This window comes from Gymnogyps californianus, chromosome 16, assembly GCF_018139145.2.
Source record: "Gymnogyps californianus isolate 813 chromosome 16, ASM1813914v2, whole genome shotgun sequence".
NCBI classification, from domain to species: domain Eukaryota; kingdom Metazoa; phylum Chordata; class Aves; order Accipitriformes; family Cathartidae; genus Gymnogyps; species Gymnogyps californianus.
The window spans coordinates 15,698,693-15,930,640 of record NC_059486.1 but is presented as its reverse complement, the minus strand read 5'-3'; the positions used below and the strand labels follow the sequence as shown (position 1 = coordinate 15,930,640).

General features: G+C 52.3%; 2 protein-coding genes across 2 annotated transcripts; both read right to left on the bottom strand.

Moving 5' to 3' along the window:
- Positions 1-70,704: 70,704 nt before the first annotated feature.
- Positions 70,705-144,494, bottom strand: MYO18B (myosin XVIIIB). The gene is made up of 44 exons (XM_050906967.1): positions 144,458-144,494; positions 143,498-143,655; positions 142,133-142,870; positions 141,809-141,875; positions 141,457-141,569; positions 141,060-141,245; positions 140,144-140,333; positions 139,133-139,275; positions 137,907-138,007; positions 137,276-137,339; positions 135,622-135,766; positions 127,459-127,629; positions 126,799-126,889; positions 124,291-124,483; positions 122,812-122,892; positions 122,165-122,312; positions 121,868-122,027; positions 120,438-120,621; positions 119,575-119,660; positions 119,460-119,539; positions 118,729-118,838; positions 115,758-115,823; positions 113,851-113,979; positions 113,402-113,545; positions 112,130-112,219; positions 110,220-110,339; positions 109,987-110,095; positions 109,198-109,322; positions 108,015-108,169; positions 106,743-106,866; positions 105,819-106,019; positions 105,575-105,685; positions 103,474-103,578; positions 100,266-100,412; positions 96,686-96,799; positions 96,175-96,291; positions 95,341-95,424; positions 94,076-94,213; positions 93,059-93,244; positions 81,607-81,740; positions 80,408-80,449; positions 79,560-79,721; positions 71,849-72,004; positions 70,705-71,758 (listed from the first exon to the last, which is right to left on the bottom strand). The coding sequence occupies exons 1-44, from the start codon at positions 144,492-144,494 to the stop codon at positions 70,705-70,707; spliced, it is 7,059 nt and encodes a 2,352-aa protein (XP_050762924.1).
- A 10,249-nt stretch (positions 144,495-154,743) lies between these two features.
- On the bottom strand, positions 154,744-226,181 carry GRK3 (G protein-coupled receptor kinase 3). The gene is made up of 21 exons (XM_050906980.1): positions 226,041-226,181; positions 207,137-207,213; positions 187,703-187,776; positions 182,520-182,621; positions 181,250-181,324; positions 179,645-179,706; positions 178,485-178,536; positions 177,742-177,833; positions 174,861-174,960; positions 168,521-168,599; positions 167,418-167,548; positions 166,481-166,575; positions 165,123-165,230; positions 162,284-162,350; positions 161,960-162,060; positions 160,714-160,780; positions 160,158-160,253; positions 157,383-157,545; positions 156,590-156,726; positions 155,519-155,632; positions 154,744-154,946 (listed from the first exon to the last, which is right to left on the bottom strand). The coding sequence occupies exons 1-21, from the start codon at positions 226,151-226,153 to the stop codon at positions 154,785-154,787; spliced, it is 2,067 nt and encodes a 688-aa protein (XP_050762937.1). The 5' UTR covers positions 226,154-226,181; the 3' UTR covers positions 154,744-154,784.
- Between the last annotated feature and the right edge of the window lie 5,767 nt (positions 226,182-231,948).

Sequence of the window (231,948 nt, the reverse complement as noted above, 5' to 3'; positions counted from 1 at the left end):
CGACTGCAAACAAAGGCACCGACCCGCTCCGAAAAGTGGTCGGAGTTGCTGTGACATGCCCGCGGGGGCAGCCAGGACGCGTGCCCGCCACGGTGCCAGGTCTCCGCGGGATGGGGGACTGGAGCGGCAGCCAGGGTTTCTTTCCCAAGCAGACTCCAGCAAAGCATGATAAACCTCTGGCTCGCCCTGGGCTCTTCATTACAATTAGTGTTACAGATACTTTAAACAAAAGCACAACGCCTGCGTTAAATTTAACTTGATTTTTTGCGTGTCAAATTCTACTAATTAAGGTAGGACCGGAATGAAAAGGAAGAAAGGAGCTTTTGGATGTGAAACCTGAAACACAGGGATGCTGCCGGGTGATTGCCGCGGGGGAGTACAGCTCCCCTGGAGTCCAACCGCCGCTTACATCACCCTGTGATTTTAATGCCTTTCAACTTCTGCCTCTGATGCCTTAGCAATAGTTTTGCTGCCGCACAGCTGGTGAGCACCGCGCCGGGCACACCGCGGCGCAGCCCGGCGCAGCACCGGGTTTACAAGGGCTCCGCTGGTACGGGCTGCTTTAGCTCCTCAGCCCTAAGCACAGAATCATAATCTCATTGCAGCTAATTGCGTGAGTGCCGGGGCAGAATTGGGCAGAGGATGAGGAAGCGGGCGAGCATCGATGAGCATGCCTGGCTTTGCTCCACGGCGCTGGCCAGGCTGGGGGAGCCCGTGCTCCTCCTGCCCTGTGTGGGCAGACGAATGCCGCCGTCAGCTATGCTCCCCCCTACCCTGCCCGTGGTAGTGTCTTGCACAGATGACTCCTGACAGAGAAGAAAGTTGTAGGGGACCTTAAACCTGCCTCGGCGGTGACACCGCAGAGCGCGGCTGCTTGTTATGCTGCTCATGATCCCCGGCCGCGCCGCGGCTCCCCCAGCATGTTTTGTGCCATCCAGCTGTTGCCTCTCATTGCACATTTAAGTGCCGATCCTGGAAACACTCGGGTACCCGCTCTGCTTTCTGCAGAGGTGCGCGCTCACTCGGAGGTGACTTGCATGCAGAACGCTCAGCCCCTGCATTATTTGGATGTGCTGGATCAGGGGCTTTACAGGACTCGGGCTCATACACCGTAAGATGTGAGCGCCCGCTTGGATGGACCAGGGACCCCGGCACTGTCACCTCCACACATGCCAGGGAGAAAAGGGACCCGCAGTGACAACGGAGTGGCAGAGTCTGTCCTTGAAGGCCCCGGGGTCCCTGCCAGCTCCCTTTATAACCAAGCAGTTATTCTTGCTGCAGCTTGTGCAAGGATAAGCAGTGGTCACTGCTCCAAATGGTCGCTCTGCAGCAAAAGCAGCCCAGCGTCACCCTTGGGGAACGCGCTGTGGGACGGGGGATATCCCCGGCCGTTAACGGGGCGGCCACTGCCTGCGGGGCGGGAGGGACGGGCACAAGCAGCCTGTGCAGAGGGAAACAAGCAGCCTGCTGAAAGTTGACTTTGCTCCGTCTTCTGGAGAATCGAAGCGGTTTCTGGCGAGAACCGAAGATAAGGGAACACAACAGGGAAAGGCAAAGGCTGGGAGAGTTAGCCTGAAGGATGGAGTTTCCAAAATCTGCTTGTCCGAGGCTGGAGATGTATTTTTGTCCAGGCCCGTGCAGTGAGTGCACTGCAGGAGTGCGGGAGCCGTCCCCTCCGCTGCAGGCGGGCTCGCCTCTCCTCTCGCCGGGCTGTGCCAGGGCAGTCCCCGAGCTGCTCCTGCTCCTCGGTCCTGGAAAGCCCTTGCATGGGCTGCGGTTACCCGGCTTGGTCCTTAGCTCCGGCTCCCTGGGAGAGCCGGGGCCGTGCCCATGCCCACCCCAAGCCGCTGCATCCTGCTGTCAGCCGGCCGAGCCATGGACCCAGCCGCAGGCAAGTCAGTCCCGGCTACCGAGGGCTTCCTGGCCTCTCCCGTTATGTTTCCCACGACTTAAAAAATTAATTCTTTAATTAGCAGTGGTTCAGCAAATTCATTAGCAGATTCCCTTAGCACATTAGGAGACATTTCACACATGTCGTCTGCAACCACTGACCTGTGTCGGCTCTGAATAACCTCCCCCGGCTCCCCCTGGGGAGGCTGGGTGCCTCGGTGTCCCCACACATGCTGCTGGTGGGGTGGCCCAGGAGCCCCCGCACCCTCTGCTCGTTTCTGAGTGTCTCTGCTTCCCTCTCCATCCCAACCCTGGCCTGAGCCTGGCCTCCATGGGCATCCTGCCGTGGGGCGATGGGCATCCTGCCGTGGGGCCATGGGCATCCTGCCATGGGGAGATGGGCATCCTGCCGTGGGGTGACGGGGGGGGGGAATCGATCCCCAAGGCAGTGCCAGCATCAGCTCTCCTTCCCTGACAAGTTTTGCAGGGCTCTCATGTGCTTTAGGCTTCGTCTCCCAGCCCAAGCCCGGGACAGGCGGCCGGCGGCTGCTCTCCCACTGCCGCTGGTCTGGCTGCGGCTCAGCTCATCGGTTTTAGTGCTCTGCAGCAAAATGGTTTCTCCATTACGGGAGAAGATGAGGCTGTCAGACAAGGAGGAGGCGGCGCGGCCCCAGCAGGCGAGGGGAGGGGAGGGGGCTCGCTGGCTGGTAGGACACGGTGGGACACGGTGGCACACCAGCTCACGGTGGGACAGTTGGGGTGTTCCTACAGGAACCTGAGTCCTTAAAGCCAGTGTGTTACCAGAAACAGTAAAACAGCATCCCCGGGTTATTTGTCATGTGAACTCTAATTCTTAACGGATGTTGCCGCTAAACCATATTTTATGCTTTCAGAAAGTTGACTAATTTCTTATTAGATCCTTTGCCAGGATGCATTTAAACGATTCTGTCCTTAACAAAGCATGAAATAAAACACTCTGTATAGCAACTCTGTAATGAGATACTTAACATGCTTTAGTTTGTAAAGGGCAAATGTGTATTTCAGGGAAGCGAACGCAGCCAGGCTGGAGCGGGGAGATGGAGGCACAGGGGGGCCCTGGCGTCGGTGATTAATAAGGGCATATTCCACGTTACCAGAAAGAGAAGTGATTAACGATCTTAACTCCAGATTGCATCGCCACCCCCAAACCAGAGCTGTGCTCCAGCACGTCCCCGAGACACGGGCTGCCAGCCCTGCCTGCTGCCTCCCCGGCGCTGCCAGACCCTGGTCCCACCCCACGTGCCTCAGCGCTGCCCCACGGCCCCGGCACAGCCCCGTGCCCGCTGCCCTCCCGGCTCGGCTGGCTTGCTTTCACTGGCTCGTGCCCGGTGCCCATCTCAGGAAGAGAACCACCGGCTCTTCCCTCCCGGGGGGCAGAGGCCCCCGCACATGGAGGGGGTGTCACTGCCTGCAGAGGTGAGTTCCCTGCCCATGGCCTCTCCAGGGTGAGCGAGGCTTTAGGAAAAGCAAAGAGCAGGAGAAGCAGAACCGAGTATCCTTGTCCTTAAGGAAGGATTGCAGCAGGTTTCCATATTTGATGCTAGGATAAGGGTGGGCTTTGGTAAGAGACTTTCCACACCAATCTGAATGCAAACAGCCGTTCTCCCACCTCCAAGGACTACAGGGCAATCACGGTGAGAGATGAGATTTGAAATTGCCTGGGCACCTTTGGTGCATTTCTATCCAGGAGCCAGCCCAGGAGCGCGGGGGGTTCATGGCTCACAGTCATCACTGGAAGCTCTGCAGCCCCTCTCCCCTCCCACAAGCACAGCGATGCAGCCCGGCCACCTAATGCCACCGGCGTGTTAAATAAACCACCAGTGATTTATAATCAAATCTGTGGATTTACTCTGAGTTGCAGTAGCAAAAATATTATCATAATGGCAAGCAGGAAATGTTTTCAGCACGGGATGGTTGCTTGGGCTGCTCTCATAGCTGGGCTCTCACTCTCTGCTGCTCACTCCCAGCACGGGACGAGGCTGTTTAACGTCACCCAGCACTGCAGGATGCCCATGCTCCCTGCCACCGCCCCGGCCCCACGGGATGCTCGGCTCGGAGCCGGGTCAGGCAGAGCAGGACCCTTCCCGGCTGCCAAAAGCCATCCCGTTCTGCACAAGCAATTGATCCGGAGACACTGAGCTGGTGGAAGAGAAATGATCACGTTTGACCTTGATCTAATCAGCTAAACCAGCTCTGGAGGAAGTAAATGCTATCAAGATGTACATGGGGTTTATCTCGTATCTTGATCAGGAGCACTCCGCAGGCGGCTTGAGGCTGGAAAGGCTTCTCTAAATCCACGAAAGCCTCTGCAAGCAGCCCCCACAGCCCCTGCTCCCCCCGGGCACGGCGCAGCACCCGGGGCACCATGCTCTGCACAGCAGTGTTGGCACGGGCGGCTGCTCCTGCAAGATGGGACAGAAACATCCGGGACAGTTCGGAGCGCAAGTGACCTTAATGCAAAACGACAGCTCATCTTCAGGTCTATTCTGGGATCTGCCTGGATACCGGCATGTAAACACCGAGGAAGGAAGCTCAGCTCCGGGGAGGACGTCTCCAACCAGCTTTCACTCCCCCATGATTTATACTTAGCTGCCGTCGGAAGTGCTCGCTCCTCTGCAGGGCATGGGTGCCGAGCACGCCGTGCCGTGCGTGGGAGCACGCGGGCTGCGTGCCGGCCAGGGCTGGCAGCGGGGACACAGCCCCAGTCCCCAGGGCTGGGGTGATGGCACAGGGCTCTCGAGAGGCAGCGGGGCAGGAGAGGTGGCAGGGCAGGGCAGGGCAGGCAGGGCAGGCAGGGGCAGGGGCTGCCAAAGCGGCTCCCCTCGCCCAGACCCAGCACTGACCTGGGTGCTTGCAGGGCACCAGCCACGCGCCCACCTGAGCAGCACCCTCAGCTGCTCACGGAGGGCTCTTGGCACCAAAAGCATCCTTAAATGTACATAAATGAGTACAAATGCCTCTCTGAAACTTGCTATCAGAGCAAGAAAAATTAACAACCTCAAAGACCAACATACCTGTGGTCTGTGCTCTGTTATCCGTGCAATCCTTCTGCCCATACAAAGAACAACTAATTGTTCTGACAATAGTTTTTCAGGTGCAAACAGCCATTTAGGATAGTTTTCTCTTGCTCTTTTGAAGAATTTTGTTTTCCTGCTACTCAGAAATAAATCTGCTTATTGCCCGTGATCTGTGAGTACGCAGTGACAGATTTCAAGTTGTGGCCTGGAATTCGCCGTGATGGCCCAGGCGCATTAACTGAGCGAAATGCAATGTATTAAGCAAAATAATGAATGAGATTGCAAGGCCAGGTGAACGAAGGAAAACTAATTAAACATGAGCTGAAGCTCTCCCTTTTGCCACAATTTCATACGCTATCAGCTTTTGTTCTCCATAAAAGTGCAACAGGCTTTTCAGCAGTCCCTCACAAAAAGCAGCTTGGCTGTGTTTTGCACAGGGCAGGGACATGGTGCATTCGGGCAGTTTTCTGCTGCCTGGTGGCCGCAGTGCCAGCGTCCCCACGTCCCCGCCGAGGGGAGCCGGGCTGCGCTGCTGGGCATGGGGCACCCCCAGACCCTGCCTTCGACCCAGCGCCAGCATGGCAGGAGATGGCACTTTCAGCTTCTGGACCTTGAATTTGCAGACAAAACCCGCGCTGAAACCCGTGGTGCTGTCAGACCTTCCCCGCCGGCAGCAGCTGTGGCTGCACCGGCGTCTGTGTTGCCCCCCTGCAGCAGGGACCCCCCGGCAATCAAGGGGCTTTCGATTAAGGGCACAGCAAAGAGTTTGTTCCAGCTCCGAAAGCCTTTGCGGAGCAGCAGGGGATGGGAAGCACAGTGTTCAAAGCACTGGGAGAAGCTGGCAGCAAAGCGCCTTGCCTACACTGCCACGGTCCCTGCCCACGCTCGAGGCCCCGGGACAGCCCCAGGGACCCCCGGTGTCCCCTGGGATGGGCCGGCTGGGGACCCCCCACGGGGCTGCGCTGGGTTGGCAGGACTGGTGCCAGCACCGTGCCGCACCAGGGTCCGGGTGGGACCTCGGCTGCGGGATACCTGCAGTCTGAAGGGATGCGCTCAGCGCAGGGCAGGAGCCACTGCCCGTTAGCTCAGCTCCTGGGGACGGTGCCCGGGGCAGCAGCCGCCTCCTCAGAAACAACCCCAGCGCCTGTGATCTCTGCCACATCAGCCCCAGCACGCAGGAAAATCAGCGGCTCTCATCACAGCCAGCCTGCCGGCAGAGCGGAGCGTGTCTGGGCAGCCCCTGGAGCACGTCGAGTCCCCACGTCCCTTCCCGGAGCCACGCTGCACAGCCACGTAGTTTCCATGGGAGGCTCAGCCCCGGCTCAGCGGTGCAGGGACCCACCTGCCGTGGCCTCCCCAGCCCCAAAGCTTCATCTCCATGAGACAGGGTCCTCGGGACCCCCGCAGCCCCAGCCGGGGAGACGGGACCGTGTCCCGTGGCCAGCAATGGCAGAGATGCGTGCGCTGTTCCAGAGGTGCCGTGGCTGGAGAGTGCCGGGCAAATCTGATTGCTGCCAATATCTCAGCCAGAGAGGCTTAGAGGAATTAGGGAACTGCAAATGCTTGATAAAAGGATGCTGAAATGATCATAAAGCACTCATTTTGCTGCTGTGCTCCTGAAAGAGCTAAACCATGAGTAGCTGTATCACCGGGTTCCCATTACTAATGCCGATGCTATCGCTGCCTCGCCGCGAGCACACGTTCCCAGGCTGCCGGAGGATGGCGGCTTGATTGCTCAAGTTCAGTAGTTACCGTCCTGAAGGTTTTAGTGATCTGATTATACCAGAAACCCTGAGAAGCTTATACGGATGCTATTAATGGCGGCTTTCAGCCCCCGTGCTCTGCCTGTGTGACAGGCTTAGGCGGATTGACGGTGTGCTGGGACTGGCTAATCCCGCCCGGAGCTGCTTCTGCTGCAGACATCTTGCCCGAGCCCTCCCGGAGAGCTGGGACTGATCCTGCACCCCCCAGCACCCCAGCCTCCGCACGCCTCTGGCCCTGCGCCAGCTCTGGGGGTGCCCTGCTCTTGGGAACGAGCCCCCTTTAAGGGTCTGTGGGAGCAGCCGGCCCCGCTCTGCAATAAAGCCAGGCTCAGGTAGATAGGCTTGGCTTGTGCGTAGGGCTTCCCAGGGGCAGGGCTGCAGGCTCAGCCTGCTCTGCAGGGAGCTGTGAGGATTTCTCTAAGTCAGGGGATGCTGCCGAGGAGATCTGCCGTGCTGTGCGGCGCTGTGCCGTGCCACACCGGGGTGGGCTGCCTGTGGCACAGCCCCCCGCCTTGCCCCGGCTGGGTGCTGCCGGTGGGATGTGCCGCCTGCCCGGGAGCAGGGAGGCATTGCAGGTGCCTGGCCCCAGGAATGCCTGTGAAGACTACGAGCCTTCGTGTGCCTGCGAGGTCAGGCGAGGGGGGTGGCTGACCGTGGCTGGGGGGGGGGGGTCTCTAGGGGGTGGGTGCCTGGGAATGGCACACGGCACTGCCCTGGTATGGATAACCCATGCTCAGGGATGCTCTGTGCTGGCAGAGCTACTCCTCCAAACCAGCTGGGGACAGGCAATAAGCTTTCCTTTAAAAAGATGCTGCCTTGATTTATTTGCGGAGTATGGTTCAATTTTTTATTGTGTTCCCTGCCTTGAATGAGGTCCTCTGAAGGGTGAGATGGATGGCACGGCAGGGACCGAGGCAGCGAGGAGAGGGGACTGAGCAGAGCAATGAACCCCAACAGATGGTTCATCTCAGCCTTGTCGCAGGCTCCATCGGCAGGTGAAACGGGGCAATCAATAGCCGTAATGAGCATAACTGCCTCCGCACGCTGCCTGGCACCGCTCCTGCGACGTGAAGGATGTGCTCTGGAGCAGAGGCTCCCTCCGCTCCCGGGCTCGGGCTCGGGAAATGCCAAGGCCAGGCAGCTCGGGCAGGTCTCCCGGAGCCATGCCCTCCCTCGGCAGGGAGCCGGCTGAGCCCCGGGATGCCCCGGCTGGCGTTCGCCTCACCCCTACCCCCGGGGCTGCCTGCGTTGCAGCCGCCCACCAAAGCTGCTCCCGCGGCTGTGCCGATTCTGCCATTAACAAAGGAGCCTGGCAGCCTCTGCTGCAGTCCGGGCTGCCGGGATGCTGCGGCCACTTCGATTAGGCCAAATCTGCCTTCCCAAAGGTAGAGGCTTCTTTCTTTATCTCCTCAAAGCCTATGGCGCGTGCAGGCAGAGAGCTAATCTAAAGCCTGCAACGGCATGTGAGCAGACGAAAGAGCAGGCTGAACCCCCAGAATTACCGATTACCACCAGGTCGATGAAGGAGGGTCGGCAGGCGCTGCCATTTACCGCAACGGGAGAAATGTGAACACTTGCACGGGGCCGCTGCGCCTGCATGAGTGCCCGTAGGCAGCGGTGCCTGGTCAGGAGAGCTTGCCGTCTGCCTGCAGGCAGATGCAGCGGTGTGCGGGGCTGAGCCTGGCAGCAGAGGCAGTGCTGCCCTCGCTGCTGCCCTCACTGCTGCCCTCGCTGCCAGGCATGCAGGGAGAGCCTCAGCTCTCCCGCTGCCCTCCAACCTGGCCCTCTGCACCCGACAGCAGCTCAGGAAGGTGCATGTTGCTAATTAAATCCAAAACTTCCTTCTGCGAGTTCATACAGGGCTGATCCAGATCTCGGATAAAAGAGGGGTGTCGAGGCTGGTCTCTGATGCGACCCCACGTCGATGGAGGGCTGCGTGGGTGGGAAGGGGCAGCGGGGGCCCCGTGCACGTCGTGCTCTCCCGGGACCTCGGTCCCACGCCGATCTCCAGCATGTGCCATACAGATTTCACCATCAGGGAGAAAAATATAGAGGGTTTGAGTGTGAACCAAGGATCTGAAAAAAAGCAGGTTGGGTCCATCAAAACACTCCGGTGTGATGGATTGGAAACGCTTTGGTTTGATTTCAGATTTTAAAAGATTTTTGCCTTAAATTTTGAAGAGCAGAAAAACCTGAATCAAAACAGTGTTTCATTTTCAAAATGTCAAACCAGACTGATACATCCTCGATGGCCGCCTGTCTCCAAACAGGACATTTGAAACCTGCTCTTTCCTGCCGTTACGGTTTCAGCAAATTAAGTTTTTCCAATGGGAAAAAAGTGTTCCGCAAGAGCATCCTGACAGTCAACCTATAAGAACATAAAATAGTAGCAATCTGATCGTCGGTGAGTCATCCACGTGGGAGCGCAGATAAACGCAGCCAGAGCGGTATCATCTGCCCGTCGCATCGGGCGTTTCCGAGCGGCTCTCCTGCGTAAAGGTGATTTTGTGCCCCCTGCAGCCAGCGAGGCAGGAGCGGGAAGGCTCGTGGATGGCTTGCATCCAAACGTTCGTATCGCAGCTGGAGAAAACAGAAGATAAGTCTCCTACGGTTTGGTGCCCAGGGCGGCACAAGGGACACAGGAGCGGTGCCCGTCCCCGGGTCCTTCTGCCCTGCAGCGACAACAGCCCGGGGGTGTGGGGAGCCCCAAGGCTCCAGTGCTCGGTCCCGCTCGCCGCGAAGACGTGGACATCACACCTTCAAGGGCAGTAAGAGTGCCCTGCAGCGATTCCCAGCGCTTGTGCAAAGCAGGTGGCTCTTAAAAATAAGCGCAGGGGTGCAATGGGGTGCATGGGGCTCCAGAGCTGGCTGCGGCGGGTGGAGCCGGCCAGCCTGTCTTCACCATAGCTGTCCCAAAGAGCAATTAATAGGCAGATAATTCAGAAGAAGAGAGGTGCTCAGGCTTTGCTCAGGAGGAGACTGCAGCAGAGGTCAAGGAGCTTCAGGACCTACCTGCCTCCCGTTCCTGCGGGCATCTGGAAGCCCCTCCTGTGCAGTCCCCGAGTGCCGCACCTCCTGCAGCACGGGCTGTAACTAGCACCTTTCCTTGATGATTTGATCCTGTCCTGGAGCTCGGAGCCGCACTGTGCTCTGTGCTGGGCTCAGGCCGGGGACCCGGCTGGGCGCTGGGGCTCCCGGGGCGGGATGGGGTCGGGGCGTTTTTCCTTCCTTTTTCATCAATTTCCTGATGCCACAGAGACTCCTGTGGCCCTGGGGAGTTTCCGAACTGCTTTAAAATGCTGTTAAATTGGCCATGTGCAGGGGTTTATTTATGCTCATAGGACTGTGGTCTGCATATTTCATTTTAAAATTTACATCTGTGTCACTAGCAATGCTCAAATAAGGTTGCCATGGAAACCCCTCATTACTGGGTGAGGATGCTGGCAGCGGTGCCCAGCCCGAGGAGCCGTGGCCGGGAAGGACCGGACTCTCCTCCCTGCTGCCCACCCGGCTGCGACTCCTGTGCCCAGCGGCAAACCTGCCTTTGTCGGTAAAGGCAAACAAGAGGAAAGGCGTTCCACCAGCTGCCCGTGGTCACAGCGGGGCTTGGCAAGATGCTCGGCGACCTGCTGTGTCGGCAGGGGACACCGGGCTGGGACACGGTCCTGGGTGGCAGCAGACGCCCATGCCCACGCTTGGCCCCAGCTCTGGGCTGAGAGAGGTGGAAAAGCCCCACGGACTGGCCACGGGCGAGGGGGTTTCTGGTCGCAGGTGGGAGTGGTGGGTTCAGGCTCTGCGGCGGGGACCACTCGCAGGTGGGGGTAATATTCCGACAATGAAACACTCTTTTAAAAACCTGCTTTAGTGGCGAATCCATACTGCTTGTGCCTGACCTGCCTTGCTCAGGAGCAAGGACACCGCCAGGAATACGGGAATTAAACTTGCAAACCTCTCCCCCACTGTGCTCCGGAGAAGCTCGTAACTGCTCTAACGATCTGCAGTGGCCTGACAGATGCCTGGAAATTACACACTTCTCCAAGCTACGAGGAAAATGGATTTTCCTCCCCAGTGCTGCTTTGCGGAGCTGGAATCAATGAGAATTTGACTCTCAGGCATTTGTTTCAGCCACACCAGCTCTGCGCGGGCACCTGCCGCACCCGCGGCTTTGGGGGGACCTGCCGATGCTCCCCCTCGCTCCGGGAGCCGCTGCCTGTGGGTGCCCGTGTCCCCATGATGCTCCAGCCCTGCTGTGCCCTGGCACCCCTCACCCCCCAGCATCACCCCCGGCACGGAGCAGCCCTGGCAGAGCCCCAGGTCCCCTGGGGATGAACCCAGCCCATGCGGGAAAATGCCCGGCTCCTTCCCAAAGGGATGCAAACACAAGCCGAGTTGCTGCTCTGCTGCAGGAGGAGCAGCAGCAGCTAATGAGGACGAGGAATTAAAGAGGCTCATCCAATTATGGAGGAATCATAGAATCATAGAATGGTTTGGGTTGGAAGGGACCTTAAAGATCATCTAGTCCAACCCCCCTGCCATGGGCAGGGACACCTTCCACTAGACCAGGTTGCTCAAAGCCTCATCCGACCTGGCCTTGAACACTTCCAGGGATGGGGCATCCACAGCCTCTCTGGCAACCTGTTCCAGTGCCTCACCACCCTCACAGTGAAGAACTTCTTCCTTACATCCAATCTAAACCTACCCTCTTGCAGTTTAAAGCCGTTACCCCTTGTCCTATCACTACATGCCCGTGTAAAAAGTCCCTCTCCAGCTTTCTTGCAGGCCCCCATTAGGTCCTGGAAGGCTGCTGGAAGGTCTCCCCGGAGCCTCCTCTTCTCCAGGCTGAACAACCCCAGCTCTCCCAGCCTGTCTTCACAGGAGAGGTGCTCCAGCCCTCTGATCATCTTCGTGGCCTCCTCTGGACCCACTCCAACAGGTCCACGTCCTTACGCTGGGGGCCCCAGAGCTGGACGCAGTACTCCAGGTGGGCTCTCACGAGAGCCGAGTAGAGGGGAGAATCCCCTCCCTTGACCTGCTGGCCACGCTTCTTTTGATGCAGCCCAGGGTACGGTTGGCTTTCTGGGCTGCAAACGTACATTGCCAGGTCATGTTGAGCTTCTTGTCAACCACCAAACCAATCAAGAGATTTACAGCGTGGAAACGATACGACCTGTTGCGTGCTGACTTGTCCCGGCTCAGTACCGCCGCTGCTGCCTCCCCAAGCTGATGGGTGTGATTAATTATCCTGGTATTTCAGCAGAGATACACGGGCTGGTGGGGACCACGGAGCAGGGGAGCAAAGCCATTAGAGACAGCGGTACTTGGATGCAGATGTTAATTTGAGTTCACTGCAGTTTTTTATAATATCAAATGTAAGACAGACATGGTCTCTGCCTTGTTATGGGCAGACAGGCCTCTCTGAAACAAATTAACAGGGTGGTTTCAAGGAGTAATTCATTTTTTTGAAAGCTGAGCCTCACTAGGTGCAAATAGAAAGTTTCCCGTAGAGTTTTCTAGTCTTCCTAGTAAATCCTCAGTGCCAAACCTCCGACCTTGGCCAGATGCACCCCAGGCTGGCCCCAGCCAGTGCCAAACACGGACACCCCGGGGCAGGGGAGACCTGCCATGCCCCTGCTCCCTCCCGTGTCCCCCCGGGCATCCCTGCTGCGGAGGGGGTTCGTCACGAGGACAAAGGCACGAAGGCAAATCGATCCTGTGGCTCTCCTGGGCTCCGCGGCCGGGATGCTTGTTCTTCAGGGCCCGCCCGGGGAGAGGAAATTGGGTATTTTGGCAGCTTTTCAGGATACAAATTGAACTGGGGGAAGAGAAGCTCCTTCTTTCTCAACCAATCATCCAGCCTAGTCGTCTATATCAGGGTATAAAATTAAATGGGTTCCTAAAGAGTGAGTATATTTAGATACAAAAAGCCCATTCTAGTCAGCTATCTGAGACTAAAATAATTAATCTCCCATCACTGTTAAGATGCAGTGGAGCAGATCTTGAGAAGTGAGTGCTGCGATTAACTCTTTGGGAGCAGGTCAGCCCCGTGAAATGCAGCTCGTGCCCCGTGCTGTGCCCAGGGGCTCCTGCCAGCTCCTGCCCCGGCCGGGCTGTGCTCGGCTTCGCCCCTGCCACGCCACGCCAGCGCCTCTCGATGCTTGTGCCGCACGAGCCAATGCGTTGGCAGGGCTGCTCTGCCCTGTCGCTGCCTCTTGGGTGATGGAGGGGACTCAGGAGCCCCAGCAGGGATGCAGCAGCCCCGGCAGGGATGCAGGAGCTGCAGCAGGAATGCAGGAGCCGTGGCAGGGATGCAGCAGCCCCAGCAGGAATGCAGGAGCCGTGGCAGGGATGCAGGAGCTGCAGCAGGGATGCAGCAGCCCTGGCAGGGATGCAGCAGCCCCAGCAGGGATGCAGCAGCCCCGGCAGGGATGCAGGAGCTGCAGCAGGAATGCAGGAGCCGCGGCAGGGATGCAGCAGCCCCAGCAGGAATGCAGGAGCCGTGGCAGGGATGCAGGAGCTGCAGCAGGGATGCAGCAGCCCTGGCAGGGATGCAGCAGCCCCAGCAGGGATGCAGGAGCCGCAGCAGAGATGCAGGAGCCGCAGCAGGGATGCAGGAGCCACAGCAGGGATGCAGCAGCCCCACTAGGGATGCAGCCTGGGTTTCAGCAGCTCTGCTATAAGGCAGGACGTTGCTCGCGGGGAGCGAGCCAGGAACCCTCTGTGCCTGCAGCCCCAACCACAGTACCATGGCAATCTCTGCTGCCTGGGACCCTCCTGGGCTGCCGGCAGGCTGGGGAGGTCAGCATGGCACGGCCAGACGGGCTTTGCCCCTGACACCTCCTCTTCCCAATGCACCGGTGTCCCCAAGCACCAGGAGCAGCCCTTGCTATGCCAAGCAGGGGCTCTGCGGGAGTGCCGTGGGCTCCGAACAGCGTCCCTCGGACCTGAGCACCCGCGCTGCTGGGCTGCAACCCGGCGGGGCACCACGCTCGTGTCCCTGCTGTCCCTACCTTGGCCAAGACAGGCACGAGGCTGGGGGGCCAGGCTGGGCATCCACCAGGCACACCAGAACCACACAAGCTATCGTCCACTGGGTTTAGTTAAAACTCCCTGCGTCTGGGGACGGCTGGGAAACAATTACAAGATACACAGCTGTAAAACATCTGGAGAGACAAAGTTTAGTCTAATTATAATAGATGACTATTTCTCTGCCTGGCTATAAATCATTCATGCTCTCACTTCCAGGCAGTCACATCCCTGGATTATCTGACTATTCAAAACCTCCTTACGTTGTTCTACCTGTCTGGAGTGTGTTCACAGCTTGGTTTGATTTGATTTCCACTCCAGAATGGGAAATATGAAATGACAACATAATGTTAGAGATCCAGGTCACCAGAACAGCCCTGTGCTTGTGCTGCAGCATCGCTGCCCTGCGCTCCTCGGGCTGGGGGAGCCGGAGGATTTGGTTTCTGCCAGAGCTAACGGCACAGCTTCTGCATCGACTGCAAGGCACGGGGTAGAGCTGGGCTGCCTTTTGCCAAATCTGTTTGGCAACGCTTTATATTTCTTTCGCAAGATGTAACAGGAATCACAGTGTGGCTCTAGTCCAAGCTCCTGAGAGAGCAGATACAGGCAGCCTCCTCGGGGTCAGATCGCTGCATCCCCCCGTGGCAGCCGGGCAGGACGCAGCTGGCACTGCTGCTGCCCGTGGCTGCTGTCCTCCCGTGGGTTTTTCCAGGGGTACCCCAAAAGCATGTGGTACCCCAAAAGACGCCATGGGGGATCTCACAGCAGGTTTTGAAGCCCACCAGGTCCTGGCCATCTTCCCGGGGCACAGAGCTGCCTCAGAGCAATGAGGGCGGCGCAGGAGAAGCTTGGCACGGTGGTACACGCCATTTTCTGCTCTCATCGCCGAATGAACTGGGCTTTTCCCGCTGCGGGGATGCAGCACCCGGCGATCGCACCATGCACTGGGGAGAGCGGGGCAGAGCCAGCAGAGCTGGAGATGCTCAGGGTGAGGGAAGGGGGACAGGGCTGGGGTTTCCTTGTACCCCAGGCTGTGCCTTCATCCCCCGCACCCCCCAGCCCCCGTGCATGGCCCGGTTCTCCCTCCCCAGGGCCGAAGTGGGGTTTCAGCTCTGCCTGCTCGATTTGTCAGGCCAGGCATCGGGGTCAGTATGTCCCACTAATGGTTGCAGCTCGCATCTCTCCGAAGGAGCTGCCCTGGCAGGAGAAACTTTTTTCTGAGCAATGCTTTTCTTTGCATTTTCTCCCCTCGCGGAGGCCATGCAGAAACCTGCCCGCCTGCTGCCCGCTGCTGCCTGCAACTGCATAGTGCCCTTGAAAAGACCCTGTTGTACTCCTCTGAAATTCTGCAGCTCTGGCGTCTAATGATTCCTGACAGATTGCGAACAGTCCCGCTGCTAGCAATCAGGAAGGCAGGAAAAGCGTTGGGTTACTGATGTTTGTGGTTATTACAGTTATTGGACTCCATCGATTACGGGGACGGTCTGTGCCACGGAGGCTGTTAGGAACCAGGGCAAAGCCCGGCGCTCCCCGTTCCCGTGCTGGCTGCCAGCCCGGCACACCCCGGCAAAGCGGAGTGATCACAGCTCAAAACCACACATGGCCGAGGGACAGGACATGCTCTGCTCCCAAACGCCGTTTAACAGCCCGGAACACTGCCAGGCAGACGTGATGCAGTTTGTCAGCCAGTCACTTCCTCCATTACTTAGTATTTTCCCTCTAAAGAAAGTAATAAACTGCACTTCAGCTGCTGGATCCTCATTATGTCAAAACAATTTCGGGTTTGGCAGCACGGCAGCTCCCCGTGTCAGCTGGCACAGCCCGCCGCTCAGCTCCGTACAGGAGCCGCAGCGCCCGGCACGTCACTGCGCATCCAGCCTCGCCATGCCGCGGGATGCGCTGGCGCACTGGCTTACTTTTGCAGAAATGAACCTGTTTTCAGACAAGATTTGGCTGAAGAAATACAAAATTCGATTTTTGAATTTTTTTTTTTAATTTTTCTTTTAAATTTTTCTCAATAAAAATGGAGTTGTTCTGCTGGGGGCAGAGCAGCAGCTTGGGGCTGGCACAGGCTTTGCCACCCTGCCCTGCCCCGGACCCTGGGATGGGCACCCAGCCCACCCCGGGGTCCATCATTGTGGGGCAGCTGGGCGGCTGGTGCTGGTGCTCCTCTCAGTCCTCGCTTTGTTTCCAGCCACACTGTTTTTTTATATAATTAATTGTCAGCTGTATCAGTCATCAGTGATTTGTGTTTTAAAGATAGCCTGGCAGAACTAATTCCATTTCTGCACTATGCCGTGCTGGATGATGATAACCTATGTACAGCTTCTCCCACAGAGCCTAATGACGAGCCGCTGCACTTTATTTAAATTAATACAGATAGCAAATATATTTTCATTAGCCATCAGGAGGATGCCAAGAGAGAAGCATGGTCCTCCTGCATGGTGAGCAGCAGCGATGCCTTCACTGCCGGGGTAGGATGCAGCGCCCAGCGCTGCCCGGTCCCCTGCCTGGCTCCAGCCACCTCTGCATCCCTCCGCACCCATGTGCACCCGTACAGCACCGGCTGGGCAGGCACAGGGCTGAGAGTTTCCTACCAACCCGGTATGGGTGGCATGACCCATCAGACCCTGAAAAAAGCTAATTTAGCCGTGCTGCTCTATGGCAGCAGCCCCAGGGCTGGGGGGTGCAGTGCCTGCAGGGCAAGAGCTCTCTGCAGGGCCAGGCAGTGTGCTCCGAGACAAAGCCTCTCGCGGGTCCCTCCTCCCTCCAGTGCGGGAGGACATGCAATTATTTCGTAATTTCTGAAATTTAGAACAATTAAGCTGGCTCCCTGGTATTTCTGACGAAAGCAGTCCCTTGTTCCCCGAGGAAGTAACAGCCTTCCTTGACCTCTGCTCTATTATTCCGTTTGATTGATCTTAATTATATCAGAAAGGATAATGATAGTCCTTGTGGGGGTGCAAGTACATTGGGAACAAAGATGACAGGCTCTTTGTTGAGAGCGCATGAGGGCTGCTCGGGCAGCGATGGTGGGCATGGCCGCTGCGCCCAGCTAACGAGCCTGATGAGGTGTGAGGCGCTCGGTCCTCTGCTCCCAGTGCCGCTGCCAAGGCACCACCAACACCCAGGAAACCCCCATATTCCCCCAAAACGGAGAAGCAGGCGGCTAAAAGCGTATCGTAAACAAGCAGAGAGGACTTGCTCCTCCGGCTGGACCGTGGCAAGCGGCAGAGATCGTGTCTCTGCCTCTCCCGTCGTGCCTCGCAGCAGACTCTCGCCCTAGGTGACTCCCCGCTGCTCTCCTGTGCCACCCACAGCAGGGGTGCCCTGCGTGGCGATGCCTCGCTTCCCCCCTCGCCCACGCAGAGGCTCCAGCTAGCTCCCACCAGGCTCAGGGCACTCTCACCTTTCCCTCCCCATCCCAGGTGAGGCGTGCTGTGTTTCGCCATGCGCGTAGGTACAAGGATGCTGACGAGGCGCATGGAAACGCATCTCCCTTTTCAGGGACCGGGCAATATCACCGTCCCCCACCCCCAAGGATTCCTTAAATAGAAAAATCAGAAAACACAAATATGTAAATGATTGCCTGTTCTGGTCATTAATCACAGTTGAATTGAGTGAAATAAGAAAGCCCTTCAACGCCGGCCCTTGCGGCTCGTTTCTACCGCACGCCCGCTCTCAGGGTGGGTGCGTTGGGCGCAGGCGGCGCAGGGCTGGACCCGGCCGTGCTGCGGGAGCGTCGGGCTCTCCTCGGGGACAGCTCTTCAGTTTGCAGCTTTCCTGCTGCCATCAAAGCAGCTTTGGCAGCCTGCGACACCGCAGCCACCATGCCGCTCCGGCTCGGGGAAGAGCGGCACTCGACAAGCCTCTCCAGAAGAGCTTTGATATTTGAATCAGCGTGCGGGGAGGGGGCTTTGTCAGATGTTCCTCATATATTCTTGTAAAACACACATGTCATATCGCTGGCGCCTGTGCGTGTCTCCTGGCGATATTATTATTTTTGACACACCCTGCTGATTGGGAAATGCGGTGAGAAAGTACCTGACTCTGTTCCTCTCAGCAGGTAATGAATCAGCAAATTATAAAAAACAGTGTGTCATCCGGCTTGGGTAAGTTTTTTTTCTACTGCTACTATTGTTTATGTTCCTACAGGGTAATCGGAATTTTTAATGTACTTTTGATAGCAGTGTAGTATGATTAAAATAGGCACATCTGAGAAATAAATCTGTTTTTAAGGATTGCCTTTTTGACGTGCAATATTAAACGCTCAGGGAAGGACCGGCCACTGCTGAAGGGGACCTGGGCTGTCCCCATGTGGGGACAGTCCCCCCAGGTCCTGCTCCGAGCCGGCAGGGAGGGAGGGCAGCGGCCGCAGGGCTACCGAGGCTCGGAGCCCACCATCTGCCCCTTGCAAACCGCCCCATGGCTCAGCACCTCCCTGGGCATCGCTCCCTCTGAAAGGGTGGTCGCATCCTGCGCCTGTTGCTGCGGGTGCTCAGCAGGAACCCGCAAGGTGCGGCGTAGCCCGTAGCAGCGTTTCTGGAGCAGCGGCTGGAGGCAGGAGGCCGTGGGTTAGGGGCTGTTTGCTCATGAGAAACACGACAGCCGCTTTCATGGGAGCAGCAGCAGGTTCAGCGTAAACTTGTAACATGTATTTTCCACCAGAGAATGCTCTGGCCTGTAGCCGGGAAGGGTGCTGGGGGTCTTAGGAAGGAATTTTTCAGAGCTGAATGCCTTTTTCAGAGTTGACTAACTCTGGGCTCCTAGTCCTGACTTTAAGCAGACTGTTGCCTTTGGTATGCATTCAGGCTTCTTGTTTTGATCAAAGACGCCATGCTGTATAACTTAAGAAAGACTTTGCTTGTGAGGCCAGTTTGATGCGTGTGGAGTGGAAATGTGGAAAAATACAGCCCTTGCCCATGGAAGCCCGCTCGGATAATCTGAGTCACTCGAAGAGATGTTATTTGCCATGACTCAAGTCAATTTGTGCAGTTGGGTGACAACGTACCAATGAGCGATACTGAGTTGCAATCGCCCTGCGCTGCATCCCGCCGGCAGAGCCGGCCAGTTTGCACCACAGAGCATCTCCCCATCGTGTTTCACCATCAGCTGCTCCCCCGGCAGCACCCCACTGACCGGAGCTGCCTGCAGCCCACCACCACCCTCTTCTCATCGGCACGTTGGTTTTCTCTCTTTGTTTGCAAGAGCTGGCTCCCCACAGCACGGATGGCCAACGTGGCAATGCTGGGGCTGCAAACAGGCAATCTTGCCGATTCCTGAGGCCGGCACATTTTTTCCAGATCCAGGTGTAATGCTGAGGCACACATGGTGCCCGAGCCTGCAGGAAACGTTGGATGCCTGCTGGGTTGCCGGTGAGCAGAGCGAGCTGTTGGTTCTGCCTTAGCTTGGCTCCCAGGGAACCAGTCAGACGCTCACCGGTGCTGGGGGCAATGGAGCAGCGGCGATGCCGTTGTCGGAGCGGGCGAGGTGCCTGCACACCTCTGCCAGCGGTGCTGAGCCTGTGCCGCGCACTGCCCAGCCCCTCGCCGCACAGGTAACACCCCGAAATGGCTCTGCCCTCGCTCTGCCCGCCGTGCAGGCTGGTGGGCACACGGAGCCTCGAAACTTCTGCTTCATGCAAGTTTTGGGCATATGCAAGAGCTGCAAAAGCCTGTAGAAGACGGGCACGGATGCCGACATCTAGCAGAGCCGTTCAGGCTACGTCAGATGGGTCCTCGCGAGGAGACGTGGTGGCTTCTGTGTGGGACTGCAGCTGCAGCGATGCTGGAGAGCAAGCTGCTGGGTTCCTGGTGGTGCAGCTTGCCTTTCACCACAGACTCTAGATGAGCCCCAACCAGAGGAATGGAAAATGCTTTCAAATGTAGATGTTGTGAAAGACATTTTGCAGTGGAAAAACTAAAAAGATTTGCCTCTGGAGGAGCAGGCTGATCCTCCCCTGTGTCGCTGCCAGGAGAGCTCAGGCTGCAGCTGCAAGGGCTCTTGTTTTGCTGCACCCTTCCCTCCCTACCTTTCCTAATGAATTCCAAGAAAGCCTCAATGCATTCCTAAATGGGAACACAGCCTGTGTCCTTCACAGTCATCTACACAATAAAGACAGCCATTTCACCGCTGGCAGGCATGGGCTCCTCTGTGTACTGGAAACAAAAGCTGAAAAGAAGCCTTTATATTTTTTGATTAGATAGCTTGAAAAGTTTGCTTTTAATTGAAATTGCCTCACTGATTTCATCTAAGTGTCAGCTCTAAACCCCTTACGGGGGAGCAGCTCCAGCTCCTCACAGAGGCGATGGCTGCACGGATCCTGCTCACTGGAGGTGCGGTTCAAAGGGCCCAGGAGAAGCAGGAATCATTGTGCCTTTAGGATGCTGCGCTGGGTTTGGGGACCACAACCTGTTCTCTCTCCTTAGGCAAGGAGCAGCACCAGTGCTCAGCAAACGCCAGAAAAGTCGGCTCCCCCAAGGAGAGCAGCGCTGCTGCGGGTCTGGGACCAAGGCAGGGACCGTGGGTACCTGGAGCATCCCACCGAGGCCGAGGAAACCCCTGAGCCCTGCACCTATCAACGCGCAAGTGGCCCCAGACGGTGCCAGTTACTGTCCCGAAGCCACAGCTGACCACCAACACCATCCGAGCCCACGGGCACAGACAGACTTGTGCTCCCCGTGACACACTGGCTCCGGCGCGGCTCCAAGCAGCGGGGGTGTGCGCGGAGAAACTAAATTTAATTTTTTTTAAAAGAACGAATGAGGAAGAGAGATTATTGGGGAAATTTTCTTTTGGGGAAATTCTGGCACAAAGACAAATTGAAATATTTCAACACAGACTGGGGACTGAGTCTTGGATAAAAATAAAGCGGGAGGCAGCAGCACCTTCCCAATGACATTAGCTCCATTCATCTCCCTGATGACGCTGCAGCCATTTCGCTGGCAGTGTACAAAGGCATTAGAAGTTACGTTTTCCTTCTCTATTTCTCAAATATATTTATGCTGGGAGATGTTTGTGGAGGTACATCGTGTGCTTCGGGCAGAGGATTAATTCCAAACTGTCACCTCACTTTTTGATGGGTTTGTAAATTCTGCTCTGTTGATTTGTACTCTCAGTAAATTGATAAAATCCTCTTTCCGAAACCTAATACACCATTTAGAGCTCACCAGGGTTTTAGACCTCATTGGCTCACATATTTATGTAAATATAGTGTCCAACAGCAATTTAAAAACTGCTGCACGAATAATCTGGATGGATGATAAGGGGCGAAGGGAACCAAGTTGTCTGACGGGGGCTGTGTGCTCCGGAAAGCAGGTTTTTCACGTCTCGGGGTGCCGGGTTTTGGGGCGGCTTTGCAGGCGAGTGGCTGCTTTGGGCAGCATTGCCCAGAATCCATCCCCTCTGCACCGGAGCTGACTAACCCTGCCGGTGTTGGGAATAGTCTGACGTCTCTAAGGATGCTGTCGGGGCCGGAGCGCAGCGTTGCATCCCGCCCCAGGCCAGCCCGGGTACCGGGCTGACAGAGCCGTGCACCCCCCTGCCCCGCTAACAGCGAGGCAGCGCTTGGATCACGTTTTTAATGTTGTTAGCATGATCTCCCTTTCTTATTTTAAATCTTTCCCTCGTTTGTATCCCGTACAATGGGGGAAAGGATGGCTGATGTGTCCAAGCGGACATCTGCTCTGTTGTATGTGCAGAGCTCCTCGCTGTGGGCGGCGATGCTGCCGGTGTGCTGGGAGTGCTGGGAGGCTGTTAGGGCTCATGCGAGAGCACTCTTTCAATTTAGGGACTTGGTATTGTGGCAAATGGAAGTTTAGGACTGTCAGGAATAGCCTGAATTTTTTACTGAAATTGCATTTAAATCATCAACACAGGCCCCGTTCCTGCAGATCGTCACGCAGCCCCGTTGTCGGGGGACGAGCTGCGGGGCTGCGGGAAGGAGGCAGAGGGGATATCAGAAGTGATGTCCTCCGGTATTGTCCCCCAGCCACCAATCTACCCGGGATGAAGGATCTCATCCACAAAATGTTGACATGCTCCATTAATCCACCCTAAAAACTCAGATGGAGATTCTCTCTTGAATTTTAAATATTTTCAGCCGTTCTGCCCAGCTCTGAAATCACCCCGAATTGACCAGTTTCCAGAACATTCCCTCATTCCCCCCACGTTATTCCTGTTTCATTAGTGCCTGGATGCTTGGACTAATTTAATATCTTTATCAGTTTATGGCTTTGCTCACAGAACTACACCGAGCCCCACAGCGACTGCCACAAGACCTCGCAGGAGACCCCTCCAGCCGGCTCCGCCATCCCCTCCCCTTCCCTGCCCGGAGGGGACCGGCAGCAGAACTGCTCCCACCGGCGCCTGCCTGCCCGCTCCTGCCCGCTCCTGCCTGCTCTGCCCCAGCTCTCCGCGGCAGTGCCAGGTCCCCGCAGCAGCTCCCTTGTTGATGGGCTGAAGCGCGTCACCGAAACTCCCCCGGCAGCCCTGGGGACCGCGTTTGCTGCCCCTTCTCTGGGGTCGCCCCTGCAGAGCCGCCGCTCCCGAGCACGGCTCCTGGCGCCTCGGGTCCTGGCTTTGGCACATAATGCACAAGCGTGCAAGACAGTGAGACGGACAGAGACGTGAAAATCCTTTTTGCCGAGCAGATTACACTGCGCCGGGATCAGCCCACACTACTCCAGGATCAGCCCCACAGATACTCCTTCTGTCGCACTTGAATTTTTTGGATGCCTTTGCATTTGGCACCAAATTTCCTTTCCAGACTAAAGCTTTGCATTTGGAATCGCACCTTCAGAGCTGGGTTTAGTGGCCAGGCTGCTCGTACGTTCCCTCCCCGCTGCCAGGAGCTTGGCTTTCGCTTGCATAAAGTTTCCTTGTCCCTTCCTGCTGCAGCCATCTGTCCTGGGGTGCTAATGCCCTTTTCCTTTCTGCACCCCTTACCCCTGCCAGAGGGGAAGCAGAGCCAAGCCCCTGGCCCTGCCCCTGGAGGAGTCGCTCGGGCTCTCCAGGGGTTGAACACCTTCTACTGCAGGCAATGGGATCCTGGGGTTGGGAGAAGGGAGAAAGGTCTGGACAAATCTGTGCTTGTCCCTGCACAACGCAGACCTGGGGGATCCATGCAGAGCTTCCTTGCTTTGCATCAGGAAAGCTCCAGGTTCGGCCAGCACTCAGGTCTCTTTTGGTCAGCTGCTTTTCTGGCCACTCCCCAGGGAAAGAAGAAGGAGGAAAAAAGAAAAAAAAAAGGTGGCGAAGTTGGGGCTGTGCTCTCTGCCCGCACTGTGACCATGTCAGCCTCAGCTCAACCACAGCCATGAATTTTAGCAAGCGAAAGAAGGAACAGAGAGGAAAGCAGCTTCTCAGCACCCCAGGAACAGAGTTCCCCCCAAGCAAGGGGAGGGCCCCTGGTCAGGGATGGCGTTATCTCTGTGTGCCCACAGCCCTGAGCCCCCCAGCCACCACGGGGACAGAGCATTGCAGCAGAGGGTCCCCCGTGCCACGGGGCTGTCACCCTCCTCTCCACCCTTGCATCTGACCAGCCTGGGACCATGGCCCACGCAGGGGGACCGTGGGGCCAGATTCAGGCTCCCCCTGCTCGCTCCCCCGCGGGCTCTGGCTGCAGGCAAGGACTGGGCCACTCAGCTGGATCCCTGCTTTTACAAATCAGCGCAACGCCAGCAGCTTTAACGGCGTGACGCTAACTCACAGCAACACGCTTCAAAGGGTTTGTTATTCCACATCCATGTCATCTAAGAAAGACGTTGGGCCAGAAATAGTGTCTTCTCGAAAGCGCAGGAGGAGCGCTCCCTGTCTGCGCCAGCTGCAGCCCCCGACTTTTAAAGCTCCCGGCAGTTCCTTGCTGATCACCCGCGCCCCCGTTTTTCGGGGGTCCTGGGGCTGCACCGAGCTGTGCCAGGACACAGGCACCGGCTGTGACTGCTCAGGCATCTCCCCAACCATAGGGACCATGGCTATAGATTCAAGTCGAAGATAAGCAACACTTGCACTTGCTTATCAAGCCTATGACATAGAAATCCACAATGCTTCACTCTCCGTTATGAAAAATGAGTCTCCCTTCCTCCAGCTGTTTCCCAGCTTTGCCTCTTCCACCCCAGGCTCCGGTCAGCTCCTCCAGCTGCCCAGCTCCATGGATCTCCTCTGATTTCTGAAATCCATACAGATGAAGTCTGAGATAACAGAACTGAGTGACAAGGGGGTCGCTGCAAGTATCAGAAGTTCATTTATTCCCCTTCTCCATCTTCCCAGTGGTGCAGTTGCTGTAGTGATTGCTCCGGGGGTGTGGTGGGGTGACCCCGGCTGGAGGCCGGGTGCCCCCCAAAGCCACTCCATCACTCCCCTCCTCAGCTGGACAGGGGAGAGAAAATATAACAACAGGCTCGTGGGTCGAGATAAGGACAGGGAGATCACTCAGCAATTACCGTCACGGGCAAAACAGACTCGACTTGGGGAAAAAATTCATTTCATTTATTACCGGTCAAATCAGAGTAGGGTAATGAGAAGTAAAACCAAATGTCAAAAACACCTTCCCCCCACCCATCCCTTCTTCTGCAGGTGGGTATCTGCTCCACCGTGGACCTCCATGGGCTGCTGGGGGACAGCCTGCCTCACCATGGTCTTCCCCACGGGCTGCAGGGGAATCTCTGCTCCAGCGCCTGGAGCACCTCCTCCCCTCCTTCTCCACTGACCTTGGTGCCTGCAGAGTTCTTTCTCTCACACAGTCTCACTCCTCTCTCCGGCTGCAGTTGCTGTTGCACAGCAGCTTTTTCCCCTTCCTAAATCTGTTATCCCAGAGGTGCTGCCACCATCGCTGATGGGCTTGGCCTTGGCCAGCGGCGGGTCTGTCTTGGAGCCGGCTGGCATCGGCTCCATCAGACACGGGGGACGCTTCTGGCAGCTTCTCACAGAAGCCACCCCTGTAGCCCCCCCGCTGCCAAAACCTTGCCACACAAACCCAATGCAGGGGGATGGCAGCGGGTGAGCAGCCCGTCCTGCCCGAGCAGCTCGCTTTCTGCAGGAGAGCCGCTGAAAGGCGTAGGCTCAGGGCTGGGGTGCAGAAGCTCCCTGAGCAAGCGTCCGTCTGTCCTGGGCTCTCCTCTCCTGCCAGGGCAAGGCTGCAGCAGGCAGATCTTCACCGGAGCAGGATGCAGATAGAGAGGACCAGCCCCACGGGACAGTACGAGAACACCCTTAACTTGTCTGTTAACAAGCTGTGAAATGAGACAGACAGACAGGCAGCTGGCGGCCTGTCCGCTGAAAGGAAGGACACCTTCCCTTAGCACCTCAGCAGAAAAGGGCCGCTTTCTGCAAAGCATTTCTCCTTCACTTCAGCCTGGCTCACGCAGACTGAGTTACCCGGACGCCGAGTTGGACTCGGGGCTGCAGCGAGAGCGGCTGAGGCACCTGTATCACGCGGGTCTCCTCCCTGCATCCGATCTAGGCATCGCTCATGTGCACATCAGCATGCAAAATGATCTCGTGAAGCAAGTCCTTTTGGGAAGGGCTCTGGAAAGCCACGGAAGACAGTTACGAGCAGCAGCGGAACCGCAGCACCCTGAGTCAGAGTGACGCCAAATCCTCCCTCGCCCCGCTGCAGCCTCCCCAGAGCCTTCCCGACACTCGGTGCTTTGCTCTCCATCTCGGCGGGGCAGCAGCGTGCAGCACAGACCTGTGCCCAGGGCCTCGCAGAGCTGCAGCACGCCCGGCCGGAGACGTCCCAGGCTTCAGCTGGGATCACAGAGCTCCAGCTCCGCGGGGTCCAGTGTTTTTACCTTAGGACATGTTAAAGATCGTTCTGTCTCTCTTTGAATCACATCATTTGCCAAACACCTCTTCCCTTCAAGTTGGCAGAGGTAACAATGAGCCTCCTGCATGGCGGGTGCCCCTGGGACGGGCAGGGGGGTCCCTGTCCTTCTGCACCCCTTTGGCAGCGGTCCGATGGCATTTTCTTGTGGCTGGTTTGGCCACCTGTGTGTGACCTCTCTCTGAAAGCAGCAGTGGAAAAGCAGCTTCACTGGGCTCTGCCTGCGCCCTCCCCGAGGGACATCGATCCTGGCCCAGCACGGCCAACACAAGGACTTTGAAACGCTTTTGTTTGCAGCCCTGCCTGCTCTGCCACCCCCGGCAGACCTAAACCCCCCTGGGACACACACTCCTCCCCGCCGCTGCCCCGAGGCCATGGCTGGAAGGACGATGGCAGGTCCCCGTCCCCACTGTCGTGGGTGCTGGCACCGGCTGCACCCTGGGGTTTCTGCTCCCGAGCCGTGGTCTGCTGGAAACGTCGGCTTTGGCCCCGTACGCCGCTCCACTAATGAAGAGCAATGGCTGGGTATCGCCGATGGCCCCAGGGCTTGCCCCGTGTTTGATACCGGTGTGGTTCGTGCTGGTGCTTGCTGTGCTGAAGCCCTGAAGGGGGGCAGGGGGCCGGGGTGATCCCCCCCAGACTTGCTGGGTCCCTCAGACCAAAGCAGGGACGCATTCCTGCTTTACCGAGCACCCTGTGCCTGGCAAGTCAAGTGGTTAAAGACACAGAACTCTCTCATCACTGAATTCAGCAATTTCATACCCCTGACAAGAGTGTAAATCCATCCTGATGGACTGGAAAATTGGAAAGCCAGTGCTCACACTGTATTTTCTATAGACATCTATCTGAACTCCCGAAAGATACATTTATTGGCAGGCTCCAGTTCCAGCCATGTAACTGCACGTTATGCTAATTAAAATATAGCCTGTGGTTTGTAACAGGATTTCCTTGGAGCATATCTTACTGTTCAGTAACCACTTTCAAATATTTGAAAAATAAAATCACATCAAGTAAATAACTTTTGGATTGCTCACAGAAGGTTAGTCTTTTTTTTTTCCCAAAGCCCACTGGAACTGGCTGTACTCGCTGCAATGACAGAGGATGTAAAATACACTGATTTCTGAGCCTGCTTGTAGTCTAGATCAAAAGCGGCGTGTTATTTAATCACACAGAGCCCATTTCATTTAAAAAAAAAAATCTGTTTGTACAAAATGGGATAACGAAGCGCCGCAGCGCTCGGCTCGCACCCGGAATACCCACAGGAACAACCCTGCCCTCTGGCAGGCCGTGCCGTTCTCCCACCAGCCGCTTTTTAACGCCCGCATCCCCCCTCCAGTGATGCCCTGCCACACCTCTCTGCGCGCTGCCTCGCCTGTGGCTTACCACCCATCCGTTTCTGAACCCGGCAGAATCTGCCTTAGAGCTACAAGGGATGGATTATACGCTGATGTGTTCTGCGCTTCCCCTTTTACATGGTTTGCTTTTGTAAGACCTCTGTGTGGCGTTCTGTATGCCAAGTGAGCACGTTCAGCTTAATTGGTCTACAGCCTGCCTCTTCAGCCCCAAATACTTGTATCAAATTCCTCACTGAAAGTGAAGTTAAAAATGTATAGGAGGAAACATTTGAGACACCGTAACATCCACAAGAGGTACAATTTAAACAGCATCTTTATATATTCATAATGGCAAAAATATGGGAGAAGTAGAGGGCTAAGAGATATTCATTTCATTTGCTACCGATCCAGACTTTCCTTGTTCTTTCTGCCAAGGAGGAGAGAAGGAAGAGGAGACATTTATTATGGCCTCTGATACCTCCCCATCAGACAAATTCCATTCCCCGTTATCTCTGGCCGCACAGCCCGCTGGCAGCCTGACTGTGTGCTATTATCTCACTGCTTGAGATGATACTGCTCGGGGTGCTGCCGATTGCAGCGAGAGCACACCGCTCACTTGTTGCAGCCCTCGCGGAGTTCACGCTCCGTTTTCCTTGCTGCTGGACACACCTGATTTACTGGAAAAATTCTCCCGTGGTGCTGCGCTCACCACAAAGCCAGGTGAATCTCTGTGGCTTGCTATTCCGCTGTGACAGCTAGCCTGGAGGTGCCCAAACGCCTTGAAGAAAAGACGGGGGGAGCGCAGATGACCGGGCTACGGAGGAGCCTGATGCTCAGCACCCCCCGGGTTGCATTTCTGCTCCAGGAAGGATTTGCTGGTCTCATCACAACCTCTAGTGGACACCCACCGGTCCGCATCGCCACCGCCGCACCCAACGGGATATGTTTAGAAACCCTGGATCTCCCAGGGGGTCTGGCCTCGTCCCCACCATCCCCAGCAACCGGGCTTTGCCAAGCGCCAGTCCCGGCCCGAGCCTGCCTGGGCAGCACAGGCAGCACAGGCAGCGCTGCCGCCCTCCTCTGCCCGCAGCTGCCAGACTGGACGCTGCCTGCCCCGCACGCCTCGTGTTTGCATGCTGCATTCACACGGTGCTAAATAAACATCTATGCCGATGACCGCGCTGCTTGCACGCTGCTGCCCGGAGCCTCCTGGCACAAGTCCTTGCGAAGGGACGTGCCTCTGCTGCCTGCTCTGCCGCTGCGCTCCGTGCTGGTGGGTGGGTGTAAGCGGATGCCGAGAGGAGAGGCTTTCACACCTCCTCTCTGTTGATCTAAATGGCTCCACGAGTGCAAAGCACCAAAAAGCCACCAGCCGAGCAACTGATGGGTGCAAGTCATGCGGAACTTGTTATTTCTTGAAAGAACAAACCGAAAGAGCAGGCAGATGGAGCACAACAAACCATCTTTCTGCAGGGTCTGATCCTGCTCCCCCCTCCCAGTTTGAGAACAGCAAGGCTTGCTAACCTGGGCCCTGGCTGTGACCTCCCGCAAAGGGATCGACAAGCCTCCCCCCCGGCACGGGGAGAGCTGCCACGTCACCGCCGGCTCCAGAGCTGCCTGTGCAGGAGTTTGGGATTTTACAGCAATAATTCACCGAACCTTGTAAAGGGTCAACTATTTATCAGCTCCCTCTCTGCCAAGGAAAGAGGAGTTCAGTACGCTGTGTTCTCCTACCCTGAGATTTATGACAGATCGTGCTTGCCATAAGGGCCAAATCCTGTTCCTGAGGAGCTGGGCTGCCTGCTGCTGCTCCCGACGGGTGCTTGGGACCGGGGCAGCCCTCCTGCCTCCAGGGTACGAGGCAGCGGCGGAGCTGTAAGCCCTGTACCGGGCCCTGCACTCACTCGGTTTGTTTGCCCAGCTCCCCCAGACCCCCCCACGGCGGCACGGGGACCATCGCTGTACGCACACATCTCCCGCAGCAGCTCGCCAGCAGCCTGGACGAGAGCGTTTGTCTAACGCACTGGAGAAATGTGTCTTTCTGTTTGTTCCGATGCTGAAAGAGGATGCCAGCAATTGTGGATAGAGACTTCACATCTGATTCCTTCATACGTGCATGCATGTCCATACACAGAACACAAACCCATGCAGGTGAGAGAGAAAATGCCGTAATCTATGCCCATTTTTGTTTTGTTACCCAGAAAGAAGGACGGATTCTGTAATAGAATCCCTGTATGGATTTAGACCAAAAAGTCAAAGTCTTTTAATGCAATCTGAACATGAGAACAGGAACCGAAGCCGGGCAGGCAGCATTTGCACAGCACTCCTGACAGCAGGAGCTGTTAATCTTTGCTAAAAACACACCATCGGCCCCGGAGGTCAGCCTCCCAGGCCCTGCACAAACACTGCAGCACGGGCAGACGCTGGCCTCTCCCGTTCTCCCTCCGACCAATCCGCGTCGGTAACCACCGCCAGCAGCACACCGAAACCCGGCTGCCTCGTCCCCGCAGCCTCCCAGTTACGAGAGACCAGGAGCAGGCACCGGTTTAGCGATCTTTTTAAGCGCCACGCTAGTTTGCAATGACTTTGTCAAGTCACCCGCAAACGAAGTCCCGAAGCCTGTTCTTAGGTCTGGCACCACGGCTGGGATGGGGGAAAGGGAGAGGGAGCGGATTTGCGTGGAAACGTGAAACACGTGGAATGAACATGCAGCCCCTGGGCAAACACTCGCCACCCCACGGCCATCCCCTGCGTGCCCGAGCCGCTGGGACGGGAACACCGGCGGGGACCTGGCACCGGAGGGGGGGGCTGGGGACACCGGGCTGCTCTCCCTGCGGGAGGGAGGCGGAGGGTCCGGCACGGCTCCCCGGGAGGACACGGCCCCCCCTAGCACTCGGTTCCCCGTTAGGACGCGGCTCCCCGGAGCGGCCCCGGTCCCGGCCCCGGCCCCGGCGGCGGGAGCTGTCCGTCCCGCGGTGCTGAGCCGCCGCTGTCCCGCCGGGCCCCGCTGCCGGTGCCGCTGCCGCTGCCGGCGCTGTGCTCTCCCAGCAATGCCAGAAGTTTCAGCCCGGCCCGGGAAGCAGCAGAAGCGGGGGGGGGGGTCCCCGGTCGGAGGTGGCACGGCCGGTTCCGGCAGCCCCTCCCGGCCCGGCTGCCCCCTCCCCGGTCCGACTCCCCCTTCCCCGGTCACGGCTGCATTCCCCCCCCCCTTCCCCTCACCCCCCACCCCGGCCGGTGCCCCCTCCCCGGCAGCGCTTGCACCCCCCGCCCAGGAGGCGCAGGGCCCCGGCGGCCGTGCCCGGGGAGCCCCGCTCCGCTCCGCGCCGCAGTCCCGGCCCGCTCCGCCCCGCTCCGCCCCGCTTACCTGGCCGCGGGGCCGCGGGGCTGCCCAGCAGCAGGGCGAGCAGGCAGAGCCCGCGGGGCCCCGGCATGGTGCGGCGGCGGCGGCGGCGGCGGCGGCGGCGGCGGGCGCGGCGGAGCCTCCGCGCTGCTGCGAGCCGAGCCGAGCCGAGCCGAGCCGAGCCGAGCCGAGCCGAGCCGAGCCGAGCGGGGCCGGGCCGGGGGCGGGGGCTGGGGCTGGGGCTGCCGCCGGAGCCGGAGCCGGCGCGGGGGAGCGGGCGCGGCGGAGGGCGGAGAGGAGCGGAGCGGCGCGGAGAGGCGCGGAGCCAGCGGCGGGGGAGGGCGCCGGCGGCCGCCCCGGCCCCCGCGCAGCGCCGTGCGCTCCGGCCCCGCCCGCGGCTCCCCCGGCCCCCCCCCCCCCCCATCTCCCGGCTCGCCCCAGCCCCACCGACCCGCTGCTCTTCCCCGGCCCGGGGCTGCTCCGGCTCCCCGCAGCCCCCTACGACTCCCCTCAGCCTCCCCGGTCCCCGGTTCCCCATGGCTTTCTCCGTTCCCCCCGGCTGCCCCCCCGGCTCCAGGAGCCCCAATGCCCCCCAGCCTGGGCAGTGCTCGCCACTGCTGCAGGCCCCCACCAGCCTGTGCCCAGTCTCTTGTATGGTCTCACTGCCCCTTGTCCCCAAGCCCCCCTCAGCACCCCAAGCCCCTCTCAGCACCGCAGGCCCCTCTCAGCATCCCAAACCCTCTCAGCACCCCAAGCCCCTCTCAGCATCCCAGACACTCTCAGCACCCGAAACCCCTCTCAGCACCCGAAACCCCTCTCAGCACCCAAACCCCTCAGCACCCCAAGCCTCTCTCAGCACCCCAAGCCCCTCTCTCCTCCCTGCTCGAGCTCAGCCTTACCCCCCTTCCTCCCCTTGGGCTCCCCAAAAGCAGGCTGTGAATAGGGCAGCGGCGCTATGGGGGGCTGATACAGGCCCCGTGCCTCCCTTGGGATCACGGATGCACCAGGGTCTGGTCCTGCTGCTGGGGCCAGCGAAGCCAGGCTGGGAGGGAGCTGGGTGCTGCGGCCTGACCACCCGTGCTGGGGTGATGGGCTCTGGGCACATGAGAGCTCACAGTTTGTGGAAGCTGCGCCGGGCCCCCGTAATGTGGGGCTGGCACCTTGGCCATGGGGGAGCACCGGAGTCTCCTCAGCCCTGCAGCAAAAGAAGTAACGCACAGACAGTCCCTGCTCAGCACCCCAGCCCCAGAGCTCCACAACCTTCTTCCCTAGGGGCAGGAGCATGGGCCTGACGGCTCCCAGGCACTCCCTGCCCGGTCTGGTCCTGCCTGTCCCCCCTGCCCCGGCCACCGGCAGCTGCAGAAAGCTGAGAGCTTCCAGCAGGCCCCTCCTGAGCCCGTCAGAGCACACGGTGTAATTACACTGGCTTTGATAAGAACAGGAACGGAGGCTTCGCTCTCTTGAAATCCCAAATCCTACCCTGAAATGTTTACTGTAAATCACCTCCCAGTGAGAGCTGCCGGGTCCTCCCGGCCACTCTGCCTGTCAAGTCAAATAGCCAGAACAATGCCACGAAGCACGGCACGAGTGTCAAACACCACAAGATCGAGGCCAGCCTTTCCCCCAAACAGCCAGTTTGTTGATGCTGCCATCTGAGAAGTCCCTGCTACCTTTGAGACAGCAATTACACTGATTCGGTTACCTCAGCAACAATAATCACGTACTGGTATCACTACAAATGCCACCACGCAGAACACATCAAGTCAAGAAACCGTCCAAACACGGGGACTGATCCTGCTGCCTTTTTCCCTGCTGGGCTCTGCAGCGTTCCTCCACCTGACGCCAGTGCAAGCGGGAGAAGCAGCAGCCTGGGGATTTTGAGGAGCGGGAAGCAGGCTGTGCGGGCAGCAGGGTTATTTGCATTCCCTGTGTCACTCCTCGCTGCTGCCAGCTGGGAGCAGTTGGGCAGCAGGCAAGAGAAGGACAAAATAAGAAAGGGAGAGAAATCACCGAGAGGTGCAGTATATTATTTAACACTGTCATTTTCATATACAAAGTGGGATTCGCTTGCTCAGAGGTTTAATTTGGTCTAACAAAGCTATCTGCAGCAGAGCGAGTGCAGCCGGCTCTGGTCGCCCCTCTGCTCCATCCCCAGCTTCCCTCCTGACCTGCCGTTATTAAAGATAAAAGTTGTCTCTCATTTAGCAGTTTTCCTTGAGTGATTTTTATTGTGTTCATCTGCATTGTAGTAAACTCCTAAGATAGCCAGATAATAACACCAGCGCCATGGTAACAGGCAGGAAAAAAAGAACGAATGCTGTATTTGTCATGCAGAATACCCACTAAGTGGCAAAAGTTGTTAGTGGTGGAGAGGGAATGGTTAAGCTCAAGCCTCGGCTCATCAGCCGGGATTAGGGAGTGCAGCCAGGCCCAGCTCCCCACCGGCGCAGCACCCCAGGAGCCCGGGACATCACGCCTGGCACCAGCTGGGGCTTGTCGCTGCTCTGCCGAGAGCCGGTGGGGGTCTTGGGGTGCCTTTCCCGACTCCCCGCAGCGCCTGCGCCTGGGGGGGGTCAGTGGCTGCTGGGGACGGTGCTGCTCAGTGAGCCAAGGGGTCTCACAGTGGTGCTGGGGTCCCCCCGCCCCTCCAGTGGCTTCACTGGGGGATTCGGGCGAGCTGGGAGGCGGCGGGGAGGAGGGAGCGTGTGCGGGGGGCTGGGGCAGCATGCACCGCGGGATGCGCTCCCCATAGCTGGTGTGTAACAGGATGATTTGAATAATTTTCCTCCCGCAGTCTCCCCGCGCAGCCAGCGCCGAGGCCTAATGGCCTGTGAAATTTCAGTCTGAGAAACAACGGCAATGTGCGCGGCGGGGAAGCCGGTGGCCTCGGCGCTCCCCGGGTCACCACGCTCCTGCTGCCCCTGCCGAAACACCGGGGCCCTCCTGCCTGCAGCGGGGACCCACCGCCCTGAGCCCCCTCCAGCTAGACCGGCTCCTCCAGCACCGCGCATGGCCATGCATCACCGTGCATCACCGTGCATCGCTGTGCATCACTGTGCATCACTGTGCATCGCTGTGCATCACCACACATCACCGTGCATCACCGCGCATCACCGCGTACGCAGCCCGGCTGCATACAGGGAGCACTGCTGACAGGAGTGGGCGAGAGGGTGGCTCCAGGAGCAGGCAGGGCAGGCAGCCACAGGGGTGCACGTAAGAAAAGGAGAAATCGTTATTGCTCCTTCAGCAACGCTCAGGGCTGGAGATGTTTGTGTGGTCAGAAACCTGGGGTATTCAAAAGCAAATAAAGAGAAGCGTCTCCTGAGGCCACTTTAGTGGGCATTGCTCTAATTAGCACCATGTTCATCGGCAGTTACCTCAGACCTTTGATTAACAGTGAAGAAAATCAATAAGCACACTAAAAATTCAGATAAGTTTCACAGCTAATTTTAATTTCATGTTTTAATCTTGTATTAATGTCAATCTTAATTACCATAATTAAGTCAGATGTGACTTAGCAAGAGGAGCTTGAAGATAAGACGTTACAAGAAAGACAGTGCCTTCCTGGTGAGCAGACAAGTGCCGCTTACTGCGGTTTGGGATGCGGCTGATGCCGGCGAGCCGGGGCTCCCGCAGGGGAGCACGGGGCACCGTGCTTCCCCATCCCTCCCATTGTCCCCAGCCTCGCCTGGCTCCCTGCCTGGGGTCTGTCCCCTGCAATGCCAGCGAGAGCCTGAAGCCCCTCAGACCTGCTTTGCCCTCATTTCAGGGTGCCCGAGTCTCCAGCCGCCTCATCACGGGAGCGCAGGGAGCTGTCAGCCCCGCCGTGCTGGCCATGCCTGCGCTCCGCTTGTCACAGCTGGTGAGATCCATGAGATCCAAACCGCCCGGAAAATCAATCTCTCATTTATTTTCATGATGGTGATGCAGCAGCCCAGTGCTGCTGCATTTGCTCTGCAGTTACACCTATCGATCGCCGTCCGCTCTCAGCTCCCCGCACCTCGCGGAGCCGGGGGCTCCGTCCAGCCTGTGCATCGCCTAAGGAGCCCTCAGACACATCTGCCTTGCGGGAAGCATCCTGCAGCCCAGCAGCATCTGCCCCGCAGCGGGGTGGGACCGACCCTGCAGCCATCGAAGCCCCCCAGCACCTCCCAGGCGGCTGCCGCCACGGCGGTGGGCAGAGCCCGGGCTGGCACACGGCGCAGCACGGGCACATCTGCCGAGCGGGGTTGCTTGCGGGGCTGAAACCTGCAAGTGCAGGAGCGGGAACGATGCAGAGACATGGTCTGTGTGTCTGCACGCCCCGGGGCTGGCTGTCCCCATCCGGGCAGGGGGGCTGCAGGGGTTTTGCCCATGGTGTTTGCTGTGCTGCCAGCAAGGGAGCCAGCACCCTGGCAGGTTTTACTCTCCCCCAACCGTACTATGAGCCTCGCTGAGTGACCAGCCTGCTGAAGCACCAACAAGCTGCTGACTCCCTGGGTCTGAATCTCTCTAGCTCAGCTGAGAGGCTGGGAACCCTCGGCTGCCCCTGGTGATTTTACAGACAGTGACACATCTCTGGGCCCTCGTTCCCAGCCCTGAGGGTGTCCCCTGCAAGGGCAGCCAGGTCGTTCCAAAGCCCCGGCCGGAGCATCACTGCTGGCTGCTGGTCAGTGGTGCCGGGCGGGTGGGGATGCACCAGCAGCAGCCGAGCGGGGATGCAGAGAGCAAACCCGCATCAGCTGCACGTGCCAGGAGCGGGCAGCCACGGTGGCACCTCCAGTGCCACGGGAAGGATCTTTCCCAGCCTGGGCACAGCAGCTTCTCCTGGTGAGCCGAGATCTCCACCCTGAGCTACCAGAAACCTCGTTGAAGAGCATCTCATGGCTTAAATGCAAGTCGGGTGGAGGTCCCTTTCCCCAGTGCCAGTGTAAAGAGGGCAGGGGCTCAGAGCAGAGATGCTGCCAGTCAGCAGCAAAGTGGGTTTTCCCTGGTGCTTGTGGGGCACTGAGCCCCAGTGCTGGGGGGCGCAGGGCAGCCCCGAGTGGGAGAGGGAGACAGAGGTGCTGGGAGGACAGACCCCAACCAGTGTATATCTGGGGCTCCTGGCACCAGACCCATGCTGAGCTGCCCCAAAGCGCTCCGGGGCTCCTGTTTAGGACCCCAGGCTGGTACAGATGCTCCGTGGTGCAAAGGGGGGGTCCTGCGAGGGCACGCAGGGACAGGCACGGGGTGCCAGGCTCCTGCCCCCGCAAGCCCTCGGTGCACATACGGGGCCAGCCTCCTCCCTGCAGCTTTCTTGGGAAGCTTTCACCCCCTCCCCTGCAGTGCCCGGAGGGGCTTCAATGGCAGAAGGAAGCGGAAAAATAACCTCGGCTTTAGACTTGGAAGCTGAGGTCTCCTGTAGCGAAGCTGAATGGCAGCTCTGAGGAGCGGTCTCCAGGCTCCGCTGGCTGGGGGGCATCGCTGGTGAGTGGCAATATTGTCCCAGGGCAGAAAAGGCCTTTGTCCCTCCGAGATGGCAGAGCCACTCCAGCCTTTGGCTTTCGGAGCGGGCTGCCTCCCTGCTCTGCCTTACAAACGCCAGTGCTGAATGGGGGGTTTGAGTCTGAGGCCAGGCTCGGCTCCAGCCCCTTTGAGCGAGTGCCTGCGGGCACAGCTGGGGGCCCTTTCAGGAGGGAAGTCCTTGTTCCTTGTCAACAGAAGAAGACTTTGCACAGCTCAAAAATAGGCTCTCTATTGCCCATTGGGGTTTGGAGGGGGCCGAGAGAAACAAACCCGCTGCGGGGATGGCAGGCAGCGGCGTCCCTGCGGAGCGGGAGGGAAGGGACCCCACGGGCAGCCTGCCCGGGGTGCTGGGTGGCCCGGCCCCTGGGCTGCTCCTTGGTCAAGCACCCGGCCAGGGCTGGGGGGCTGTGCCCTGCAGCATCACCTCTGCACCCCACCTCGGCATCCCTCAGCGATGCAAGGCTCCTGCGTGGGCGATCGGTCACAGCACGGCTTTGCAGAGACCAGTCCCCGTGGCACATCCCAGGGAGCCGTCCCGTCGTCGGAGCAAAGGCTTTCATTGTGCAGCAGGGGTGAAGCCTGGGAGCACCTACCTGAGCCCGTGGCACCTTAATTCCCCAGCCATAAAACAGGACGTTGTTTTATCCTCTATGCATAATTCATAGCTTAATTAACTAAAGCTCCTCACGGCAGCACCCAGAGAGGCTCCCACCAGCTTCAGGCACTGCAGCTCTTCCAACCCACTCCGATCCATGGTTAACAGGCTCTTTACCAAGGCAATAATGCTGGCCTGGTTGCCGTATCCATAACTCACTGCTGTGCTGTGCTGTTCAAAAGTTTTTAAAGACTTTTTAGTTGTGATTTTCAGCTTTTTGTTCTGGCAGGATTTGCATCAGGCAAAGCAGGCAGGAGCAGTTGGTGTCTGAACTCCATGTCCGAGCTCCGTGGCCAGCCCGTACTGACCATCTCCACAAGTGCCTGGAGAAAACTGCCTTCTACACACTGCCAGGTGCCAAAAAATACCTGCTCTGTTGAGGCTTTCCTACCTGGGCCTCCATTCTCTGTATTCATTTCAGAATTGGTATTCATGCCAGGACACTGCTGGTATTTACTCATCGCATCCCATATAAATTGCAAGATAAGTTACTCTGCACCAGATACTGTTAGTGATACGGAAAACTGAATTTCTAAATTCATGAATGCACAGAATTATGTTGTCCTATCTAGCAAATTTTCCTTGAAGAATAAAGAGAAGTTTTGTTAGAAGGTTTTTTTAAAGTGAGGCAAAGTGCAGCATGACTTTAGTGCTATCCTACCAGCCTCTAGAAAAAGGGATTTCTTTGCGTCTGCATTATTCTACACTTACTGTACTCTATTAATTGTCTCCAGGAAGATGTCCTGGCTCTCTCACTTACACCAGACTCTCCCCATGCTTTTCAGGGTCTCCTGGCCCCGGGCAGGAGGGCACAGCATCAGTGCTCAGCACCTCGAGCCGGGCAGGAATGCCGCAGGGAAGGCTCGAGGTGTCTGCGAGACGGGCTGGATGCAGCCTGCAGACCTCGGCCCTGAGCACTCACCAGCGGTAAATATTTTTAATCCAGCTGGCCCAAATAATTTCCCCACAGGAATCTTTAAAAGCACTCTCTGAGGAGCTGATGCAATCAGCATCTCTCGGTGATGCTGATTGGGAATAATCCCTGAGACGCCGGAGAGACTGGAGAGAGCAGGCGAGCACTACCATGGCACCAACACCCAGGGCAGGGGAGCCCAGCCGCTGGGCGGCACAGGCTGACAACGGGTAAATGAAAGGGAACAGTGAAATAAGGGAAACGGGAAAAAGAAGGAAAGAACAGATTACAATTAGCACCAGTAACCATGGCGTTATGAAAACCAGATTTTGTCAAACAGTTGATGGTAATCTTTGAAGAGATCATACATTTGATGGAGGAAGGTATCTGAATCGCTGTTATAGGTTGTTGTAATGCATTTGATGTGGTATCAAGCAGTATTCTCATGAAAAGCAGCATGATGCAGTATCAGTGCGGTGCATCTTAAGTGGGTTAAGAACCGGCTCATTGACAGATCTCAGAGAACAGCAAGGAGGAATCATCTTCAAATGGAGGAATTGTTAATGAGTCCATTAAGAACTGGTGCTTAGCTCTGTCACTGCTTCACATTCTCACTTATGATCTGCAGGTAAATATAAAATTGCTAGTGACTAGATTTACAAGCAGGAGATTAGCAGGCTGGTTAACTTGTGTGGGGACGTGCAGTCATATGGCACAACCCGGATCACAGCGCAGGATGAGTTATTAAACCAAATGTAGTTTAGCTAGTCAAATGCTAAATTCTGTGCCGCGAAACAGAGGGCCTCGGGATGGGAGAGCTGCACTCTGGGCAGCAGTGGAAGGCACTCGGAGGTCCAAGAGACTGAAGGGCCATTCTGCAGCGGCAAAAAGCAGTTGGCATCACTCAGGTCAGAGAAACCCCCGTCGCGACGGCAGCTCCTGCAGCTGGAGCAAGGAGCGGTGCTTTACTCAGTCACGGCATTGCAGAGAGGCAGCGGCAGCCCTCACGCACAGCGAATTCCGATGGGGTCTGTGCCTCGGCCAGCAGCAAAGCCATGGGCTAGCAGGGATGTACCTGCATCTCCCATGCTTTGGGCATCACCCAGGGAGCTAGCACTTGTGAACTGGGTGACACAGGGAGCCGGACAGCAGCACTAACTGGCAGCGAGTGGCCATGCCTTGCTGGGGAGGCAGCAGTCCCCTCCCAGCCCACCCGTGGGTACTCCCCGGTGCCCTGGGGCTGGTTTTCTCTGCAGGGGCTGGTTGCTCTCTTTGTGGGGGAAAAGGGGATTTGTTCTAAAGCTCTTTTCATGAGGAAAAAAAAAAAATCCATACTGTGCTGCTTTGCTCTGACCCATCTTCCAAGCTGTGATGCTTTAATTGATTAGCTTGTAAGAGCTTGGCAGCAGAGCCCGTGCTTTGTTGGTAGCGTTTCCGCAGCTCCCGCAGGTGGAAAGCCATTAACTGCCTCCAGACTCGTCCCTCCGCCTGCAAAGTGCCCTTGGGCGGATGCTTTTCAGTGGTTTTAAGAGAAAAGCCCCTAAAACACACAGTCCCCGCAACTGTGGCGGGGTCACCCCTTGCACTCTGCCTCGAGCTGGGAGGTCCGGGTGCGTCCCATGCACAGTGCCATCCCCACCCCGGTGCAGATACGCTGCCCATCCTGCAGCACTGTGAGGTTACATGGGTGCAGACCTATTTATTCCCAGAGATCTTAGCAAAATAATTACATTTCACTTGTGCAGAGCTATTAGCAAGGCTTGCTCTAACTTCATGCTGCTGAGTGTGTCAGTATGATGAGGAGTTGGTAATAAACCTACCAGCAGTCACTAAGTGCTGCTATATAAATGCCTCCTCTGAAACAGCAGTACTTTGGCTCCCAGCACCTGCTCAGAGTCCTGCAAACAGGGATCTGTCGAGGCTCGAGGGTCCAGTGTTGGTTCCCGGTACTTCATACAGCTGGTTATGGGATCCAGCAGCTCTTCTGGAGGGGCTTGTCACTTGGTGCCAGCCCCACGGCTCTGTGCTCCTGGCAGGATCCGGCCACAGCTCCACGCAGGGATCTGCTCTGAGCGATTCAGAAGGGTGGGCGGCGAGCCCGGCTCTGCCGCGGCGGCGGCTCCGGCACCGTGCCACGGCAGCCGGCGTGCGACAGCATCGGGGCCCCGGCCCCGCGGTCCTTCCCTGTTTGCGGAGGCATCGGCACCTGGGGGACTCCATGGGGATCCAGGCACGACTCGGAAAGGCAGGAGGGAGGCTGGGGAGGAGGGAGGAGTAGGCAGACTGGAAACAACATGTGTGGGGCCCTGGCAGGGCTTCAGCATCGCAGTGTGTGTGCGTGTGCATTCGCACGGTGGGAGATGTAGCGCAAGCTGAAATGAGATTAGCTAATGTACTGCAAACACAAACCATCTAGTAAGGAAATCTCTCTCTCCAACAAATGCAAATCTTTATGCCTAGTTTACTGTGTAATGTTGGCCATTAACCCCTGTGCCCTGCCTGCCGGCGAGGGAGGGGAGGCAGGCAGGGGGCTTTGGGTAAGTGTTTGGGCAGGGAAAGGTCCCTCGGCTGAAAGCACCCAGCGTTGTTTCCTGCAGCTCTGGCACGTTGCAAGCAGCGCCTGTGCCTGTCCGAAAGGACCTGCCTCTCGCTGCCTCTTCACGGCACACGCTCCACAGGTTCACAGAGCTGCCAGCTGCGGCCCTGGCTGTGTGCTGCCTGTAGACTGCACCCACGGGCAGGAGCTCATGCCTGCACCCACGGGCAGGAGCACACGCTATTTTGCTAGGCACGTTGAGCAAGGCCGTGGTGCCACGCAGGACGGAGGCAGAGCCGAAGGGCCCCCCGGCTGGTGTGCAGCCACCGATAACCAGTTACATCCCCCGGTGCCTCCGTTACAATTAGCACAAAGCCACGTGTTTTCAGATGACGCTCTTGGCCAGGCTCTGAGATGCTTGGCAGAGAGAAGCAGTTGTCATGGAAGGGGCTTTCGCAGGCTGCAGGCTTGCTTTTAACCCTCGGTACATACAAGCCCCAGAGCAGAAAGGTCTCTTCAGACACGTAGCTGCACTTGTAACATTGATGATGGTGACAACTGCAACAGCAGAGATTATTTTTCCTTCTCTCCCTTATATGCACGTGTCCCACAAGAGGACAAGCTCTTTGTAGAGAGCAGAGCAAGGGCTCTGTGCCAAGGTTAAAATCCTCTGTGCCTACATCGCTCCGTGCGGGAAGAGAGCAGTCATTGCCCTGAGGCTGCACGCGTGCAGGAGCAATTGGATTCACCCTGGCTTAACTTCAGGGCTCCCTCCTTGGCCCCCCCTGTGGCCAAGCCTCTCCAGCCAGCTCAGAGAAACCACGTGCAGGGTTTCTGTGCGCATCCTTGCTGCAGACACCCCACTCCCGGGCCTGCCGCTGCTGCCTGGGGCACCCGGCGATCGATACTGCCTGCGCTGCCTGTCATGCTCGGCCGTCCTCAAACCTCATTTAGCTGCAGGAGGAAACTGCTTCCACCCTCCGAGGCAGCACCGGCTGATGGCTGCCTGAAATCCAGCGCTGCCCGAAACTTGGCGCTGCCGAAACCCGGCTCTGCCCTCGCTGGCGGCTGCATCGCACCTGGAAAGGGCTCGGGGCTCTCCAGGGGGGTCTGCAGCAGCATCGCTAATCCAACCCTGCAGCTCTACTCATGTGCAGCTTTATTATAGACGTATTTCAAAGCAAGGGGTGGGGGATCGTTGCAGAGGAAAGATGCTAGCTGGTGTTGGCATGGGCACACGTCCACTGCCCACTCGCTGTGAGTCACCTCGTCCCATCAGGCACGGACCGAGGCACCTCCCCGGGACGGCTGCGGTTGCGGTTTCCGATCAGGCGATGCCAGCCCTGGTACCGCAGCCTGCTGCGAGGGCTGGGAATCCCAAAGCCCCCGAGCGAGCGAGAGGCTGGAGCAGAGGGTGGGGGGCACGGTGCGTGGTGGTGCAGCAGGGATCACAGCTCCGGCCACTTGCCAGCCCTGCGGGTTTAGTTGCCCTTCAGGGAAACACAACGGCATTAAGCGACGTTTGCAATTCGTTCCGTGGTGCCTTGCCCAAATTGCTCGGCACCTCCATGCAGCTCCTACCCCACTGCCAGTGCTGCAGAAGCGTTTACCAGTTGCAGTTAATTACTGTGCAAAGCAACGAGCCTGCTGCGATTGTCAGCTGAATGACACGAGTGTGCTCAATGGCAGCTCAGCTTTTTTTGGCCCCTGGGGAGATGTCCTGCCCAGGCCTCTCGCCCTGAGATTGCACCAAAGCACGTAGCTGCTCGGGCTGCGGCTCAGGCAGGGCTGGGAGATGGGCTCTGCGCTGGTGAGCGGCTGGGAGAGCGGGGAAGGAGCGGTGTCTGCGGGTTAAAAGGAGGTCACGTTATTGCAGACATGACTGCTGAGCTCCCCGGAGCAGCCGCAGGGTTAATAGAATAAACCAGTGAAATTTGTAAAACTTTCCCAAGCAACCAAGAGGTCAGTTTTTGCTTTGTGTTTGGCAGTAGAAGCAAATACTGTTCTGCTTTCCCCTGACCTGGTTATTAGGATGACTTAGTGAGGGCTATTTTTGACTCCCAAGAGGTTTTTATATACCTGGGCAAAGCTCCGTGGGGTGAGCCACGCTGCACGCAGCCTGGGCTCCCCACGTGCTCGCTGGCTCCTGAACCTTGCATGTCCTGGTGTCGACGATGCCCCTTCATATGAAATACCCACGGGGTTTGTTCTGCGCTTCTATATCGTTGCCAGCTGGGACTGAAGCGGTGAAGTTGGGGATACATCTCTGGAAACCTTAACGTCATCCTACATGGACCTGTCTTTTGCAGGATCCCCACACAGGAACTGGATGGAGTTAGGGGGAACAACTGGCTGCAGCAGCTTCAGCTGCGAAGAGATTGTCCCGGGGCTGTGTCTGGTCTCGGGCTTCAGCCGCTCTCCGGGCAGGTGCCCTGGAAGCGGGGAATGGTGATGCTCTTACTGGTGCTGTGAATGGTGATGCTCTTACCAGTGCAGTGAATGGTGATGCTCTTACCAGTGCTGCTGCTTGGCCAGGGCACGGCACTCTCCCCGGCACCGGGGTGTCCCCAGCTGCTTTTCTTCCCTGTGTTTTGGGGAACAACGCCCACCGACTGTGCAGAACCAGCTCTGCTCTGGGGCAGCTCAGCAGTGGATGTCTGTCTCAAGTATCTCCAGGAATAACGGCGTCGTGCCGACACCCGTGCGGCACCGCCACCTCTCCTCCACAGCACAGCCCCCGTGTTCGGGAAATCACCCCTGAGCTTTCCCTCTCCCTGAGGTGTGTTTATCTGCCCGTAAGCCCAGTGGGGTCGCAGGGGGACGAGGCTCCAGCCCCGCACGCCTCGTGGGGGGCAGAGCACAGGGGCACGGCAGCCCCTCTCCCCCGTGGGCTGGAGGGACGTGATCGACACAGCCCGGCTGACTGCAATGAGTTAACAGCATTGTAGGGGATTTAAAATGGAAGAAGCCTCCTGACAGCCCACATGTAGGTCTAATAATTTACTATAACTGCTTTTATGGCAGACCGTAAAAATCTAAAATAAGGCTGGGAATTGTCAGAGAAACCCACATGGAGCTGAATTTCTGCATAACCACAGTTTTTTAGGCTCCAGCGCCTTCCTCTGGAAAGCCTCGGTCCCCGGGTCCCCGGGGCGTGCTGGGGACCAGCCCGGCCAGGGCTTCCCTGCGGGAGAGTCCTTTCCCTTGCGCGAGTGCAGTTTCGCATCAGCGCTGCTGCCCAAACCCCGAGACGTTCAATGGGCTTCCTCGGTACTGGTGATGGGTGGTTGATTGACAGGGTTACTGATGGGGCTGGACCAGGAGATCTCAAGCGGTCCTGTCCAACCTGAACGATTCTGTGGTCCAAAAGGTCCTCGCTTCAAGTCTGGAGGCTGAAGAGCAGCTCCTCACCTTGCACCCTCCGGACTGTCCTCCCGCTGTCCCCAGCCTCTCCCTGAGGACCAGCATCCCAGGGGATGCAGAGAGGGATTTTGTTTCCCAGGCCCAAGCTCTCCGGTCCTTTCTGTACGGCACAGGGAGAATATAATCTGACACCGGAGGGTGACATTAAACACCGAGGTAATTCTGCCTCTGAGAGCTAACCCCGAGCAGTAGTTACTGCAATTACTCTGAGTGCCACCAGATGATACTCGGTAATTACGCGGCTCTTTCATCTGGGGATCTCTGAGCACTTACTGACCAATTAATTAAACTTTGCAGCAGGCTTTCGCCACACCACAGGATGCCAGCGGATCAATAATCCCTCCCTGAGATGCAGCCGGCCCTGCACGGCGTGGCCATGCCAGCGCGGGGCTCGACCCCAGAGCCGGCGGGCAAGAGAGGGATGGGGGTCCGGGGAGCCGGGGTGCCCAGGCTCCCTAGGGAAGGTGGAGGATGAGGTCATGAAAAGCTCCTGGATGAGAAGTACCAGAGAGAGCAGTTTGAATCCCTGGCTTTTCTCCCAGGAAGGAAGGAAGAAGTTGGGAATTTCGCTGGCTCCTTTGTTCGTTTGCTTGGGCCGCGGCTGCAAACGTCCCCCTGAGCCTGATCCCAATCCCAATCCCAATCCCAATCCCAATCCCAATCCCACAGCTCCGAGCAGCACTGCAATCACAAGTTCCTTTCTGAACATCTTGCTGCCTGCAGTCAGCGGGGTGCAGTTCTTGCAGCTCGGGAGGGTCCCCCGAGCCGCTGCCGGCTCTTCCCCACCCTTCGAAGGCTTCGTTCTCCTGCTGCCGGGGACTGCTGGGAGAGGGCAAGCGCCGGCCGACTCCTCCTCATCCTCGCAGCCCTGAGACGAGCTGTTTACTTCAAAAGCTTTGGGCGCAACATAAACTGCCGCCATTCGGAGGAGTCCTGGCAGGAGCCTCGCTATTAGCACAGATTGTAAATCTCCTCCTAACGAGGAGCCTGGCTGGGCCCAAGTCTGGATTTATAAATATGAATAAGATGGAAAGCAGCACTTCCCCTCGGGGCACGCAGGAATGGAAACCGCATGTTCTCCTGCCCAAAACCGCACCTTTGCATCAGTTACTGCCAGGAGGAGAAAACTCCCCAAGTTCAGGGGGTTTTTGGTACCTGGGGAAAGCCTTTATTGGTCCCGTGGTGTTTGTCTTTTGGACACCCTAATAAATCACCCCGTCCTGGCAGCCCCAAAGCAGGGCTGGGGAGGCGCAGGCAGGGGAGGATCTGCAAGACGCTTTGCTGGGAAGCTGGGCAGGCTGGGAGGGAAGAGAGCTGCCAAAAGCTGTGGTTCCGAGGCAGCCCCATCACCCCCCCGGCAGCCACTGAAGGATGGGTTCGGGTGGGGAAGGCGGCCAGACTCTGCCCCTGGCTGGGGTGCCCGTGCAGGGGCTGAGCCCAGGTGGATACGGGGGTTTCTGGGGTGTCAGGAGCCAGCCAAGAGCCAGCCGCACTAACAAGCCCACGGAGCTTCTCGCCTCTTACTACGACCTTTTCCTCCCAGAGTTGTCCTGTGTTAACCTAAATGACACGACGGGGGAGTTATCTTGCTTTAAAAAGATTTTCCATTGCATTGTCGCAATATCAACTCTTCAGAAATGCAAGAGTGAAAAACAAGGTGAAACGGGTGCGGGGGCTGTCCTCCGTCAGGGCGTCAAAGCTATTTGACAACTTGGAACTAAATTCAAGCATTTGCAGCCTGTCCCTGCTAGAAGAGCTGCAGGTTGGACCATCCATCCCTATCCCAACGCGTCGCTGAAAATCGCCAGTTGCAGGCAGAGAAACAGGTCCCCCACTGCGGGACCCCCACGGCTCAGCCGAGCTGCTCTCATTCCCCTCCCGCTATGGCCAAAGGAGATGCATCACTTCTCAGCCTGACATCCTTTTCCTGGCTGCTCTCGGCAGGCGTGTCTTCTCCCCTGCGATACCTGGCTAGCAGAGCCGTGGCGTGGTGCCTTCCCGCTGAGCCCGTGGCTCCCAGCCCCTCTTCCCGACACCGGTGGGGGAACGGCGGCACACGATGCGGAGGGATGGGAAGCAGAGCCGTGTCGGGGGGCTGGGCTGGAAGCGGGACAGGTTTTGCTTGCCCTGGTACGGTGCCCTGAGCACTTGGCTGTCCTTCCTTCCAGGCAACCTTTCAGCCCAGATGGAGAGCGCCATAAGGAGTTTTGTTTCCTCCCCAAAACACACGACACATTCTCTGCCTGTCTAACAAGGTGTCTGCGCAGGGCTGCGCGACGTGGTGCAAGGCACAATTGGCTCTGCAGGAATCATTCGTGCTCCTTCCCTCAGACTCTGCAGTGGGGAGCGATGGGGTGCTCTCTGCCCCCGCATGCCTCGTGTCCAGCTGGAGCAGAGCCGCATCTTGTGCTCGGGGACGTTTTGTGGGTGCATGGCATGCTGTGCCCAGAAGGCACCGTGCATCTGCCCCGCAGCAGACGTGGTGCCATGCCGCACAGAGCATGCAGGGGATAACTCAGCTACGGAGCGTTAGCCCCGGGGCTGACGCAGACGTGCACGGCAAAGGGCTGCGGGGAAATGGCAGCGGGGCCAGGCTGCGACTGCCTGAGCTCCCCTGCGGGGTGGCCGCCGCCTGACCACCCGCTCCTTGGCACCGGTGCAGCATGGAGGAGGTTTTGGAGCTGAGGGGCAGGTCTGGGACACAGCCCAGCTGGAGATGCTTGCTTCCACCTGGGGCTGGTTACTGAGAGCCATTAAAAAGGGCTGGGGCTGCCCCTCCCAGGAGGCTGCTGGTGTGGAGTGGGCTGAGGATGGCTGGGCTGATGCTGTGCAAATGGTGCGTAGCTGTGTGCTAGCAGGGCTGGCTTGTGAGAGGGTTTCTTGCTAACAGCAGATAGCTCAGCTCAGGGGTTGGTATCCTGCAAGCTCTTCTGATGTCGGGTGCCAAAGCCCAGCTTCCCTGCTCACCCAGCCTGGCTCTCCACGGTGGGGTGGGCAGTGAAGGAGAGCTTCGTCAGCAGAGCTGGGCTTCCCACCCTGCTTTGCAGCAACATCCTCACGTGCTCGCTGGAGTCTCTGCTCCTTTGGCTGATGAGGGAGGGAGTGTGGCATGCTGGGCTCCCCAGGGACAGCATGGCAGGGTGGGAGCCCTGGCTGCCTTCCCCATGTGCTGCCCGTGTCAGGGCTGAGCGTGGGTGGGGAAGGGCCCTGGAGCAAACTTGGGGTGCCCAGGGCTGCTGCTCCCCTTGCTGTAACCAGCACCCAGGGCAGCACGGGACCGTCCCCAGCAAGTGCTTGGCTTCCCATAGGGACACGGTAGGCTTATGCCAGGCTGGGGCACCCCGGGGCCGGGGTCTGCACGGGGTGCTCTCCTGCCCAGCCCCGAGCCACGGGGTTTCAGTTTGGTGCTGTCTCCCTGGGTGATCCCTCCCCATAGGCACGTCTGCAAATGGCTTGTTATGAAACACAGCTGCAAATGTCTTAAACCTCTCTTTTATTTCTAAAAATAGCCCTGCTTGGCCCTCGGGAGGTTCAGTGCTCACGGCTCCCATCTTCTCCCTGCGGTGGGTGCAGCGGAAGCTGGAGGATCACTCACCGCCTGCCCCAGTCCCAGCTGGTTACCACTGCTCTCGCCAGCCCAGGGAAGATGAGGCAGCGCCTTTCCAAGGTCAGATTCATCCCGTGGGAGAAGTACTTGTTTTTGAGGGGGGGTGGTTTCTGATCCCAATGACATGCCCATTGCATCCCTGTGCAAAAGGACTGATTTGAGACCCAGCAAAAGGCTAGTGAAGGCTCAGGACAGAAGCAGCACTGTGCTGTTTAACCCCCCTGCCATAAAAGCAAAGTTTTGCACTGACATCTTCAATATATTTGTTCCTCTTGCTGTGCCAGAGCCTGTGTCCTGCCCTGGGCTTGATCAGGGCTCAGCGATGATTGCACGCGTGGTCCGCGGTGAATGCAAAGCACACGTGCAGCTCTGACACTGCCCAGAGTCGTTCGTCTTTCCGCCTGCGTGCTGAGATCGTCCCTGAGCACATCCCTGCATGCCCCGGGGTGGGTGCTGCAAGCTGCTGTCTCGGCAAAAGCCCAAGGGATTGGGATGGGGAAGAGGGTCTGAGCGCAGCGGGAGCAGGCGTGGGGAGGGGGCGGCTGCGGGGACACCTGGGCACCGGGGCAAGCTGGTGCTGGCGGAGGGATGGAGGCAGGAGCTGCCAGCCGGGATTTCTCCAGCGCTTAAAAGCTGACTTCACATCCTTGGCTATGAAACACAGCCATGATTTTTGCTTTACAAGTGTGATTGCCTACAACAGCATGAAATTACAGCCAGAACTGATCAGCCTGGCAGCAGATAAGGGAAGCTGTCAAGTATGGCAGTGTGTTATTACACAGGGGGATCAGAAGGAGGGACGCTGGCAGCCCCCAGACAAGCTGGCTCCAGGATGAGCCGCCTCTCCAGGCTATCCCGGAGGGGTGGTGGTGGTCCCAGGGGCAATGGCTCTACTCGCTGCTGCAGGATTAGACCTGGCAGTGATGGAGAAGGAGGGGTGGGCAGAGAGGATTAGGCAAGATGTGCGTTCAGAGAGGCTCAAATTTGGAATAAACACGTGGCCTGCCCAGTCTAAAGCATACTCAGTCTCTCATTTGGGGGACTTCAGCTCTGCATGCCCTGTTTGTAATGATTTTGTGTTAATTAGCATTGTCCCCTCGGGAGTGCTGGTGCGTGCCCATCTCCCAGGCTGAAAGATACTTCCACGCAACCTCCTCTCAGGCTCTCAAACTCTTATTTTGAGCAAGTAATGAATTACCACTCAGCAACTCCAGCTCTCAGATGAGCCATACGTGGGGGTGTGAGGGGGACAGTCAGAGAAGCCCCTTCCAGCCCCGTGGTGTTGGGACCTGCCCTCTGATTCTGGCTATGGCCCGTAGCCAGGGACAGTCACAGATTGATCTGGCTTCTGCTGACATCCACTGGGAAAACTGTGGGTCTGGGGATGAAGTCATTGCTGTTTCAAGTAAAGTGCTAATCCTGCAAGAGTTAGATGTAATCACTATTTCCATAATTACCTGGGGAGGAGGAGAGCTGTAAGCCTGCGATGTAAAGCTATGCATAGAGGCACAGGTCAGACGCATGCGAACCCAGAAGAGCAGAGCTTGAATGTGTGCAGGTATGGATGTGTGTATACTGTGTGTGTGAGCACAGAGGCACCCGCAAGTGTCCCCACCACGTATGAACTAGTGCGATGCATCCCCACGGCTCACAGGGCCCAGCCCTGGCAGGTTGCGTGTTGGGCTGCGTGCCCATGAGGGTGTGATGGGGGGATCACTGGGCACGATGACACCCAGCCTGGAGTCACGGAGACCTTCCCCAGCCGCATGCGTGGCTTTCTGGGTCTGAGGATGATGAGAGGATGAGCTGTATAAGCCTTCAAGCCTGGAGCCAAGGGCTTGAGCGTGTAACACTGATAATGTAATGTCTGTAACCACGGACAGTGATTTTTCTCTTACGGTTCTCCAAAAATTAAGACTTTTTGTAAAGCCTTTGCGTTTGCTTCCTTTTCTGTACATGTGGTGGCAGATTTGTGCAGTGTACATGCCCCTACTTAGTGCCGTCTCTGTTCTGCGCCTGCCAAGCCCTCCGTGATCATCAAAAGCTCCCCTGTGTGTAAAAGCCCACGTACCATGCTCTCCAGCATCCTCGAAGAGCCTTTCTGCCCGAGGCAGGGGCTGCCTCTCGGATTAGCTCCAGGGTCCCGTTCCCCTTCTTCCCGGAGCTGGTAAAAGCCCCGATGGCACGAGAGGGCTGAAGGGGAGGGCAGCGCATGGGGGATCGCTGCCCTGAATGCCTTCAGCTCTGGGCAGGCGTGGAGGGGGCTGCACACCTCTGCCCCCGCTGCCGGCTCCTGGTGGGCCCTCTCCTGCTCTCCCTCTTGGCGTGCTCCTCTTGTGCGAAGGCTGCTGTGTGCCCCAGCGCCTTGAGGAACGTCTCGGTGGCCATTGCGAAGCCTGACTGTCAGCAAAAGGGGCCGCACAGGACCCCTGAAGCTCAAGGAACGTGCTGGTTCGATGTGGTCCATCGCTCTGCCCCGGTGGGGACAGGCTGCTTAGTGCAGCACAGGGCCGTTCGGGCTGGTCCTGCCATTGCCTTTTGGACTGGGATGTGCCCGGGGGCTTGTGCTCCAGCTCTGCTGCACCGGTGTGAGTGCTGGTGAGCTGAGCCGGGCTCTGCTCCCCGCGTGCCGGGGCACTGCGATGGTGCGGGGGCTGGAGGAGGTCAGGGCTGCGGTTTGTGCAATGCCAGCCATGCTGCACAACTGCTTAACCGGCTTTTAAAAGCAAAGGCTGGCCCGGGCGGGCAGGAGCTCCCCGTGCCCTGGCCAAGGCTGCTCCTGCACTCTGCAAAACTCAGCGCTCGTTGAACAAATCTCTTCAGGGATTGCTAAGCCTGTGCTTCAAGGGTGTTATGGAGCGATGCTTGCATGCTGTCACAAACTGCTATTTACACATGAACTTGCAATGGTGTGTGGTCCCTGTGGCTGTTGTCTTCAGGGTGCAGTGCCAGGCTCCACACCGGAGAACTGTGTTGCTACCGTGCTGCCCTGCGCAAGCTTCCTCTTGGCTCACAGCTGTGTCCCACACCTCCTTAAAAGCCAGTCATTCCTGGCATTTTCTCACTTTCACAAGCTCTTTTCCACTCCGAAAAAAAGGTCTCAATTTACTCATCGCTGCTCTAATTCCATTCGCGAATGGTGGGTGTTGATCAGAGGTGGGTTATCGAGATCCAGGAAGGATTCCTGGCGGAACGAATGGTGGTTTCCAGCAGAAATGCCTGTGTGTGCTGGGTGGGATTGATTTCATGGTTCAGAAGCCATCCGTCAGGCAGCCCCTGCCTGTCCTCCTGCGGTGTGCAGCACTGTGGAAAATGAACTTATTCGGTTATTAGACCGATTCTCTGCAGTTCAAGCCTTCCAGGTATTTCTGGTCCCTCCCATCTTGCCATCTGCTTCCATTCCCTTTCATCCCACTGCCCTTGCGCCTTCCCGTTTCCGAGCTGCTCTGCTTCCCTTCCCGTGGTGTTTTTCAAGAGAGAAAATAAACAAGCCGAGGGATGGCACGGGGCTGTCACCACTGCGGGGCTGGGGGATCATTTGCCGAGAGACTACACTCTGTCAGCCTGACCTTTTCAGTATGCAGCCTTGAACAGCCCTGGCAGAGGCTGCTTTTTGCTGCACGCAGCTTTCCCCGCGCCGCAGCGCTGGCACTGCCAGAGAGGTGGCCCATCCCAGGGTCTGGATTAGTGGTCTCAGCTCAGAAAGCCTTGAGCACCGTGGCGTAGCAGCAGATGGCTTTCTGGGACCGGCCATGCTGTTGGTGGGACGAGGCACCGTGCTGCACCCCAAATTGCAGAGGTGAGGGGCTCGGGGGGCTCGCTGCAATGCTGCTCCAGGCCCTGGGAAGCAGTCAGTGCTTCTGCCTTTGCCTTCAGACACTGACGGATCCCTGTGACTGATGGCTGAGTCTTTCACCCTGAACCATGCTGATAGCTTAAAAAAAACCCCAGTGATGGATAGTCTCATTAAACAGGGGTGCACTGCGAGGGAGAGGAGCAAATGACTTATTGCCTTTGCTATAGGCTTTGCTGGCAGCGCGAGGCACGGTTCCTTCCTTCTTCCCCAAAGCCAGGGGAAATAGCAGGCGCGTTCAACACCCGCAACACGGCTTGCAGGCACCGCTGGCCTCGGCGCACGTGGGGTCCCCGGGGCACCGGGAGGAGATGCCAGGCAGGGGCTGGGGTGCAGCGCAGGGCTCAGAGGTGCCCGTTGCAGGCAGGTCGCTGTCTCACTGCGGCTGAGGCAGTGCTTTGTTTCCAGCTCTGATGCCCAGCGGGAACTGGTGAGATGATGCAAAGCAGGAGGGTCCCAGCTGATCCATGACCGCGCTCACAAGGCGAGTGAAAGGACTTGACTAGGGCAGTGGCAAGTTGGAAACACAAGCCAGTGCTGCCCTCCCAGCCTCCCGCAGTGCAAAACAGCTTCAGGGCATGCAGGTGGCATCGGCGCTGGGCTCGGTGGCTGTATAGCCACTCACCAGCCGGCCATGCAACGCGTGGAGCTGGCCATGGCTGCAGCTGCAGACCCACCTGCCACAGGGGCCTGGGCTGCACGGGGGCTGTTGCGGGGCTGGGAGCGTGCTTGCGCAGGGATGTCACGGGGCTGGGAGCGTGCCTGCAGCCAGGGATGACACCTCGTTGTGCTGGAGAGCCGTCTCTGTGCTTGAACACTCATGGTTATTTCATACCCATGTGCTCGCAGTGTGGATATCTGACAAGGTGATGATCCAATACATAAGTGGGAGGTATTTTGATTTTTTTTCTTGCTGGGATCATGTTTATTTTCTTGGCACGCTTCAAGAATTTCTGTTGAAGGGGTGTAGAGGATGAGCAGGCTGTCCCCAGGGGTGCCTGGGTGCAGGTTTCGGCAGGGGATCGGGGCTACAGAGACTCGGTGCGAGCGGCCCCTGAGCGGAGATTGACCCTGCCCTTTGTCACTGCTGGGCTTTTGCCCGCCTGTCTGGGATGCTCTGGGGCTCTTGGCCTTGGTGGACCAGAGACACCATTTTGATTTACTCAGGTTTGCTTGGTCTTGAAACAGAAAGTTAAAGGGAAAGCGAGAGCTTGAGCAGGGAAAGGTTCTTGGCTGTATTAGAGAGAAGATTTTCAGTCTCCAGCTGGCTGTGGGATCGAGGACTGCATTAGTATTGACCTCAGGTATGGTGAGCAGCAGAAATTTCCTAACTCAGCACACGGCCATGCTCGACTCTAAATCTCGCCTAACACTGTGTGCGTTGATAGCACCTGCCTTGCAGCAGCGTTTAGGGGCTTAATTAATCAATGTCTGCAAAAATGCATTCGTACCCAGAGATGAACGATGCTCTGTCAGTAAGAAGAACTATTACGGTTGTTAATTGTGCATCATGCACAAACGTGGCCTCTCTAATCATCTTGTCCAAAACAAATGTTCTGCTGAGCAGGATCCCAGCTCCTCAGCGCTGGTCTCGGGCAGGGAGTGAGAGGGCCTGCCTCCGAGCTGGGCTGGGGAAAATAAAGCTCCCCTGGCCCTCAGCCTGGGCAGCAGGCTTCACGTGGGGGAAAGCAGGAGCGAGGGAGCACCGGCGGTTCCCTGGGGAGGGCTTATTGCAGCAGCGTGGCAGGAGCACTGGGCAGGGGAAGGGCTGGCGTGCACCAGCCCCGGTGCAGAGCAGCCCTGACCAGCTCGTCACTGCGTTTCCCAGTTCTCTGCAGCTGCGAGGTCCTTACGCTGCAGCTCTGCGCCAGCACAGCAACTCGGGCTTAAGTCAGAAAGAACAGGAGCCGGTTGTAAAGTCTTGTGCCATTTGTGGGAATGAATTATCCAGGAAAAATGCAGGCTCTTCCCCTCTGTGGGCTCCCGAACTGCTTTGGCTTTGATATGTTTTTTCTGCAAGTGAGCAGAGTCAAAGTGAACATGAAATCAGCACCGTCTTCCCCCAGGAGTTCTTTCTCTTTAGGCTTCGCTTGGTGTTATAATGATCCAATCAATCTCAGGAGGCTCCAAATACTTATTAATTAATGCAATGATTGGCTGATTTGGGCATCATTGCAGCTGTCTTTCACAGGGAGAAAGAAAAGCGTATTCCTTTCTTATTTTTTCTAATGCCTGGCTTTCTGATGGCATGCCGCTCCTCCACCGCAGAACACAATGTAAAAGCAGGGTGACTCACAGTCAAGGATTTGTATTCAATATCAGTTCAGATTACATTAGCTTTGCCTAATGCCTTAGCAATAAAGTGCCTCTTCATTGTATAGCTGCAATTTATTTCAGCTCCTGGGTTGGTACGGAACAAACATCGCTCATGCTGCAACACGTGTGCCCTGCGACGGGAGCAAGCAGTGGATGTGTGGAGGACGCAGCCTGTGCGCTGGCTGCCATGCTGCCTCGCCTCCTGCTCCCGGCAGGAGCTCCGTGCCGGCTGCTGCCGCTGCCCGGTGCACTCTGATGGCAGACGGCTCTTTAACAAGGGCAGTTTTTAAAGCCATCACTTGCAAGCCAGGACAGAGGTGTCTGTGGAGGAGACGGGCCAGGCAGAGTCACACTGGGGATGCACTGGTGGCAAGACCCCTCGTTATCCATTTGCACAGCCATAAAACCTGCCCAGGGCTGCAGGCTGGCCTGCTATTGCAAACAGGAGGCCAGCTGAAAGCGGTGGCCCGTTCCCCAGGCGAGGTGTGTCACTCCAGCTCAGCCCTGGTGCTGGGCGCTTTGCTCCAGGATCAGTTTCTTTAATCCCTTTGTAACAAGCTGCAGGTCCTGGAGCAGCGTTTCAGCCCCTGCTTCCCCGGGGCCGTGCTCCCCGCGTGCACAGGCTGCGACCGCTGCCTGGCAGCAGCGAACAGGGGCTTTTGCTGGGGTCTGAAGCCATCCGAGTCCCCGGAGCCCTGCTCTCCCTCCAGCCTGGCTCGGCCGCATGGGCTGTGCAGGAGAGCAGCAGGTCCCCGAGACGATGGCGTTCAGGTCACTTCCCTGCTGCAAACGCTGTTTTCTCCCCGCTGGCCAGCCTCGCCTCAGCTGGGGGTGCCTTTCCTGCTGTGCTTCTCTGCTGTGTGCAAATGCCTTTGCAGAATAAAAGACATGCAGAACAAAGCAGCAAAGACTGGTGAAGGCACAGTTAATTCTGTGTTTCTGCACTGGCTGCAGATGCTTGGCGAAGGTTTCTTGTGCTGGGGCTTTGGCAGCTCAGCGCCGTCAGCAGAGCCGAGAGCAAGGGTAAGGGGACAGCCAGGATTTCTTTTTTTAGTGGGGATGCAAAGGTCTAGGAAAATGGAGCATTTTCCTTTGCTCTTGTGGGACCCAATGATGATTCACATGGGCAACAGCGAGTAAGAGTCTTATCTTTATTTACTTGATGACTTCTTGATGCTGCTGTGGAACAGCTCCGAGGAGGAGGAGGTGGTCCACAAAGACCCTCCTGGAGCACTTCCACAAGGACCTGGCTCTGGTGAGAGGAGGGCTGAGCAAGTCATCCATGATTTATGAACCTTCCCCGTGCAGGGCAGAGGTCCCAAGTCTGCCTCGCACAGGGGCACCGGTCTTGTCAAAGGAGGAAAATGACCTCTGTCTTGCTCAAAGAAACTGCCAGAGATCTTCCTCATTGCTGAAAATACACCTCCCTGCACGTCCTCCTGTGTTGTGGTAGGTGTTGCGTGGTCTCATCTTGTTTGTTTGTCACCCAGCCAGGGAGCAGGAGTGATGCCACTTGCACAACGCAGTAGCAAGCCATGAGTAATCCCAGCCGAGCTCTCCGCAGGCGTCCCCTGACCTGGAAATCAGCCACGGCCGCCATCTGATGAATACCCATAAACGTCAAAGCCACCCACCTGAACGGGGAGCCCGGTGCTGAGCGGCTCACCAGGTGGTGACACAAAATCCCACACGGTATGGGAATGGAGAGCATGACTCCAGGACCGGGCTGGGAGGGATAGCCCTGGGATGGGGTCGTTAAGGCCAGCACTAGATGAGTGACACAGTCTCTATTAATTAGCCTATGCAGTGCTAACAGCGCGGTGCTCGTGCGAACAGTGTCCCTGGGGGCTGGGTCCCTGGGAAGGACTGCTGGTGTCAGCAGGCAGGGAACAGAGCTGTCCTGCTCACATGCTGAGCTGAGCTGATAATGACGCTGCAGCTGACTAGAGACATCGTTAGGGGTGACATCTAATTGCTGAGAACACCTCAGGCTTGCAACCCTGTGATTGCAAGCAAGGCTGGATTAGTGCCAGGGCTGGGCGCTGCAGCGGCAGCCGGCTCATGCCCGGCACGGAATGGGGGTGCTCCTCACTGGTCTGCTCTGGTTGCCAAGCCAGAGCCCTGGGGGGTGCACTCTCTCCCCCGCCACGCATCTCTGCCTTCCCTCGGAGGGTGTCTTGGCCACCCCTCGCACGCCGGTGTGTGCCGGCGGGGCAGCCGTGCCAGCAGCCGTGGGAGAGCCACAAGGACTGAGCAGGGCAGGGAGTTCCCGGGGTGCTTCCCAGGCTGCCTTTGCTGATGGGGACGGGAGCGGGGATCCCCGAGCAGGAGCACTGCCCTCATCTCCCCGCAAAGGCAGCATTACTCCCGCTAAGGAGCTTAAGCCACGGGGCCTGATGCTAAACCTATTAGCGCTGGCAGTGGTGCCGGGGAGCTGAGCGGCTTGCTGCCAGAGGTGCCGGTGCCGAGGATGCTTCTGCAGGATTAAGAAACAGCTCGAGCTCTCGGATGCGGTTGCCTTTCTGCAAGGTTTGGGTGCTGCTGGAAAGCAGCTCAAGAGCTGTGTTTGCTGGGACCACTAGCGAGCCGGTGTCCTGCGGGAGCAGGGGGATCTGGGTTACTTGGTAAATTAACTGCCATACAAGAAAAAGTACTTTTTAATACAATTCGAGGCGATGTTGCAATCTAGAGACAGAAAATATAGGCCGTGCTCACAAACCGGGAAGCTGCATCCCAGAAAACATCAAATGTGGAAATAATTTAGAGGTTGTAGGAAAAAAGCAACTCAACAGGCTCTCTTAGGGCTGCACTTTGTGATACACTTCTAACGCATGCGCTGTGCTGGAATAAACAGCCCCGGCGCGGCCGCGGTCTGTGGCTAGGGGTGGTTTTTGCCACGGTCCTGCCACGCTTGCAGGACCAAGGGGAATATTCCAGGCAGGTCTGGGAGCTGTGGTTAATTAGAGAGGGGTTTGGGCAAACGGGCGAGGGTGAATAAAAGAGGTAGGAAAATTCTTTGAGGTCTGGAAAAATGCCTCTGAGAGGCAAGGGGGGAGTGTGGTCCGTGCGGTTTAGCAAAAGGAGGACCCAGAGGTGCCTTGAATCCACTGTGCAAAAACCTTCCCCGGGATAAAGCGGGCTCTGAAAGGGCCCTTTAATCTAACAGGGAAAGCGTAACAAGAACTAATGACTGAAAGCTGGAGCCAGACACATTTAAATTAGAACAAAGGACACATTTCTAATAGTGAGGGTAATTAACCACTGGAACAAATTATCAAGGGGAAGTGGTGCTTTCTCCATCTCTTGAAGTTTTCAAATTAAGATGGGATGTTTATTCCGAGAAGAAGCTTTACTCGAACACAAATGACTGGGCTCGGTCCAGCAGCGACTGGAGGAATTTAATTGCCTGTGCTCGAAGGTCAGCCCAGACCCTGCAGAATCCCTCTGGCCTTAAAATCAGCGTAACCACGTTGCGATGAGACCGGTGGAAGCTTTAAGGCAAAACAAGGTTCAAGTCACCACCGTGGGCTGGGGGAGAGGAGGTGTTTCCCAGCACTGTCCCCGTCCCCAGCGAAGCCGGGACTGCTGGTCCTGCCAGCGTCCCTGCTTTTACGCTTGCCACCCGCGGGGCATTTCCTTCGCCGTTTGTAAAATGGTGCCCTGTACAAAACTTGCAGTTAGAGAGCGGTCTGGGTGCAGCCCCAGGGCGTCTGCTCTGTGTGCCGGGGCTGCAGCTCTCTGGTGCAAAACCACCCTGGAAGTGGAGCCCTGTCCAAGCTGGGGCTCTCCTTGCAGGACTCTGTATATATGTGCATATATATATATGCAACCTGATGAGCAGCAGCTCCTCGGCCCCGCTGACAGTCCTCCAGCAGTGCTGGCAGCTGGGGGGTGCAGGCAGGGGCTGGCAGCATACAGGAGCCTGGGCAGGTCACGGGATGCTTTGGGCAGAGGCTGCTGCAGCACAGTTGCAGAGGCCATGCCCGATGTGAAGTCGTCCCTGCGTGTGTTTGGTGTCAGACAGCTTAGCCCTTCCCATGAGCTGGGGCTGATCTGGGCAGGGAAGTCAATCAGAGCCACTCCGTAAAGCTACGATCCTGTAATTACTCCGTGATTAAATAAAAACGTAATTCCTTCAACACCTCCGCACTCCTGCTTTATTGCAGGAGAGCCCACACAAGGAATTAATGTTTAAATAATGGCTTTCCTCCCCAGGAGCAGACTCCAAAATAGGCAGGAATATATTAATGCTCTGTCCTGCCTGTGGGAACGAGCAGCTCCTTGCTGTGGGGCTGGGGTGGGATGCCGGGGGCCGCGGGGGCTGCAGTGCAGCATTCCCCAGGAGTTTCCTGCTGATCCCTATCTCTGTGTCTTCTGCCCTGTCTGGATGCAGCCGAGGGGTCCCCGCAGGCAGAGCACGTGGGTGCAGCCCTCCAAACCACCGCCCAGGCACCTCTGCACCGGGCTGTCAGCCGGTGCAAGGCGCCTTCCTCGGTGCGATGCCAGCTCACGCCGGCTTGGAAACTGCCCAGTAATTTTTGCAATTCAGATGTAAGTTTTATGACTAGAGGAGTGCAGAGAATTTCAGCCGCTAGCTGCACTGATTTTCTAAGTTGTCCATCTTTTTATATCAGCAGATGCCAGCTGAGCGTACCTTGTGAAGAATAGTCTCTCCCTGCAAAGGGCTACGCCGTTTTCAACCTCTTTATTAAACCGAGCACAATTCTGTGCGATAGCAGAGATGAAGAAAAGCCCCTGATAAGCGGGACTAGCCATTTCCCCGAGTTCCCGATCTCCTTGGTTACAGTAACTCCACACAACACACGATACAAATGCGGTTGCGGAGACCAGGCTGTTAGCAGCAGCTCCTCAGCTAGAGAGTTTGAATCCCGGATTTGAGAGATTCCCCATCTCGCTGTCTCTCGCTGCCTCGTACCACCACGCAGTGACCCCGGGGGATTGGTGACGGCGCTGGAAGGGTGCTCTGCAGAGCAGGGTACCGTGCAGGTGCTCAACGCTTATTTTGCAGAGGTGGCTGAGCGCGCCGCAGTCGGAGCAGAGCCTATGGACTCCATGCAATCCGCCAGCTGCCATTGCAGGTGCTGCGTGGGGCCGGCTTTCGGCCAACCTCGGCCTTGTCAGGGAAGAGGATCGCTTTGGACAAAAGCGCTCTCTTTGCACGTCTCTGCAGAGTCTGCTCTTCTATGGCCACAGCAGGAAAGCTGTGATGGGCTACGGGCTCAGCTCTTCCCGTGGGGATGGGAGCCCCGTTTTCCCCAGTGCGGGACAGGAGCTGCACGTCTGGCAGCAGCACCGTGTTCGTGTGGCACCGCTGGAGATGTTCCCACAGAGCCCCTGCACCCAAATGTGAGGATTTGGTTTGAATTCTCGTCTGTCCTTGCTGCTCCTGAAGCCAGACCAGGCTGCAGGCAGTACTTGCTGCGAGGCAAGATTTAGGAATCTGTTAAGATTTCACAGAATTTGTGTGTTTAATGTCTATTCAAAGTGATTTTGTTTATTTTTACCATTGAAGGTATCAACAGCAAACACCAGCCTAAAGCCAAGGCCAGGAGATAGTGTGGGAGCAGGATCCGATGAGTGTTTGAAGCCAGTGATGCAGAGAAGGGCAGTGACTGGTGCAGGACATCTCTCAGCTGCCTCCCCAGAAAGGAGGGGAGTTTTCCCCCAGCAAAACCTGCTCTGATTTCCAGGAGCCATGCACAAACCCCTTATCCCTGGGCTGGGACAGGGAAAGGAGCTGCAGCCTCCACCTTGGCACGCACCAGGAGGGATTTCAGTGCAGAAGCCCAAAGCTGGCGGCTCCTTCCCTGCAGCTTTGCTGCTGGGCAGGGATTTAGGCTAAGCCCAGCAGCAGGAGGAGCCAAAAGTTGTCCTGTAACAAGTTTTCCAAGGCCTCGAGAGCAGCAGGAGGACCTGGACCTGCAAAGTCAAAGTGGTCACCCCTGCCCAGCTGCCGCTAATGCTCCTAATCTGCCTGAAATCCCTGGGGATTTGCTCAGCGGGCCGAGGGGAACAGCCTGTGTCGTGCCCTGTGCGGGTGGGGGAGCCCGGCCGGAGGGCTGCTGGGTCCCCCCAGCAATCGCTCATCGTTACAGCGCTGTGGTACAGCGGGGCTATCCCACTGCACCGAAGGCAGGAGGCCACGGCTGCCGGGGGATTGCTCTGCATCTTTCTCAGTTAATCTCTATAAAAGTGAAAGCCAGAACTCCTCCCCGCCCTCCCGCGCGCTCTCTTGCTACGGTAATTGAGCAGTATTAGCACCGGTTCTGAAATCGGCTCTGGGATGCAGAAGCGCAGCCTGAGCGGCTCCCGCAGTACCTGCACGGGGATCCCTCCGGAGCCGGGATCTCTCGGCTGTGCCCACTGGGACCATCCCCATGACCGTGCCTGTCCTGCAGCCCTGCCCTGGCAGGGACAAACCCTGCTCTGGGAGGCTCAGCACAGCCCGAGGAGCAGGATGGGGCATTTTCCAGGTAGGAGCATTAGAGGAGGCAGCAAAGTCCCATGCAGGGTGCCCAGGGCTTCTGCTATCAGATGGCTGAAGGAAGAAGAGGAGGTTTCTGGCAGGAAACCCCCCCGGTAGCATCACTGCAGGGCCGGGCAGAAGTGGTTCCTCCAGCATTAATGGCCTCATCCTTGACGTGGAGCCGGGTGCTATTAATAGGCAGCAGCGTGCACCATGGATGCACCAGCCTGGGCCGGAGTGGAGCTCACCGCCTCCATCCTCCCGTCCTGCTCCCAGCGAACATCCCCTCCATGCCCCACGTTTCCCCTTGTTCCACTTGCCACACTAATTATAATCACCGCGTAATTCCTGAGCAACCTCCCCGCTGTGCTGTATTATTCATCAGGAAGCAGACAGGCTCACGCAGCCCAGACAAGCTACTCCGAGGTATTAACAAGACAAAGGATTAATTGGCTGTTGGGAGCTGCCGAACAGAGGATGCGCTGCCCCTTATACCTGGCGTGGGACTATGCGGACCAGCACAGGGCTCAATTTGCCTCAGCCCTCACCCAGCACCTCCTGTGAAGCACAGGAGGGTGCTGCTCCCAGCTCCGGTGCACTAGGGAGGTGTAGGTGTAGGGCTGCTATCGAGATGCAGCTCCAGGACTGGGTTGTGATGATGCTGATGAAAGCAAATGCTTTCTCCAGTCCTGCATTCCCCTGAGGCTGTGCAGGGCTGGGCATGGCCTCGCTGCAGCATCCTCAGTGCCCGAACCAGCAGCTCCTTGCCCCTTTCCACGTTTCCTCGGGGCAGCCACGGCAGCACCTTCCAGCTGGGAAACAAGTGCAGGTCCCAGGGCTCCCCAGCCCCTTCCTAAAAACAGCCCCTACGAGAGGGGAGCGCCCTGGGCTGGTGCAAAATGTAAACCAAAAGGTGCTCAGAAACCTTTCTCACCCTCCGAGCCACTGCTGGGTGCAGCGTCTGTCCCGGGACTGCACCGGGAGCTGCAGGGTGCCAGCAGAGCTGGGGGCCAGTGGCAGGTGACCATCAGCCCCCTTCGTTGGCCGGGTTCGTCACATAGCTGCCATCTCCTATGATCTGCATGGCTTAAATACAAGCACGGGCTGTTTTCCGTGTTGACCCCGCATCCATAATGTGCCCACGGTGCCTCGTGCGGCTGACGCCGGCTCAGTGGTCACGCAGGGCATGGCAGCCCTGCGTGCGTGCGAGGGATTACTGTCATGCCGACACACGCACAGCCAACCTGTGACAGTCATTAGTAATGCGATCCACTAGCTGGTCAAAGCCTTCTGTAGCTATGGTAATGAACTAACATAATTCACAATTATAATGTCAAATTTAAACCTAGGGCTTGTGCAAAAAGATAAAAATATCTCTTTGCTCATGGGATCTCAGTATTATTTGCTTAGCTATATTGGAAGCTAAATGCGCTCACTAACATCAAGCGATCGCTCTGAGATTAAACACTTTTCTTCCATTTATGTACGTTTCACCCTTTTATAGTTTTATTAAAATGTTGGCTGCACTTTCAATTAAGTGAATCCCTTTTGCAATTGTAAGCACATTTCATACGAATAAATAATTTAATTTGCGGGGTGTTTTGGGCTCAAAACCACAACCGGCGACGTCAATGCAAAGATGCTTGAAGGGTGCAGAGCTGGCAGTCCCCCCCGCGCCTCCCTTGCAGCAGGGGGGAGCCGGGCATTGCCGCTGCCCCGGTCAGCGGGCAGGAACCTCAGAGCGAAGCCCTCGAGGTCTGTACTGGTTGCACACCCTTACACGTCTGGTCTGCACCACCAGCTCCGCCAGCCGCCCTTCAAACCGGGGAGCCCACGGGGCTGGGAGGGAGGCTCGTCGGCCGCACCTTCATCCCCCTGCTTTGTCATCGGCCATCTATTCACGGTAATAATACTTGTCACCTTTCATCTGAGGATCCCAAAGCCCTCTGCAAATAGAAATTAATTAATTATCAAAGCGGCACAGCTTGCGCTCTGTGAAACTCGCAGTCGTCATTTCACTGAATTTCACGTGAAAAAATCTGTCTGTTTTCTGCCATTTCTTAACCTCCAAATGTTGCTTTCTTGGCACTTTCCATAAAGCACATGTTCACGTTTTCAGCACGGAGCCCTGTTTCCCTGGATCCCTGCCAGGTCCCTGTGCTCGGATGCGCCGCCGTGGTCCCGATGCTGGTGGGCAGCTGCGAGCCCCAACCCCTGCCCGCAGCACCCCGACCTGCCCCGGCAGCCCCGGGAGCAAACCCTGTTCCCCCTCGCCGGCACCTCTCCTTGGCAGCAGGAGCCCGGGGTCACCGGAGGGGCTGTCAGTCTGTCCTGCACCCTGCTTTTTTGTACAGCACTGTGCATGCAAGTTCCCAGTGAAATCCCACTTTTGCCGGGAAACTTTGGCAAAGCAGAATGGTTTTATCCTGTAGGATGGCAGCTGGCAAAGGTTGTGCTGTTGGAAAGTAATTAAAACAGACAGGTACCAAACTCCGTGACCTTTGTCTTAAAAAACCCAAGACTTTGAGCTGTTTTTAACACATCAGCAAAAAATGGCAGAAGTGTGATTGCCTCTTCTTACAACCCCAGGATTACAGCCATCTCCGAGGGGCCCGTTTCCCAAGGCACTGTCGTTGGGCCCTGGCCCCTCCAACCACCAGATGAGAACATTAATATCAATTTTGAAAAGCATTTTCAGCATCAAGAGTTTGCCCCAGTTTTGGATTTTGCAGTTGTTCCTGTAAGTCTGGGTGGGTTGAATTTGTATTGCCAATGCTGAAGCTCTACAATAGGAATGCAAATGAACCTCAGACTAGTGATTTTCTTCTGCTGTTCGGGTTTTTTTTCCCTTTGAAAACCTCCCTCTACCCCAGGTCCCCTAATGCCAGCACGTTACTCTGGAAAGGTTCCTATTGTAGAAACTTTTCTCCCCAGCTGGTTTGCAATGTGCTGCACGAGCACAAGGACCTTTTCCTGTAATTAAGCTCTCGCTGTTCTTTCAGGACTTCAATTCAGAGCAATTCGTCACTCCCAACTCAGATGAGCAGCTTGACTGCGAGTTATGGAGAAACAATGCTTTTCCTAAAAAAGCCGTGGCCAACGTGTTGAGGTTAGCGTCCCCCAGCCCCTGGGGCAGCCCCTGGGACCCCAGGCGCCGTGCTGCCCTCCCGCCCTGCCACCAGCCCCTCCTGCCCACACCCCTCCTGCCCGCACCCCTCCTGCCTGCACCCCTCCTGCCTGCACCCCTCCGCTGCGCTGGTCCCAGGGCCGCGGGTTGGGTTATGGCAGGCAGCAAGAGGTGCCTCCCCCCAGCAAGGTGCTCGGCATCCCTCGCCTCCTCCCGGCCGGCGGTCCCCACCGTGTCCCTGCTCCCTCTCCATCACCCGGGCGAGCGGAGGAGGGACCGTCTCCTGCTCTCAGTCCTCACACCATGTAAATTATTTAGCACACAATAGAAATTATTAGAGGTGATCACTAGCTGTCCAGTGAAACGTAATTGTATTGGGTTCATTTTGCAGTGATTTTGCTTAACAAGCAAGGGTGGGCATCAGTGAGTGTGTGCTAAAAATCATCTCTCTAGATATGTGGCGGAAAGTCCTGCGTGGGACTACACTCAAAGAAAAGAAAACCAAAATTAATTATAACAATTCTAACAGTTCGAGCAAAAGTGCCTTTAATGAGAACTGGAAAATAGAATGAGGATGATTATACTGGTTTTTCCTAATGCACCAGTCATTTGATGACATAGCAAACTCCTTTATAATACATAGATATAGATATATATATATATATAAAATATATATAATGCATATAATACACATTCTGGACCTTCTGAGTTGCGAGAGAGACCAGGAGCCACGCAGAGAGACACGAGTGTCTGGAGTGGAGACAGCCCTGCCCCTGCTCACCGCCCACCGGAGCCTCCTGGGCAGAGCCCACGGAGGGCGGTCGCTGAAATACACCTTTGGCTCTTAATTTGTACTCCGCAGTCCGATCACATCCTCTGCTAATTTGCTATTCAGATCTCAGCTTTAAGCCCAGGAGCTCCTGCGGAGGCTGCGCAGAAGATGGAGGGGCTGTGGGGAGGAGTGCCAGCTTAAGCCGAGCCCAGCAAAGCCTCAGCCCAAAGGCACCGACTCTTCCTCTGGGTCCTTGTCCCAACTTTAGGGAATCGCCCCACGGATTGCTGCCCACTCAGCATGCGTGAGGCACTGGCACGCGTGTGCATGGTGCAGTAAAATATTCACCAGATTAGCTGGGGTGCTCTCGGCTGTGCCGGGATTGCCGGGAGCCTCGCCGGAGCACGGCACACAACTGTCACCGGCGCGGCAGGAGGGTGCAGGCTGGCTCGCGCTGATGTAGGAAACCTAGCAGGACTTCAATGAGGGTAAAATTCAGCCTGATAAAACAAATCCCCAAGTCTGACAGATGGCCTTCAATCTGCAGTTGCTCAGCCCTGAGCTGGGGAGAAAGGCAGGCAGCGAGGAGCTGGGCAGCGAGGAGCCGGGCAGGGAGCACAAATCCTGCCACCATCCCATCCTCAGTGGGATCGCCACCGAGGAGCGTGGGCCCACGGGCAGCCTTCCTCCCCGCCGGTCCCCACGCTGGGCAGTGGGAGGACACCCTGGGCAGGGGTAGGGAGTGGCATTGCTGGTCCTGATCCCGGTGGGGACCAGGGGCTTGGGGTCACCCTTAGTGGTCCCGCACAGCACGGGGACACCGTCCCTGCCCTCCATCCGCGTGGGGAGGAGGGAGGTTGGCCAAGGCTGCACCGCTTTGGCGAGTCCAGGCGATTTTCGTTTTCCATCCAGCCCTGCCGTGCCGACAAAGACAAGCTCACCTCTTTGCAGCGCAAATTCCCCAGCCCAAGCCCGTTTGAAGGTCACCAGCAAATCACTGTAATGGAGGTGGGCTTGGCTGCTGTCAGAGCTGCGGGGCACGAGACCGGCCACAATGGCAAACACCGAGGGGAGCAAAAGGAGGCTTCCATGCCTATTGAACCACCCACAGGAAGAATAATTTCAATTATATCTCCCTTTTGGAAGGGGCACATTTAAGTGGCAGAGAGGCTCCGTGCATGGCAGCAATCGGGTATTAACTCCTGATAGGTGTGAAATTGAATCCCGTCACATGCGGGGCGGGAGCCGCACGCTGCCCAGCCCTGCCTGCGCGGGCAGAGGGGAGGCTCCTCGCTCCCCTCCCGGCTGCCAGAGCCACCAGCCCGCAGGAGAAGCCTCGGCTGCTCTGCCAGGTCCCGTCCCCAGGAGGGATGCGGTGAGGATGTGCACCACCGCGTGCTTGCCATCCCGCTGAGCAGAGTTACGAATCAAAGCGGAGTGTTTCCAGATGCAGGCACCGGGAAAAACAGCTTATTTGTTTGAAAAGAGGCTTACATACCCCGCTAATAAACTTGGAAGTATAATAAATGGAGTTCCCTGACTTCCCTGACAGCGTTGGAGGGGACCACAGAGCATCTTGCTGACGCCCAGCTCCTGCAAAGTCATCGCGGTTCAGGGGGGATGATGGGGAGCCCGGGGGGTCGCCAGCCCCGGTACCCCCGCAGCAGGGACCGTGCATTGCCTGGCTTGGTGACGTGCACCAGGCAGCACACAAGCCTGGCTCGCCCGCTCTGGCGTTTGGTTCTCCATCAGTTACGGATGTGACGTGCCAAGGGAAGCGTCTGCCAGCAGAACAGCCGGGTCCAGGCTCTGTGAACGCTGCAGTCAGTGGCAGGACGGCTTTGGACACTCTCGATCCTGAATGATGAGGATCTTGCGAACGAAGGAGTTCTTTACAGTGATCGTTTCTCTGATGAAGGCTCTCCGAAGGCACTACCATTGGAAGAAAAGAGCATGCTTTAATTATGCTAATTAGAAACTTGGCAGCCTCAGTTGCTTGGTGCTTCTCTGTCTGACGTGGAGATGTTTCCCCTTACCAGTGTCTGCTTTCCTCGGAGAGGGACAGAGGCAGCCGGTTGCTGCGGATGCAGGGGTGCTGGGGGGTTACCCTCCCAGCACCAGCCTGATCCAGGCTCTGAGGCGCACTTGGGTGAAGGATGCCCGTCGTCCGCAGGGCTCTGGGCTGGCAGCACCCTCCCTTCTCTGAGGGCGACATGGACATTCCCACGGGGATGCCCTCTGCAAGGCACAGAGCGCATGGCAGCCCCGAGCTGGCCTGGCAATGTTTGCATCTCAGTGGCAAAACTCACCCCACAGGCACAGCGTCCTTCCCAAAGCCGCGCTTTCCTCCCCGCGGGCGCCATCCCTCACAGCAGCAAACGGCAAAGCTCTTGTGCTGAAAGCAGGTAAACGCGGCTAAAATACAGGGGCGAAGGGAATAACTCTTGTCCTCCTACTCCAGGCTATAAACTACCGTGGTCCTAAACTTGACTGACCTGGCCATCGGTTACTTGTCTCCTGTGCATTCGGGAGCGGGCAGGGAACAGGCATTTTCATACCCCACGCTGTACGTGCGCAGTATTTATTGCCGCCCAGCGCTGATGGATGGCTCATTCTCGCTGCCCGTAAGCATTGCTCTCCTCTCCTGCTCTGGCTGCTTCAAGGGCAAACAATTCTCTGGACTCAGCCTGAAAAGCTCCACTCCAAGCATCGTTTTTCCCTGGTTTGTTGTTAAAGAATGTGCAAAGCCATTTTAAGTGACAGAGCAATTTCCTTTGTGTCCTGCAAAGCAAAAAGGAAAAAAAGAAGTCAGTGCATTACACACCCCTTACCTGCAGACCCCACACCCTCGTGGGCGCTGGCACGTCCCCCCAGCGCCGTGTGCCGCAGGGAAGGAGCAGAGAGGCGACGAGCTGCGATGCCGCAGGAGGAAGCCGTGCCGCGATGCTCTTCCTGCTTGTCCGTCTGCCTTCACCCCCCGATCCGCATCCTGCTCGCTCTCTTACAGCCCTGTACCCCACGTTTCCCGTCCCTCCCACGGCACAGACCCACTCTGCCTCCCCTGCTGCCTGTGCCGCGGGAGCTGCCTGCCCAGGGCTGCGGGATCCCGGCGTTACCACCACATCAGTGCTGCCGCCGCGCTGAAGTTTAGTCAGATTATATCGGCTTGCCCAGCTCGTTTGGGCTATTAACTCAATGAGTCCTACCAACGGCACAGGCACATAGAAATGCCTTGCAGTGAGCAGCTCCATGGCTGCTCTCCCCCATGCTGTGTGCTGGCCCCCGTGCGCCATGTCCCCCCGCTGCAGCCCCCGCCCCGGCCACCCCCAAACCCACCGCAGCCTCGGCTGGGGGGCCCCAACCTTTGCCCCCCTCCCCACGAGCTGCCGGCGCTGCCAGGGGGGCTGCAGGCAGCCTCCGGCTCACAGCCCCGGAGCAGGCAGGCAGTGATTTGTTCACAGTTGCACTGCATCTTTTTTTCCAGCTCTTTTATTTCTCTGGAGGCTCCAAAAGCATCGCCCGACTCCGGAGCCACTGGTCCCAGTTTCATTTATGAAGCAATTGCCAATGGGGCCAGCACTGGGGATCAGATTCAATATGCCATCGGCGCTGGATGTAATTGCACACAAGAGCTTGTTAGAGCTGCGGCAGTGTCCAGGTGGTCCCGGGGGTTTCCTCCTCGTCCCGTGTCTGAAGCTGGGTCTCGCTGATGGCCCCCAGGACAGCCAGCACCAATCCTGCTCCCATCGCCTTTGCACACCAAGGCAGCAGACAGACAGGCAGAACCTCCTGCCCAAGCGGAGAGCTTCCCTTCAAGCGGGGCGGTTTGGGGGAGCGAGGACAGGCTCAGCATCACTCAGGCCGAGAAGTTCATTGGGAAAAAGTTCCCGTTCCTGCCCAGCTCGGCCAGTGCCGCTTTGTAAGATTTTTCCCTGAACTGTTTGTTCGAATATATTATTAAAAAATTCCAGACAAGTTGGAAGGGCAGACCATGAAGATATCTCTTCCAAACGACACAATCTGTGATTTTTCTTCTTTCATCTGAAAGCACAGAAGGGAGTACAGGATTTTTGTAAACCATTTTTTTCTTTGAGTTGCGTACTTTATGCAGAGAGAACTGAGGAGAAGATGCCTTTCACTTAATTTGTGAAATTGCAGAGACTGCAATGACAGCACAGCACACTGCAGTTTGCCAGTTTCAAGGGAAAAAAGAAAGCTTTAAAAAGCCCCAAGCCATACACGTGCTTTCTTACTGGGGTTGCACTGAGCTCTGAGAGAACTGAACGTGCTCACAGAAAGCGCCGCTAGCAGCCAGCTCTGCAGGCACCCTGCGAACGCGCCGCAGTGGCCAAAGCTGGCCCCTCGCTTCCCGAAGTGAAGTCCGTGTCCGGATAAACATCTGAAATAAATCATCGTTATTGCATGTGCAACGACACCCGCCTACGACCGGGCAGGGAAGGCGGGGAAGGTTGGGGTGAAGGACAATCCCCGCGGCCGGGCCACGCTGGGGCTTGGTGTGGGGTGTTTTTCTTGCTGTTGAGGTCTGAATCCGACCCCAGGAGACGCCAGTCCTTGCCCAAAGGAGCATGAAACCCATCTGGGGAGCAAGACTCGCTGCAAAGAGCAAAGCGCGGGGTGTCCCAGCCCCGCAGCGATGCACAGCCGGGGACACCCACCCAGCCCGGTCCTTGCGCGTCGTGTTACCTCCCCGGCACCGGCACCAGCACCGCGCTGCTGCGGGCAGGGCCAGCAGCCCAGGGTGCTGAACGGCAGCTTTGCCAGCCAGGAAGGGACAGGATCCAACCACCCACCAAACACACATACCCGGCTGCGGTGCACGGTCGGGTGGGTGCTGGGGTGGTGGTGCTGAGACATGTAAGAACTACAAAATGCATTGCTTTTTGTTTCCAGGAATACCGAGATCATTAGAAGGGCCAATTTTAAACTAATTAGAGGTAATTTCTTCATCTGCTGTCTTCTTGCATGAGTCGCACATTGCAAAAGAGAGACCTGGAAGCGGCAGGGCATGTCACCTTGTGCAGAGCTGCCTCCTGTCTGCCAGGCTGCCGGCAGCGCGGAGCTGGCTGGGAGCGAGGAATTGCTGGGAATTGCTGACAGCCTACGGGCGGCCGAGCAAACTGCTGATGTGAACCCACATCCGGAGGTTTTTGCATTCATCTGTGACAAGGAAAATGCTTCTTGCTGCAAGGCTTTGGTTTAAATTAGAAATGAATGTGAAGAATCCGAAAGGCAAACCAAAATGCTGAAAACTGCCCAATTTGCCTTTTCAAGCCGCCGCCGCGCTGTGGCTGCCCTGGAGGGTCCAACAAGGTTGTGCAAATTGGTGCAAATTTCCCAGTCGAGCAAATTACTTACTTAGAAATCACTGACGGAAGGGAGAGATTTGTTCGTGTACCTGTATAATTTTGCCACAAACCTCTGATAAATGAGTAAGTTTGGATCTCTTCTAGGAAAGAGGGTTGAGGCTGAAAAAAAGAGCTTTTTGTGAGTGCGGAGAGATGGGGAGGCTGGAGGCTCTCGGGTGAGAAGCCCCCAGCCGTGGGGGCTGGCGGGGGGAGCGCTCGGCTCTGCACCACGCCGCTTCCACGGACCTGCTCTCACTGCGGGGAAAGGAAAGACAAGAAGAGGCTCGTGTCAAAGAAGCACATATTTTATTGTGTAAAAACCAAGCAGACATCCGAATACAGCCTCCCATTGCCACACGCACCGCAGCGCTGCCTTGCATGCCAGTGGGATGTGCCCAGATATCCCAAACAGGCAGGAGCCGTGAAAGAACGTAGGGATCTGTCTTCAAATATCTACGGAATTATAAAAGCTTCAGAGCTCCGCTGTTGCTCGGTGTCACACCGAGACCCAAAAGCACCCGTCGGCCGTTCGGCTGCTTTTTGAGCAGTGCCACGTGGGCTGCATCTTCTGGGTTAAAAAGGAGGGGGTTTGGTGTTCCTCCAGCTCTTTACAGCGTGGCCTTCCCTCTGCCAGCGTGGCACGTTATCAAGCATCTATGGCAGCCGCTGGGTTTTAATTACAGCACCAACTCCTGAGTCAGACGACTGCAGGAGAACAAGAAAGTCCCTCATCCCCGCGGCTGGCCCTGAGCAAAGCTGCGGTGATGGGAAAGAGGGCAGGAGCATAAAGAAACCACGGTATGTTTCAAAACAGAGAAAGTCTCATCATCTGTAAAACCATCCCATGACTTTTGGGGAGCCACTTTCAGTCTCCGCTTAAATGACGCGTTTCCTATCAGGTGCTCTTCCAAAGGAGCGGGGAAGCGGATTGCCCGGTCGCGGCTCCTCTCTCGGTGCAGCGCCGAGGCCGGTGGCTGCAGTTTATTGAAACAAAGTCTGGAGAAAAAAGTGGGACGTTTCATTATGCAAATTGTGCTTCCTGGAAAGAAATGTTTTATTAACATGCGCTCCCTTCTTGTGTTGGCTTAGTCAATTTGGTCACAGCTTGACATCCAATAAGTTAAGTCTAAAGGCAATGGTTTTACAAAATGTTTTTCTAATCTATTTTAAACACTTAATTACAGTTGTGGCGCATTCATTAGGGACTTTGCTTTCAAACCTGTATTGCAGTAATAAATTCTAATTCTCGAAGTGTCAGTTGCGATACAGAAATTGGATCCAAGTGGCTGTCAGAGGCAGTTGCTAACTGCGGGAAGCACGCCTGATCCAGGCGGGACCCCTCTGCTCCAGAGTGGGTGATCTCCAGCGTCCAGCCAAAGCGAATTGCAAATTAACCCAACAAGCACGGGCACCGGGAGGAGCGCTCGGCGGGGATCGGGAGGCTGTGTTTGCCGGGTGGCGTGGTAGGAGCTGGGGGACACTACGGTCGGGAAACCAGGAGGCGGGGGGGACCCCAGCGGACTCAGAGCTGGTGGTGTGGCCAGCTCTGGGGCTGTCCCCGGCACCGGCAGCGTCCCCATTGCCCACCCCACTGCAGCTCCGAAGGGGGCAAGGAGAGGGCAAGGGGGGGGCCGGTCCCTGGTGCCGCACGCCCCGCGGGCATCGGCGATCGTCCCGGCTGCTGCAGAGCGGGGAGCACAGCCGGGCATCGAGGCTGAAGCCGAGCCAGTGCCTCCCCTACCCGGGGCTGCTCCGGTGTGCCGGGGGGGAGCGTGGGGACTCCCGTTGGCCTGGGGCACCCTGTCCCCACGCACTCCATGGCATCGGTGCAGGCGCCGCATGGGGCGGAAGGGGCAGCGGCTCGGGGCCAGCACCACAAACCTGCCACCACTGCTCTGAGCTAGTGCCGGTCAGCAGCTCAGCACGGTTACCTTAGTCTTTTCCCAGATACTTCCTCATGATGCTGTTGACATCGTCTTCCTTCCCTTCTGCCTCCGCCCGGCGGCTTGCCTCGCTGCTCTGGGTGCTGGCTTTGCCGCTGCACCCCTCCCCGTCCCCTCTCTGGAGCTGCGGCCGGCGCTTGATGCTGTCAGCGCTCCGGGAGGAGAGGAGGGAGCCAGAGGATGAGGAGGAGTCGGAGAGGTCCCCGGGGTCCTCCTGGGGGGCCGGGCTGCGCTTGGCCATGCCCTTCATCTCGGAGGATGCCGAGCTGCCTGCTACGGCCTCATCCTCGAAGCGGACAGTGAGGGGCCGGTGGCCATCCTTTCTGTCCCTGCCAGGCTTGGCCAGGCTGCTGGTGGAGCGGGATTTGCGAATGGCCGGGAGGAAGTCGTCGAAGTCGACGTTGGTTCTCCTCTCGTAGTTGAGGGTGGGTATTCGCCAGCTGAAAGGGTCGCTCCCCTTCCCCTCGCCCAGCCCGTCGCTGCATGGCGAGCTCAGGAGCCCCCCAGAGCCCCTTCCCAACTCCGCATCTTCCATCGACGGCTCCAGGCAGCTTCTCCAGGAGCTCGGCCGCAGTGCACCCAGCACCGCCATCCCCGCAGCCGGAGAGCTCAGCCAGCGGCCGGAGCCGTCGAGGGTTTGCAGGAGGGAGTCGTAGGAGCCGAACTTTGATGCTCTTTTCAGCACTGGAGAGCGTGCCGGCTCGGCCAGCTCTGAGGCCATGCTCCGCAGGCTGGAGGAGCGCACGAGGCCAGCGCCTGCTCCTTCGCCTTCCCCTGGCTGATTCCCATCCAGCTTCCCCAGGGAATCCTCCGCCGCTGGGAAAGCCCTGCAGCGCCGCAGGGCTGCGGCACCGGTGGTGCGGTAAATGGGGAGGGGAGAGGTGTCACCCAGCACCGGGTGCCCTTGCTCTCGCTCCGTGCCCCGCTGCCGCCGCAGCTCCTCCACGTACTCGGAGAGGGCGGCCGAGGAGCTGGGCACCGGCCCTGCCGCCGGAGAGAGCCTCCTCCTCCTCGGCACCGTCGGAGACAGCGGGCTGGGGAACCTCCTGTCCGGGGCGGGGGAGCCCCCCCGCCGCAGCACTGACGGGGACGTCTCTCCTATCCTATCCACAGGCTTTTTCAGGCTCTCCGGCTCCTCTTGGTCTGCCAGAGGTTTTCCATATTCCCGTCTTCTAGCACCGAGCAAGGGACTCGTCATCCTCCCCAGATCCGCAGCATCAACGGACCTGGCAGCGCTCCGGGAAGAAGCCGGCCGGCTCGGTGCTGGTTCCTTGGTGTCTCTGCTTACCCTAAACAAGAGAAATTGGCGTTAGTTTAAGCGGCGGGATTTCCAGTGACGATAATGTCATTCAGCAAGGACAAGGCTGAGCAGCAAAAAGCCAGTATTGGCATGGTAGTCTCAGAATAACCTCCCGCGGCTGCACCAAGCAGTTGGGCAATGCCCAAAGATTTTATCTTAAATAACTCTAGGTCAGCCAACCCGGCTAAATCCATGGCGTAGGGTGCGTGGCATGACCGACTTTAGCTCTGCCAAACCAACACATACCTCCAAATGTCCTTTTTTCTTGACAGATTATAGTGAAATGTAGGATTTATTTTATTTCTGTCAAAGCCAAAGATTATTCACTAGAATTTTATGAAACCAGCTCGCAGAGCACCCCAAATACATCTTAACGTTATGGCGGGGCATGTTTCACCCAGGCTGCTGCTGGGGAGGGAAAACAATTGTGAACTGCAAGAGCCAAATAACGCCTGGCCAGGGGCTGCTCATTGACGAGTGACTGACAGAAGTGACGTGTGGGGATGGGACCTCACCCTGCAAACAAGGGCTGATGCGGGGAACCGTGTGGGCTCCCCCTCTGCTCGCCAAAGAGGAGCCACACCGGTCACTGTCACAGCAGAACGCCGTCCCCAGAACACGCAGCCCTCACCCGACAGGCTGGTGGACAGTCTGCAGGGCTGGTTTAGCCAGAACACGGTGCCAAATTTGAAACAGTGTCGGCTCAGCACAGGCACCGTGTTGCTCTTGCTACCAGGATTGCAGCTTGTGCAGAGTGCATATGTGGAGCAGCAGAAAGGGCAATAACAATAGTAATAATAATAATAATAATAATAATAATAATAATGCATGCCCCTCCGTGCTGAGAGCAGAGCAGCACACAGCGGGTCTGTGGCTGGGACCGGCACATGATGCCAGCCCGCCGGGAGACGATGCCCAGGAGGAGCCTTGCCGGCCAGCTGGTTTTCCTAATTTAACTCCTGCTCCTCGCCACGGGGCTGCAAGAGCTGCTCTGGGACCGCTGTGGTGACACCGTTCCCACCCCTGCACTGGCCGCTCACTGAGTGGGACAGGGACATGGTGGCAGCATGGCAGGAGACGGGATGGTCCTGCCTTCCCCCAAATCCTGCCTGTCCCTCCCCAAAGCGTTCGATGGCACCGAGCCCCCGCTTTGCCAGGACAGGAGCTTGGGAGCATCTCCTTGGGCACCGCGGGATGCCGATGCGGTGCCGGTTCAGCTGCCGAAGCCCCTCCCAAGCGGCCGGATCCTGGCACGTGCAGGCTGCAGAAAGGGCTTCTCTGCACCAAGCCTGTCCCCTTCCTTGTGCAAGAGATGCACGGAGATGGGGAAGGCCTGCCATCACCAGTGGGCTCGGTGTCACTGGTGACACTAAGCCCCCGATGTGACACTTTACATCCCACCCCCCCAAGCACCTACATTAGCTTGAAGGGCTGAAAACCTGGATTTTCTGCCTGTCCCACTGTAGGGAAAGGCAAAGGGCCTCTTTGCGAGGACACAGCTGAAACAAAGCAGGCGCTCTGCAGAGCTGCGCCATGTCTCTCCTCGGTACATCGCTTCAGATCAATGACAGCCAGGTACTATCTATAGGCTGCTCGCGCACAGCCGCTTGCCGGCAAGACCGGGAGCGTAGGTGCCTGCGAGCGATGCGTTTTGACAAAGGCTGTGCCCAGTGCTGGCAGCTGCCGGCACCGCCGGCGGATTATCCCCGCTCACAGATACCCCTGGCATTGCTCAGCCAAGGGGACCGGGAATTGGCCTTAATGAGAAGGCTGCCGGGATGTGAATTTGTCTGAGAAAGAAAGGAGGAGGGAAAAAGAGAGTGAAGGGTAGAGTAAAGCAGCAGAACCTAAATATAAATACATCTCTGGGAGGCCAGCAGGCTTCGAGGTGCGGGAGCAGTGGTCAAGTTTTACATCGCCAGTAATGAAGCACCCTGTCCTGGGAATGCTGGTGTTGCCACGGGAACGGGGTGAGAGCGGATGATCCAGCCACTGCGCGGGACCCGTTCGGACCAGGATCTGCTGACCCGTGAAATAATTTACATGGGTTGAGATGGGTTGAAGACAAACTCCACGGCTGGGAAACACGAGCGATTGCAGAAGTGATGGCGTAATGGAGAGGCTTCAGGTCCCCAGCACCCGCCGGCACAGCCCAGGGCACAGAGGTGCCCGCCTGGCCCCGGCACTCACTGCCATGCCATGCGCCTGCAGCTCATTAAAGCAGCCCAAACCGTTTGATTATTCAATGCAAAATGAATTAACCAGAGATTTAATCTCCCTGAAACACAGCAACCTCCAGGGCTACCCCGTGCTGCTGCACCTGATGTTGCTGAAGCGTCGCAGCTGATTAATAGTTTGAGACATTTCGATAACGCTGGTTTTTAGGATCCTAAATTGCATCTTACCTAAATACCTGGTGTAATCCTTCCATGACAATTTGTACAGAAATTGCTCCAATCACTCTCTACGCTTCCAAATAATACTGCAAACTGACTGCTGCATGACCAGCTTTCATAAATTAAACAGCCAGCTTCAATATTTTTCTTTGGTTTTTAAGACTGAGATAAAAGTGAGCTGGAGAGGTAAGAAACACTAATGGACTGTGAACACGGACGGTTTACACGCCGCTATTTATTGTCCTGTTCAGCAGGATGGACAGTTACTATTTTTATGAAAATCTTTAGAGCCTGAAATGGAGTGAAAGCTGCAAACACAGGCTCGTTCCTCCAGCTCCCACGGCTAGTACGAGTCCAGCCGCCGAGGCCCCGCAGCCCCCGGGGTCCAAGCAGGGACCGCTGTGTAATGGAGCATCTCCTGCCCGTGCTCTCCGTGCCCTGGTTTTCAGCAGAAGAGCTGAAGCCCGAGACCGCCCCATCCATCCTTGTCTCTCCCAACAGTTCCTATTAGCTCCATTCATTAAGCAAAACCCCACCGCACACGCCAGGGAAAAGGGCTGGGTCCCCCAGGGAAGCCGCATCTCTCTGGACGCGGTTCATCGGCCCACGGTCAGGGCGTGCAGTGCCGGCGCCGGCAGGTCGGTGCCAGGGTCGTGCGTGTTAACTCCAAGCAGCATCAGCTGCCTGGCAAGCGCATACACGGCCTGATTGGGTTTTAAATGAAAATGCAAATACTCCTCGGGGTTTCCACTAGCAGCAAAAAGGCACCGCGTGGTGGGGAAACACTGCAGGGATTTCTCCGCTTTTGATGCTTTTCCTCTTGCTTTCCAGCATCTAAAATGCTCAGGTCCTTCCAGCAAAACCTGTTATTGCTGCCCCTCCTAGGAAGCCAAAACCTGCTTCGCCCACCTCTGGAGACCCTCCCACGGTGGCTCCGAGCTGCCGCCCGCCCCGGCACCAGCCACCGCCGCGGCGTGCCCCGGCACGTGCGAGAGCGGCAGCCCCTGCTCCCCGGCCACGGGTGCACCGAAATCACACCTCCATTTCAATTAATTACTTTCTGCCCAAGGAGCCTGAGGACCACGAGGTAATTTCTCCCATGCAACAGGTTTCTGACGGAACAAGCCCAGAGGCCGGAGCTGGCGCTGCCGCATCCCGCCGAGCTGCTGCGGCCGGGGAGTCTGGGCTGCCGTCCACTGTCACCGGTCAAGCTGTGCCACCGTGGCTGCACCCCACGCCACTGTACCAGCACCCCGTCCTCATCACTTGTTCCTTTAACTGTACCCTGATGGGCACCAAAAATACCCACCCCAAAATCATGGCTAATCTTCTCTTGGCCATACTCAAGCCTCCTCGCAAGGCAGGGCACAAGTGCGAGGCGGTCCCATCCCATCCTGCAGCATCCTCTGCTCGGCCACAAATCCCAGGCTAAGGGCTGATGTGCCAGCAATAACTCCCAGGGCTTGGAATATCCCTCGGGAGCGCTGGGCAGCCCCAGGGGGGGGTGATGCTGCGGGAGGCAGGACCACGAGCACGCAACAGCCGCTGAGCAAAATGCCGCTGCTCGCCTCAGCGACAGAGAAGATGATTTTCCCCAGCCAAAGGCAAAAGCAGGGCCCGATGCAGAACTTGGAAGGCGTCTGTAAGCCAGAGTTCTGCAATATGCCATTCACACCAAAGCAAATGACATACAACAATAATTAGTGAAGATTACATAGCAATTAACATGATTACAATTATGCTAGTTGAAATAATTTATACAATAAAATCCACACATGCATTGCAACACATGACCAGGGATGAAAGTGTGGCTCAGATGCTTTTCCTGGTAGCTCATACATAAAGCCAAGACAACTCCATTTCAGGGAGCGAAAAGAGAATGGCCTAATTTCTGTCAGAAGAGGATTTTCTTGTCACGCCATCATCTACAGAAGAGCTCCCAGTTTCCCATGTAATGACTTGCTTTTGACACGATAATGTTTAAAAATAAACGTGTCGGATCCCCACCAGCCTTGGGACCCGGGCTCCTGATTTGGTGAACTGAAGCAGAAGGGGAAAGGATGCCGGGGTAATGCCGGGGCTGGGGATGCCGCGGTGCCATGGGATGCAGGAACCCAGAGGCAGGGCCCTGTGCTGCCAGTCCATTCCCTGCCTGCACCTCAGGATCAGCCCCTCCATCGCAATGCAACCCCGACCTGCCTGGCAAGGGGCTGAATAAATACATGAAGTTTTGAGTTGGCTTCCTAAGAAAAAAACCTGGTAGTTTATTCCAACTCTGCAATGTGCTGTATTTATTGAGGCTTAGCCCTGCTGGCCAACATTTTGTACAAGCATTTAAATAGCAGAGAATTAAAGAAAACGTTAATCAAATCTCTCATTCCTGTACGCTACACTGACGATAACAGCCTTCTATGCTTTCCTCTGGCTTTTGGCAGCTGTTTGTTCAGCAAATATCCCATATGTAGTGCTGAGAAGCGAATGCTAGGAAGATTCATTTTTCATTACTGGGTGCTTGTGTAAGACAAAGGAATCTTAATAAGGAAGAGCTCGTTTCGCTGATCTCATTTTTATTACCTTACCAGTCTCATCGTCTGTTTGTTTGCATTTCATATAGCCTCCTCTCTAATATTGCCATCTTAGATTTGCTGAAGCCAAACACAGCTACGACACCAGGATTTGCAAGTCACCTCTTCGTGACCCCCCGGATGGAGGCAGATTGTCACACTATTTCCAGGTCGAGGTGCAAACTGCCTCTCACAACGGCCTCGGTCAGTCCAGCCTACATACCTGCCTTTTTATCATAAATCCGGTGTATTTCAGCTCAGAAATATGATATTAGCCATAACTCCCGATTTGCTACCATTCATTTCTGATCAGAGTTGGGTCCTTTGGACCAAAGACTCCTAGGCAGTACTTAGGAATTACTTTACTGATGGGTGCTGGGGTGGGGTGCGGGGTCCCAGCGAGCTGGGCTGGCTGCCCTCAGGGCTCCCACCCATCACATCCCTGCAGGTCCCAGCCCTGCCCGACTGCTCTTAAACTCTGCCTTGTATCAGCAATGGACCGCTTCAAACTGCTCCAGCATACCCGAGGTGTCCGCTGCCAGGGAACGTGCTCTTCAGAAAATTAATTCTGACAATAGCTATTTGACTGTACAAAGCAGGTGAATGCAGCGGGGACAGATCTCACCAGAATTGGAGCAGGGAGCTTAATACTAATGTCTGCAATGAAATGGCAGTCTGCAAACCCTATCAAACTCTATCAGCTCGGAGCATCTATCTACGGACCTGCACATGAACAGGGAGCCGGCGGGTGCTGCAGCGAGCTGTGCCGAGCGTCAGCCCGGCCCCCGCCTCGGTTCCAGGGGGAATCAGGGGAAAAGCTGGGAAAATAGTGATGCATGTCCCGATACACCATCCCTGGGAAAGCAGTGCAGCGGTGAGGCCCCGAGTCAGGGGCTGCAGGCAGGGGTACCAGCAGGGCTGCAGGCAGGGGTACTGCCAGCCCTGTCTGCCCTGAATTCGGCTGGTCGGCCTTTCCACCCGCATGCACTGCCGGCTGCCGCCAGGTCCCGCGGCAATCAATGCTACAGATCATGCATTATGCAAAAAAGCGTGCTCTTGTTTGTTACAAAGCTATCGTTCTGCAGATCTTCGCATGCAAAACAGAGAAACCACCTTCCCTGCGTGGGGATGATGCTCTCTGGAGCCACTTCAGCTGCTCCCGGCCCCAGGACTCAAAGCTCCATCTCTGCTCCATCTCTGCTCTCCCAAGCCTCCGAGGAGATGTGACAGCCTTCCCTGTCCCCACCACCTCCCTTCTGAGATGCAGCCACCAGACCCTGATTTACAGGGCTTTTCAAAACTCAACCCACGCAATTGCTTCACACGTGAAACACAAAGGACCGGTTTGTCTGTGACCCCGTGGTCCCGGGGACGGCTGTAAAACAGGGGGTTTGTCTCTGGGCTGGAAGGCCCCTCCGATGGGCACCCGGGCGAGGCGGCCTCGATTCGGGCTGGGTGCCTGGGCACCCACCGAGCCCCGGGGAGCCCTGCCACTGAGCACCCTGGGGCAGCAGCGGGAGCCGAGCCGAGGTAGTTTGGCCATGCGAGTGTTTGGGCCACTCTCCAATTCCCTCGCAGCCCATTAGCATTACCGTCACAAATTAACATATTTTATATTAGAACTGTATAAATGCATACTGTTTCCTCAGCAGCGAAAGGCGAGCATATGGCATACAAATCCTCAAATAGGCTGCATCGCCTCTTTAAATTATCTCTAGAGAATACATCAAGGGATATTATACTGCTTGAAGCATGTTTTTGATGTAGCGACTTTCATCTAGCGTTTCACTCATCCTGGCGTGGCAGCAACTACCTTCCTTGATTTGATGCTTTGACCTTAAATACCACGGGTCCCCCCAAGCTCCTTTCTGCATGTCCTAAAAGGAGCACAGCCGAAGCGCCCGCCGTCCCCGGGCCAGCATCTGCAGCACCCCGCAATGAGCCGCGGGGGCTTCCCTGTCCCTGAGCAGCTGCAGGCATTGCAGCAGTGCCACCGCGGTGCTCCTCGCTGCTCCGTGGGATCCATCACCCATAAAGGGTGACTTTATTTTTTCCACGGGAAAATAAAAGCCAAAGAGAGCACGTGGGAGCCCCTGAGGATACGCAGCGGTTTGGGATGCTTGGCTCTGCTGAGGGAGTTACAGGGTCACCCCTCCGCGTGTGTCCCCCAATTCAAGGGGCCATGAGCAGCCACAGCCCATGCAGATGCTTGTGATGGAAGAGCAGCTGCCGGGGCTGGCAGCTCTGCCTGCTCTCCTTGCCACCCCGGCCGGGCTGGATGCCCACGGCCACCTCTCTGTGCCTGCATGCTCGGAAACCAGCGCTGCCTGCAGCCTACTCCTGCCTCTCGCACTTTTTTTTTTTTTGAAATAAAAATACAGGAGGGTTCAAAAGATCTTTGTGATGGCTTGCTCCTGCAAGATATTTTTCTGCCCTCTGTCCATCTGCAAGATGCTGGAGCTGGCACAAAGCACCCGCCGTTTCCCCAGAGGAAAGTTGCAGCGGGCGCCCGTGCCGGGGGAGAAGCCATGCGTCTGTCACTGCTGGAGGCGGCCGTGCCCGGGACGGGCTGGGGGTCCCTTACCTTGGGCCTTGGGTACTGCGGCTGCTGATGGACTGCGCCGAGAAGCTCCCGGCCACGCTGGCACCCGCCGGGGAGGATGATCCCGCAGACGACCCCAGCCAGGACTTGATGCTCTCTGTGGGCTCCAGACTGAGCGTGGAGCCAACGCTGGAGCAGGCATCCCTGTGGGGAGAGGAGAGACCTCGTTAGCTCCACAATCGCAGGCAGGAGGGCCGGCAGCACCGGGAAGGGGTCCTGGAGCACATGTGTAGGTGAGGCCGGGCACAGACCAGGGGCTCCTTCCCAGCTCCAGCAACGGCAGCTCCAGCTGGTGGACTCTGCTCTGGCTGTTTGGTGGCACCAGCACAGATCGGATAAAACAAACCTTTCTAGGCAACCTGGTCCTTGTGCCATTGCTGCTGCCATTAACTATTTCCCTCGTGCTTTTGTAAGTGCCCTGTAGCCTGTAGACAGTGGGCAGGAAAACCCCGCTACTGCCTGCAGTGCCCTGGGACGGGAGCTGCAGTGATAGAGCCAGTGTGACCCCAGGCACCCCACTGTGCCCTATGCACCCCTGGGCTCCCGCCGGGAGCCCACACTCCAGCTGCAGCAGATGAAATCCTTTAGGATCTCAGTTTTCCTTCAAAGCCACAGATCAGCTTCCTATTCTCAAAGTGCAGCCCGGCGGAGTGAGCGCATCCCACCGGTCTAACAGACAGAGCTCAAAGGGAAAGCGAGCGGGGTCGACGGGCGTGGGGGGCACACAAAGCCAGCGCCTCCGAAAGCCCATCTGCGCCCTGCCCTCGGCAGCCTGCGGGCAGCTGGTGGTCGATAACCCTTCGGCCAGCAGCTCCCCAGGGCTCACTCACGTCTCTCTCCTGGAGCAGAGCGACTCCCGCGCCGTCTGCACGCTGCAAGGGACAAAAAGAGAGAGTCAGTGGCGGCACGGCCGATGGCTCGCACAGCCGATGGCTCGCACAGCCTCCCTGAAGCCACCGTGCGAGTCCGATGAGACGAACACCTTCCCAGGCAACATACCCCCTCCGACAGCCTGAGCAGAGCTGCAGCGGCGGCTGGGGCACCAGCGGGGCCGTTCCGAGCATGCTGCATGGCTAAAGACCCCCTCACCTCCTCCCTGCACCGGTCAGGCCCTGGGCTGCAAAAGGGAGCCCATTGCACGCACCCCCATCACAGAGACGGGTGCTGCTGCAGCGTATGTTGCATTTGCACTCACAGAACATCTCTGGGGTGCCCGTGCTGGTGAAGGGCAGGGAGCAAAATACGCCGCTTTTCCTGCACGCAGGCTGCAGACATCCCTGCTGGGAAGCGCTTCTCACCTCCCGCTAACGTGCCAATTGTATTGGAAATCACTTTTGTTTTACGAAGGAGCGAATTTCTGAGCTCACGGTTTCTATCTCACCCTTCCCTGGTTTAATCACTACATAAAGAAAATCTCTTCTCACGGCATGGTGACAAGCACATCTCTGCTTTTTTTTTTTAAAAGCATTTATCTATTTGGTTTCCATTTGTCAAGATGGCCCTTTAGCAGTGTAGCAGAGGGGAAAATTGGAGGGCTGTAGAAATAACACGTGAAAAATTCACTGGCATTTTTTTCCCATTTTTTTGTAGTAAAATCCTCTACCCAATCCACCCAGCTTCACTGGTTCCTCCAGCCCCCAGCTCCTGTGGCTGATCAACGTGCAGGATTTTCAATCAATAAACCCAGCGCCGGGGCACTCGCTGACGCACAGCAGCACGCCACGCTGCTAGGGACGGGAGCTGGCTCTGCGAATGGGGCTATTTTCACCCTTTTTGCTTACTTTAAGCTGGGCCACACAGTATGATTTTAAGGGAGACACTTTTTCGTGAAACCTTCCATTAACATGAAGTTCTTTGTTCACAAATCTGTGCTGCTGCAGCGAAAAAGCACGAGGATGCAGACGTGCGGCTACAGCCGCCCTGGCAGCGCCCTGGCACAGTGCAGCATCCTTCCCCGCCGCAAAGCACCCGAGCCTGCCCTTCTGCAGCCCCCGCAGCCCCCCGCAGCCCCCGGGGCTCCTCGCCTCACCTCTCGGCATCGCTCTCGTCGCTGGACCGCAGCTCCTCCAGGGCCACCTGCAGATCGGCGATGCGCCGGATGGAGGTCCCCAGGTCAGCCTGCAAGACCTGCCGCACCGCCGCCAGCTCCGCCAGCTGCTGCTCCTGCACGGACGGCACCCGGTTAGCGCCTGCACCCCGACACGGCACCCCGAACCGCGGAGCAGGCGAGCAAGGTGTCTGCTAAAGCTGCCCCCGCCCCAGTGCGCTCTGTGCCCTGCCAGGGCTTGCTACCAGCCGCTGCGCCCTGCGGCACGTGCAATAGCTTGTAAAATGCAAACTTCGTCTTACACAAGGAGAGGAGCAAATGAAGCTGAACCCCTCCGTGACCGACCAACACCCCCCCACAATGGAAAAAAAGCTCAGAGGAGATGAGCCAAAAATCCCGAGCACAGGGCAGAACATAAGGAGCCACCAGCAATTACTGCGTGGAAACTGAACTTAACTCCGGGGAGGGGAGGGTGACCTTGGTTTTAGGCACACGGCCGCACCAGGGCATCATCAGGTTGTACAAACAGCCTTCTCGGAGATAATTAGTAGAGAGTAATGTCTTCCTGAGCCAGCCAGACCAGCGTGGGGGAAGCATATACATGGCTCAGCCCAACATAGAGAATAAAACCTGGACAAGTAATAAAACCAACTTTGAAGAGAGCAACAGCTTGAGCTGGCTTCAACCCCCACATCCCTTCCTGGCAGCTGGGGATGCCCAGCGCCGTGGCAGTGAGTGTATGGAGACCAGGGACGGGCACCACGTCTGCGTAGCGACTCGGGTGTATGCTGCAGTTGCTGCATTGTGCCCGTGCTGTGATTTCAGTGCACCGCTGTATCGCTCTGCTCAATCAAAATGTAAAACGCCAACATAGCAAATGAGTAAATCTGATATTAAACATTAACAGCCCCCCCCGCCCCGTGTGGAACATGTAAAAGCACCCGGTGTGAGAGCACTGAGTCCCTGCTGGGGACAGGGCGGGAGCACAGACCGCGGGGATGCTCCGGGTGTTTCGGGGCTGCTCCTCCACTCACACCTACCGTGCACCTGCTTGGAAATGAAACCCTTTTCAGAAACACCACAGCTGATAAGAAAAACCAGAAACTCAATTCATAATTTAAACTACAGGGACAAAAAGCCAGACGAGCGACACAACCTGGATGGCTCCATGGACCCAGCATCACCCGCAGCCAGGCAGCCTCACAGTGCACCAAGGATGCCGACCCGGCACTGCCCGCCCGCCGCGGCTGAGCATCACTGTGCTCATCGGATTCCAAGTCCTTTCAGCTAGGAAAGGAATCTTTGTGCCGTTTTCTAAACCATCACACGGCAGAGAGAGAAGGAGAGTGAGCGCGAGCTGCAAATTCACCGTGATTGAAGCTGCCAGCTGTAAAATTGCCATCTCGGTGGTGACAAGGTGAGAGATGATTTGCAGCACGGGCTGCGACAGGCCGCGGCGCAGGAGCCGGCAGACTGTCAGAGTAAATAATGAAAGCCCTGGGATCACCGGGCGTGCGGGCCCGAGGGGAAGAGCATTTCAGTTCATAAAAACATGCAAAGAAATATCCCAGTTCGGGTTGCACAGCATCACAGTTGCTTCTGGAAATGCGCCGGTATTGGTAAAAACCTGAACGCTGCCATGAAGCTTTCTGAAACTCAGAGCTTCAGAGCCCTTTGCTTCCCTCCCGGCTTGGGGAAATACAGAGAGTGGAAAGGACCCGTTTGGTCGTGGAAACTGCTCCAAGTCGCATGGGGATGGCCCACTGCCTGGGTAGCAGAGATGCCCCTGACATGAGCGGCTGGGGGCTTGGGAGGGGGCACACGGTGAAAAGCTGTGAAAAGTGAAAAGCTCTCCGAGAGGAGAAAAGCACCAGGGGAGAAAACCCCAAGCCTCAGCTGGCTACATGCCTGTGTTCAGCTATTTGTGGCTGCGAGACCAGGCGGTAAAACAACAGCAAGATAAAAAGCTCAGCCCTTCAAACCGGCTGATAAGAGTCTCTATTGAACTAGTTCCTCGGCTCCAGGATACAAATTAAATCTAGTTCAGTGGCTGCATTTAACTCCTTTCCTCCATTCTGCTACTATTAACCTGACAGCGAGTGGCAGGGAGGCAGCCGGGCACACAGCGGCACGCACCCCTCCCGGCACCCCGGCCCCGCTTCCTCTGGCCACTGACAAACAAAATCCCCCGGGGTGCAGCTGTGAGAGCAGCAAACAGCGTGTCCCGGCAGCTGGTGGGGTCCCCCCAACCCCGCTGCCTTCCGCATGACAGCCACGGGAGCACCGAAAGAAACGGGACCACCGTGGGGCTGATGCCGCCGAGCCGGAGCTCCAGCCTGGCACCCCTCGGGGATGCCCCGGTTCCTGGGCACCCACGGTGCGTGGCACCCATGCTGCGTGGCAGGGAGGAGCCCAGCTCCCCTCAGGGATGCCCTGGTTCCTGGGCACCCACGGTGCGTGGCACCCATGCTGCGTGGCAGGGAGCAGCCCAGCTCCCCTCAGGGATGCCCCGGTTCCTGGGCACCCACGGTGCGTGGCACCCATGCTGCGTGGCAGGGAGCAGCCCAGCTCCCCTCAGGGATGCCCCGGTTCCTGGGCACCCACGGTGCGTGGCACCCATGCTGCGTGGCAGGGAGCAGCCCAGCTCCCCTCAGGGATGCCCCGGTTCCTGGGCACCCACGGTGCGTGGCACCCATGCTGCGTGGCAGGGAGCAGCCCAGCTCCCCTCAGGGTTGCCCTGGTTCCTGGGCACCCACGGTGCGTGGCACCCATGCTGCGCAGCACCCACGCTGCGCGGCAGGGAGGAGCTGGCGGCCTCGGGAGGGGGCTGCGCAGGGCACCGGGGTGACTTTGGGGACTGCACGGCTGTGGGCTCTACGCACTGCGGGTGACCTTGGGGTGCCCTGCCCACACGCCACCCGAGCAGCAATTTGAATGTAAGCCTGAAAATACCTGCTTCTTAATGAGGGTTGACACCGCTCAAGCACAATGATGTTGCTAACACAGACTCCTTCCAGCAGTGGTACTCTCACCATCACCGTCGCCCCAGGTACCCGGGCTGATTAAATGCAGAGGAAAGCGCCAGTCACATTCAGGGAATAATCTGGGGCTGCTCCACGCTTGCTCTCTGCCGAGTGACTTGCACGAGCCTATGCGGGAAGCGAATTTTGGCTCTCAGGGCTCAGGCGTTACTGTAAAGTGAATTCTGGCGATACACATCTGCAGCAAGAAGATGTGGCAAAGAGAAACGGTACCGCTCGATTTCTGTGCCTTGCCTTTCAGCTTGGGCTCAGCACATCCGCAGCTCCCGAGGATGCTGCAGCCAGCGAGGAGGGGGAGGAGGAGGAGGAGGAGGAGGAGGAGGAGGAGGAGGAGGAGCCACAGCCGGGCTAGGGGCAGAGCAAGGGGAAATGCACCGAGTAAACGTGCTGCTCAACATCTTGAGCTCAAATCAGTGCAAAATAGAAAGGCTCGTGCTTATGGAGCCACAGAGCAGCTACGTCAATCAACCCTGTGCTCATAACGACAGCGCTGCGGTGGGGAGGAGGCTGCGAACCCCACGTCCCACCCGTCCCGGCGCTCGATCCCAGATCTCGTGCACGGAGGCACTTTATGTTTTACTCTGTACCACACAGTTGTCTCAAGGAAGGGAATAATTATATCAATATAATTAAATTTCAAATGCAAAAAAACTATCTTCATAATACAAACTGACAAGAATGGCCCCAGCATCAGGCCACTGCCGTCCCAGGGAGCTGTTAGACACCTTTGACACACGTTGTTCCAATCTAAGTGTAAATGCAAGAAGCATTTCCCTTTTAAGATAGTAACTGGTCTGAGCATTTACATCCTCACTCAGGATGAACTGCCGAGCATTGCTGGCTTTTTGTTTCCTCTGAGCAGAAAAGGCAGGGAAAAAAAAGGGGAGAATATGTTTATTGAGAAAACTCGTAGCCCGCCAGCTCATGTGGCTGTGCTGAAGCAGGGTGCACCCGCAGCCGTGCCCTCTCCCCGTCCCGCCAGACCCTGGGGATGAGCCCGTCCTCGCCCTTCACCACGTGCGAGAAACCACACACGATGCCGAACGAGAGGCTGCCGGGGACCGGAGTGATACACCACGCTGCGGCTGGACCTGGGGGGATGAAAGGTGACTTGCACGTCATTTTGCCTGCGTTATTCATCGTTAATGGCCCGTTATCGGAGCCCCCGTGCTCCGGCTGGCGCTGATGATGATGGGGAACCCAGACGGCTGCTGGGGAGGGCTGCAATCAGAGGAGCCGCGCTGATGAACGGGGCTTATAAAGCAACGGCTGCCGGGGGAATCAGCCCTTTCTACCTAATCAGGGAGGGGGTGAAGGCTGGAGCCGCTGCCCTCACGCTGCACGGTGGATGGGGAGTAAGGCAGCAATTTTCCAACTGTTTATGAGATTTCTTCTGCTGCTGCTCTTTAGCCTCCACAAATATGCATTGCACGGCAAACTGACCCATGGGGGCATTTCATCCCCAGCCACACACATACACCTTAGCCAGGCTGTTCTTGCCAGCCCGCAGCACACCAGGAGCAGTGCCGGGGCTGCCCCGTGGGAGCCCAGTGCCTCCCCAAAAGGTGTCCTGCAGATGGGGGGGGGGCGCTTGCTCCGAGTGGGAACCCCACAGCCGCTGGGCCGGGGGCCAGCACCAGAGCTGCTGGCTGGGAAGGTCTGGGTGCAGGACTGCACTGCCAAAGGGGTCCCCATCAGCCCTTGGAAGCACGCTCCCTCCTTCTCCCGCGGAGAAGCAAGGATCATTGCCTTCTCCCTTGCAAAGCAGCAGATACCAGACGTGCAAGAAGCCCCAGTGCTACAGCTACTGCCACAAACCAGAGATGGTGAAGCAGAACTAAGGGTCCTTTGCTTCACGTGTGGGTTGATTTTTCATTGAAAAGCTCCACTAATTTCCCTCCCGCCTTGCAGCGGTTTGGAGCAGCCCTACCGTGTCCGTCCTGCTGACCAGCAAGGAACCTGCCCACGCGCCTGGCCGTGGCACGGGGAGCACGGGGAGAGACGGGGACGTGGCGCCAGCTGTGAGCCCAGGGAAAGGGGCACCGGCTTCCCAAACTGGGGCCGAGAGCACTTCTGCTATACGGGTTTAGGAGCATCCTCTGCCATTAAATCCTGGTCCCTGTGGGCACCAGTAGATCTGGCTCCTTCCACCAACCCAGTCAGTCACGCACAGCAGAAACCAGCCTGACCAGCTCAGAACCCCCAGCTGATGTATATTTTATAATCAATAAATAAAATATATATTCTGCCTGGTTTTGCATACATTTCCAAATTAGATTCTCCCATTCACAGCTTATCGGCAGACAGATCGCCCCAGAGCACAGCACTCCCAAAACCCGACGGCACCGGTCCGCTGGCAGGCCAAAAGCATTTATTTTAGAAAGCTGAGGTTAATTTCTGCTGACAGAGAGCCTGAATTAAAGGCTCTCTCAAAACAAGGAGGACAGGAGCTCGCTTGGTGATGGTCAGCACATAGCAAACCCACACCAAGATGCTGGTGCTCACAGCCCGGACTCCTGCCCTCGCCCGGGGGCAGCTCGCAGGAGGATGCTGCTGCACATCCACGCTGGAAAGACCCTGACAATATGAGTTACACTGCAAAAAAATTAATTCCTACTGCGAGTGTCACAGCCGAGTGACTCAACAGCGGGGTCTGGGCTGTCGGCCTCCTTTCCCTGCATTTCATACGGCCCCTCAGCACCCGTCCTGTCCAGAGCCCCTGCAGCCCCCAGACCACCCGCCCCTCTCACGGCACCACCCGCTCTCACTGCAAGGACAGGTTGGAAAGGAAGAGATTTGCTGCTAAGGGGAAATATCACGGCCACTGCTTACCCAGACAAGAGAAAGCCGAGGGAGGGACGGTGAGGGCACAGCCCCCGGCATCGCGGCACCCCGCCGCCGGCACGGCACGGCAGCAGGGCTGTCACCCAGCCGGCAGCCAGCACCGCGGCGGAAGAGGTCAAGATAAGTGCGGGCTCTGCACCAGGCAAGGACAGCCGGCAAGGACAGGAGGAGACGTGGGCTGGCAGCTCCCGGGGGGCTCCCTGCTCCTGGGGAGGGGGGGGTGCTGCCCCACTCTGCTCCCGCACAGCCGGCAGGCAAGACTCTGCTGCCCACTGTCTCCCCGAGCATCGCTGGGGCTTCCTCCTGCGGTTCGCCGGCGGCCTTTTCCAACAGCCAGAAAAAGATGCTCCAGCCCTCGGCAGCCTGCGCGGCTGCGTTCAGTCCCCGGTCAGAGCCCACCTGGAAATAGCGGGAGAGGGGAGAGCTGGCAGCTCCCTACCTCCTACCCCCTCGTCCCCCCATCTCTCCACATCCAGGCTTTGCTTTCATTGCTTCTCTGGAAAAGGATTTCTAAAACCTCTTTTTCTTAAGAATTTCTTTTTCATCTAATTTTGTCTCAGAATCATTTGAAGATAAGTTAAAAAGAGCTAAGGAAAAAAACAGTAGTGAAATAATTTATGGGCCTATAAAGGATGCCGAGGCAGGCACCGCAGAGCATCCAGCACCGCGTCCTCGTCGCCGTCTTTTATTTTTGTTTGTGGTTCTGCTGTCACAACATAACCTTTGCAAGCTCCCATCCACCTGAAGTGAAGTGTAATCTAATTAGTCCAATTTGGATTGCTTCTATTTGAATAATTTAGCGTACACCTGCAGTGTTCATCAATCATTATTATTTTTAATTAAGTAATTAACTCGCAGGTTTTCAGAAAGTTTGAAGTGACAAAATTTCTGCGGTTGAAGTCTGGAGTGAGACGGAGCAAGCGGCTCTTTCTGCGCTCACAAACACTGGTGTTACCGGTAATTGGTGTGAGCAGCCACAAGTGCTGATGACTTGTTGAAGAATTTACCTCTTTAATGACAAACCAGAAATCACAGCCTGCTGTACAACAGGCCTAATTAGCACATATACGGTGGAGTTTTCACTCTCGGCTCCTCCATCACCCAACCTCACCTCTAAGGACTGGCTCCCTTTGATGATAATTGTCGTTACACTTAGTCAAAGTCATTAGCTTTTAAAGAAAAGAGCAGCTCAGAAAGACCCAGGAGCAGGCGGTGCTGGGGCCGAGGGCTGCGGAGACATCAGAGGGTTTGGCTGGGACCCTGCTGGGAGCTGTAGGTTTGCCTGGGTGGGAGCATGGCATTCCGGCTGGAGGCATAAACAGCTCCCACTTCACTTCTTAAGTTCACTGAAAGCACCAAAAAATCTTTAAAGCTTGCAAATGAAAAAAAAAAATCATAGAGATCAGGCTGTAATGTGCTACGGCATGCTGGATTGCGTGGCGATAACAGGGCTGCATTACAAAGGAGATCTGCCATCATCAGAACCAGAAAAAAAAGGTTATTTACACTGTGCTCTCACCTTTTTTTAAAAAAAAGCGTGAAGAATATCTTCACACGTGTACCTCAGTTTTCAGTAAAAATAGTTAATGATTATGCTGATGCATTTCACACCTTCTTTAAAGAAACCTGATTTTAAGATAGCGCCCGCAAGCCCCCCACGGCGTGCCCCAGCAGCGGCAGCCCGGGGGGGTTAGCAGAGCTGCCTGTCGGTGCAGGGCGGCTGGAGGAGACGCAGCGAGTCCAGCCAGCTCCCCGGCACACACCTCTGCCAGCTGCGGCTTCATCCCAGCAGGATCAGCCCCTGCTTTTCCCTGGGCATCCCAGCAAGGTGTCCCGGTGCAGCCCAGGCAGGCGGGGGGCACCCGGCTCTCCAGAGCAGGAGGGACCCTGGGGCTCCTGTCCCCAGCTGAGCTCCCATCCCAGAGCTCCCATCCCAGAGCTCCCGTCCCAGAGCTCCCGTCCCAGAGCTCCCATCCCACAGCTCCCATCCCAGAGCTCCTGTCCCAGCCTCTGGCAGCCGCTTGATTTCTCCCATGAAATCCAAGCTGTACAGGCAGTTCAGACATCGGCAGCCCAGCCGTAGGTAGCCCCTTACAGAAACATGAGCTTCTTTAAGCTTTTTAGTTATTGCTCGGCACCTGCTGGAAGAAGTACTGTCTAAAAGGTGAATTAGTCCATCCTGGCCTGTAAGTAGCTCCCATCTCCCCGCTCTGCTGCAGCAAACCCACAGGTAAGGAGGGAGATGCTCTGCCAGAAGCTCTGTGAAAACAACCCCGTAAAGGCAAGGCATGGGACAGGGTCCCTGCCCCTGCCCCTACCCAGGGCTTTTAGTGATGGCTGCGGACACCCAAAGCAGCTGAGATGAGGCCTTTTGTGAACACACCCTTGTCTCCCCGATGCTCACGACGGACCATCTACCCACCTCCAGCATCATCTCCAGAGCACCAAAGCCAGGAGCCACGCCCAGCACTCAGGACCATCCTGCCCTAACAGCAGCCTCAGGAGGGAAATCCCAGCCGGTGGCTGGTCCCAGCCGCAGTGACGGCAGCTCATCACCCCACACACCCCTGCCCCACGCCTGGTCCCAGCCCCTGCTCCATCCTTCCCCACACCGCAGCAGGCAGCTTCACCAGGGGGCACTTATATCGGGACAAGCACGAGCGCGTATGCATGCCCGATGAGCAAAGAGACCAGGGCTTGTTTTTAAGCTCCCCAGGATTGACTCTAAGTTGGAAATCCATCTCTCGCTTCTCACTATGACTCAGTTTCTGCTGTGGCCTGAGGAGAGCAGGCGGCTGGGTCTAGCCTGTCAAGCTCTGGGTGTCAGCACAGCAGCTGAGAAACGAGGAGCTGTTGCAGGCTGGAATCCAGATTTTTTTGGAAGAGGAGCTACAGCTCCATGGAGGAAATCCAGTACATGCAACCAGAGCAAAGACAGAGACAACCAGGGCCAAGTACTACCCCCACCGTTAGAAAACATGCCTCCCTCGCTGCGATAGCACCGGGCTTGGAAAGTGTTCAAAGCTCATTTTTCTTACAAAATTCATAAGGCAGAGCCATCTGCCTGGCAGCCAGCTCTCCAGCTCCCATCCCTGCTTCTTGCTGGATTTTCCCTGCTGCCTGCGAATGGCATGAGTCTGCCTCCCAGCTGCCCAAAGCTGGGTCGAAAACGAGGGAGGGATGAAAATAGCTGTCCTGAGCCTGGCTGAAGGTGCAGGGATGGTGGGACAGGATTTTCAAGTGCCTCCACCACTGATAAATATGAGCTGTGAGAATAAAATACCTTATATACAGGCACCAGCTCTTAGGACCCCAGGAAACAAGACGGGATTTCTGACTCCATCTGTACAATGAATTTGTCCCTTCAGCACATCTCTTAAACCCCGACAGCGTGTGGCAAGTCCACAACCTTGCGACTGTTTATTTAAATAAATTTAAAAAAAATTGTTAGGTGCAGACCATGACTTAAGTAATGTTAAGTGAATAATTCATGCAGAATTTGTAATGGATGGGGGATTTAACAGGAGCAGAACCATAAGTGGCTTTCTATTAACTATTGATGCTCTCCACCAGCCGCTCGACAAGCACGGCTGGGCTCTGTGATCACAGCTCTCCCGCAATGTTTTATTTAAGTGCTGTTAAGAGTACACACAGTCTGGGGGAACGCCTCTGTTCCCAGGGAACGCTGTGGCAGCCCCTGGCTCCCGGCCGGCTCGCGGAGCCCCGGTTCCCATGGAGCAATCGCCCCAACCATCAGCCCGGGGCTGGTGGGATGTGTCTGGGGGAGCTCACCCACTGCAGGGCTTGCCTGGCTCCTTCCTCCTGCCCGCTGCAGCAGATGCCAGATGATAACCCCAAATATCTGGGGGTCCAGATAAACCCAGACCCCTCGGTATTGGCTTATGAGTTTGTCTGTTCATGGGGTTTTGTGTCTTTTTGCAGGGAGGTGCCTCTAAAATCCCTTTCAGACTCCTTTGCAAACTTCATTTGTGAGAACAGAGGCATGATAAGAAGACCGAGTATCTTGCTACACCCATCGTTCACATCCCCATATGAAACATTCAAAAAGCTTCTAAAAATATATGCACAAATATAAAAATACAGTTAAAAGAACCCACCCGCATCCTAACAGACAGCGCATCTGTGTTCCAAAACATCGCGTTTCTAACAAAGCTGCAATAAACACACAGTTATCATAGCAACTGAAGCCGTGTCTCACTCGGCGCCCGCAGGGAAAGCAGCAGGATCCGGCCCCGGGGTGGGTTGCTGCAAGCCCAGCGGGCAGCCCTGCAGCCCAGGGAGCCGCCCAGCATGCCCGGGGCTGGCGGGCACCCAGGGGGCACCCAGCAGAGCCTCTCGTTTTAAAATCTCATGACTCTGAAGAGCACCGACGGCTGCACGACTCCGACCTAGAGGGGAGGCTCGTTTCATGCCCAGGGGAGGGTGTCCCGGCAGCCAGAGCTGTGCGCGAGCACGTAGGATTCAGGCTGGCAGAGCAAGGACAAAGTCTGTTCACAGCGCAGGCAGGGGCTGTGGAATAATTCACACTAAAGCACCATTCCCTTCAGAAAGGCTGGCAGCCTCAGGGCGAAATAAATGCTGAAATCTTCTTGATTGTTAAATAAAAGATTATTGATAAAATAACTGCTTCTAATGTGGCTCTGCTGCCAGCAGAAATGCAATATCTTTCAATTACTGCTTGGAAGCAAGGCTTTCCTTTTGTTTACTGGAAAAAACCAACATGAAAAGAGATGCTCGTAAAGGACTGTAAAATGAAGGTGAATCTATTTTTGCCGTACTCCAAATCCAGTTGGGGCTTTGCGCGCGCAGAGCAGGTTAGCTGCTTGCCAGCGCCGTCTGACACACCGCCGCACCGCAGGGGGGTTATTTGGCAAAGCCAGGAGCACCGCGAGGAGCTGGCACTTGGGCTCAGCCCCGGCACACCGAGCCACGCGACCGGCTTTCAGCACGTGGGGGGCTGGCAGGAGGACGGGGCATTTCCCCCGTGCCGGGGGAGCGCGCAGCATCGAGGAAAACCAGCACAAGGAGGTGCAGGAATGGCCTGAGCAACTTCTCAGCATTTCTTAGAGCTGAGCAGGCAAAGCAATCTCCTTCCTGGAACAAAAGGTGGAGCAGAGGGACCGCCGAGGCTGCCAGCCCAGCCACCGAGAAATGAAACGCGAGGTGCCTCAATAACAGCTTCGGTTCAACGGTTTGGCGTTGCGGAGGGATGCAAAGCAATTCACTGCCCCTCCGAGCGCTCCCCAGCTCCGCTCGCCAAAGCCGAGCCCGACACCCCAACATTAGCGAGACCCAGGGCAGCCGTGGGGGAGCAGCCCAGGAAAGACGGCTTACCTGTGCGGGGGCCAGCTAACAGCAAATTGGCCACCTCCATCTCCAAATACAGAGCACACAAAGCACCACACAGAAAATTACTTTTCTGGGACCCTCAGGCCAATCTGCAGGTTACGGAGAGGTAACCTGCAGCAGCAGCAAACCCCCCCATGGCCTTGGCACCGCGCGAGCCCGTGGGGACAGCACCCCCTTACCAGCTCCACGCGCCGGCGGCTGGACTCCAGCTCCCTCTGCACCAGCTCGTCCATGTCAGCCTTCATCTCCTCCATCCTCCTCTGGTAGTACCTGGTGCTCTCCTTCTCCCGCGCCTCCGACTCGGCCGCCTTCTCCAGCTCCTCGCCCATCTTTATGATGCTGTCTCGCAAGCGCAGCACCAGCACCTGGGGAGGAGGGTGTGAGGTGAAGCAAGGGAGATGGAGGTGAGGAGTTATGAAGCTCTCCACGAGCATCAAGCGATGTGGAGAGCGCTCCCTCCCCGACCTGCGCCACAGAGCCAGTCACTATTATTATCATTATCAAGCTTCGCCCTGAAACCTTGCAAGTGGCGGCAGCTGCCTGCAGTGGGTGCGGACCCCGGTGATCCCAGCCCGTCCCTGCACCCAGCTCTGCACCCACCACAACAGGCAGCGCCATCCCCCAGGGCCACACCGCATCCCCCGGGGCTCCCACGGACCGGCTGCTGCTTTGGGGGCACAAGAGCATTTTCCTTCGCCTCTGGGCTGGGCTCGTTCGGGCAGCGCGACTCGGGGAAAAGTGACAGTAAAAACATATCCTGGGGTGCCAGCAGATGTGCTGATTCATGGGGACAGTGAAATATTGCGATCGCACCTGATGTCCTGACTTCTGGACGATGCCAGAGCAGAGGGAAGGGTGCTGTGATAGATGTGCTGAGCAGTCAGCACACACCATGCTCTGTGTCCGGAGGCAGGGACTGTATATTCCTCCGGGCGTTCATAGCACTGGGCCCACTGTTGGCTTTCAATAAACATCGCAGTGAAGCGCGTATAGATAATGGCAGTGGCGTGAACTATATGGACTGTCCACAAGCGCAGGAGAGCTGGCCGAAGAGCCCACCTGTCCCTCCCCACCCCTTCCCGGGTGCTTCTTCCCCCAAAGCCGAGGCGGTGCCATCGCTTGCGCCCGCCTTTTGCAAGCAAGCTGCACCTCCCCGGGGCTCCGCGTCCCCTCTGCGAGGGGTGAAGAGGTGGTACCTCAAAGCGCTTCATCTGCACGGCCTGGAAGTCCAGCTGGCTCTCCAGGTCGCGGATGCGGGCTTCCTGCCGGCTGACGATGGAGCGCTCGGCCGGGCACTGCTCCAGGCACGCCGCTCTTGCCTGCGCTGCCTGCAGCTGGGCGAGGATGGGCTGCGTTAGCACCTCCCCGGCCCCTGACCCACGCAAACACCTCCCGGTCCCTTTCCCCGGTCCCCCACCAGTCCCTCGCCTTGGTGTGACGTGCGACGAGGGGCCTCTCATGGCCCCTGAGGTGACGGGGCACTATGGAAAAGCATTGCCTTCGGCTTCCTGAAGGATTCCCTGCTGTTAATACCGCACAGTAAATGCATGACACGAACATGTATTTTTGAATGAAAAACGTGCTGGCAAGATGACACATATCTGGGTCTCTTTTGCTTTTCTTTTCTCACAAACTTTTTGAGGACAGCAGGCATAAAAATTCACAATTTACCCCTGTGTGGAAAGCTGCCTGGACTGAGTTGTTTCTTCAGCCGTTACACTGAGATCTCCAAAGCAAACTGCCCTTTTAGTGATCCCGGTAAAAGTTTGGTTCAGATTTTGTATTTGACCTAGAACTACGCGAATTTGTCTTCTTTTATCTGGCCTATCTCTAAAGCATCACCCGCTCCGCCTCGGAGGGAGCGAGTCCTGCTTCTGATTCCTGGGCAGCTTAGCTACGCTCCAATAAAGCACTTAAGTTAATGGGATTAGTCATGTGTTTAAAATTAAATCCGTGCACTCCAGGAGGGCCGGTGCAGCCGCAGAGGCGAGGCAGTGCAGCACCCACCGGCACCCACCCCAGGGTCAGCCCCGTCCCGGCGTCAGCCCCATCCCAGCCACGGCACCAGCAGCTCGGGAAGGGAGGAGGGAGAAGTGGGGCTCTCCATCCCGAGAGCCTTGCCAGGGAAAGCTTTCTCCAGCCCAAGGCCGTTGCCGGCAGAGCCCCACAGCCTGTCCTGGCTCTGTCCTGCGGAGGATGCGGGCATGCAGCAGGCAGACAGCGGCTTCTGCACCGTGCTGCTCTCAGGGGCACGCGCAGCACGTTAGGAAGAGGAGAGGAACCTGACTGTTTTACAAAGGAGAAATGGCTTTGTACCACCGGGGTAGAGGTTTGGTCTGATTTCAGACAAGAACACGGCATCCATGACTGGCACCGGCAACGTGCCGGGCACAGACGTCAGAGGACGGCCGGATGGCTCTCACTCCTCAGCTCTGGGTGCTATGGGCTGGGGAGGAATTACCTTCTCCTGAAGGCTCTGCTTTTCTTTCTTCACATCCTCCACCTGCATCTGCAGCTCCTGGATCTGAGTGATATCCGTTGCCGACTGCGGAAAGAGAAAGCGCAGCAGTGGGAGCAGACCCGAGGGCTCGGAGCAGAGGGCACATGCCGTGAGGAGCGCGGTGCCGAAGGCTGCCTCGTGCCTGCACCTCCTACCACTGAAAGAGCGAGCCGCTCCCGCACTGGACTGAAGGAGCTTAATTCTCCTGACTCAATGCAGCTTTCCTAATTTTTGAAACAAATATTTGTAGATCAGGAAAGAAACCATGTGGTCAAGGTCATTTCTGTCCTCAGGGTCCTTTCAGATACAGACTCCCGGCTCCATAACGCCACTGCGAGGGGCACCAGACTGTGAATTGTCAGTCTCGCCAGCCTACCCCTGCTCCACCGGGAGCCTTGGGGTCCCTCAGCTCCAGGTACAATCCTTTGGGAGAGCCTGCCTTAGTCTGGATATTGTGCAGAAAGCCCCAGCGCTGTCTGTCAGCACTTTTTAAGCTCTGCGTGAGTAAACAGGGAAAGAAAGAATAGAAAAGGATCCAGATGGGGATGCTATAGGATTTCCCAACTATTGAAACTAAAGCCAAGACACCTCTTGAAAGAAGACTCAAAACTATGGGTGAGAGGACCCAAAGCTGTGAGCCATCCCTTCCTCTCATCACAGCATCTGCTTCCTGGGGTCCCCACCCTGCTGTGCACCGAGGGGGACTGCCGTTTGCTCGCAGCCAGGCCGCAGGATTTTCCAAGCACCCTCCCAGGGAGGGAGATGCTGCCCAGCCTCCACTGCCCCGGCTCCTACCTGGGCGATCAGAGCCTTGTGCTTCGCCATGAGCTCGTTCAGGTCTTCCTGGTCCTCATCGATGCGTTTCAGGAGGTCGGTTCTCTCATGCTGCAGCTGGTTCAGCTGCTCGTCCACCTGCGGGAGGACCCATGGGGCCGCTGGCTCATGCATCCCACGGGGGACCCACGGCACAGCACTGCCCGGACTGCAGCATCCTCTGGGACACGCTGCCGCCAGCCTCCGACCCTGTGGTTGCACCGGGAGAGGCAAAGGGAGCTCCTGCGTATCTGCAGAGGGGGACTACAGGATGCTGCGCCCTTGTAGTGATTTTATCCATCCATTAAACCACCCGGGGGCTGTTGTTCCCAAAGAGGCTGGGTGATTTGGTAAATATGCTTGGTGATTTAGTAAACACGCTGATTATTGCTGATTTAGTAAAAAAGCTGATTATTGCTATCAAACGCACGGAGCAGGACTGCGCTGCTGCCCTCCCACCTCCCCTGCCCTGCCCGCATCTCCACGAACGCACCAGGGTCTTGTTTCTGCTGAGGGTCTCCAGCTCCACGTGCAAGTTCTCCAGCTCCAGGGCCGCTGTCTGCTGGGACCTCTGGGCCTCTGCACACTTTGCTTCGCTCTCTTCCAACTGGGAAAAATTGCGGGAGACCGTAATTAAAGGAGCAGGAACCACGTGCTGATTATGCTGTTCCCCTTGCCGCACAGCCACGTCTATTTACACTTCACCCCCAGAGTATTTTCCCCTGCTAACGCATGCGGAAACTCAACCTTTTAAAATCTGTGCTGCTCTTCAGCCCTTCTGCTCCTGGTTTACAGTGAAAACTTTTCCTTTCCCAGCCGGTGCGGCAGAGCTTCCTTGGCAGCTCCCGGCACACCTAACCGTGGATCCTAACTCCACTGACTGTCCTGCTGAGTGCTGAAGGAAGCGCCTCGAACTGCACATCCACCCTCTGCCTTGGCACTGCCGTGGTGAGGTAGAGCTGGGATCATTAATTTGCAAAATTATGTGAATTACATGTAATTCCTGATTAGAGCAATTCATGATTCGGAGTTTGCAAATGGGCTTTTCATGTGGCATAAATTGCATTTGCAAATACACATGAAATATCACATTTATAAATGTTAATTTGCTCTCGGTTTTTATAGCTCAGCCATTAAGACTACAATGATATTAAATGGGCTGCAAACATCTGGAAGATGCAGCGACATCCCAAAAACTCACACCGCCAGGACGGAGGAGTTTACGTAGGCTGTACCTGAACATCCAGTTCCTTCCCTTGCTCACTTGGGTTTCTTTCTTTTCTTTATGAAAAAGAAAACTAAACCTAAACCCCTGCGCTTGCTGCTCGTTTCCCGTGCCCAGTCCCCAGTCCCCTGCAGAGGATGCAGAGCTCCCCGGGGGCAACGGGAGCTGCTGCACACCACAGCAAGAGTTTGAGCATTTTAGGCTATTTTCTCAGGCTTTACTCGTCTTTTTTTACTCTCTCCCTCAAAAAAAAGGGGATTACAAAGTACTGTAACTGGAGCAATCCCTGGCTCAGAAAAGTTGAGCAGGTAATTTGCTTCCTCAGTGCCTAATCTGCAGGCGTGTTTCCCTTAAAGCCAATGGTTCTTCTTATATACACCATTTTTAACCCCTTCGGTGAGAAAATCTCTGCCTCCTGGGACCACCATTTCCATCTCTGAGCCCTTCTGTCACCCCTGCATGAACCGAGGAACGGACGGGAAGAAATAACCCTGACCATCGTTGGGTCTCCAGCTACAGTGCCCGCCAGAAGCTGCTCACCGTGGGAAATACAAAGCTCTGGCACGGAGACATTTAGCAGTTTGAATCCTGCAAAACCATTATTTAAAATGATGTGCCTGTGTCCAAACTCAGCCCGTGCTGATGGATCGTCTAGTCCGTCTATTCATCCATCTGCGCAGCCACTCTCACAGCGACTCGCGCCGCGTTCCCCTTTCCTCCACCAGCGGAAAAATAGCCTTTGTGTTTTGCACAAAGCTCGGGCAGCCGATACTGAAATGACCCGAGCGATAGCTGCCGGGAGGTGTTAAAGATGCCAAGCATCGGACAGACTGCTGGTTTTATGGCCAAGGGCTTTTCCACTTGCCCAGCTTCAGGCTCCTCCAGAAGCAACCCCGTCCACGACCAGCCCCTGGGACTGGCCTTTCCCCTGCCACGATTACACTAAAAATCCAGATAGTTTAATCAGAGAGAAACGCATCTCCGGCACCTCTCATTAAATACCAGCTTCCATTTCTCTTCGTGTAATGGAATTTTCCCACTTGGGAAGAATAAATTGAAATCCCCCCCCCCCAAAAATGCATAATGTATGAACTTCTGAACAACGTTAGTTTGCTGTGCTACACCATCTGTTAAATACCTGCATAAAATGGATGCTTCAGCCTTATTAAGAAACAATGCTATACTTCTAGCCATATGGATTTTGATTAACGGAAATGTAGCATTTTAGCAAAGTTTTTATTCTTGTGGAGGTTTGTGGGCTGGTGGTAGGATGTACTGGCTTTTGAGAAAGTCATCATGAATGCCATTAGAAATCGTTTAAATTTAAAGGACGGAATAATTATGAGGCATTTTTAACGCATGCAGAGTCTCAGTGTTGGCGGCGCAGCAAAAGCTCGATATTCCCAATATTAAGGCTTTCCGCTCTCCTCCAAAGTGCGAGGCAGGCGGGCAGAGGCCACCCACCGAGGGAGCCGGGAGGGAGCCGGGGATGGACCGTATGGCACCATGGCCACAGGCGAGAGAAAGCAACCTCCCGCACGAGCCTGCCTCGCTGCCGGGACCGGGCTGCTCGGGGAACAAGGCGTTATTCCCCTAGCAAGATGGGGCTGGATGCCACGGGGATGGCCACGCTCGCCAGGCAGAGCGAGCATCCCGGCATCGCTGCTTGGTCCCTCGGATCAGCACGTGGAAGGTGTCCCTCAGCATCAGCCCACTGCAGCGAGGGCCCAGCCCCATTAAGAGCACCGGGGGCTGGGAAATAGCAAGGCAGGGGCTGTGCACCACCTCCAGCCCTGAAGCAGGACTCGGGAATTACTGAGGGATTAACCGTTAAGTGTAGCATCACAGCATTAGCTCAATAATGTTTAAGAGAGAACGCACGAGTGCCAAAAATGGCCACTCCTGCTGCCTGCCCCGGCCATGGCCATCCCCTGCCCCGGCCGTCCAGGTCAGCGGCACAGGCACGGACACGGACATGGACATGAGCATGGGCACGGACATGGACACGGGCACTCCATCGGCCACATCAGGCCGAGCTCACCTTCCCCTTCTCCCTCGGCACAGGTGGGAACAGCTGCTGCTCACAGATGTTATTTATGCAGAACTGTTATCTCAATTATATATGTATGTTGTTGGAATCGCTCATGCCTCCCGATTAGTTTGTTTCCAGGGGAAATGTACAGTACAGATTAATTACCGAGCGGTTTTGGAGGACCGGCATTGTTAGCTCAGCCCCGGTGCTCGGCACTGCGGCATGCACGTGCACGGCCAGCCTGGGGATGGACAGCCCCGTGCCACCCCTGTCCCATGGCAGGGCACCCCGCGGGACCCCAAGCTCACCCCGGGGCTGAGGCTGTCCCCGGCCCGGTGGGCACAAGCGTGGCACACGCCTGCAGCCGCTCGCTGGGTCGCTCAGCGCCAGCTATGAACCAGGGGTGCCTGCGCTTAAACTACGGCAAATCCACTGCGATCCCTGCTCCTGCCTCACAGCATCCCTATGGCAACACGTCCCGAACCCAGCGCCGCTGGAGCTCCTTATTAGACAGATAGCAAACGCGCTGAACAGAAGGTAATTAACAGGGCTGCAGGAAAAAAAGGAAAAAATGCTTAACCACTGTTGGCTTAATTACAGAGAGGTGCTCCTTACAAGGAGACCCTCCTCAGCACAAGAGGCACTTCTCACCCTGGCCTGGGCGGCGCGATGCTCGCACAGCACAGGGTCCCTGCTCGCTCCGCACACAATTAAAACCAGGAGATCTGTAAATATTTCTTGCAGCTTCCCCTCAGCCGAGGTAAAGGGTGATGCTCCAAGGGGTAGGGAGATGCCCGCTCGCCCGAAGGCACCTACCTGCTTGCGCAACCGCTCCAGCTCCTGGGTGCCGGCGCTGGGCTCCCCGGGGGCTGCCAGCAGCAGCTGCATGTCGGCGAGCAGGGCACGCGTCCGCCGCAGGTCCCGCCGCAGCCGCTTCTCCACGTCGAAGTCGCGGTGGCCGATCTGGGGAGGGGAGAGGGGATGTCCTGAGACCTGCCGTCCCGCTCCACCCCGCAAAACCTCCGCCGGGCCTTTCCATCCCACCCCAAGGCATTCCCCACAAAATTTGGGAATAGGGAAATATTTTGGTAATGCTGAAGTCATGATGCAAGAAGATGTGAAATATCTATGTATAAATATTACAATTTTCCCTCTTTATCAAATAAAAATAGTTTACTAGTTAAGAAAAGGGAGAAAATAAATTATGTAAACATCAAAACGGGCAGGTTCCACCAAAACACATTTTTTCCCCACCAGAAAGCTGTTCCTCTGAAAACACTAGCCCACCCCTGGTCTCCATCAGCCATGTGCCTGCCCAGCGAGCCATCCCTGTGGCCAGAGGGACAGCCCGGCCACACAACCCGGGGGCACAGGCGGGCGCTGCGGGTCCCCAGAGCCATAGCACCCTGTCCTCGCGGCCACCGGGCACTGTCACCCGCCCTGGGAAACCACCCTGGCCAAGGGGGAAGGTCAGAGAGGGGCAGACCCAGAAGATGCGGGTCCAGCGTCTGTGCCGAGAGCTGGCACAGAAAATGCAAAAGTCACTGCGTGAAATTAAAAAAGCCAGAAAAAAACCCTTTGGGGAAAAGAGTGACAAAGTCAGGAGAAAGTCAGCCCAAAGGGGAAAGGGAAAAAAACGCGAAACGCTGATGAGGAAAGCTTCATTAGGAGTTATTTACACATCTCTAATGCAAAGCATCTGGAGTCCCCGTCAGCCGCAGAGGGACGTAACCGATGCTGCCGCCTTCGGTGCGGGAGGCAGCCGTCTCTCGTGCGTGAATCCCCAGCAGCGCTGGCGGAAAATAACTGCTGGGTGATTTTGGAGGCTCGTCCCCGGGCAGTGTGGTGTCACCACATTACTCTGAAGGCTTTTAAAGAAGGGAAGTAGGAAGCAGCTTAAAAAAAAAAACCTCTACACTCCCCCCTCAAGCTGAGAGCAGCCATGGTTACAAGGATACAAGAATTAGAAAAACACCAAATAAACAGGGACATGGTTTCAGTGCTTGATTTCAGACCAATTGAAGTATAAGAGCATTTTCCATTTACTCTGTTTTCCACGGCTCTTCTTGTTTCAAATCCACTCTCCTATTTTCTGTTCACTGCCTAAAATTAATTGTGCGGATTTGACCTTGTAACCTGGTTCAGAGCTGGCTGGCATTATCTGGAACCAGAAATCGTTGGCACCTCCATTTCCTTAATTAGTTTTCTGGGTTGGCTTTTTTTTTTCTTTTTTAATAAACTGCTCTGAAGCACACTGTCCACTGTAAATCAGACGGCATTTATAACACCACTGCAGCGGAGCAGACTTGCTGTTAACCCTGCCATCCCTACAGACTGTATCTTGGACGCCGTGCAGCATCATTTTCCCGTAGCTCAGGTTCTGCCCGCCACCACAGAGGACGGATTTTGTATCGTAGCTGGAAGCAGCAGGTACGGCAGCCGCCGCCGCCTCCTCCCACCATTGTGGCCCGGTGCTTTTTAAGTTACAAAGCCAGGATTTCATTTAATAGCTGCTTTCAAGGCTCCAGTTGTATCTCACATACACTATAGCAATCCCCAGCTGCACTATTCCATCTCCGCTTCCCCTCGCACACGCGACTGCCCTTGGCGGGGGCCGGGGCTGCCTGGGCAGCGCCTGGGGACACTCCCGGGAAGGAGAAGGTGCCTTTCCTCAAGATCCCCCCCGGCTCTGCTCCGTGCAGCTCCTGCTGCCTCCTCATCCCTCTTAGTTGTCCTCCACCAAACAAGAGGGACGTGTTGGACTGCGAGGCAGTTGTAATAATACCCTGCTTTTATACAGCAAGATTTATTCTGACAGTTCCCAAAACATTTTATAAGCCGGGAGCCGGGGGACGTTATGGATAAGCCTCGTCAGACCATTTTGTGTCTACTTGAAATATGCCTGCCATTTCGGAGTTGCAAAGCTCCCAGATTCATCCCATTTAACGAACACACACAATCGCCAAGCCCAGTGAAATGGTGAAATCCAGCCGGCTTGTGCTAATGGCTGGAGGATGCGCTCCTTAATTATCACAACTCCAGATAATCAGTTCCTCCTCTCCTGCGCGTGCAGGGCGAGTTGCAATGCGACAGGGGCTGTGCAAGGGCGGTTGGGAGGCATCAGCACAAACCCAGCCTTGCTGAGCTCTGGGGACCCCTGGGGTGCAGCAGTACCCAGATGGCAACTCTGAACGCACTGGACTGATGCCATCCTCGGCCCTGGCAGCACGGTGGCCCCAGGGAAGGGCCAGGCGGGACCTCGCTTGGTCACCAGAGCTCCTTCAGCAGGAGCTGGTGCATGAGACGGCCTCCGGGCCTGGCTGCTCAGTGATGCTAAGGGATGCCCAAGTCGATAAATGCTGTTCAATGAGGCTGCGTTCAGCCCCTCGCCTTCTAATTTAAGAGGGAGCAGCTGTGTGTGCTTTTCCCATTACGTGCACTTCAATCACTGCCACAGACACATTAGAGAGTGAAAAAGGATTTGTTCAACAAATGTGTTTAGGATAGAATTGCTCTGCAAAGAGCAGAATCTGATAAACTGCTTTTCTGGGCAGTTGGAGCTGCTCCAGCGTTAGTCCTGGTTAGTTTGACTCTCATGAAAATACCAGCAAAAAGCAGATGCCTCCCCCTGCTTAGATAATTCTCCTGTACAATAGCGAACAGTTCCCCTCCGTGGGTCCTTGGTGGGACTGGCTGTCTCCTATATGATGCCCGCAGTCCCGAAACCCTGCTGGCACCCAGTGCCTGCTGCGGCACACGCCGCTGCTCTGACGGGTGGTGTTTGGAAGAGGCGAGGGATGGAGGGCATCCCAGCCGGCTGCACGTGCGTGAACAACCAAGCTGTTGCCCGGTCCGCACGCATGCATGCATTCACTCTCCCTTTTTTACGGGCAGCGTTTTGAGCCAGGGCACGGCCAGCAAAGCCGTTTGGCTGGCCAGGAGGTAGCAGCAAGGAGAGCGGAGCATGCTTCTCCCCGCCGGCAGCCCCGCCAGGCTGGCCCCAGGGCGGGCACCATCCTCTTACCTGCTCGCACAGGGTGCCGATGAGCCCTTCCAGGTCCTGCTTCTCATGCAGCACCATCTGCTTCTCCTCGTACTCCTGTTCCAGCTGCATCTCCAGCTGCCGGAGCTGTGCGCGGGAGAGAACCCCAGCCACGCTCAGAGCCTGGCCACCCCCTGCCAAAGCCCTGTGGCCCAGGGCACAGCCACCGCCACGGCGGGGACCGGGGCGGCCGGGCAGCCCCTGGGAGAAGGTGTGCACCAAAGCCTCCCTTCGCTGCAGCCAGCGCTGGGGACCAGGAACGAGCCACGTCCCCTGGAGCACGTGCTCCCCCCCCAGGCAGTGCAACTGCTCCTGGCCAGGAGGAGCAAGGGGAAGCAGTCCAGGAGCCTGCAGGACTTCTGGAGACACGATGGGGTGTTGGAGCCACCCCACCTGCAAGGCACGCTCAGAGGTCCCCGAGGGCTGTCCCTGCAGCTCTGGAGCAGTAACATGGGGCCTTCAGCCAAGCTAGCAGAGGGGTCGGCTTTAATCGCTCCAGGTTTCCTCAAGGCATCCCGTGACCGTGAACCAGGCAGGCAGCACGCTTCTTGCTCGGCTCCCCACCAGTGAGGTGGTGACAGTGGCCTTGCAGGGCAGAGCATGCCGTAAAGGCAGGATTTGTACTGCTCCCAGGAGCAAAGGGAGCCTGAGAGCCAGCACTGAGCTCAGGAACCTGCATCCCTCTGCCTTTGCCTCTGCTCAAGCATCGCCGTCCCGCAGCACTGCAGCAACAGGCAAGTGCTTTGCAGGAGGGAAGCGGACCTGGGGCGGCATTGCAGAGCTCTGCCGTGCAGCTGTGAGAGGTCCAGCAAGTCCAGCTGGGCAAGCTGGTGGTGGAAATGCGTTAACAGAGCAAGCCAGCCCATTGCACAGCCCGCTCCTCCCCTTGCAAGCAGCTGCGCGGCTGTGCCCGCAGGAGTGGATGTGCCAGGCTGCGACCCTGGCACAGCTCCCCGGAGCCTTCCCTGCCCCAGCCACCTCCTGCACCCCCAGACGCTGCTCAGAAACAGGATTTTAAAAGGGAGTGGGAGCAGGCTGCTAAATATCGATTGCTCTCCGGAGTGTCTCTGCCATTTACTCATTTGGAAAATAATACTCAGGGTGAGGAGAGAAAGGATGAACGACACCCCGTTGGCTGAGAGCAGCCGCAAGGCACGGCATCTCCTTCAGTGATGCTGGCAGTACCTTGCTCGCTGCATAGGGCAATTAAACAGGCAGAGAGGTGCAGAAGGGCAGGGAGGACCCTGGGAAGAGCCCTGAGCAACGCGTCCTCACGACCAGCCTGGAGCTTGGCAAAAACCAGCCAGTGAAGAGGGGGAGAGAGCAGCACTGAGCTGTTGCTGCACCATCCGGCAGAAGGGCAGCACCGCAGGAAGGCAGCGCGGTGGGAAACGGTGGTGTTTGCACGGTGGCAGCCTCCCGTGGCACGCAGAGCTTTACGGCTTAGGGCACGACTACGTGCTGACAGGAGCAGGAGGAGCAGAGATTGCCTCGTTTGCCTTCCCACTTGTCCTGCCTTCCTAAAATAGAACATGCAAAGCCCCACCAACCGCTTCATTAAGCCTCAGCAATGTTAATTCACTATCGACAGCCAGGTATGCCTCAGGCCTAATGAGAACTGGCTGCTACCACGGAGCCACGCAGCCCCGCATCAAACACCCCGGGGGATTCTGAAGAAATTGGAATTCATGTTTGCATGCCACCGACCTCGTGGCCTTGTTGAAAAGGTATTTTCTGTTTGTTATAACCAAACATGAAGCCCTGGGTGGAGTTGGTGCCCTTGGCATGACGCTGATGTTACCGGGAGCAGCACGCCCGTGTGCTGCATCACATGTGGCTCTCGCACACTGTCCCCAACAGCCCCTCCAGCGTGACAGGGACTCATGCCTGACCCAGACCCTGATTTTGCACCCCGGGGCTGTGACCGGGCTCATGCTGGGGTGGTGGTGCAAAAGCAGTGCTCGCCCTCCCCACCGCTCCCCGGGGAAGAAGGACCCTTGGGAACGGCTCCTCCTCTGCACTGCGGACCCAGGGAGCCCTGGGGAGCACCCAGCATCGTCCCCCCCACCCGGCACCACCCTACCCTCCTCTGGCAGGACTGCCGCACGTCCTCCAGCTCCTCGTCCTTGTCCTCCAGCTCCTTCTGGTGGATCTGCTTCATCCGCTCTATCTCCAGCTCCAGCCTCTGGTGGAGCTGAAAGACCCAAAGACAAATGCACCGGCGGTTGCACACAACTCCGGAGGGGCGAGGACGGGGTTGGTGTGGGCTTGACACGCCCGTGCGGGGATGAACATCCCAGCCCCAGCCCGGGTCGGGGCCATGCTACCTGCTCCAGGTGATCAACAGCGGCTGTTTGCCTCTCCAGCTCTTTCCGCTGCTCGGCAGCACTGGCCTCCAGGTCCCAGAGCTGCTTCTTCAGCGCGGGCACGGCGCGGGTGTCCAGGGCGCTGGGGGTGCTGAGCTCCTGCACCCGGCCGGCCAGCACGGTCACCCGCTGTGCCAGGCTGGCCGCCTCCGCCTCCTTCTGCTGCTCGGCAGGGGCAGAGCGGCAGGTCAGCAGCCGAGCCCCAAACGTGGGAGAAGGGGCTTGCACAAGCCCCCCGTTCTTAAAACCCCGACCGTTTCCAACTGCATCATCAGAAACACCCCGGCGCAGCAGCAGGCAGCGGCCAGCCCCCTCCCTGCACCGGCAGCCCCCTCCCCACCATGAGCCCCGAGCAATCCTTTCCCTCTCGGTTTTGCCCGCTTGCTCCTGACCTCGCCTTCCTCCTCCCATGGGCTGTCCCTGCCGCGGGTTCCCCGCAGCCCCCGCCGCCTGGGGTGGCTGGCAGCATCCTTGCGGCTTCCCCCCAGCCCCAGCACGCCGTGCCCCCGCCGCTGTGGGGGGCTCGGCAGGCACCCGGTGCGGCACCGTCCCGCGGGGGCACAGACCTGCAGCTTCTTGCAGGTGAGATTGGGGGTAGAGGCGTGAAGAAGAGCACAAGTGACTTCAGTGAAGATGAAGGTGGGCCTAATTAGCTAAACCGTGGGATGGGTATCACTGGTAAAAAGTGATAGCCTTTCTTCTGGCAGAGGATAACGTTATTTAAATACATCCAGGCACATCCTAGAACCGCGCTAAAAGAAATTGGAATCAAGTTGCGGGGTTTGTGCCTGATGGCCTCTGCTAATTGCAAAGATAATGGCTTTGCTCTGAGAGCTGTTCCCGAAACTGGATATAATGCAGCAAAGTGGGATATCTTCCTCTTACTTCTAAGCTCTGCTGAAGTTTGCCCGTCTCCCATCGGATGCTGGTGTTCTCCTGTGACAATTTTTCACGGAGGCTCTTCTCAAAGGCAGACTCCCCCAGGGCCTGGGCTAACTGCAGGTCAAACCTGGAGGGGGAAACACATGTTACCTCTCCCGAGCGGGTCCGTGACGGCAGCACGGCTGCCTCTGGGCCAGGGGAGCTGCGCCAAGGCAGGCAGGGAGGCAGCCTCAGCCGGCGGCAAGCCGCTTCTCCTGGCACTGGACTTTCCAAGTGCTTTTGAGAGGACAAAAAGGAAAAAAAAAAAAGCCTATTGTCTGCAAAGTGCTGCCATCATTTTGTGAATCCTTAATTACTCCGCACAAGTGCCAGCCGCGGGAAGCGGACGGCATGGAGCGGCAGCGATGTGCACACAGGCGGTCGCCAAGAGCAGAGTGCAAAAAACCACTGCGATCCGCTGCTACAGACCCAAAACACCCCAAAATGCGCCTGTGTGCGGGCAGCAGCCCTCTGCCCCCTGCCACTGCGGGCAGCTCCATCCCCAGGGCTGGCCAGGACTCCGCTGCACTGAGGGTTTGGTTTCAGCTCAGGAAGCATTGCCGCTTTGGAGCAATAATCCTGGGAGCTTCTCAGCACCTTCATACCTCTGGGTGAGACTGAACCCCAGCCCGCAGTCAGCATCTCAGCACAGGCAAGCAGGGAACACCGGCAACAAAGTGTAAATTAAAAGAAATGAGGAAGCAAGCAGTTGGTGATTTCCCACGTTTCCTGTGCCTGTTTGGTCTTGGTATCCTATTTTTGGGCAGAAAATCTATTTCCTTCATGGGTACCAAACAGCAGCATTAAAATACGGGGGATCATTTCATGGCTACAGGACTCCTCTCCTCCAGACCAGGTGCCCGGTTTGCCAGCAGCACTCCCGGCACAGGCAAATCCACACCAAGGGCACACCGAAGCCTGGGAGACCTCGGCACAAGGGTGCCCCTGCACCCAGCGACACAGGAGCCAGCGCGCTCTCCGAGCCCCGGGCAGCCCTCCCCACGATGCCACCAAGCGTCGCATTGGGAGTGATTTCCATTATAGAAGCGTGTTACAGTCACACAGCAACGGGATGTAAATATAACCTCCCGGCTTGGTGCAACTTCCAGCAGTCGAAGTAGATGAAAATAGCAGCCCTTCCAGGAACTCCTCACCCGAAGCCACCCTAAGCATCCCTGTCCCCTGCCCTCCCGCTCCAGCAGCCCCAGTCCTCCCACGCGCTCCCACCGGCCTTACTTCTTCTGCCTCTTCTCCAGCTCATGGCTGCGGCTCTGCTGGCTCTCGGCGAGCACCCGCGCATCCTCCAGCTCGCAGGCCAGCCGCCTGCACCGCCGCCACAGCTGCTGGGACACCTTCTTGGCTGCCTCGCACGCTGCCTGCGCCTCGCCGAGCTGCGGGCAGAGGAGGCGGTGAGTGGCGGAGGGACCCTATGGCACACGCACCCCGCAGCCGCTCCCCACCCGGGGCTCAGCCCCGCTCCGGTGCCAGGGGATGATTCACCCGCAGATCTTTCACCAAGCAAGGACAAATTTAGGTGCCCTGACCCCTCACACGCCGGGTACCCGCCTGTGTGCCTGCAGCATCTCTGCCCTCCTGCTGAGTCAGCAAAGCTGCCCCAGGGGCGGATGCCCGATCCCATTTCTCTGCAAAAAGCAGCGCCTGGACCGAACGAGCTGGATCCCCCAGGGAGTCACATCGTGTTTGGGACAGAGACACGCAGAGCTCTCACCAGCCAGAGAATGGAGTCATTAAGGAATGACTTTAAATAAGCAAAATCTTGCATTAATGAAGCCTGTAATTCCAAACGAACTATCTGAAAGCAAATGGGCTGTTTTGCTTTACCCACGCTCCTAAGACTGGGCTGCTTTTCTTATTACTTTTTAATGTACCATGAATAATATTAATTTCTTTATTTTATCCTTATGGGAAGTGACCTGACTCCCAGGCATGTTGGCTTTTCCTCTCCTCATGGCAAAGCTCGGGACCTGCCAGCTCTTTATATGAGCAGCTCTTTGCGGGACAGATGGTGCGAGCACAACCCCATCCAGTGTGCAAAAGACAGACCCACACCAAGACCCACCACCGCTGAGCCCTCTCCACCCTGCAGCTTTCCACCCTGTGCTCACACTCACGCTTGACCAAGGTTGAATTTTGCGATGTTCTGGTGCAAAAGTGACTTTTTGAGCTTGAAGGAAGTTTTGGGGTATTTATTCTCGAATCAGCAGAAAACAGCTGGTTTCCCCAGGTCAGTGAGAGCAGCAGCAGCAGCAAGCGGCTGCATTTCTGAGCCTCAGCCCCGTGAAGCTTCGCCTGCCCCGGGAGCAGGGAGAGGACAACCAGCTCCAGCAGCAGCCCTCCTCCACGGCGTGACCCTGGGGAGTCCCTGTCCCCTCCCGCACCCGGGGCCGGCAGCGCTTGCCTTTTGCTCGAGCCCTGTCCTGGCACCCAGCTCGGACTCCAGCCGCTCCTCCAGCTGCACCAGCCGCTTCTGCAGGAAGGCGATCTCCGTCTGCGCGCAGTCGAAGCGCACTTGCCACTCGTCTTCTGCAAACGGAGAGAGACCCAGAGGCGCTGGGTGGGTGCTCAGGCCTGACCAGCCCGAGCGGCCGTGCCGGGGTCGGATGGGTGAATGCACAATGGCACCGCGGCTCCCGTATGGTATCAACACCAGCACCGAGCTCGTAGGGTGCAGCTCCGCTTTGTGCACCCAGGGCTGTCCCAGCTCGCATAGCACATGTACCCCCGCCTTAAGCAAAGCATGCATGCTCATCCCATCCCATCCCATCCCATCCCATCCCATCCCATCCCATCCCATCCCATCCCATCCCACTTGTGTCTTAGCAGCCTCCTCATGACTCCAAAACATGCTTCGAACACACTTTGAGCTGCCGGGAGTGCTGGGCAGTGCCAGCAAGCGCCGGCAGCACCCTTAGGCAGAATCCCTGCCTGCATTCCCAGCCCTGTGCAAGAGCCAGAGCTGTGTGCGACCGAGCTGTCGCTGCCAGCTCCCGCTGGATGAGCAATGCAGAATGTTGAGGTGCCAAAAACACACTGGGGTGGCCAGGGGCTGGGGAAGCAGCACTGCTTGGGGGGGGCAAACCTCTGCCCATTGCAAGAGGCTTTGCTGCCCCGGTGGGATGGCCGTGCTGGCCCCACAGGTCAGGCTGGATGCCCAGAGCATGCATCGTCCCTGGAGGGACGCTCCTACCTCCTCCAGAGCCACTTATCTTCATCTCACGCAACTGAACCAGCTGCTGGGTCTCTTCCAGCTGCTTTTCCACCAACTCCAGTTTCTTCTGCACTTGCTCGTGTTTGCTCTGGGGAAACCCAGGGAAGGAAGGGAGCAGCTTTACCCGGCTCCAGGGCACTCGGGTCCAGCAAGGCTGTGCCGAGAGGGAGGCACCGCCACCAGCACGGCCCGATGGCTCGGGGCTCTCCTACCTGCAGCTCCTGCAGCTCGCGGGCACCCCGCAGCCTCTCTGCCCGCTCCCCGTCCAGGACCTGGCAGGCGACGTCGCCCTTGTACCGCTCGTCCGACAGCTCCGTCGTCAGGTCGATGATCTGGGGGGGCAATGGGGAGTCAGTCTGGGCATCACCGTGCACGCTGGCTCAGGGGGGACTGGCCGTCGCACATCGACCCGAGTGTCCTGACTGGTCTCATCTGGCAGCTGCCTGTGCTTAGGGGACGTGGTAAGTGCACACCATCACCAACCAGTGTCACCAGTGGGAACCCAGGCTCCCATTGGCAGTGCCCAGCAAAGAGCAACTGCTGCTGGAGCCTGTGGCTGCACCCCTCGCATGGCTGCCTGCGGCAAGGCAGCTGCCCGCTACGGCTGCCCAGTCGGCAGCTGGCACCAGCAGCGTGCTGCCTGCACCATGCTGCCTGCAGTGCGCTGCAGGCAGGGCTCATCAGATTTCTGCACTGTTCTAGTTGATTAACATTAAATTTCATTCGCAACAACAAGCAGATGAATGAAGGGGGAATTATTAATCCAGAGAATTAATTCCACTTTCTGCAAAGCAGAGGTGAACACGGTCCCTCTCGCTCGGCCAGCCAAGCGAGGGGCTGCAGAGGCGGCAGGGCCAGCAGGAACACGCAGGCTTCCAATGCTCCTTTTCCTCCGTCTGACAGCATTTTAAGGCACCTCACATTTTGCAGGCATGCTACACAAGCTCCTTAAGGGCTCCAACAAGTTTAACTCAGTAAATAAACTCCATAGGTTTCCTTTCCCTGGGGAGCCAGCATTTTTCTAGATCTGTCCTGAGGCTTTGGCCTCGCTCAGCACTCCCAGCCTTGTGGGTGCAATTTCATTTTTAACAGGGAGCTTAAGCTACATCATCTTTAGCTGCTTCCCGTTGAGAACAGGGTCCCTGGCCTCAGGGCTGTTGGTACCATTACCCAGAGCTGCAGCGGTACACCCAGACCACAGCTCGGCCACCCCTTGCGACGGGCGAGCACTGCAGCCCAGCGAGCCGGGTAAACCCAAGGTATTTATAGCAAACTTGGGAGCTCCTTCTCCTCCCAGTGCTTAACAAAACCCCAGCTGCAATCACAGAGGAGCCGTGCATCCTAGGGGGGACTCTGCACAGGACCAGCAGCCGGCCGGGGATGCATGTGGTCCCCAACATGCCTCCAAGTCCCTTCCAACATGGACAACGGGGTGGCCGAGCGGCTGTCCAGAAGCTGCCACCCCCCGAGCACCGCGCATGGTGGGGTCACGCTCGGAGCCATGGGACGGGCAGGACACTTCTCCTGCGTGCTGTCTCCATTCGTCCCATTAAATTAAGTCACTTCTGGTGTCTGCAGAGGTCGGCGAGCCTGCAGTCCTGAGAGCGGAATGAGAACATGATACATCTGTATGTAATTTCCCATTCTAATTATACCCTGTCGTCAGCAGAAGGGATGACATTCGCACTGCCGCTTTTCAGCCTCGTACGCCGTGCCGGTGGCAGCGCGAGGTGACGTCCGTCCTTGCTGGAGGGGACATGAGGCTTTCCCTGGGGACACCCCCGGGAATGGCCCATTGCCAGGGCATCTGAGCAGCTCTCCGGGTGCAGACCCTGGGGGGACCCCTTGCTCTGGCAGGCAGGATCCCACCCAGCAGGCACCCTGCAGCGATGCTGGCCCTGGGTGCTGCAGTCGGGCACCGCAGCCCGGCTGGGTCCTGCACGGAGAACCACCTCTGGCTCTGGTCACTCTGCCGGCAGTTCAGCAGCCGGCCCCTGCCCAACCCTCTGCTGACCACGGCTCGTCCTGCTGGAATGTAATTCGTGGTCGTATTTATCCCAATATTGCTTCGTTTCCAACTCGACCAAGCAGGGTCGCGGCAGAGGCTTTTTTCGGGCTCTACCTTGCTCTCCAGCTTCTCCGCGGTCTGCCTGAGTTCACTGCACGCCTGCTCGGATTTTTCCAGCTTCCTTCTCAGTGCCGCCAGCTCCTCCTAGGGAAGATTGCCAAAAAACACACATGGAGAGCTCCAGCATCCTCAGTTTATTTATGAAAATCTCGTTTTCTGTTAAAAATAAGTGGGAGAGACATAGCTGCCTTATTAATAAAATTTACCAGGCAACTTTGAAGGCTGCTCACTGCAAATTGCCGAGACTACAGCTCCTGACGTGAATTTCATCGGAGGGAATGTCAGCTTTGGTGTGCGTACAGAGCACATTTTATGAGAAAGAAGCAAACCTCAAAAGCCTGGGATGAGCAGCCAAATGTCTGAATTTTGCTCGTGGAGCGTTCCTGGGGCCCTGGCAGGCTATCACAGAGCGGTTGCAAAGGCACATTGTTTTCTGTGATCCTTTTTCAGGCAGCCTGACTGTAACAGCAGAAAGAGCTGCTTGGTGCAGCCTTGTCCTGCTTTGATGTCCAACACTGAGCAGAAGCAGAACGTGCAGAGTTGTGATAAAAACAGAGGTTAACGGGTGATGGGGCCTGATGCATCCCAGGCGGGTTCGGAGAGAGAAACAGAGGCTTGGGCAGCTTTTATTTCGTCTGAACCAGCCTGAAAACATCTTGTTAAAACCTCACTAAGGCAAGAGGAGGAACAGGATGCCAGGGAAGACGGACTAAGAATTTAGTGCAGGTCTCAGATGGTGCGGAGCAGCGAAAGGTGCCTTTCCCGGGTCAGCAAATGCCCACTAACATCTCCCATCACCAGTGGCAGCGCAGGTGGAAGCCAGCACAGCTCTGGCGACAGTATGGAGCAGAGTTCCCTGCGTCAAGGATGCGTTTAGCTGCTCATCATCTGTCGTCCCACAGACTGATGTGGGGCACCCATCCCCAAGGGGCTCGGCTCAGCGGACCCAGGCCCGGAGAGCTTGCAGCAGGGCATGGGGAGGGCAGCAGGGCAGCCGTGGCCCTGGGACGGGGCTTCGGCTGCGGGGACGTGGTGCATTTGCTACTGTCCCTCTAAGGAAGAAGGAGAGTTATTTCTCCTTCCACAGCTCTGCAAAACACATTACTCGGGGCAAACAATGCAGTGCTAAGAACAGATGATGACTTCTGGATGGCCAGAAAAACATCTCTGGCCTGGCAGAAGTGACTTCCAATTTGACCGACCCACCAGGCAGAGCCCCTAAAGCATCCCATCCCATCCCATCCCATCCCATCGCTTGGTGCATACTTCTTTTGCACGGAGCTGCTCCTCCACGAGGTTAACGCTGAGCAAGGGCCGCACGCGGCTCAGCAGCTGCCACCAAGGCCAGTGCCTGACCGCCTGGAAGACCACCAGGTTCTTCTGGATGCAGCGGACGGCGAGGCGCTGGATCTGCGGAGAGACACAGCCGGCAGTGCCCTCACCCAGCCATGACCGAGCCCGCTGGGAAGGACCAGGCTGGGGCACTGGGCTGCAGAGGGATGAGGTGGCAGAGGAGCTCTGCACCGCAGGGGATGGCAGCATGGCATCTCATGGCTGCCCACGGGGCAGGGCAAAGCAGGTACCCTTCAAAGGAGCAGCCTGCTCTGCTCAAAAGAGCTGTAATTTGGATGCTGTGGGCCATATCACAGCAGCACTGACCCTCTACAGCAGCCAGAGCCAGTGCACAGGGTATCCACGACCCACAGGATGGATACCTTCAACCTCTTGAACTTCTGACGGCTGAGGAAGCCCTTGCAAGCAGCCTGGAGCAGGATCATCTTCTGGGCTATCAGCTTGTCACGTTGCTTCTCCAGTCTGGAGATGACCCCCGGCTTCAGGAAAACCTGAGAGCAAGCAATGGAGGTTACACACCCCCAGGATGGGGTCTGAAACCTGCCTGCAGCCAGCGGGACCTATTTCTGGCTAACACCCGGCAGCCTCCCCTGAGAACTGCAGGACACCAAAGGTCCTTGGACCGGCCGGGACCAGCGAGCGTGACCACTGCACCAGCCCAAAATGCCGGGCTGGAAGAGGACTCCAGCCCTACCTGGCCAAACCCACAACGCGTCTGTCTGCCCTGTGCCACGACGGCACCCAAGGCAGCCCCAGCACCGACCTCCCTGGGGACACTCATGGGACAGCAAGAAGGAGCTGTGTCCTGGCTCCATCCCGTCCCCGAGCCCAGCAGCAGGATGGCTGCACATCCCAGAGAGCACCTTCCACCCACCCTTCCATCTCCTGCTCGTGGGCATCGCTGAAACGGGGCGTATGGGGCTGCCCAGGTCCCACGGGCTCCCCGGGGACTGGGCTGCTGATTGCCCTTCGGGATCTGGCCCTCGCACCGCGCGCAGGCTGGCATTTGCTCTCTGTCCCTGCCTCCTCTCACTCCTCCTTTTTGACATGGGCATCAACCATCACAAGAAGCTGCAAGTCCTCAAAACTCCTTCCGTGGGCCACTGCCCATTTCCCACCCGCTGCAAGGACAGCGGGGCTACCTCTGCTGGCAACGGCATTTCTGACAGCATACGCACAGATACTCACAGATACAGCAAAGATGCCAGCTGACAATAGGAAAAACAAAACTAACCACATCATTTTCTTTAACTGAACCTGTCAGAAACACCTCATAAATGGTACAGATTTGCTGATGCCATCGAATTTAGCCCGGTATCGATCTCTCAGAGTGTAAGATATCTCTCGGTCATTGCCTGGCGAAGCTCTCGGGATACGGGACCAATCGCTCCCGACTACTGTGCGCCATTTGCATAATATAGCTTTAATAAAAACTGAATTACACTTGTGAAGCCGGTGGCATACTTAAAGAGCTGCGTTTTAAAGATGCCAAATTGAATCAAAGAACAATTCCAAGGAAACTCACTTTCTTGAGATAATGCTATGATTGCTCCACCACCTATTTGATTGTCTCATTAATGTCTGTATTAACTTCACAAGCCAGAGAGTTTTAGAAGTTAGTACAAAATCAATGCTCAAAGCGATGGCAAAACTAACTCCTCTATAACAAGATGCGACTGGAGCTGCTATCACGCTATTGATTAAGTACAAGGGTTTCATAGAAGAGATAATTGCAAACTGCACTGTGCAGGATGAAAGAAAGTTATTTTGCTCCACAGAACCGTTTCATGAATTCTTTCTTTATAGACTCCGAGAGCTGAAGGCAAGCACGCATGCAAAATTAATTTTTCTTTGAGATTATTGCATTTAAGTTCAAATGTTGTTGCTGCGACAACTGTTGCACCTGCAGCTGCCCGGCTCAGCAGAGTGCTAACCCCAGCCCACCAAAACCATGAGCTGCCCAAGCCCCATTTACTCCCATGACACATCTAAGGTAATTAGGAACTTAAATGCCACGAGGGGCCAGATTCCGATAATTAGGTACAGAGTTAACCCAGGGTAATGCTTTCAAATGTGAATTAGGAGCCTTCCGCTTTGATTTTTGGCAAGGCTCGGTATCCCAGCCCAGCTGGGCGCTGCGGGGAGCAGCGGAGGAGGGGCTTTCTCTCCAGTTTGGGAAGCTTTGGGCAACTGGCAGCGCCTGGCATGGGGCTGGCTGTGCCCAGACGCGCCGAGAGCAACGGGGAAGCAGAGACCGGAGCCGTCGTACCTGGCTGCGTCCTATGGTGACGCTCTTCTTCTCCAGATCCAGCGCCTGGAAGAGCTCCTCTATAGCCTGCGGAGAAGGAGCACATCACGGAATCGCTCAGAAAACATTTACACCCTGGTATGAGCCTGCTGAAACGGGGTCGCAGAGACCCCCGGTGCTTACGGGCACCCAGTAAGGGTGCATCCAGCTTATGGGCACCCAGTAAGGGTGCATCCAGCTGCGTGCTCGCTTCTTCCTCCCCATGCAAAAGCACACCCACCCAGCCCGAGAGCAGCCTCCGAAACGGCTGCCCCAGCCCCGAGTCCTGGTGCCAGAAGGACTTTCTGCCCTGGAGGCTTTTGGCAGGATGGGGAGGGGAGATCTGCAGCTGCATGCAAGATTTTCCCCCTTTTGCTGCCATCCCGGGTCTGGAAGGACCCCGACGCACGGGCGGCTGTGGAAGGAGGCTACTCAGGAGGGCGAGAGCCCGTCCCGGCACCGTCCAGCCAGGGTCCAACTGCGCTGTGTAGCTGCGAGCCCTCGGTGCTCCCCTCCTGCCCGGCTCGCCAACAGCTCGGCCCATGGAGCCAAAAGCCGGGGGGAAAGCACCGAGTTCCCCCCTGAGCCCGCCGGCACAGAGCTGAGCCCCCACGGGGAGGCAAGCAGGAGATTAGTCCTGAGCTGTAGAAGAAGCCTGAACTCAATTACTCTGAGCTTTGGATGGACATGCGAACGTAACAGCCAGCAATACCATACATCTCCCCAGGGCAGCAAACACTATCTGGATGAACGGATGATTTGAAAACCCCAGAGCTACAGAAATTGTAACAAAAATCCTCTGCTAATACTTCACTCCATACAACATCCTCTGGCAGCCTCACGCCTCTCCTCCACGAAGGACAAACCCACGTGAGAAATATTTCGCCACGGCCCCGGGAGCACCTTGCTGTAGCAGAACTGCACCCCCAGCCCTCGCCAGCAGCCGTGCACGCACCGGGGCGAGGCCGGGATGGAGCACGCGAGTGCACGGGGGTACGGACCGCCACAGTGCATGAAACCGTGTGCGGAGGCGAGGAAGCACCAGCACCGCGGCTGTGCCCCGCTCCAGCGGCACTGCTGGGACTGGGGCCAGGCACAGGGCTGTGCGGGGCGATCCCATCCCATCCCATCCCATCCCATCCCCAGCAGCGGGGCCGGCGCGAGCACAGGGCCGGTTATTGCTGCACTGTCACCCTCGCTACAGACAAGCATCTCTTGTGCTCCAGCGGCCGAGTTAATGCAGCTTACCGGGAAGCAGACTCCAGCTAACAAAACTGTGTGGCAGGGAGGATGGGATTTTTCAAATCCTCTGCTTACACGCTGCCGACGAGGCACCCTCTGCCTCCTTACAGCATTTAATAACAATATTGACCTTTTCCGCCTGTCAAACTTGTCTTATTAAATCCCGAGGTCTTAACTGAATTTGCACACGCTGGCTGGCAGTTTGCACAACCGAGCACGTGCCCATGTTTAATTCATCTGCTCTCGGCTCTTCCCGGCTCTCAGTGCTTCTCGGCTCACTCGTAGCCTGTTCCAGGGGCAAGGGCGGTTCTCCTCAGCTTTTGCTACAAATTTATTATGAAACAAATAAAACTGGCAAATCTCCGTCTTCCTTCCTGAGCTCCTTTGACTTTCAGGCTTCGCAGGACGAGGTGAGGAGTCACCCTGGGCTGCTGCTTTACAGGTGTCTGAAGGCAGGTGATGCCCTGTCCCTGGGGAACCTCCATGTGCTCCCTGCTCTGTTGGGTCCCTGGGAATGCTGGCTTGTCCTCGGCCAGCTGGTTTTTGGGGGAGCTAGGGTGAAGGATGGGGTGCCGCCACGCCGGGCCAGAGCAATGCACGGATCCTGCCCTCCACACATGCCTCCGGTCCCACAGTTTGTGCCCTGCCCTGCAAAACGAGACCTACCAGGCATGCAGCCAGAGCACCGGAGGACCCAGGCACAGCCCTCAGCAAGCAGGATTTTCAAAGCCATTTCCTCTTGAGTATTAAAAAGTAGCAATAACAGGCTTCATTTCCAGGCTGATTTCTCCAAGTCCTCTCCAAGGTGCAATAACGTTGGCAAATGCAGCCCACGCCAGGCATGTTTACTGCCTTTGCAAAAACAGCCCTCGGGGGGAGAAACTCCGGGACGAAGAGCAGAGCTTGGCTGCCCTGCCAGGTTGCTGGAGGACCCACGTCCCTCCGTGCTCGGGCACGCGTGGGAAGGGTGAAGAGGAGCAGGATGCAAAGCCAGCCGCTGCAACCCAGCGCTGCACGAGGCTGCACCCACGCAGGACGCAGCCCCGCTGCCAGATCACTCCGGGTCACTGCTAGGGAGCTCCGACCGCCGGAGCCCGGACCTGCGGGCTGACCCGCACACTCCCAAACCCAGTCGCTGTTTCTCAGCAGCACTGCGACTGATGGTGTGCTACCCTGAGCCTTGCAGAACGTGGGTTTTCTCCTTTGTCCCTAGTTCCTGAGGACGGCCTCACATTTAAGAAACCCCCAGACCTGCACTGACAACGCTGCTACCAAAGCTCCTCAACAGCTGTCCAGATGTGCGCTCCCACCCATGGCAGGTCCTGCAGCAACAGAGCAAAGGAGCGTCGCCCACAGCTGTCGGGAGAAGCCGGAGCTCGGCAGCCCACAGACCTGCGGGTATGGACCCTCCAGCAGCCAAAGGAATAATATCAGCAGCACCAAATGCCTGAGGGAGGCAGGGACTGGGAAGTAGCTCCTGCCCAGGGCAGGGAGATGCTGGTATGACCCAGCTCGTTTGCAGAGAGAATAGCCAGGCTCACACAGAGTACAGGCAATGCCAGCGCAGGGGCTGCCTGCAGGGAGCTCCAGGAATTGCTCCTCGTTGCAAAGAAAGCCCCACCGCGTTGGAGAGGGATGGAGGAGCTCCGGCACCGGCACAGCCCCACGTGGGGCTCTCAGCCTGCACTCCCCAGGCCAGCCCGGCACGCACCTTGCTCTCATCCGGCACCTCGTAGGCAGAGGTGTACTTCTTCATGACGTCTGGAGCCAGGACCTGGAAGCGCCGTCGGAACTGGGTCAGGAGCAGGCGATCCGCATACCCTGGGGGCAGACGGACATCGCTGGGGGCCGTGCCAGCCCAGGGGCACGTGGCTTGCACCGAAATGCTGGGGAGGGAACCGGCGGTGGGGGCTGCTGCAAAGGGTGGCACGTCCTGAACACAGCAAAAGGCATTGCGGGTTCTGGGGACCGGGGGAGCTGCCCTTAGCGGAGAGAAACCCCTGCAGCGTGGGCAGGGCAGAGGGAGTGGAGAAGCAGCGGAGATGCGGTTGAGGTAGCCAGGTGCCATCCCAGCACCTCGTGTCACACAGGAGATGCCCCTGGGCCTCCTGCATGGATTCCTCTCCCCCTGCATGGACTGTGACCGCAGTCGGTGCAGGTCCAGCCTGATGCATGGATGCTCCAAGGGGAGCACGGGGGAACCCCACTGGAGCTGCAGCCGCTGTGCTCAGGCCGTGCCACCCGGCAGCACCGCAGGCTGCGGGCAGGAGAGAGGCTGGGAACCTCTGCAAAAAGCAGCAATAAAAACCGGGGGGGTTTCTGAAGTGGGACTGGCGAGAGGCAGATGATGAGCAAAGCGTGGAAGGGCTGAGCCGCCGGCGGGGCAGCACCGGCAGGTGGGACCGGCACGGCACACGGCAGCGGTGGAGGGCCGGGGCGTACCGATGCGGTGGAGGCGCAGGGCATCCAGGAGCTGGGTCCCCTCCAGCTGGGCTCGCAGGGTCGCACATCCAGCTGCAGGGCTGCGTCGGGCGGCGCGGGGGGCCGAGGCACCGGCCCCTCCGCCCCCTCCATCCCCGCTCCCGGGAGGAGGCAGTGGACAAAGTGCAGCTGGGACCGTCGGAGAAGGTTCGTGAGCGCGTCCTGCCAGGCAAGCAGAGGTCAGCGGGGATGGAGCAGGGCAAAGGGGCAGCACATGGCGGCAGTGGGAAACGCTCCCTGTGCACCCTCCGCTGGGTGTCTGGGCAGGTAAAGGAGCTGCTCTCAGAGCCCTCAAAGCTCAGGTGCATGTTAGGAACAACAGCTTCGGTCAGAGAAGGGAGCCCGAGGTGCAGGTCACAGATGCTGAGCGGGACCCTTCCTCCTAATGTCCCATGTTTTCGCTTGATGGGCTACAAAAAGTTACCAGGGTTGAGGGTTGCTGGGAGGGGGTTTGCCAGGGACAGCCAGGACCACAAAGCGGGCTGGCCGGGGAGTCTACGGAGACTGAGCCTCATCTCCTCGAGAGAGTTTAGGCACCTAATTATGGCTGAGATCAGCGGGAGCTTGGCACATGCCCAGCACGGAGGGCTAGTCTACTCGTCTGAGAGCTTAAGAGGATTAAGCGGCAGCACAGCAAGGTGCGTGTGTAATCTGCTTTACGATTTGTTTGCCTGAGATGCTTTCCCTGAGGGACAGCGGTGCTGGGAAGGCTTGTGGCCACCCGCAGCCAGAGCGGCATCCTGGGCCAAGAGCCCTGCGGGACACAGAGCTGCAATGGTAACCCCCAGCCCCGTGGTGCAGGAGGTGCCTGCTGGGGGGTACGGGGCTCCCCGCTAAGGAGGAGTGTGTCTAAGGCAGGGTCTCAGTGTGGGGTCAGGACACGCAAGTGCTGCCAACACCCCGACCCGCAGCCACGAGGGTCCCGGTGCCCGCACTCACCGCCTGCAGTTTGAGCTGAGCACACACCGACCTCTTCTTCACGGCTGCGAAGCTGCTGGCAAAGGTCTTCCTCACACAGCCGTTGCGGTGCAGGACTGCCTGGGAGCGTCCCTCCAGCCCCGCCACGGCACGGCAGGCCAGCGGCGCCCGCGAGCGCGGCAACACCAGTTCCTTCACGGCATCTCTGTCGGGGCGAGCAATGAGACGGGGCGGTGGGGCCACAGCGGTGCCGGTGCCGGGGAACCTCTGCTTCCCAGCCCCTTCAACGGAGATGCAATGCCCGGTGCCCCAAACTCAGCATTGGTGCTGCCGCAGAGGGCACCCAGCTGCGGAGCAGAGCAGGGTGCCAGGACACCCCCCACCCCCTCTGTTCCTCTCTAGTTCGGGCACCAAGCTGTTCACCGCTGTTAAAACTTTCCCGAATTGAAGCCTGAAACAAAATGAGCTGGGAGTGTTTAAGCAGAAGGTTAAAATCATCCCATGTGCGGAGACATCTGCAGCAGCTCGATTACATTTCAATTCCAATTTAGTTTACAAGGTTCCTCGAAGCGGTGGGGAAAACCCGCACGGTTGCTGCACGGGGAGCTGCCCTTGGCCGGCGATGTCTAGCGGCCCCGACCCATGCTGGACGCCCAACCCCACTCAGTGCGGAGCCAAGGACATCGCAGGGTCCCCCCGGTGCCCCCCGTCCCCCCCACTGCCCACGCCTGCAGGAGGGGACCCCCACTGAAACGTCAATGGCACAGATCTGCTGACTCAAGGAATCCAGACAGCTTTGACGGAAAGCTGTTCGCCGCGGCATTATTCACCAGCTTGCTCTGTAGCGTCTACTGCGATCAAAACGTGTACATCTGGCTGTCAGTCAGCCCGGGGCTTGATGGCTGTAAGTCAAATCACTTGACATCTGCTCCCCCCACCTTAACTAAACTCTCAGGATTCCCATAAAGCTGGGTTGAAAGCTGTGGTTTTTTCTGGCTTTCTTGCAGTTTTTCCCCCAGGCAGAGCTGGACTCCGGCAATGCAACGCCGGTGTCAGCAGGTGCCTCGGGCTGCCCCGCAGACGGGATCCGCTCAAGATCCCATCCCTTCCTTGCCCACCCGAGGCCAGATCAGCTCCGTCCCCTGGGCTGTGCATTGGGCAGGAGGTGGGGGGACAGGCAGGGACCCCTTACAGCCAGCACCAAGGCCATTGCCCACCCTGGCTGCCTGCGGCTCCTCTGACCTCAGCCAGGCTATGGGTCCTCTCCTCTCTGTCGGGATGCCCCACACAACCCTCTGCCTTCCCCACCATGAATGGTCTCTCGGAGCTGGGGCAGGTTTGCAATCTCCAGCCCTAGCTGGAGCAACTCCGCTCACGGCGAGGTCATCCCCAACCCACTCCCACGGGCACGGGGATGACCGCCGGTGCCGTGTCACCTCCCTCGTACTTACACCTTGGACCGCTGCAGCACCTGGATGGCGTTTTGTGCTGAGAGGTTGAGCTTGGCTTTGCTGACCCAGCCCGTGAGGTCGTAGCGTACGGGGTCCGTGCCCAGCTGGTGGGAGATCTCGAAGTGCAGCGCCTGCTCGCACTTGCGCATGTAGCCGTCCCCTGCAATAGCGACGGCACCCCAGAATCGCCCGAGAAGAAAAGCCTGGTGAGCTGTTTAATTTGCTACACGGTTGCTTAAATTGCCAAAGCTAAACGGCGATGCCAAAGGATGGGCGGCTGAGCTGACGCGAACTTACCCTCCTGGTCGGGTCCCTTCGTGGCGAAGTAGGAGCACAGGCGGTCGAAGGCAGTGCCATCCCCGGAGCATGGGATCAGCACCTCCTCATCCAGGATCCATAATAGCCCCCTGCGATCGGCCCCCGGGCTGCCAGGCAGCACCTGCGGCTGCCGAAGGGAGACGGCCCTCGGTGATGGGGAAGGGGCAGGAGGGCTGCGGGCAGCCAGCTCCAGCCACAGCCATGCCAGCCGGCTCCCACCTCGCTCCCAGCCTGCTCCCCACCACCTCTGCCCAAATGTATCCCCTGCCCCAGACCAGTCAGACCCGGATCAGGAAACCCTCCTGGCCTGATCCCGCTCTGGACATCACCCTTGAGACCTCCGCAGTCACACGGTGTCCCAGAGGGGCCAGTCATCCCAGCTCTGCAGCCAGGCTGGGAGGGGTGCCCGAGGTGCAGGGCTTGACCAGGATGGGTGCTTGTATTTTAAAAAGCCAAAAAGGTCCTGATTGATGCTGTGCCCTCCCCTGCAACACCCCAGGCTGCTCTGTGGAAAACACACCACGAGGTCCCACTCTGCCTCTGAAATCCTCACTCCTCTGAGCAGGAGGATGCCTCAAGCACGGCCAGAGCAACCAGCTCCCACCGTGGCCACGGGGACAGGTTACCTGTGAGGAGCTCAGGTCGATGATGGACAGCGTGGCCAGTGGAGAGCGCTCTGGAAGATCAAAAGACACCTCAACATTTTCCTGGAAAACATTATTTAAAAGCTTGCTTCAGTCATGGTCTGGCATCTGAAAGCCAAGAGGAGATAGGTTTGCATGGAGGGGGAGGAAGATGGTGCGGGCCCTGCTCCCGCTCAGCTTTGCGGGGATCCGACGCTGGGGGAGCAGAGCAGCCACCGGAGACACCCGCGCCGTGACACGGAGGCACGGCTCCATCTGCCCCCGCGGGCAGGGCTGTCGGGACCACCGTGCCCAAGGGGCTTCCGCAGTGCTTTGTGGATGTCAGGCAAGCTGCATAAATCATGGACATGATAATAACTGAAGACTTAACAAGAAAGCACCAAGAACACAATCAATTGTTTAATTTGCAGCTTGCAGGCATTGTTTCCCTTTCTCAAACAAGGGCTTCAGGCTGCAAGCCCCCGGCTGCAGGGCTCCCCTGCACCCCCTCCCGCCCCCCCCGCACCATGCCCTGGGGTACGCGGGGAGCCCCCCGGGAGGGGCAGGGTAAGCACAGTTTGCTCTTGCTCCCGTGTGAACCGGGGATGTTCAGCAAGAGCTTTAACGTCTCTCCATGGTAACATGGGGACATTTTGCTCAGGGATTCAGGTTTGCAGCCTGAGCGTGCAGGTGGAGCAGAAAGCAGCAGCGGGGCCCGAGTTCCTTCGTACCAAAGGCGTGTGCCACTGTCACCCTCATGTGTGACCCAGCTCTGGGAGTAAATGGGTCACTGGGGCTCGGGCTCGCAGTTGCAGTCCCGTGGCTCACAGGGAAATGTCTTGCACCAGGGCAGCCGTCCTCAGCCAGCAACAAAGCCAAGGCAAGGCGAGCCTGCTGAGCCCACCATCATTTCAAGCCGAGCCAGTAACTACATATTCATCACTAGTGAAGAGCACATATATACTTACTTGGCGCAAGTGATGTATGAATATTAAGCCACGGGAATTCAACTATTTTCCCAGGGCTAGAGGTATTAAAGTAACTTCTGCAAGCCTAGTAAGTTCATCTCTGCTTGTAGATTTTTCAGCAGCTTATTTCTGCAATAATTTATCATTTTCCTTTCTATTCTCTATTATTCATCACCTGAGGAAAAACTCAGCTGCACCAACAGAAGGGCATGAAGCCTCCTCAGCTGGAACAAGCATGCCCAAAGAGATGCCAAGACAGCCTGGCATCTCTGGCACATCAGAAACACCCAAGAGGATCTGTGACTGGGACAGTGGGGGGAAGAGAGACCCAGCTCAAGGCTACTGCTCCGTACAGGCCCCTCATTTCTGCAAGACCCCTCCCGTTAAAGCTACTGAGTGTGTTATTGGGTCACACCATGGCAGGGCACAGGGACCCGTTGGGTTAAAGGCAGCCCCATCCCCGGGTGCTGGGAAGCTGCTCCCCGGGATGCTGCTCCCAGCCCTCGCTCCTCACCTCTCTGTACCTCTCCATTTCCAAAACAAAGGTTTTCTCGTAGAAGAGAGCCTGCAGCCGCTCGTGCACATAGTTGTGGCAGAGCTCTTCAAAAGTTGCCGCTCGCTCGCCACGCTGGTGCCGCGGGTTGTGAAAGCCAGGAGTGTCCACCACCGCGATGGAGGCCATGGAAAGGTGCTGGGAGGAGAAAGACCTGGGGAAAGAGCCACACACACCACCGGGTTTTACCCACGGATGCACCTCAGCTCTCCCTTCGGAGGTGACGCTGCCTCCTCCCTGCAACGTGCACGTCCCTGGGTGGGCACCATCCCACGTAGCAGTGACCAGCCCAGCGCTTCCCGTCTCCCCTTCTCCCAGTGTCCCCTGTCAGGGAGCACCCGCACCTCCTGGCACGGTTCCTTTGCTTGTCCCTTTTGCTTCACCCACCTCTTCTTTAATCTACTCAAGCCGAGCATCTCCTCCCAGCCTGGATGGAGACACATGGCATGGACTGCTCCTGACCCGGCCGAACGAACACTTAATGGTGGGGTGGGATGAGATGCCGCCCTTCCCACGTTTGGCCCCATCCTGGCACTCTAGTTATTTAAAGTACTACATCTTCATCCAAATGTATTAAGTTTGATGGACCAGTTGATTTGAAAAGTGGCTAAACCGGTGCGTGACACCAACACTGAGGACAACAGGAGTGTCCAAAGCCCCGGCTGCCGCGCTGTGCCATGCCGTCTGCGGCATTTTTACAGGGGAAGCTGCTGACGTTCAGCTCCTGAGGAAACCTCTAACAGGAACCGCAGCCCGTAACATGCGTGGTCTGAGAAGCAGACATCAAGGGGCTTCTTGGGAGAAACAGAAATCTTGTTTACGTCTTCAAATGTTGCTTGCAGCCATTCCCAGTATTTCAGATAAGGACAGCAAGGGAGTCTGACCCTGGGAAACCTCTAAGATTGTTTTTAATGCGCATTTCTGAAAGAGCCATCACGTTGTGCTGCTTCACCGGCTGCAGTGCTGCCCCTTCCCCAGCAGCCCCGCCGGCAGGGCAGCCCGCCGCTGCTTCGGCGAGATTAAAGGAGATGCATTTCTCCTCGGTGGCACGGGGCACTGAGGATGCCAGCACCTCGATGAAAGCACAGAGTTGAATGAAGAAATAAAACTATATTTATGAGTTGCTTGCAGAATTTCATAGCAGCACTCTCCTGCAGCCAGAGTGGAAAAGACTCACGTTCACCGAGGAAACAGCATTTTCATGGCTGCACTGAAACATGCCTCTTCACCTGGATCATTGTTGCAACAGTTTAATAGGCTTTGGTGTGCTGGTGTGGAAAATAGAGCCGGGCAAAACAAAACTACATTTAAAGGGAAGAGGGGACCCGGGACACATCCCAAGCTAATGCTGTTAGTCAGGAGAATGAGCAACATTTTGCTCTTCTGTCAGCCCTTTGAGTACCATCAGCAATTTCCCTTTGGAGTGTGGTTGCTAGGAATTGCAATAAAAATATTCTGCAGGTTAAATAACTGCAGGTTAAAATAAACCTGCAGTAACAACGCAGAGTATTTTGGGCACCAGCTTTTATGTGGATGCTGACTTCAACAAACTGAGTTGCACATCAGAACTGAGAAAATGGAACGGTTTGGGGGCCTGATCCTTACCCCGGTGTTAAATTATTCCATTTATCCAAGTAGACAATTTCAGATTTACACGGCCTGAAGAAAGAGATACATCAGGCCACAGAGGATGTCCTTCCCATCCTGGCTCTCCAGATGGAAATAAGCAGAGTGAGGACAAGCCCCTGGGGCAGAGGAAGGTGCCGCCTGCTCGGCCGCACCAGCACCCGGCCGCAGGACGCAGACGCAGCCTCCCAGGGCTGCTGCTCTGGTGCCGGACCCTCTCACTCTTGACATCTCGATCGTCTCCTGCGATCAAGCTTTTACCACGAAGCGACTCCTGCCACACATCTGCAGGGCTCGCTGTGGGATTCCTGACTGGTTTATTGCTCTGCCCGTACTGGTAACCTTGATTTCGGCCTGCAAAGTCACATCTATTTTTAATAGGAAGCCGGGCTGCTCCTCTCAGCGCCGCGATGCCCTGCTCTCCACGCTCGGTATGTCTGCTTGCGGTGCTGCCTCCCGGCAGGCAGCTTACCAGCTGCAGCAGAAGCGATGCCAGCCAGGCACTGCCAGTGCCGGGTCTCTGTGCCAGGCTGCCCGCGCTGGCAGGAGGGTAGGACACGTGCCACCCCGTGCAACACCCGGATGCACAGAGACTGCTGCTCCATGGGGCCCTTCGTCCCCGGTGCCGGCTCATGCGGGGCTGGCAGCCCGCGGAAGGTCCCGAGTGCCAGCGTGCTCTCCCAGATGGAGATTTTCATATAACTTTCTTTTTTCAGCAGGCAGCAGTTGCCAGCTCCATGCCTCTCTCCGGAGAGCCCCCAGCAGAGGTTCCTCTTCAGCAGCCCCAGGAGAAGGAGCCATCGCCTACAGACACCCCCAGCGCGGCGCCCGGCAGCTCCGTACCTGTTGATCAGTGAGACGACCGCGGCAAAGAGCTCTTCGTAGAGACCCAAAGCCATCCCCTCCACGCACTCCACACCCGTCATCTTTGGCCCTGGCACAGGCAGAGAGAAGAGCAGGCAAAGTCACATCATTTATTTCCAGCCGAGTTCAGCCCCCACGGAGCCAAGCCGGTAGCAGGGGATTCCCTCGCTCGCTGGGCAGGATAACCTGCACGGCTCCCAGCCTCCGCCTGCCAAGCACGGCATCGCTCCGGTTACACAAGCAGTGCATATCCACCCACCTGCCTTCGGCTCCTGTAGTGCCTCCTGCCTAACGTATATTTAAGAAATAAAACTATTGCCATGTTAAAGGCCAGTTCTGCAAGTTCTTGCTTTTATCCGAATAACTTGCAGGGGCCCGGCTGTAATTCTGCCGCCGAGGATGAGTCAGGAGTGGAAAGGCTGACCTTAAAGCCAGGCGATATCTCACACCCCCCCTACCACATGCATGCTGGATCTGCCTCCGTGAATTAGATCCATATATTAATTTGAGGTTTATAGTATTGCCTCTCCCTGCAGTGCGCCCTCCATCTTCTCCCTGCGCAGAGTGCGGAGCAGCGCCGAGCACAGCATTTCCCTATCACCCATAAATAAAGGAAAAAGGGATGCAGCATCCCGGTACCTGCCGGGCTCTCCTCTGCCTGGGGCAGCCGGTGGCCCTGCGCCGTGACCTGCGCCAGGATCTGCTTCAGGTGGTGTTTGAAGACGGCGGTGGTGAGCTCCTCCAGGTCGCAGCCCAGCACCTCTGCGGCATTGCTCGCACACTCGAATTTCATGAACTGCTTCCTGCCCACTGGGGAGAGGGAGGTGGGGGGCACGAAGGGCTCAGGCAGGGCCAGCCCCAGCGGAGCCGGGCGCAGGCTCGGCGCCTCCGGCAAACATCCCTGCCCACTCCCACGTGCAACCCCCCCAAATCAAAATCACAATAAAATAAAACCCAAAAGGCCTGCTGTTTGCAGCGTGGGACGGGGAGGTGGGTGGGGATGCTGTACCAGTGCACCCCAGTTTCCTTCCATCTCCCCAAGTCTGCTGGATCAGCCCTTCCCTCGCATCTCTAACGGGCAGTTTCAGGCCAGGCGCTGCCCTTCCTGACCCACTCAGAGCAACGACCCTGCAGACCACAGCCTGGAAATGCCCTGGGCAAAGCAGGCAGGAGCCGTGCCCGTGGGCAGGGAGGGGGCCTCTGCCCCCAGCAGCGCTTGGATGCTTGGCTGAGACGAGGATGCAAAACAGCTATAAATCAACCCACATCAAAAGACAGTTTCCACCTTGAAGGCATGGCTGCTAGCAAGAGTTTTAGCATTACCTCACTGCCCATCTGCATAACATCACTAACTGAACTGAAAAGCTTTTTCCTCCTTAAAGTCCATCCGCCTCCTCCTGCAATCCCTTCTCCTTCAGGGACAACTCCCGTCTCTCTCTCTCTCGGCACCAGCCCTGGTCTCGGTGGCCCGCCCGGCTCCTGCTCCCGCAGCGCGCAGTACGTGGGGCTGCCCTCCCTTCGCACGTGCTTCTGCTGACAGCAGCTGTAAGGATTTTCTCAGCTTTGCATGATACTTATCATATTAAAGGCTGGCTGACTCGAGACAGGTTGACAGATTTGTCCCTTGGGCAATCATTTAGCATAAGAGGACTTTTTTTTTTTTGTCAGAAGATAGTTCAAAACTTTTAAGAATCTCAAACCAATGCTTTTGAACCTATTTTCCCCACTACAGTGCTCCCCAGGTGCTCGGAGCATCCCACCCGCCCAGCGAGTCTGGGCAGAGAGGAGACCTGCTCCAAGGAGATGTTTTGAGGCAATTCAGAGCAAGTCAGGACCCAGGTGGACCATGCGACCTACTGCTGCTGCTGCCAGCACGGCATCGGTAACGTTCTGCATTTCAAGAGCTTCAGTGGAGCAAAGCAGCAGATGTGTTGATGGAAGCTGATGGGATTACGAACCGATCCCTCAAAATCCCGGATCACTTTCTCCAGCCTCAGCAATGTTTGCCGTCCCTGTCAGCCCGAGAGCAGCGCTCCTCCCAGCGCCGTCAGCAAGCAGAGCTGGCACACATTATCTACATCCAGCAATAGCGATTCCAGCTTAATGATTAAAATCAATGGGGAACCAATCTGCAGGATAAATCCTTTTACAAATCCAGGAAGGAAAGGTGCTGCGGAGGCAGCCGGCCGGCACATGCTCAGGAACACGGAAGGACGAGCAGAAACGGGAGCAGATGAGCAAAGTCGCCCAGAGACCTCTGGGTTGTGCTTTTAGGTGGTGACTGATGAGAAGCCAGCCCGGGGGCTCACGGCTAAGACGAGCCCTTAAAATACAGCAGGTGGCTGGTGGCATGGGAGAGGGTTTGGGATGGAGAGCGGGAGACGGCCACATCCTGGCCAGCCCCATGGGGGATCGGGATCCCCCGCTCCTGGCTGAGGTGATGCACAAAGCGGCAAAAGGCCACGTTCCCTGGGGCCGGGGCTGAGAGGCTGCTTCACAGCACGCCCACGAGAGTCATCCCTGCCTTTCCCTTCCCCTTTGATTTTTTCCCATTATTTTTTATTCTGACTGAACTCCGTCATCAAGGGCTGTGCTGGAGCAGGCAGAGGAATTGCCTTAACAATCCGGGCTTTAATTTATTTTGTTTTCACTTGTTTCCATCTGAACTGCTGGACAGAGGCTGATCCCCGTCAGACGGAAGATCTCTGCACGCTGCTGCACGCCGGGGAGCGGAGGGGCTGCGGGGCCTGGGCTGCACAGACCTGCCCTGCCGGCCGGGCTCCCGCAGCCATCATCCCATGCTGCCCGCTCCGCTCCGGCATCCCACGCCAGCCACTCCAGCATCCCACACCAGCAACTCCAGCAGCCCCGGGACAAGCGAGGGGCTCCGCTCAGCCCAGCCTGCCGCAGTGCAAACTCTTCCGGACGGAGGAGTTGCAAGTGGGGAAACCAGTCACCCCCACCGTGGTGCTCCAGCGTGGCAGATGTCCCGCTGCTCCGGGCAGAGGGATGCAGCTCCGTGTTTCACACCTCCACAAAACCAAACCATCGCTGTCTGACTGGCACGCGGTGTCGGAGGCTGGAGCGATGCTGCCCAGCGTGTCGGTAGCCCCCCAGACACACTCCTTACCCATTCGGTGCTCCCCAAATTGCACCCTTGCTGCAAGCGGCTGGCGTGCGCTCAGTCAGCAAGTCGGGGGGCACGGCCGCTTCTGCAAACCCCGCTGTGCCCGTGGCTTGCCCAGCTGCGGATCTGCCCGCCCCGCAGCCACCAGCCCCCCGGCAGCCCGCCCCGGGAGAGGCCAGGCACCATTTCACACTTCATAAAATATAAACAGCAGCAGCGGCGTGCAGCCCTCCTGGGTGTAATGTGACCATTGTAAAGCACGCCAGCTTTAACACCTAAAAGGTAATTACTTCGGCCCATTTAATATTTAAGAGAAGCAGTAGGAAAATACAGGCTCAGCACCAGCTTCGTCTCGCTCGCGCACCCACGCGTGCTGCCCGGGTAGCGGCTGGGTTTCTATTTTTTATTTCAATTCAGGAAGCACGGGGAGCAGCAGGGAAGCCCAGAGGGGCTGGACCCCGTCCCCCCGTTCCCACCGCTGCCCGGGCTGGTAACCTGCGAGCCGACAGCAGCGGTGCCCGGGACCGGAGGGGAGCTGCACGGCGGGCTCGCTGCCGGGACGGGGCAGCTCAGCCTCACCACGAGCCCCCTTCTCGTGCAAGCCGTGGGGGTCGGCAGCCCCGTTCACCTGCCTTCCCGAGCTCCCCCGGCTGCGCGGGGCACACCTTGTCAGCCTGCCCTTTTTCTTCCGCTTATTTTGTCATTAAAACGTTTGCACTGCTAATGGGACAAATAAAAAAGCCCATTTGTTCCTCTTTATTACCCTGGGAGGGGACAGGGAGCGAGCGAGGCTCCTCCTGGCTTGAATGGTTAATTTATTTGTCCTGCACTAAATTCTCCAGTCTATTCTCTGTTGACCCATTGCCTGATGTATGACATATTAAAGCCTATATATAACAAAGGGAAGAGCTGTGTAATAGCATGATTAAAGAAATCTGCCATTCTGGTTGCATTTCCCCGACTGTTTGTAATAAAGATGTCAGAGCGCTGAACAGATAGTGCCATAACTCGGCGTGCGGGGAGACAGCCCGCCCGGACCAGGGGCTGTGGCGGTGATCGTAAAAACCTCCACAAAGGAGAGGCAATGTCAACAAGAACCGGCCCCCCAAGCCAGCCCCCGGCCCCCCGACAAGCCAGCAGCAGCAGCCAGGCTCCAGCCAGGACTTGGGTTATGCCTGGCGTTTTCTGCTCCTGCTGCCCTGGCTCTGAACCTCAGACCATGGCCAGGACATGGAGGAAAACCAGCTCCCACGCTGAGCAGGGATGCTGCGGGGTGCAGACCCCCCGACACCCCAGTGCACGCAGGGCTGGATCTCCTCCCCGCTCCCTGCACTGGGCTTGAGCTGCTCAAAGCACAATTTCCAGCAAACCTCCTCATTTTGCCAACCTGGACAGTAGACTACACAGCTCTGCCCAATTTGTGCTCCAAACCGAGGTCCCCCCGTCCTGGGGGGACACACACCATTCTGCCTAAATCCTCTTGCCTGGGGAAACGAAATCCTAAGGACATCTTCCAGTGTAGAGGCTTGTGGCTGGATGGTCACTGCACTATGATCCAGCCTCTGGAGACCGTGTCACCTCGGTTTAGGTCTTTCCCATGAAGCCATCAGGGTTCATCAGGGCAAAACTATTGCTCCTGAGGGTTGCAACTCAAGAAGCGCAGAGAGGCACCATCCCACCGAAAACAAAACATGCAAACTCAGCTGCGCTTCCCTCTACAGCAAGAAAACCCAGGTGCCAGAGAGCAAAAGGCTTTAACAGAGAGAGAGAGAAAAAAATTGGCAAGATCAAGAGGCCAGCCCTAATGCAATCCTGTCCAAGAATCGTTTTGATGAATGATGCAGGAAAGCAGAGGAGCCCTTCCCGGCAGGAGCGAGGTGGCCTTTCGCTCACTCGCAGCACAGAGCTACGGCAAAGCCGGTGATTTACCTACACCCAAGGCCACTGTTGGGTGCCAGCCCCGGTACGGCTGCCCGGCAAAGGAAAAGCAAAGCTAAAGCAGGGGCAGAGGCTCCCTGTGCTGGGTCCTGCTCTCTCCTCTTCACCTCCGACGCCAGCAAGGCTGTCGCAGCCGGTGCTGGGGAACATGCAAGTGGCACCAAAAATACAAGCAACGATGCCTGAGCTTTCCTTGCAAATCTGCGTCCTCTGCACTTACAGGAATCCCGGGGAAAGGAGGGGCTGCAGCGGGCTCCCCCCGTGCAGAGCAAACTGCAAAGGCTTACACTCTGCGGGCAGCTATCTGAGAGCGTCGCAAGGTGGAGTTGCTGGGAGAGCAATGAACAGCACACGGTTTCGCGATGTTGCTTTGTGCAATTTACTGCCCGGCCCTCTCTGTGCTCCTCTCCCGATGGCAGCCCACGCGCTGCCGGAGCACCGGGCTTGGGCTGCGCCAGCACCAGTACCGCAGCTCCATCCCACCCACCGCGCTGGACCCACCGGCACATTCTTCCCTCTGCACCAGCGACCACCCCAGGGACAGATACATTTGTCACAGAAGGGAAACTCTGGCGCAGCGCTAATTACGGATATGCTGTTCCCTCCTCCTTTTAGCAACAGGCAGCAATAAAAAATTAGGGTAAATCTGGGCACTGAGCTTGGGTGGAACTAAGAACAAGGTGTCATTTCCACATCAATTAAGGAAAGGTCACTGCATCTCAGAAGCTGTGAAACAGGAGTGATAATGCAGGTTTAAGGCTTTTTCCTCAGCTCTGGTGAGAAAGCAGTAAGTCACCCAAGTCCACTCCTGAGTGACATCTGCGCTCAGGAAGCTGCATAATTAACGCCCGTCGGATCCTGCCAGGTGCTCGCCCTCTTACATTTTGATGGACGTCCCCATTACTGTACTTGGCTAAATGGCTTCCAGCCCTTCTGGAAACTTTCCATTTCACAAGTTCAAGGGGGTTTCATCCCTGCTGCTCCTGCCAGCCCCGTCTGCCTGCAGACCCTGGAGAGACACGGCACGGCACTGCGCACCGGCATGTGGGACCCCGGGCTCAGCCCCTCCTTCTCCTCCAGCCCCGGCACGACCCAGGCCCATCTCACAAAGCGCTCGATGCCTCGGTTTCCTGGGTTTGAAACGGGGATGCTCCTTCTCCTGCCTCCCAAGGGTGCGATGCTGCAGCGGTGGGGCTGTGCAGGACCCAGCCTGGGCCATGGCAGCCCACGGCTGCCAGCAGCTCGGGCACTGACCCCGTGCTACTTGCTAGCTGTCTCCCATACTGGACCCCAAAATCCCCCCGGCCGCCTGGGCGCTCCCATCCCTCCGCCGTCGGGGCTGCTGCTGCGGGGAACCAGCCTCGTCCATGCAGCGATGCAGGAATGTGTCGGATGCAGGACGCTGCCCTGGCCCTGCCGACCTCCGCAGGGTCTGGGGGGGCTCGGAGCCTCCCCCACCTGAGCAGCAGCCCCAGCCCCCCCCCTCCACTTCTGCCCTTAGGGTTTTCCTCCATCCAAGGTGTTCAGGCCGCTGGTTTTGCAGCAGCCTCTGCTGTGCCGGTGCATGGGGAAGGGTTTGGGGGTAGCCACGCTTGGCTGCCGGTGACGGCACACACCCGCCTGCAGCACCGGGAGGACTTCAGTGCCTTGCAGCCGCTGGAAACCCAGTCGCCATTATTAAAGGCGCGCGGTGGGAAGCCCGCAGAAAGCAGGGAGCCGCGACGCTTTATTTTTGTAACAGCCAGCAAAAGGGACAGCTTGAGAGTGAGCTGAATGCCGACCCCCAGCTGCGCCCGAAACCTCCTTCCCGGTTAAAGAGGCAATGAATAAATGAAAATATGTAATATCCTGCAGCCCGCAAAGGGGACTGGCAGCACTTAGGTGAATGGGTACCTAGGATGCCCCGCTGGCCTCTGCCTGTCAGGCTGCCTTCTCACAAAAAGAGCTGCTCTAACACATTTCAAAGGCAACAGGGAACGCTGACACCGGGACGGAGCAGGCTTTTCAAATTCAGCCTTTTCTTCTTGGTGTTTTTCTAGCTGCAAACGTACTTTCCACTCTCAGCCAGAGAGAGGTGGTGCTATTCCCTCCTGTTTTATCCCTGGACAAACTGAATTTGTGATGAGATGATAGCCATCAGCAGAAGGAAATAAAAAAAGGTGCATTTAACCTGCGCTGGGGCCCGGCAGCCGGAGCACGGCACGTGCCGGGGCCGCCGTGGAAGGGATGCCGGTGGCGGAGGCTGCGACGGCGGCTGCAGCGCCGGGCTGCGCTCCTGAATGCCAGAGAAAAACTAGCAATGAGGCTCCCTTTGGTGCGATTTCAAGGAGAGGATTTTGAATACACAACTTCAAAGTGCATGAAAGGGGAAGGGAAGAGATGGCTATCAGGAGACAGGTTTAACCACATTAAAAGAGTCATCGCCCCCACTGAGGCTTTTGCTCCATCCAGCTTTGATCCATTTTTCATCCATATTTCCTTTCATTTCTCCCCTTTTGTTGACGCACGATGGGGGAATCAATACCAGAGTGAGCGATGCTGAGACACGCTCTGGTTGTTAATCCCGTACCCAAGTCCGCTCTGAAGCCACAGCCCTGCCTGGGCCCGCTATTAACATTCCTGTTCATGCTGAAATAATTGCGACAAGGTTTGTTGAATATAGCACTCGATTCCCTTCTAGACTGACTGACAGGATGCTTGGGACAGAACGTTCAGTAAGTTTGAGCAAACCAGCTCAGCTCGCCCAGCAAACCCTCCCCGGCCAACACAGTAACCGTCCCTCCATCTGCCTTTGAGCTGGTCGCTCTTAAAATGAGACGCGCCTCCAAAATCTGCTCTCCTGAAAACTCTTGAGGCAGAAGGACTCTTTTTTTTTTTTTTTTTTGCCAAGAGCCTTATCACACACTTCAGCCTGAGACAGCAGGGTCGTTTTTTAAAAGTTGGAAGGGCATTAGGGGAGATGGAGATGGGGAAAGAGAACACCAGAGAGAAGGAGAAAGAGAACTCGCTTTAAGTGATGGCAGCATTCATCCTTTTAAAATAATTAATGAATGATTAATGGCATAAATTACCACAAGATGTGTTATGACACGTTGCAGAGACATTTATAAATGTCTGTGGCTTAGTTTATAGCAGCCTTTATGCAGCCTTCATAAATTGAAGTGTGTAAATCAACGTGGCTGTCTCTAAAATGGGTTAGAGCACATCTTAAAATAATTTATAAGGGATAAGGCAATTTCTGTATGCCTGTATTAACCAAGTCTTTATAAACACAATCTTCATCCAGACTCATCCTATTATAATTCAGTTACTGTATTAGGCATTCAAGAGATGATAAAATTATTGCTACCCGAAGCTGTCCCTTCGCAGTGTCATTGGGGACAACGCGCCAACGAACGAGTGACCTACCCCGGTCCTTCCCAAAGAGCTGGCACAAGGCGACGCCTCGCAGCCCCCGTCCTGTCCGCACGTGCCGGGACGGACTCGCTCCAGAAGCCCCCGTGGGGCAGGACGCCGGCACGCAGCATCGCCCAGCTCAAGGCAGCTCCTCCGCGGGCAACGAAGAGCTCAGAGCAACCGCCCGCGCAACAGCCCCCGGGCGAGCATCGCTCCCGCATGCCTCCCCGTGCGCAATGCGCCCAAGCACCGCACGCCGCTGGGATGTGCTTCCTCGCCCTCCTCTTACCCCTGGCAGGGAGACAAGGCACAAGGAAAGGAGAGGCAGGAGCCCCCCTTACCTTTACAGGCGCCGGCAGCTCCCAGGTGGTAGATCCCGGCTAAGACGCGCCAGATGGCCGCCTGCTCCTCCGCCGTGATGCCCAGCGTGCCCATGGCAGCCCGGAGCTGGGCGAACGCCGCCGAAGCTTTCTGCTTCTCCTCGGGCTGCAGGTGGAAAGAGATGGGAGGGGAAACGTCACTGCCTCTGCCGGAGCATCCCAGGCACTGGGGACAGGGGGATACAGGGATACAGGGGTACAGGGGACCAGCCCGCCTGGTCTAAAGGATTCCAGCTCCTGCAGAGGCCTATGGGGCGGCTACTAATGAGAAAATGCTACTAATGAGGTCTGCGATTTCTCCAGACTCAAACAAATACCCCAAATCCTTGTGACACCGGTGTCACAGCAGGGTTATCCATCCTCACCGGCTGTGGGGATGAAGGGTGGGAAGCCGCCAATTAGATTTTTGGGCTCAGCATCCAGAGCACCGTTCAGAAAGGGAAATCTGAAAAATTTCCCCAAACTCCAGCTGAACCCAGACACAGCACACCACCGCTCTGCCTTTCCTTCTGGGCTGCTCCCAGAGCAGGCGAACAAAGTGCTACCAATGTCCCTGCTCAGCCAGGCCAGGCTGCGGTGCAGGATTTCATCCCCCGGGGAGCTTTTGGGTGGTTCATCCTTCCACGTCCCCATCCCCAGCATCCTGCATGCTCCTTGGACAACCCTGCCACGCCGTGCTGAACCGAACGGCCAAGCCCGGCTTTCCAGGGACACGCATGCGCCACGGAGAATGTCGCTGGGAAGGAGGAGAAGCAGTGACAGGGACAGTGCTTCGTCTTGTCCCCTTTGCAGAGCTCGCACTCCCTGGACTGGAGGGATGCTGCCCGGCCAGTGCTGCCCAGCTCCTGCTGACCCTCTGCATCCCAGTGGGAAAACCACCTGTGCTGGGATGGGGAACCCACAGGAATCGGGGGCTGCGGAACGAGGGTAAAACCCCATCTCTGAACCCAAATCTGCTGCTGCATCGGCAGAGCAAGGACCTGCGGTACCTCGCCGTGCCCTCCACGAGAGCCGCTGCTCAAACAGCCCATTCCTTTGGCTGCCGGACCAGAGCAGGAGCTCCCTAATGAAGATTGAACATTGAATTCATCAATAGATGATGTAACTGCAAATTGCTGCGATTCATCCCAGCACTTTGGCTCGTAGGCAATCTGCCTGATCTTTGCAGACAGCTCAGACTAATAAGGAGCTGGTGCTGGAAATCTACTGCAGTACTTTTAGCCCCTAAAAATCACATTCTGGGCTTTCCAAAGGATGCACTTGTCCCCAGGAGCTGCTGCCGCAGGGAAACCATCAGGGCTTGTTGGCCCCGGAGCAGCAGGATCCATCCCCGGGGTGGACAGGGGGTGTCCAAAACCTGAGCGCAGACAGCAGGCAGCGGTGGCCCCGGTCCCGGCAGCTCCCCTGCTCCCGTGGGGCTGTTGGAGGGGTGCTGGAGGCTCTTTGGGCAGACCCTTCCTCACACCCCGACATTTGCTGCCTCCCTCCATGCGCCTGGTACAGCAGCACCATCCTGAGTCGCCCAGCAGCTGAGGACCCCAACATGTCCTCTAACCGGGGGTGACGAAGGGGGTGCAGCATCCCACTGCCGGCGGCTCCCGGCATTTCTCCCTACCTTTGCGAATGGCTTGATCCCAAAGGAGTTGCTCTCAGCCGCCTGGTGCAAGTGCAGCATTGTCCTGGAAGTGGTTACAGAAAATGAGACTCAAGCTCCCTCCTGCCCCCAGCACTCCCCGACCTCCCCTGCCCTCTCCTCCCGGAGGGTCTCCGACACCCACAGAGCCCCTTTGCCTTTACAGCGACGTCCGAGGGGCCTCGTTGGGAAAGGCTCCCATGGCTCTGCCGAGCGCAGGGGGACGGAGCCAGCACCAGACGCACCAGGACCCTTCACCCGGGGCAGCCCATGGACACGCAGCTTGTGGGGAAAGCCAGAAGCGAGCAGGGAAAGGGATCTATGTCTCATGTGATCAGCCCAATTTCAGTTTTAGTGAAGGGCATAAAAAGCACCAGAAAATGCTCCTGTTTCCTAGAAAATCTCTAATATATAAGTGTATAAATATCCCCGCAGCATCACTAATGTGATCACCCTCACAATCTCTTTCTTATCAGAGGGGTCTCAAAAACCACATTGCTGGAGCAAACTTGGGTGTAAGTCATGGGGAGCCCCTCGGCAGTGGGGATACCCGTCAGCGGAGCAGCCAGGTGAGGAGCAGAGCCGCCTGGTGCCGTGGGAGCCGCACACCCACCTGTGTGCCGCATCCAGCCCCGCCAGCATCAGGGGGAAGACGTTGAAGTTGCTCTCTCCGTGGGGCTGCTGGGCGACGCGGCCCCTCTCCAGCAGCATGGTCTGGGAAAGGAGCGGAGGCAGGCGTGAGCGGCAGCACCCAGCGTGCAGGCAGGGACAGCCCCTCGGTGCGGGCAGGGTGGCCGGTGTGCCAGGGCATCCAGGCGTACAGGGAAGAGAGGGGATAGTGGCACTCGGGACGGGGAGATGCTACTGGGAGCTGTCAAGGAAGGGCTGGATTTTTCCTTGCAGGGCCACGGCTGGCTTTGGAGGCTGCTCCTCCTGCCCGGGGCTGTGCGCCGCAGGTTGTGCAAGCAAGAGCCGAATCGTGCCCCAGGCATGCATCAAGGGGCAACGTTTCAGCACATGCATGCAACACCCACTGTCCCTCCCCGCCTCTGGAGGTCTGGGCAATGCGACGGTGCTAACAGAGATGCTACTGTGTCTGGAGAAGCCACTGCCTGGGCTTGAGACAAGCCTGGATCAGCCTCCAGCCTCATCAAGGCTGTTCAGTGCCAGCACTGACACCGGGAACGAGTCCTTGCAGGGCTGGGACCCCCGGTTGTCCCGTCCTCCCACGAGCACCCCAGGATGGTACTAGTGATCCGGAGAGCAGATGCTCCCAGGGGCACATTCCCACTCCTGAGCAAGGACAGCCACGCTGGGCCATCGGCTCCCTGTGGTGCCCGGGGCAGAGGAGGGGCAGCAATGGGGCAGCCACGGGAAGCCCTGGTGCTCCCCGCAAGCAGACACCAGCTCAAGCCCTCTCCTCCATCAGACGAGGCCTGGGGGCACGGGCAGCTCTGATTAAAGTGCCTTTGCATAACAGCCCTGATGGTGATAAAAGCCCTCAGAGGCTCCTGCTCAAGGCTGACGTGTAAGGTGCTGCTAATGAAATGCTGAATTATACATTTCCTCATCAACATTTCATCCCAGCACTGTTCTGTGCTCCCTGCCAGGGGAGGGGGTGACGGGCTACGGGGGACCCCACCACGCCGCTGACAGAGCTCCTGCTCAGCTGTGATTTGGGGCACCTTTGGTCCAGGAGGAGAAGCAGAGTGGAGCATCGCTCCTCTCGCCCCCAGCCTGGCTGGGAAGCGGCACAGGGGCTGTTCGCCCCCATCCTGAGGACCCCTGGTTTCAGCCACAGCCCTCCCGTCTCGCCAGGCGACAGGGCCCGTGGGGTACCTGGAGGTGAGCGGCGGTTATCCGGCCGGTGGCACTGAAATCCAGCGACAGGACCATGGAGAAGCGCGTGGAGCTGCTGCTGTGGCCGGTGGTCACTGACCCAAAGGCTCCCAGGACTGTGAACATCGCCTGGATCTTCTCCACTGCAAAACCAGCACCGGCAACCCCTTGAGCCGCCCTGCGATGGCTGCAGCCCTGCATCACTCCGGTGCTCACCGGGAGAGAGCCAGACCCCACCACCGCTGCACCAGTATGGCCTCAGGGCTGCAAAAAAGCGCCGGAGGCGGCTTCTCCTCCTGGCTGCGCCTCCGCCTGCTCCTCCCGCGGTCTGTCCCAGCACTCGGGGACCCAGAGCACCGGCTGGGCATGGGGTCAGCATCCCGCACCACAAGGACATGTGTGCACTGGCTGGGGGAGGACATGCCACCCTGCTCCAGGCCATTCATCAGCCCTTCGCAAGAGCATGGTGTACCCGGAGCTCACCCAGACCTCCGAAATCCAAACCTGCCCTCTAAAGCTACTGATTGCTCAACAGCGCTTCCTCTCACGTCACCAGTAACCTGATCGGATGGGAAAAGTGCTGCCCCAAGGACACCAGCAATTCCCTTCTGGTGCTTACTCAGGTGTTTATCAAAATAGCAGATCTGTTGGGCCTGGGATGGGTGAGAGGCAGTGGCACTCGCAGCCCAGCCGCTCGCCTGCCTCCCAGTCTGCAGCCCTGCAGCCCCGCTGACCCATGCTGTGCTTGCACAGCCACACCGGGCCCTCGGGAGCCACCCCAACGGGGCACGAATCAGACCGGGAACGGGTCAAATGAAGGCCCTTGGAAGGAAACAGCATCACCTTTGCGTTTGCGTGCACTCCCCAGCCTGCACGGACACTCTCCGTGCGCTGACTCTGCCCAGTGCCAAGCACCCCGCAGCCCCACTGCCAGTGCTCGCTGCATCGCTGCCGGGGCTCGCTGCATCGCTGCCGGGGCTCAGAGCTCGCAGCGGCCGCCCGGCCCCGTACCTGAGACCGTGCCATCCACGCTGCCCGCCGTGCCCACCAAGTACTCCAGGGCGCTCTGGCAGCACGTCGTCTTCCCAGCCCCGCTGCGCCCCAGGGGCACGATGGCCTGGTCCTGCCGCTGCATCAGCAGGTTCCTGTAGGCTCTCTGTGCCACCGAGCAGATGTGCGGGGGCATGCTGTCCCGCTTGCCCTTGAATGCCTGCGGGCAGGGACAGAGTGGGAGAGCACAGCCCAAAACATGCTCCTTGTAAAGAAAATCCTGAAGACGTGTCACGCTCAGCGCGATGGTTTCCCCCCAGGGTGCAGAACCCCCTGAGATTCCCAGGGGAAAGGGAAACGCTGCCCAGCCCGGCTAGCCTAGCCTTGACACACCAGTGCCGGAGAGAAGGCTGAGGACCGACCCAGGGAACCCACAGCAAGACCTGCTCTGGCTTGCCCGTGCCCAGCACCACCCCAGGCACTGCACCCCGGGCCCGTTCCCTCCCCAGCCGCGGCACCCCCGGGCTGCTCGGTGGGTGCAGTCACAGCAACACAGCGATTTTCTTCTGGAAACCAAGAAAACCGCGCTGGGAGCGGTGCCCAGCTGCAAGCATCCCCGGCCCCGAGTGTCCCCAGCCCCGAGTATCCCCCAGAGCATCTCCGGCCCCGAGCATCCCCGGCCCTCAGTGTCTTCAGAGCACCCCTAGCCCCTATCCTCCCGGCCCCCAGCCCCGAGCATCCCTGGTCCTGAGCGTCCTCAGAGCATCCCCCGCCCCGAGCATCCCCCCGCGTGTCCCGGCCGCGCGCTGTGACGGTCCCACGGTGCCATCTGCCGGCACCGCAGCGCCCGGCGCTCTCCGCCACTGTCCCCACCGGGGTCGATGACGGCTTCCCACGGGAGATCCCGGCCACCCCACGGTCTCTCCACCCACCCCACCCCGCTCACCTTCCCCGAGCTGCTGCTGGCAGGGAAGCTGGGCCTGATGGCCACCAGGCTGGGCCCGGCGTAGGTGTAGGGGAGCCGGGCCCGGTAGCGCTGCTGCAGCGTGTTCATGGCGCTGCACTCGTTGAGGCTGACGAGCGCGGCCAGATCGTCGGCGTAATCCAGGCTGGAGGGGTTGGTCTGCAGGAAGAGAGCCAGAGCCCCCCTTGAGCTCTGCCGTCGTGGCATGGGCTTTACCGGACCCCGCCGGTACCCTGGACCCATCCAGCCTGGGATGATGGCCCGAGGACGGGGCTGCCCGGGTCTAATCCTGCCTGGGCACTGCCATGCACCAGGCGTTGCAGGCGCGGCTCCCATCCCTGCGCCAGCCAAAACCGAGGAGGGGGCTCACCCGCTGCACGTTGTCCTCATCCACCTCGGTGACGCTGCCATCCGCCTCCCGGCGCACCCTCACCCTCCCCGCCGGCAGCTCGGGCGTCCCCACGTCCGGCTTCAGCTGCGTGGCTGCAACGAGAGGCCGATGAGTCCCTCCAGCGTGGCATGGCTGAGGCAGCTCAGGGCAGAGCCGGCTGCGGCGTGGGGAGCTGCCGAGGGACCACCTCCGACCGCAGCCCCGCTGGGGCACAGCCGTGGCACGGTGCTGGCGCAGCACCCGGCGCCCACCCTGCTCCCGACCCACAGCCAGGCTGGAGACACCTCTTATCTTCAGCGCTGGAAAGCGAGGGCAGAGGAAGGCAAGTTACCGAGCGTGAATCCATCCTGCTGGATGAGCCAGACCTTCTCCGCCTCGTACCAAACATCCCTCGGAGCCTGCAGGGAGGAGAGAGGGGAATCGTGCAGGAACTGGCGGAAAACTGAGCTGGGCAAACTGCATTTGCCCCATGGACAGCAACATGTCCAGCCAGAACCCCTGCCCCTCCTCTGCCCGCCTGGCCGGCCCCGGGGGGCACCTTCCCCCAGCCCCCAGCTGAGCCCACGCGAACGGGAAGAGCTGCATGAAACCAGAAAAATGGCATCAGTGCCCCAAGACACGGGGTAACAGCCCGGCAGGTCTGCGGACACGTTACCTGGTCCTTGTCTGTGCTCTCGCCTGTCTCTTTGCTCTCTCCTGGTGCCTCTTTACCCTCTTCTGGCTCTTCCTTCGCCTTCCCCACCTCCTTTGCCACATCTTCTGACTTTTCTTGGATCCCTCCTGGCTCCCCCTTGAGCCCCTCTGACTTGTTCGCAGTTTTTCCAGGCTTTTTGATCTCCCTTGGCTCCTTCTTGTCACCTCCGACATCTTTCTTCATCTTCTCCGGCTCTTTCCCGGCCAGCCCCAGCTCCCTCTTGGCTCTCGCCTTGGCTGGGTGCTGCTCGTGGCTCAGGGGTGCCCCCTTCTCTTTCTTGGTGCCCTCGGGGCCCGTCCCCTTGGGCGCGTCCCCCTCCTTCGCTGGGATTTTGCTGCAGCTCTGGGGGCCCTTGCTGGGTGCAGGGGCTGGAGCCAGGGGGCTGCCCCCCAGGTGGGGGTCCTTGGGGCTCTTCTCAGGGCACGATGGCTTCGCTGCCTCGGGAGCCTCCGGGCGAGGGGTCTCCGCTGGTTTGGGGGCAGCCGCTGCCGGACCGGGCTCAGGGGATGAGGCTTTGCTGGGGATGGCCCCCGGCGCAGCCCTCCTGGGTGGCAGCTCCTTGCGTGGGGGGGCCGGGACCCCCTCGCCCCCCTGCCCCTCTGTGTGCAGCCCGTTCTGCAGCGGCTGCTCCTCGCTGGCCACCTCTCCGCCGGCAGCTGGGGAGTCCCCGGCTCGAGCCTCGCCGTCCTCCCCTGCGGGCTGCCAAGCGAAGGAGAGGAGCCGGGTCCGACAGGGACAGGGTGAAGGACCCGACCCCAGCCCCGGCCCTGGGAGCCGCAGCCCGGTGCGGGATGCCCATGCCAAGCGCAGCCCGGCAGGACACACAGATGGCCGCCAGTGGCTGCCCAGACCTGGCTGCATGGTTGCAGTTGGTGTCATCCTCCTCCTCCTCCCTCACGCTTGGCCACATCCCGTCCCTCCGCCCGCCACGTCCTGGGTCACCGCTCGGTGCCGTGCCCAGGGACGCCCCACGCACTGCCCTTCCTGCGCTCAGTGAGCTGAACCGGAGAGCCTTGTGCTCTGCTTAATTACTCGCCTTCCAGTTAAGCAAGTCAGGAATGGCAAGTTGCGGTAATGAAGTCTCCAGCATTAATTGCTCAAGGCTGGCGGCTGGCCGGGGCCGCAGCTTGCCGCAGCCGATGGCACGCTGCGAGTCCCGGCCTCGCCATCCAACCCAGCTCACGCAAAAAAACCCTCAGGCTCTTGGCTGGGGCCCCGCAGCCCCCTGGCCCCCAAGGAACTGCTTTGGGCTGGGGACAGATGGGGACACCCGGCCAGCACCAAGGCAGGACACCCCAGCACTGCACGGGGTTCATCACCGCTCACCACCTCTTTCACGCTCACCTTGGTTTCCTTCTTCAGTTTCGCCGCCTTCGCCTCCTTCTCGGTCTCCCGCACGAGCTGCTTGATGAATCCCCCGGGAATGACGGACAGGAGCAGGGAGGGGGCGGACGGGGGCGGCCCCCGGTCCTCGTCCCTTATCTGTTTGCAGGAGCAGAGGCTGGGTTACGGGGCACGGCACAAGGACAGGAGCCCCGGTGAAGCCAGCCCTGCCGGCACGTTAGCGGCACGAGCAGCGGAGCGTCAGCATCCCGCTCTGCCGGTGGGGCCGGCCACAGGCATCTTGCAGGTTGCCGGTGAGGCCGCGGGCCACCCGCAAGCACCAGGCTGGTTCAGGGATGCTGTGGCGAGCAGGAGGAAAAGCGCCGAGAAGCCCTGCAGAGAAGCGCCCAGGTTTCCACACACCACCAAGGGCTGGGTGCTGTGGGCAGCCCGCATGCGCTGCCGGCTCTGCCCGACACCCAGCAGCTCCGGCATGGCCACGGGAGGAACCGTCCCAGCTGCAGTGAGTCAAGAAGCGGCTCCTGGCATTGCTGCGGCCACATGCAGACCTGCGGGTCCCTCCGTGCCAGGCCCCAAGCCGAAACCCAGCCCCACTTCTCGCAGCTCCCACAGCAAAAGGCTTTCCCAGCCGCACCCCCGCACAGCAGCCCCAGCGCCAAGCCCCGCAGACTCCCGTGAGTTTCGGCCCTGCAGGGAACTGCGTGCCCCAAACAGCGGCAAAATCGCTCAAACCAGAACATTCAGGCTGCAAAGGTGCCCGGAGCCGGCAGGGTCGGACACAGCACGAGCTATGTGCGCAGGGAGCCGAGGGGACGCCGACTCCAGAGGTGAGCGGCAGGCTGGCTGCAGCGTGTCCCCCCCGCCCGGCACTGAGCCCCCGGGCAGCCTGTGAGCATCCAGCCCCGAAACACCGCTGGTGCCACCCCGGACCAAGACTTTCCTTCTGCTCCCAGAGCGCGAGGCGCGAGGAGATGGCCATGCCGGCGGCGAGGCGGGACGGTGCTGTACGGAGAGCCGCGGGGCCGCACCGGGTGCACGAGGTGGAGAGAGAGGAGAGAGTTAGCCAGGGGCTCCCGCTGGCCCCGGGGCCGTGCCAGGGGCTGTGCCAGGGCCGGCAGCACCATGACTTTGCCGGGCATTGCCCCAATCTGAGCTCGCGGCACCGGCTGGAGCGTGGCCAGCCACCTCCAGCCCCCGGCACGGCACGGTGAGGGGCCAGGAGGTGTAGGGAGGTGGTGGTACAGGGTGTCGGTGGCACCGGGGAGGTGCTGGGACCCCGCTGCCCTGGGCTGGGTGGCACAGGGTGGCCGCGGGAGCCCGCTCGTGCCCCATCTCAGGCTGACCCCTGCTTCACCTGTCGAGATCATTCATGCACCGAGCGGGTCGGGGCTCGTCTGGCCCTGCCGCTCGCGCCGGCAGCCACATCTCCTTGTACAGTAAAGGGCAGGAGCGCCGGGAGCGGCCAGGAGCCGGCTGAGGAATGTCACTTGCCTTCTCGGGCGGCAGCCCCAGGCACCACGTGCTCTTGCTCCCGTTGGGGACCGACACAGCCCCCATGCTGTCCCCTCAGCCATGGCTCTGTGGCTGCGGGGGAGAGCCGGCCCCGAATGCCACAGCCAGAGCCCTGAGCCCGGAGGGTGCCTGCGGCCACCCCACACCCGCCAGCCGGAGCTGGATCCTCGGTCCTGCTCTGCACATGGGGAAACTGAGGCACAGAGGGGGACGTGCCGCAACCAAGCACACAGCATGGCACAAATAAGGGCCGGGGACCACCATCAACACTGCTCTGGCTCCCCCCCTCCCAGGGAGCAGGATGTGGCCCCATTTGGGCCACAGCCGTTTGGTTCTGGTCCCCACGTAGGAGCTGACCGGGGACTCGCTCCTGCTGCCACCCAGGACCCGCTGCCATCCTGGTGGGTGCCAAGAGCCGAGGCCATCGAGGCGTCCCCAGCCACCCTCCTGCACAGGGCAGGGAGCACCGTGCCCGTTCCCGTCCCCGCTCCCACCGCAGCCCTCCCAGGCATCTCTTCCCGGCACAGACCGGTGGCTGGAAGCCGCCCCCAGATCCGGGGCTGCCGCTATCGCCATCCATTCCCACCTAAAAATAGCCCTCCCCGCCAAGGGGCCCACGGCCCGGCTGCCAGCACACCCAAAAACCTCCGTTCAGACCCTGACCCCGGCCCCCCACCCCAAAGGCCCCCCCAGAGTGCCCATACCTGGCTGGGGGGCTGCAGGCACAGGGGGCTGACGGCCCACGCCGGCACCAGGCTCTGCCGCCGGTGTGGGACCCCAGCGAGCCGGAGAGCGAAGGCAGCACGCAGGCAAGCGGCGGCAGCGGGGCAGCGTGCGCCTCCCCCCGCCGCCCCCCTCCCGCGGCGGCAGCTGAGGTGACACATGTCACTGCTAAAAATACCCACAGCGGTGGCACCGGGGCCTCGGCTGGGGAGAGGCGATGGCACCGCAGGGCCCTCCTGTTCCCTGGCCGCTCCGCACTGCCCGGCACACGTGTGTGTCACCCGTGCCCTCCCCGGCACGCGTGTTTGTGCCCTCCTTGGTGCACATGTTTTCACCCCACAGAAGTGGGGGAACCGCTGTGGGTTGACGTGAGCCAGCCCAGGGTGCTGCTCTGCTGCTGCAGGAGGGGGACCCCAGGCTGTCCCCCGGCACTGCGGGTCAGAGCTCCGGCACGGGGCTCCCCGGAGCACCCCGGCTCCCCTTGCCAGCCCTAGCCCTGAGATGGGGGGGCCGAGCTGGGGAGGGACCTGAGAGCAGCGCTTAAAATAGCCTTTCGTCGGTGGAAAGAAAAAGTCAGCACAGCGCTCACACCAACGCGGTCAGCAGCCCGGCCAGGGCAGGTGGGGAGGCAGCAGGCAGCCCTGCCTGTCCAGGGGGGGCCCTGCCTGCCCCGGGAGGGGTGCCTGGCACCGCCGACCCCAGCCTCACCTCCCCGCAGAGCTTTGCCAGGGACAGAGCACGCGGAGGGGCCATCGGGTGCCCACGCAGGGTGGAGGGTGACCCTCCGGGGACCGGCAGGACCTGCGTCCCACCCGCCCCAGCGCAGCCGCCACCAGCATCCAACACCCAGCCAGGGGTGCAGGACGCGGGATCCGGCCAAGCCCAGCCGCAAAGGTGTAACCCACCCTCCGCCGCTCCACATCTCCCCCGAAGAACTCCGCGGATGTGCCGGGGGCATCAGCACCGACAGCTGGAAAAGCTCTGTTAGCAAGAAAGGAAATAGGAATGTTAGTCTGTAGTTGCCTGGCAGGAGACTGAGGGTTGCCCCAAGCACCTCACCAAACCCCATTTCCACCCGGGAATGGCACAAGGACACGTGGTTTCGGATGATCCTTCACGTGGTCCCCGATGACACCACGACCACGGGGGAGCCTGGCTGCATGCGGGGCTCGCTGCTGGGGCACCCGTCGGCTCCAAGCATCGGGGTCCCTCCAGCGCTTTCGGGAAGTCACCGTTCATTACCCGTAACACGCCTCATAGTCCCTGCCAGGGCCTTTTTTTCTGCTGTTCCAGCACACCAGGCTGAGCATCACCCCCAGGGCCCTCCTCGCCGCAGCGGGCACCGTCCCCTTGGCAGGACGCAGCCGGCGCGTCCCCCAGCAGCCGCTCGTGGAAAAAGCACGAAGAAACACCGTGCACATGAACGGCGGCTTCTCCAGCGAGCCAAGGGACTTACCTCTGTGCGGGGCAGGCAGGGGCAACGGGGCGCAGGGGTTCATCCAGCAGTGCCCTGCAGGCAGCTGCCTGGCCCGGCAGGCAGCCCGGCACAGCCTCGCCGGCCACGCGGGAAGGGACAGGCGAGACCGAAAGAACCAGGCAGCAGCACACACGCCAAGGACGGTTTTTATTGGGGTTCTCGTCGTATGAGAGCAGTTGTACTGACCAACACACAGAAGCAGCTTAGCTGTGCCAAAGTAACCCTTTAAAAAAATAATGGCGGAATTAACTAAGTGTGGCACATCAGTCACAAATCGCCGAGGACTGTAAACTCTGAAGATAGTCTCTGTGAGAAGTACTACTGGAACGTGCAGCAGCATACACCGGCACGGGGCACACCCTCCTCTGCACAATAAATATGAAAAGAGCCAAGTACATAAAACAAAGAATGATTCTCATAGATACAATATCTAAAGTTATTTACAGATACTGGCTTTTCTTACCATTAAATTACACATTGAAAACAGGTTCTCTTTCAATATATTTCTTTAAATCACTAGTAGCTATTCATGTGAATCTGCTCCTTTTTTTTTTTTAAGGACCGAATGTAGTCACTGAAACAGTGCTCATAAAAACGCCTCTCCTAGGATGCTCTCGCTTTATTCTGTTTTTCAGACTCATTTTTATTTGCCATCTCACCTGATCTCTGATCTCTCCCTTTCCTTAAGGAAAAGATGCCTGCAACAGCCAGGAAAGCCTCCTCCCAGCCCCGCATCCAGGCAAGCCCATAACTACACCCCGTCTGTCTCCTTTTCCAGTCTGGCCATACAGCGAGTTACACAAACCCGGATAAATCCTGACCCTGGATGAACAACCAGCTTTCTGATCCTGTCCCTAGGTTTTCTAATGAATCCCTGCTTGGGCACACGTCAGGTTTGCAGCACTGGGCTCGGCACTATCCCAATCACGGCACGTTTCTGGCAGGCGATGCCGAGAAACCGCGATCCCACCGGCACCGGTGCGGTTTCACACCCGCCGCTGGCCTCTCCCTCCCTCCGGGTGCTCTCGGGCAGAGCAGCTCCACGCTACAGCTCACTCCTCGGCCGCAGAAATAAAACACAATCGGGCAGGCATGAGAAGGGGAAAGTGGAAAACAAGGCAAGCAGTACTACGGGGGGAAAAGCAGGCACCCCCTCCCCGCTTCGGGCAGCGTCTCACCAAGAAGAGGCAGCTTCAGTGGCACGGCCGGCAAAAGCCAAATTTCACCCTCGAGATGTCATTCGGTTAAGCCCTGAAGAGCAGGTACTTCAAGCTCCACCACAGTGGAAACCAAAAGCACGTGCTTTAATACCTTGAGTACTCCTCAAACTGCAGAGGCCATGATTGCAACTGGAATTATTTTTAGCAAATGAGCTATCCGCCGAATTTCGTGCTATTTTTGTGCCTTGCTCGGGAAGGAGGTGCCCGGTTTGGTTATCTACAGATGTGCCCAGCGGTAGCAGCACTCCAGCAAACACTTCTGGCAGGCAGAGCGAGCCCGCCGGCTCTCCCGCTCAGCGGGGCCCGTGCCGTGGAGGATGGCAGCACGGCTGAGCCCCGCTCCCCGCCTGGCCGAGCCTGCCCCGCGGCTACTCGCAGCGAGGAGCTGGCTCGTGAGGCGGTTTCAGCTCGGGGAGCAGGGGCTCGCCTTCCCAACACCCCCCCTGGAGGCACGGTCCCTGCGGGGTCCCGGGGGTGCCCGCTCCCCTCCTCGGCTGCGGCACGGGGGCGATGAGCACAGTCCTGTGGCATGGCCGGGCATCTGCCCCGGCCGCCCGGCTCCCCGACGCTCTGTGGGAAACCTCTCCTGTCTTCACGGGCTCTAGCCTATTTTTAAGGACCCAGTAATCACCTTGCAACAGCAAAAATAATTTCCAGTACATAGGTTTTTGCAACCATCGACGCCAGCGAGCCCACCTCTGCCCTACACCCAAGCCAGGCCGACATAAGCCACCGCTCCGAGCAGACCGGCACCGGCCCTGCTCCAGCGCTCCACCTCTGCAGCCTCTCCGGGCTCTCCCTTCCGCTCGCTCATTAACCTTGGAATTAAAGAGCTTTGCAAACATCTGAGCTGATGTCTGAGCTTTTTCAGATATCAAGCTGATTCCTTGCCCCAGTTTAAGGTCATTAATTCTCATTAACTCAGCACAGACTCACATGAATAAAAGCTTGCTCGCTGGAATGCCGAGGAATAAGGGGGAAATTTAGAAATCTCAAACCGAGGGTTTTATTGGCAAGAGTTTTTCAGATGTTTTTGCATTCACGAGCCACTGCACTTGAAGCTGGTCCTGACAGTGCCTGGGAGTCACTATGCTCGTAACAGAAGGGTAAGCTGGACAGACTGATGGAAACTATTTTGACTTTATTATGAAAAACAGAATAAAGCTGACCGATCCTGCTTGAAAGGAACTACCATTTCTATACATATACGGAGCAGAAATTCTGTGGAATGTCAAAAGTTGGAGAAACATGTATTTAATAAATAATATAAAATGCTTTTTTGTTAAAATAGAATTCTTGGTTTTATACCTACATAGCATAGCAACCTTTACATAAACAAAATAAAGCTGAGTCTGTGATGATTAGTTTAACACAAAATAAAAATACAATTTAACAATAGTATTAAAACAGCCGATGTTCAATCCACACAATATGTACACCATGGAATAGAAATCAACAGAAAACAAAAGTAGATTATCTTGAAATTCCTCAGACATTTGGATATACATATGTTCTCTGTATATTTTAGATATTTTCCTTTTTTTACAATATTAAAATTAATACTATGCTTTTTCAAAATACGCTTTTCAGATTTTTTCATTTGTAGAACTGACTCATTCCTTATATTAATCAACATAACTAGAATTATTTACTTGCTACTGTACACTTCAAAATAGTCCTTCCTCCATATATATTTAGAGTGTGAGCATTTCAGAGTTAAACTAACTGTATCATTGCCATCTGCTGTGTGGGGAACAGTGAAACCAGTGTGCGATCGCAAACGTCTGCAGTACGTAGATACGTACGTGGTATTAAAGAAGAACCTAGTCCTAAAACTGATCAGCTGCCAGGAAAAGAGCAACCCACAGAGCTCCAGGTAGTTGGCTTTCATGAGCTAATTTACTGTAAACCTAGGAAACGTTAACGCGCAAGGCATCACAGGCAGCGGGGGGCTTGATCCCACTCGTGGTGGCAACGCTGCCGTACAAAATCAACACCTCGAGCGGTTCTACCGGACATCAGCAGCATCCACTTGTACAGGATCACAACTTGGATAAACACGTTTGGTTTTAGCACCAAATGCACAACGTTTCCTATTGTCTATGCACTGGACTGCAAACACCTGCATTTATATTAAAATCAAAACCAACCCAATGATCCTATTTCCTTGTTCTCCCCTCGACAGAAGCGGGAGAAGAAAAACTTCTGCTGCATTTCTAAAGGAGAGTTGTTGAAATTTAAGGAAAATTTGAATGCGACCGAGCTGAGGTCTACCTCCTGGAGCTGTGTGCCGTCACCCTCGCACAACAAGCGCAGCGCTGTCCCTGCCTGCCAGGTTTCCCATCCGCACATCCAACTATTATTAGCGTGCTCGGAGCCTTTGTTTTTGAAGCCTAACGGGGGGTAACATACTGGGAACGTCAAGGCAAGTTGGATCAGCTCCAGTATTTACACCAGCAAGGCTTATCTCGCAGCAGCGGTTTGAGAAGCAACTCGTCAGACTGCAGCCATAGACTTTGCTGGACCAGTGACGACACATAAACCTCAAGCACAACTAATACAAAGAAGCTTAGAAAACTGGATAGCCTACACTTAGATGAAGGATTTAAAAAAAAATTAGTAAGTGTTCCTTTAACGGTTTCACGAATTTGCAAAATAATTACCAAATAAATTTGAATAATAAAAATCGCCTTATTTATACCTGCAATGAGGGGACATCTCAGCTGACACAGTGTCCAGGGAACACTTCACAGCACCGGCCGAGCTCGTGCCCAGCTCCCAACGGCTCCTCAGTTACACTCTGCTTGCAGCAGGAATAACTGGTGCTTTGCTTCTCCTGCACTTAAATTTCAACTCATAAAAGTCTGATCTTGGCTAGAATTTGCTGCATCCCTATTCTTGAAGTGAGACATTAATTTTCAGCAACTCCCACGTATCAAAAATGTCACCCCACCTCAGAGTGGAGGGAAAGGCAACGGGAAAGGCAAAGCACACAGACCAGAGCTGCCGCTCTCCTAAAAGTCACCGTGACCCCCCCGAGCCCAGCTCCTGCAGAAACCGCACATCTTTCTACCATCACGTCACTCGCGCACTTGCTTTCCAGGATCTAGTCTTACTGCATTTGTCAGCTTGTACGTCAGAGACAAAGAATAATTAGAAAATAATCCCTGCAGCGCTGAAGGCATGTGGTTGTGTCAGGGGAGTGTTTAATATGGCCCTATCCAGCATGTAATTCTCTATTTGGAAATATAAGAAACAACTCCCATACATTCTTAAATCTGCAGGACGGCTGATTTTTTTAAAAGGACTTTCAGATAATTTGTTCAAAAGTCTGTTTAATCATTCACTCAGCTCTGTTGATGCCCGAAGCTCTAATTTCTTTTATCTTTGCTTCCCTGCACATTAAAAAAATCCACAAAATCCAAAACAACCAGTCCTACAAACATGGTCAAAATGCGTAAAAGACAACGCCGTGCCTTATGTTCTCTGCGTTCGACAAGATTTTCTACACATCCAGCTAAAGACCCTCACGTAAAATACCACCATCAAGAATCTTTGTCCAAGAAAAAAGCTTGAGAGAATCTGGTACCTAAACCAGGAATGATCAGTTCGGAGCAGCATCTAATATTTTGCTTTGAAGGGCAGAATTCCAGCTCTCCCTCCACACCAGCAGATCCAGTCCCTTCCACGCAGAACCCCGCTTGTTACTGGGATCCCAACTTCCCCCACGCGTACACGAGTTTTTTGCTACAGCAATCTCTCCCTCTCTCCTAACAGCACGGTCATATGTGAATCACAAATATAAAGCTTTTCTACATTGTCGATAAATCAGTTGACTAAAGAAAAACACATCTTTTACTATTCCGCTCCTGTCTGACACTGGCGAGCGGTGCTGACTGACGGCACAGCTCAGCTGCCGTGTACCCGGACGAGGCAATAAGGATCACACTAACAAGCATGTTCTAGGGCCATCCCAACTCCATTACACTTCAAAATACGCATATTTCCTTAAGTCAATGCACAGCCTTCGTTTCATATAAAAATCTACAGTTTTGACGCACAATGTCCCAATTACAGAGCTGTCCCTCCCCTCCTCACAGACACCAGCGTGCGGAATCTATGGCACGCTGCATCAGAAACCGCAAAACTCTGCCAACGAGGATTTAGCGTAAAAAGCCACCGTGGAAAACAACTAAAAGAGAAGAACGGAACTGATCATGAACTAAGAAAGTACAAGTTACATGAGAACTAAGAGCGGTTTTTATCACAATCTGAGGTTTTTTTCCGAATCAAGAAGAAAAATAAGAGCATTGCATGGTATTGTAGCTTAACAACATCCAGTGCACAGTCAGTGCCAGTAAGATGAGACATTTTCTATTCCAAACCCCCGTAAATACCACACTACTCCTTACACAGGATGCTGAGATGCTAAACATCACTTACCAGTAAGAATGACAGAGAAGTTGGTACTCTTTATACAGAATAATTTGAAAAATAAATGGGGAAAAAAATCATTAAAAGATATCACCTGACTCACACGGAGTGTTTTCCAAAATGCATTTTGCCTTTTATGCTGCACCGGATGGTAAGACAGAGTTTGCGCAGTTGTGAAAGCACATGCTATGCAGAGTTAAGCCACTCCCACTTCTAGAAGCAAATACACCCAATTTTATTACAAGTGTGTTCAGGATAAACAAGTACTTCCAAAATAACTCTCCTATTTTTGCCAATTTGTACTCTTCTACAAGGAAACAGGTCTAGAACGCTGTGGTTATCCGTTAGCAACACAAGCTAGACGAACCGTGCACACCAGGTGGACAGAGTAAGCTGTTGGTGCAACTTCTGTTCCCATTTACAGAGATGCAATTCCCATCGTCTTTAGGGACCATGAGAGTTGTACCACCGTAATTAGGCAGAAAATGTTCTCTAAGGCGTTTACTGAATCAGAAAAAAGCTGAAATTAAGCCCTGACCTATCTCTTACAAAACGTCACAATAACCAGGGAAAGGCTGACTTCACATGCTTGAAGTTGTCTAACAGTGAAGAGATTACATCTTTACTTTATCAAGAGCTTCCACATGACATGACTGATGTCATTAATATAAATCTGGCATTTGATCAGCTCGTTTTGTCAGTTCCATCCTCAGTATTCTCCGACTGTTTTCAATGTGGACAGTTTGAACTCTTTAGAAAAGAAAATTAAAAATCCTTTTGCAAGCCGAGCCATGTGATGTGTGCACGAACCTCCTGCGCTAAGCTACAGTGAAAGTCTGGGATATCTACGCTATGAGAACACGCTTGCTTAATGTTTTTGTGTACAACAGAGAAGGATCCACAAGCCCCATAACTGAAGAGTGATCCAGAATACGTACCGAGGTACCCAGACATTTTAACCCAGTACATGCACTAGAATGCATTGGATTTGAATAATTTCTTTTTAATTTTTAAAAAGTGCAGTTGACCTGAAATGGAAAAGAACTGTCTTTATGTTCACTGTAAACTTGTCAAAAGGAATCTGCTCTTTAAAAACTGTGCTAAAATAGTCAATTTATACAACAGAGCACTAGATGAAGCTACCATAAATTCCTCTTCACCAATTATTACTCTATTGTGTCAGTTATAGTACTGCGTATACGTAGAAGAAGCAAAACGGTGGTAGCTACTATTAGTGAGTACAACAAACCAAGTGAATAATTTGAGTTCAATGTTTCCATGAAGTAGCAATAACATTTAAACCACAGGACAGTTAGAATTCAGTACTTTGAAGTGCATAAGAGTCACACTGTTGATCATCAGCAGTATGGAGAAAGGTTATTATAAAGTCAGCAGTAATGGTCGGAAAGAACATGGCAACACGACAGATTAAAGGTTATCCAACACGGCAAGTCTGCAGCTCCTTCCACAGCTGAGGGGTTTGTCGGTATCGCACACGCAAGTGTAATCCTAGCCAGCAGTAACCCTTTCAGTCTCCAGGCTTGGTACGCACCGAGCAAGGGTATTGCAGAGAAAACAGTATCTTCCTTCCATCAGTAGTTCTAGAGTAACGGACCGCGTTTTAGACACCGCCAGGGTGCAGGAATGCATGGGAGCAATATGCAGCCTCTACGCTTGATAATTTCCACTGCTGCCAGGAGCACGCATTCACTTGCCATTGTTCCAGTCTTCACAACCTCCAGAGACAGAGTTCTGACGTTATCCCACGCTGTAAACATCTAATTCTTCCTCCTCTAAGCACATCCCGCGTCCAGGATTGCACAAAGTAATTCATAAGGATTCTGTGAAACTCAGCACGTTCACGAAGTAGCTTTCCCTAAGTGAACTTTGTTCGCTGTTTCTCCTACAGACCGTTGCTATTCCTGTGGCTGAGCGGTGGTTTTGAAAGCTCTACAACTGTTGAGCGAGATTTATTGAGAAACTTTGGAGCCCGACGCAGCAACCTCTGTGCCTCAGTAAAAGCTTCTGTCAGCTCTTTTTTCCACTGAACAAATTCTGGGTCACTCTGAAAGAGATACAGAAGTAGTTTGGCACTTCATAGTAAACTGCCAATAGCGTCTTCTCTCTTAGATAGCACTTTAAGCAACTTATTTTAATTTTCCGAAGGAATGAGTAACTTTGGATATTGAAAATGTGCAGCCCTTTGCTTCTCCATCACCCCGCCGAAGCCAGGCCAGGCAGCAGCAACTACAGCCGGTCAAGATGTTTTGAGGACTTGTGTAGTTCCTCCCTCGCACACACATTAGCTACCACCAACTAACTGCAGCGAGATACGCGCCAACAAGGCCTTCGAAGCCCACGTAGGTGGAGAAGTTTTCAAGTTTTTAGCTATTTATTAAACTGAACTCATTTTGGCCCAAATACCATTGAAATCCATGACAGAAACTGGCATAGCTGCAGGTTTCCTGCTTTCAAAATTCGAGCGTGATAAAAACTTCCCAGTTTTGCTTAGGTTCAGCTTTGCTTCATAAAGTACCCTTAGCTCATACATAATGGGAGGACCTGAAAAACTTTTCGAATCGTTTTATCACATGCAAAACAATCTGATTAACAGTTATTGAAAAACAAGCATCTCACCTCACACTGTAGGACAAACTGTTTTCCTCCTTTAATTCTCAGTAAGATGCATTTCTTATCTTTAATTTGTGTTTCTTCAACAGATACTATTTGTTCCATTGTCAGTAGGTTTTGCTGTAGCATTTACAAAAAAGCAGAGAGATGATTCAAAAAAACCTGTTGCCCATCAAATAAAGCCACTATCTAATTTTTCTGGACTACCCACGTAAATCAAGTTATGAACATTAACAGTCGTTACACAAACATTTCTTTATTTCTGAAGACTGGGTCATGAACTAAAGATAGATTATAAGGTAAGAGAGAGATTTAGCAAGGGGCTTGGTTGCTTCAACAGAGACAACGAAATACAAGCTAAGAAAGCCAGTAATGACAGCATGAAATAAGAATCTACAAATAGGTGTGTCTACAAACAAAATATTCACTATTTTCCCTCAAGAGAGTTGCATATAATTTTATGTATTTTCCAAGTATTACGGCTGTTAAAAAAAAAAAGGACAATCTTACTGACTATTTGGAAGAGCTGAAAGGGAATATTTAAGCACTATACACTTACAAAGAAGCAAAGATACACAACAGTTTGCAGAAAAGCTTTCCCTATAGACTGTAAGAGAACAACAATGTTTTCAAATTCCAAAACCTTACTTAACTAAATATACAAATGATCTGCCTAGCACATGATCACAGCTGGACTAAACTAAAGTTACTATAGCATTTTCTTTGAAATAAAATGCTATAGCATTTATGACCTTACCAGTTTATGTTTTTTTGTATAAATAGTCCAGAGGTCCTAAATGAAAAACAACACCATGAACTACCAAATTCCTTTAAAAACATAACAAAACAAAGTAAACAGGTTTCTCAGGTCAACTTTATGTTTCCTCAGTGCAGTGTAGCTACCCATTAACTAAAGCGATACTCAAGATAAGTTACTCAAATCCACTGGTCATTCTCTCGGACAGAACTCTATTTCCATGGGAGGTATGCCTGAGTATGAGTTCTCAGATTTGCCTCGACATCCACCTGCCTTCCATGCCCTTGGAAGCTGCTGCTCGCTGGAGTAACCTCACTTACCCGTGACTCTCCTTCTCCTCGCCATTCAAGTCGGTTTGGGAAGAGGTAAAAGTAACGACGTTGCCACTGAGTCAAGAATGGGTTGCCCAATTTCAGCATGTATCCATGCATAATACAATCCTTCCCAAGTGCATAATCTAGAACAAGAGGAAACATTAGTATGCAAAACAAGGTGCTGCCTAAAAGCATTCTGCAAACGTGCTACGTTGAGAAAGGACGCAGTCCTGAACACAACGTGACTCCACGTGCCCTCACCAGGCTTGCAACAGTGCTTCTGTGTGCACAGGGACACACAGAGCCAATCCTGCCTTAATTACATGAGCCGATGTGGCCGCACTGGAGTAACGAAGAACAGATTTTGGTTCTTAAAAAAGTATCTTATTAACTACTAAAAGAATTGTATATTGCTATCCAAAGTTCAGAGTTTGTGATGCAACATCCTCGTGCAAACAAGTGAAGTTTGCCGTAAGGACCTCCGGTTTTCTTTCTTGGCTTCTTTGTCAGGAAATCAAATCCCACATACGCTTTTCTGAGCATACACCATAAACAAAACCGATGAAAGGCTGTACATGATAATCTTTAAAAGAGAGTACAAAAGATTTTCCAAAACATTATGTCATCATACAGCATTTCAAAACATTAAGAAACGTCTTAAGAAACACGATACTGACTAAATGAATTCTAACAATTACCGGTGAATGACAGTAATATGAGAGTCTGTTGTGTGAAACTTCAAACACATGAATTACTATCTAGCAGCAAAAGATGGAGAGAAGTGTATTTGACAGATTACCTTCCTCGTGGCCAAGCTGCTTATTTTTAGCCCTTTTTCTGGCCTCAATTTTATCTGTGTCTGCATTTACTGCATCATAAACAGTTTCTGCTACTTCTTGCTGCCAACGCTCCGATATTACCAGAGGGAAGTTCTTATATAATTCCTGGTCACTATCAAGCAACTTGCAAGAGAAAAACAACATAAAACCCCAACATTTTAATAACTTTTACTATTCTTATCCCCAATAGTTAATAGTTACCCACATAACAGTATTATTTTAAAAGATATATTGAACTCTAACCTTACCAGAACAAACAGGGGCAAACAAGACAAAATACAGATACTAATTTTAGCAAAGATATCCACTTATATACAGAGAATAGGCCACCTGTTCAAAACTTGTTTGGTTTGATAGCTCTAAAAGCCTTACTCAACATTGTCCCATAATGTTCTCCAGACTTTACATTTAAATAATTACTTAAATGTAAGCAGTGGTAGTCTTAACTTTGTTGCATAATCAGTGTTAACAAAATGTCTAATTGTGTTTAAAACCTTCTCAGCACAAAAATTCCACGAATAAATCAAAAGATACCTTTTACACAACGATGCCTTCCATGCTTCCACAGCTTAATTTTACGTTCTTAATAATTAACCTTCAAAATTCAGCAGTGCATGCTGCGGACCAATTTTCCTGTTAGGTAGATTCTTTTCTGCCCTAATCCTTAACTACAGTACCTGGAACTGAATTACACTGAAGGAAACTAAAATCACTGGATCTTCAGGAAGGACTGTTTGTTGCTTGACACAGCCATACTCTGGGTTTAGCCACAAGGCACTTTGATGCAGTACAAAAAGCAATCGATGTTTTCCCTGTAGCTTTATTAAAGGTTTTCATTTGGGGATGAGTTTAAACTCTCTACAGCCACTCCTCAGTTGCTTCAATTTCTGTCAATCAGTAGAGAAACCGGACCTTTCTTTCAGAGAGCAAGACAAAGAGGCATCCCTTGCCGCGTTAAGAACGCAGTAAGCCCACTAGACTGCACTGTCTGACAGCGGGCAGGGCTGGGTCCGGTCCCTGCCGCAGCAGAGTGCCAGGGGAAGGCAGACCCCGACCGAAGGGCACCCATGCACGCCGCCGCTCAGAGCAAACCCAGCGACTCCAGCCGCCGCTGCAGCACACAGCAGTTGCAGGAGCAGGATAGGAAAGCCTTGCTTAATTCTCCTTCTGCAGCCAGGCCAGACACTCCCAGAATAGATATTCTCCTCCTTTTCAGGGATCCATAGACCACAGCAGGAAAATACACGCTGGATCTGAAGGCAGAAGACTTCTCTGCAATTCTGCGCAAGTGGCTTACAGGGACTCCTTACGGCATCCAAGTAAGAGGGGAAAGCCACGGGCATCCACTTGCCCGGGTTGGCTTTCCAGCTTGCAACCTCAAGGAACACGTGTTCTTCTCAGTGTCACAGGGCACTCTGCAGTATAAATATAATCCGCAGGGGCAACAGGGGAGAGCAAGGCACTCAAAACTGGTGTCCTCACGGGCAGAGACGTCTCCTGACACCTTAATGGGAGCTCCGACTGCAGCTGACTCAGAGGTACGAATTATTCAGTCCCTTCTAAAAGACTGTGACATCCCAGTGAAAGCGCAGAGCAAAGAAGCGGTACGTGATATCCCTCACTGACTCATGACTAAGAATAAATTTATCTTATAGGCAGCCTGAACAAAGATTACATGGAAGTGATCTGGCTATAGGATTTACAGGCCTTGCTGAGAATATCTGATCCCCTCAATAAGTAAAAAGACCACCTGGTTTCTCCTTGCAAAATGTTCCTCCAAATGACGGCATTCCAGAATTGCAGGAAATTGGAATCCTGTTAGACTAACACTGACGCTGAAGATGTGGAGTCTTCTGGGATAAAGAACATCTTGGGTTCTCTGCATTTCTCTTTAAACACGTAAAATCTTTTCTGTGCCAACTTCTGTAATAACAGCAGGTGACACTGACAGACAAGTTCCTTTTTAGGCACAGTGAGTACCTAACATGTTTTTTTGCTTATAAAGTTTAGAGCAATTAGTTTCTCTCCTGTAATAACAAGAATAGAGTTTGATCTACTGAAGAAATGTATGATAAAAACAATGAACGGGACAGACCCAAGACAAGCACTGATTCACCTATTGTCTCCAAGTACCGGGGAAGCTTCAGAAGAGGGGATGAATACGCAGGGTACGTCACACCACCTCCATGCAAGTCAGAAATGGGCCAGCAGCTTTAACTTCTCATTTTTTCCTTTACATTGTTTTCAATAGATTTTGGATAATATCAGAACCTGAAAGTTTCTTTTATCACTTTTCTAACTTACAAAGTTGCTACCATTAATATACAGTTTGTAATTTTTAAGAGTTTTCCACTGCACTCTCTGACCATGAGGTAACTATTAAAATAAGGTTTAGTTCATTTTATCCAAGCTACCAGAAACAAATTGCAATTTTTAAAACTACAAACCGTTAAGTATTCTTGAAAACCTGAGGATTCCCCAAAAGTTGTCTGACCATTTGAAATATTTGCTTTATCATATAAAACTTTTGATAGGAAGGTAGATTTCAGTCAACAACAAACCAGCCAACCAGCCCAAGCTACCTCTTTTGTAACAGCATGGATTAAGTTTCCAAACTTGAGAGCAATTCCTTGCACATTCAGTAGCCCCTGAAGCAAAGGAATGGCATGCACACGTGAAAAGTTAAGCACAGCAGTCACAGTGCCATTCTCTACCTATCATTTAAAGTTGTATACCTTAATGCCTTTAGTGTCCTCTTCATCAAATGACCCAATATCAAAAGCATCTGCTGCATTTACTTCTCCCCGGGGAGGAATCAATGGTGGAGGATACTGGAAATGAAAAGCAGCATAATTAAAGACAAGTTAATGGACATTATTTAAATCCATTCTGTAGATATATTCGGCCTTCTTATTTTTTGCACAAATTACACAGGACTGTGCAGAAGTACGTCCCCTGAAATTAAACTCCAGTGCAAAGTTGTTCTCCACTCCTTTAATAAATGCTCCTCCAAAAATTCGGGGAAAAAACCCTACAGTTTAGAGAGAGCTAAGCAGAAGAAACCATGCAGTCATTTGACCCTGAAAAAGTAATAGTTCAGGACTACCGATCAGGAAGACTCGTAGTAATGAATATACAGCAGTTTTCATCAACAGTCCTCCATGTATTTGTGCAAGTGAGTACATGTGCTGGGGACTGGAACCCTGAAGTTTTCTGTCCCTTACCCGTTTAGGCTTATTTTCCTTTTACTGCTTTACCAAGTAAGCTAAGGTTACCATCTTAATCCTTTACCTTTTGTAAATAGACTTGCTGCCAATCAATGCCTTTGAAGAAAGGATGTTCTTTCACTTCTTGTGCGCTGCAAAATAAAAGTAACTAAGTCAACAAAATGAAGGGGCTTTTCAAATGTATTTGAGAAATACAAAGCCTTCAAAGGTCACATTTCTATCACTTGAAAACATTGGTAAAATGCTCTTTTTTTCAAGGGGGAAAAAAAAGTCTTCCTAAGTAAACAACAGAAGAGAAGACTTTCATGTGGGAACACTAGAAATAGGGCTGTAGGTCTGGCAAGCAATCACTCTTGTTTTGCTATGGTATTCCATCATTTCAAACAACAAACAGTACTCATCTGTTGTCAGATCCCATACACTACTTCTAAGTAACAAGCTTACTCCACACCGTTTCATATGATACATATTTTATGGCAAAATAAGCAACTACTTTTGATAGGCCCAAGGCTGAAAAGCAATCTCAGGTCATTATCATCGAGGGCTCCGCGATAAAACCCCCTCTGAATCTCTCACTGGAAGCAGAGCCAGCCCCGGTCTCAGGTGTGACTATCAATTAACGGTTATCACACATTGCCAATGGCTTCTCAACAGTTATTTACTCCTCTCATAGTTTTCTCTCCTAGTCTCACATGAGGCACACACTGGCTTTTGAAATAGGTGATAACAACAATTTCAGTTAACAGTTAGAAGCAAGGTGAGCCTGGCAGGAGCAAGTAATGTTTTGTACTCAATAAACAAAAAAAATGCCCTTTTCCTTAGAATCATGAAATGAAATGGGTACATCTGGAAATAGAGGCAACCCAAAATGAAGCAAGCATTCACAGCTTTCTGTGCTTGGTGGTTTTGGGATTGGGGTTTTTTGTGTGTAATATGCTCATATCATTACAGAAACAACATAAGCAATACATTTTAGCTATCAGTATGCCTGAGTCAATTAATATGACTTCATGCCAAAACAGATCAGGCAAAAACATAAAAACAACACAGGGATGAAAAGTATGAACATCACCCAATGTAAGCATAACTGCAGAGAACTCGAGGGAAGTCTTTAATGACAGAAATTGTCCAAAAATTTGTCGAAACCAAAGGAAGCTGAAATGTAATTCCATGCAACAGCACTTCTTAATGTTCTCTTTCCAAAATTAAAATCATCACAACAGGAAGCAGATTTTTACTTGAAATGAATTCATTCATTTACAGAGAAGTGGAAATTTTTAAAGGCAGTGGTCCAAGAAGACAACACCTACCTTCTTCCTTGGCATCCAAGTCTTTTGCTAACATCCCGTTGCAGGAGCCCTTCCAAAAGGGACTTCAGTTCAGGAGAAAATGAATCCGGTAGCTCCACATTCTATGAAAAAAAGAAGAACAAAAAGAGACATTTAATTATAGAAGTGGTGTGATCTGCTTTCCCCACATAGGAGAGTAGCTTTTCTTTGATAGTGTTTGTAAACAACTTTATATGTGTAAATACAGCTTTCTCAGAAAGCAGGCTATATAGTTCCAGTTTTCAGAGGAAATGGGAGTTTACTAAACAAGAGGAATGTAACTGCAACTGTCATCAGGATCCTTACCACGGTGAGTGTCATCCGGTCGATCTCATGCTTATCTTTGGTTTTGTGCTGTCTGAAAGGACTGTGACTGTAGAAATAAGAAAATGCACTAATAAATGTAAAGCCATAACATATCAGGTTATTTCAGCTGTGGCAACCCCAGGAAAGAGTGTAGCATCCTATTAGTCCCATTCTTCCACCTCATCAATCCTGTCCTGCAGAACAATAAAACAAGTAGTAAAACACTTAGCATTTACAACAAAAAATGAGACTTTACGCACTAGCATACTGTGGTTACTAGCTACCTCAAAAATATCAATGTTTGATCTCTTACAACTTTGTTTTCTTACTACAAAGAGCTGCACCACTTTGCAAGAAAGTTTATCCTTTCTGTTTTCAGTACAACTGCATGTGGCGGACATCAAAATCAAATTCAGAGAAAAACAACCACTCAACATTTCTTTAAACACTACACACAGACATCCCTGAGGATTATCAAACTCAGGGAAATCTGACCTAGTTACTCCGTATAAAGGCACGCAGAAGGTTATTCTTAAATGCAGTGATCCGTCCTTAAAGACGGTGTTCCAAATGCCCTACCAATTACATCTGTGTCTCCCAAAAACCAGAACAGTTTCATCTAACAAGAAAACCCTGAACAGCTATCACAACACAGGTATTCAAAAGCATTGATCTATATACGGAAACTGAGCACGACCTACAGAACTTACCACTCCTCTATATGGGAATAATGAAGCAAGACCTTAAAGTAAGTAGATGAAAGAGAAGGTAATCACAGATACCACAGCATTAGTGACTGGGAAGATATTTGATGATATCTGGTAAATTACCAGCTTTATCCCTTTCCTGCTTTGTAATTCTGTTTTGAGTTTGAATTTTTCCTTTTAGCTATAGAAGACCTTAGAATATTACAGATTTACCATGCACTACTTAAACAACAGCATGAAAGAAAGCAGAAACATTTTGGTATGAGATTTTTTAATTAGATTTAGGATATATTCCTTGTTTCTCAGTTTTCTTCAAAACCTTGAGGGAATTATATTTTTCAAAATTAAAATGTTATTTACTTATCAATACATTAATTAGCTTTAGTTAAAGCATTTTGTCTTGCCACATAGCAGTGTGTACTAGCTTGTTTCAACTGGGGACCTGCTACTCAAGAGTTATTTCCCTTTTATCCTCAAAAACATTTCTGATGAATGGCTCTGATGGACAGACCAGGACTTCCATTTTTCTGTCTTTAAGCACGATAGGTAAGAAGGCAAGAGTAAATGGCTAACATACAGCCTCATATACTTTGACAATGAGGCTCTGAGTAGATCAGGGAAGCAAGTGATTCACTAGGGACTTATGGCAGATTTTATGCCAGACTAAATTTACTAAACACCAAGAAATGGCACCATGTGCCCAACCCTTGTTTTGGGATATGAGTCGTTTAATTGGCTTCAGAACAGATGAGGAAGGATAGTTCACAATGAATAATGCTTTGGGCTTCTGGCCGACCACCGATACCACCCCACACATCTCTGTCAGGAAGGCTCACAGCCCACAAAGACTGAGACCTCCCTGCCCCGCAAGTCCGAGTGTCCGTGGTAAAGGGGATCATTTGCCCCTAGGTGCTAGTTCTTTCATCACACAACTTCAATCCTGTGAAGGAAGAACCACACCAGAGTCAGTCGGATGCCCTCGTCCTCTGTGCCCAAGTGACTCAAAAGGAAAAGGTCTCAAAAGAAAAGATGAGGAGTCCACAGTGGTCCTGCGTGTGAAAGACACTCTGCTCTCTCCTCCCAGCAAACCCAACTGTTGTGTCTTGCTACCTACAGAATTCTTCAATGACTGACGAGAGAGACACCGTACTGCTCCCAGCTGCATGACGCCATCTGTACTTAGGAATACCTTTTTTTGGCAATTTAAACACCGCTTCTTTCTTTATTTGCATACTTACGTCTAGTCTATTTTGTGAACAATTAATGTTAAATTGATACAGCTCTGTAGTTCAATTCAGAAGTCACACGCTTACCTTCCTTTGTACAGTGTCTGGGACAGAGGTAAGAGCTTATAATTAATTGTGTGTGAGGACACGGGATGATCTAACTAATGATCAATCTTTACAGAGAAGCACTCTGAAAATCTTAAAAGATTTTTTCTGTTTTGCCATTAACACTGAGGATGCTATTTTCAACGAACACTTGCCAATCAGTGCTTATTGACTGTTTAGATAAATTCCGTAGTCTTAATAAATTCTACATAGCCACATAAGTTTACTGAGAAGGTAATGGTTGACAAAGCTGTAATTATCACATAATTTGTACACCAATACGGTAACAGGCCACATTCAGCAAATGGAAGCATCCACACATTATAACTTACCCAAACACTACAGAAGAGAAGATCGAGTATCAGGTAAAAAGGGAAGACTGCAGCAAAGAGCTTCACCATAACAGCAGGTCTTAAGCATAATATGAAGCCCATAATTTAACAGGGCTGCTAGTGTATTTAAGCATTGAATAACATCATATCATTTAAAATACTAACAATTGCCAAGAGATGAGTAAATTGCCTATCAGCAGAAGTCAAAAGAGTGGATAGAGCATCTGCCTTCCTCACTGCCCCACATCTGTACCTACTAAAGGAAGCAGAGCTTCTGTTTTGTTTGTTTTGGAAGCAAAAAAAGTCTGGTTTAGTCTCACGTGCAGACGTGGTCTAAGCTGCAGAGATGGCAGTAAGATATCATTTTAGATAATATGTAATACGTTACGTATTAGTATTTCAAGGGACAGACAACGACGAGGCCCAGGCTAAAAAAAAAAAAGCACATGGGACATGAAACTTCACTCACCCTCTTAGAAGTTTGAAAAGCATGCAGCCTAACGAGAACCAGTCTGCGCTGCTATCGTATGCCGTTCCCTTCTGGAGCACCTCGGGAGCCATGTATCCATGGGTACCTCTGAGAAGCGGAAAGGGACAAAATCTTGATTACAACCAAAACTATCATTGAAAAAAATACATAATAATTAAGAATCAGTGTTTTCTCAATAAGATAGCCTAATGTAAAAAGAATTAATTTTCAACATGATTTTATTTTGCTTTTTCTTTGGCCATACGTACACATGCATGTTTTGTTTGTGTGTATCTACTGAGGAAATACTTTAAAACATAAACAACAGAACAACAGAAATGATTAGGCAAACTGAAGCAGCTACAGCGAGATTTAGCAGAATCAGTACAGGGGTCAGTAAGGAGCCTTCTGTCCAAGAGTGGAACACAAAAGAGAGGTGGAAAGGGTGCGTATTCCGTCCACTCGGTTTACAGGAAAGACAGACATCAGGACACAGTCCGGGCTCCTGATATTTCAGGCCAGATCGCTCCCAGCCGTGGGCCCTGCAAGACTGAGACCTGCTCTTACCCACAGCCTCAGAATGAGGGCGAGCAGGGCTGGCTTGTGCTCTCCCAACCCATTTCATGGGTCTCCTTCCAGCTAACGCCTGTGTGCTAGATACAACAACAAGACACCTCCTCCCGAAGTCATCGCTGGTCACCACTAGAAAGCAGTCACCATGTATTGCTTTTACTCTTGACGTAATTGGCAAGTATGAACTTTTTCAAGAAGCTACTGAATTGCAAATCTTTTAAGATACGACAGGATGAAGCCTTCCTTTTTGCATAAATTCTGAGACTAAATCAGGGCAAATGAGGACCTAAGAATAAAACGTGCCAGATAAGATGCGGAATCCACACACAACCCAAGAAATTCAGATCCCAGCTATGACCTGATGCCAAGAGGCAGAAAGGAACACAATTTGCCTCCAGTTCTACAAAGATCCAGAAAGAGAAAGACACAATAAATCCTGGTTTTTAGTCAGTTTCGGAATATTTAATTATCCATTTAGGACAATTAAAACAATCTGGTACTTTAACTCAGTCAGGTTCTTATCGTCTCTGAACAGTGAATCATCTCAAAATAATGTGTCATCTTCCAGCCATGCCTACACATCAGCTGCTACAACTGTGCAGGAAAACAGAGAGAGGAGACTGAAAAACCTTATGAGAGTATCCAGCTTAGCTGTGTTATGAAGTAAGCCTGTGCCACACAAGTGTTATTTTCTTCCTTTAGGCAAAGTTAAATTATAAAGACACATAAAGGGCTTATTTAGCAATAACTGCATGTGCAGCAAAGCTCCCATACATAATACTTACACACTAGCATGTGGCTTCTTTTTGGAAAAATCACAAGCCAGCCCAAGGTCTGATATCCTCACATGCCCATGTTCATCCAACAAGATATTTGCAGGCTAGAAATCCACAGACACAGAAAGGTTACTGCTTGGTATTTTTCAGCTGACAGAACTACAAATTCTCAGAAGACAGTAACTAATTCTCAAACATCAATACTCTCTGGTAATTGGAAATAGCCTTTTTTTTTTTTTTTTAAACGTCAATATAACAGACACTTTCTAGATAAAATCTACATTCTAACAGAGGACTACCATCAACTCCACAGATTATGACACACTGAAGAATAACAGAAGAGAAAAAACAGGCAAGGTTTGAAACAGAAAGCACATGAGAGAATAAATCCGTTTTGGCCTAAAGTCCACATTGCTTTTGGTTCTTTCACAGAAGGCTCTGTGTGTGGCTCTTACATCCCTTACTTGCAATCTACACTCTGCGCTCTCTGTGCAGACTTTTTTCCCCACTTTTGTTGTCACTTGGCTCATGGACACCTATCTCGGAGCAGTCCTCAACTGCCCCGCTGTCAGTGAAACACCCCCGAGCAACTGTCTTCCTATTAGTCTCCCATCACACACACTGCTCTTTCAGGGCTCTCACAAATACAGTATACTCTCTAAATTAATAGCATCATTAAGATGGTAAGTGAGATGAGTAACACTGCACAGGATTTCTTCTGACGCCAAGGCAGCATCTCCCAGGCTAGTTAAACTGGGTAATAGCACAGATTAGAACTATTTTGAAAAATTATTAGAAAAATCAGCCAAAGATAAACAAATAATCCGTATTTCTCCCAAGAAAAGGTTTCAGGTAAGATAATTCATTTAACTTATCAGTATGTCTGGATTATTTGCTGCTATCTAACAACGACCTGTGTGAATGCAGTCACTATGTTATCCATTACCTTTAGGTCTCTGTATACAACAAAGCGATTGTGCATGTGTTCTAAACCCAGGATGATTTCAGTAGCATAAAACCTCATTTCTTTTTCAGAAAACACTCCGTGCTGGGAGAGGTGGTAGTGCAAATCTCCTCCTAAAATTAGAAGAATTGAGATGCAATTAAAAGAACAGTAAAATCTTGCCTCACAGGCAGACAGCATGACATTGTGGGGGAACAGCATAGCATTGGTAGGTTCTTATAACCTGCGGAGCACACAGAGACCCAGACCTACACTCTGCAAGTACATATGGTGACAAAATACCTGAGAAGGTTAATAAATAAATTTGATCAATCTGAAACTCCATTTTAAAAATACATTTACTTCGTATACATTTGCATTCAGCGACTAATCCAGCAACTGAGTCTTAATGCAAAGGATTTCCACAGCAAGTAAAATGCAGTCACATACATAGGTTTCTGGAGAACTGAATAGGATTTAACTTACAGGATTAACTTACAGGATATGAGCTCTATTTCTCAATTAAATTTCCAGCTTTGCAACACGGTACATGCAGATGTGTCCAACATCTTTAGGTGCTTACTGCAGGACCACAGTCAGAGTTCGAGTCTAAGTCCCACAAGGGCTGAGCAACCTCAGCAAATAAGGGCACTGCAGTATCTTCTCTCTCTTAACTCTGCCAATTTCTCTCTCTGTGTGTTCTCACAAAAGTTATGCGAAGGCTTCTAGGTATAATTTCTTTCCTTTGAGGAATGCTTCCTCCATCAATTTTCTTTGCAGAGCTCTTTATAGTAGCCCTTTTATTTTTATTCTGAAAGCTGTGTCCCTGATCTCCTCATACATTTCTCCACGTGACCATCATTTCCTTAAGCTTCCAGCCTAGTAGGCCCTTTGACATCTTTATTTAAATATGTTAATGTTATAAAGTAACAGAGATCTTCCAGTCTGTTCTATACGTTCCCTGGTTTAGATCAATTTACCCCTCCCGCTCGCAGGCCGATGCCTCGCACCTCAGATTATTTTTCCCTCATTCTCCTTATGACCTCAGCAAGTCCTCCTGCCAATATTTCTGTAATATTATCATCGTCTGCATGAGTCTTGCTTACCATTCATCAGGTCCAGAATGAAACAGAGTTTGTCAGGGGTGTGGAAGGCATAGGTCATACACACTATAAAAGGACAGTCCTAGAAGGAAAGGAGCAAAGAGTTCATCTCAGGCAATAAGCAAAGTACTACTCAGAGAAGCTAAAAATACATGTGATATTTTTCCTATGATATTTGCCAATACTCATAATAATTTTCTAAAGCAATTAATTTGTCTACTAATCTACATACTCTGATGTTTCACTTACAGTTTAGAGATCTTAGATTTTGCTATCTCATTTCAATACAAAAATAAAAAAAGCTATGAGGAGCCAAAGGCTTAAAAAAATGCAGGTAGCACCACTATCTTCTAAAGACTTGCAACTACAGCAGCTATAAGTATTCTAAAAATATTTACCTGAGCTTGCACTAGACTTACATGAAAGACACATTAAAGCTAACAAGCTTTAGGCCAGCTCAGAAAAAAATAAAGCTGTACCCATGAAGTGTAAGGGATACGCGCCGTTTCCCACGATTGCGTGGCGAACGTTCAGCTGTCGGAACACTGACTGAGAATCTGAGTCACACCACGTATAAAATCCCAAAGGAAAGAAAGTTTTATCTTCACCTATACCTTCAATGCAGCTACACTGATAACACCCTGTCCACGCCGCTGAACTCGCCCTGCAGAGCTGCACAAAGGTGACAGCAAGGCGTCCTGCCACCGCTGCTGCCCTTCAGCTCTCCAGCAGCCTTTGCAACAGACGATTAAAAGGAACATAAATACGCTAGGAAGGAAGTCACAACTCTTGATGCGTATGCAGTGCAGGGGAAGCAAGAACAGCAAGGTCCAGATTATGCAAAACCCAGAAAACCAGTACGGTGGGTGCAGACTGAAGAACGTCACTGCAGAGCAGCCACGCGCAGGGATGGATTACGCTCCCACCTCTTGATGCACTTTACCGTTAATTCACACAGATGTTTAAGACAAGCAGCCATAAAAAAATACAGCTGGAAAACCACCTCTTTACTGCCAAAGATCTGTTCAGTGTGCTGGTACCTCTATAACACACACGCATTGAAAGACACCATGGTGGGAAGTTGGCAGACCCTCCTCTCTTCATTAGGCCTATACTGGATGCAAGTGGCTAATTAATAGGGTGTGGCTATTACCTTGTTGACCTCTTCTCCAAAGCCATATGAAACCAGGGCTGTTTGGTTAGTCTACAATGACAACTTAAGGGACGGCTGTGCTGCCGACACAGGCCGGACTGCACCGTAATACCGACAGACGAGGGTCTGACCCCAAAGCGCGGAGGCTGACAGGAAGACGAGCTAAGACGAGCTTAGCTGCTGACAAGCCAGGGCACCACGCAGGAAGCACGCATGTGACCTAACGTGACTTAAACAATGTGCTAATTATTGCAGTATTGATAGTGAAAGCTCTGGGAATCTCTAACAGGAACTCGTTTCCTTCCCAATTTAGAAGCAGCAAAACACGGTGGCCTTGGGCAGAGCGGCGGCCACCGGACCCGGCTCGGGGTGCCGCCTCGCCGGCCCTGCTGAGCAGGAAAGGGAGGGAACGGTGACACCGTCCTCACCGGCCGGCCGGGACAGTTCAAGTCGGTTCATCCTTCCACAAAACCACTTAAGGTTGAAATATAAAGCTTTATATACTTGACTGTAATCCCTAGTGATTCCCACATCACTTGGACGGATCCTGCTGTTCATGTTCAAACCTAACTGTATTTTACTGTTTACTGTGCAAATCCTAATTCCAAACACGCCTCTGCAGAACGCAGGCACGCGTTTGAAACACCCTGCAGAAACGCACATGAGAAATGCCTAATTGCTAAATGGTCCTAGAAACCAGGAGATTATAGGCAAGGCAGTCTGGCATCTAACAAAAGATACTACCTCTCATTATAAACTTTGTATTGCTCGTAACTGCGGACTATTGTAGTTACCACTTAACTTCAGAACAAAAGCTTTAGTAGAATTATTAACTTAATTTTCTGAATCAACTGGATAATTCAGAAGTGTCCCCAAGCTGGCTTCCTAAAACCTTAGAGCAATCTAATTACCCAGAAGGATTTAGTGTTAGAATTTAAACACCATACACAGAAAAATAAAAGGGTGTTTCTATACCAGAACATAGTATGCCTATATTTTTATGGATCTCATTTTTTAAAAGAAATCTGCAAGTGTAAATGTGATGCATAATTCATTTTTGTGTAAGCCTTCCTACTTTAATCACTACCCTCTCACTGTTTAACAGAAAGAAGAAATTGTAGCACTGCCATATTTTTCTGACACAAAAACCACTGCAAAAGAGTATTTTCCAGCATAAAAATAAAAAAAACTCTATAGGTATTTTTTTAAATGAACCATAAAGCAATAAAGCAAATTTCCCAAGAGAGTAATACTTTGTTGCAGTCACGCTTCTGCGCTGAAGAAAATAAGCGACGTTATGACAACAAAGTAGGAATTAAGAATAGTTTGGAAGCAGTTCCTTACATCCAAACAATCCTGGATTAAGTCCAAAACATTGCAGAAGACAAATTTCTGGTAATAAATCATGTGGAAGGAAAAAAAATTAGAATAACTATAAAAAATTGCAGGAATGTAGTATTTTAAAGACATTAGCACGCTAACAATTACTTCAGAAGGAAAACTTTGATTCTGGCTCTTTCCTGTAACCCGAGCACCCGGCTTTAGAGCACGACTGTAGAAATGACAGCAAACAGGTAAAAAACGTGTTCATGGTGTAGAGCAGCTGTGTAGCATTTTTAACTAAAGAGTAGCTCTGTCCTGACGGGTCTCGCTCAGAAAGATGTGCAAGTCAATGCTTGAAACATCGAGCTATTATCTGCCATTCCAACAGATGTTCCTTCAAGCGACAATCGAGATTTGGGAACAGATTCCATTTTTTGAGCAAAATCCAGACTCCTACAAACCTCAGCACACACGAAAACAAAGTACCTGTTCTTCTCAGAAAAAAAATACTTGATTATTGATCTCAGATGTTTTATTATTCAGCCTGTCCACTTTTGCTGTACTTTTTATTTATCATTCCTTGAGGGAATCTTCAATCCAGTATTCAGTCAAATTATCTCAAAAAGAGCTGAGTAAAACAGCTTAACTGCCTAGTTTTTTCAGAACGAGAGAACTAGAGGACACAGTAGAGTCCAGACTGCTGGAATGACCACCTCGGACCCACCAGGACAAGATTTATTAAATAACCACTTCCTTCCACAAACAGCATCTTTTGGCAGATTGTTTTTATGCAGTTCATCAGCAGCGATGGTCTCGGTGATTTCAATGTTCCAGTTTTTGAACATTAGGCAAATATGGCTATCACAGAAAAGAAATATTTTTTTTTTCTTTTAACAGAAAGTGAAATATTTTCCCTACTACGCTATCTGCTAAGAATTTCAAAATGCATTTCCAGCCTCCAGACTGAACATCTCTACGGGAGAGGAAGACAGGGCCTGCATCTTGCAGAAGAGGAAACACAAACCTCAGCAACAGTTTGTCCAGTGACAAAGCCAACAAACCAATGGAGAACCCTAGTAACGCAGAGCCCACGGTCTGTGTTGTTAGGCCAATCCACGCAGTTCCCTGCGCTCTGTAGAGGTGTCTGTCGTAATTCTGAGCTGTGCCGATTCAAAACGTTACCATGAAAAGCTATTCTCACAACGTGGCCGCGATGTGCTCAAATTTGGGAGCTCCCTATTCAAGAAGTAGTTGTGAATGCCAAAATTTTAGGTGGATTAACAAAAATGATTACACAAACGTGTGTGTAATCTGCACAGCTGTTATTATGTATTTTGCAGAGACATCTGGATTCCCAGTTAAATGACTAATTGTACTATGATGAACTTCCCAGTTCCACTTTGTTCCGGGCAGCACATAAATCCTGTCATGGGGGAAGGCACGCGCCATTCAAACCTAACAGCTTATATTCAGGAATGAAATTAATTATCTTATTCTACCACTTTCAAACCTATTTAATTCTGCATATTCAAAACACTCCAGCATCTCTTGCAACAGCAGGTGTATCTAACCTGAATGGATACCATTTTGTACAAAATCTCTCTTTTCAAACTCTCTTTCAAATTTCTGAGAATCTAAAGAAGTTACACTCTAATGAGCTGATAATCCTTAACAAAAAAACCCAAATGGTTTGTTTTTCTGTTGCTAAATGACTAGCTATGCGCTGTCACATAAGAAAACTAGCTCCACCATTAGCAGCCTTGTGAACAATTTTCTTCTCGAATCACTAGACACGAAAATTCACGTTCAGTACTGGAGCAACAGAATCACAAATTAAAGTTAATAGCACAATTATTACTAATTTGCCTAGATTTCTTGTCTAGTCTCCGCTGCAGAACTTCACCCCACTGGCTCTCAAGACTCCTGACACGTCTGGACAAGCCACAACTTATCTTTGGTGAAAAAAGTTAACTTGATTAAAAAGTCTAACTGATAAATCCCAATTGTTAATTTCACAGATAAAAGAACAAAGAAATACTTTCCAGTCCTTTGTCTATCTTTACGTTCAAGCCAAACGTGAATGCAATTCTGTGCTAAAGGAAATGCACGGACTTTTAATTTCAGTGCGTGCCTGCCCTTCTCCAGAGAAAGGCTGAGGCAGGGGAGGAGTTTCCAATGACAAGCACAAGAAGAAATACCTCGTCCTTCCTTTGGAGCTTTGCAATGAGGAAAAAGTTCAACCTTATGATGACACCTTGATGTGTAGCTTCCCTACTTTCTGGTTTAGGATCTGCCTTACCAGGATATTTCTAACAGCAGAGGAAAATGGTCTGATGGGTAGCAAGAAAAGTTCAAAAGCTAATCTCCTAGGGACAAAATTGCAATCAGCTTTCCCGTTCTGTCAGTCTGCACAAGAGAGCACCCCACATGCCTGTCGTGAGGCCGAAAACTACCAAGTGTTCTCTGATTCACAGTGTTTTCACTTGACAATAAAAGGGCACTGTTTAGCAATTATAATTCTGTATTTATATGTAAGGCCTGAAAAACACATCTCCGTTTTTAAAGCCAAGTTTGCTGAAGACAAGGGCCACCACAGCGTGGGCAGTTCTGCAGCTGCGCCTACAAGCACCGCAGTGCAAAGTCCCAGACTATCTGCGGGCGGAAGACAGCCCGTCCTGAAGACTGATGGGTTCCCTGAACAGAAGACAGCAAGGATGCTGCGCGTGCACTTAAAGGACATAGCGATGCTAAATGCATCACAAGTGCGACTTTTTAAAAAGGAATCACCTGGGTAATGCAGAACCAGAACCAGGATTTACTTAATCTCTGCAAGATATAGATCTTGTCTCTGAGAATAAAGCACAGTATTTGCTCTCTGCCATTTTGTAAGCCAAAGCAGTAACCCTCCTGCACTGCAGCTATTATGCTATTTGCACACCTGTAGTACAAGCCTAGAACAAAATCACACGCAATTCCTTCTCATGCTTTAACTGCGCTGGGAAAAGGGATGTGTTTACACTGAGCTGCAAACTGAATGTTTAATTCGTACACCACAATAGTCATGAGGAAAATTAACCTTTTTACTAGCATCACACATAACCATGGTGATAAGAGCCGATTTCAAGTTTTGTTTAATGAGGCCAGCGTACTCAGAAGGCTCTGGCACAGCCAGAAGCTCTGAAGCTGTCTAAGTGCAACATACGGCGGCCACTGCCGAACTTCTCTTCTGCAGGTAACAAGACACGGCCTGGTGAAACCAACACCAGCTGGGTTGCTTTTTATGCACATTAGTGATACTTCTAATTTTAAATAGACTTGTATGCTAGATGGGCAGACTTACTTGGTACACCTTGATAGGTACTTAGCTAAAGTACATAAAAAACAGAATGGAAAAATTGGATAAGCTAATATCAGAGTCACAGGAAAGGGAGGACAAACAGGTAACTGAATTTTTTCTCTGAAATAGCACCTTATATTCTACAAAAGTACTACGTAACTGTAGCAGAAAAGGGAATTTTTTTACAAGACAGAAAAATGTTTTGGAAAAGTTTCAAATATAAAGACTTGAAACAGGAATATTTAAAAAATCAGAAGGGGCAGGGGAAGAGAATGAATTACCTAAGAAATGGGAACCTCCTCAAGCCTCTTCAGCTGAGACACTCATTTCTGTACGCACCCAAGCTGAAAACAGGCTTGCTTTTCCATTCTTATTTCAGACACATCGCTAAAATCAGGGGGAAGGCTCCAGGGGGGTTTAACTTTTGTATGTCACACAACTGAACTGATGGAATATGTATTATATGTAACAGCTTTTATATGATATGCAAAACAAAAAAAAGAAAAGAATAACAAATCAATGATACTTACTCCTGTACTGACAAGAGACAGCATAATTCTTTCATTTAAGGCTAATGTTTCTCCTTGCTTCATCTTGATTCTCTTCTTATCTAAACATTTCATTGCATACCTGAAAATATTAACCGTTCAGAAAAAGCACCAGAAAAAATATCCTCCTATACTCAGTATTATTCACTAGCAGTTATGCCATGCGTATTTGCAGTATCCTGTAAGCAAGCTCTTTAAAGACTTAAACCTGGTACTAAAAACATCTTTACATGACTAACCAAGAAAACCTCCAATATCTCACAGAATTAAAACATCTTCAATAGAAGCCTCCTAACAGAGAAATGTGCTTTAACAAATAATTCTCTGTCCAAACAACCACAGCGATACAGGAATTACATATCATATGTCCATTTTTCAATATCTGCAAGCAAGGATTTGCAGTATGAATTAAATAACAGAAACCCTATTACAGTTCCATTTAATTCTAACAGTTTCAACTCTACCAGGAAAGTAATATCTTGAACACATGCTGAGTTTTATATTATTTTTTTTTAAGTCTTCTTTCTACTCAAAAAAAGGTCAGATATACACAAGAAAGCTTTTTTAATCTTCTACCATCTGTATCACACAAATTAATAAAATTTTGCTCAAAAAAGAATGTTACCCTAACAACCATCAAACAAGAGTAGGATATAATATAGTCTGTGGATATTTCTTCAAAACGTTAGGTGAGCCTACTGTTAGAGGACAGCTGAGAAGGACACGTGTGTTCCTCCATAGAAGATTTCTAGACATGGGCAGCCATGGATTTTTTAGGCCATTCGTTTTAAAATATGCTCAGGAAAACACCATGTTACAGCGCTGCATCAATGCTAATCAACTGCCTACACTGTGACAGCTCTGTACAGAAACAGGGCCTCGTATCACCTTCGCTTTGCACTCCCTAAAAAAGCCACGTCATTCCTTGCCATGCATGTGTTGGGAGTGGGGGAAGAGTAAGCGTGAACATACTGGAATTTTAAGTTTCCAAATCAAGGAATGTATTCGCAGCACGTGCTCCTGCTGAGGAGTCTGCAAACGACGACTATAAATAACATTTCACACGCTACCCTTTATTTATGCTTTGACATCACTGATCAAAGTGCATGACGGGAGCCGTTTAAGGCTGATCGAACTCAAGTATCTCATCCTTACGTCGAGCTGCGTGCTCAAAAAGCACTGCTGTCCCTCCCCCTTTGGCCTGCTTTCTGCATTGTACTTCTGGCCCCTATTTAGATGTCCTTGAAGGAGGTGATGTGAAAGAAGCCTCAGGTGTATCTTTGTGGGTTAGTGAAACACCGATGGCATTTACCTTAGAGGGGTGGCTTCCCAAGCTCCTTGCAGGCAGTAAGTGCAGCAGAGGCAGCCATCTAGAGTGGACGGGATCTGGATTAGGGATGGGTAAACAGGTTTGGATTAAGAAAGAACTAAACCAAACCTCTACCCAGAAACTGAACCTAATCTAAAGTTTTGCTTCAAATTTGAAAAAGGTTGGTTTTCCCACGTTTCACTCCCCTTTACTCTATTTATATCTGATAAAAACTGTCCTTTGCTTCACTTGCTAGTCTCAAGGTTTATCTACCTCCTGCCAGAGCAAAACTCAGACATGAAAATGACTGGGAATCAGAGAACTACCTCTCCAGGGTGGACGCCTACTTAGTGTGGCTCAAGCTAAATAAAATGTTTATTTTTGTACATGGACAAATTAACGAACTGTACATGGACAAAAAAGTACCAAAGCAAGAATAAAGGCAGTACTGTTAGTAATGGTATTAATACTTGAAGTCACTGCAAAAATACCGAGCATGATAGCAACATTAAGATGTCTTCCACTTGTTAATAGCTCAGAAGTGTATTATTACCAAGGATGCCAAGCACACGCAATTGCCAGTGAAGCCAGCTGTAACCGCAGAGACTTGGCACTTCAAACATGCCATGCTTACTTAGAAGAGAAATGTTTAAGGGTGGTCCCTGGACTAAAATTGTTAGGAGAAAAGCAAGATGAAAGGGACGGGGTGGGGTGTAAATAAATAAATAAATAGATAGAGATTGAGAACAATTTGTTAAATCAATGCCCAGATGTTCAAAACAGAACATAATGGGACAATTATGCCTAGAAATTGAAATCTGATGATCAGGAGAAGTGTGTGAATGGTAAGACCGGAACAAGAAAAAAAAACACACAGGGTATCTTGGAGTTCCCACTGAGAGCTCTGTTAAACAGAAGTTCAATACTGGAACTATATTCTTCCAAATGTAAGCAAGGATCACTGCTTTCACCAGTGAAACGTGCTCATCAGGGCAGAAACGTGTGCAATTACACAAATCTGCAATACCGTATTCAGAATCTGCCCGGGCACGACCCTACAGATTGAACAGCACTGAGGTCATATTCCTATGTCATCCTCCAACCCTACGTCAGCACCAGCTACGTGACACGCTTTGTTGCGAGAAGAGCGACCTTCAGCAGACGAGAGGTAACACCTCACACAATCGCCACGGTTTCCACAAGAACATCGCTCTGCACTGTCAGGCTCTGATCCAGGAAATCATTTAAGCACATACTTAATTTTAAACACATGTGCAGTTTCCATTAATTTTGACAAGACCATTTAAATGAAGGATGTGCTTAAGAGCTCTGCTAGACTGAAGCCCCACTGCATGGCACGTAACAGGATCAAATATCAAACTAAGCTCAAAGATGATCCAGAAATCAGAACCGCTTGGGATAAAATTTAATTACAAAGAACTATACAGTAATGCGATGCTGCTTTCCAGTGATTTTGCAAGAAATGACTGGAAGGATTTCCTTACTGGTTCAGAGTTTACAATTACCTCTAAAATAAAGTGTGTATATACTCACATTTTTCCAGTGTCTGCTTTTCTGCAACCATACACTTCACCAAATCCCCCTCTTCCTATTATTCTATGTACACTAAAATCATTCATGGTCAGCTGTAAATGCAAAAAACGAAACAAAACAAAACCAGGCTTCATTTTTCAGCATTAAAAAACTTACTGTAAAAACATCTAAATAATCTATTAATGCGTTAAGATACTTAACTATTGTAATTCATATAGCATTTATTGGTTTGTTAAAAGGAGCCCCTTACTGTTTATCTTTCAACGTCCTTGCAAGCACTACAGCCTGAAGCACAAACAAGGCGAATGAGACTGTTGTTGCCAAAGACTGACAGTCTCATTCATAATGCAGTCTGCAGAGAGGAGGGCTATTTTTACAGACACAGTTATAACAGAGCCGCGCAGAGGGGCAGAAGCAGAGGCCGAGGCAAGGAGTGCTGGGGACAACGTCAGAACTGGAGTGGGAGAAAGCAGACAGACGGTGTCTGGGGCTGTTAAAGAGCAGCAATTCCGGCAGTTCAGTTTCTTTCAGGTATTATAAAAATCAAAAAGCTATTAACTCAAGACAGGCAGAAGGGACATCCAGAAAGGAATGGTTAGGACTGTACGTCTAAGAATAGAAGAGCAGATCAGTACCATTCACCGTGCTCCTTAACAGGGCCTTTTCAGAACCAGCACTCAAAACTGAACATTTTCTTTCCTGTATCAGCCTTTGACAAGATAAATATACTTGTAAGTACTTACATGAATATTTAGTTCTACGTTTTTCCATTGACAAAATCTAGTAAACTTGTCACTGTAGGAAAAAAGTTTAAAAGTTGTCTGAGACTACTGTATGAAGTATTATAGGGAATGTCAAGACTGATATTTAAAATAAAGTTTGCGCTAGGGCATGTTGTGATATTTAGTAAATGACAGCCTTCCTTTCAAACAATTGTAATCTTACCCCCACGAAGAAAAACAATTACTAGGCAGTGCACACTTAATAGTTTACATCCTTACAAGAGAAAGATACCAGATAACCTTATCCCTGTAATTGTAAGGCTCAGTATGTCCTCACATCTCTCTCTCAGACAGTTTTCAATTTTTAAAAACAGACAACTAAGTTTGGAACTAACAAACATTTAAATTACATAAAGAGAAAGATAATTATAAGAAAACAGAAGCAGCTCAATTTATGTTAATTAACGTCCATATACTCCAAGGAACATTTTAAACTCATTTTATCTTAAAATAGGAAAATCTTCAATAATACCACAAGCTGTTGCCAAAAAATAGTTTCTCAGTTCTACATAAATAATGAAGTACTTATTTTCAGAGTAAGAAATGATAGTTCTATGGAGGCATTTTTACATCTATTTCAGTTTGACTGCAGACCACCACCATACCATTTTATACAGTATATCTGGCTGTCGTTGGACGAGAGCCGTACTTTACAGACCCTGCACGCAAGAGCAGTTCCATTAAGGTGAAGAGGGCTGCTCAGCTGAACTAGGTCTATGCCTTGTATTCTTTACTAGACCTTGTCTGCTTAATTGCAAGGTGTCCGGATACAAACCAGAACGACTGGGTCTTTCAGTCACACACGAGATGGTGACTCATGAGAACACCCCACAAGAGCATAGTCCTGCGTTTTTAAACCTTTAAGATCAAACTGCGATCTATTACTACTGCTACACAGAGCAAAAGAAAAATCTATCATCTTTACAATTTTTCCACTCATACACCCAGACATTAACCATGATATACAACAAAGCTAGTCACTTGCAGAAGCTTGCTGATAACACGCTATTAATTAAACAAAGTTTACTAAACATTTTTAGCCTTATTTTACAGCAATACTTAAGGGACCTGGCTTCCTGCTACATTAGGTAGAAAGTTCAGATAATATGTCATGTTCATACCTTTCCATAAATTTTTGAAATATTTTTCCTCGGAGACTATCACAAATTTCTTCTATATATGGCTAAAAAGGGTTAAGAAACACAATTAGTATTTAAGCATAGAATAAACTGATGAAGCAATACTATCCATTACATATAACTCACATTGGCCCTATATAACTACAGCATTTACTGCGTTTACCTTGAAGAAGGCTCAATGAAGCATTTAAGCTTCATTTAGCCTTTGGAATCTGAGCAGGTGCCCTGAAGTCAAACATAAAATACTTTCGTGAGCTAGAAAACCTTAAATGTTTCCCTTGGGGGCGGGGGGGCTGTATGAAACCTGTGTAAAGCACCTGACTATGGACAACAAGTTTGGCAAAACAATCACAGTACAGTTCTTTTTTCAAATATATTTAAACAGAATAAATGCTCGCTCCTGTGGAGCCTGTACTTCCCAGAGCTGCTGCCACACTTCATCTTTTCGGCGCTTCTCTCCTCTCTGTCCTTAGTCAGAAACCAGGACCTTCAATTCACAAGTGACTTTTTCTAGAGAAATACTCTCTCTTGACGTGTGATGGCATGCAGCGATCTCAAATCCCAACCCAATTAGCGGTGAGATATAACTCAAGCAATGTAGTTATCAATTTGTCAGTTCACCTAATTGCAACATTAAAAACAGTTCACTGAGCAGTAAGAAAAATCAAGCAGGGGCAACCTTCACATTTTTGCAATATATAACAATTCCTAAGATTTACATCAAAGACATTTAAGCTTATAAACACTCCCATGATTGATGATGTTCATTATCTGCAAAAACACCTTGGCTTAATGCACCTAGCTATAAAAGTTAGCATAATTCTGAATTTCTTGTCTTGTATCAATGTCTATTAGAGCTGTAACAATACAAGAAATATTTCACTTCTCATTTCTTTATTTTCTAATGTAAATAACAACACAAAAGATGAATAATTTCGCAAATGAGGCAGGATACCATTTATGTTTATATTCAAATGGAGGATATGGAAATCCCATACTTTCTTTTAACAATTCTGAATTTTAGGAAGTTTTTAAAAAGCACCACAATTGTAATGGTGCGGAAACTCCTGTTTGGATAGGTAACTTTTGATTGGATTTTGTCTTGTGGAGAGACAGAAAAACATGTGAGATGGTACAAATGCTTAATTCCACACCATCATCAACTATGAATTAATATACCTTAAAATTAAAGCAAAAGGAAAAATGTTTTCAAAGATTTCACATTATTGAAACATTAAGGCAATTTCTCCACTATGCAGTTCGGTTTATCCTGACAGGACGTGTATCTTCCTGATGTACAGTGATTTACTCTAAATCATTTAATGGCTTAAAATTACATAAATTTAAAAACTATTCTGTTCGTATACCAAGGTATAGTTTGCTTTCATAAATGTGCTTAAAAATATTTTAGATAAGAACAGTAATTTGTAATTGTTATTTGACTTAGAAAAGCATTCTAATATCACCATTACAGTGAAGAGTATTTACCAGTACCATTTTATTCTGTCTCCTTAAATAATATGTACAAAGTCACTTACTGTCAAATAAGTGAAGAAAACTTGAACATTCAGACTGTCTTAACCTCACCTGAAAAAGGCTGGCTGGCACTTGTTTCTTGGCTAAATGTGTTTGTACATGATCTACAGCTTGTTTTGAGAAAGGCTTTTGAAAAAGAAAAAGAAAGATTTCAAACAGTTGGAAATGTAAGAAGTTTCATTTAAGGTCTACAGTACTGTTGTTCTTTTAACCATATGAAAAATACACATACCTCAGAATGAATGCAATATAGCTTCCCCTAAGTATATTATTGTGAAACATGCAGAATGATACAGTAAAACAATTATTCTAAAGTGGGAAGGCAGGAGAGGGGAAGATGAGGAGGAGAAAGGTGAAGACAAAAGGGCTAGACGATGCTCCTTTAACAAATTAATGAAAAATCCCATATACAGGGACAGCTCCAGAGACAGAAGTAGACACAGACTTTTTACCACTACAGAGCCAATAATGCATGCTTAACAAAAAATTGCTTAAACCCTTCATCCAAAGAACCATACCACTAGGGTAAAACACACTGCAAATTCTTCTTTAAAATAAGAGCAAATGGAACTGTTAAATACAGATCAATGGGCCAAAATTTCAGCTGGAGGGAACGTGTGTTTTCACTGACTTTAACAAAGCTGCATCTGTCACAACGCGGCCCCATGCCCTTACCTTACCATACTGAAGCTAAAAAGTGTATTGTCTCTAGTATGGTATGAAAGACTGCTTTATGACCAAACAAAGAATAAAAAAAAAAAAACCAACCCAACAATCTTTGTGTCATCACTTTTAAACAAAATCTCAACCTTTACTCTGAGCTTTCCGAGATGCCAAAGTTGAACAGCCAAACTGTCCCGCAGGTCCCTGGCAGCTCGCGTTTCTTTGAGTTTTTGGGGGCAGAGTTGTTGCTGGGTTGCGGGGGTTGATTAATGTATGTATATGTGTGCAAGTATATATACACACAAACTGCACTCATTTTATCATATTTTAAAACAGAGATTTAGTTTAAAGAAATATAAAAGACAATTCTCCAAATATTGCCTTTGCGTACCACCAAGTTTAATAAAAACTGGCACACACCACCACTCTCTACACTTCGTTACTGGAAGTAAAAAAACAAAAGCATGCTGAATTCAGCCAAACCCAGTCCCATGGACTTCAAACGGAAATCCACAGCACTACAGGTATTTGTAGTAACAATTCCTTCAGCAATAGTCTTAATTGCTCTCTGAATGAAATAGCAGTTATTTTGAATGATCACTGCCGTCAAGCTACTCAAGTAAGGCAAAGAGCAGTGTGAAATTTGGATGATACACACATGTGAACAGGACAGGAGCTCCTTCATTATGTACGTGTCATAAATCTGCCGACTTCGGGTCAGACGCTCATCCTCAGAATCCAGTTTCTCGTATTCTTTTATCTGCAATACAAGAGAGAAGGATCCATTAGATGAGCACATTTCTAATGATTTTTCACTCATTTGGTAAAAACAAGACTTTGGCTGAAGTTTTATTTTACTTTATTATTTTCTTAATTAAGACTTAAAGAAAAACCACCTGCAATACCATAGTTACAGCTGACCTTAGATTTCCCTCCTATACTAGAATTCTTATGCAAGGAAACTGATTTGCTTAAAACTGCTACAAAGCTTTGTTTTCTAAAATTTGAAAAGGACTGAGCTTGAAGCAGCATGTTTTCCATCTACCATTTGCCAGAGCATGAACCTGTGCAGGGGCAGTCAGAAGCTAACTGTGTGAGAGGACGGGACCGTGCAAGGAGAGCGAGACGAGCAAAAGTGCACAGCAACGCTTCTGAAGGTTCTCTTCCCCTCTGCTCAGCTCCCAGATGGAGAGCACTGACCTCGCTCCTCAACGCTCAAGAGCGTTGACCTCTTCTCAGAGTATTTCACTTGATGCTCTGGACTATCCACAGCACACCGACACGTGCCCTTTTCCAAGCTGCCGGGGCTAGCAGAAGAGTTGTAATATTATTCAGGCAGCACAAGCATCGCGTAGTGACAGCTCTCGGCTGCCAGCACAGCGCCCGAGCGTCCTGCTCCAGGGCGATTACAGCAAGCTAAGTACAGACGTCCAAGCAAGAATGTAAAGCTCATTTCAAAATGTTCACATAGTTCTGCTACATGTTGAATTTGAATCCTAAAGGTGGCTAGAAAGACAGTTTCACAGAATATATCAAGTTTCTCCAGGTGTGATATAGGAGGTCAGTGTGTTCCAGGTGAAGAGACAGCAATCCCATATGGTTAATTTACAGAACAAAACCTGATAACCAGCTCCAGAAAAAAAACCCTCACCAAGTCCAAGGGCCCTCTGGAGTGTATTTAGGGAAAGAGTTCTTCCAGGACTGACAGAAGGTAAAAAAACACAGATCTTTAGAGAAAAGACTCAGCTCTGACTTGGGGGACCTTCCCAGCGTCAGCCTGTGAGGTCCCAGGATCCAAATAAATGTAAGTGTGCAGACTTGCTCTGGAGCCCTACACCGACTCAAGAAAACCAAAGCAGAATAAGACCCAGCTGGATTTCATTTCGTGCCTGTTTGAGAAGGAACAGGCCATATCAGAGCTGTCTGTACTTTCAGCCTACAGAATAAACCCTGCGCAAATGATGTACCAGAGCCTCTCCTTCCGAGGCAGGGAGAACACACTGCTGGGCCTCCAGGGACACAAAGCAGGGCTCCGCTGTTCCTGCCAGCCACGCTTTAATAGCGAGGGCAGCACCAGGGTAACAGAAAGCACATTGTTAAGGACTTGTAAAAGTAAAGATTTTAAAAACGTGTGTTTTGCCTCTATTTCACAATATAATTTTTTTTTTCTTCATTCAGAGGCTGCTCCTTTCACAGGATGAGCTGTACTTCACAGCTCTTCAACAGGTCTCCACGTGACAAACCCCGAACAATCTATCTTTGAAGGTGGAACAGCGTAATTAAACTCAGTATTTTTCTAGCTGTAGTCCTCTTGTTTGCTGACTATGATAAGGCAACAGTTCCACCACTATTTGCCATCTGTGACTACTTCCCCCCTGGTACCAATTTATAATTAAAATGATTCAAAACATCTTTGCCAAAGAAGCATTTTCTAATTAATGCAATGCCACAAAACAATTAGAAGTACAGGATAAAGCCTGATGCACATCATATTGTCTTACTTGAATGCAACCTCCTGCCCTTCAATATTTGTTTTTTTAAACCAGCTAACTGCACCCAAAGCAGAGGGGTCTCTGGCAACAGCCCCCCCCCCCAGCCACGCTGGCACCAGGTCAGCGTCTCTCCCACTTGCCTTTCCAGTGTGCTTTTTAACCAACATCCCTTTGTTTTGTAAAGGCTTGGAGAAAAGGACAGCAGGTGACAAAAGTCCCCATCCGCGACATACTCCCGGGGGCTCAGCCCGCTGCCCCCCACGCCGGGAGAACGCCCTCCCCAACACGCTGCCCGACGCCTCTCATCACACAGGTGATGCGATGAGACACCTCTACTATGATCACATTTAACATGCACGCCTGACAGACTCACCGGCTAATTTTACATGTTTATTGAATAGAACATTACTGTATCATGCCAAAAAAATACAGCAATAGGCAGAGCTAACAGTGTCACCATTTATAAACGTAACCTGTCTCTGCTAGCAGCAGCTTCCGCAGTATTGCTCCTGACCCAGAGACAACGGACTACGTCATCATGTATTTCAACGCTTCCCTGGCAAACTTCAGCTCACCTCAAGAAAAGTGTCTGACAAAGTATCTTTTCAAAAACTGAAATCAGAATGCATTCGTTTTCAAGCACCTAGAAGTTCTTTTTCTTTTTTTTTTCTTTTTTTTTTTTTTGAAACTGATCTGGATGAATCACTCATCCAGTTAAATGCTTGATCGTGACTTAAGCTGCAGTAATATGAAATCCCTGGAGTGCAGAGCCCTTCTACATCAAGCGATTTTTAATGTAGGAATGTACTCAAATTATTCTACATGTAATAAATGCAGTAAGTAAATCAAATATATAAAAAAAAAGAAAAGCTTCTGAATCTGGTGTGTCACAGAAGAAAATGCAACGAACCTCTCTATAAATATCTTTAATGGGATTTTTCAAAAAGTACATGACAAAGCATTTAAATTCTTTTTAGGCAACACTGCTAATAACCTAAAAATACATTTTCAAATTGTTTCAGAGATAAAGAGGCAGCTAAAAATATCTTGCTAAACAATCTGTTACAACATGCCTTTTTGATTACTTATGACAGTGGTATCTTCAGTATATAAAAAGATGGAAATGATAGAAAAAGATTCTTCTTTATTAACAGTGAGTATCTAATTTGAGTGGGGGAACTGTATATTGCTAAGGATTTATCTCCAAACTGATAACCAGCTTACCTATTTTGTGCTGTTAGCCCACGAGCAAGAAAAATTTTAAATCATCAGCGTAAGAGTAATCCAGACAAAAGGTTATCTCAGGCAGCATTTCTAATTAATACTGAGCAATACAGGCTGCATTTTAAAAGCACGTGTGCATGTTTTAACTGAAACTAGCACCTATGATAGGATTAACTACAGTTTTATATTTAGAGTGTCACAAATATATCAAGGAATGAATGGAGCAATAAGGCTCATCAAGTTTCCCGAGCGGTCCTTGCAGAAGCGCTGACAGGGCCCTCTCAGCAAAGGAGGGCTGTGGAAGGACACGGCGCGCTCCATCCGCACTCTTCTGAATTACTGACCCTTCTGGATCCATGCCTGCCTTGGGCACGATGTCTGTTAGCGTCTTTGTTGATTATCTCGTGACAATGGAGTACAACTGACCTTATCGATCTAAAGCCACCTCTCGTATCACTCTCCGGAGGATCCTCTTACCCATCCGCAGCACTTGACAGGGCTTTTCTGCAACCCTGCCACAGTGACTCCCAAGAAATCCCAGAAGCTAGCACCAGCCGCAGCTGTCCTTACGTCCCTCATGCAACGCCACGGACAGCTGTACTCTGCTCTCTTTTCTACAGGTAAAAGGATGTCAGAGAAAGGCGTGAAGCATTTGAGAGTGAGAGCCAAACACCGGTAACTTCAGTTGCACCTCCTCTCCTACAAGCCCAGGCAGCTACTCAAAATCAGCTACAGACAACAGGGCATCGTCCTCCCTCTGGGTGGGTGCTACAGAGCAAGAGGTGCCCAGGACTGAAGGCGCAGTGTTTGGGAATCTCACTGAAGGATGGAGGGCATGGGGCAAGCTTCAGGGAGCGAGGTGAGGGATGCAGAGGAGCAGACATGCCGCTTCCTCCAGCGGATGACACGGAGCCGAGCCAGAAGCTGGCTGTGATTCCCACAGCACCAGCTGCCAGCCGTGCCAGGGACAAACAAGCACACTGCATCGGGGAACCACGCTCGATCTTCTGCTTTTGCTCTTTGGGACAGTATAAGATAAATTAGTTTATTTTAGGCTTTCTGCCTTTAAGGAAAATCTTTGCTACATGCAATAGATATGAACCCATGTTCCACGTCAGCTATAATAATAAAAAGCACTGGTTTTGCTTTCAGGTCTTTTTGGAAGAAGGAATCCACTGTTGTAATTCCTCTGAGAGCTGGCAAACGTTACTTAACTTCATCTCAATTTTGTAGGAGAACTAAGATTTATCATCATCTTCACAAGTGAAGATCAAAAGCTTATCCCATTTCTCAAGAACATACCTGGCTTAACTTAAGGCATCAGAGATATTTAATGAGTAGAGACTGAGATGAACCTAATTTCAACTCATTTCTTATGAATATTTCAAATGAACCATAGTCAAAGAGTGTACCTTATGATAGAAAACATTAATAAACCTAAATATATTTTAATCTCTATTAGTGTTCTTCCCCTTTCTATCATTCTTTCAGTATTTTCCAAGTTATCTTTTGACACATGAACACGGTGAACGAACATTTGGTTAAGTGGCTGTTCAGGTAATTTTCTGCCATTATTTTGTTTTCAACATATTATGCCTTAAAACTAAACATACTTAACTCTTGAAGGACAAAAACTGTAACAGTAACTTTTAAAATACTTTGTTAGCTTATGTTTAATAAAAAGACACAGTTTTAGTATATGCAAATAAAAGCACTGTTAGAAGTTGAGCTAAGTAGACTTTTCCTGCAAATATTCCATTTTCTAAATCTTAAATATTTGCCCAGTAAGAGGGCAAAAAAATCACCTACACCACTCTCATAAAATACGCTGTAAGAGTACTGTACCAAATTACCAACTTGATTAAATAGTTACATTGCTATTCTTAAAAGTCTCTTAAACTTGTTTAAAATTATAGTTTTGTCCCTTTGAGATGCAATCGTTACTATATAAAATATTGTCTCTTATGAATCAACCATTCCACTACGAAGTTGAAATGACTCAGAACAACATGCACCCTTGCACGGCTCCCCTCCTCTCAGCATCCCTGGCTCGAGGACTGGAGGGACAGCCTTCCTCAGCCTCACTCCTCCGCACAGTCCCAAAACTCCATCAACGGCCGCTTACCTCTTCATAAAACTTCAGCTGAGGGACAGCTTCATCAATCTCATTCATGCAATAGTCTTTAAAAAGCAAAAATCCTGGAAAGAAAAAAGAAAAAAAAATTTTGAGAAAAAATGTATCATTGCTATGACAACTTGTAAAAAAGGATACAAAACAAAACCACTCGGGTAACACCTTGGATTGCACATACCTGTGTAAGTATCCCTAATTGCCAAGCCTCGGCATTACTGATTATCAAGCAGCTATACAGCATTCTGAACAGAAAAGGATCATAAACCTCACTCACCTCCCATAGGTATATTAAGCATATTCCAATTTCCACCTGCTGAGAATTTTATGAGATGTTTACATAATGCACCGAAATACCCCATTCCTCTTCATGGATCAGATTTTGTTTCTTTTTTCAGAGTAAAAACTAGATACTATTCACATGTTTTGGGTTTTTTTAATAGATTTACCTATTTTTTATTGACAGAAAGCAACCTCTTCTGCATTCAGAGTTTAGAATTACTCGGTTAATGTTACCTCTAATAGGTTTTATAGCACAATAAATTACAACAGAATCTTTATAGTTCCTTTGCAAGTAATTTAAAGCATGACCTCTGCAGCCTGCTGATGAGTATTTTCCATTATAAGCATTTTAATGCTTCACCTCATGGAAGGACTGTCTTTGCATTCGCCTGAGCTGGTACCTGCTACCCTTTTACTTTACATGCGTATCTGTTGTCACAGCTAATTGTCTGGCTTATCTGCAAGCCCCTTAGAGCTGTAAACGAACGTGTTTTTACTGCATATTTACTGAAATCACACCCAGCATTCGGAGGTAAGACCACAAAAGTGTCAACCAAAATAACAAAGCGAGCAAGAGAAGGCAGAGCAGCTAACCCGAGGGCTGGCGCTGCCTGGGAACCGCTCCGTCCCGCTTCCCTGCTCGACTCCTCTCCCAACAGGGCAGCACATCAAGATATAACACACCTCTTTTCAACTTCGGGGAAAAAAAAAAAATATATATATACACAAAAGACCTATTTTTTTAATTAACATGTAATTGTAATTTGAACTTACAGCAAAATTATATTACCAAAAAAAGTAGCACATTGCTGTATGCTCAACGACATCTCATGTTTTCCAGACTATACGATCTTCAAACAAATGCAAAACCCACTTCATGTGCTACATAGTAATTTCATTGTAGTATGTACAGGAGAGCATTTAACTGTCAGTTATGAACATCATGTCCTTTCAACTCACTATCATCTAATTTTATCAAAGACCTAAATAAGAAAAAAAACCCACCAACTCCAAAGCAAAACCATTAGTCACAGCAGACAAAGCAACGCTAATCAGGCAAACAAAAGCTTTAATTTATGTATAATGAAAACATTTATCGGCTTCTTGGTAGCCCCTCTAGCTATATCTGGATCCCAAGTTAAATTTCCTATTGGAAGAGGTTGTTTTCCTGGGGTCCCCTGGGTTTATTTGGTCACAATCAGAATACCAGAAAAGGGATTATGACCAGACAGCTCCTATACTTGACTCATTTAGCTGATTAGGATGATATTTCGAAGATTACACAAACTGGGTTTTGTTCTCTAAATAAGGACAGAAATCTAATTAAGAGATTCTCTTATGAGATTCTCCAAACTTTCTAATTATTCTCAACAAAAAGAATCATTCTTGAAATATTTTATAAACAAATGTGCTTTTCTGAAAACAAACCAACCAACCAACCCCAAGTTTTCTATTCCTTAAAAGCAATTTGCAATTAGAGTGCTTTTTTCCTTTCTCTCTTTTTTTTTTTTTTAAGGGCTTGTCTTAGTTCCTATTTTACTGGAAACGTTCTTAATAAGTTGTCTTCCCTTATTGCAGAGGAGACGGGAGCGAAGCACCGGAGCAGCCCTGTGATCCCCATGCCTCCCATGAAGGACGGAGCTGCCAGCCAGCCATCGAACCAAGAGTCACCCTCTCGCAGCAGGGGACACGAGTGCTCTCTCCAGGCAGGCACCCCGAGCAAGTCACAAACTGTCCCCACTGCTGCCAAAACCCAGCCAAAACCACCCAAAGTCGCTCATCTCCACAGACTGACAAACTGCACCTCCGGAGAGCACACGTTCCCTTGCATTCCCCTGCCTGAGCAGTAAACGTGGCACGAACCCGGTTTTGAGAACAAAACCTGCCACTTATGGCACTGAACCTAATTCATTAACTCTTATTTTACACATGATCGAAACAGCAGCAGCACCGAGCAAAATAATGCTGAATTGACTGAACTTTTATTTGGACAATGAACCAAAGAAGATTACAGTCATGTAATTAAGAGACTAAAGAGTGGTACAAACAGCAATGAATGCAGTGAAAGAAAAATCCCTGGCGTGGTCCCAGCTACTGGCTGTTTACCAAAAAACCCACAAACAAAAAAAACCCAAACCACAAAGACAACTGTGGGAGGAGTGTGAAAATATACCAACACAAATTTTCAACAATGCCATGCCAAACATTTTAGCCCTGTTTAATATTTTCCAAACTTTTTAATTTAATCATCGCAGAGAAAGAAAAGGTTCACAAGACCAGAGAACAAGGAACAATAGCAGGCTTATGCTGCCCGCGTTACACAGCCCGCTTCTCACCAAGTCTCTTTTTTAAACTGCATTGCTATGCAAAAAACTAGAGACATCCAAAACAAGAAGTTAGAAACTTTTATAGATGATTAATATAGTCATAGCAAGTTATAGTCATATGAATCAATACTGAGAAAATGTTGTTAGTCAGGCTCCACCAAAGATGAGCAGAATTATTACTGCAGCATTTTAAAGTGTACGATAAAAAAGCAAACGATTAAAAAATACTGCAGTAAAATAAGTTATAGCACGAAACACCTCTTCTCCATGAAGTTACCAATGTTGTAATCATTCACTAGCAGGACACCCAAGATATCTGCAAGCCTGTCGTAGACAAAACCATACGGTGGTTCTTCCAGCCCTGCAGCACCCTGAAGAGCAGCAGGGCGGTGGGGAGAGGGCGGTGGGAGACGGGGCGTCCCCTCGGCCCCGGCGGGTGGGCACCGTGCACGGGTGCTGGTCCCGCTCCTCACCCCGGGCACAGCCGTGTTTGTTACAGCAGGAGCTCACACGGAAATTCTCTCGTAGCCAGAAAAATGGTTAAGATCTTTTTTTTGTTGTAATTTTTACAAGTTGCGGGGGGGGGGGGGGACGGGACACCAAACACTTGAAAAGGTCAGTAGCATCCAAGATCCACATTATTCTAACACTTGGGGAGTGTTTAACACATAAATTAAAGCATCAGCTTTCATCAACTATTCACCATTGTCTTTTCAGGAAAAAAACAGAAATTCCCTGTTAAGAAACACTGCTTGACACCAGTTAAGTTGAAATAAAAATAGGTATTTCAGGTTTCCTTTGAAGAACCTATGGACTGGGAGCATTTATGTACAAATATTAAGATATACCACATACATACACACAGCTTATATAGTCATCAAAAACCAGGGATTTCACACGGACCAACTTCCCTTGACAGAAAGGTTTCCAGTATTATTTCTTAAAAGATAGGCTCTAACCAAACCATAAGAAGGATTATGTACCATAAGCTTTCCAAGCAACAGTTTAGAAAACTAGACGCATGCACCGCTCTGCAAGTAAGTACCAGGCTATTTCATCCTACACGTTTTCCACGTGACTGTTAGGACAGATCCATACCTTACAACCAGAACCTATGTATTTTGCATACCTCCAAGAATACATTTCTAACCACTATGTGACAGTGCCTGCACCGGTCACTGAAATACTGTCTGGTGGCTTCAGCACTGGAAAAATACTCTAGAACTGAGAGTGGAGAGCCAGCTGCAGAATTCATTACTGCTTCTGCGGTGGCAATGCACAAAGCAATTGCTCGTCCCGTGCGGGAGCCGTGCCAGCGGCCTCCGGCGAAGGGGTCCAGGTGCTGCGGCAGCCCTCTCGCCGCGCTGGGGAAATGAACTTCCTCCTGACTACGACATTTTACACGTGATTGACGAGAATCAGATTCTTTCGGAGTTTTTAAGTACGTGCTGATGCTTGGCTAGCATTAGGCAACCCTGAGTGCTGCTCTAAAAATTATTAGCAACATAGACAGCAGAGAAAAATTTGTGGGTGTCCAGCACAACCTTTTTCTTCAGCAGGCTGTATCTGGGGAAGGATAAGCTGAGTGATGGAGTTCTTTTTAATTAATTGATAACCTCGCGATTAATGAGATTTTTTTTTTCCACTTGTCTCATGAAAACAGGGGGAAAGGCTGTCAACTCAGGCATTTTCTCTGTCAAAACGACAGTAATGTCAGAGAGCAAAATGCAATGCATCCCTCCTCGCCCTGCCTGGACAGAGAGCTGCTCTTCTGCGCAGGTTCGACGTCGGCTGGCTGAAGAGTAGCAGCATCCCACTGCTGCTGCGCTGGGAAGCGGCCGGAGGAGGCGAATTGCTGCCACGGTGCCAGGAAGACGGGAGGTCTGCAGGAAAGCTTTATTTCCAGGGATGATTGATCAGAGGCTGATGGTTACGGACAAGGAATGAAGAAGGATCTGGGGACTGTAAGAGACTGTTGCGGAGCCTGGAGGACAGAGCTGTTAAGGAAAAATCTTTGGGGAAGCCAAGAAACAAAAACAGATTGCCAAGCGATGAGAGCAGTTTTTAGTGACTTGTAATTACTTCACTAAAGATTTACAACAGAGGAAAACAGAATCAGAATCTCCACTACCCAGTCAAGAGAATTGCTCAAAAGGATCTAAAACTCCTAAGTATTAAGAAAAATTCAAAAGATTTTGTGGGTAAATTCTTCATTTAAGAAGTCCTATTCCTGGATTTTTATGTTTTTTTGAATGATTGGCCTTAAACCATTAGCTCTTTTACCGCACAACTGCGAATGCAAACATACTACTCCTCCCTCGCCTTGCATTTGCAGCTTGTCGGACTGTGCAATCCATGTCCCCAGGTATCAACACACTTGAAATCTTTCCACTGTCCTGAATTCAAACAAATCCAATTAGAGCTTAATGTTCTCCATACTGGAAGCATTTCTATTTCGACCTCCCGTTGTACCAACAGATTCTGCATTTCCACTGCAGCATAAAAGAAATCTCCTCTTTTACTGATGTTCTTAGATTGAGTGAAAAATTATTAGCCAGAAACTGTAGCACTCAGATAATAGCAAAACTAATTGACAGATGCAGCATTGAATAAGTGACAGTAGTTTTAAGAAGTTCAAGGCGAACTGATGAAAAGCACAATAAGCACAGTTAACTACACACAGAAAAATAAGACCAAGAACAGAAAGCAGGAATTAAAAAAATGATAGCATTAAGTAACAGATAAAAGGAACCAGCAATTATTTATGAAATAAAGATGCTGACAGCTTTTTCTTTAAAGATTTCTTCTTCTATACTATATAATTTCTGCAACAACCAGATCACTAGTTGTTAAGGGAAAAGAAAAATATTTTTTAAAAGCTTCTTCTGGTAACACCAAAGTGATGGATGATATCAATAATACAGACATGCGAGTACGAGACAGCACCTAGCTCCAAGCCTCTTCTTTCCCAGTCTCTGGACAGTAATTTTTTCCCATTAGCTTTTTATGGACAATCCTGTACAGCCAAGTTTGCCAAATGCCATTAATTGCACTAACTCTAATTACCAAGACAAAATGTCTTTCAAGGAGGGATAAAGAAGACCCTTGAGGTTTGCAGCTCAGTCTTAACTGGACACTCGCGACGAGGTACGGATGGGGAGATGCGGAGAGCAGCCGAGCACCAGGGGACTCGGGCAAGAAAGCCTGCGCCTGCTCGAGTAATCGGGCCATTCCCAGACCTCATCCCCGACCGGACAGGGTCCGTTTCACAAGCTTGGAGGGGACAAAGAGGGGAGTGAAGTTAACCCATCTCTTTTAAAAAAAGAACATAATTTTTACTTCATACGTACTTCAAATAATTATGTTTTTCTAACACGATTTCAGAAATTTTGCATGGAATCCTGACTCTCAAGTCAACAGCAACCCCCCACCCCACCCCTGAATTAATAAGGCCTGCTTTTTATTTCCTGAATTCGGCACTTCTTACGGCCAGGCCTGGGCAGAGAACAGACACGCAGCTGGGGACCAGCCGACACGCTTCCGCCAAACCTGGCCTGGCCACCGACATCAGGTTTCAAGCTGATGATGGGTTATACTATTTTATTCCTCCAAAGCAAGCCTTCCGCGCCACTTCTCACTTCCACGCAAGGTTTCCATGCTGCCCACGCCACCCTTCTCCCACCAAATGGCCGGCGGGTACCCATGGCTAGGTGCCCGTCCCCCACGAGCCCGCAGCTCTTCCCAGGCTATCCCAGCTGGCACGTTCATCCATTTAACACACTCCCATCTATGAAATTTTGAAGTCACACCTCTGCAGTTGCCTTGGTTTGATGCAAGCCCAGTGCTTCTTAGCAGCCACCCTCGGCTCTGCAGCGAGACCGATGCCCGTGGGCTGTATCCACCCTGGCACAAGCGAGGCTCCACCTGAAGCCCCCCCAAAACGGCCTCCCAGCATGGGATTGCACAGTGCTACTGAGACCAACAGAACCGGGCACTGCTTTGCCAACACGCAGCACTTTTAAAAGCCACCTCTTTGTTAGCAGAGTCTTTTTTTAAAATGTAGAACCCTTCTCTTACAGTTTTAATGAAGAAATGCTGCCCTTTCCACTTGTAGGGATTAAAGCCGCCTTCTCATTTTACAGTGACTTGTAATTTTCCTGCCCTGCTACTAGTCTTGTTAAAGCAGGATGCATCGCCCCGTCAGCGGCTTCGGCAGGCGTCGAGCCGCACTCAGCCGGGATGGCTCTGCCGACGCTCGCCAACAGGACGGCAGCTCGAGCCACACTGCCAGCCAGCCGGAGGGGCGAGTGCTGGCCTTTGGCCTTCTCCTACCGTCTAAAGGTCACTTCTGCATTCATAACGCCGTATCTTGATCTTCACGAGAACGTCAATTAATTGAGAGCACGGAATAATAATAAAAAAAAAAAAAATTAATGAGGAAATCCATAATAAAACAAACCTTGGAGAAAATGACTTATCTAATTCTAACTGGAATTTTATTAGTATCTGATTCAAATACCCTTTTAACAGGAGTAAATAAAAATCTTATTAAAACAAACAGAAGTGACTAGGTAAGACAGCAGAGCTAAAAATAGACCCATTTAGCCCTGATATAAGTATTCACAATATCACTGATTGAAAGGAAGCTGCATCTATTTACAGCAGACCTGAATGTGGTCCAAAATGCTGATGTAGACTCTTTCTAGTAGGCAAAATAGCAAATCGGAAAACAAAAATATCAAGCTGTTTCCAAATCCTAACTAAACGTGCTGTGTATAAATACGGAATAATGACAAACAAATAAGGAGCGACATCTGCACCAGAATCAGTACAGGCTCATTTCCCATCGGCTGCGGCTAACGGCTCCGACTCCCAGGCAGGCAAAGCTTCAGCGCAAGCTTCCCTGTGTCAGGCTGCTCGGGAACGGGCGCTGGTGCTCTGCTCTGCAAACCCTGCGACACAAGGATTTTTCCTCATTTAGGGCACTTAAAGGTCTCTGTCCTAAGTCCCTCCAAGACCTCTCCTGATCTTTCTTATTTGGCTGAATTCAGACAACAGCATGAAGAAGTCAGAGGAGCGTAACCAGAGGGACATCTGCACGTGGTGTTATCACAGACGCCTCGTCCCCAGAAAAGCCTCTTGTGCGGAACTGCCGAGGAAACTGCGGGACAGCATGCAGTAGCAGGCAAACTCAGCTAACACACCGCAGTGAAATTATTGTACGTTTTTGTTTAAACCCAGTTGTTGGTTGTTTTAACCACCTGAAACGGCCCTCACCTGGAGGCAAGGCTTTCTTACCCCTCAATGAAAGGGTGCGGATCTGCTGCGCGACACCCGGGAGCTCTCCTCCAGTGCGGTCTGTAGCCTCTGTACAACACGGAGCCAGGACCATAAACACGGGATCACACTCAGCTTTTCTGCTGGAAAACTACCATTCTTCCCAATGTGCCATTTCGTGTTTTATCCCATTTTATTTTAGTTGTCTCAAGTAACATAATGAGCCCACCATCGGTACCAATAACAGATCTGGGTCTTAGACACAAAACGTTAGGGGTAGAGGTCTATTATTAAACCATATAAAAATTGTAATTTGAACCAGCCTGCAGTTGTTACAGAATATCCAGTCAAGTTCAAAATCTTGTTCTGTATGGTATACGCACTCAGTTGCCATAGCACAGGATAATTAAGACCACCTAAAAGCTCCAGAATTGAGAGAACCACCGATTTCCTTGTTCAGGAACAAAGAGACTTGCTACTACCACGGAAAACTCATCTGCGTAGGAATCACAGCTTTGGCTAGGTACAAAGCCACAAAAATCCTCACAGCCCAGAAGGCACCACAGATTTCACTACTTTTCTTTCCAATTATGAGCTCTTTGTCCTTAACCTATTTTTCCTAATAGAGCCTAATGTACGTTCACTTTTCATTAAAAATAATACATCGTAACAAATTAAAACATATCTCTGTGCATAAAAAGCAGGGTAAAAGAACAAATTATATTTTACAAGACAGGACTTGCATACAATGGTGAGGAGTGCAGAACAATTTCCCTAGAACAGAATCAAATTGAGCTCAAAATTAGCCTGTAAGTTGCCAAGTAGCTTGTTTAATGACGTCTATAAATCATTACATGAAAATAAACCTTGGCTAAAAGGTTTCAAGTGTCTTCAAAGAAAATCCTTGTTTCCAGGCGTATTTTCCAATAGCTTTTCACCCAGTGAAATCACTAACACTTGTTAAAACTTGGTCAGCCATCTTCCCAAATGCTAGACCTGTGCATGCCTTAGCCTCCTGCAGCAACAGGAGCAGAAGAGCTGTACTGCTCCTCCAGCGCGCACATTTCAGACACGATGGAGGAGTACTCACAGATTCTGTGTCAAAGCTTAATATAAGCTTACAAGGTAGAGGATCTTAAGCAGCTAATATACTGACTTACTGAGAGCATTCAATTATTATTCTGCTTCAAGCCCCGAAGAGCAGTTGGGAGCAAAATACTCGAGGCGGATTAGAGAGTCTGCATTTCAAATGAGAAGACACACGGTAAATACCCTTCCACGTCCTCTGACAGCAGCCAGGAGTTCAGCACTTTCAAAGGGTAGGACCAGCAGCTGTCAAGATGTCAAGTGGTGGCACACCAATTCAAATGATAAAAGGATTTCTAAGGAAAAGAAGAATGTGCTCTATTTTTAACACGCAGCTGTAAATCATTAAAAAAACCGTGATGTCTGTGCTTCAGCCAGTGCAACTGCCATGGGATCTTTGCCTCAAAAAAACCCCCACCACGTATCATCATCTCAGTATCCTCATGAAATGTACCTCTGAATATTGAACATGCAATAAATCATTTTTTAAAGCCATGAAGAGAATGGGGAACACTTATATCTGAACCACATTTAGTACATATCTTTCACACTCTGGTCTCCCTTAACATGCAGAATTCCGGCTGACTAAAGTAGAGTATCAAAGGCATTCAACATATCAAAGGTGAAAGAAAAAAAGAGGGTTGTACATAAGAAAAAGTACCTCTAAAAGACCGAGGACTAATATCACCAAACAAAGATATGTAAAAATATTCTAACTTTTAAAAGAACAACTAAATACAGAATTGAAGCATTTCATTTCAGTCAATCAGTTATTGCAAAGAACATGATTAAATTCCTTCACTAAAGCTCATCAAGAAATACATAGCACAAGAGGTTTTGTTCTTTTTTCACTTGTAAATAGAAGAAACTCCCACCGCTTTTGCAAGTGGTATTAGCAGCTACTAGCAAGCTATTAGCAAGCTAGCAAGTACTAGCAGCTTAAAAACGTCATGATGGTTGTTTGTTGTATTGGTTCTTCCCCCATGTCACAAGAATATTCAGTCCCTATGAAGGACGTGACAGTTGTTATTTTCTTGATCAGTATTTTTCCATCATACAACTTTTTAAAATTACGTACTGCAAGCCAATATCCCTTTATTATTGAAAAGCACACAATTTCTTTTGACATGCTCTAAGCTATGAACCGTTCACTGTTACGAATTATTTAACACACAAAGTACACTGGGAGGTGTATTTCTACTTCTTAGAAAGGGCCTAGATCTGTGTGTGTTTTTTCTTGGGGAAGAGCAAGGTAATAAGACCATTTAATGAAGACATGGAATAATTTCACAACAGAAGGGCATTCTCAAGTCTCTGATGCCAGTATTCACTTCAGCAAGTACTGTTCAGTATCTTAACCACTGTAAACAATCAAACTGTTCTGCAATAGCATCTAGGAAGACTGTTGTACTGTGGTTAAAATCAAAACACAAAACCAGTAGTATTCAGTTCGTAAATACACACAGCACTTAGTTAGGTAAAGAGGAGCAAAACCACTGAAACAACAGTGACAGAGCACAGGCGATTCTCCTACAGGAATTTTAAAGCCTTCCTCTGGCTCATTCTGTGCACTCTAAGAAGAAAGCTGCCGAGAGCTGGAGGTTCAGAAACAAATGGTTCTACTGCTCTTCAGGCTCTTTTCCCTTTTAATCAAAGAAATTATTGACAGAAGTATCTAGAAACATTAACAAACTGTTTTCCATATTTCTGAACCTACCTATCCAACCATGCACATGTTTGAGAGCGGAATATTATAGAGGCACCGGCTGGACACAATGCTGTCAGTGGAAAGAGGCCAGGAAAGAGAGAAGCAGCTACCCTATAAGGTTACTGCTCTGTGCCCCTACGGAGTCTGAAGATTCGGAGGTCTGATGGTGTACATTACTCACCTCCTGAGAGTGCACCAAGTGACGTTCTGCAGCAAGAACCTTGCAAATCTGGACCGATTCCCTGGGGGGGGTTGCAAGTTGTATTATGCATCTTTCTTTTATAGGACAGATATTGGTATAGAACAATAAAAGCATGTGAAAGGCTTATAGTGAATATCCATGTCTGTCCTCTGCTCTGCAAATGAATTCATGAGACAATTGATAGCCAGAGCTCTCCAGCTTCTCTGCTCTGTGACTGTCTAACTGCTCTATCTCTTAAAAGCACTGCTGAAAGTTAGAAGACTTAACAGCTTCAGTAATTTAGATTCTACTTACTCTTCTCCTGGTTTCTGAGCTTTTCTCCTGTTACTAATGAGTTATCCCACTGAGATAAATGAGTAGCACTGGCAGGACCAGAGAATCTGCTTTATTAGTAGTACAGAGCTATGCAGGTAAATCTCATTAAAGTTGTTATTATGCCACGTTACAGACGTGGAAAACTAATATTTACCTATTTCACAGTGGTGTTCAGAGGCTTAATTGGTCTGTGAATTGTTTCAAGACACATTGATAAAAACTCCATGGGAGTGCAACTGTTTTGGATTGACTGGGAAATTGCTGGAGGGGAGGAGTGGGGAATCAAGATTGTACACCATCAGTGTTCATACACAAGTATAAACATCAGAAATGGGCTAAGAAAGCTCAAGTGAGTACAAGCAGATAGAAAACACTATCTTTAGTATGCAAGTCACTTTGCACTGTATTAAAGATGGGCTTATAACATTTTAGCTCAAAGCTTTCCAAAGTGGTCTTTGCAACCCCTCCTTGCTAGTTGGTAGCGGACCCGGCAAGCCACAAAGGCATAACAAACAGCTCACCTAGCAGGAGGACCTAACTCTGGAGCCCAGCTATCCTCTGCCCCGCGTGCAGTACCTGCACAAAGACCTTTTGGAGGCCACTGCAGCCCAGCCGCAGCACCAGCGGTGCGCTGGAAATGCCCGTCCCTCGCCAGTACCCATGCAGAGAGCCCGAGGCCGGCTGCCCTCTCCTCCTCCTCGGCTCCCCTCGCCACACCGGCACACAGCCGGATGCCATCTCCCCCGCACGCCAGCGAAGCCGCTGCAAACGGAGCTGGAAGGAAAGGCCAGAGACTGGCCGCTGCAGGAGACGGCTGCCGAAGCTTCAGGTGTGCAGCTGCGGGATGACTGAAGAAATCACTGAGGGCCCATCTAATCTGAAAGGAATGAGTTTATGTACATGCTTCCTGGGGAAAAACAAACCAACCTATGAAACGTACACGACAGTCACGGCAGGCTGTGTACGACCAGCTTGGGGTTTACTGTCTGGTATGTACAGTTGCTGAAAACCTAAAACGTGGAAACATCCAAGTGAAATTTCATTCAAATAATTTACAATTTGTTATCTCTATATAAGTTATCTATCTTGCTCATCTTCTCTCCTACAACACTACTTCTGGAGTTCAAAATTTCCCATCTGCCTGGAATTCTTGATAATCTAACCCAAAAACTGTATAACTACACTGCTCTGCTGAGATAAAGACTATTTTTCCCCATGACTTAAATCTTCCGAGAACTACACATAAATGCTAATATATATCAGCATGTGTACATTATCCATTATGCGAAGTTCCAGACAATAGGATATATATTTTTCTTCTTTTAAAGCTCAGACTTAACCTGCAACTCCACTGGGAAATCACACAACTGAGTATCTCCAATCCCTCCACAAAGGCAGGCATGGGAGCATATCAACCTGCATCCCAACAAAGAAATGCTCAATTATTTATGATCAGAGAAAAACCAAAATGAATACATACATTTTTTATAGTGACTTTGGATACTATTTGTCCCTGACATACAAGACACCTCCTTAAAACTGCCTGCAGGTAAAACGCACATAAAATCTACAGCAGGAAGCTTCGTCAACATCCCTCTAAATGATCTTCAGCGTAATTCACGCAAGTACCACATTTATTTTACCACAAAATAAAAGTACGTTGAAAGAAATGTAGCTTCCAGTAACATTTAAATTATGACATAAAAACTGGATCTTAAACCTAACACTACTTCGGTGAAAAAAAATTGCATAGAGCAAACCAGACTGAGTTTTATAAGAAGGCTCTGAGTATTTTCTCTCTTTCACTGTCCACCGCCCAGTCTGATACAAGTGGAGAATCGCTGTAAAGGAACAGCTCCGCTGCGAAATGTCTTACATTAATAGTTTCTGTTTCAGTTTACAGTCACACAGTTTCTGACATCTACTTGTGGTTTGGTTTTTGTGTTGTTTGTAACTGATCATACGAACCGTGCAAGGAAAGCATGGGTTCAACAGATTCATAAAGGCCTCCTGCAGACTATCCACAATCCAAGTTTCAGCCTAAACTTCTACTGAAAATAAGAAGTAACATGAGAAAGAAGAACATCAGTCTTCAAACAGTATTTTAAATATAATTTTTTGTTCATATAGTTACTTCCTAATTTTGATGGTGTCTACTTCTGTATGGTGGCTGTCTTCCGCACGTCAGAAAAGGAACCCCAGCACAAAACCACTTGAACAACCAACCTGCCGTCTTGCTTTTACAGAAAACCCACCAAGCGAGTAACTATTTTCCCTATCATATGGCTGCACATTATTTAACATCAATATACCAGAATAGAGTAAAATTATCAGTGATACAAGTCTCATGAACACTGTTAAGAAAGAAGTCCGAGGCTGTGACACTTTAAATCATTCAAGTCTTAGATCAGTAGCTAATGTATGCCCCTAGGTGACTTTGGCTCTAAAAATACTCAGTTTTTAAAGACATTTAGCACAGGTTTGTGTGCAGCCCCTTCCTACTCGCCACCGTCCTCCCGCCCCGAAGGATGGAGGACCTCGATCCCTCCCTGCGGGGACTCGTGCTCACACGTCCTTCCCTGACGGTGCAGGCAAGCCTGCAGCTTCAGAGTCATCACGAGCGGCTAGAAATGACTAGAAGCAAGATCCACTAATTTTGTCATCCCCTGCTCATTTAATAGCCAAAAACTCAGATGCTCTTCTTTACTGCCAACCAAATTTTACTGCTTTCATTGTTATTTCCTCAGAGGACTATTTAATTAGTTCAGAATGCCAACAGCACATAGATCTTATGCTTAAATTAAACAATAGCTTAAATAATGCTCTGGGGAGGTACTTTTCCCAGCCTGTTATTTTTAGGTATCTCGGGGAGTGCAGTGTGCTGTGCTACCACACTGGCAACAGAAAGAGGAAGAGCAAGAAAGTTCTTCTCAACAGATTTTAACTCAAGATCCATCTAATGATTAGCATCAAAATTCTGAAATAATGAAATATGATGGGTCCATAACTAGACAAACAAGCAACAGAAAGCATGATTCATTGCCCTAAAAAAAACCTCTTTAGCTGTTCTCACCCTAGTTTGTTGGTTTGGGTTGGTTTTTTTTTTTCAACAGAAAGTTGTCACTGACAAAGCCAGAGGAAACAGCAGCCGGAACGGTCAGGAGCATGTTTCCCTCTAACTGCAGAGGGCAGGCAGAAAAGTCCTTCCCCACAGTTGTAGGTTGTCTGTGCAGAAGGAACTACAAAACAGACCAAACGCTCATCTGCTCTGGAAACTCAGCTAAAAAGCTACCAGAATATACATTAGCTATACTTAGCTGTAGCAGTGTAAAGGGAGCAGACAAGAAGCGAGAGAGCCCCTCACAAGACATGCGTGTGTAGGAAGAAGCACTGATACAGATGGCAAAATGCTCACCCTGGCTGGGAAGACCTCCAACTTGGAGCCTGCTGATTTAAGAGGATATAAAAGACAGTTAAATGAATCACCCCAGAAAGATCGTTCCTCACTACACAAAAGTGGATGGTAAATAGGAAAAAAAAAAAGTTTGTAACTTGTTACGTCAACTACAAGTTTTTTTAATTGGTTCTTTTTACAAGTGTTATATTTCAAGAAAATAAAACAGGAATTTTTAACAGAAAATCCAGCTTCAGGGGAAACAAAATGCAAGTTACTTACTAGGCAAAGTGAAAAGCTTCTATTGCAGTACGACCAGCTGCTGAAACAGCTAAAATATGTTCTGTTCTCATCCTTCCCAAAGACCCAAACCCAACGGCTCTGTGTAACAGATGAGAAACTGAGAAGGGTGTAGACAAACTGCCATGTCCCACCAGCTTCCAAGCAGTCACCAGAGAACCCAAGGCCGAACCTAAGCCAGGACCTGAAGCTGTAGGATGCTTTACCGTCACATCCCAGAATTTCTAAGCCAACTTTACTCACTGCCTACCATGTAGATGCAATTTGTCAGAAAGCCCAGTGTCAGACATAAGAGTCACTGAACTATAACTGGCAACAAGTTTACTCCAAAGCATTTAACTTTAATAACCACGATAATCCTGTTCTAAAGTAATATTATGACCTAATTCACTCCCTTTAACACTTGGCAGTTACACTCGCTGCAGCAGACCCCGATCCGCCCAGCAGCCACGCACATTACAGCTCATTTCAAAACTGCCCTCGGAAAGCAGCATTTTTACAAGCGTGCCCACCCTGCAGTGCAAGGGAGCACGAGAAGAACGCCACACGCAATTTTAACACAGTCACGAAGTAGAGTGGATTCCACATGTAAATTATAGATATTGGGATACCAGAAAACGTCTCTTTTTCTAAAGCAAACACATAATCTGGTGTTGTAGCAAACAGGATGTGGTAAAAAGAAAACTAGCTGAAGGTGGTTACGCACTCCGCTTCGAGACATGCTGTACTTCCCCATGAAGCTTCTGCTGTGGAGGAAGCAGCTTCTGCGGGAACAGCCGGCTGCTGGGCTATTAAGCGCTGCCAGAGCATTTTTCTGGGTGGCTCTATTATCTTCATGTCCTCTGACTCATTAGGCAATTCTTAGAGAGTTCAAGATCATTCTGGAGCATCACTCCTGCAAACAGTCGTGCCATCTTCAAGAGATGAGAGCAACCTATTTGCCTTCATGAAGAATAAGATGTAAATGGGGGACAGATACTTGTTTATGCAAATCTTATGAAGCCTCCAGGCCATTTTCATCCCCGGAAGGGCTGCTGCCACGCTGCTGCTCACTGATGGAGTTTCCTGCTCTTATTCTGATCCTAAAGGGCAGAGCAAAGGTTTTGGTTTCCAAGCCCAAGCTGCCCATGCGATTCCCTGTGGCTGCACACCTTGGGGAGGGAATTTGGGCCAGTCTTTTGTCCCTTGAGTGGGACCTGGAAAGCAAGCACTGATCCTAACGGATTGAAGGGTTCATTAAGGATAAACACTTGCAGCTGATAAGACCAGCACCATAATTAGACATACTCATAGGAAAACATCCAACAGCAGCAACTCCATATACGACAGCAGAAAGGCTTGTATCAGACAACTGATCAAAGCCCTGGTTTTTACATTTGAAAGGATACTGAAAAACAGAAAAAACAATGACCTGGAGCTGTAAGAAAGAACTGTGGTCTGGGGAAAAAAAAAGCTTAACAGTCCTCATCTGCATCACTTGCCAAAGGAAAAAATAGGTAGCTTGATGAAGTTTTATAATTAGTTTATAGGGATAAAGCATTGCATACTAGACGGCTCTCTAACTCAGAAAACAAAGGCATAGGAAGAGCCAGCAGCAAGGGGATGAACCAGCAGAACTACAGCTCATCATTAGAGACTCATTTGACTCAGGTTGATTTAAACTCCTCCGAGCAGGAGCTGCCTCCCGTGGGGCGTCCACCCCAGACCTGCACACACAGGTCCAGCCTCAGCTGCGGTCTCTCCACATCCCCGCCATACAAAGAGATAACAACAAGAATAAAGAGGTGATTAGACTTTCAATTACCTCACCAGATTTATTTTCACAGCCTTTTGCATAATGCTTGCCTAAAATTGAAGGTACTTTACCACAAGCAATTATGCTAATGTCTGGAAACAGAACTAATTTAATGGCAAAGAACAAGCTAGAAAACGCAATAAAATTTAAATGAACAACCACAGTAAGGAAATACAATGTTTTCCAGTGCAATGCAAAGTCTTCTTTTAAAAACAGTCATGTCTAATCTTTTTTTTCTTCCATTCTAAAACCTTCTTCAGAAGAAACCAGCTTCAGAAGTAACCGAAACTCCAGCAAAGTGGTCACAGAAGACCTCCTCATTTCCAGGTAACAGAGGGCAAGTACTGCTATGACTGTGCCAAGGCAAGAGGAGGAGAAAAGCTCTCTGCCCATCTGTGAACTACGCACCTCAAGATCTGGGGGAAAGACTAGTATCTTAATGAAACTCTGGCCTCTAAAATTCCAGGTTCGATGGCTACCAACGTGGGGAAAAAAAGAAAGAGATAATCCTTCCAAGGTTACAGCTACCTAATTATAATTGCTATAACTTATCAAAATAACTGCAACGTTCTTCACTGTTCTTTGGAATCAACTATTAATGAAAAGTATTCAATTACATAAATAGAAATATCCATTAAACATAAGCTGTTCTGTTTGACTTTTTTTTTTTAAAGGAGGGAACAAAAAAAAAAAAAAAAGACTTCTTCATTTCATTGCCACCAAACAGATTGAAACAGTTAAAGTCAGCTTATGTTTGGTTGCTTAAAATTCCACTTATTTTGCAACTGCCATGCTATAGCAAAATATTAATGATTCAGCACAGACAGCTAAACTGAAGCACATACTGAAAGATGTCAGCACAAGCAAACGAGGTATCTATGCATTTAAAGTATAATATTTTTGGTCAGAAAAAAAAGCCACAGTTTTTATGCATGAAGATGCAGACTACATTTCAATTACTGTAATACAATGGAAAGCTCCATGAGACTTCTATGAACACATACTTTAGACTGGTGTTTCTATAACCCTCTTTGTAAAAAGCTATGAAATCCGTTAATGACAATCTGTGACACTATACAAGAATACTATTTATTTTAATCTGGCAATACTTAAAACTCCCACTCCAGAATATTCTCATACCTACTGAGCTGCACATTTCCAGGCAACCAGGAAGGCTGGACATTTCTGCTCCAGCCAGGAAGGGAGGGCAGCTAAAGCTCAACCAGCCCAAAGATGCCCCCGTTGCACCACCCTCCCTGGGAAACAAGGCGCAGCAGCACTTCGTTCTTGGGCGTTTGCTCCCACTGTTAATTACAGTCTCGGTGTATTTCAGACAGGAATAGATTCATTGATCTCCTTGAGGCTTCCCAGCCTGTTTTATGGTTTTGTCCCCATTTTGCAAGACAAGAGTAGCTGTACTATCCTAGCAGATGTATGCCAACCCACTCCTCAAATCTACTGGACAAAAATTTCACAAGCCCCTCGTGAAATCCATTCCCCTGCTTTACTACCCATCCTACTGCTAAAATGGTTTTCTTCCTATCCAGATTTTTTTTAATTCACACGTTAAGCCTCTGGAAAATTGACTAACCTCATCATTTCTGCAACAACTTTTCTGTTTTTCAAGACTGTTGAACCTCACTTCTCTCTTTCATAGCCTACATAACACCCTATTTCAATACTTCCTTATAGGTCATATTTAGCAGACTGCTAAGTAAGGTCTGCTCATTCCCACTGCTCTTTCCTGGGCTCTTTCCAGCAGGCCCATGTACATTTTGCAGTCCAGTGCCAGGATGGACAAAATACTCTGCCAAAAGAGGATTACTTCACATGCCTCACTGGCTACAATCCTGATGTTATATTTAGTCGTGTGATCTAGCTGAGACAATACAACCTACAGCTCAGTATAACAGCCAAGTCAATTAAAAACGTCTACCTGATCAGTAGTTCTCCACCTTGTATTTGCGTAATTACTCCAGCACAGGTGTAGAGGACACTGCTTGTTTTGACTGAGAAGCACTGCATTTTTTTCCTCCTCTGGTTTACAGAGATCTTTTGTAATTCTGTCCTTGTCCTCAGTGTGGTTACAGTCTTTCTCAGCGTGCAAGCAGAATACAGAGGTTCTTCATCCCAGCATTCACACTGTTAACTAAAATGCTGCATAGTAACTGATCTCTGACGCTCTTGTGCAAACTCCCTGGATACATCCTTCCACGTTCACACGGAAGCACTGATTAACCGTTCCTCAAGTCAATTTTCCCAACAGTTTCAACCCCTGCACGCAGCAGTTTCACCCAGGCCACATCTCCCCGTGTTGCTAGCAAGAACATCATGTCAGACAGTCAAGATAACACGTATGGTATCTTTTCTACTACCGCTCCCTTATCAACAAGGCTTATTACCCCTGCAGAGGAAAAAAAAAAGTTTAACTGATGTGACACATTATATTGTTGACAAGCCCATACCAAGTAATATAATTTTTTCCTCGATGTTTCCAAATAATTTAATTATTTTCCTAGTAGTTTTCCAGAACATGAAGTTGACAGATTGCCTTGCTTCGTCTTCTTCCCTTTCACAACATTTCATTTTATTGAAGACCTTTGTTTTATTAAGTCCTGTCCACATTCCAGTGTTCTTCAGACCGTCTACAACACTGATTTTTCAGCAGTCATTACGGAGAAGGGGCAGGCAAGCCAATCTTAAAAATATTTACGAGTAACATTTTATTGAAATATGACTCACCAATTTTCTGATGAAAGATCTTGTCGAAGGTTAATTCACCCCTTTCCTCAAGGTATTTTTGCATAACACTGCGGATACTGAAAGAAAAAAGGAAGAAAAAAAAAAGAAAAAAAAAAAAAAAGAAGAGTTACTTGAAACTGCTTATTTTAAACCATACCTTTAACATACTTTGGAGAAAAGGATCACTAAAATGAAACATCAATGTAAAAGACTCATGCAAAATGAGATACCACTGCCCATCTATTGCATCAACTCACAGCGCGACAGGCAGTCTGCTGCCCTATCTAAAGAACACGAGGGTTCAGAGGGCTACAGTCATTAACGTCAACTGGCCAAGTCACAAACACAGAGAGATTGTTGAATTCACAGAATTCAACATTGCAAATTATTTTATGAAAATTCAGTCTTCACCTATAAATACCTTTCCAGACATCCCCTTACTATCCTGAAATTAGCCTTGCAGACTCAATACTGTGATTTCAGGGGTTTTTTTTAAAGGTTCTTAGAGTTTGAGGTACACAAGAAATATCACTTTTCGCCACTGTAAATATTAATGCTATCCAGTGTAGAATATTAGTAATATTAGTACTTATTCAGCGTAGAAGACAGATAACTTTTACACTTCAAGCTTAACATAGTTCTGTTTAATACCGTTATCGATGATCTGGACAAGGGGATCAAGGGCACCCTCAGTAAGTTTGCAGATGACACCAAGTTGGGCAGGAGTGTTGGTCTGCTTGAGAGGAGGAGGGCTCTACAGAGGGAGCTGGACAGGCTGGAGCGATGGGCCCAGGCCAACTGTATGAGGTTCAACAAGGCTCAGTGCCGAGTCCTGCACTTGGGTCACAACAACCCCATGCAACCCTACAGGCTTGGGGAAGAGCGGCTGGAAAGCTGCTCGGCGGAAAAGGACCTGGGGGTGTTGGTCAACAGTGGCTGAAGATGAGCTAACCGTGTGCCCAGGTGGCCAAGAAGGCCAATGGCATCCTGGTTTGTATCAGAAATAGCGTGGCCAGCAGGACTAGGGCAGTGATCGTCCCCCTGTACTCAGCACTGGTGAGGCCACACCTCGAATACCGCGTTCAGTTTTGGGCCCCTCACTGCAAGAAAGACATTGAGGTGCTGGAGCGTGTCCAAAGAAGGGCAATGAAGCTGGTGAAGGGTCTAGAGCACAAGTCTTACGAGAAGCAGCTGAGGGAACTGGGGTTGTTTAGCCTGCAGAAAAGGAGGCTCAGGGGAGACCTTATTGCTCTCTACAACTACCTGAAAGGAGGTTGTAATGAGGTGGCGGTCGGTCTCTTCTCCCAAGTAACAAGCGACAGGACAAGAGGAAACGGCCTCAAATTGTGCAAGGGGAGGTTTAGATTGGATCTTGAGAAAAACGTCTTCACCGAAAGGGTTGTCAAGCACCGGAACAGGCTGCCCAGGGAAGTGGTTGAGTCGCCATCCCCGGAGGTATTTAAAAGACGTGTAGACGTGGTCCTTAGGGACATGGTTTAGTGGTGGGCTTGGCAGTGCTAGGTTTATGGTTGGACTCAATGATCTCAAAGGTCTTTTCCAACCTAAATGATTCTATGATATCAATAGCCTACACCACACAGCGTGATGTTGCTAGAATTCCCCTTCAAGAATCTATACTTATCTAATAAGGGTTGAAAATGCCGCAACTGAGCATAAATTGGAAAACAAAGCCACCAGTGATTGCACATAGTTCCCTTCGCTGTATGCCACTACAGAAGCAAGAGCACAACAGTTTAAAGGAGAGCTCCCAGGCTTTCCCTGGGTTTGCCCAGCGGGCTTTTTATCCCACGTAGATATTTGCAGGTTGAATGGAAGGGTGGTACAGGGCTGCAACTGGGAGCTGGAGCACCGAACGGTGGGTGTTTTTCCTCAAAAACAGAGACCGCGGGCAGAAGCACACAGGCAATATCAGGTGGAGCCCTGGACTGGCCTTCCCTCGGGCAAGCTGAGCCCTGCGCTCACAGCACTTCCCAGGGGACATTCTGGTCATCGCTTCGCTTCTTTATTCTTGCATCAAGTTTTAGCTTGCACCGTGTAAAATAAACGTACAAGTCAATCAAAGCTACATCAGGCTGTTAACACTGCAATTGCCAGATATCATTTAGAAAATGAGCCAATATAAGCTCCATTAGGCCCCTAGCTTGGCTGCAGTGCACTTAACATCTACTTTGCCTAATTTATAATGTCACAATCACTCATTTAAACCACATTAACAAAGATTTCCTTTATTTGTCAAGTAACCTCAATATTCATTTTAATATAATGCCTATAAAAATTTCATACGGGCAACAATACAAGTACATAAATTTTAAAATCAATGTAGCCCAGCAGTACTGTGCCTTGGTAAAACAACTATATTGTCATAGTATTAAGTCAAAATTCCACTAGACTTTTTCTGTTTCCCATTTTACAACTGCTATTTTCATACATACTATTTATTTTTATAAAAACAACCACAAATACCCTGTACAAAGTACTCACGCCCTAAACAAGATCGTTAAGTATCACTCACATTTCTGCAGAAGTAAGACTGAGCACCTAATCCTTGTAAAATGTGGACTCTGAACTACTTCATGTCAGGAAAAAACTGAACAGGTCAGTTCTCATGGACAAATTTTAACATTTTCTGGAGAAGAAAAACTAGATTTCTATGGTTATCTCTCATTCATTTTTTCTCTAAAGCCTCTTCGTTAACATGTACTTGTGCAGTTTTGGGTCACCATGAGCAGCAGAGCCCTGCCCGACAAAGCTGCAGAGCTCACAGACAGTCCTGCGAAGGGCTGAGACCGTCCCCTCTCACGTGCTTGCAAGGTCCCCATCACCAGAGCTCCTGAAAAAGCTCACAAATATTAACAAACATCTCTTCCACCGTCTTTGAGGGAGGAAAGTATTTGCGCTCCTCCTCACATGAGGACGTGAGGCACGAAGTCTGAATGACTTGACCAGAAAAAAGTCTATAATAAAAGCCAAGAAATTAGCTCGAAGGCCCTAAACCCCAATCTAGGAAATTATTCTAGTAATGGTTTTTATGTATATCTCAAAGCCCCACATGGAACACAGATCTACGAACACTGTGATCCAAAGCAAGAACTCTGGAGGCTAACCACCACATCAAGTTAAACAAGAATTGGGAGGGCTAAAGGTTGTTAATCAGGTTTGAGATTATAAATTATTCAGTGACGAACTTGCTAGTCTTTTTATTTGTTCATTAAAAACTAGGTCTACTCTCTAGTTTAACAATCTAAACAAAATACTGATTTCAAACGAAGAGGAAGCAGTAAATAGAGATCATGTTCTGTACTCGGGAAAAGCAAGGTAGTAAAATAAAATTTATCACATAATTGACAGAATTGCCAAGTTTGGCTGCCTGTTCTATGGGTAGATTTTTAAAAATATACATCCTAGCTTAACATGTTTAAAATGGTGACCGTAAAACTTAATTCTTCTCCTAAATCCATAAAATGCTAACACGTCGATGGCAAAATACCTCCAGTTGTACTGACACCGTCACGTACCGGTGAGCACGGGCAGCAAAAGCCGTACTCGGCTGTGGAGCAGAGCGGTGAGGCTGGCAGGACCGGGGGAACGGCCAGAGACATGCGGCAGCCTTCAGCCCAGGAAGGTTTAGGAGAGCCCTGCAGCTCTGCCCGCCCGTGGGCTCCTTCCCTCTGCATCCCTCTTCTCCCAACCAGACCTTCCCCTTGTCTCTCCATGCTTACAGGAGGACCACTTACAAACGAACATGGTGTGCATCACCACAGACCACAAACTTCCCTCTCCTCGGCCTCCTGGTTGACCCGAGCCCATCAGCGCTTCCCATCACAGCGCCTGCACTTGGAGCACTCCTCGGCAACGTCCCATTCCCACTGACTGCTAGACCATTAGTAACATAATAATCCTTTTTAATAATAATGACCTCAAGAAAGCTTTCCTGTGCTCTAACAAGTGCACTGCAAGAAATTACATAAACATATCTTAGTCTAGACAATGGGAGAAGATAATGAAAAATTTAACGTATGACTGAAGTGTCCAGGAAAACACTCTGATTGTGTAACGCACAAATCTCTCCAGCGCTTCTCCTCCTCTCCCTTGACATCTAGTACTTCTGGTCTGATGGATAACATGTTAAAGGAACAAAACGTTTTTGCAGCTACAGAATCTGAACAAATCTGTAAAATGATCACAGGCTACGGGAGTCCACACTGCATTCCAGCTTCTAAACAACAGACTTTCACCCCTTCAAAATCATTTCTCCTTATCCATATGAATAAATAGGAATAAATTACATGGAGTGGATTATGACTACCCAGAATAATCAACTTCTAATTCTCACACAGAATTTAAAGGTGAAAATCCTACTGAGTTCAAAAGAAACGAAGCAGAATCCATATATCCTTCAGAAGGATGGAAAATTTCAAAATGGAGCCTAGCACATTCCACAAACAGGAAGGAAGGTTCCCTCTCTGCCTTTGTATACTGAATCATTAGTTGCCCTACACGTAAACAATCTGGGATTAAAAGCTGCATTTCACAGAAAAGTAGCCATTTCTAAAAAGCTTTCCATATCCAAATATGCTTTCAGTGCAAACAATGCGCTAATGCAAGAAGTGGACTTTTTGAGTAAGTTCATCTCAGTTCACAGCATGATCTACCTTAATAGCAACACTCAAAATAAGCAGAAACAAAAGCTGGCTAAAAATGAAATCCACGGAGACTTCAGAAACAAAAGCATATCCGACTGTACTGTAGCAAAACCTTTTGTCTATATATTTTTTATTTCGGAGAGGAAGAAAATGGCAAACAACAAAAATTTCAGAGACGCTCAGTTTGCTGTCCACATACCACAAGTAAACTGAAATAACAGTACAAGTATATTTCGGGGAAATCAAAAGTCAGGCTTAAAATTTTGTGAGAAGTGCAATGTGGGCTCTGGATACCTCTGTGCTGGTTTAACTGGGACCAAATTCAAGCGGGTACCTGGGAGCACGGTGCAGCCCTTTGCCCCGTCACCAGGGGCACAGCAGCACCTGCACCGAGGTCAGTCAGAGAGAACTAACATAGCAGTGACACAGTAAAGAAGCTTTGGGAGAGTTTTTTATTGCAAATAAAACAAGCACCTTGATCCCCGGCAAAGCAAATGGTACCCACGTAGCGCCTCACGCTGATGTTGAGGGGTGTGGGCAGCAGGGTGCTGCAGCACGGCCACGGGCGCTCAGCAGGCTCATCTCTTGCAGCCCCATGGGAGAAGCTGCCCTTAAACAAAAGGGCTGAACAAAAACACCAGGCTTGTGAAGCAGCTCAGAGCGTGCTGCCTGCCCAGAAGCAGGCAGAAAGATGACCATCTGCATCGTCATCAAACTGTAAACTTTGTGAACAGCACAGGTCGCTCTAACCTGGTCAGCTCCTCCACCTCCCCAGAAAAGGGGTTTATTACAAGCGTGAGCTGAAGAATCTGTTAAAAGGGGCTTTAAGCTGCATCTTGAAGCTCTAGTTACTACAGCCAGCATCCTGGTCTTTCAGACTGGATCAAAGAAATCCACTGAAAAGCAACCTTCAAGGTTAAAATACATTCTGTAATTAAAAAGCTCTCACTGTCTACAAGTATGCATGGTAGCATGCAGTCTGACAGGACGCAGACAACAGTCGCAGTGCCAAGGTTGGTACAGGCGGAAAATGTCTACTTGAAAACACATCTTCTGGAAAACTAAGAAGAAAACACATTATGTTCTTTTTAACACAGAAAAGGACATGTTTGTGGCAAGAGCACCACTCATCCGCAGTCCTCCCTCTCAGGCGAGCAACACCAGAAGCAGCAAACCAGGAGGTGCCTTAGAGAGGGAGCTCACCCCAGAGCCAGGATCCGTCCTCGGCTGCAGCCAGAACCACACGCCAGCACCGACAGCAATCGTTACTCCTGCTGTTCCCCCCCCAACAGTTCAGTACTATTCTGTGACTCCAAGGATAAGCATACCTATCAGAAGAAATTAAACTTCTGCTGGGTGTATGACTGTATCTGCAACCGCACAGCCCGCAGGACGGCCACCGGAGCCCGAGGAACAGCCAGTCCATCAGGCAGCCCGAGTCAGTACAGGCAGCCGGGAGCACGACTGCAACGGATGCGGGCATATGCAGAAACTAGAAGTTATGGAGGAGAATAAAATACACAGCATTCATTTTGACATTTCCTAAAAGTTCTGCTATTAATTTCAAAGACGCATGGATTTTGTCCCCGCAGGTTTGTTATACTAAATTATGCAGGAGTTCTTTTGAAAGCATCTCGCACCGAGGAAATGTAAAGGGTAAAGAAAGATGCAATGGTATGTATACATATACATACTCTTACTATTGGAACTGGATCAAGAAGCCACTTACTACTGGCCTTCTTACTACTGTATCCTAAAGGAGCTTTTAATTATTTATCATAAAAGCACATTATTTTTTCTTATAAATCAGTAAGAGTTCAGATTTGTGGGATCTTATCTATTGGACAGATGCACACATGCACGCCACAGCTCGAAAAAAAATGTTTGGCCTTATTGCAAGCATTAAAGAATCATACCCACATTAAGAATGCGCAGTTACACTCACTAATATATACACCTATAAGCTGAAACAGAAAAAGGAGAACAGAAAACAAAACAAGAATGCAATGGCAGCTTTACAGAGACTGGCCTGAGGAGAGCAGAGTTCAGTATTTAACTCTACCAACATTTCCTGCATTACCTTGGGCAAGTCATAAACATTATCTGCCGCAGAGCCCCACTCTGTAAAATAAAGCTGTATTTCTTTTTTTCCTCCTCTTTGTCGTCAGGGCAGGTATCATCCTTCTGCCATGTGTGTATCCTGTACCCAACATACTAAGCTCCTGACGGCTCCTGGCACGTCCAAAAATTACTCAAATGCTAATAATTATTTCAAGAAAATGCTAGATATTCAGCCACTAAATTACCACTGCCTTTGACTGCTAACCTTTTGCACTGCTCCTCACCACCCTCCCGCTCTCTGCACTTCGAGCTTCCCGTTTCCACACTGGACAGTCACCTTCCATTTATTCTTGTCTGCTTTCTCCTCTTCCTTCTTGTTATCACTCCCTATTCCCCTTTTTCAAATCCCTCTCTCATCCTGTTCTCACCTGGCTTTCCGCACCGTATATATCATGTCCCCTCATCCCATCCAGCTTTCACCTCTACTTTCTTCTTTGCCTTCTCATTCTGCACAAACGCACCAGCCCGCACAGGCAGGGAAGTCTCACAAAGCCAACAAAGACCTGAGCTTGCCGCAGTCAGAAAATAACTAAGCCCGCTTAGACCCAATTTCAAATGAGAAGAAAATCTGGAAGTCCGAAGTATAATACTACCAATGTGTCATTAGTAATACAGTTTCTCCTTAAAAGTATTTTTACCGAGGTTTTGCAGAGTAGGAAAGAAAACAAGTCACATAACAGAAGACGGCAGAGAGAAGGAAAGAAACATCTCAACATAAAGAGTAAATCTGTGTGACTGATTACTAACGATGCTATTATTTTCTTGTAATATGCTCATCACTGGCATGAAGTACCTCTCCAGCTGAACAGAAAACTCCCTTTAAACGAGACTGTACACTGCAATGAGTCACTGGATCACAGCCCCCAGGTCAGCTTAATGCTCCACGTTGGGGGTGAAAATGAAGGGCAGACACTTGATGCAACCAATAAAAAAGAATTAGCTTCCCTCCTATGTAAGAGGTAAAAAATAGTGAACATGTCACAAACCATTCAATTCGTTTCATTTTGCTTCCTCTCAGACTTGTACCCAGTTCAAAGTTCAGCAGAAGTTAATACTTCTCCAAATGATTTTGTTCTCAGACGCTGTAAAAGGTATTTTCCACATTGCAACTTTTGTTCGAGCAGTTAATGGGGCAACATAAATTCCCAGCATATAAAGCCAGAAAGGACCATTAGACCATCTAATCTGATACATTTATCTATTACTTGTAAAATTCCCTATCTGAAGAGGAAATAAATCATTAGAAGACTGTGAAAAAACATTTTTGGACAACAATGAAATAACATGGAAAAAAATATGTTCCTTTTATTCTTTTACTTTTGAGCACCCTATAACGTTACTAGAACACCCCTGACAGCAATGCAATACCCAACTGACTTCATTATTTAATAGAGAAATAAAAGTGATCATTGGTGCTACATTAATTAGTGCACGTGCTCGTTCTACTCTCAGTCTCATCAGCTGACAAATAAAGCAGCAATGAGTGAAACCAAACTTTCATTTCTCTCCGCGAGCACAGCAGATCCACCTGCATGCCCACGCAGCCCCAGCTGGGCGCACACCTCCACGCACAGTGACGGCGCCTGCAGAACCCATCCCAGTTATTCTCGGACTGATGTCACACAGGACAAGAACAGGGCTCTGCCCCTTTCTATCCCAAGCACCCCCATTTCTATCCCATTTTCTGCCTTTGCACACCCGCTAAAGTTTACGCTAAGCCCACTGCCAAGTCATTTCACTGCAGCGAACTAATGCTCTTATAATTGTCAAGGATGATTAATAGCATATTCCACCCAAGAACCCTGTTTGCGATGGAAGGGATTAAAGCTCAGCAACACTTTCCCACAACCCCCCTCTGGCGCGTGCATCTCATCCAGAAGACGAAGCAGCTTCACTTATGCAAATTATATTAATGGAGAAAGTTTACAACAAGGGAGCCAAAAGCAATAGCTCTGTAGCTATGATTTCAAAATACGCACTACCCTCATGTTCCTTGAGGATCATTTGCATTATCATTGCTGAAATCTGAAACTAATATAAAAGCTTCTAAGTACATGAATTTTTCAGGAATAATTACACTGAATTGTAATGTCAAGGACTTGCCCTTCCACCAGAATGCTGCTACTGAGAAATTACAAGAAAGAGAAATTGGAGCAAAATCACATCTCCTCGCTCCTACTGCAATTAAGTAATTTGTCAATCATAATTTTTTTTTTTAAACAAATACAAAATTACTGAAGATGTGCCAATTTTTTTTAATCTTTCCATATCTATAAAATGTTTAGAACTTTCTTTAAAAGTAGCATGCAAGTATAAACATTAACTGAGCTACCAAGAACTACGGCCAACATTGACTGAAACACACTACATTCGCCTGTGATTTATTTACTCATTTATAGTCTCAGGATGCAATTTTACACAGACTTAAATGTTTATTTACACTGTCCAAATCCATCATAAAGTTGCTAAAATTGGACCAAAGATCCTGCCCCAGAGGCCTTTGAACTGAAAGAATGACAGGGTCAACAAGTACAATTCAAAGCAATGGCAGAATGGCACACAGCCATTACAGCCAAAACTTTTTTTTCTTTATAAAAGTGCATTTAAAAGGTTTAGCAATGCAAGATTGATCAAAAGTGAAAACCGTTAAGAAATATTTGGCCTAAGAATCAGATCTTCTCAGAACTCTTTTAAACAAGTTAAAACTACAGAAATGTTCCCATACTTTTTTCTCCCCCAGAGGAAACAATCCCCTTTGAACAGGCAAGCATCCCTCCAGAGCCTTGCATCCCAAACACCACAGCAGAGATCCTCCTAAAGCAAAACAAAAAAAGAAGTGTAAAATTGTCTTCATTGGTTTTTTTGCTTCTTGTTGTGCCTTTTAACCTGGCACTTATTTTAAGGTCCCAGAAGTAAGGGAGATGTGAACAAAGGAACTGTAATCATTAGAATAATTTGGAAGGAAGATTGGGAAAATCTGGGGTAAAAAAAAAAATATAATAAAAAAAATTAGAGGACTGATGCACAGAGACACAGAATCGCTTAAATATGAAAACGAACAGAATGTGATGGGGAAGACATGGCGAAGCCAGGCTGGAGACTTAAGAAAAACAGCAAACGATGAGAAGGCTCAGAAAGGAAAGTCACCTCGGAGGCACTACCTCAGCTACCCTTATAACCCACCGAGGGCTGGGAATCAAAGCCAGGAAAGCCAAAACGCTAAAGCATAGCCAGCAAACCGCAGCCGCCCGAACCAAACTCCTTCCTGACCGGTTCTGCTCATGGCGCAGCCAGGCTTATTTTACCAGACACTTAAGGCCTCAAGAGTAAAACGCCTACCCACGTTTTGTCTTCTTTCCATTTAAAGTTCAGTTTAACCAAGACTTGTATTTCACAGAGCCTGCTTTCCCTGCTGAAATTCATGCAGAAACGTAATAAACAGAATAGCAGCCAAGTAGCATCCACAGAGCTGTCACGTGGAGGCTGCATTCTGCGCTCAGCCCCTTGGGAGAGGGGTGTCTTCCTCTAAGGTTTGAAGCATTGAGTATTTTATTGGGTTCCCCAGCGCTTTTTTAATTTTCAGGGAGGATGCGGAAGCTACGGGGAGCTCTTTTCTCATCTGCACCTCAAGCAGAGGTAGCAACTCCTCGCGGGTGACGAGCACCCATCCGTTCCCGGCTCCATACAGAGCTTCTGCAACGTGCATCCCCGCGGCATCCCCCAAGGCTGCAGCGAAGTGCAGGGAGGTCGGAGCGCAGCTGGTGCTTGTCTGGCGTATCGCGAACACGCTGCATCAGCTGGACTGAATGTCTGTTGGCGTTTAATGAAGGCTTTGATTTGCACAGCTCTACCAGATCCTGAGAAATCTGCCCTTTCCCCAGTTCCTTTCTCAATGGGACATGACACGTGCTGACGGGACAAATTCCTGGCACACTGGAAGGGGACTGGGGGGTTTCTATATGGAAGCGGTTTCTCCTAACACTCTCAGAAATTTTTATTTATTTACGCAAGGCACATTTATATAGGTGTTTATTCAGTATTGGAATTATTTTCTTGGAGAAACTAGTAAGCACGGGGTGAAGCCCTTTCTGTGGAAAACAGCTGTATTTTCTAAGCTAGAAACTGCTGCTTTTACGTCAATTTAGTTCAATTAAATTATGTTATTCGGTTTATGTACCTGCAGCTGACAGCTCCTGATAGGCTCTTTTATAATTTTATTAATTACCAAAAAAAAATGCTATTATCGATAAGAAGATTAAACCAGGCCATTCCACATGATTTCACCAGAACAGAAACTAAGAGCTGCATACGTTCATTTCCTGATGTTATAGTTCCAGCATTTTGCTGAAAACATTTCACATGGGAAGGTCGAGGCACTGAAAGGCCGTCATACCTATAAAGGGAGTAATAGCTATAAAGTTTATTAATTTTACTGAAAGGACAAATCTGCCCATACACATCTCCAACCAGAAACACCAAGCATGCTCAGCTGAACTCTCTCCGGTCGATGCACCCGGTCCTGGCCGCTGCTCCGGGCAGGTCCCAGCGGCACCCGCAGCCCGTCCGCACCAGGCACCGGCCCCCCGGCTCTGCACGGGATCACACAGATGCATTACACCTACAACGCAACATCACACTACGGAAGGTTTCCCCAAAAACATCCCTAGAAACATCCCTCTGTTTTTAGCACAGTAACAGAAGACTGCACACTGATCTCTTCCCAGATCACCCTCATTTACCTTTTTTGTTAATTAAGGTAATGACGCCCAAGGGAAGGTCTATGTTTCAAAACATAAGCTTCAGCCTTACAGCATCCCCACAGGAGAACTAATTGGAACATCTCTCTTAAGGCTAGATCTCTCCTGTGCCCAGAGACACTCCAAGTACTGTATGCTCAGGAGCTGAGACAGTCTAGGGCCTCCACTGCTTATCTGAAGCTCAGAAAATCTAACTTCAACTCCTGCATCTGCCAAACGTCCTATGTGTCAACAAAGGTACATCATTTATTTTCTAACTGGCTTGCCTTTGGATGTGTGCAATATAGGCAACAACAGTGCCCTTCTTCCAGACCCTCATTTCTTGTCTATTAAAGCTGCAAGAGCTTTGCTACAGGACCTTCGTCCTCCCATGCACTTCTGTATAAGGCCTGTCTTTTATTAAGGTATCAGACACTGCAGTTACAACAAATAACGACCTGAATTCCCAAGTGAGAGAACACCCAACTGGTGCGGAGAGCAGCATCCGCAGCAAGCAGGAGCCCTCCTATACAGGCTCCTACACTGACAGTCCATCTCCATCCCTAAAGCATGCATTTTTCCTAAGAAAGTACTGTAGTACAAAGCTAACTTGAGATAAAAAGCAAGTACACTTTGTTAGCAGCCCTAGCTTTCCATATGTATACTAAACTATTTTGAGAAAGCCATCTTTTTACTACCTTCTCAACCACATGCTTCGTACTACTGGCAGCAAAGTCAGGAGGCTGAATTTCTAAACCAGATTTAACTACTGTATCATCTGTACTCACCCTGAGCAGGACCAAGCTATTCCACAATAAAAACACAAATGTTCAGTCTTTTTTTCTGAACTAGCATTACAAGAAACAAATTTTTTCCCCCTCCTCAAACAGTTACCATATGAATATTCAAGCATGCCTTTTCACCCAAGCAACTAAGATATAAGCTTCAGTCTACACACTTCATCATTCCTGAACACGTAAACTAACCTTTGAAACACATACATTACTATGAATTGCACTAAACTAAATGAACAATTCTTGACCATAATCATCAATAATAATTTAACACTTTAAGTAAGGAAATAAAAAAATAGAGGGGTAGTCTAGGACACAAGACAAGCATGATGAGCAAGCGCAGTGCGCTCACACCGCTCTCTGGATATCCCACTGAACAGCAGAACAACACTGTCGCTTACGGGGCAGGGGGACAAAAGGCGTGCTCAAGTGTCTCAAAAGCACTCTCACAGGTTATTTTTAGCACTTGAAAAATGGGCAGGCGATCTGCTGTCTCACTGAAATGAGACGACGTTCACCATCTCGGAAATATTAGTTGCACCTACTAGATGGCAATGCTTTAGGAAGTACAGTAACATGGAATGCATCCGTTCAAGTAGTCTACTATCTGCTTCAAGGAAGTGCCCAGTGAACTATGAGAAGCTCCGTTTAACAGGGGCATTCTGACCTTGAAAAGTACAGATCCATACTGCTTGCCTCCAATACACACCTACTTCAGGTTCACCTACAGCGCTTAACCTAGTTCTCAGAATACTTGCCTGGTGTACGCCACATATTCGGCCATCTTTAGCTCTAACCAAGCTTTACTTCCTTTCTCCTTTGCTTACATGTTCAACTCAAACAGTGAGATATAGCCTAGGTGCAAAACAATAAATTAGTTTATAAAACCATTTCATTTAGAATCCTTGTTCCTTCTGTAGTTTCACAAATTACACGTCGATGAAACCATTTTGAACAGTTTGAGTGTCCTGCATGCTGGCTTTAATTTCTTACTTCAAATTTTTCAACTCAATTTCTAGTAAGTCCTGGAAATGGTATAAAAATACCAAGAAACAATCTTGCTTGACACTAAAAAAATTGTAAATGTCAAACAAAAACCTAAACTGTTTTGCAATTTTAGACAGCCAAGCTTAAGAAGTTCTACTAAAATAATTTACAGTCATTATTGCTACAAGCAGATGGAACAACCTTCAATGAAGTACCACCTTACAGAGCTAAAGTTACCGTGACACAAATTCATCTGATAACCATTACATCCTTAATCCTCCATACCATCTCCTATTTAATTTTGCATTCATTGGCACCATTTCTGTGCAAAACCCAGTAAATGCATAAGCCTTTGCAAAATCTGGGCCTACTTTCTTCTGAAAAGAGGAAAACAGTACTTTTGAAGATTTCCACCATTTGCAATCAGATAGTGAGGAAGAAGCATAATATAGCACAAGGCTTCCTGGAGCCACCACATTCCCTAAAAAACCTGCCTATAAAGTAGGGGGTTTTGGTATTAACGTCACTGATGAGACCCTGTTAGACCCTGCTGCGCTGTGCCGCGGACCAACAACCCAAAAAGGCGTTCCAGGTGCCACGCTTGCCATCGGAGACAGGCAAATGCAAGTGGATAGAGGGAGGGAGACAGGAAACACCATCAGTAAACATGACAAACACTGCATCAACACACCAAGCACGGGCAGGTTAATCACAGCCAAACTTCATAAGCTTCATAACAAAAGAGTGTTTTAATGAGGGATTCAGGGGGGGAGTTTTGTAGACCTGACGGCGATGAACAGCACGGACCAAAGCAGGCAGTGCCTCTCAACTCGTGCAGGGGAACGACGGAAGCTGGCAGCACCAGCCAGCGGCAGTAGTTTTCAATACCGTGACACTGAGCAAGAGATGTTCAGTGAGTGAAGTGCCACCCGCAGAAGCCCAAAACTGAACGGTATGCTTGAAGCATCAGAGACAAAGAAGCACCTAGAAAGATGCAAAGGGATGACATGAGCGTAATAGCAACAAAGATGAAAATTACACAATTGTCAGGAAAATTTTCTTAGAGACAGCACTCTAAATGAATAAGCACAACAAGGCGGCGTTAAACAAAGCCAGAGAAAATACCGTCAAAGTAACCGAGACTGACAGCAGAGAGACAGAGGAGTTTTAGCCTGTAACTTAGAGATGTTACAGAAGTTTCAAGAAGTACAAGAACACGCTGAAGGACACATCAAAGAAACAACTGAAATTCAGAGAAAGAGTACAGTAGCGCCAAGAGAACAAAGTTGAAAAAACAGAAGCAATACAGGATACAGTAACGATGCTTAACTCCTAGCGGGAGATGTCGCTTGGGTTTTGGCAATATTCAGCACCGTAACAGGAAGAAAGCAAATCACAAATAGCTCAGAATAGAATTGGAAAAGAAAAAGCAACCTCCGTGCATTCAATGAACCTCAATTAGAGTTTTAAACAAGTTATTTTGAATACTAGGTAAGAAAGCAAGGAGCACATCACAGACTAAACTGCCCCAGCGAGAAGCAGTTGGGGTACCAGTGCGTTAGTCTTCACCTCTAGAGGTAAAATGAAGATGGGATGGTAACTGAGGAAAAATGTCACGTTAAAAGTGTGACTTTTAAGAAAAAAGTGATTGAAACATGCTTTTTTTTCCACCCAGAGGGGTAGGATTCACAGGAAGGTAGGAGACCAAAGAAGAAGGTTGGGACAAAAATAAGAATTAACCTGAAAGAGAGGTAATTACTTAAATAAGCAGGTTAGAAAAGGAAAGATGAGATGAGAAACACCTACAACTCCAGCAAGAGAAGCGGCAGAGAAGCCTGGACAGATGCATGCTATGTTTTGTTACCATGCCCTTGGTATTTGTACACCAAAAGCACTCTAAGCTTACGTGATGTTTATAGTAAGGAAGCTTTAATGTTAACTTTCCTGGCGAGGACGGCTGCAGCCAGCGTGAGGACAGCAGTGCTGTATGCAAGCCCGCTGCAAACCCTGCACCCTCTTTGATTCCAGTTACCTGATGTCCTGGGCTATTTCTCTCAACTTCACATGATGCAAATCCTTTACTCAAAACACAAGGAGCTGTTGGTATATAGTGTTCTTCCACTCCCTTTGACCAAAACAAGGGAAATCTAAAATTTACATGGAAAAGTGAAAAACTTCAGAAGTCTGCTGAATAACCTAAAAAATTAAGAGTGCAGTTAATTTACTCCTCCCCCCCAAACTTAAAACATTTGACGGTAATTCTGTAGAAAAAGATTAAGGTTTCATATTTGCTCATATTGCAACACGTATGTCTTCTTTCCCATTTTAGGTCCTATTTCTGCAGGTCATTCTGCCTTTGACAGCCCTTCCATCCACCCATGCAAATCTACCCGCAAAACAGGCTTTTAAGAAACAACGTAAAACTAAAAGATAGCGCAGCTTCCCCGGTTCTTGGCAAGGCTCTTAGGAACGAAAAGGAGGAAACATAGAAGGGAAGGAAAAGCAGATGACAGAGAATGGAAAAAGGGTTGTTTTGTTTTGGTGTTTTAAGAAAACAGAAACACACTAAGCCTCTTCCTTAGGCACTCTTGTCTCGTTAGCGTTTTCTGTCCTCTTTCTTCCCAAACTGATATTTAACGATTTCGGTACAAAAACAGTCCGAGGATGCTTCATGTAAACTCAGCAATAATCAGCCCCACGGCCAATAAACTCTTCACCCTCATAGTTTATTTGCTGCTAAGCCTTGGCCTGCAGCCTTGGAATTTATTCTGCCTGCACTACAGCTATTTCCTTGTAAACAGGAAGCCCCCTCAAATTTGCATTACAGTAAACTCATTTACTTCACTTAGGGTCAGTCTTATCTCAGAAAGATTAAACGGTGCCGACAGGTGTACCAGGCTCCAGCAAAGGGACAAACTGTAATAGGGGGGTAAAACCTCTGTAATATTTCTTGAGGAGATAACGTCAGCAGTACAGGACGCCGTGGCCGGGCAGTGGTTGCCCGCCGGAGATAAACCGACACCGAACGCATTCCTGCGAGAAGAGCGCTGCAATAAGGCAGAGACATTGATTTTCAAGCGTGGATGTCATATTCCAGTGACCTTCCTGCTATCTGTCCCAGTGACAGCCAGGAGCCGAACGCGACGACCGGCTGCTCGCAGCCCGGCTTTACAAAGCTGCGCTCACACTCCTCCGAGGAGCTGCTCTCTCTCACACACACACAGAGAAATTAAAAAAAAAAATTATTTGGAAAAATTGTCTGATTTTAAACTCATGTAAGAGAGGACTTTGTGTGTTGTATTTTTTTTACTGTTACTATATCAACCTGCATTTAACCAGCCGATTTATATAATTTTAAATGAATCACTTTGCCAGTGATACAGAATATTTAAGTATACCCAACATACCATGTCTGTTTTAATGAGAGGGGATCAAAAAAAACCAACCAGAAACCAGCATGAAGACATCTGACACCAGAATAACGGTCACAATTTCCTACTGTATGAGGAAATCCCTGGTTTCAGTTAGAAGCTGAGAAGTCCAGTCATTTCAAGCAATCTAGAGCCGTTTGTGGTCCCAGGCTTAGGTAAGTCTCTGTTCTCATTTATGTCCACGCTTCCTCTCATTCATCTGCTGAGCTATCTTACAGGTCCCCCGTCCCACAGCACCCTGGCACCGCTTACAGCCGCAAACCTCTCCCTCGCTTAAGGCTTCCCACCTTCTTCAGAGCATGACAGTCCAGGGGGGATGGCAAACAATCTTTTTCCTTTAATATTTCACGTAATCTGCAAACAGGTTCTTCCACATGCAGCTCTAGGAGCGAGGCATTTCAGCCACCCAACCCTTCACCTTTCCTCCTACTCTGCAAAACTTCCTCTTGCACCTGGCTGCCGTTTCCCACCCTGCGGAGCCGAACGCGGGTGAACCATCTCTGCGAGCTCAGGGAAACTACCAAACATCGACAAAACGCAAATCCTGGAGAAGGAGAGCAGCACATCGGGGGTTCCTCGGGCCTCGTGCTGTGCTACGAGGCTTGCGCTGCACTTTGCACGAGGGGATGTCGGTCCAGGCAGCAGCTTTCGAGCCTCCCCGCAAGCACCAACGGTGCTGATGTTTCTCACAGCATTGGAAGGACTCCTCCCCTGCACATCCTCCGCATCCCCACCTTTCACCTCCCCAGAGAGGGGTCACGTCCCTGTTGCAAACAGGGAGCACCACTGCACATCACTAAGGACAGTAACAGACACAACCAAAGCACTGATAAATGTAAAGCTACAAGCACTCCCAGTAAAGCATGCTGTACCTCAGGTTAACACTCTAGGCTAAATTTTATGGATGTTATTTTTACAAGCATTTACACATACCAGCAGAAAAACAGGCACCTTCGTCTGTCCAGCAAGCCATCCTCAACTGGACCTTAAAAACGACTGCCAAACTTCTTTATCTGAGGTTTCACTGCCTCTGCAAGGGGGATTAACATGGACTGGGCACCCCCGTGCCCCTCACCTTCCCCTGCTCTGCAGCCTCCCTGCACTAGCCAGAATTCAAGCATAAAGGCAGAAAAACGAGTGAACAAGTGAGAAGAGGGCTTCAATGATCTCTCGTTCACCGCAGACAGCTAGGCTAGGCCACCAGTAGGCTTGCAAACTGCCTACACATTTTGCAGTAGATTTTGGTTTAGATTTTTTCTGTTGCAACACTTTGTTTGCTGGCTAAATCTTTGTTTTAAAAATATATACACAGAGCCATGAAAGAGAGGGAAAGCCTACTTTTAATTTCAGCGACAAATAAGTAAGCGATGCTCAGGTGATTTTATAACGCATGCATAACCAGGGACTGATGTTCAGAAGAAAAGCTGCTTTTACCACCAAACCCCAAGAGAACGATCTCAGCTCTGTCAAGGCACCCGTCTGCTCACCCAGTGACACCCGTCGAAGCCCACGGCGACGGAGCCGGCCGCGAGACCGAGACCTGCGCTACTTCATTGCTGTACACCACCTCCGCTCCGTGAGCTGCTTGCTAAGAGAAAAACCTCTCTCCCAAGTCTGTCCTCCCTCCCCGCATCTCCCTGCTCTGTTGTCAAACCTCATGAAGCATCACCAGAAAAATAGCTCTGCAGAATAAAACAGTGAGAATGATTCAGTTTGGTTTTACCATTTTATTTAGCTCACCACTTAAAGAATTTCTCACCCACTGGATGAAGCATCAAGTTTAGGATCAAATAAACCCCCGAACCCCTGGGTGGTGGGTTTTTTTTTTTTTTTTTCCCGGGAGAAGCGGGCTTCTCCGCATCTTTACCTACCGACGAACGCCTGCAGAAGTTGTTTCAGACCAACGCATCCAACCCGACCCCACTACTTGCTCCGGCCGCAAAACCCCGAGCGCTGCACCGCCGACCCGCCCGCACCCGCCGGAGGCCGCGGGGTGTCCGGGCACGGCGGGAGGGCCGGCCGCCACCAGACCGTTATGTTCAGCACCGCGGTGCCGGAGCGGGGGGGGGGGGGGGGACGGGGAGCGGGGAGGCCGCCGGTCAGCGGCCGGGACCGGGCAGGGGCTCCCGGGCCCCGCGGGCCGGGCCGGGCCGGGCCGGGGCGGGCGGTACCTGGGCTCGGGCAGGGTGATCTTCTTGCTGGCCCTGGCCGCCGGGGTGCTCTTGCTCTTCTCCATCGCCATCAGGTAGCTGACATCGGCCAGCACCGCCTCCAGGTCCGCCATGTTCCCGCTCCCGCCGCCGGGCTGCAGATGGAGGCTCCGCCGGGGGCAGCCGCCCCCGAGGCGGGGGGTTGGCGGCGGGCGGGCGAGGCGGGCGAAGCGGGCGGCGGCAGCGGCGGCTCCCCCTCCGCCGGTGCCGCCGAGCGCCTCCCGGCTGCGCGTGTGTGCGTGTGTGTGTGTGAGAGAGAGAGAGAGAGCGCGGAGGGGGGGGGGGGGGCAGCGGCCGCCTCTCCGCCCTCCGCGCCCGGGGCTCGCCGCCGGCCCTACGCGCCCTCAGCCCGCGGCCGCCGCGGCGGGCGGGCGGGAAACCCCCCCCCCGCCGCGGCCGTGCGCCGCCCCCGCCGGGTCGGGCCGGGCCGGGCCGCAGCAACCTCCGCCCGCTCGGCCCCTCAGCGCCCGCCCGCCCGCGCCGGGCCCATGGCGGCGGCAGGGCAGCCCGGCGCGGCCCCCCCCCTGCGGCTCGCAGCCTACGCGGCCCCCGCGGCGCCGGGCCGAGTGCGCCCGCGGGGCTCGGCGGCCATGGGCGAGCGGCGCGGCCGCAGGGGCTGCCCGCCGGCGGCGGCGGCGGCGGCGTTAGGGGCTGCGGCGCGGCGGCGCCTGCAAAAATCCGGACCTGGATTCGGCGGCGGCCGCCGGCGCGGCGGGGCCGGAGCGGGGCGAGCCGCCGGCGACGTCCGCGGGGATCCCCGGGGAGGGGGCGGCCGCCGCCGCCGGGGTCCGCCCGGCCCCGAGGGCATCGCCCCCCCCCCCCGCCGCAGGTGAGGGCGAGAGGGCGGCAGGGGCGGGAGCCCGCTGACCCCGGGGAAGCAGGGAGGCCGGGGCCGGCTCCCGATGCTGCTGCCGGGGGCGGGGGAGGCAAAGAGCAAAGCCCCTGAGGGCTCTTGAGTTTGTGGATCTTGAGGAACCGAGCGCAGGGGGTCTCGTTGTTTGCTTTCTCGCAGACGTGGTTTGGGGGACGGGGGTGCTCCCCGGGGCGCCCCACGCGTCAGCCCCGCTGACATCGGGGGAACGCAAAAGCCGACGCCGGCCTCGCACGGCACGCATCCGCGGTGCTGCCAGCCGCGCTGAGCCCCGGACCACGGTGGCCTGCCTGCTTCGGAGCCTCGGCGCCAAGTCGGACGCGTGTCTTTAAAATTAATTTCCTCATAGTTTATTGAAACACGATGTGCGTAAGGAAAACTGGATGCAAATAAATGCATCGGTATGAAAACCCATTAACTGCTCCTTGGAATTCTGCTGCTGGCAAATAACGGTGCAAAACAAGGCTGAAACCCAAGGGCTAGCTGCGCCAGTCTGCTGTCTGGGTGCTCCTGCGCGTCCTCGGGCACCCAGGGGCTCCGAGCAGAGCTCCTCACTCGTATTCCTGGTTAAAAATGTAGTAGTAGCTCTACTGCAGCCAAGCAGATATGCAGATTTCAACTTCTTTCTTTTCTGAATTTCGTCAAATATGTCATAAATAATTGGCTCAATGAAAGGCTAAGTCAATGACAAGTCTGAAGTTTAAAACTCAGCTTGTTTTGAGCTCTTTTCAAGTGCCGCCACTCCTCCTTCCTACATCTTTATGAAAGTTAATGATCTGATTAAAGCTAGGTAGAGTATACAGCTGGGAGGATTTCACCGTGCGGCTCATTATGAACTGTCTGAGAACCTGCTTCTTGTTGAAAACGTTAATTGAAACCAACACTTTTCACTGGAACAGATCTGTTGGGGAAGGTTTCTCCTCCGCCGGTGAAGTTCCTGATCGCCACAGAGCAGTGCTGAGGCTCGGGGTGTTCAAGCGAGAGGTGGCAGGGAGCAGAGAAGGACCGGGGCACGTCCCTCTTGGAAGCCCAGTGTGAAGTTTCCCACCAGCCCTGTTGTTTAAAGTTTTCACTGAGCCAAGCTACAAGATGGAAAGGGGTATTTTTATTTTCATAAACCCCCCAGGCTGGCAGCGAGCGCTGGGTCTGCCTTGCGGGCCGGGACGTGGTTCCCGTGACTCCTCAGGCTCAGCCCAGAGCCGGGGCTCCTGCTCCAAAGCTTATTTCAGTGCCTCTGCGTGGGCTCTCCTTTTGCAGGGGTCGTGACAGGAGCGACATCCCGCCTGGGTGCGGTGATTTCGGATGCTTTCGGCGGTACCTCTCCCCCAGCCTGGCAGAGCAGTCTTGCTCGATCCTCCACGCGGGAGGGGTCCCGTCGCTGGCTGTGAAGCCGTCCGGGCACATACAGCTTGCACACCCTCATCAACGCTTGGAGAATTATTGTCTAATTAGTTGTAAATACATCAGTATACGTGATGCCCTGTGCTGTGGCGCACTAATCTACCAACTGAGGCAAAACGCATATTCTGCGCCTCATGTATGGAGCCATTTTAGAGTTTTAAAATGTTTGAGTTTTGATGAGAAAGGCTGGCGTTGCCTGATGATGGGTCCAAAACTGTTTGGCTCCACTGTTATAAGGAATATTCTAATTTGTTTAACCAGGAGTAAACATTTGTCACCCTTACCACATCCTTAGCCTGGTTACGTGAGCAGACACGTGCGTTTTCCTGGCTCTTCCAAGGTGACGGCCAAGTTGCAGCTCCTGCAGCCCCTCTGTCCTTCACCGCTCACAGGTATTTCCATGGAGAGAACTGGTTTTCATTTCCTGAAATGTGAACGTGCCGAAGAAGCAACAGCGCTGCAGGGAGGTTTTTCAGCGCTGACCTGATAGTGTTGCTAAACACCACTATCACGATGCAACCGCACCGAGGGGAGGAGAAAGCAAACAGAAACCCGTAACTGCCCGCCCAGCGCTGCCTCGCCAGAGAAGGCCCCTTTATTTTCTAAAACATTTAAATGACTTTCCAGTGATGGTGATAGCAATAATGGCCACGAAAATGGCACTTAGGATTCATAATGCTCCCCTTTTTATTCCTGTGCCACGTTTTTGCCATTATTATCTGGATATTATTGTAATGTACACTTCAAAGGCATTCTTGGTGACAATTTCTGGGCAGTCATGTTTGGTGATGGCTAATACAGAAACTCAGTTAAGAAACTTGTTCTTTCTGCTTTTGTGTTTCCATTGGTGCTAGCTGGCGTGGTGGCAGCAGCTAGAACCAAAACAGTGGTGGGTTATGAGAAAAAGTGTTTTCTTCACCATTTATTTAAAAAGTGTATTTAAAAAGTGTATAACAAGTTCAAACGCCCCTTCTTACACCCAGCTGGAGCTGTGCCGCACCAGCACGGGGGCAGGGGAGGTCGGTTCATTGTTACCTCTAGCAGAATGTAAAACTCACACATTTTGCAGTTTTATATTCAGAGGTTTTGAAGGTCACTTGGATGGGCGTTTTTTTAATTATGGAGTGGAAGCAAACCTGGTTTTTTTCCTGAAGCCGAAGCTGAAGAGAGCAGAACAGGTAGTGCTAGCATCCGTTGCAGGGAAGTTCAATTCCCCAAGTGCAAGTCTGCAGCTTTTCTTAGCATTTGTTTGTATCCCAGCTTTAGTGTTTTTCTGTATTATATGTGGGGTTTGCTTTTTTTGTGTGTGTTGTTTTATGCATTGTGTGTTGGTTTCAGTGTTTGTATGTAGTATTTGTGTGTGTTTATAAGCAGCGCTCTGTGCCTCTGTGTGTATTCCCCGAGGTAAAGGAAACCCTGAATTAATCGATGCCAGGGTTAGTAGAGGTCAGAATACGATACACTCACGCACGCTCTGAATGCATTTAAGTATCTCCTGATGTTGCTGTGAATGCTGATTGATACTGTTCAATCAATTTAAGCGTGTCTCGAGGCCTGTCTGGGCTCGAGCGCAGGGTTTTGCGTGCATCCATTGCAGAGCCAAGAAACCCTGCCTCCTCTCTGGTGTTCCTTCCTTCTGAGGAGTGAGTTTCTCCTACCATCTGTATAAGATTTAAATGTTTAATTTTGCACTGCTCTGCTTCACAGGATGACAGATGATATTACAGAGAGTAACGAGTCTAAAGTAGATTTATTAGTGCGCCCTATGCTAACACCATCCCATCAAGATAATGGTGCAAAACGGCACACCAGGACGGCGGCATATTCGTCCTGCTGCCCTCAAACCTGTGACAAATCTGATAACTAATAAGATCTCTGCTGCTATGCGTGGCTAATGCTAACAATATACCTCGTGAGGGGAATGTTCACATAGAAGATTATTAAATGCTATTTTTAAAATATTTCTAATATATTACCAGAAATGCCCGTAGTTTGAGACTAAGAGCATTAAGCAGTGTTTAGCTTAGTTCCCTCCATGGGATGCTGCTGTCTACAGAGAGAGCAAGCCAGCGGCCAGAAACCCACTGCGTTCCTTGCTCCTCCTCAGCAGCGCTGGTAGAAGATAATATATGTATTGGTGATGGATCCCAATGGGATCTGACTCTCCGTGGCTTGTTTGTGCAATAGCCAAGCTGAGAGGTTATGTTTTGCTGCTTCCTCGACTTCTGGCAGTGTTATCCGGGGTGTGACCGCACGCTTGGCTGAAAGGGAGAGGGCAGAAATCCCTTCCCCGCACCGCCTCCACCGAGCTCCTCTCGCCAAAGTGTTTCTGATCAGCTTCCGACCGCAGGGTTACCTGGAGGTAAAGCACAGGAGCAGCAGCTCCTGCTTAATGAGGTTGTGTGAGGATTCATTAGTAAGCAACGGTAAAGAGCCCAGAGGACAGTAAGTAAATGCAAACTATTTTTAGTAAAAATTAGGCAGTGTAAGCCTTCCTCACTCTGCTGCATTTTCCCAATCTTGCCCTACAGCAGAGACAAGGAGGTGCAGAGAGTCACCGCTCCCACGCTCGGCCGTGCGGGACGCGGCGGAGAGGGACGTTTTTAGCCCGACGTCCCAAGGAAACAGCCTCGAGCTATCACCTTTGCCTGTCGGGCTTCTCGGATTTGCTGGGCTGCGGGGTGGCTTGGGTCCCTCTGCCCACCCACAGGGTGCGGAGCAGGGCGGGAGGCACATCCAGGCCAAGCACACGGGCATTCCTCTGCAGCATCCGCACCGAGACTGAAGTTGCATCCCATCTCCTTAATGCTACGCTAATAAGCAGTGGGAGGCAATATGGAAAACAAATAGAGTAATTAATGGCCATTTCTGCTGCTGCTTTTATTCACTGACTATTCCAGAAGGAGCAATTTTACAGAAGACGGCATCTGCCTTCGCAGTGCCGTTGCATTAGGCACCCTGAATCTCAGGAGGGGAATGAGCGCTGCAGCTCTGGCCTCCTGGAGAAACGTGATGGCTCCTCTGCATCTCTCCAAATTCCTCCAGCTTCCTCCGGAATACTCTTACCGAAGGTACTTCAACCACCTCTGATAGGTAAAGCACTCGATGTAGTTTATCATCATCACGTTCCTTTTTGTAACTAGCTGACATGATGATGAGGCTAAGTTTTAATTAGGAAACAAATGGCAATTCTCAAAAATATTATTCATCATCAAACATTTGTACTTGAATAGTCTGACTAGTAATAATAATGTCCTCTGGGGACAGAGATAAGAACAGAGTTGAAAGCCATGCAACGTCTTAAGTCTTGCATGAGAAAACACAGGCACGAGACATACGGGTCCTTCAGTTTGCAATTGCATCACACCATTTCTCTCACCACTATAATAAAAATATCTTTCAGACATTTTCCTCTGCACATTTTCTTAAACTGACATGCCACGTAGAAATGTCCTGTTGCTGTCTCCTTCCTCAGTCCGTGCCTTGCCAGGCTGCCGGTTCCTTATCCGAGGCTGCTGTTCTCTCCACGGCTGCCTGAGAGCCGGGCAGATGTGCCCCAGGTGTGCTCACGCAGTCTCCCGCGATTTTTTTAAACTG

Excerpts from the sequence above, each read along its gene's own strand:
- MYO18B (XM_050906967.1), bottom strand. The coding sequence starts at position 144,494 with ATGGCCATCTCCTCGCGCCTCGCGCTCTGGGAGCAGA. Across the intron at positions 110,340-112,129 it reads CGGAGAAGCTGGAGAGCAAG|ATCATCGACCTGACGACGGA; the intron begins GTAGAGCCCGAA and ends TTGCCCCCCCAG. Across the intron at positions 80,450-81,606 it reads GACGAGAGCGATGCCGAGAG|CGTGCAGACGGCGCGGGAGT; the intron begins GTGAGGCGAGGA and ends TGTCCCTTGCAG.
- GRK3 (XM_050906980.1), bottom strand. The coding sequence starts at position 226,153 with ATGGCGGACCTGGAGGCGGTGCTGGCCGATGTCAGCTACCTGATGGCG. Across the intron at positions 178,537-179,644 it reads TTTCAAAAATTTATGGAAAG|TGACAAGTTTACTAGATTTT; the intron begins GTATGAACATGA and ends TTTTTCCTACAG. Across the intron at positions 166,576-167,417 it reads TTGTATACAGAGACCTAAAG|CCTGCAAATATCTTGTTGGA; the intron begins GTAATGGATAAC and ends GTGGATTTCTAG.